The 288,358-nt window shown below is 44.2% G+C and overlaps 1 long non-coding RNA gene across 1 annotated transcript; it reads right to left on the bottom strand.

Moving 5' to 3' along the window:
* Positions 1-160,149: 160,149 nt before the first annotated feature.
* LOC121279605 lies at positions 160,150-260,393 on the bottom strand. The gene is made up of 3 exons (XR_005943446.1): positions 260,252-260,393; positions 179,846-179,979; positions 160,150-160,179 (listed from the first exon to the last, which is right to left on the bottom strand). It is a non-coding gene; the product is annotated as an uncharacterized LOC121279605 (long non-coding RNA).
* Positions 260,394-288,358: the final 27,965 nt, after the last annotated feature.

Below are 288,358 nucleotides of genomic sequence, written 5' to 3'. Positions count from 1 at the left end.
CATAAACCAGACTAGATTGTTTTCACATGAGGGGTGAAATGTGTCACTTAGCCAAGTGAAGTTCAGAAACAGTGTGTTTATTTTTCCCAAAGATTACTGGTAAAATTAGCACTATGAGAGATTTTTTATTGTCAGAAAGATAAAGTCCAAAGACATAGTGAAACAATGGGAATTTGCATTCAAAGAGGAAAATACATATAAAGGAGTGAAGGATGAGTAAAGGAAGGCATTTTAAGATCAAGCAAGTGTGAAAAATCTTCGGCATCTACGCCTTAAGCTGCTGTCTATAAAGAACCTGACGTTAAGGAAAATCACTTTGAATTGGATTGTTCACAGTATCATGTTTCTTTGACCAGGTCCTTTAAAACCTATGTGTCTTACTGTTGCCTTAATGAAAGTGTAACTATGAGTTAGATTAATTAGGGGACTTAGAGGTTATTATAGTAGCAATTTGTAGATATATGTATGTGCTTAAAAATCATTTTTCTTGTTAATAAATGTTTAATCTAGTTTTGTAAAAACCTATAAGACTCGGTGGTCTTATACTATTGAATTCAAAGTCCACATCCCGAAACATACAACTTGCAAAATTAGCTGTGGTAGTTGATTCAAGTTTCCCTCTGGGATTTGAACAACTCAGCAATTGCCATCAGATGTGCCATAACATAGTTGTCAGCCAACATGCAGATGAGAGTTCAAATACTGATTGTCTGCATAAAGCGCAGAGTTGTTGGTATTGACAGGCTATGAGAGTAAGAACCAATACAGTGCTTCTGGTGCGTCACTGTGTGAGTCACCTTTTGGAGTCAAGTGATGCATCTGGCTTATTCATCCCAAATGCCTATAAATTGTGTCCCAAGCAAACATTTTGTTCATGGAGATGTCAGCATATCTTGCTTGTGATGTTTGAAGTCAGGTTCCTAGGACAAATAAATTATCTAGCACTCTGACATGGTAATTGAACTAAATGCAGTGACAAATTTAAATAAATGTGTATATACCTTCAGTGCCTCTTGGTGAATGCTTGAGTGGAAGGACAATGGATCATCAGATGCCAAATTCCCACCAGGGGGACAAAGATGCAAACTTTAGAAGTCTAACCTTTAAAAGAAGGATAGCTTCTATGCACCAGCAATTTCTGAATGTCTTGGGCTGCCTGCCAGTGATGTTACAAAGCATGACTAAGGTACCCATTCTTATTGAGATTCTGAAGTTGCCAGGAGTGTGTGGCTCCTTCAGTAAAAGCTGAAGCAGAGCCTTCCATGATGAGTCTGCAGCACCAGTAATAGTATCTCTGAGGGATGTAAATACATGGGCCCATATAGGCTCTGTCTCGGTCAGGCTTGCAAATTAAGTGAACAGGGGTTTTAGTTAGATCACACAATCTGCTCTCCGCAGAGCACAAATTTACTTTTTTGGATTATTAATTTGTAAAATTTGTTTTTTTTAATCAAAATGTGCATTTTGAGAAGCACAGTATATAAATATTACAAATGATATTTTATCAAAGCTTTACTGTTGAACTAACACTCAAACATACCATACAAATTGACTAGAAGCACAGCACCCCTGTAGCTTTGAAACTCCATTTTAGTTGGATACCACAAAGAGAGGTGAATATTTTGGGGGGAGTTTGGGGGAAAATTGGAGCCTGGTGTTGAGAGTTGGAGTCGGAGGCCTTGATGGGGGGACAAGGTTAGACTTCTGAGAGGAAAGGTCAGAGGCTGGGGTAGGGAATGGAGGCCTGGAAGGGTCATGGGATGGAAACGTGGGAAAAGAATTGGAAACATGGGGTGAAGGCTGAGGCCAGAGACGTTGTGGGGAAGCTCAGTGGAGCTGCCCAAAAGTGGGCTTTGCCCAGGTAGTGGACTAGGCCCAACAGGTAAATGTAATGACCGTCACCTCATGGGTTTAGTAAGCCCTCACCTGAATGTAGCTGGGGAAACCCAGCACAACCAGAGTTAAAGTTGAAGGATAAAAGAAGCACGAGGCTCAAAACCTCATTATCATATTTAAATTGCCAATTAAATTGCTTTCTTGGAACAGGCTGGTTGCACATCCACCTTCCTGCCTTGCTTTAAAGTCAGGAATGGACAGGTTAGAGGCAGGTTTATGCCTTGTTTCTCATTTTTAAAGCTTTAACCACCCCCTCCCCACCCGCTCCAAAAAACACAGTTTCGTTTTGGTTAAAATGGCCCCATAAACCTTTTTTCTCTTTCGCCACAAGTGCTGAGCATTTCCACCATTTTCTGTTTTTCGTAGAGGCCCAGGACCTGTCCTCTGCAGTACTTTAGAATTTTTAAGCAATCTGATTTAAGTTCAAAAGGAGCTCATGGACTTCTCGACATGACAGTAAGCATTGACTGAGGTTGGAATGACAGCTCACAGGTTAGAAAGGGGAAGCTGGACCTAGGTACGCCTTTACATTTTAGATAGTAATTCATTGATTGTGAAAGCACATTTAGATGTGTTGATAGCATAGGAGGCACTATATAAATGCAAGTTCTTTGTTTATTGCCCTGTGACAGCGTTGACTAAAGCACTTAATTGGGAAGACCTGTTAGGTTAGTCAATGAAGACGGCCCCCTAGCCCCCCACTCCTCCCCCTACCAATGTTGGCAATAGAGGTGGGGTGGAGGCCCAAAAATACTTGAACTGACCAACGTGACATTTCAAGATGCCATTCCCAGAGCTGGCAATGTTCATTAGGGCACAGTGAGAGTGAGCCAGCTCATGAACATACAAGCATATGAAACGGGAACAGAAGTAGGCCATTTGGCCCCTCAAGCCTGCTCTGTATTTCAATAAGATCATGGCTGACCTGTTTGCGTTTCAGGTTCCACATTCCCATCTACCCTGATAACCTTTGATTCCCTTGCCCAACAAGAATCTATTTACCCCTGACTTAAAAATATTCAATGACCCTGCCTCCACCACCTTTTGAGACAGAGAGCTCCAAAGTTGCACAACCCTCTGAGAGATGAGGTGCTGTGCCCTTGAGCTTATGTTGAGCTCCATCAGAACACTGCAGGAAGCTGGGGATAGAGAAGTCAGTGTGAGAGCAAGGTGGAGAGTTCAAATGACAGGCAACCAGTAGCTGGGAGTCATACCTGCAGACTGAACAGAGTTGCTCCTCAAAGCGGTCAACCAATTTGCATTTGGTCTCCCCAGTGTAGCACAGCCTGCATCGTGAGCAGTGAATACAGCATAATAAATTGCAGGACATACGTTGTTTAACTTAGAAGGAGTCTTTTGGCCTTGAATGCTGAGGACAGGGGAGGTAAAAGGGCAGGTGTTGCACCCCCTGAATTTACGTGAAAAGGTATCATTGGAAGAGGACAGGGTGTTGGGGGTGATTGAGGAGTGGACCAGGGTGTCGCAGAGGGAACAGTCTCTTCAAAATGTGGAAAGTTGGGTTGATGGTATGTGTGTTTGGTGGTGTCACACTGGATCTGGCAGGAATGGCAGAGGATGATCTGTTGAATAAGGAAGCTGGTGAGGTGGAAGATGAGGACAAGGGGAGGGGAAGGGTTGGGAGTAGAATTCTGGGAAATAGGACAGACACAGTCAAGGGCACTGTCAACCACAGTGAGTTGGGGGGGGGTGCATGGAATCCTCAGTTGAGGAAAAAGAAAGGCTTGTCAGAAACATTGGTATCAAAGGTTGCATCATCAGAACAAATGTGACAGAGAGGAAGGAACTGGGAGAATGGAAAGGAGTCCTTATCAGGAACAGTGGGTGATGAGGTGTAGTCAAGCTTCCCCTTTTGTGTCCCAGTGTCCTACCCAGGCTAGGATAGACCCAAGCAAATTTGAGGTGCTCTCCTGAAGGAAGTAAATTACATATATAATTGTTTGCACAATTCTCTTAGCAGTTGGTTCAAAAAAGCTACAGTCTGAAAATAAATTATAGGCCCCCTTTCTCAGTGGGGAATGTTCAGTGCTGGTGGGAGGAGAACCTAAGGAAGAAAATAACTTGCTGAATATGGGAGGCAAGCGAGAAGTGAAACAAATTGTATGAAGCCATGCCCTACTAACAAGTCAAAAACTGATTTCATTCAGCAACAGGGATACGATGCCAGAAAAGTTCCAGCTGCTCCTGCTAGCATTTGACTCCATTGCAATTTTTTAACCAATTTGCTGGATGCAGGAATCTAGGTCACACTGTTTCCCCCATTCCATGTGGGAGGTTGGCTGACATGTTCAGCCAGCTTCTGAATTGGAGCCTTGTTTTCAGAAATCCCACTGGCAAACCTACCTTGTCAAAACACTCAAGATAATTAACTGAAATCAGTTGATAAGATGGCTACCATCACTGCAAAGATCAGGACACACGCCACATCATTTCAGCATGTGTTTGCTTTCTGATAACCACAGTGTTTTACTGGAGTGTGATGGACCTTTTCAATTTCATGACCAAGCCTTGGATGACCCAGTTGAAATAGCCATTCCTGATGTAATAGAAAGTTTCTTTCATTGACAATAAATGATAAAATATTAAGCTGGTGAAGAGGACTATTCAGTCATGGAGCATGCTTTAAAATAATTATGTTTCCAAATCAGCAGAAAACACCACAGAAATCATTTTTGCTCCATTATATAAATGAACAAGTGCCCTACCTATCACGCTCTGTGAATTTTCATCATCTGCAGTTCACTAACTCCTTTCAACAACATAAATTAGAAAGAAAGTCATTAAAGGAGCCCCTCCCCCATTAGGTTACAATAAACAATGTAGCCATACCCAGAATATTGCTTCAAATAAACCAAGAGAAATAGGACTGGCTTTATATTAGTGAAAAGTTTATTCAAAGCAAATAGATTAGAATAAACTTCTTTACTCAAGAATTGATAGGAGGATAGAACACAAAAAGCATCCAAAATTCAGCTCATCTACTGTCCATCTTAAATCTCTTATTATGATCTTTAAGATGGATGGATATCATTAAGAGAGAATTAAGGTAAATGAAGGATGAGCCTTGAAGGGCTGATTGCTCTCTTTACCTCTTGTTTTTTTTTTCTATGCTTTTTATAATGGCACACACTGATGACCCAGGGGTACAGCAGGTGAGGATAGGTGGGAAAGGTGACATTTTTATGACAGTTGTTTAAGTTTCCTGATGAGTCCCATAAAACTGAGCTATGAGTGCTGTGGCGCAAGAACAATGCAAAAAAAAAATCCTGCTTTACGATACCTGCAGGGAAGTGTTCATAAATAAGTATAGTTATGTTTCACAAAAATAAAATTGCCCTTCAGAAATGGAGAGAATGCTGAAATGTACAATAGGTTTTTCGTAGAATCTCTTGCCATTCTGTGTGGTGCTGAATATATGGCCTTCTGCACTTACCGCTTCATTCTTGGGATCAAAGTCACAAAATTAGTGCGCTGAACAATGCCAAATATTTAATACATATCAAAATGAACATTAAAACTTAAATGCCGCAAAATCAATAATCCCTGAAAACAGGCGTGAGGATTGGGATGCAAGAATAACCTGCACCATGCATCCTAACTAGATCATGCTACTTAAAATCAGGCTGCAACTCCTTAAAGGGGTGGTGTGTGTTTTCCTGAAGGAGGTCCTGCAAGACATTCTAAAAGTAATTTTAATGTGAAAAAGGCACAAGAATGACATAACATGGCAGAGGGCAGGGTCCAAGAGTTTCCCATGGTGCACTAGAGGCCCTGGCAGAGGAGGTGAAGAGGACAAGAAATGTCATCTATCCATATGGGATCAGGAGGCCCTTTAGAAAACTTTGCGAAGGAGTGGGACCAGGCATCCATAGCGATCAATGCCAGGACTCCAGCCCTGAGGATCTGGATGCAGTGTAGTAAGAAGTTGAATGATCACACACAAGTAGTCAAGGTCAGTGAAAGCCTCTTCAAATATTATTTCCTTACAACTGAACCACGAACCTCAGACTCAATACAGCTCATCCCCATCATTCACCTACCAACAATCTCTAGCAATCATTACTCAAACCTAACATTCATAGACCACCTCAACCTCGCTAACTTTGTTACTGATTGTGTAGGTGTGCACCTCTTGCTTTCCACTCTTCCCCTCACCACAATAGATACACATGAAGTACAACCTAGTTAGGCAGCAGTGGAAGAACAAGAGGTGCAAGCCTCAGACGCACACCTCACAGTTTGCACGCACACTAGAAAGACGGTGGCATTGTGGTAATATCACTGAGCTAATAATTTAAGGGCCCAGGCTAAGGCTTTGGGGATTTGAGTTTTAATCACACCAAGGCACCTGTGGAATTTAAATTCAATTATTAAAATCTAGAATTGAAAGCTATTCTCAGTTATGGTGACCATGAAACCATCACTGATTGCTGTAAAAACCCATCTGGTTCACTAAAGTCCTTTGGGGAAGGAAATCCGCCATTCTTACCTGATCTGACCTACATGTGACCTCAGACCCACAGCAATGTAGTTGATTCTTAACTGCCCCTCTGAAATGGCCTAGGAAGCCACTTAGTTCAAGGGCAATCAGTGCTGGGCAACAAATGCTGACCTTGCCAGTGACACCCACATCCCAAGAAAGAATAAATAAAAAATAAACATCCAGTTCTTCAACCATGTTAGCCACATCACCCTGACAGATTGCATCCCTCAACATCTTTCCCATGTAGGCCAAGGGGACACAAACTCAAAGGCAGTTGCCCCTATCCAGCTGGAAACAGTGATGTCCAAAAGATCTAACCTACAAAGAGGAGACAGTGTTGTCGTCATTGGAGCTTCCACAAAAGAGGTCATGGCCAGAGGTGGAGCTGAAAGAATTGAAGATAATTGTATCTTCACACTTAATCCACCTTCTCACATCGTACATCCCCCTCAGCCCACAATCTTTTCTGATTTACAAGCTGTAGATTGTGTAGGTGTGCACCTCTTATTTTCCACTCTTCCCCTCACCACAACAGATACACATGAAGTACAACCTAGTTAGGCAGCAGTGGAAGAACAAGAGGTGCAAGAGCAGCAAGAGAGTGATGAAGAAGAAATGCCATCAATCACTCTGAAACGCGGGTCACCAGCATATCTCACAGGAAAGCAAAGAAGTGGGATCTCTATATCCATATAGGAAGGCAAATGGAGTTTTGGCATTTATTGCTAAAGGAATAGAGTATAAAAATAGGGAAGTGTTGTTGTAACAGTACAAGGCATTGGTGAGACCGCATCTGGAGCACTGTGCATAGTTTTTGTCCCCTTACTTGAGGAAGGATGTAGTTGCATTGCAGGCAGTTCAAAGGAGATTCACTAGATTAATTCCAGAGATGCGGGGCTTGTCTTATGAGGAGAGATTGAGCAGTTTAGGCCTATACTCACTAGAGTTTAGAAGGATGAGAGGAGATCTAATTGAGGTATATAAGATGCTAAAGGGGATAGACAAAGTAGATGTGGAGCGGATGTTTCCCTTTCTGGGGCAGTCCAAAATGAGAGGCCATAGTTTTAGGCTAAGGGGTGGTAGATTTGAAATGAGGAGGAATTACTTTTCTCAAAGAGTTATGAATCTGTGGAATTCACTACCTCAGAGTGCAGTGGATGCCGGGACGCTGAATAAATTTAAGGAGATAGACAGATTTTTAATTAGTAACGGTTTGAAAGGTTATGGGGAGAGGGCAGGAAATTGGAGTTGAGGCCGAAATGAGATCAGCCATGATCGTAATGAATGGGTTTAAGGGGCTGAATTGCCTACTCCTTCTCCTAGTTCTTATGTTCTTATATTCTTATATGGTACGACACTGGGCATGAGTGGACAGCAGGAAGGGCAGGGGACAGGATAGCACAGGTGCCAGCTCAATGGAGGGCAAGGTCACACATGCAGAGCCCTGGAGAGGAGGGGTGTAGGTGATGCCAAACACTGGGACCCATGGGCTAGAGGAAGTCCAGGTTCATGTTGGAAACAGTATCCAGAATGAGCAGCAGACCTGAAAGACCAGCTTTTGAAAAAAGTCAGAACCATCAGCCTGGCAGTTGTGATTTTTTAAAGCTGGTCTTTCAGGTCAGATACACTGACAGTAGTTGCGAGTAGGAACTGCTGCTGCTTCCGACCTTCAGGCAGATTCATGGCTCCGATTTCTTTTTGAAATGCCCGGCAGAGAACCACGAAGCTGCCCAGACGTCAGCAGCAGCAATTCCTGTTCTTAGGAGACTGCTCTTGGCTGAATATCTGCTTGAAAAATGTAAGTCCCTGTAATCGTTTTTGAGCTAATTAGGTGCTGCTTGGGGTATGGGGAGGGTGGTGGGATTCAAGTGGGGAGCTGCAATGGGGTGCTTGGAGTACGGTAGTGGTAGTGGTGTGAGGGGGGGTGTTGAGGGGCGAGAGCATGGTGAGATGGGAGGGTGGAGTGAGGGCGTCCGGGTGTTGGTCAGTGGTGGGGGGCAGGGGCGGTGGGGTGGGGAAATAGGGACCCAGGTTGAAAGGTGCAGGATGTGTTGGAAAGACGGAACCAATATTTGTCACAGTGAAAGTAAATTGCAAACCTGTTAGAATGGAAGCGGACACGGGAGCTTCCACTACAGTAATTGGGGAACATACCTTCAGATATTTGAATAATGGTGAACATCAATTAAGTTTGGATTGAACAGATGCCAAGCTAACAACATGTATGGGTGACGATATTCAAGTTAAAAGCCTAAGCAGAGTAACTGTCCATTATGGAAGCCAATCAGCAAAGCTACCCTTGATGGTAGTAGCAGATGAAGGGCAAAGCCTCCTGTGGAAAAATTGGTTAAAGTAGATTAAGTTGGAATGGGCTGAAATTTTCCAATTGAGAGCAAGTGGGCTACCAGAGTAGAAAGCACACCACTGTCTTCAAGAACGACTGGGGAAAATTCAGGGCCTGCAGGCCAAGTTCATGTGGATCCGGAAGCAGCTCCTCGCTTCATGAAGGCGAGACCGGTGCCATATGCCTTGCGAGAAAAAGTCGACACTGAGCTAAACAGACTAGAGAAACTGGGCATTATACAACCTGTTTAGTTCTCAGAATGGGCAGCACCCATAGTCCCCATCCTTAAACCCAACCAAAGTATCTGAATTTGTGGAGACCACAAACTGATGGTTAATAAAGTAGCTAAGCACCTCATTCCAAATATCGAAGACCTGTATGCCAAGCTGGCAGGAGGGACAATGTACACAAAGCTTGACATGAGTCATGCTTATCAACAACTAGAATAAGAATTGGTCAAAATTAATACCCACTACGTGTTGTACCAATATACATGATTGCCTTTCAGTGTCTCCTCCGCTTGTGCCATCGTTCAGAGAACAATTGAAGGCTTACTGCAGGGACGGCCCCAGGTTGTAGTCTATTTAAATGGTTTACTGGTGACAGGATTCGCTGAAAAAAAGCATTTGGCAAACTTAGAAGAAGTCTTAAAATGTTTCTTGCAAGCTGGAGTGCGTTTAAAAAAAGAGAAATGCATGTTCCAAGTGACGGAAGTAATCTATTTGGGTCACCAGGTAGATTCACAGGGCCTCCACTTGGTTGAGGAGAAAGTGAGAGCCATAAGAGAGGCACCTGCACCAAAGAACACCTCAGAGTTCAAATCATTCCTGGGAATGATCAACTATTATGAGCGGTTCTTACCCAATTTGTCTACACTGCTGGCCCCCCTGCATTCTCTACTCAAAAAGAACCAATGTTGGTCTTGGGAGGTGCCCCAGAAAGAAGCTTTCATAAAGGTGGAACAATTGTTGCACTTGTTCAATCTATTATTGCATTATGACCAGACAAAAGAATCGGTGCTGACATGTGATGCATCTCCCTATGGAGTGGGAGCAGTGCTTTCTCATCAGATGGATGACAGCACGGAATGGCCATTAGGTTACGTGTCAAGAACGCTCACCACAGCAGAAAAATGATACTCTCAGATAGAGAAAGAAGGCCTGTCCATCATCTTTGGTGCCAAGAAATTTCACCATTACGTACACGGCCACCATTTTACAATCATTTCAGACCACAAACCATCGCTAGGATCATTTAGTGAGGACAAGGTTATACCACCCATTGCCTCAGCAAGAATACAATGATGGGACTTAATTCTGGCAGCATACGAACACACTTTCATTCATAGGCCTGGCAATCAAACTGCAAACGCCAATGCCTTTAGTAATTTGTCTTTCTGAGAAAATGATGATCATGTCCCAGTTCCAAAGCAACTTATTTTACTGTTAAATTTCTTAGATTCCTTGCTCGACAGATCAGAGATTGGACAGGTTAGGACCGTCAAGTATGAGAACAAGCGCGACATGGTTGGTCACAGGAGCCCATATCTGTTGAAATGAAACTGTACTTCAACAGAAGACATGAAATAACCAGCCAGGATGGCATCTTATTTTGGGGAGCATGAGCGATAGCTCTTCTAAAGGGAAGAGAGCCACTTTTAATTGAACTGCACAATGCCCATCCAGGAATTTTCCGAATGAAGACTATAGCCTGCAGATATCTATGGTGTCCTGGAATGGATGGCAAAATAGTTGCAATGTCAGCAACTGCAAAAGTTGCCAGTCACAGCTCTATTACACCCATGGGAGTGGCCAGGTAGACCCTGGGTGTGGTTACACATTGACAATGTTGGATCTTTCCTGGGAACGATGTTTCTGCTCATTGTCAACTCCCGTTGAAAATGGTTAGACGTATATGAGGTGAAGTCACCAACGTCGGCCTCTACAATTGAGAAACTATGTCAGAGTTTTGTCATTCACGGACTACCAGAAGTAGTCATTTCCGATAATGGCATGGCATTAACGAGTGCTGAGTTTCAATGGTTTATCAGCCTTAATGGCATCTCTTATTTGAAAAATGGACCATACCACCCTTCCTCAAATGGACTGGCTGAAAGGGCAGTTCAAACATTCAAGGTAGGGATGAAAAAGCTAACTGGCGATTCCTTGGAAACCAAGCTAGCATGCTTTCTTTTTCATTACTGGACTCCCCCTCACACAACGACAGGTGCCACACCTGCGGAGTTATTGTCGAGACACCATCCCAGGTGCGATTGAGGTCAATAATGCCGAATTTAAAGGCGAAGGTGGAAACGAGCCAGGGAAGTTAGAAGATGAGAAACGACTGGCATAGTTGCGAGAGGAAATTTACTGTGGGAGAGCTGGTTTACATGAAAAACTTCGGGGGAGGTCCAAAGTGGATACCAGGTGAAATAAGTGCAGTGACTGGACCTCTATCTTCTCACATAGAGGTGGAAGGCCAGGTCATCCGTAAACATGTGGACCATTTAAGGGAGAGAGAGACAACTCACCAAGATTTGGTTCCACCAGTGATCATGACCAGGTCTGCATTTCCTGTTGAAAATACCTAACCCAGGACTGACATGTCTGATGTTCCTGTAAATGTTGAGGATATAGAACTGCAAGTGCCCACCGAAGCAATTGATATTCAGGCAACTCTGGAAAAGGAGGTTCCTGACAAAGAATCTGAAGTTGTAGAGCTGTGACATTCCACATATACCAGGAAACCACTTGAAAGACTGAACTTGTAAATTCCTTATCCAGTGTAAATATTATGTTGATTTGAAAAATATGTACTTGAAAATATAATATGTATAGCTGAGTTAGAAGGGGAGGAATGTCATTTTATTTAGTATGTAATGTACCTTTAAGAATAAGACTTGCTGGCAAGATCACATGATCTGTAGTAAGCAATAGGAGTGTAGCACAGGCTACCTCAACAGTCAGTGTAGAGTTAGAACTGAAAGCACATGTGTAGTTGTTGCTGAGTATATTGTAAATAAACTTAATGTTTCCACCCAAGAAGTTTCTGCAGATTAACTCTATCATTAATAGAACAGCTCAGCCACCCTACAGCACCTCCACTGAATGTTCATTCCAAATAGGTCACTGCTTTGGTTCTCCAGTCATACTATAGTTTGTTTGAGCCTAGATAAATGCTGGGTTATTAATTAATCTTGTGCACATTTTATATATAGACTTATGACGCTATGGTGTTGATGACCAACAGCATGAGATGTACTTGGTTCCACATTATCATCGCAAGAGGTTTCTTAGCACCTGCAGGAGGCTGATGATAGAGTGTCTCAGCAATGTTATTCCAGCCCCAAGACAGCAATTCAGTATATTATGCATTCTCTCTCCTTGCATGTAGCTTTTTTAGACAAAATATGGGGGTGGGGGGGGTGGGATTTTAGATGAATAGAATATAAACTCTAAACATATTAAAAATCTCTTTAAGGACCTGAAACCTTATATGACCTGTTATATGTCTGTTAAACAACAACTCAACATTCAAGCATCTAAATGGAAAAGTTATTAAACAAGTTATTCATCAGGTAGCAGATGAGTAAGGACAACATAGCAACAAATTATTTGGAGCACTATAGCAACAGATGATTAGGAATAACAACACTCACAAAAAGGCTGTCCAAAAACTAAATACTAGATGGGGTTCTTTGGGTTTGTTTACTTTCTTTAAGTAAGCTACTTAAAGCTATAGTTTCCTGAAACTATTATTTATTGGCAGCTCAATGTACATCTTAGGGACTCTGCATGTGATGACTTCACCTCCCTCCAAATCTCTGTGACTTAGTCATGTGTCATTACATCTTAGTTACACCAGCATGATGTGCTTCTGATGTTAACCCTTTACTCTACACCTCCCCCACTTGCCAACCAAGTCTTTATCCCAGCTATATACGTTGGGTATCAAAGGTTCTCGATGGGCAGAATATTGCTGTTGGCGTGCGTGGGCAGGCCCAACATGCCGACGCATAAAATGATGCGCGATGATGCCGGGCGTACATCCTGATGTCATCACACGTCATTTTGATATTTCTTTCGGCGAGCATACGCCAGAGGCAGCTGTGCACCCGCTAAACTGTCAACAGCCTATTAAGGCCATTAAAGAAGTAATTTAACTTGTTAATAATGATGCCTGTCCAACCTTAAGGTTGGCGGGCAGGCGAAGAGCCCAAGCGGCCTTCTCATTTTTCAGGAAACCTCATTCCCGGCGGGATGAGTTTTCCTGAAGGTTTTCTAAAATAAATAAATAAATTTTACTTACTTCACAAACATGTCCCAGCTCATGCGACACTGTCACATGAGGGGACATGTTTACACAAATTTTCACTTTATTTATTAAAAAGTTTTCACAACCATTCAATCTCCCCAAGGCAGCTCTGTGCCTCAGGGAGGTTGCTGCGCTCTTTCACGTTGATGTGCAAAAGAGCGCTGGCCCCGACTCTCCCTCCTCCACCCGCCTGCACAGGTAGCGTGAGCGCTCCAGGCCACGCGTTACCATGGACAGGCCTTAATTGGCCCACCCGCATGAAATGGTGGCACGCAACCAATCATGGGCAGCGATCGGCTCCGTGCCTGCTCCTGCCCAGCCCACCCGCCATAGGAAAAATTCTCCCCTATGTAACAACCATACCTAACTGGCTTTCAATACTGATTCAAAACTATCATCACTGATACAAGGTATGCAAAAAAAAACACCTTTTTAACGATTTGATATTTACATACACTTCAGGTTTATTTACAGTTTGCAAGGATAGAGTACACAGTATAATACTGCTGTCTTTGAGCCAGAGTGTTGTATGTTCAAAGCCTGCAATTGATTTGAGTACATAATCTAACACTTGAATGCAGTACTAAGAAAGTGCCGCATTGTCAGGATTGCTGTGAGAGGTTAAACCAAGGCCTTGTCAGTTGATTCATCCGGATGTAATAGATTCGTTCGCACTATTGGTGGTAGAATGGGGAGATCTTCCAGTGCATGGTTCAACATGCATTCCTAAACAAACACAACTAAAAGCAGACTGTCCTGTGGTGTGAAGACCCGCACAAACAGCACATTGAAAATGACCAGATACTTTGTTTTTTAGTGACAATGATTGAGGGATAAATATTGCCCAGGACTCTGGCGATAACTATCCTGTTCATCTTCAAAATAGTGCTATGGGATCTTTGAGTTCTTGCTGAGGTAATAAAGTATACAAAAGTCATGTTGCTGATGTAATTTTTCTCGATTTCCAAGGGCTTTCAATAAGATGTCACATAAATAGATTAATGAATAAGGTCAGACCATGTGAATCAGGGAACAAGCAGCCGAATGGGTAGTTAGTTGGATGCAAGACGGAGAGCAGACGTTAGGGATAAAGGGTATCTATTCAGAATGGCAGAAGGGAGAAAGTGAGATCCCATAACAATCAGTGCTGGGACTACTGCCACTTAAGGGACTGAAGAGGAGGCAGGGTGGGAAGGTTGACCTTGGGCCTTCCTGCCCAGAACTTACTTCCAGTGCAAGTGGGAAGGCATCAGGTATCGGTCACGACACCAATCCACCAAACTTTGCCACCTGCCAGTGAAGAAGATTCCAGCCTAGAGTCTGACTATTAGCAGATAAATTAATAGGGATTGAACCCATCAAACTTTTGGCTCACAAGTGAGAGTGTTGTCACTGAGCCGTATTGTTGTTATGTTGTAACAGATAGTGGGAGCACTATAAAAAAAAAGTTTGTTCAGCTTTTCCCAAAATTCACCCAAATAATAACCAACATGAACAATGCCACCCTAGATTATAGATATTGCTAACAAGCTGCTTTTGTTGAGTTTAATGTTACCTAACACATACAAATTAAACAATTGTTAGGAATTAAGCCATTAATTATAACTAATGAAGGATTGCCACTGGGTAAACATTTCAGTTCTCCGTTTTTCATGAATACATAATTGCAGATCCCAGCACGGGTTCTGCATGATGATGTGTTTAAACACGAGAAGCAGGCCTGCCTCTATGGAAACAGACTGTAGAGCTCTCAAAGCATCATTCTCCAAAAATCCTCTGCCTTGTGATGAGAAGAAAGTCATTATATCAAATTAGAATATGAGAATTCTAAATTGTATCATCATATTGAGTCAAACTACATAGAAAAACAGCACAGGGACAAACTATTCAGCCCAAGTGGCTCGTGACATCGTTTCTGCCTTACATGAGCTTCCATCCATCATCCTTCTTAGAGGTTATGTTGCTGGACTAGTAATCCAGAGGTGAAAACAGAAAATGCTGCAGCAGGTCTGGCAGCATCTCTGGAAATAGAAGCAGAGTTAACGGGGCCAGGTTTTCAATCCAGGGTCGGGAACCCAATGCCCAGATGAATTCCGGGTCTCAACCCTGTGCCTGAGCTACACCACTCCTGTGACACGATTCTTAAATGTGGAAAGCCTAATTGGCCAGCAGGCAAGCCCTGTGTCCAATCAGGGTGCCGAGTGCCTACAGGAGATGGGAGATACCTGCCTGGCAAAGGGAGGCAGCAGCCATGTTGGGGACTGCCACTGCTTTGCTGATTCGAGCAAGTTGCTCCTAGGAGTGCCTGGTGGTAGAACAGGGTAGACAGGGAGCTTCTGTGACAAGGTAAGGGCCAGCTGTCGTGCCAGTGCTCATTGGCCCACACATTTGTCTCAAAGCCAACTGCAAATAAATTTATTTGGGCCCCTGCAGCGAACCCGGCAGACTGTTGGGCTCACTGGAGAACCTTTTGAAAATTACATTTGAGAACAGACAGTCTCGTTAAGGAGCTAAATGGCCAGGTAATTGGTGGTGAGCATATTTTACATTCCCTCCTCCCCCCCCACCAGCCCTCACAGAATTCCAAACTGTCCCAGAGATGTTGTAATACTGAGACAACCTCTGGGAATACGATTTTCAAAGCCTGACTACCCTCATCAGCTCCCAATCCCGCGGCCCTTTGAAAATCCCAGCCAATGTTCCAGGGCAATGGCTTTTTATCAGAATGACCTGAAACATTAACTCTGTTTCTCTCTCCACTGACGCTGCCAGACCTGTTGAGTGTTTCCAGTATTTTCTGTTTCTTTATTTCAGATTCCAGCATCTACAGTATTTTGCTGTTGTATTAGTAATCCAGAGGCCTGGCCTAATAGCTCAGTGACTTGAATTAAATTCCCATCATGAAAGCTGGGGAATTTAAATTTGGTTAATTAAATAAATTGGGGATAGAAAGCTAATCTCAGTAATGGTGATCATGAAACTACTGGATTGTCATAAAAACCCATCTGATTCATTTGAAGCCCTTTAGTGAAGGAAACCTGTTGTCTTTACCTGGACTGTTCTATGTTTTTCCACACTCACAGCAATGTGGTTGACTCTGAAATAACCTAGCAAGCCTGTTAGTTGTATCAAAAAGGCATCTTAAAACTACCTCTTCAAGGGCAATTAGTGATGGGCAACAAATGCTGGCCTTGCCAATTATGCCCACAGCCCAAAATGAGTTTTAAAAAAAAGATAGAGCTTGAGCCTTGCTGAAAAAGGAGACATGGAGAGACTTTTTTTCTTTCACTCATCAGGACACTTCACAAGAATACTAATATAAGAGGAAAACAACAATTTATACTGTACGAGAAGAGAGTGCTGAATGGTTGGCAAATGGATTGATTGGTAAAGGCATTGCCATGGGGAATGCACCAGTGATGGTGACTGAGAGTCAACTGCAAAGCATTGTTTGAAATTGGAACCAGGCAACTTGACCTTGATTGGCTAAGGCATTGCCCTGAGGAATGAGTCAGCGAATGGCTGTCAGTTATTTAGTTTAGCTGAAACAGGCGCAATGTATGTACATTTTTCTTCCATTATATATATACACAAGGGCTTGTTCTTTTCAGACAGAAAGAATATGAGCTCATAATCACATGTCGATGAAGGTGGAAGCTTACTGAGTTTGGATTACCACACCCACCTCAGCATGTGGGGATTCAGAGTCTGTTATCATGAATGCTTGAAGATATATTTTGGTGAAAGGCCCAGTTGCTAGATAATAAGCAAGTTTTCTCATTGCAAAGTGTCAAATATAACAAATTTAACTAGATGGCTAACCAGTAAAATACATAAAAGGTATCCAGAGTACAGATTTCACTACTCAGTTACCATCAATTAGAACCGTAGGGCAACATTTTTAGCTCAGCAGGTGGGCATGCGACAGACCCGCTCGAGCATAAAATGATGTGAGTTGACATTGGCTGAGCGTCCTGACATCAACACGCAGACATGCGATACATCAGTCAGCGGGCATGCACGGGAATTGGAAGCACGCCTGCCAACAATTAAAACGCCTGTTAAGGCCCTTAAAAAGACAATTGACTGACATTTTTCACTGCCCATCCAACTTTATGGTTGGCAGGCAGGCAAAAAAGCCAAGCGGCCTTTGCACTTTTTAGGAAACTTCATCCATGGGCGGGATGAAAGCAAATAAAAATAAAACAAAAATTTTAAAATTGAATTAATTACAGGTCCCTGCCCATGTGACAAAGCCACATGAGGGGACATGTGTTGTACCATTTTTAATTTCTTTATTTTTTTGCAATTCTTCGGACAAAATGTTTAGCTCAGCTGACAGGCACGTGCCTGATCCGCTCGAGCATAAAATGACACGCGTTGATGTCGGGCAAGTGTCCTGACATCAAAAAGCAATAGTACAATATTTTGGTTGGCGGGCGCATGGCAGAGTTGACAGCGCAACCACCGACAATTAAAAGGCCTACAAAGATAATTGAACGAAATTTTTCGCTGCCCAAGGGTGGGAGAGATTTCCCAAAGCAAATAAAAATAAAAAATTTGAACTTTAATTAAGGACATGTCCCTGATCATGTGGCAGATTCACATGAGGAAACATGTTTTACTCAATTTTCATTTCTGCATTTTTTTAAACTCTTCATCTCCCTGAGGCATCATCTCTCTTAAGCACACACTTACACATAAGTGCTAAGTTTGCGCTCGTCCTGTACACACTCCCCTACAATCGCACAGGCAGAATTGAGCATTGTCGCTTGCGTTTCACACTGAGCGGGCCTTAATTGTCCCACCAGCGTGAAATCGCCTTCCAGCCTCAGTCGCGGAGGCATTCGGTTTCCCAACCGCCCCGCCAGTCCCCGCTGAACCCACCCAACCAGAGCAAAATTTTGCTCTTCATCTCACTGAGGCAGCTCTGCCTCAGGGAGATTCTGAAGCGCACAATTGTGCGCATGCGCAAAGTTCATGCTCGTCCTCCTCCCCACACCCACACAGGCAGCACTGAGTGCTGATCATTGACCTATGCTGTTGTAATATGCCTTTAAGGGATTGCAGCATGACATCACTAGAAGGAAGTGTGTCAGGCGGTCCAGTTTTAATTGCATTTTTGCTTTCAGCATAGCAAATACACAACTCTGATGTCTGCAAGCTATATATCCATGTGTATATGTTCCCGTGTGCTGAGTCTAAATAAATGAATGCACAATTTATTTACCCCAAGTCTTATGTGTGGTTTGTGCTTTTATACCTTTATAAATAAATTCTAATAATGTGACAAATGTAACCCCACTATTTAAAAAAGAAGGGAGGGAGAAAACAGGGAATTACAGACCTGTTAACCTAATATCAGTCGTGGGGAAAATGTTGGAGTCCATTATAAAGGATGTGATAAGAGGACACTTAGAAAACATCAATGGGATTAGACAAAGTCAACATGGATTTATGAAAGGGAAATCATGTTTGACAAACCTACTGGAGTTTTTTGAGGAGGTAACTATCACAATAGATAAGGGAGAGTGATGAGGAAGAGGTTAAGAGGCTTTAAGGTGATTTATACAGGTTGAGTGAGCGGGCAAATACATGGCAGATTTAGTATAACGTGGATAAGTGTGAAGTTATCTTTGGTAGGAAAAATAGTATGTCAAAATATTATTTAAATGGTGATAGATTTGGAAATATTGATGTACAAAGGGACCAGGGTGTCCTTGTACACCAATCACTGAAAGCAAATATGCAGGTGCAGTAAGCAGTTAAGAAGGCAATGGTATGTTTGCCTTCATTGTAAGAGGACTTAAGTACAGGAGCAACAATGTCTTACTGCAGCTGTATAGGGCCTTGGTGAGACCACACCTGGAGTATTGTGTACAGTTTTGGTCTCCTTACCTAAGAAAGGATATACTTGCCACAGAGGGGTTGCAGAGGAGGTTCACCAGACTGATTCCTGGGATGTTAGGATTGCTGTATGAGGAGAGATTTGGTCAATTAGGCCCCTATTCACTGGAGCCTTGTACGGCTTCAGTAAGACATCCTTGCTCCTTTACTCAAGTCCTCTTGCAGTGAAAGTCAATATACCATTTGCCTTCTTAACTGCTTGCTGCATCAGCGTGTTTGCTTCCAGTAACTGGTGTACAAGGACACCCAGGTCCATTTGTACATCAACATTTCCCAATCTATCACCACTTGAGGAGAGAGCGAGAATATGGTGTTGAGACAAAGGGTCAGCCATGATCATGTTGAATGGCGGAGCAGGCTCGAAGGGCTGAATGACCTACTCCTGCTTCTATTTTTCTATGGGGAGAATTTTCTTCCTGTCGGGTGGGCCGGTTGGGACCGGGCACAGGTGGACGCAGAGACGAACACTGCCCACGTGCCACCATTTTACATGGGCAAGCCAATTAAGGCCCGCCCAGTGTGAAACACAGCTCCTGAGGACGGCGGGAGTGGGCAGGTGGCGGCGGGGCTGCTGCGATCACCGGGTCCAATGGCGGACCCGGTGGCCTACTTAAAGAGTGCTCCTCCAGCCTTTCAAAGGCTGCCAATCACGGCCAGTGGAAGGGCTCCCCAGTGTGCTGCTGGTGAGCAGGCCAGGCAGGAGGGCAGGCCAGCGGGGCACTATGCCCCTTGCTTTTCAGATGAGTGCCTTGCTGCCCTCCTCGAGGAGGTGGCAGCATGGTGTGAGTTCCTCATTCCCAGGGACAGGAGGAGGAGGCCCTCCCACAAAATGACCAAACGTGCAAGGGAGGAGGTGGCAGAGATAGTGAACTCTCACAATGTGGTGAGACGCACCTGGGTTCAGTGCTGTAAGTGTTTCAATGATCTCTTGCACTTAGGAAGGATGAGTAACATGTTGGCATGGGTTGCTTAACACAGCAGCTTTCCCCCCTGCCCCCTCTCCTGCAAACTCTGAATGTAGTTACTGCATTGAATCATTCACGGCATGTGTCCCTCACTGGGTGGGACAGCAGATATTACCCATGCCTAGCTCACCCTGAGAGGGTTGTGCTGAGTTGGTTCTGCACCCACTGCATGTGATAGACTGACACTCACAGTACTGTTTTTGGGGGCAACCTCAAGCATCTGCACCTGGGCACTCTTCTCGAACTCTGAAACATGTCAAGGTCAGACTGCTGACATGCTGGGAAGGGAACTTCCAGGAAGCGGGGCACTCAATCATTTGCTGCCTTTGGCATTCCACGTGCTTGTATGCCCTTGCTTTGCAAGGTGAAACCGTGTGGGTGGCAAATATAATGGAGGCAGCATGTGGTCATTGGGGGGGTCAGCCCTGGCTTCTTGGTGTGAATGTGCGGCAGCTGCAGGTTGACAATTCACTGGAGCCCTGCAATGTTTCACTCAGGTGGGGGTGACAGGGCTGCAATGGCAATCCAGGTACAGGGTGGACTAATCAATGCTCCTTTCTCCTTTTCAGGAGAAGTTCGCGCACAATAACGCAGAGCACCTGGGGACTGGCGGAGGCCAGGCCCAGTTGACCATTATAACCAGATATGAAGAGGAGGCGATGGAGCTGGAGATGCATCATGCACCCAGGTCCACCAGTGGCAGTGAGGCTGGGGTGCCTGGGGGAGGTAAGAGTGTCGTGCACTGAGGTTACCATGTCTGCCCCAGCAGCCATTCCACTGTTGAATATTTAGTGATTTAAGCTTCCAACATGGGTTTCCCATTGATTATGGAAGGACGAGCACATACTGATCTGGGGGCCAGGCATGCATATTGACATTGGGCTGAACTTTTCCACTGGCGAGAAGGGGGCGGGGCATGCTCGCCGATGCAAAAATGATGCGGGATGACGTCGGGGGGTAATTCCCAGCATCATCCCGCCCCATTTAAATCTTCAGGAAGGTGGGGGCACAGCATGATCAGCTGTCTGTCCGCCAACATGTCAATGGCCAATTGAGGCCATTGACAGGATTATCAAAACAATTAAAGGGCCTGCCCACCAGCTCAGAAAGGCCAGGAGCCCCGGCGGGCTTCTGAAAAAACATGTAACCTCATCCACCAGCGGGATGAGGTTTCATGTCAGTTTTAAAAAAGTTTATTAAAATTTTTGTGCACTTCATTAGCATGTCTCATCTCATGGGACATTGTCACATGAGGGGGACATGTTAATGATTTTTTTATTTCTTCTATTTTTAAGCTTTGAAAACCATTCAGTGATCACCCTGAGGCAGCACTTAGTCTCAGGGAGATGTGCACTATTTCGTGCGCGTGCACAAAAGAGCGCACTCTCGCATTTGGGGAATCCCTCCCCCCCGTCCATACAGGAAGTGCCATGCTGGGTGGGCCTTAATTGGCCCACCTGCACAAAATGGCGGCGCGGCCCGTTTCAGCGGCGGCAATCGGCTGCCCGCCCTCCATCGAGTTGGCAGGCCCGCCCGCCCATCAAGTGCAAAATTCAGCCCATTGTCTCACCCTGATTTAATCAAATGTCCTTGGTCTTCCTTTCAGCATCACTAGAACAAGGCCAGGAGGAGGAGGAGCAGGCAGAGGGGCCGCCTCTCACACCTGAGGACCTAGAAGAATGAGAAGCACCAGCGTCACACCATCTCTGCCAGGCAGGTACCAGAGCAGAAACTAGCACCTCGGTGTGAATTAAACCATCAGCTAGTGTCCCAAGGCACAGCAGTGAGGGCATTTCACACTCGCTTGTGGTGCAGGCAGAGACAGAGAGTGCCCATGGCGCCAACAGTAGGAGGACTTCTGGGAACCAGGAACATGCTCAGTCGATGGCTGATGATGTTCCTCTGGAGTTGTCCATGAGGCAGCGAATGCTGGAAGTCCAGCAGGGTCTGTGGGAGGATTTGGCAGAGATACATGAGGCAATGTGTGGCATGGTCTCCCTGCTAGAGGAGTCCATGCAGAGCATCTGCAATGCAATGAGCCCCATGGCTGAGCGCCAATCTTCCTCCATGGAAAGAATGGTGACTCTCATGGAAAGGCTCCTCCAGGAGAACAGTTAGGGTTTCCTGGGATTGTGCTCAGACCTGCAATACCTCACAGCAACACTGACCTCAGCTGGTCACTGCCAGTGTGGGAGATGGATTGGGCACCAAACCGGCTCAGTGTCCATTCGTCAACGGTGAGCAGGGTGGTCTGAAGCAACCTCACATCAGCGCAGGAGCTGCCTGTTGTCTCTGCGGGCTCCTCTCAGGGCGCTCTGGATGAGGGTAGCAGTCCTTCCGCCCCTCTGCCAGTGACCATGGCATCTGATGAGACTGCAGTGACTGGGGAGATGCCAGCTATGGCACTGGCCACTCTTTCCCAGGCAGGGCCATCAAAGCTCCACGGGCCAGAGAATGTCCACCAAGGTCATCGAGGCCAACAGGACAGCAGAGTGCGCAGCCTGTCTCAGATGCCAGTGCCAGCTATTGGGGGGGTACCTAGACGTAGCACCCGAAAACATAAGCTTAAGCCACTTTAGGCACACCATGGGCTTCTCACTTCTGATTTTATGTTGCCCTGGTATTAGTTGATTATAAATTGGTGTGATGCTGAACACCTTTGAATTAAATTTCTTTTCTGTTTTATTTTGTGAATTCATTAAATGCTTCATATGTGAATGTGGCTCAGAGTGATTTCTTACATCTGCAGGTGGACAGGAACTCATGATATTATGAGTGACTTGTTTTTCATTGAGATTTATTGACAAGGCACATAGGTAATGTTCCTAATCAGGCAGATGTTGCTCTCAGGTAACGAGTATGGAGCCTGCAGCCCTGGCATGCGTTGGAGGTCTACCTGTGGTGGGCTAGCTGAAAGTTCTTTGGATTAAAGCCTCCCGGGTGTTCCTGCCTCCCTGGAGTTTGCCCAGGTCAGCATCTACTCCTTCAGTGTTCTCCTCACCGTGCTCGTCCTCGGACTCACTACTGGACTCATTGTCTGCTGCCAGAGCAACTGCATCTATATCTTCTTCCTCCACTGTACCCCCACCTTTCCAGTGCCAGATTGTGGAGAGCGCAGCATGCAACCACTATCAGTGACTCAAATCTGGGGGGTACTGGAGTGCGCCGCCTGAAAGGCCCAGGCATCGGAAGCACATCTTGAACAGACCGATGGTTCTCTCTGCCACAGCCCTTGTGGTGCCGTGACTGCTATTGTAGCGCTGCTCAGCCGCTGCTCTTGGATGGCGGAGAGGCGTCATGAGCCATATTTTGAGGGGATAGCCCTTGTCATCCAGCAGCCATCCATCAAGCTGGGCTGGAGCACTGAAGAGCCCCAGCACCTTGGAGTGTCTGAGGATGTATGCATCATGGGAGCTGCCTGGGTACCTTGCACAGACTTGTAGAATCTGCATCCTGTGATCACACACTATCTGCATGTTCATGGAGTGAAATCCCTGCCTGTTGACAAAGGCACTGGGCTCACCTGCTGGCACCTTGATGTCCACATGTGTACAGTCTATTGCATCCTGGACACGGGGGAAGCCAGCAATCAATGCAAAGCCTCTGGCTTACAGTGTCTGGCTGGCCTCGAACCAGTGGGAGTGGATGAAAGTCAATGCACACCTGAACAGAGCATCTGTAACCTGTTTGACACAACTATGAAGAGCTGATTGGGAGACTCCGCAAGGCTCACCCACTGACCCCTGGAAAGAGCCGGAGGCATAGAGGTTGAGGGCAGCTGTGACCTTCAACGCCACTGGCATGGGATGCCCACCCACGCAGTTGGTGCAGATCTCAGGGTCTATCATTTGACAGATGGAGGTCACTGTCTCCCTTGAGAGATGAAGCCTCCTTCAGCACTGCACCTTAGACATATTGAGGTAGCTGCTTCGCCGCCTGTATACCCTGGCAGCAGGATCGTGGCATCTTTTGCAGTCCCTTCCAACTTGGACTATCTCTTCGCCCTGCAGCCCTTGTGCCTGCGCATCTCTCCCCAAAGGCTCCCTTAGAGGCTGAATATGGGTTCCTGGCCTCATCCCCCTTCTGGAGCACCCTTCCTCCTCAGAAGAGGTCTCTCCAGTGGAGAGTACATCTCCTATTCCAAGGCTAAGGGAAGGCTTCCTGGAATCAGCATGGCCCCAACACTGATGTTTATTCCAGAGTCCTGACCTGTTATTCCTGTCTAAGCAGTTGTGAAAAGATTTGAAGTATTCCTGCTCACACAGGCAAGTAGCAATAAGTTTAAACATTAAATGTCTACCAAAGACCACTCACGACCCCACTCACCCCTCTTATCCCACCCGTGGATGAGGTTTCTAAAAATGTGCCTACCCGCCTGCCCGTTGCGCCTGGGCGATGACCTGAAGATCGCACAGGCCCCAAAAAATCGGCATCAATTAGTGGCTTAAAGGCCTTAACTGGCCCGTTAATTAATGATGAGCCCGCATCGGAGATCATTGCGTGCCCGCCCAGTGAAACATTGCGATGTTACTGCGCATCATTTTACACGTTGGTGTGCGGAGCCCGCTCCTGCATGCCAATGAGAAAATCCTGCCCTATGTTTCTATAACATAGCGCTCAGCCTGGCAGCAATGTTAGGTACAGTGCAACATGGTGAACAGTTTTAGATTGTGCTACCTGGCATCAGATGACCCTCGACAATTTGAGCAGACCACAACAGAGTCACAGCTCTGGAGAGTGATGCAGTTGTGGCGTGGTGACTACACAGGGAAGCTTTGAAGACATCAGAGCTACAGAACTATGTGTTTGGGTGTGCTCTGCTGAAAGCAAATGCGAGACTAAAACTGAACCCCATGACACACTTCCTTCTAATGATGCCATGTTGCAACCCCTTAAAGACATATTACAACATATGCCACCTCCTATAACCAGACCTACAGCTGCAGAGCAGGGCACAGATGGCACTGCCAATGGTCATGAAGATCACTATGGCCCTCAAGTTCTACACCAGTTAATCCTTCCAGGTTGGATCTAGTGGCATTGCCAACATTTCACAGTTGACTGTATCATTGGATCAGAGAGGTAACAGACACTTTGTACACTTCGTAGTCTTCTCTGTTGCCAAAGACAAGTAGGATGTGTGAGCAGCACTTTGCCAAGCTAGCATGATTTCCAAAGGCACAATATGCACACACTGCACACACAATACTCTGCAGGCTCCACATATTAATAGGCGGATGGGCCACAAAAGGGCTCCAATTCTATGAACATGCAGTTGCTATGCGACAAAGGACAATGAATTAAGTTTGCAAATTTCCACTATCCTGGCAGCAGTCATACTATTGCTGCTCCACAATTCCCCTTTCAATCCCTCTGTTAAGGACCATCACAGTGTCCTCTTAACCAAAATCCTAAAAATAAAGACACTACAAAAAAAATCCAGAACACTTTATCCAACAACACTTCCAAAAATAAATAATAACTTGAACTATTCACCGTTGTGTATTGTCTTAGCGTCTATTTTGCAGGCACCTTTATCTGTCCTAGTGCCCCTTTGTAGTGCTATCCTAGTCACTGCAACTTGACTAGTGGAATCCTGCTGACTTTCACTGGGGGAGACTGCAGATGGCCTTGCAAGATGGCCTTGAGCAACACTGGGACTTAATAGGCTGCAATTTGAGCTGCTTAGAAACAACAGCAAGGGCACTGGTAAAGTGGCAATGATGAGAGCTTGAATGCTGGCCTGAGAGTGGTAAGCAGGATCAGGCATCAGGAAGGCATTGCCCATCCCCTAGGGTGGTGCCTTATCAACCCTGTTGTGAGGGTCTGCTTGTTCCTTTGAGCAGTAGAATTTGCAGCCAGGACAATGGTAATCTGAGTTTACATGGCACCGAGCACGGGTCTCATGACCTCAACCTGAGCTTCTGCCTGTCTGTGCTTCAGTGAAATCTGAGCGATCGGCCAGATGCTACACCATGGTTAGATTTGCGAGTTCTGGCATGGAATTGGAAAGCTCTGCACGAAACCCTGTGAGAAGATGTAGCTGTACTCCTCCATGCACTTTGACAGTGATAACAGGCTCTGTAGCAAACCTGCCAATGCACCAAGCACCTCCTTGTGCATGAGTTTTCCCATTTTAAACCCTCACCTGGGTCCTCTGCAGCAGAACTCAAATGTCACCTTGTCCTTTGAGAACCTGACACACACACACACACAAACACACACATCCACACACACACACTCATACACACACAAACACAAGCCCCCCCCCACACACACAGACACCACACGCACACCCACACACACACCACACACACACGGACACACACACACAGACACACACACTATCATTCTTCCCCTGGCCTGGCTGCAGCCCATTCCTGCCTGGTAACTCGCCAAATGCTGATCCTGATTCAATACTCTAACATATGTGCAGTGCCAGTGCCTGAGTTGGTGGTTGCGATGGTCAAATCAAATGATGGTGCTTCTTCATCAGGCGTATACTGTTGCTCCCACTCTTTTTGCTAAGGTTATGCTGCCAGACCAGGCAGAAAAACTTGGATATCTCAAAGCAAAACTACAGAAAGAGAGGTGTGGGGTGAGGGAACTGGGGATGCAAGGGAAATCAGGAGGTCCATGGTCAGACCATTTTCAGCTTGTACTTCATGTCATATTGCAGGATGAGTTGCCTTTGAGAAAGAGCAGCCTAAGGCATGAGCGTCCATTAATCATGAAATGCTCTCAATGACACTGGACACAACAGCCTCAGTGACTGCCTATAATATGAAAACTAGCTCCTCCAAAAAGCTCAGGAGTTCCAGGCATATCTGTCCCAGCTGGTTCCCTGCAGCCTTGTCCTGTGGAAGAAAGAGAAGACTGTCAGTGAGTTTGTTGCAATGTACTTGGGTGATGTTCCTGCAATAGTTGATTAGGGGAGTATGTGGAAGCTGTGAGAGCCGGGTGTGAGGCTGGGAAGATTAATAAGCGCATGAGCGTGAGGTGCAGCACCTGAGCATTAGACATGAGTCCTGATTGCAACTGGGTGAGTGTTGAGGTGCACTGGGCAGCAAGAGAGGTTGCTGGTATGAGGTAGGAGATGGCATTTGAAGATGTACTCACTGACCTTGACCATCATTTGAGGCCATTGAACTTTTTGAGGCATTGCAGCCAGGTCCTCAGGGTTAGACTCAAGGAATTGACCTTCGTCACCATCTGCTCCTATTCTCTTTAGAGAGTATGCATTAAGGGCCTTCTGGCCCCTATGGAAACATCACCTCTTTCCTCCTCTAGACCTTCTGCACCAGTGTCTCCAGCATCATATCAGTGAAGCTGGGTGTCTTCACTCTGGCTTGTTGTTCCATTGGCTGTCTTCTTTATTTCACCTTCCTGAGACTGCTTCACTAGCTGCTGTAGTCTAAGTGCACATCTTCTTTAAGAGGGACAGTGCTCCTTTAAGAGGTGCAGGTTAACATTCCCTCCACCACCAGCGCACAGTGGTAGCAGTGTGCAGTATCTACAAGATGCACTGCAGCAACTTGCCATGGCTCATTTGACAGCACCTTCTAAACTCATGACCTCTACCACCTAGAAGAACAAGAGTAGGAGATGCATAGGAATACTAGTAGCTGAAGGTCCGTCTCCCTATCAGATACCATCCTGACTTGGAAAGACATTGCTATTTCTTCACAATTGCTGGATCAAAATCCTGGAGCTCCTTCCGTAGTAACACCGTGAGTGTATTTACACCAGATGGACTGCATTGGTTAACCTACTCAAGGGCAATTAAAAATGGAGAATGAATACTGGCCTTGCCAGTGACTTCCACATCTCATCTTCCCATTTGAGCAACACCTTGATTTTAAAATTCACATCCTTGTCCTGTTATGGACCATGATGGGAGGAGTGCACAGTTAATCCTAGCCCCACTTCTTCACAGGTCAAAACAATAGTTTAAATGTTTAATTCAGCCACAAAATTGGCCAATTTTTTTTATCTTTTACACTGTTATTCCCAGCATAAAAAGATTCTAACCAGGCTTCTTTCAGTAAACACAAAAAATAATGATTTATTATAAAACAAACTACTTTTTAAAGACAATTTAATAAACTGGCTAATGTACAAGTTGTAGTTTAGAAGTGTAATAGTTTCCCCTTTTCAAAAGAAACAGATATTCAAACCCTCATACACTCACACACAACCAAAAAACAGGACAAAACAAACACAGCCCCGCAGAGGCTGGAGTACGGAACTCTCTCTTTAAAAGGATAACAGTTGTAGAGATCTCAACGCTGTTGATCCAACAGAATTCTGGTCACAGTAGGTCTGGAAGTTCTTTCAGATGGATTTTTTTTTGGTGAAACTGTCCTTGATGACTCTTACTTATCACAACCTTGTGAACTCTCAAAAAAGCAGATAAGTTATCCTGATGAGACATTTATGAGGAAAGTTTAACACAAAGGTAGGGCTGGGAGAACAGGGAAGAGTCTTCTTCACCCTATTTTTAATCCTTTTTAAGATTTATTTTTTATTTACTTATTTTTGTTTTTATTCATTTATTCATTGTTTTATTCTTTTTTTAACCCTCCGTTTTTATCCCTTTTTTATCCTTGTTCCCCAACCACAGACCTCTCCCCCCATCCCACCCCCAAAAAGGCCACCTGTCACTCGTTCTATGTTGCTCTTTCACAGAGTGCTGACCCCTGTTCTGCTATTAACAAATTCTGATTTCTTACCTTTACACCACTATCAGCACCTTCTTCAATCTTCACCACTACCATTAACACTCACTTTGGCTTGTGTCCCTGATACCTTGGTCAATCTCTCCTTAGCCCCCACCTATCGCTGACCTCCTATCCTGCTTCACCTGCTCCACACCATCACCCACACCCTTAAACAATATAAATTCCATCACATTTCTACTTCTCTTTAGCTCTGAAGAAGAATCATACAGACTGCAAATGTTAACCCTGTCTCTCTCTCCACAGATGCTGTCAGACCTGCTGAATTTTTCCAGCATGTTCTGTTTTTATTTCAGATTTCCAGCATCCACAGTGTTTTGCTTTTGTCTTTTTCTTGCTTCTAAGGTACACACACACACACACACACACACACACCCTGACTGAGCATTGTAAAGACTAAGATGTTTAAAGAATACTTCTCTTTGGCCAGATGCTTTTAACCAATCATCAAGAGTCTTTAGCTTGGCAACAGCAGTTTTTTGTTAACTTAAACACACAAAGAATCTCTTCCCTCTCCAGGTGTTCGCCGCTGGACATTTATCTTGAAGAATGGCCTACAGCCTGAATTAATATTGTAAACTTTAAAAAATTAATTCAATGTCCTTCAAATTTTCCAAAACCAGGTTCCTCACAGTCTTGAAATCCCTCCAAGGCCTAATCCCCTCCCTATTCCTGGAATCTTCTCCAGCCCCATAACTTCCAAGATATCTGCCTTCATCTAGTTTTGGCCTCTTGAGGGTCTCTGATTTTAATTGCTTCAGCGTTAGCCTGAAGCTCTGGAATTCCCTCCTTAAGCATTTTTGACTTGCTACCTCTATTTCTTCCTTTAAGACTCTCTTTAAAATTCTCCTCTTTGCACAAGTTTTTGGCCTTCTGCCCTAATATCTACTTATGGGCTTGGTATCCAATTTTGCATTATAACACTTATGCGAGTTGCCTTGAGACATTTTGTTACATTATAAGTGCTATATAAGTATGTGTTGCTATTGTTGTTTTACAACAGTAAAATACTTTCTAGGTCATTGACCCAATCCAACTCCTTTTTATCGATATAAAACAAAAGAAAATGTTTAACTTTATGAAGTATAGAAGGCATTCAAAGTGAATGAACAAGCACTTACAAGAGCTTAGCTATGAATAGGAGTTAACTAAATGTCAATATAACGAAAAATTCAATTCTACACTGCATTTTTCTCTATTATTATTACCAAGTAAACGCTTCAACTGGATTTTTGATGTTGGATTGTAGATTTAGCACAAATTTGTGCACATAGACCTCATCCAATTCATTATAAATTGCTTTATATCACCTCTGAGGTTAGCTTGATGACGTGAAATCAATCTTTAAATCTGATCAAGCATTTTAACCAAGCTATATCTTTTACATTTAAATCTGCAATGCCTCTGTTCTTTTATGGCCTGGATACGTGTACAGTACTGTGATGTAATTTAGATATTGCTCAGAACTATTCTTAATGAAATAGCATGAAACACAATATTTGCAAGTCCTTTTCTGATCTAATCATCAGTAATTAATTTTTAATGACATGATGAATGCATTTTAAAATTCTATCAAAGCCCCTTTGATGTGTACACACGCACACACACACACACACACAAACACACACACATACATATATAATATATATATATTAACTATGGAAAATTATTCAATTTGAGATGCCATGCTTTACTAACATTTTAGCACTTCTTTATTCACTCTTGGGATGTGGGCATCACTGACAAGGCTGGCATTTATTGTCCATCCCTAGGTGCCCTTAACTGGGTGACCCACTATGCCACTTTAGAGGGATAGGAAAGAGTCAACAACTGGATAAGGACAGCACTTCAGAGGAGAATTCTTTTAAGCACCTACAATTCCTAAAGGAAATTGCCACACAACTGTACCACTTCCTGGAGGCCAGGCTGCAGTCAACTTCGTAGAGCCATAAAATCATACAGCACAGAAAAAGGCCATTCACCCCATCGCATATGTGCTGGCCCTTTGAAAGAGCTATCCAATTGATTTTACTGCCCTGCAAATCTCTCCCTTTCAAGTGCGTATCAATTCTTTTTTGAACATTACTATTGCATTTGCTTCTGGTAGCCTTCCGGGCTATGGAGAACAGACCATAAATGAGTGTGAAAAAAAGCTTTGCATTTCCCCTCTGGATTTCTTGTCAATTATCTTAATTCTGTGATCTCCAATTACCAACCCACTTGCTTGCTTCCATCAAAACCCCTCATAGTTCCACTCTTCATTAAATCTCTCCGTAACTTTTCCTGCTCTGAGGACAACAAACTTGTACCACGCGCATGGCCCTTTCCAAGGCTGTAAATGTCACTACTGCATTGAGGTTTTACATTACCAAATCCTTCCAAGCTCGCCAAGTGGCATAAACAAATTCAATCAATTTAGCACTGTCTCATTGGAAGATATCAGTTTCTGCAGTAATTTCAGCACACATTTCTCGGAAGTCAACTCCCTCCTCACCAGCCCTCCAAGTCTAACATCACGTCCCCAAGGCAGGAAAGAGATCATAAACTGTAAATCAGACTTTACCTTTTTAACTTATTTAAAAAGTGGACTTGGCTGACCCAAACGATGGCTGCTACAGGTCACACGATTCACAAGCTGGCTACAATTTCTGGAAATTTCCAACAGCGGTTACAAGACAAAAGTTCAATCCTCATCCTTGTGGAATTGCACACCTCTCATTGTGAGGACACATTACAACCAACAAAACCAGGGACCAGCAGACAACTTGTCTCTCCAGCCTGGACTATAAAAAAGGGGAGCCGTCAAAACTCATTATACCTGCAGAGTCACAAAACACCGCCATCTATCTCCTAAGGTAAACAACAGATTTTGATCAGAGGCATAGAAACTACTTTCTAGCCTGCAACTGGCTGATTAATGGGCCACATCACATGACCTAAGCTTCTGGCCTTTGGAAAGTTTTAATATCACATTTCAAGACTTACAACTCAGTCTGCTGTCTAAAATGCTGCCTGAAAACATCAAAGCAGGACACCAGGCTGGCCAGCAGTCTGCATCAAGCCTAAGCTTCTTTAAACCCTGTTTCTCTGGAAGATGGCTGCTATTTCCTGCTGAGCAGGCCAAGGCTCTGGATGCCAAACTTATCTCGCTGCGTCACCATCAACTTTAAAGGAATTCTACAAAATCCTGCTTCAACTAGCTGAACTGTAGTTCCTTCATTAAGGAGCCATCACTGGTCTCTGACTTTGTGGATTCCGGTAATCACGTAAATTGATATCCACATCTGTGGTGCTTTCTTTCTTTTAAGTTATTCATAGTTGTAAAAATTCCTCTTTCCTGTCTATTTATTGTGCATGTATGAAGTTTCAACCATTCCCCGGGTTTGAATGTGTGCATAAACTATCCTGATTTAACCCTGAAGAGAGTTTGCAGCGAGTTACTGTAAAACTTCACAAAGAGAAGGTTGGAGGAAACAGGCCATAGCCTATTTCAAAAATTAAAACACCTCTGCTTACAGATGAAGAGAAAATAAATGAGATCAGTTTTGTTTCCCTCCTCCGCCTGTAACAAGTGGCCCCACAAGATGCAAAAGTAAAAGCTATTGTAGAGTTCCCAGTGCCTACAACCAAATAGGAAGTTTTGAGATTTCTGGGCATGAGTGGATTTTATCGGAAATTCGTGCCAAATTTCAGCAGTGTAGTTGCCCCACTGACTGGATTATTAAAAAAGAACAGGAGAGTCCAACGGACACAGAAGTGTCAGACTGCATTTGAAAGCTTGAATGGTGTACTAACCACTATACATGTTCCAGCAGCATCTGATTATACAAAGCAGTTTAAAATGGCTGCTGACGCCAGTGATGTGGGTGTGGGTGATGTGTTGCTACAGGAAGGTGAACTGGGACTTGAGAAACCAGTGGGATATTTCTCGCGGAACTTCAATGTGCATCAGATGAAATATTCAACTATAGAAAAAGAGATTTTGGGCAGAATTTTCAGTTTGACGTGCGTGGGGTGGGCCTACACATCCACGCATAAAATGACGTGCAGTGACGTCGGGCAAGTGCCCCGATGCTACCGTGTGCTATCCGCGATATTTCGATGGGCGCGCGCGCGATGAAGTCTGATGCGCGCCTGCCATTAATTAACATACCAGTTAAGGCCCTTAAGTCCTCAACTAACGGCAATTTTTAGGTACCCATGCGAACTTCGGGCCGCCACATGGGCGCAACGGGCAGGCTAGTAAGAGACTTTTTTATGGACCTCATCTACGGTTAGGATACGAGGGCTCAGTGGAGTCGTCAATCTGCTTTGTGGAGTATTTATTGGAGAATGTGTTTAAAATTTGCCTGCGTGGTCTACAATCATTCAAAACGCATTCCAGCACCTTTCTGTGTACATTTAACCCTCAGGTCAGCACTCTGCAGTCAGTAATCTTTTGCAGGCCTGTAGCTTTCCAGAAGCCTCCCCTTAGCCTGGGTATGGGATCTGACATGTCCACTGGAAGCAGCTCCTCTGAGGAGGAAGGGAGGGCTAGAAGGGGAAGGAGGCCAGGAGTGCACATTCAGCCTCCAGGGGAGCCTTCTTTGGGAGTGCAGCCACAGGCACAAGGGGTGCAGGGCCAAGAGGTAGTCCAAGGTGGAAGGGACCGCAGAAGATGCCAGTATCCTGCTGCCAGCGTTTACAGACGGCGAAGCAGTTACCTCAATATGTCTGAGGTGCAGTTCCAAAGAAGGCTCCGACTCTCAAAGGAGACAGTCAACTATATCTGTCAGATGATTGGGCCTGAGATTTCTGCTAACTGTGTGAGTGGACACCCCATGCCAGCAGCTCTGAAGGTCACAGCTGCCCTCAAATTCTATGCCTCTGGCTCCTTGCAGGGCTCAGTGGGTGACCTTTGCTGTGTCTCCCAATCAGCTGTGCCCACTTGTGTCAAGCAGGTTACAGACGCTCTGTTCAGTCGGGCATTGACCTTCATCCACTTCTGCTGGAACCAGGCCAGCCAGACACAGTGAGCCAGAGGCTTTGCGGCCATTGCTGGCTTCCCCCAGGTCCAGGGTGCAATAGACTGTACACATGTGGCCATCAAGGCGCCAGCAGGTGAGCCGGTGCCTTCGTCAACAGGAAGGGCTTCCACTCCATGAACGTGCAGATAGTGTATGACCACAGGATGCTGATTCTACAAGTCTGCGCAAGGTACCCAGGCAGCTTGCATTGCACCTACACCCTCAGACACTCCCAGGTGCCGGAGCTCTTCAGTGCTCCAGCCTGGCTGGATGGATGGCTGCTGGGTGACAAGGGCTATCCCCTCAGAAGGTGGCTCATGATGCATCTTCGCCATCCAAGAACAGAAGCTAAGCAGAGGTACAATAGGAGCTATGGCACCACAAGGACTGTGGTGGAGAAAACCATCGATCCTCTCAAGATGCGCTTCCAATACCTGGGTCGCTCAAGGGGTGCACTCTAGTAACCCCCAGATCATGTGTTGCTGATAGTGGTTGCATACTGCGCTCTCCACAATCTTGCGCTGGAAAGGGGGGATGCAGTGAATGATGAAGATGTCGATGCAGTGGCTGCGACTGCACATGATGAATTCAGCAATGATTCTGAGAATGAGCATACACAGGGAAATGATGAGGGTGTAGATGCTGACCCGGGCATACTTCAGAGAGGGAGGGAAACCCGAGAGTCTTTAATCCAATGAACCTTCAGCTAGCACAACTCAAATGGATCAGCAGGGCCAGCCTTACCTGGCGCATCCATACTCGGCACCTAAGTGCAAAATCTGCCAGGTCATCTACATGAACTAAGGGCCTTGGACATAAATTTGAATGTCCAAACAAACACTCATAACATTTTTCTTAAACATACACATACAGAACGTTTGAGCCACCCTCAGCCATGGTCACACATCTGAATTTTAATTTTAACATCAGGTCTTCTCCCAATAATTAAACAATACTGTAAGCAAGCAAAAATAAAATCTAAGGAACTAATCTTAGGCCAACACTAAAGCACCAGTGAGAAACCCTGTGGTGTGCCTAATGTGCCTTACATTTCTGTTTGTGGGTGTTACGTCTGCCGCACTGCTGGGAATGGCATCTGATACAGCCTGCTGACTCTGCTGTCCTGTTGGTCTTGATGACCTTGGCAGTCACCCTCTGGTCCGAGGAGCCTGTGCTGGCCCCGCCTGGGAGGGAGGGAGATGCCAGTTTCACAGCTGCCATCTCCCAAGTCATCGTGACCTCACTGAATGATACGTTCAATGGGTAAGGGGCGGAGGAGCTGGTGCCCTCATCCAGAACACCATGAGAGGAGCCCGCAGATATGAATGGCAGCTGCTGCGCTGATATGAGGTCATCCCAGACTTCCCTGCTCACCATAGATGGATGGGCAATGAGCTGGGAATCTTGAAGCCCACACCATCTCCCACATTGGCACTGACCAGCTGTGGCCACTGGCGCTGTGAGGGCTTGCAAGTCCGAGCGCAACCCCAGGAGGACCTGCTTGACGCCACGCTCTCCACGGAGGAAGCATGACACTCTGCCATGAGGCTCATTGCATCACTGATGCTCTGCATGGACTCCTCCACCACGGACACCAAGTGAAGCATAGCCTCATGTATCACTCCCAGATGCTCCTGCATGCCCGGCCACATTTCTTGCAGTTGCTGTGTCGCAGACGACTCCAGAGGCACATCATCAGGCACTAACTGAGCATGTGTCTGATCTCCTGCAGTCCTCCGACTGCTGGCGCCATTGGCACTCTCTCTGCCAGCTCCTCCAGTGACTGTGAAGTGCCCTCACTGCTGTGCCCCGGGCCACTAGCCGATGTTCCAATGCCCACCAAGGTGCTAGTATCTGTGCTGGTGCCTGCCTCGCAGAAATGGTGTGACGCAGGTGAGACTTGTGGGCCCTCAGGTGTGAGACGGGGCAACTGCGGCTCCTCCTGCCGGCCATGCTCTGATGATGCTGAAATGAAAAAGAAGGACAGAGGATCAGTTAACGTGCACACAGTGACAAACTATATCCCTTTCCCCCGGCTCATTAGGCGCTCAATCTTCCAGAGCCAATGGACACAAACGTTGGTGGGGTGGTAAATGGTGAGGAGGATAGCCTTACATTACAGGCAGATATAGACGGGCTGGTCAGATGGGCTGATGAATGCCAAATGGAATTTAATGTGGATAAGTGTGAGGTGATGCACTTGGGCAGGACAAACAAGGCACAGGAATACACGATGAATGGCAGGACTGTGGAAAGTAACGACGATCAGAGGGAGCTTGGTGTGCATGTCGACTGGTCCCTTAAGGTAGCGGGACAGGTACATAATATGGCATACTTGCCTTTATTAGCCAAGGCATAGAACCTAGGAGCAGTAAGATAATGTTCAAAGTGCAGAAAACGCTGTTTAGGCCACAGTTATAGATCTGCGTGCAGTTCTGAAATGCGCTTTATGTGAGCGATGTGATTGCAGTGGAGAGAGTGCAGAAGACGTTTCCCAGGATGTTGGTTGGTCTGGGGAGTTTCACTTATGAGGAGAGATTGCATAGACTGGGGTTATTTCCCCAGAGCAAAGGAGTTTGAGGGGTGACATGATTGAGGTGTATAAACTTAAGAGGGGCATAGATAGGGACGACAGAAAGGAACTTTTCCCCTTGGCGGAGGGATCAGTAACCAGGTGGCATAGATTTAAGGTAAGGGGCAGGAGGTTTACAGAGGATATGATGAGCAACTATTGCACTCAGAGTGTGTGGGAATGTGGAATGCACTGCCTGAAAGGGTGGTAGATGCAGAAACCCTCCTAATACATAATAAGTATTTGGATGTGCACTTGTGGTGCCATGGCATACAGGGCCATGGGCATAGTGCTGGGAAATGGGATTAGAATACTTAGGTACGTGTTTGACCCATGCATGCTCGAAGGACCGAAGAGCCTTTTTCTATGCTCCACACCTCTGACTCTATCACTCTGTGACCAAGCAATGTGGCAACAATAACAAATCAAACAATCATCAGTGCTATGGATGTTGGGAGGACATTGCAGATCTCACTGTTGGTCTCAAATACCTGGCTGTTCCTCCCCAGCCTCACCGACACCAGTTGACCTGGGTGCATGGCGCCTCTCAAGCTCCAGGGCCTCCTGTTCAAAGCGGCTTAACATGAGGAGGTGTGCCTGGTCACCTCCAATCCTGGCACGCTCTGACACTTTATGAACATTCTTCTCCTGAGAAAGAGAGAAAACCATTCCAGTAAATTGCACATGAACTCTGCACGCGCACGCCGCACCCCAACAACAGTGGGTCATATCAGGCCTCAAGTGCCTCCTCTCCACACTACTGCTGATCAGTCACACAAAGATAGTATGCCTGCTCCCAACCCCTCCAATGGCCACTTTAGTCACATGCTGTGTACATCACTTTAAGAACCCTACGGTCTTTGCTCCCATAGCAAGTAATGTGCAACTACGTGCAGCATCAAGGGCAGCAGATGGTTCTTGGGTACAACACCTTGAGGCTCCCCTTCCACCATCTCATCATCCTGAATAGGACATGTGTTGGAGTTCTGAGTATGAGCCTAGCTGCACCTCCTGCAGTTTGCCCCCAGACTCATCATGTGCAACTAAGTGCAACAGATGGTGCGGGGAGAACTCATCTCCTCATGAACCATTTAGGCTGACCTCAGCATGGGCACTATCTGCTTGCCCACCCAGCGAAGGAAAAATGCTCAACATGATTCAATGCAGTTACGACAGTAAGACTTGGGGAGGGGGCCTGAAAGGCTAAGGCTACCTGCTGGGTTAAATGCCCAATGCCAATATGGTACTCACCCTGCCAGAGTGCAACAAATCACTTAAGCGCTTACGGCACTGGATCCAGGTGCGCTGCACCACTTCGCAGGAGCTCACCACCTCGGCCACTTCCTCCCAGGCACACTTGGCCATGTGGGGGGCCTCCTCCTCCCATCCTGGGGGATCAACACCTCCCGCCATGCTGACACCTCCTCAAGGAGGGCAGCAAGGCATTCATCTAAAAAGCGAGGGGCACAATGGTCCCCCGCTGGCCTACCCTGCAGCCTGGCCTGCTCCTGTGGCAGACCCTGCAGCCTGGCCTGCTCCTCTGCCTTTCCCTCCAGCCTGGCCTGCTCAGCACACCCCCTGTTGTGCGCCCTCGAAATGGCCATTGTCACCGGTCTACAGGAAGCTGCTAGGCCTTCTTTAAAATAGACTGTCGGGACACTATTGGACCCAGTGGCCGGTGCACACCCGCTGCTGCCCACACACTCTTGCTATCCACGGGAGTCGGCAAATACGCTGGGTGGGCTTTAATTGGCCCGCCCACGTAAAATGGCGGTGCAGAACCGATCACGGGCAGCAATTGCGTCCGTGTCTGCCCGCACCTGCTCTCCACCCCACGCACCCCCCCCCCACCACAACGGAAAATTCTGCCCTTTAAGTTTGGTTTTAGCTTTGCAGAATTGAAAAGTGTATGTTGCAAACAACTCTTCAGAGACGGTTGTATATATGGAACCACAATTCTTTGAAGATTCTGGAACAGCTTTGAGATAAAAATGCCAGACTGTTCCTGTGGAGTTTGTTATTTCTGAATTCAATTTAAAAATTATACATGTAGCTGGATAAGGGAATTTAATTGCAGATACATTGTCAAGAGCTTAAATTCAAAAGGATGTTGGGAAATTGAGAATGGACCGGAATGGATTTTATTCTTACAAAAGAATTGTATATATGTTCATGGTTGATGCATGTACACCATAGTGTAATAGTTTTTTGTGTATAGATAAGCATAGTAAGTGGGTTGAGAAAATGAAAATGTCTTTCTGAAATATGATGTTTCATTTTTTTTCTGCTGAGGGAGTTGTGAAGATGGATTTTATCTTTTTAAATATTTTAGGGAATATGGTAGTATTCTGTAAAAGAAAGCTGTGTGTGTGTGTCCATGATTACTTAAACTGGGGGAAGGTTAGCAAAGATAGCTTGTCTGTGGGAATTGAGAGATAAAAGCTAAAGGAGCTAGATACATGCATTTGTGATGAGAAGTTCAAGGTGGAGTTGATTTACAAGTAAATAGGTTGGGATTTAAAATTTGCATTAGGTGATAGGTGGGGATTTGATTTTTCAGCAGTTAAATTTCAAAGGACAGTTTAGAAGTGACAAGGGACTTCTACAACTTACAAGTATTTCACTAGTAAACAAGAGAAGGTTATTAAATTTTATTTGGCCTGAAAGTGGAGGCAATAGGAGAACACGAAAGATTTTTATATTTTGGAAATGTTGAGTTCAGAAAGGTGCTTAGGACAATGGAGCCTAAGATGAAAGGAAAAAAAGATATTTAAGGGAAGATGTTTAGTTGAGTTGTGTTGACTTTGTGTGTAGGATGTCCTGAGACTACCTCTGTGCTGACAATATTTGTGAATTTGAAGTAACCATGAAGTTTCAAGCCAGAAAAGTCCTTGGGCTGAATTTTATGCTGATTGGGTGGGTGCACGCCTGACCCGATTGGGCGTGAAATTGTGAGACGATGTCGAACATGATATTTCGGTCAGTGGGTGCATGCTAAAGTTGAAAGTCGCCCGCCGACAATTAAGAGGGCAATTAAACCTATTAACAATTGTCTGCTATTTTATGTAGCCCATCCAACCTTAAGGTTGGCGGATGGGCAAATCGGCCAGGTGGCCTTTATATTTTTCATGAAACTTCATCCAAGGGCAGGATGAGGTTTCTGTTATTAAAAAAATAAAAATAGAAATCTGTGGACAGAATTTTTATTATCTATATGTTCAGGTGCCTGATTGTGATGCTTGGACATTTTTTTCCTGATTTTATGAACTTTATTTCCTGGATTTTGGGTCTTCAGCACCGTGAGGCAGATCTCAGCCGTCAGGGAGCTTTCTGTTAGCGCTCGCCCAAGCCCACATTGATGTCATCGCCTGCCCTCCTCCCACCACCACACCGGCAGTGCTGAGCTTTTCAGGGTACGCTTCACACTGGCTGCCTGCTAATTGACCAGCCAGTGTGAAATTGCAATTGGGGGCCAATTGTGGCTGGTGGTCTGTTTCCTGACTGCTCCCGGGCCTGCCGATCACAGCCACCCCAGGAGCTGAAAATTCAGGGCTTTGTCTTCAGAAAGCCTGTTTCTGAACTTCCTTTTGGATTTCCACATCAGAGTGGAAGAGAGTGAGAAGTCATGTGGCATACATTTTACTAAAATGATGGCAGTTTTTCCTTGGGGTAATATTGCTGGATTTTTATGGTTAAAAATCTTCAAGGGAGCAGTGCCATGTAGTTTATTTATGTGTTCTGACCGAGTGGGTTTTTTGGGGGGAGGGTTTTGTAAGTCTGTTTGAGCTGTGTTTGACTTTAATCTTGTGTGTTTAAGTTTTTTTCTTGTTAATAAATCTTTTAATTTTAAAATCCTAAAAATGTTACCAGAATTCTATGTTTCTGGGATCAGTAGTTTTCAAAATACAAAAAAAAAAGTTAGTAAGGCAATTTTCCACCTGGGATTTGGTTTGCTCAGCAAATAATATTGGCTGTGGTGATAACAGTGAGCATCTTCTTGAATGGATGAATTAGCATATGCTCCAATAATGATGTTTGTGCATCAAATTACAGTTACGACAGGACAGTCGTTGTAGCAAAAATTTGCACTCCTCTGGTTTCCAATCTACATAGGTGGCATCCATGCAGATAACTGCATTAATCAGTAGAATGTGCAATGTTACAGAGGTTAAGCATTCAAAGAACCAGATGACTGCTGACAGGAAGCCATAGCTGGCTGTGTCTAACCACATGTTTCAGAGAATAAGGGCAGAACTTGAGAGGAATGGACAAGGAACAGTTAAGATTGCAGCAGAGAGCTGATCTTTCGTCTGTGAAAAAAGGCTGTCAATGTTCAGAGAAAATAAAAATAATGACACAGAAACATATCGTGGGACATATTGATTTTTAAAATATTTAACTGCTTAGAATTGAATGATTACATTTCAGGTGTAGCCATGCTTTTACATAGCACCCTGTGGAATTCTACAACTTTTTGAAGACAATTGGCATGGTCTACTTACAGGCAAGCACTGTGTTCGAATGAACTACCAATGTGAATTAAATCATATTCATGATTTTACATGGTTTTACCCCAGTGTAAAATATTTTATGGAAAGAATTGAGAAAACAAATAATTGAATACAGATTCGTGCCACATATCACATACCCCAACTACATCAATAAATGTGCATTGCTCACCAGTCCCTGCCCCTCTTTATATAATTGGGGGTTAAATAGATAATATCAGAATACCCAGGTCAAATATTTCCCTTGTCAATTAATTGTTTAAACATGTTTATAAATAATGTAATTGAAAATCTCGAGCAGGCAGAAAAAAATATCAGATTACATATAAACATGAGAAACGCTACTGTCTAAATTGTCCCATTTAGTAGCACAGAATTTGAGGACTGCTGAAAAAAGAGACAAGTTGTCAAAGCTCTTTGTCTTGCATTCATCAGGGCAGATTTGCAAGAATACCAATTGTAAAGGGAACAACAATTTATACTATGCGAGAAGAGAGTGCTGATTAGTAGGCAAGTGGACTCTGATTAGTAGAGGCGTTGCCATGGAGAATGCATCAGGGAACAATGAAAGCTCTTCCCATGCAGCATAAATTGTTGTTCCCTTTACAAATGGTATTCTTGCGAATCTGTCCTGAGGAGTACGAGACGAAAAGCTTTGTCAGCATGTCTCTTTTTTCAGCAGTGTTACTGCTTAATAACTGGAATACTGTGAAATGTGTAAATATATCCACATATATGTACAGCCAAATGTATCAAATTATTAGACGCAAATATATGTTTAGATACTAAAATATAACAAATTAATGAAAAATGGCTTTTATTTGCTGAATCATAAATAATTTATGTTGAAAGTTTGTAAGTAACTGGTTAGGCCTCAGCTAAAGTATTTTGTCCAATTCTGGATGCGAAGATTTGAAAGGGTGTCCAGAATTTGGAGAGGATACAAAGGAGGTTTACTAAAATTATATCAGAGGTGTGGGACTTTAGTTATGTGGAGAGACTAGAAATTAGACTCTGAATAGTCTCTTTAGAGTTGAGAAGCTTATATGAATGTTTAATAGTGGTAAACAGTTGACTAAAGTTTTTTTTCTGGAAGGGCTAAAGAGAAATTGTTTCTATTAAAAGGAGAGCTGGTAACCAAAGGACACGGATTTAAGATAATTGGCAAAAGAAGCAGGGATGAGGGTCAGGGGTTGGTGGGTGGAGATGAGGAAGAGTACAACAGCCACAAAAAATAGACATAAGTTAGAAAAAGGAATACTACTAGCACTTGAGGGCTACAGAATAGCTGAGCTGATGACTCTAATTATAATTACATAAACCTAACTTTTGTGGAGACTAGCTCAATGAATAGAGCACAGCCAGGGGAGTTCTCAATCTGGACACAAAACATGGGAGTATTCTGGTCATTTTTACTTGCACAAATGCTAAAGACAGACATTTACAAAGGGATGAATAAAGTAATGCTTTCCATCTAGTTTTCCAGCTGGTTAGTTCTCAACTGTGACCTCAGCCTATTGCTGATCCTTGAACTCTGGTGGGTGCATTGTCAGGAGCTGCCACTACTCCTGGTGAGCTCGGTGAGCTGCGCTGTGAAGCACTGAGGAAGAGGAAGTATCCACAAGACTGGATATTCATGAGGCCCTTAAGAACAATTACTTTGTGCATTGTGTAAAACAGGCAAAAGCAAATTGGCATCCCAATTTACACTATCACATAAAGTCATAGTTAGTCCCTATGAGTCAACATTTGATTTATCATAGATGCACTCACAAATTTATTCCTCTTTGGTCGATGAACCAATATGTATACAGGGTCAAAATAGGCAACATTTAACATCCTCGGAGGTGGGTTGCATTTAAACAGGCAGGAGGGTGCGGGATGGAGATCAACCTCCCCCCCACCTGCTCTCCAACCGCCTTCCTACCTCTGCCTTGATTAAGTCTGGAGTGAGAAAGTCCATGGACTGCGTTCCCACCTTGACACCAGTGGAGGCCCTAAAGTGAGCAATTTGTTTGTATCCCACCCAAAAAACAAAAACCTGCCATGTTTACTTGCGGTCTCCCAGGGGAGGGGGTGGATGGTGGTACTCAGCGTATGATCAAGGGACCTGGCATCAGGAAGTGGTGACCTCTGAGAACCACCTCCCCTGCTCTTTCCTCCAACACCCTTGCCCCCTATTAGCCAGTGGCCCCCTCCACACAACCCCTATCCTGGTCTCACTCACCTGTGGCCTGGGCCTATCGTTGATCCTGGGCCTCTGGTGGCTGCATTGTCACACCACTACTCCCATTGGCACTGCCTGTAATGGAGGGCTGCTGCCCTCTGATTGGATGGCAGCTCTTATAGGGCGGAATTTCGGCCCCTGAGGCCTTTGATCCCAGGTCCACCACTGTCCACTTAAGTGCCTGGCTGGCACTTAATGTGGTACTTCCCCAGAGGAGGCAGCACAGGCCTTTTGAGAGCTCTCCAACCAGTGGGTGAGATCCCTGTCACCTGGGTTAAATTCCATGCAATGAGCAACATTTTCCACTCCACAGACTAAATGTAGTGGCATGTGGGGAAATCAACATTTTTCCTGTCAGACGTAATGGCGTGTTTTCGTGCCTGATTTCACTCTTCATGCCTCATTAAGTATGCATCAACAGGAAATGCGTTATATCACAGGTGGGCGGCCTGTGATTCGCTGGCCCCCCTGTAGCCTAAGTGGATAATCACAGCGGGCGTCATACTTAAGCCGCACCCGCACAGCCTTCTCAATGTCTGCAGCCTAGGACTGCTGCAACAGAGAGAGATGGCCCCCAAAAGGAAGAAGAATACAGCCCCCAAATGTAGTGACATGTTGCTGGGTTATCTTCTTAACATTGTCGAGGATCTATCCCCATGATGGCAGAAGGAGGTCCAAAAGCTTCTCAACAGCAGCTTGGGAGGAGGTGACCAGGGTGGCGAGTGCCAACTCAGCTTATGAGCGATCAGCCATCCAGCACAGGAAGAGGGTGAATGACCTCACCCTTTCCACTAGGGTGAATCAACCATGTCATCACTCTCAACTCATAGTTTCACAAGCCCATCAAGCCCAGCAGGATGGGTCTCCACAGGTGCCTCACTGCCAGCTCTAGGGGCACTCACTCTCTCACACACGCCTTGGTATCTCCAACTGGGCTCACATCCTGTGCAGCTCGTGTACTCATCCCAGCCACAGCTCCACTCAGCACCCACACAAGCCAGGCATCCTTGCAGGACAAGCTTGCCCACAATAAGAGGGAGAGGCCCCAGACTGGTGGTGGGATGCCAGAGCTCAAGGCCCTCATGCCCTGTGAGGAATCTGTTGTTGAGCTGGGATGACGATGATGTTGGCAGCGCAGACCCAAGTGAGGATCTTTCACCAGTTGCTCCTTCAAATAGCAACACTGTGAGTGCATTGTTATGTATTGGATTGTGCTGCCATGCAGTAATTATCTCTACTCTTTTTACTAGGCACCACAATCAAATTCCCCAAGGTCACCAGGAGCCAGAGCCTCATCCCCAGCCCCAAGGACATCTCAGATGAGGATCCAAATGCCACGCTGCTGGAAGATCCATCACAGCGCTCACCCACAACTTCCACCAGCACAGAGATACACAGCTCAGTGGAACCTAGTCCAAGAGCAGGCTTGGTGTCACAATCTGGTGAGCACAGCATAGCTTCTGATCCACAGCTGGCAGAGGCAGGGACATCCAAGGTCACCAATGCTCAGAGGGCAGCTGGAGGCCAGGATTCTGCTGAGTCCCAGTCAGATGATAAGGAATTGGTCCTAACTCAAATGTTGGAGCTGTAGCAACAGTCACGGGGATATCAGGCAGGATTGTCCGATGCATTCCGCAGATTGCAACACGCGATGGAGGAGTCCATCTGCTTTCATTGTAACGTCAGTGTACTGAGGTCAACACTGCAGGATGGCAGTTGCCATGGAGACCTTGGTGCAGGAGATAGCACCTGTACTGCTGCAGGAGTTGCACTCCATCACTGTACGCATTGGTGGCATCCAGCAGTGGTTATGCAAGAGGGGGCCAGGGCAACTAGATCTCACTCCAGCTGCCCCTTCTCAAGGAGTCAGCCAGGGGCTTTCGGGCACCCATACAGAAAAGAACCAGCAGCTGAACACCCGTGGCCATCCACCCAGGTGACATCAGGAGTACCCAGACAATCCAAATCCCCGCTTCCTGTGACCCCATCACCTCCAGCTCCATAGGCTGAAGAGGGTGCACTTGCCCCACAGCAGGAGACCCAAAGCAGGCTGGGGTCCTCTAGGTCTCGGCCCTCCAGAGGATGCCAGCCAAAGTCATCACAGACAACAGGGTGCAGCAGTCAGCAGGCTGCCTCCATCCCTGCTATGGATGTAGGGGATGTACCAAGACGTAGTGGTAGGGTTAGGAAGATCAAGAAACACTAGGACCATAAAGGTGGCATGGGTGTTCACTAAATGTACATAATTATCAATAGCATAAATAGAATTGCACCCATTCCACATCTCCTCTTGTACCTCCTCTATATGCTGACCTGGGTGATGGTCAATCAGGTCTCACACTATGTTCCCACCTCCGGCAAATGTTGCATCATGTGGCTCAGTGCGATGTTGTGTGCAGCCATCTCATCACAGTGAGTGTCAGTTCAGTTCCCAGCACGTCAGTGCAAAAGTTAAGGCTGAAGCATTTGCTGCAATCTTCAGCCAGAAGTGCTGAGCGGCTGATCTATCTCGGTCTCCTGTGGAGATCAGCAGCATTCCAGATGCCAATCTTCAGCCGATTCGATTCACTCCATGTGATATCAAGAAACGGCTGAAGGCACTGGATACTACAAAGGCTATGGGCCCTGACAATATTCCGGCAATAGTACTGAAGACTTGTGCTCAAGAACTTGCCGCACCCCTAGCCAAGCTGTTCCAACACAACGACAACACTGGCATCTACCCGGCTATGTGAAAAATTGCCCAGGTATGTCCTGTGCACAAAAAGCAGGACAAATCCAACCCAGCCAATTACCGCCCCATCAGTCTACTCTCCATCATCAGTAAAGTAATGAGAGAGGTCATCAACAGTGCTATCAAGCAGCACTTGCTTAGCAATAACCTGCTCACTGGTGCCCAGTTTAGGTTCCATCAAGGCCACTCCTGACCTCATTACAGCCTTGGTTCAAATGTGGGCAAAACAGCTGAACTCCCGAGGTGAGGTGAGAGTGACAGCCCTTGATATCAGGGCAGCATTTGACCGAGTGTGGCATCAAGGAGCCCTAGCAAAACTGGAGCCAATGGGAATCAGGGGGAAAACTCTACACTGCTTGGAGTCATACCTAGCAAAGGAAGATGGTTGTGGTTGTTGGAGGTCAGTCATCTCAGTTCCAGGACGTCACTGCAGGAGTTCCTCAGGGTACTGTCCTCAGCCCAACCATCTTCAACTGCTTCATCAAGGGCTTTCCTTCCATCATAAGGTCAGAATTGGGGACATTCACTGCTGATTGCACAAAGTTCATTCATGACTCCTCAGATACCGAAGCAGTCCATGTCAAAATGCAACAAGACCAGGACAATATCCAGGCTTGGGCTGATACATGGCAAGTAACATTTGCGCCATACAAGTGTCAGGCAATGGCCATCTCCAACAAGATAGAATCCAACCATTGCCCCTTGATGTTCAATGGCATTACCATCATTGAATCCCCCACTATCAACATCCTGGGTGTTCCATTCACCAGAAACTGAACTGGACTAGCCATTTAAATACTATGGCTACAAGAGCAGGTTAGATGCTAGGAATCACGCGACGAGTAACTCACCTCCTGACTGCCCAAAGCCTGTCCACCATCTTCAAGGCACAAGTAGGGGTTGTGATGGAGTACTCCCCACTTGCCTGGATGAGTGCAGCTCCAGCAACACTCAAGAAGATTGACACCATCCAGGACACAGCAGCAGCCCACTTGATTGACATCACATCCACAAACATTGACTCCCTCCAACACCGACGCATTGTAGCAGCAGTGTGTACCATCTACAAGAAGCACTGCAGGAATTCACAAAGGCACCTTTGACACCACCTTCCAAACCCATGACCACTACCATCTAGAAGGACAGGGGCAGCAGATAGATGGGAACACCACCATCTGGAAGTTCCCCTTCAAGTCACTCACTATCCTGACTTGGAAATATATCGCCTTTTCTTCACTGTCGCTAGGTCAAAGTCCTGGAACTCCCTCCTGAACAGCACTGTGGATGTACCTACACCATATGGACTGCAGCGGTTCAAGAAGGCAGCTCACCACCACCTTCTCAAGATCAAATAGGGATGGGCAATAAATGCTGGCCCAGTGAGCGAAGCCCACATCCCATGAATGAAACAAAAAAGATTGTCTGACTGGCACTGAGGGCCTAAGATCAATCTCAGCCTGGGCTTCTTTATTTCTTCGATCTGGGCTGGGCAGTTGGAGCGTGTTTGAGGCCAAGATGTTATACAGGCACAGTGCATTCAACCAAGGGACGATTGTTACCAGTATAGATCAACAACAGGTCATGGATGGGGGGTCTGGAAGGGATGAGAGATCTGAGAATAAACAGCGGTTTGTTTGTTATTTTAAGCATATTTGGCTATTCCATGTCAAGCCAGCTTTTCAAGGCTTTCTCCTTTGCCACAGAGCAAATGGCTTTGTTGTGGATTCTCTGCGCCTACGAGGTTTGCTGCACCAGGTCGGATGTGAAGGATCCTCCATCGGAAGATCACTTGGAAAAATTGGAGAAAGTTAAGCATTCAATTTTCTGCCTGATCCGGTTTGGAAATAGGCCCTGCTCGAAGGATCTGGGCCCATGAATTGTTTTCCCATCCCCCTTCCTTAGCCCAAGACACAGTGCAAACTAAAATCTGTTTATAGATTGATTATAGATTGATGGAAAGGTATAGTAATTCTGAACGTTTGTCAATAGTTTTGATGAGTTTCTTAAGGGAAGAGAGAGGAGTGGAATCATGGAGGAGCTTAGGAAGGGAATTCCAGAGAATTGAGCAATTGAAGGATTTTTTTTCCCCAATGGTGTGGAGAAGGAAAGTGGGTTGCACAAAATGTTGTACTCAAGGGAACAGAAAGTTTGAGTGCTGGGTTTTATACAACTGGAAGAGGTTGCAGAGAAACATACCATGTGAATATAAAGAATTGAAATTGTCCTTACAATATTCATAATTAATAGCAGAAGTAGGTATTTTATATAAACACATTAATCAGTTTATTGCAGTGCAAATACAACCACTAAGTGTAAACTTTGATGAAATATTTATAACTTCTTAAATCCTGTACCAATTCCTATCTTATAGGTTCACATGCACTTTTCCCTGCATCCACATGTATCATGAAAGTATAATAATTCTCATAGTTTGGAATAGTGTGTGTGTGTGTGTGTGTGTGTGTATGTGTGTTTGTGTGTGTGAGTTATTGAATTGGAGTCAGCTGGTCTGAAAGCTTTGACTTCATCAAAAGAAGTTAGATTTGAAATGCTAAGTACATAAATATGGCTGACGTTTTAGAATGTGAGGTGAGGAGAATTAGCATTTTTAGATAAATCAGGGTAGTTTGAATTTCAAAGAGATGGTAGGTTGTTATGCCTAGCCAGAGGAACTAGGCCAAGCAGTGTGTTTATTTTTCCCAAAGGTTAGTGATAATATTAGTACCATGCAATGATTTATATTATGAGAAAAGTACAGTTCCAAAGACATATGGGAACAATGGAATTTGCATTAAAAGGGAGAAACATATATAAAAGAGAAGAGGCTATGTGTCATAGAGGAAGGCTCTGTAAGACCTACCAGAAGTGTGAAAAGTCTCCAGTATCTGTGCATTAAGTTGCTGCCTACAGAAAATGAAACTGGGAAAAGCCACTTTGAATTCCACTGTCCAGGGTATTGTGTTGACTTGCCTGGATCTATTTAAATCTATTTTATTTTACTGTTGCCTTAACAGGGGTGTAACTGGGAGCCAGATTAATTAGGGATTTTAGCAGTTATCATAGTAGTAATTTATAGACCTATGTACATGCTTGACATCTTTTCTTTTCTTAATTAATATTTAATTTAGCTTTCTAAAAAAAATCTCTAGAGTCTTGGTGGACTTATCATTACTGAATTCAGGGCACGCATCTTGAAATAAAATACAAATTTCAAAACCGTTGTGACTGCGTGATCAAGTTTCTCTCGTGGATTTGATCCACCTGGCACACATTGTCTGCTACGTCATAACATCATAACATCCAATTAGCTAGAATAAGGTGAAGATACATTTTGTCATGAACTCTACTCCACTGATGGTAAGGTGAATCATTACATTAAGTGCTCAACAACCAGTATAAATTTCTGGAGATATATTATCTGACTGGGCAATTACACTGTCTATGTTTATAGCAGTAGTATTGCCAGAGCTGGGGAAACAATGAGACATTGAGTGGTGATATTGTTTGCAATGTGGGCTGGATTTTCCTTGAAGGGAGTATTAGCTTCCAAAAAAGGACTGACCTGCCATCCTGATCCAAACATATGTGTTCCGTTATTCCAGGACCGTTTCCAAGAGGGGGAGCCTGCCTCTGTGAATTCAGGAAATCACGAGTGCTCACTGCAGCATGCAAAATGGGAGGAGCAACCATTAAAGAGACCTCAAAATTTCAGCAGATTACTGCAGGATGGGTTTACATGAGCCAGTAGCAAAGTTGCTAGTGGGATGGATGCAGACAAGAGAAAGAAATGGCCAAAATGATGTCCTCTTTCTCCTTTATGTCTTTTGCTGCTCTTCCTACTGCTGCAGTGTTAGAACTATCACCGTTGTTCTGGTCTTGCTGTGGGCCATAAGAATATAAGAGTATAAAAACACAGAAGCAGGGGTAGATCTTTGGGCCCATCGAGCTTGTTCTGCCATTCAATACGATCTTGGCTGATCTCCTGTTTCAACTCCACTTTCCCACTCACTCCCCAATCCCCTTGATTTCCTGAGAGACCAAGATTCTAGCTATCTTAGTCATAAATATACTCAATGATGGCATATCCACAACCCTCTTGAGTAGAGAACTTCAAAGGTTCACAAACCCTTTGTCTGAAGAAATTTCTCTCCATCTCAGCCTTAAATTTCGGCCCCTTATCCAGAGACAGTGCCTCCATGTTCTAGATTGCCCAGCCATGGGAAACAACCTCTCAGTGCCCACCCGGTCAAGCTCTCCAGAATCTTCTACGTGTTAGTTCATCTAAACTCCATAGAGTATAGACCCTCAGACTTTCATCATAGTAAAACCCTCTCATCCCAGGGACCAATCTAATGAGCTAGAATCGAGGTTCAGTGTTAGTGCAGCAGAAAGACTGGGAAATCAGCTGGCTTCCTAGGCACTGTCTCTCTATTCTTTAAATGCAGCGGGGCAGCAAAGGGAAGGATGGTTTAGATCCCACCAGAGTCGGAATGGAGAAAAATTACTGAGGCACAAATTTGGCTTGGGGATTTGGTGCTAGGTTTCCCAGCCCTATTTTTTTCTGATGCAACTAGGTGACAACACCTCAACCCAACAGATTGTGAGAGGAAAGCCCAATCCAGCATCTCTGATTACTATGACGATACAGACAGGAAAAAACCCTCTGGTCCATAAAGCCTGCCCCATCCATTTGTGATCCCATTTGTCTCACAATGTTTAGGCTCCATACCCCACCTGAAATCATCTGATCTTCTGGGAGAGGTGATAAAAGTAGATAAAATCTTTCTTTGGTGATATGAAGAATCAGAGATGAAAGTCCCATTTAGGTAACCTCTTGAGTGACTTGCTCCGTAAACGGTCCCTAATACCCTAAACTTACCAAAGCCAATAACTTCTGAATTTTTAGCCATTCGCAGTTCTCCCATACTTAATGCTGGCCCCTCCTCAGGTCTCAGCCATAGAGGAGAACCTCCCTCTCCAGGCACCCCCTGGCCGCACTAAGCTTGCAATGTATCAAAAGTGCTCTGCTACTGGGCTGCCCAGAAAACATGTGATTTTCCAGGAAGCCCACATTGCCATGTACAGCACAGACACTTTAGATTGAAGTGCAATCATGTACTAAAGGTCTTGCCAGGCTTGATGTAGTCGTGTCACCTCTGCCATGAGGGACCAAAGTGGAAGCAGCCATGTTACATTTGGTCCTAATATTGACATTGTACCAGAAGCACTGTCCTCTTTGAGCTCATAATATGGTGTCAGAAGTGGAGCTGAGATTGAGTTCTGAAAATCAGTAGAGAGGTCACAGCTACTGAAAGAGGAACACAGAGATGTTCAAACCTGCTAAAAGCTGCTGAAAAAAGCCACTGAGAAGGAAAAGCAAACACAAGTTGATGACTGTGAGAAATCACTGAGTGAGTCAAAAATGGCTGTAAATTTCCCTCTCTTTACTTCTGTCAAATGAAAGGTGCTATGCAGTAGAACTAGCAGCTTTTTCACTTGCAATGGCAAAACTACGAGATTACAACAGATTTAATTAACAAGCCAGAGCAATTACAAGTAGCAACACTTTTAACACTGTTGGGGATCTACTGCTACAAATTGTGTTCCACCATAAATCCCTCTGAAGAACAGAAAAAAATGACTGTAGAGATTTTGAAAGCCTTGAATGTACGCTTTGAACTTGAAGTGAACATAACTTATGAATGCTATGTATTCAGTGCTAGGGCTCAAGGTGAAAAAGGGTCCATTGTTCAATATATGACTGCAGTAACACAACTCACAGAATCCTGTGAATTCAGGCAACTAAGGGATAATCTCATTAAAGATAGAAATGTCTTAGGCATAGGTGGTCCTGCTGTGAGAGCAAGTCTACTGAGAGAGGAGAAACTGAAGTGCAGAGGTTGTAAAACATCAGCTAGAGCAGACGTATGGCAGAACAGGCCAGGAATAATATTATGCTGATAGACATTCCAGGCCAAAAGAGCAGAACAATCATGGACAAAGGCAGGATGCAAATATTGTGAGGGACATTGTACAAAGGAAGAGAAGGATTGTCCAGCGTGAGAAAAGCAGTGTTTTAGCTACAAGAAACAAAATCATTTTGCACACAAGGGTGTGGCTAGAAAGAAGCAAAACAAACCTACACAGGTGGCCACGGGAGAAACATCAGCCAAAGAGCCTGATAAATTTCTATACACCATACAACAGGTTGGTTTCATCATGTCCAGAGGTGATAAATGGTTTGTGGCTGTTACAAAGATGACTAAAGAAGGAGAGCATCAAGTGAACCTGAAGTGTCAGATAGACACTGTTACATCATGCAACATCATGACCTTCACAGACCAGTGTGGAGTGGGTCAACATGGCAATCCAAAAAGGAAACCCTTGAATGTAAGGTTGAGGCTATATGATGGCACGATACTCATACCAAGAGGAGAAATTAGTCTGAGAGCTCATTGCAATAGAAAGAAGGCAGATCTGGAATTCCAGCTCATAGACGGTACGCAACAGTCATTATCTCAGCCAAAGAAAGTCTAAAGCTTGGACTGGTAGCTGTAAATGTGCCAGAAGAGATTTACAACATGTCACAACATACTAAACCATTGACTGATGTGCACATCCTAGTGGGGTATAAGGATGGTTTACAGGGTTTGAATGTCTACCTTGGGAATATCATCAGAATGTAACATTTAACACCAATTCAGCATCTGCTGAGAAGAGTTCCAGTTGCCCTCAAGTCAAGATTAAAAACCAAGATAGAAGAGCTCGAAAAGTGGGGAGTAATAAAGAAAGTGACAATTCCTAGAGGCTGGATTAGCAACATGGCAGCAGTGAAACAACCTGGAACGCTGAAAGTATGCACAGGCACAAAGGATCTAAATAAAGCACTGAAGAGATCCCATTACTCCAAGCCAATAATTGAAGGAATTTTGCCACAACTTGCCAAGTCAAAGATCATTACTACATAAGATGCCAAGGATGGTTACTGGCAAGTGAAGCTGGATGAAAGCAGCTGCTCTCTAATGACATTGTGGTCGCTGTTCAGGAGATACAGATGTTTGTGCATGTGGTTTAGCATTTCCATGGCTCCAGAAGAGTATCAGCACAGACAGCATGAGATAGTGATCTTCCTGGATTGGAAGCTATAATTGACAATCTGCTAATCTATGGACATGGAGGTACTATGGAAGAAGCCATAGCTAGCCACAACCAGAATCCAGTGTGGCTGCTAGAGAGGCCTCACCAGATAAACCTGAAGCTAAACAAGAAAAGATTGGAACTGAAAATGCCTGAAGCCAAGTACATAGGTCAAGTACTGGCAGCAAAAAGGCCTTCACCCGGATTCTGAAAAGGTGAGAGCTGTAGCAGTGATACAGTGACCAACAGAAGTGAAAGGGGTGCAACAATTTGTTGGATTCATGAACTACCCAGAAAAACTTTGCTTAAATTTGTCATCAGAATGTCAACCATAATGCAAGCTCACTGCCAGGGAAGTGCTATGGTATTGGGGCACAGAACAAGAAGTAGTGTTCATTAAAATCAAACAGCTAGTGATAACAATGCCAATGCTGAAGTGCTATGATGTCAATGAGGAAGCCACCTTGCAGTTTGATGCTAGCAAGACAGGTCTCGGAGCAATTCTAATGCAGCAAGGGCAACAGTTGTATTTGCATCCAGGGCATTAACGCTCAGATCGAGAAAAAGCACCTATTGTTTAGCTTCTGAGCATTTTCATCAATACATGCTTGGGAGAAACAAAGTAACAGTGGAGTCCAACCACAAGCCATTTTAAAGCATTTTTTCACAAACCTCCAGTATCTGTTCCAAAGTGACTACAATGAATGTTATTCTGTTTACAGAAATATAATTTGGGCATGACGTACAAGCAAGGGGAACAGATGTACATTGCAGACATGTTGTTGAGAGCAGCTCTCCCAATAAAAAGAGTTGAGGATGCTACAACAGAATGTGAAATCTTTCAAATGCAATGTGAAGCGGCAGCACGACATGCTCCAAATCATCAAAGCAGCAGAGACAACGGGTGGAATTGTCCCAGATTTGCACTAAGTGTGATATTGGATGGGTAAAATTGCATCATACCCGTTGGCTGCAATAGTAGCTTTTCATGCTGTATTGTCCCAAACCCACCTCATTAGTTATGCATTCCCGGGAAACATGCCATTTCGATGGAGGGCCTCATTCGCCCTCCACGCCATCACTTCACTGATTCAGCAAGCTGGGATCCATATTTAAAATCCAGCCACACGCACACACCTCAGCGCTTCCAGCCCATGACTGCTGCAGAGAAGATGACCATGCCAGGCAAAAAGACTGCAGCCCCAAGGTTTAGTGACGGATCACTGGAATGTCCTTTGGACACTGTGGAGGCCTACCACAATGTCCTCTACCCTTATTCAGGCCACAGGATGGGAAGCGGCGTGAGCAACCAGGCTTGGGAGGCGGTGGCAGTGGTGATCAGTAGCAATGCTGCACAGTAGAGGTTGGCCATCCAATGCAGATAGAGAATGAATGATCTCATCCATGCAACCAGGGTATGACAACAATCTCATCACTCTAAGCTCACACACTCAAGCCTATCACACATTCGCTGGCAAAACACTCACTGCCAGCTCAAGGGACATCCCTATCCATACTCACACACATACCTCACATCTCCATCTGGCCTCATCTCCGCTGGAGACTGCCTCCTCAGCCCTCACCATCTTGAGTCCACTTGCACAGGTCAACATGTGCCCCCACACATACCCTGGGATACCCCTTTCCCTAGCACAGCCCTTGTCCTGCAACCTCTTCCCTTGCCTGAGGCCACTTCTTCCCTTTCGCCAAGCAAGCCCTAGCCCTGCAGCTTTTGAAAAGCTACCCACATATGGCCAACCTGGTCAGCAGAGACCTGCCGTGAGCCCCCCTAAAAATGATGTGCTGCTGTCTGTGAAGTCTGGCACTGGTAACTGCGAGTGCTGCCTGAAGCAAGGTAAGCAAACAAACCTTGAAGTCCTGAGCCAAGTGCAGCTCACCAGGTGTATGTCACTTATGTGCTGTTGTGAAACATATGGGCGTGTTTTCCTGCCAACAGGGTGGGACAATTCTGGCAGGCAGGCCTAATAATGATTTGCTGATGTATTACAATGAGGTTCCCAATGTCTGAAAGCGGAGAACGTGACCCACCATCGGCAGGCTGAGTGGATGACTGCGAATTGTTTTCACACTGTCGTGAAACCGATCACGCTGTATTGTCCACTCATGCCACCGAACATGCCCAACGCCAATGGGCATGTAAAATCCCAGCCAATGAGCCTGACAGAAAAGCATCTTGCTCGAATTAAGCTAGGTACCCAACAAGATGCAACTTTCCAAGTGCTGCAAGAAGTAGTAAAGAAAGGATAGCCTGAGAGCATCAAGGACACACTTGTGGTCACAAGAGCATATTGGGCTGAATTGAATTGACAGCACAAGGTGATATCTTGTACAAAGGAAATAGAGTCATCACCCTAAGGAGGTTAGAGGAGACATGCTGAAGCGTGTGCATGCAAGCCATCAAGAAATTGAATCGAGTCTGAAGAAGGCAAGAGAAGTGTTCTACTGACCAAACATGTGCAATGAAGTTAAGGATCACATCAGCCAGTGCACTGCTTGTAACGAGCCCCAAGCTAAACAAGCTTGTGAACTGCTAATGATGCATGCCATCCCCAACAGACCATGGATGCAGCTGGGAGTAGACCTTTTCACTTTGGCAGGTACTGATTATCTTGTCACTGTAGACTACTATTCTATCTACTGGGAGTTAGACCAGCTGATTTCAAAGACAACCGGTGGGATAGTGGAATGCCTAAAAGCACACTTCTATCGATGCGGCATTCCAGACATTGTGATGAATGACAATGGCCCTCAATTCACAAGTGAAGAATTCAGCTGCTTCACAAAGGATTGGGAAATTCAACACTACACCTCATCTCCGCACTATCACCAAATGGAAAGGCTGAGGCAGCAGTGAAAGTCACCAAAGGACTCATCAAGAAATTGAGCAAAGCTAGCATGGTAATCGCTGAGTGGAGAAACACACCGACTGAAGGGATGGAATGTAGTCCAGTCCAAAGACTAATGTCACAATGCATGCAAATTACTCTTCCAATAGCAAAAAAGCTGCTGAAACCAGAAGCAGTAATAGGCACGAGTGAAAAAATCAAGGTGAAATGGAAGAAAGCCAAACTTCATTTTGACAAGGCTGCCAAACCATTGCCAGAATTGAACATTGGAGTGCCAGTCAGGGTACAAACCTTCAATGCACTCAACTGGAGTCAGCCCACGTGATTACTTGGGACATGTGTAGAGAAGTTGTCACCTCGATCGTACACGGTGGAAGTGAACATCCAAATTTATCAGCTCAACCGCAGGCAAATATGAACAAAAGGAGCTGTTTCTTCACTGTAGGCAGCCAATCAAGAAGATGGGATCTCAGCAGCTGCACAGAGTACAGAACGACCATCACTCTCAGAAAGTGGAAAGATGCCACTTCACTGGCGGGCAGCCTGTAATTCGCCCACCCCACAGCGACCTCAGCAGGTCCTCACTCGGGACACCGTATTTAAAGTGCATCCATGAGCAGCTCTTTCAATGTCTGCGGCCCAGGTTTGCTCCAGGTGAGCGATGGCTCCAAAAGCAGGAAGAGTGCAGCCTGCAAGCTTAGCAATGCCTCGCTGGGTCACCTTCTGCATGCTGTCGAGGCCCACCATGACATACTCTACCCCGGGGATGTCTGGCGGTGGTTCAACAAGGTCACCAACCCAGCTTGGGAGGAGGTGCAGTACTTGACATGGCCTCCATCACCTAGTGCTATCAGAGAAAACCTTTCTGCAAACTTACAGTCAATCAATTGCAAGTAACTTGCAATGCTGCACTTCATTAGGCACAGGGGAAGCTTGAATGCTATTCAGGGACACAGTGGGAGCAAAGGATTATCACCCATTTTGTCCTGTAATACATCATTTTTTGAACACTATTTAGGATCAGGGCTTCATCTTATGGTGTCCTGCGGGCTATTTGATCGCCTAAAGCAATTTATCCCCGTAAACACCGATCCTATTCACAATCAAATATTTCCCTACATTCATGGTGAAGGAGTTATCAACAGAACATCAAGTGTGTTTGTTGGCAGTCTATTGTGCACAGACACACACACACACACACACACACACACACACATACAAAATGGCTGTGCGGGTGAGATCATTCATCTGTTTGCGGCACTGTATTGCTATTCTCCTGTAGACTGAGGCGGTGCTCAATGCCACAGGCACCTCCTCCCAAGCTGGGCTGGTGACCTTGTTGAACTTCCGCCAGACATCCCCATGGTAGAGTATTTCATGGCGGGCCTTGACAGCACGCAGAAGGTGACCCAGCGAGGCATCGCTAAGCTTGGAGGCTACACTCCTGCTACTTCTGGGGCCATCGCTTACCAGGGGAAACCTGGGCCACAGACATTGAAAGAGCTGTGCACAGCTGCACTTTAAATACGGTGTCCCGAGTGAGGACCTGCTGAGGTCACTGTGGGGTGGGCGAATCACAGGCCGCCCACCAGTGAAATGGCATCTTTCCAACTGATGACTATTTAATGACACAAGAGGCGGGCAATCTGATGCGAAAATGAGCCATTGCAGTTGGAGGGGATAAAGCCACTTTTCCTGTCCACCACCACACTTTGTCCACAGAGGAGAAACCTCCGCCCTTCATCTAATATGGTGGACACGAAATTAGAAGAAGATCAAAAAAGATATAAAGATTGAAAGGATGGAGATAAAGCAATCAAACTCACTAGGGAACACAGTTTACAAATGAGGGGTCTCCAATTTAAGACAGAGATGAGGAGAATTTATTTTCTTTCAGGGGGTTATGAGTCTGTGGAGCTCTCTCCACCAGACAGCATTGGGGGCTGGGTCACTGAATATTTTTAAGGCACAGTTAGATACTTGACCAATAAACAAGTCAAAGGGAATAGGAGACAGGCAGGAAAATGGAGTTAAGCACACAATCAGATCGGCCATGATCTTATAAACAGTAGAGCAGGCTTGAGATGCCTAATGGCCTAATCTCTTCCCAATTCATATGTGTGTATGTAACTTAGAGAGGATAAAACCCTGGTTCAGGTGGATGACAACTGCGCATTTTAAAATAAGCTAGGGAAGAGATAGCAGAGGCACTATATGTAATATCATATATATTTATATTTATATATATATATATATATATTATATTCCTTGGAAAAGGAAAGAGTGCCAGCGGACTTGTGGGCAGCTAATATAATTCCTACATATAAAAAATGAGATACATCAAGTCCATGAAATTAAAGATCAATCATCTTAAAGTTGATGGAATCTTTACTCAAATTTATGATAGAACAGCATTTAGAAAGTGAAAATATGATAAAGGATAGGAGGTGGTGGTGTAGTGGTATTGGTAATCCAGAGACCCAGGGTAATGCTCTGTGGACCTGGGTTCAAATCCCACCATGGAGAGTAGAATTTGAATTCAATAAAAAATCTGTAATCAAAAAGTCTAGTGATGACCATGGACTGACTGTTATAAAAACCCATCTGGTTCATTAATGCCCTTTAAGGAAGGAAATCTGCTGTCCTTACCAATCTGGTATGACTCCAGGCCCCCAACAATGAGATTGACTCTTAAATGCCCTCAAGGACAATGGGGATGGGCAATAAATGCTGGCCTAGCCAGTGACACTCACATCCCAAGAACAAATAAATAAAAAGCATGGATTTAAAAAGGGAAGATCATACTTGGCAAGCCTCATTGATTTCTTTGAAGAAATAAGAGAAAGGGTAGATAATGGCAATGCAATAGACAAAATGGCGGGCGGTAGGGAGGTGATTTTAACTTGATGCACTGGATGGGTAATTAGTGTATGAGAAGCATGGAAGTGAGCACAACATGTCAATCGGTGGACCTTTGGTTAAGAGCCAACCACATTGCTGTAGACCTGGAGTCACAGGTAGCCCAGATCAAGTAAGGATGGCAGATTTCCTTTCCTAAAGGGCATTAGTGAACCAGATGGGTCTTTACAACAATCGATGATGGTTTCATTATCACCATTACTGAGATTAGTTTTGAATTCCAGAATTATTAATTAATTTTTATTAATTAATTGAATTCAAATACTATCAGCTGCAATGGTGAGGTTTGAACCTCTGTCCCTTGAATACCAGCCTTGGCCACTGGATTACTAATCCAGTGACATTTGCATTTGGGGTTTTCCAATCAATTAGTTTGAGTGAATGTGGTGATGACCGACATGAGTTGATTTCAATTCCAGGACTGTCAGAACAGAGCTCCATCATTCCAAGTCTGCATCCTTCTTAGTGATACATCCCTGGACATGATCTGGCATTTAGAAGGGCCTGCAGGTAGATCCCATTAACTACTGATGGAAGGAAGAAACTTGCCAGTGAAAGCAAGACGGCCGGACTGTGGTGCCACACTGTTAGATACCAAGCTGAAAGTGAAATGATCTAATAAGAGCAAGAAATGTGAGTGCAGTAGCACATTTACCAACATCCTGATGTATGTCTCACATTAGCATCCCCTGCCCCCTCACTCTGCCTCCCAATACCTCCTCCAGCACATCACTCCTCACACCAACTGGCCAACTGGGATTGTGGGAGCAGGGTAGTGATGGGGAGGGTGGTCTCAACAAAGAGGAGCAAAGAATGTGCAAGTGTGGCATGGTGCCATTTGCACTGATATTTCTGTCACTGACATCACTAAATTATAATTATAATTAAAAAGGCTTACAGAGCATTAGCCTTTATTTCAAGGGGGCTGCAATTCAAAGGGATAAGAACTTAAGACATGGAAGCAGGAAAGAGACATACGGCACGTTGAGCTGCACAGCCATTCAATACAATCATTGTTGATCTCCCACCTCATCTCCACTTTCCCACCCTATCTCCCTATATCATGATTTTCTTAGGACCCCATTTATCTCTATCTTCAATATATTCAAAGACTGAGCATCCACAGCTCTGGAGGTCGAAAATTTCAAAAATTCACAACAGTTTGTGTGAAGAAATTTTTTCTCATCTCTGTCCTAATGACCCCTTATTCTGACAATGTAACCTTTAGTTCTGTACTCCTCAGGCAGGGGAAATATCCTTCCAGTAATTCCCTATCAAATCTTACATGTTTCAGTGAGATTGTCTCTCTTTGTTCTAAATTTCATGGATGCACTATATTCAAGGCTGAGATACAGAGATTTTTGATCTCTCAGGAAATTAAATGATATGGGGAACGAGCAGGAAATTGGAGTTAAGGCAAGCGATCAGCCATGATCATACTGAATGTTGGATCAGGTTCAAGGGGCTGTGTGGTCTACTCCTGTTCCTATTCCCTATGTTCTTATGTACCTATGTTCTTAGTCTACTCAACCTCTCCACATAGGATAATCTCCTCATCATAGAAAGCACTCTGGTGAGTCTTTGTTGCACCCCATCTAAATCTAATATATCTTCCTTTAGGTAAAAACTGCACAGTGATCTCACAAAAGATAATTGCAGTAAAACCTCTTGATTCTTATCCCATTGTGTACCTTTGAATGCTAACATTTTCCTGTCTCTCGCTTGCTTCTATTTTTCCTTCCAAAGTGGATAATTTCACACTTCATACCCTATCTACCATGTTCTTACCCACTCAATCAATCTCTCTAAATCACTTTGCAACCTTTGTGCAGCTTGCTGTCCCTCCCAACTTTGGATTGTCAGCAAGCTTGGATACTTTCCACTCAGCTCCCCTTATTTAAGTCATTGATATAGATTGTAAATAACCAAGGCTCAATCACTGCTCCTTATCATTTTTTCTTCCCAGTTAATAATTGTTCTTGAAAGTGGGCATGGAGCAGTTAAGAGTCAACCACATTGCTGTGGATCTGGAGTCACATGTGGGCCAGACAGCCTTCCCTCCCCTAAAGGAAATGAGTGAACCAGATGGGTTTTCTCACCATGACTGAGACTGGCTTTTCTTTTCAGTTCCAGATTATTGCTTGAATTCAAATTCCACTACCTGCTGTGGTAGGATTTGAACCCATGTCCTCAGAACATTAGCCTGTGCTTCTGAATTAATAGTCCAGTGACATTAGCACTACGCCACCATCTCCCCTGGTTAGGCAAGCCCGCCAACCCAGAAATGATCCATTTATTCCTACTCTCTTTTTTCTATTTGTTAAACAGTCTGCAATTTATACTAATATATTACATCCAATCCCATGAGCCCTAATTTTGAATGATAACCTCTCATCTCGTGCTTTATAGAATGGTTTTTGAAAACCCAAACAAACCTCAAGCACTGGTTCCCCCTTATCTACCCTGCTAGCTACAAGCTCAACAACAGGCTTGTCATTCACAATTTCCCTTTTATAAATCTGTAGAAGTTATGTTAGAGTTACCCAAAGCTCTAGTTAGACCCCACCTGGACATGACACCTCAGGAACAATATCTTAGTCTTGGAGAGAGTGCAGCACAGATTCACCAGAATGATAGAAGGACTGAAAGAGTTAAATTATATGGTCAGGTTGTACCAGCTCAGCTTGCATTCCCTTGAGTATAGTAGGTTGAAGGCTTAATTGAGGTTTTTAAGACTCTTAAAGAAGTTGCTAGGGTATATGAAGAGAAACGATTTCCTCTACCAGGAAGATCCCCCTTGAAATATACCCCCTTGTATAACCTTAAAATTAGAGCTAGGTTGTTTAGCTGGTGAAGCACCTCTTCACACAAAGGGTACTGGAATTCTGAAAATCTCTCCCCAAAAAGTTGTTGAGGCTAGAAGTCAATCGAAAATTTCAAAACGATGATTGATGCACATTTGTTGACAAAGGGTATTCAAGGTTATGGAATCAAAGAGGGGTGATGACATTGAGACTTGATCTAATTGAATGGTGGAAAAAATGCAAAGGGATGAATGGTTGATTCCTGTTCCAATGTTCCTATAATAACAGGAATTTATCCAATTCTGTTTAGCTGTTACTTCTAAAATGTTTCAATTTTAATCATAATCCTCTCCACTCCCTTCCCCTCTGATATCTGTCAAGTTACCAGGAGTATGGATTGATGTCTTTCAAATATCAGTGAATCCAGTCACAACCTTGTCTTTTCAAGGGCAGGCCTACACAGTAATGACACTCAACTTTAATTATGGGAATTAAAAATATGGATCAGGTCTACTTGGAAGCAGTTCTGCCTGCTCTTCAATTATTTGCCGCACCTCTCCTACTTTTGAAATGCTTGTTAATATACTGAAGTGCTCATTAAAGGATTGGCACAGTAAAAAAGGTTACTGGGGGCCTTACATTGAGTTGCTCATGCTCTGTTGTAAGATTGGGTTTTGCCTTGGTCCATCAATCTCAAGATTAGTGGAATATGAAAGTGGGGATGAACACTCTTTGACGGCTTCATTCATTTGAATCAATCATAAAGCTTTTACGGGCAGCATTTTTGAAGAAATAAAATGTTAATAAAATCAAGTAGTGTAGTGCTGTTAAGCCTACCGCAGGTTTTCGTGTGTGAAATGCGCCAATGGCTGCTCCATGCACAGCCCACATAGCCTCATTGAATTAGAATGGCTCTTGCAGGTGCATCCCCTGTGCATACCCAAAGGCTTTGAATAGAAACTATGATGTGCAAATCAGCTGAACGGACTGATGAAAAGCCTGGATACCAAATTCAGTCACTGCTTTTGAAGGCAACGTCTTTGTTAATCACTCCTGAAACAAGGATAATGAAGCAAGTTGGACATTGTTATGGAACTATTTAAAGTGCCATTCAACAGATGAGGTCTTTTTGACTTTCTAAGGCAAAGTTTGTAAAACCACTATCAAAAGTTGGAGCAATTTGAGGATATTTGCTGCAATAAGGGCAGAAAGACCATTCCCTTCCATAGTTACAGGGGCAATTGTTGCAGTAGCACTTAGTCTGGGGAGAGGAGGCAGAGAGGGGAAGCTCTGCAAGGAGGGTGGAGCAGCAGAGCTCCCTATAAAAGACCCTATCCACAAAGGGTTTTCTACAATAACCAGTCCTACTTAGCCATGAGTCAGGTGCAGTGCATGGAAGATAGGCTTGACCAGCTTGTGCCACTTCCTTCATGCTGACTTGGCACATCAAAGCCAGGGTGAGGATGGTCCTCCAGGTCACCCAAATACATTAGCCTCACCCTAACAGTCTACACCAGTGAATCCTTCTAGACAGGTGCAGGCAACATCAGTAACCTCTCACCATTCTTTTTTGCATCAGGGAGGGCACAGGCCTATATGTGAGGGAGGGGACTTTGTCTTCTTCTATATGAGGAGGAAAAAGCAGGATGAAAGTGCATGTGGATTCCCCAGGATCGCAGGCACCCGATGGTGCAGAGTAGCTTGGCCTGCACACATGGCTTTCTGGGCCCCCGCATCACTGGGGAGCAATCTCTAAGAAGAATACTAGTTACATCTGACAAGGTAAGTTAACCCTAATTTTTGTACAATTTCTATTATGTTCCTATCTCTCCCCTTGTCATTTGTCCTCACAGTGTTGGTGTCACTGGCACAAACCCATCCATTACCCATTCCTAGTTGCAGTGAGATGGTATTGGTGATCATTTTCTTGAACCACTGCAGTCGTTGTACTGATGATTACTGGTGGTGTTCCCATGATGAGGTTAGGTAAGGAATTACAGGATACAGATTGTGCCATGTCCATCCATGATAGGATGGAACATAATTTGGGGAAGACCTTAAGGTCTTGGTGTTTACCTAACATTGATTCTCTTACCTTTCAAGGGGCTAGAGGTGGGGAAGGGGATCTCTTTGAAGTAAGCATGACGAGTTGCCACAGTGCATCCTGCTGATAGGACATCTTGGAGCTAAATAATATCTGCCACAGATAGTGAGGTGGATATTGATCTTGATTCAGTGAGTAGGGCTTCTGTCTCTGCCCCAAAGGCTCTGCATTTAAGTCCCACTCCAGGACTTGGTGGCCATGGAAGGAGCGTTCATGACATGACCAGAAAGGTTGATAATCAACCTGCTAATCCTTTCAGCATGCCCATGGCAGGTGTTAAAAGCGGGAGAGATTCCTAGTCAGCCATGTGGAGCGGTGCTGCACAAGCTCCAACCACTTGCATCTCTCTGAAGCAGAAAGATGCCTACTATGCTTGTACATTATGGCTAATTACAGAGAGGAAGGATCCATTATCAAATGGACTGTTCTATCTGCAATTGTCCAACTGCTTGTGCAGTTGTTGTTGCAGTTCTACCCACCCTGTGCTAATTTGACTCTTTAGGGAGAGGCTTTGAGAGGTCAGAAAGTGAAGCCACTCATGTTCACATGCAGTGGCTGAAACTGCTCTTGTAACTATAGCATTGATGTAGATGGTTCAGTGATATGGGCAATGGGATGAAGAGGTTATTTTTTAAGGACAGGTTGGACAGGTTGGGCCTGTACCTATTGGAGTTTAGAAGAATGAGAGATGATCTTATTGAAAAATACAAGATCCTGAGGCGACTTGACAGGGTGGATGCTGAGAGGGTGTTTCCCCTCATGGGGGAGTTGAGAACCAGGGAACACTGTTTAAAAATTAGGGGTCTCCCATTTAAGACTTTATCTCAGAGAGTCGTTAATCTGTGGAACTCTCTTCCTCAGAGAGCAGTGGAGGCTGGGTCATTGAATATACTCAAGACTGAGCTACTGAGTTAAACAGATTTTTGATCAGCATGGGAGTCAAGGGTTATGGAGGGCAGACAGGAAGGTGCACCCGAGGTCACAGTCAGATCAGCCATGATCTTATTGAATGGTGGAGTGGGTTTGAAGGGCTGAATGGCCTACTCCTGCACCTAGTCCTTGGGCATGTGCATGTGTGTGTATGTGTGTCTGTGTGTGTGTGTGAGTGTATGTCTCTGTGCTGAGAATGATGCCTTGAGGAACTCTGGCAGCGATGGCCTTGGACAGTATCAGTTGTATAAGGTGTGATCCCAGCAACTGAGGACTTGCCCTCGACTCCCACTGATGTTGGAAAATGAATGTGGGAAAATGTAACCATGATGTGGAGATGCAGGCATTGCTGAGGGAGGTTTGAGAAAGGAAGGGCACTGCAAAATGGAGGCCTCTTTGGATGTATAAATTTAAACTAAAAATTTAGTTGTGCAGATAGCAGGCAGACCCCCATAGTGAAAAGGAAATCCCTTTGGCAACATGCCTGGGCAGGGGATATGGCCTTCGCTGCTGGTGGCTGCTGCTTTGGGGGATGGGTGGTGGTGGTGGAGTCTTTGGCTCCAATGGTCCCCCAGTCTGCTGCGGAGTTGCCACCTCTAGAGGGTTTGCAGCATCCTCATGTGGTGGCGGTCCACCCGGCTGCCAGCAAAATTTTGGGGCCTTCAATAGGCAAATTGGTTGCCTGCCACCTTTGGTGGGCTGTTTCCGAGGCTGCTCTCAGAAATTTTTGTGGTAGTGAGACTGCAGTTCCCCACCATTTTCCTGGCCTCCCCACATCCAAGCCCACCATTGTAGGACTGTAAATGTTCAGCCATTGTGTTAGCCCCGGTTTAGCACAGTCTAAATAACAATTTCACTTGTGCTACAATGACTTGTAACTTAGCTGTGAGAGATGCTCTTAAACTGAGGATGCATATTTATGAGATGGCCATACAAAAAGGAAACTAGTATAATAAGAAAGTCGAATGAAGAGCTGCTGCAATGATTGAACAGTGATTAGTATTGTCACCAGCTGACATTTTCATTGGAGTTTTAGTGGTGAACATATCTTTTACTCAAGAAATATTTGTATTCAATGGATCAATACCCATGCTGCAAACTGATTAATCCCTACAAACCAATTCCATGTGAAAAATGTTTCCGATTTTTCAAGTTCAATGTCAAGGTTTTTAATCAATTAATTCAGAAATACACTTAAATTCTATCATATAAAGCCCTCACCAACAAAAGGTTTGGGTGTGCCTTTATCACTTTTTAATTTGACAGTTAGTTCTAAAATGTTGTGATAGGAACACTCTGTATTTTGGATGGCATAGTGGGTCAGAAAATTGGGGCCAAATCATTGTCCTCATCTATACTTAGATGGGTAAAGCATTGACAAATTACTCAAAGGTGACAAGACGAAAAGGTTATCCATTCAGTTACAGTGTCATTTCAGTGCTTCACCAGAGACCAGGGAGTATTGATTGATACCTGCTGAAACTAGGCCAATCTGAAGTGTACCAGACTATCAAAGAACACTCAATTTGCTATCTGTTTGATTGAATGCAAATCCCTGCAGAATGAGATATCTGCACCAAGTATTTTTTTGTCCAACTGAGGCCATAATACCCTATAGTTATCATGTAATTTAATTTGAGATAAAGGGAGGTTCAGAAGCAATTGTCGCAGTTGAATCCCAGAGTAACACTTAAAATTTCATACTATATATGTCTAACATGTTCTTACATATATCATTTCTAGTAAGGGAATAACCTTCTTGGCACAATGTTTTCTTCACTTGTCAGGAATATTAATGAGCATGCATTCACAGAGCTTCATAGTTTACCACAGTAACAATCGACAGCACAAGAAAAGGCAGCAATACATTGTTAATAGCCCTGATATCAGTACCTTTTCTTTGAACCATAGAATGCCACAACACAGAAAAACCATTTGATTCAGCAAATCTGTCCTGGTGTTTTCTCCTTATGCATCACCAAAAGTACTCCCACTCTCCAGCCAGTGCCTTGTACCCTTTAATATTTCTATTTCTCAAGCCTGTTCCCTATAATTTAACTTTATGTTTGCTTCTTCAATATTTAGCGTCAGATGTGGTTCCGTTGGTAGCGCACTTGGTGGCCAAAGGCTCTGAGTTTAAGTCCCACTCCAGAGTTAAGCACGCAATTAATTTTCCAGAGGCGTTCTGAGAAAGTGGTGTTGCTTTTTGGATGAAAGGTTAAACTAAGGCCCAGCTCCCTTCCCTCTAAAGTGGAAATAAAAGACCCTAGAGGCCCTGTTTCGAAGAAGAGCAGGGAATTTATCCCTGCTGTCCTGGATAGTATACGTCCTTCAATAAACATCACAAAAACAGATTCCCTTGTCTAGTCACATGGCTGTTTGCAGGAGTTTACTGTGAGCAAATTGGCTGTAAAAGTTCTTGCATTACGACAGTGGCTACACTTCAAAAATACTCCATTAGCTGTAAATTGTATTGGAACAGATGGTGGTCATGAAAGGTCATGACTATGGTAAATGCAAGTCTTTTTTTCTAACCATCCCCAATGCACTGAATATTTTTCTGACCTCCCCTTTTATTCTTTGTACCATTATCTCAAATCTGTGCCCTTTTTAAAAATTCATTCATGGGATGTGGGTTCGCTGGCTGGGCCAGCATTTATTGCCCATCCCTAGTTGCCCTTGAGAAGGTGGTGGTGAGCTGCTGTCTTGAACCGCTGCAGTCCATGTGGTGCAGGTACAGCCACAGTGCTCTGAAGGAGGGAGTTCCAGGATTTTAATCCAGCAACAGTGAGGGAACAGTGATATATTTCCAAGTCAGGAAGGTGAGTGACTTGGAGGGGAACCTCTAAGTGGCGGTGTTCCCATCTATCTGCTGCCCTTGTCCTTCTAGATGGTAGTGGTCGTGGGTTCAGAAGATGTTGTCATAGGAGCTTTGGTGAATTCCTGCAGTACATCTTGTAGATAGTACACACTGCTGATACTGTGCATCGGTGATGGACGGAATGAATATTTGTGGATGTGGTGCCAGTCAAGCAGGTTACTTTGTCCTGGAAGGTGTCAAGCTTCTTCAATGTTGTTGGAGCTGCACTCATTCAGGCAAGTGGGGAGTATTCCATCACACTCCTGACTTGTGCCTTGTTGATGGTGGACAGGCTTTGGGGAGTCAGGAGGTGAGTTACTCATCACAGGGTTCCTAGCCTCTGACCTGCTCTTTTGTAGCCACAGTATTTATGTGGCTAGTCTAGTTCAGTTTCTGGTCAATGATCACCCCCAGGATGTTGATAGTGGGGGATTCAGTGATGGTAATGCCATTGAACCTCAAGGAGCGGTGATTAGATTCTCACTTGTTGGACATGGTCATTGCCTGGCACTTGTGTGGCACAAATGTTACTTGCCACTTGTCAGCCCAAGTTGGATATTGTCCAGGTTTTGCTGCATTTGGACATGGACTGCTTCAGTATCTGAGTCTTCACGAATGGTGCGGATCAATGTGCAATCATCAGCAAACATCCCCACTTCTGACCTTATAATGGTTACTGTTATTATTTTACCAACCAGTGAAAACAAACAGTTCTAAGACACCTTGATTAACTAATCCATTGGAGAGGCACCTCAGTGCATTTTTTTGAAAGGTTTAGTGAGTAGTTGATCTTATAGAAGAGTTAGCTGAGGAGAGATTTGTTAGCTCATTGGTTTCCAAGCCAAGGAAACTTTCAGATCAGTTTTTGCTTCTTAATGTGACCACTTTATCTTTGAGTCAGAATGCAATACTTTTGGAAAATGCATGAACTAGATGCAGATGCAGAACATGGGGCAGAATTTTGCCCTTTTGGGGTGTGCTCAGAGGGGATGGGTGGAGCAGCTGGGAAGCCGACTGCCACCCACATCAGGGTCGGATGGCGCTTTCACACTTGCAGGCCAATTAAGGCCCGCCCAGCGTGAAATGCAAGCGGCAGCGCTCCTTGCTGCCTCTGTGGGTGGGGGACGAGGGTGAATACGATGGAGCTGCCTCAGGGAGATGAAGAGTTTTAAAATTAGAAATAAAGGTTTTTAAAATGTTATAAAACATGCCCCTACTCATGTGACAGAGTCACATGAGTAGGGACATGTTATAAATGACATTTTAAAAAATTTATTTTATTTTTATTTGACGTTGGAAACCTCATTCCGCCCATGGATGAGATTTCAAAAAAAATGCAAAGGCCATTTGGCCTTTTTGCAGTGAATAATTTGTTTCAATTACCTTGTTAAGGGCCTTAACAGGCCTTTTAATTTACGGCAGGCGTGCTGCCAACTCTGACACATGCCTGCCGACAAAAATATCGCGCAATTGCACGTTGACATCGGGATGCTTGCCCAACATCAGCGGGCATCATTTTATGCTCAAGCGGGTCATGCGCATGCCCGTCTGCCAAGGTAAAAATTCTACCTATGAGCACAACTGTTGAACATAAATATTTTCCTAATAATTGTCCTTTCCTGTTATTCTTGTTTCCCACCAGAACCAAGCTCGTTTTCTCTTTTGCCAAGTCTTTTTAACAACACCACCTTGTCTATTGAATATTGTTTTATTCATCGCCATTTGACAACTTACTTTAAAGTGCTAGAAGCCCAATTATTTGTCCCATTGCGTTGGGTTACTGCTATCTTTTTTTAACCTTGTTGTTCTCAAGTATTTACTTTCTTCTAAGCTGGCCACATCTAATCTTTTGCAGGTTAATCGAGCGAAACCCCACATTATAACTCCATGCCGTTGGTTAGGTATCCAATGCAAGCTTTTGAAGAAAGCTATCCAATTCCCAATATGGATCAAAATAGAAGACAGGCTACCAAAGGATACTTAAGTGGGTTTCCATGTGGTCAGTTACAGAATGGTATTGGTAAAGACAGCACAGGGACATGTGTGCAACTGTACTTTTACATAAGATTTCACAAACAAACATTATTTTTCAGGAAAAGGTCAGTTAATACTCTCCCTTCCCCAATCTAAAAAGTTCAATTACAATTGGCCACATACTTAAAACATTAAAGCGCATCGTAACATAGAAGAATATGAAAGATGTTATCTATTAATAGCCATTGAAACAAAGTGTCCCCTATTGCTTATTGTTGAACTTGAAAAAAAATCTGTGGAGCGAAATGTATCGTTGTGCCATGTATTCTGACACGATTCATTAAATAGTCTGTAATCCAATTCCTTGTGCCTAATACTACTTCATTTAAGAAGAACAATGCATTAATTTAAAAATTATATTAAATAATGAGCAATTATTTTACAGTACCACATTACAAAAACGGACTCCCAAGGGGAATTTTGACAGGCAAATGAAGACAAGTGCTTGTTGGGAGGCAAATCCTCTAAAAGTAAAGTCATCCACTCCCCCACTCCACCCACCCACCCACTTGCAGATTTCACCTGGGTACATTTGAAGGGAAGCAGGGAACCCAATGCATCTATCAGGTAAGGTTTTCAAATATTCAATTAGATCAGTAAGTTCTCTTTTAACCAAGGATTCTGGCATCAGCAGCCAGCGGACTTATTTCCTGAACTTTCAGTCACTCATCAGTGTCACCATGATGAGTGCACAAGGGGGAGACCTTTTCTCAATGAAACTAGAAGCCTTTAATGAGTGAAACTGAAGAACTCCAGGTGAAAGGCTGCTGTTCATATCACCCCTTGCTTGACAGGTGATTTCCAACTTCTTAGAAGTCACTTCACCTGTCTTGCACTTCACTCACCTTCAGCTGCACTTTGCTGCTGCCAGCCTTCACCATGCCAGGAAAGCAGCTTCTGCAGCTCTACCTTGGATGAGGAACGAAAGGAGCAGCAACATCAACACCAACAGCACCAGCAACATCAGCAGCAGCACCATCTGCTTTCTCCTCAGCTACATGCCGCTCCACAGACCAAAGGGAGTGGACATGGAGATCCATGTGGAAGGAGGCGAGATCCCTAAAACATGGCCTACAGGCAGAGGATCAGCACTCTATATGTCTGAGCACCAGTATCTCAGGAGTGTTTTCATGATAGGTCACTGCTGAAATCTGCTGCCTCTTGAAACAAGGCCTCCTTCCCAGTGGGCCGGGTGGGCACAAATTGCCAATGGCCAAAGAGGCTTCAGTCACTGGAGGACTGCCCCTCTAATCCACATGCCCCGTCCCCCCACAAGTCTCTGCCCACCCTAAAGTTATGTGTTCTCTTCATCTGAAAGGGGAGAAAGCAGAGAGTTATATGTCCATTTTGGCTTGTCTGGCTAGGAGGGAAAGATAACATATGTAGAAGGCGACTGTGAGGCATGGGTGTAAGATGGCAATTGGGTGAATGTGAGTGTTGTCTGTTCAGATAGGGAGGTGAGGAGGTTGCAGAGTGGGGAATGAGTGGATTACAAGGTATGTTGACCTGAGGAGTGCCATGCCGGAGAATGTTGGGCAATTCAGAATGTGCGGCTTGGCAGCTGAAAGTGTTACGCCACTTGCCTTTCCTGCACTGCTGAGACCCTGGATCCCCTTGGTGCACTTTCTCCAGGTTGGGGGGATCACATTTCCATTGCTGACTTCCTCAGCCACTTCAATCCACATCTGCTTGGTTGGAGAGGCTGTCCTCTTCTTCTCTGGAGTGCAGCCTTCCCAAGTCTCTTCTCCATTCCTGTAGTAGCTCTAGCTTCAAAAATCTATGTGTAGTCCAGCCAATCTGTGGCCTGCCATAGTTCCTTTAATTAGAAATATTTCCTTTGACAGCTGAGCACCTCATCTTGCTTGCCCTCTCCAATTGGCTGGGGAACCCAGAGACAGGTGGTTCAGTTAGAGAGCCACAGTAAAGCCTGCTGAAGCTGAAAATGTTCCCAACCTGCTAATGATCCTGCCTTTTCTGCAGGGGCCATCAATTGAAATTTCCACCCACTCTTTTAAAAGGACTAGTGTCACTTTAACTTGTAGCTGTCGATCCAGTGGAAGCCTGTCTCATCAGTCAATTGGAAGAGCATTGACAGCAGCTAGAACACAGGTCTGACTGGCCTCCCAACCAAATACAAAAGCATAGTAGCAAGAATCGAGCCTGGAGAAAAAGTGATGGAAATAATGTAGAATGATTTGTGAGCTTGGCTGAGAATCACCAAAGTTACAATGCCATATTCCTTCAACCAATTTCAACTGAATCCTATAAACGAGTTTTCAAATACAATATGGGTTGAACTTGTACTCAATTTCTCTCCTCAGTGAAGTTTTAGATAGACACTTTACCACATATATTAATACAGCATGGAAAGGAATTTAGTAGGTGTGCTCTGAACACAGAACAGAGCCCGCTGGAAAATCTGCCCCCTAGAAAAGATTGGACATCTTGGATAATGTGGGAATAGATTTCTTCCACAATTCTTTTTTTATTTGTTTATGGGATGTGGATGCTGGCTACCAGAATTTATTGCCCATTCCTATTTGCCCTTGAGAAGGTGGTGGTGAGCCGCCTTCTTGAACCACTACAGTCGCTGTGGTATAGGTACACCCACAGTGCTGTTAGGGAGGGAGTCCCAGGAATTTGGCCCAGCGACGGTGATATATTTCCAAGTCAGGATGGTGAGTGGTTTGCAAGGGGACTTCCAGGTGGTGGTGTTCCCATCCGTCTGATGCTCTTGTCCTTCTAGATGGTAGTTGTCATGGTTTGGAAGGTACTGTCTAAGGAGCCTTGGTGAGTTTCTGCAGTGCATCTTGTAGATGGTACACACTGTTGCCACTGTGCGTCAGTGGCAGAGGGAGTGAATGTTTGTGGAAGGGGCACCAATCAAGTGGGCTGCTTTGTCCTGGATGGTGTCAAGTTTCTTGAGTGTTGTTGGAGCTGCACTCACCCAGGCAAATGGGGAGTATTCCATCACACTCCTGACCTGTGCCTTGTAGATGGTGGACAGGCTTTGGGGAGTCAGGAGATGAGTTACTCACCCACAGGATTCCTAGCCTCTGACCTGCTCTTGCAGCCATAGTATTTAAATGGCTGGACCAGTTCAGTTTCTAGTCAATCGTAACCCCCAGGATGTTGATACCTGATTACTTGATTATCATTTTGAGATTGATTGAAAGGGTTCCTGTGGGTTATCAAATGAAATTCTGCAGCAGAGGTAGCACAATTGAAAAGGAACCTGATAGGGAATCCATCTCAATAAAACACCTGACAGCAATTGCTTTATGGCCAGGATATTACGCTCATCAGGCGGGTGCGTGCTCGACTCGAATGAGTGTAAAATGCGCGATGACGTTGGGCGAGCGTCCCGACATCATTGCGCACTCATGGAAGTCGACAGTGCGCCTGCATACAATAAGGACTATTAAGGGCATTAAAGTAATAAGGGAAAGAAGATTTTCGCTGCCCGCCCAACCTTAGCAGGTGAAAAGGCCAAGCGGCCTTTGTATTTTTTAGGAAACCTCATTCATGGACAGGAGGAAATTTCCAACAGATATTATAAATTAAACAAAAATTTAAAAATTTAATTAATGACATGTCCCTGCTCATGTGACAGAGTCACATGAGAGGGCACATTTGTTAACAATTTAAAAGTGTTTATTTTTATTTCTTAAAATCTTCATTTCCCCCCTCACAGACACATATGCAGCGCTGAGCGCTGCAGCACACATTTTACATTGAGTGGGCCTTAATTAGCCCGCCAGTGTGAAATTGTGGTCCCGCTCCGATTGCTGTGGGCTTCCCGACCGCTCCCATCCAGCTCCGCCAAGCTCACCTGACAAGGGCAAATTCCTGGACTATATGTTTTCTGAGGAAATGATTACCACAGGCTGGAGCTGCAAAAGGACAGAAAGCTCAGTGTTGTGCATTGTTGTAAGAGTAACACATGTTCAGCTGCAGGCAGCCATTATGAATTAACTTTATTCACACCTCCCCAACAGAGAGGGCTGCGGGGGTGGGGGGGGGGGTAAGATACAAAATATAATCCACTCCCTCCCCACTTAAAAAATAAAACATTAAAATGTAAAATGCTACATGTACAAAGTTTCCCAGATACAATCTGACTAAACAAACATCAGCAATACCTGAAATTTAAAAGGTTGGGTTTCAAACTTGATTTTATTGTAATCACAACAAAAAACATATACAAGTGAGACCACCAGGGTAATTTACATGTAATTTTAATTTCCTTAACACCAGTATGTGTTTAACAAAAATCTCATCATTTGACAGAAGCAATGAAAAGAACACCCTTTCCTTCTTCCTTCCTACATATTTTCAATTAACCTATCTGGTTTCTTTCTCTTTCTGCCTGGGTCTTTCCTTCCATTTCCATTAGCAAACCAAGCCTAAACAGATGGCCACTGGAGAGGTATCAGCAGGTGAGTCTCATGAAGAACTATAGTGATACTAAGGCTGGTTTAGTCAAGTCTATAGGTGACAAGTGGTTTGTGACTGTTACAATTATGACCTCAAAAGGAGAGTAGCATGCAAGGAAGAAATGTCAGATAGACACTGGTGTGTCATGCAACATAATGACCTTCACAGACAGTAGCTCACCATGGTAATCCAACAATGAAACCCTCAAAAGTAAGGTTGAGGCTATATTTCGGCACAAGACTTACACCGAGAGGACAATTTAGTCTGAAAGCCCAATGCAATGGAAAGAAGGAAGGCCTTGAGTTCCAGATCATAGATGGCCACAAAGGCCACTCATCTTTGCTGGAGCAACTCTAAAGTTTGGGCTGCTAACCCTGAACATGCCAGCAAGAAAGGGCAACAAAAGACCCCAGAGAAAGGAAAGCAAAAGACTCCAGAGTGAGGGACACAGAAGACCCCAGAAAGATGGAGACAATATTCAAGTGAACCATAAGAAGGTTGCTGACCACGTCAGTGCAATGAAATGCATCAGCCAAAGGTAAATGAAGCAGTTCTACAAGAAAATGTACAGACCAGAGCTGAACTGGAAAAGTTGAAGGGCAAGGTCCCAGCTGAGTCTATACCTTTGCAAATGCACAATAAACTGAAGTCTTCAATGAACCAAGTTGTGTGAGATCTGAACAAACATTTCAGGAGGAAAGAATGAACCACAATTCAATAGTCGGTGACTCAAAGCGGGAGTTGAGAAAGCTCAAACAGATATACTGGTGCATCTGCAGGTATATACACTCCACTAACAAAGCTGCTCCTTCACTGCAATCGGCAGGTCAGGAAGAAGGGATCTCACCAGCAGTACCGGGTACAAAACTACCATCAATCTCAGAGGTCCACAAGTCCCCAACAAATGCAATGGAACAACAACAGTCACCAAGGTAACAATTACCATGGGAATGACACTCTGCAGACAAGGACAGCTAATGTCACCAATTAAGGCCCGCCCTGCATGGCACCCAATGGGAAGCACTAAGCGCTTCCTGTGAGGGCAGTGGGGGATTCCCCAAAAGCGAGAGTGTGTTCTTTCACGCATGCGTGCGAACGAGCGCACATCTCCATGAGACTAAGTGCTGCTTCAGGAGATCACTGAAAGTTTTTGAAACTTTAAAAATAGAAAAATTTAAAAAATCATTAACATGTCCCCCTCATGTGACAATGTCACACAAGATGGGACATGTTAATAAATGTCACAGAAACTTTATTAAACCTCATCCCACTGGTGGATGAGGTTTCATGTTTGTTAAGAAGCCCGCCGGGGCTCCTGGCCTGCCCACCAACCTTAAGGTTGGACGGGAAGGGCCTTTAATTGTTTTAATTATCCTGTCAATTGGCCATTGACAGATCGGTGGGCGGACAGCTGATCGCACTGTTCCCCTGCCTTCCTGAATATTTAAATGGGGTGGGATGATGTCGGGGGTTCTGCCCGACGTCACCCCGCATCATTTTCGCATCGGCGAGCGGGCCCCACCCCCAGCTCACCAACGGAAAAATTCAGCCCTGTGTGTCCAATGCATGTGCAGAGACTGACTAGCAGACCAAACAGTTGTCAATGCATGAGAACAGTGGGTATATAGTGGGTAACTTGGGCAACTCACAATCACACAGGATTGCTCATGCAAATATGTTTCATTCGCTGGGAAAAAAGGGGATGCTGTATCTTTTTTTTAATATGCAAAAGGGGATGTTTGTATCTTTTTTTATATGAGAAAGGGAATGTTTAAGTTTTGGAAATGCAGTGCTGTACTGACTAGCTAGCTTGCCATCATCATGTGACTCTGCCATGAGGCATTCTGCCTCTGGGGGCAGACAACTTAGTCAGTTCAAGAAAGGGTCTCACTGAGTACACGCTGAAGAAGCACAACTGTCCTTATACATGAAACAGGGGCAGAGGGTGGGTGGGTGTTGAGCAGTTTGCTCTCCGGTAAAATCCAGCAGAATGATTAGGGCTGTGAGATTGATTGATTTGCCTTAGTCAAAGCCCCTGACTCATTTTACTCTATTAGTGGACTCTATAATATTGCCAAACTCTCATTTTCTATTTGACTTTCACTTTCTTTCTGACTTTCACTTGGGACTTTAGGAGGTATTTGAATTATAGGAGATTTCTCCTGCTCTCCCTTTGTCAGATTTTCTTTTCAATCAAATGATCTTTGTGACACTGGCAGAGTCTATCTCCAATCTTCACTAGATAATCTCTTTACAACAACTCCAATCACATACTTCTCCTGATCACCTTGGTGGCTTTTCTGCCACGGTCTTCTAACTAGCACTGAACTCTCTAAGTTTCATGCCTGGTGTATCATGACTCCTTTTCACTTTGTCTTGCTTTTCTCTTACTTTGCTATTGCTGTTGAGCTTAAGCAAACTAAACCTTGTTGTGGCACACCTTTACATGGGCGTGGTTATGTTTTAGAACCACAGAATCATAGAAAAGTTGCAGTGCAGAAAGAGGCCATTCAGCTCATCATGTCAGCGCCAACCGAAAAGAGAAAAAAGAAACTATCCGCTCATTTTAATCCTACTTTCCAATACCTGGTCTATAGCCTTGCACGTTACAGCAATTCAGATGCAGATTCAGGTACCATTTTTCTGTGTACATTACTGGAGGGGAAATGATGCAGTGTATCATGTGATTCAGACTTAGTCTCAGTTTGTTCCGGGGAAGCTACCAACTCAGACATATATATAAGTTCTCCAACTTTGTAATACTGCTACCAGTTTCTCAAATCCTCAATAAATTAACCAACGTATTTTTGTGTTGGCCAGTCCCTTATGGGTTGTTGGTGCCCTGATGTTTAGCTACAAAGTAAATACTTCATTTCTGAGATACACCACAACGTTTCATCAACTCTTCAATATCTCTATCTATCTTTGGATATCAAAAATAACTTCTTAATGCTGCTTCCGTATGTACAATTCCTGTGTGCTCTTGATGGAGTTCCTCTAACAATCTCTCTCTAAACATTGGAGAAAAGTTACTCTTAAAACCCTATAGGAAACAGCCTTGATCATCATCACCTTCTTAAGTTCTCTGCCCAAAGACAGATCCAACCCAAAGCACCACAATGCCACCACAGGTTGGTCAAGGAAGCAGGCCCTAAATTCACCCCAGCTGGAACAGGGGTTGAACCCCATGCTGTGGGCATCAATCTAATCCTCACAGGCCATCCAGTCAACTGAGTCAGTCAGCCCCCAAAGGAATTGGAGTTGATGTAATTACATACACTTATACATGCATGTTGCAGCCCAGAGCTATGGATAGTAATGGTAGAGGCTACAGTTTTCTTTCCATCACATGGCTGACCAGGAATCTTCTCACCTGCCATTAGTATGTGTTGGAAGGATTCACAACTTGATACTGTTTGGCCATGATATGAACTAGGCCATTGAATCCTGGAGTAGGTCTTGAACCTAGAGCTTCTGGCTCAGAGGCAGGGGCACTATCCACTGCACCACCAAACCTCCTCCTTGACCTGTACTCGGTTAATTTCTACATGTGAAATACTCCTGCAATTTCTCATCATCACACTCTTTAGGCTAGCCATTTATGACAAAATTGGACACTTCATTAGCACTGCATCCTTGTGAGTTTCTTCACTAATTTCTCTGACAGACACTGGCATGCTATTTGTGTATGTAAAGTAATTCACAGGTAATTCAGCGGCTAAAAATGAATCAGTCTTCACAGGAAATCTCGAAAGTTTACATCATACCCGCAGTGACAAAAGTGTTTCTTTAATTTGAGAATGTAACTTACAACATTCTCACTTGGTGACTGTTTCCATTTGACAGGGCATAATTCTAAGTTCAATTTCATTCATAGTCATGCCATAATATAAGACTAGTATCTCGTTAATTTCAACGGATTCTACAGCACTGGGGCCTCTTGGGCAATACCGGTTTGACACTGCCTCAAAAGGGTGAGGAAAACATCCTCATTGGTGAGGAAAGCATTTACTTTATTCTCATCACCTATTATCTTCATTTTAAGGCAAATGTGTAACCTTTGTTCATAACCACATCAGTCCTCTTTGTTAGGGTTAGATTCCCCCATTGCCCCCAAATATGCCTTCAGTGCCACTTTTTCTCAGTTGTGTACTGTGCTGACTCACTGTGTACCTGAACACAATGTGCACACGGAGCAATCTTTCAACTTGTTCAAACTTCCTTGACGTGTTACAATGTTCTTCATTCCTTAATTTCTCAAATTAAATGGAAAAGAAAATTCCCATCCCAGCCCTGACACCATCTTTCTGTTGTATTTGCACTGTGTAAGAATACAGCTGCAGACAGCCATTATTGAACTAACTTTATTTACACCTTTCCAACAGGACAGAGGACAACTCTATAATACACGTTGACCAGTTTCTCAACATGAGGTGAAAGCTATTTAGAATTTCTAAAGAGGTGCAATGATAAAGACATGTTCAAAGGGGCACAGTGTACTGGGTGATAGCAAGTTGGCAGCCCATTTTACATTTCCCTCCATTTTTATTTTCATTTATGTCTTGAGAGATGTGAAACGAGCTGCTGACTCACATTGCACAAAGTCTAGATCTAAACAATATTATTTCTCTGTTAAGCCAGTACTTTTATGGATTCAAATTATGAAGGATTTTCTATTTAAATCAAAGTATATAAAACATTTGAATGTCTGTGTTTGATTGCTGGGTTTTAATGCTCAAAGAAAATTATGGTGCTGTGCAGACTCTGGTGAGCCACAAATGAATCTTTGCCCAATGCAAAGCAATAATAAGTGTAACTTATTGGAGGAATGAACAGGATTTTCAGCATTTTGAGCCTGAGTGTATCAAGTTCAATTTATCCAATTGAGACAGAGTTTGTACCAAATGTGCTTAGGCGAATGCTTGTTATTTATTCTTGGAACTCTGTAAATGTTGATACCCATAGCTAAGATTATGAACCTGTAACAGTTTAAATGAACTAAAAATCTACACCAATGTCTGATAATATTTTCAGCCAAAGAGCAATGATAAGTCTTAATCATATTTCTATATGAATTACCATAAAATGAACTTTATTACAAAGTGCAATTAAAATCTCTCATATGGATCAATACAGTTAAAACCTACACATTGGCCGGAATTTTCTGGCCTCGTTAGCATCAGGGGTCATGGCAGGCGGGGTGATGGGAGTAATATATGGTGAGAAGGACAAAAATTGATTTTATGCTGTTGTCAAACCAGTTTGCGATCATCCGCTTCACCCATTAATAGTGGGCCGCCTTTTCTGCTGCCACACATTAGGAATATTATTTTAATATGTTTGCATGTAATTATGAGCCCCCCTACATCAAATTTGCTGCCCATATTGGTGTGACTTCAGAACAGCGCGCTTCATGACTTTAAAGGCCTGCACCTGGCGACCTGAATCTCAAAGGGTGCTCTATGGGAAGTGCACACAACCTTGCGCAATGCTCGCGAGTATCGTCCATAGGACATCAAGGAAGAGGTGCCGCAGATTCGCCGGGAGGACAGGCAAGTCATTTTTTCCCAGCTGGCTTTCAGTGCGGTGCCGTAGCAAGGGCTACAGTGTAGGTGAGGCCGGAGCGGGGATTGGAGAGTGGGAAGGAACGCACAAGGCAACACTACACACTGGCCATCCAAGTGGTGGCCAGCACTCCGCTGCATGAGTGAAGGGGCCTTAGATTTAACCAAGAGAGGCTCTTAGCACACCTATGCTAACCCACATACCTCTCCCTTTGATACTGCAGGAGGAGAGCATCAGGATCGTGGAGCCTGGTGATTTAGCGGTATGCCTCATGGCTTACAGAGACCAGAGAAGAAGAAGTTGAGAATGGCAGAGGCACCTGGCTCAACAAAGGGAAGATTACCTCCCTGAAGATGAAGGGCTGGCAGGGCCTGTTGCACACACAGCTGAAGATCCATAGTGAGCCATTATTCGTAGGTGTCTCGCTAGACTCAGGGCCTATAGATGGTGCCTGTTATTCCTGCAGATGACTGAGAACTAGTGTCACAGAAGACTGTGCATGTCTAGGGAACTGGTCAGTTACATATGCTACCCACTGCAGAATTTGGTGCCACAGGGCCATGGAGGGCATCTGTTGCCAGTGGCTGTAAAAGTGACCGTGGTGCTCAATTTTTACACCACGGACACCTTCTAGGGATCCCCAGGTGACCTGTGCAGGATCTCACAAAACTTCATACACAATTGTTTCCAGGAGGCTCTGTACTCCATCTTCATGAAGGCAAAAGCACTGGGATTTGTGCAGGTCTCTGGTTTTCCCACAGGTGCAGGGTGCCATTGACTACACTCACATAGCACTTAGATTTACATGGCATCAAACAGTCAACTACATTAACTGCAAGGGCACTGAATGTTCGGCTGGTGTGTGACTACCACAAATGCAACCTACAGGTGTGCGCACGATTCCCAGGTACCATCCATGACTCCTACATCTTTAGCAGGTCTCAGATTCCTGACATCTTCAGGGTCCAGAGAGGCTCAGGTTGGCTCCTCAGGGACAAGGGCAACCCCCAGACGACATGGCTGATTACGCCTATGCGACAGCCTCAGGCTGCTGCAGAGCGACAGTATAACGAGACTCATGTCGCAACCCAGACTTTGGTGGAGCAAACATTAGGCATCATGAAAATGTGGTTCTCGTGCATCAACAGATCTGGTGGAGCACTGCAATACAGCCCCCAGAGAGTGTCACACATCATCACCTCTTGCTGCCCTGCTCCACAGGCTGGCATTGCAATGGGGGTAGACCTGGCTGAGGAGGAGATGGAGGAGCTTCACATGTAGGATATTGAAGGGGATGACAATGATGAGGTCCGCAAGGTGATGACACCATCATGCTGGTGATGAGGCCATCGTGCTGGTGATGAGGCCATCATGCTGGTGATGAGGCCATCGTACTTGTGATGAGGCCATCGTGCTGGTGATGAGGCCATCGTGCTGGTGATGAGGCCATCGTACTAGTGATGAGGTCATCGTGCTGGTGATGAGGTCATTGTGCTGGTGATGAGGCCATCGTACTGGTGATGAGGCCATTGTGCTGGTGATGAGGCCATCGTACTGGCCAAACGAGGCAGGCACGCTCAGGAGGCCCTCATAGCCTCAAGATTCGTGGAGGGTGATGATGAGATGCAGTGAGGACAGTCCTGACATCCCCAGCTTGCATCTATGAACGTTTGACCCCTCTGTGGCTGATGGCAGCGCACATACCCGCAGTGCTCAGGCTCATGTCATGGTGACACAGTGGAGGCCCTAACAGTCACTAGATTCTGGGAGAATGCTGACGACATGCAGTGAGGACACTCCATAGACCTTCACATAGCCTCTGAGAATATCTGATTCCAGTCTGGCTGAAGGCATCTCACTTGCGCTCTGTGATCAGGGTCATGTCATATGAGACACGGCCGTGAAACTTTAAGTGCACCTAATCCTTTGTCAGTCTTCAGCACCTGTCCCCTTCAGCAGCACAGCATCAATGGTCGCAGGGCTGAAGAGATAGGGGCCAGCCCCACCTCAAAGGTGCTGAGCGCGCACAGAGAGAATGACAGAACTCTGTGACACCTGCCAATTTGATTTTCCCAATCAACATGAAGATTAAAGTCATCCATGATTAATATACTGCCTTTTTTTCCCATGCCCTCATCATCTGATTTATTCTCTGTCTTACAGTGTAGCTACTGTTACGGGGCCTATAGATTACTCCCACCAGTGTCTTCTTCCACTTGTTATTTCTTACCTCCACCCATATGGATTCTACATCTCCCGATCCAAGATCCATTCTTGCTGTCGTACTTATTCCACCTCGTACTAACAAAGCTACCCACCACCCTTTCCTTCCTGCCTGTCCTTTCAAAAAGTCACATATCCTTGAATATTTATTTCCCAGCTTTGATCTCCTTGTAACCACACCTCTGTAATGATTATAAGGTCAAACCCATTAGCCTCTATTTCTGCCATTAATTCATTCATTTTGTTCTGAATGCTACATGCATTTACATAAAGAGCCATTTCCCCATCCCTAATGTGGCACAATATCTGGAGCTCGGACTCCAGCTCCTTTACTCAGATCAAAAGTTCCTCAAGCTGCAAACACTTGGTACAGATATGTTCACTCTTGACCACCTTGGTGCCCAGCAGATCCCACATGCTGCAGCAGCACCACACCACCAGTCCTTCCATCACTATCATATTTTATTCAATTTGTTAATTAATTACTCTAGTATCCCCACTCTTTACACTTCATAATAGGTTTTTTTTATATGCACTGGTATCAATCTTATACTTAACAAGCTATCTTTAAGAAAAAGAGAAAAAAAAGACTAGAGATCTAAACACAAACTAAAGACCTTACCTTACTTTAAAGACTAAAAATACTCACCAATCCTACTCACCAACCAGCTGCTCTCCATGGTCTTTTCCCTCTCATGCTCATTAATGGTCTCACACTCTTCTCTCACTCTCTCACTGTTAAACGCCCCGCACCTCTCACACCTTCTCACTGTAAATGATCCCGCTGTTTCTCTCACACTCTCTCACTATTAAAGGCCCCTCTCCTCTCACACCTTCTTACTGTAAATGGCTACGCTGTTTCTCTCACACTCTCTCACTGTAAATGACCACGCTGTTTCTCTCTCACTCTCTCACTGTATATAACCCTGCTGATTCTCTCACACTCCCTCACTGTAAATGACCACGCTGCTTCTCTCACACTCTCTCACTGTAAATGACCACGCTGCTTCTCTCACACTCTCTTGCTGTAAATGACCACACTGCTTCTCTCACACTGTCTCACTGTAAATGACCATACTGTTTCTGTCACACTCCCTTGCTGTAAATGACCATGCTCTTGGATGTTGGGCTGCTGCCAACCTCACCGTCAGCACAGGAACAGTCCAGATCTTCACCTGCCAGCTAGATCAGTTGGAAAGGAATAAATAAAGTTAGTTCAATAATGGCTGCCTGTTGCTGAGCATGTGTCAATACACAACCGAATGATGGTGATGAGGCTGGGATGGAATTTTCTTTTATTTTTCAATTGAAAAGTTAAAAAATGCAACTCTCAGTGGTAGAGGAATATTAGGTGTGGGTTAGTGGTACAAGAAACTGAAACAGTTCTTGTATGTGCTTTAAGATGTACTGGAGGCTGAAAGAACTTGGTGGGAAAATGCCCCATCCATTTGCTCAATCGATAAACTTTAATGTACCTTTTATGCTGCATTTATCTTACTACTCTTGTTGGACAGCCCTGCCTCTATATACTGACGGCAGTAAACAGAGCAGCATGGTGCTTAATTCAAGACTGGTGGCCATGTAACAGTCAGCCATATTTTCCATTATTTCTATCACTGCTCTAAGTCATGACCAGAGTGGAAATGCTTGACAAGACCCATTATTGGGCTTAGGGGTCATGAGACTACCTGAAAATTTTGACATCATTTTTGCTTTCAAGTGCACTCAATGCTCTCAATTACAATTTGACATCAGAAGCTCTAACTTGGAATGAATTTGACATCAAATTTGGTAGTGAGCTCAAAGCTATCCAGCGCACTCAAACTATATCCAGCACTCTCAAAGCTATCAAATGCTGTCACTATGCCCTGGGGATAGTCCATTGTAATATCAAGCTCCACTGTTCCCCAAGCCACAACAAATGTGAAAAGTTTGACCAAATCCCAGATTGCCCCAATTCTAACTGTTTAATTTAGGTTAACAGATTAGGGGCACCAGGTTTGTAAACTTAATAAATAAATAACTGTTTATTGAACAAATTGTCTTTAACAAGTGGCAAAAAAATGCACTGTTAATTTCTAACTCAATAACTTAAACTCTACCCCTTCTTAAACCCTTACACACACACACACACACACACACACAAGACACACAAAGCATGGATTTTAAAAGTGAGATAAAACAGTTCAATAGCACCAGTCCAGAGTACAGGACTAGATGTGTTGATTTTGATTGATGTCTTCCAAATTCCTTGCAGTTTGTTGTTGATGATACAAGGTGGTCTCCCAGTGCTTTCAGTCTGTGGTTCACTGGTTGAAAAAACCTGCTTTTCAATGTCTCTACTGGTGATTTTCCCCTTTTCCTCTTGGCAGGGGTTTTCAGAGAAAGCAGGTTACAGAGATGTGAGGGATAGCCAGCTGCTATTATGGCAGAATTGCTGGAATCTTACAAACACAGGAGAGAGAAGTTTCAGGTCTTCCCTCTTTGCAGGCTAGGAGCTGTTCTGCCTGCACTGTTACCACACAAAACCCTGGTCACTGGTCAGGAGCCAATTAAAATGCTGCTGTTAGTCAGTTCCCCCTAGGACTTCTTCTGGCACCAACCTGTTCTCTTATGGCACCCTATGTTTCAGGATAGCAACATTGTAGATATTCATCATCCTGTTCCAGTGAACATGTCTTTCAAGTGCAGCCATGGTAGCTTTTAAAGCCACAGTCCAAGAAAAAAAATTAAAATAAATTCTTTACAATCTGCAACGTGTATTGAAAAATGTAAGGAAATTAATTACTTAAAAACACCTGAATTTATTCAGTTTTTCATTTTTTCCCAAAAAAATCATTCCCTACCCAGTACATGCTTGAAAGCATCACCTGATCTCCAGTAGTTCTTAATTGATTTTCATTTCAGGGTCTATACTTTCCACCCATCCACCACCTAGGTACAGGATCTAAACTCTCCCCAATCTCAGTTTCTAAACTCTCTCCTCTCTCCCCCCCTCGAAACTCTGCACCAGGGCTGGCCGGAGAACATCACTTCCTCTTTCTAGCCTCCCCGTGAACAGAGATCTCCGATTGGTGCAGAGGTATGTGTTTATGTTAGGAAAATGTGTTGTCAATAAATTTAGCTTAGCGATAATGTTGACAGCCTGTGTGCATCATTGAAGCAAAAACAAGACATAGTGTCAGAAGTAAACTAAATGCAGCAATGGAGGTTCTGAAACCACTGACTGAGCTCAGTTTGGAGGGAAATCTTGCCGAAAACTGGAGGAGGTTCCAGCAGCGATTCAAGGTGTACGTCACAGCGATGGGCAGTGATAAAAAAGACCCTCAGGTACAGTCTTCCATATTTCTTCATGTATCAGGGGAAGAAGACCTAGAAGTCTATAACACATTCATGTTTGAAAGTGATGAGAAACAAAATGACTTGAAAGAAATAATGGAAAATGTCAAAACCTGCTGCAGCTCTAAAAAAAACATCAAATATGAAAGATATAGATTTTTTACGTGCACGCAAGGCAGTGACAACATTAGTCAGTACATAACTGTGCTGAGAAAACAAGCCAAATCGTGTGAATTTGGAGAGCTTGAGGAATCACTCATCTGAGATAGAATAATTTGTGGAATAGAAAATGACACTCAGAGAACGGCTTTTAAGAGAAGTTGATCTCACGCTGGAGAAGCAATAAATATCTGCAGAGTGGCAAAGACAATGAAATGCCAGATTAAACAGATGACAGAAGATGATAAGTTGCACATGGTCAAGCAGTTAGATGCATTTAAACAGAAACAGCCCCGGGTAAGAACAAATAGACAGCCTGAATGTAAAAAGAACGAAACTGCTATTAAAACATTTAAATGCAGCCAATGCGGAATAGAGCATTCACCATGTAGTTGTCCAGCCTACAGAAAGCAGTGCAAGAACTGTGATAAACTAAGTCACTTCGCTAACATGTGTAAATCGAAGAAAATGCATACAATTGCAGATGATGACACAGACACTGAAACAGAACTTTTCATTGGTGCAGTAACAACAAATTCCAAAGAAGACGAATGAAAGATCGATTTAAAAATTGCCAACATGATGGCGAATTTCAAGCTTGACACAGGTGCACAAGCAAATGTCATTCCAATAAGCCTGTATCATAAGATAAGCAAAGACAAATAACTAACAGAAACAAAAGGAGGCTGCCTAATAATACAGGTCAAAAAAATTGCAGCAGAAGGCAAGTGCACACTTAAAGTGAACTACAAAAACAGTCTCAAGCACTTCCATTCATAGTGGTAAAAACTGATGCAAAACCCATTCTTGGAATTAAAGCTTGTGAAAATCAGAAGTTAATCAAGAGAATAATGACTGTCACCAGTGATGACACCCTGGAGCGAGTATAAAAACTTGTTTCAGGGGATTAGTTGCCTAAAAGGAGAGCACACCAAGAGTGACAAAACTGTGACACCCAAAATACACCCGCCCAGGAAAAACCAGGAATGATGAGAAAGCAGAGTTGGACAGAATGGAGACACTTCCGATCATCAAGAAAATTGAAGAACTGACAAAGTGGGTTAATCCAATTGTAATTGTAGAAAGTCAGATGGGAATCTATGAGTCTGTCTGGATCCCAGAGACCTAAACTCAGCAGTACAAAGACAGCATTGCCAGTTGCCCACAGTAGAAGAGATCACATGTAAGCTAGCTGATGCTAAACACTATTCAGTCTTGGATGTGAGTTCAGGCTTCTTGCAGGTCAAGCTGGATGAACGCAGCTCCTATCTCTGCACCTTCAACACATCATATGGGCGAAACAAGTTTTTATGCTGACCTTTTTGTATTAATCCAGCTCCAGACGTGTTCCACAAAACAGCGAAGCAGCTGTTTGAAGGGTTAGAGAGTGTGGAAACCTATATCGACGATGTGCTGGTCTGGGGAGCCTCACGAGAACGATACAACCACAGATGGAGGCAGCTATTGGCCAGAGCTAGAGAAAGGAACTTCAAGTTGAAGAAGGACAGGTACAAAATAGGTCTTCATGAAGTCAAGTACTTGGGACATGTGCTAACAAGTGAAGCCAGACACGAGTAAAGTCGAAGCAGTCGTGAACATACCACCCCCAGGATGTAAGAAAGACTTGGAGACGTTTTTGGGAATGGTGACCTATCTTGGGAAATTTATTCTGAACATGTCAGACCTGACAGCACCTCTCAGAGAACTGCTACAAAATTATGTGGAATGGTAGTGGGAAAAAAATCATCAGGAAGTTTTGACCAGTCTGTAGAGAACATTAACCCAGGCACTAATGTTAAGCATTACGATGTCAGTCAGCCAGTCAAGATCTCAGTGGATGCTTCAAAGACTGGCCTGGGAGCTGTCCTCTTGCAGTAGCATACCCTTCAAAGGCAATGACTGAAACACAGGAGTGGTATGTCCACATAGAGAAACAAATGCTAGCAATTGTGTTGGCCTAGAATGCTTCAGCAGTATGTCTATGTCAAAGACATGGAGGTAGAGTTTGATCATAAACCTTTGGAAGCTATACTAAAAAAAGTCCCTGAACTGTGCATGACCAAGAATCCAATGATTACTAAAGTGTCTGCAGAAGTACCACTTCAGAGTTAAATACAAACTGGGCAAGAAACTGTACATTGCAGACATTCTGTCATGTGCATACCTACCCACCACGGAGGAAGAGGATAAAGAATTGGAAGCACGGTTCACATGCTGACAAAGAACATACCTAAGGAAGTAACCAAACTGGATGAGATCAGAGAAGCAACCAAGAACAATGCCACTCTGAGAAAACTGCAGCAGACTGTACAAACTGGCTGGCCCACACAACGGAGCGGAGCCCCTTCTGCTGTACAAGAGTATTGGAACTTTCATGCAGCAGAAGGAATACTTCTCAAGGGAGAAAACATCATAATTCCTGTAACATCAAGGAAAGAAATGCTGCAACGCATACATGAAAGTCACCTCGGCATAGAAACACGCAGGAGAAGAGCTCGAGATGTAATGTTTTGGCCTGGGATGGGAGCACAACTCGGGGAAATGGTGAATGCGTGTTCAGTGTGCCAAAAGTACAGTAAATCGCAACAAAAAAACACTTCAACCACACAGTGTTCCAGGGAGGCCCTGGCAGAAATTTGAAGTGGACTTGTTCACATTAGAGAACAGTAAGTACCTACAGCAGTAGATTATTATTCAATGTTTTTTGAGTCTGTGCTGTTGAGAAATGATAGTAAGAACATCACTGTAATAAATCATTTAAAATCCATTTTTGCTCACTATGGAATACCTGAAGTGCTCATCTCACATAATGGTCCATAGCTCTCAGGCATTGAGTTTCACAAATTTGTACAGGACTGGGAGTTTTGCCACACTATGTCAAGTCCCAAATATCCACAGTCCAACCAAATGGTGGAATGTGCCGTACAGACCCTAAACCCCTGTTGAAGAGTCTCCAGCTCTGTGTCACTATCACCCCTTGGATAGTTTTCAGGGCTCTCAGGCTTTGTCTGGTTATCTGTTGCTTCACTGGTGCATCCTGGTTTTTAATCTTCAGCTACACTTTCTGGTTCAGTGCAGGGCTGCGTTTCATTTGTTTTCAATAAGAATTTCTGTTTTCTCCTGTACTGAGTGATAAAGAATACATAAGAGACTTTGTGTACTTGAGTTCTATAAAAGTTTGTTTTTTTAAAAAAGGAAATGTCATGATGATAGCTGATTGTGGTAGTGGGCTCCAGTATTAGATACTATATGGTACTCTGTGCTAGGTAGGGGGTCACCTGACCTGGGAGTTGAAGGTCAGATAGCACATTCCGGAGCCTGTCTTGATAGAATTCAGTTACCTTGATAGAATTCAATTACCTTGATAGAATTCAGTTACTGCAGAGATATGTGTTTATGTTAGGAGAATGTGTTATCAATGAAGTTAGCTCAGCTTCAATCTCGATGGCCTGTGTGCGTCATTGAAAGAAGAAAGAACAGAAGAGAGGAAGGAGTGAAAGAAGGGAAGAAGGAAGGAGGAGGAGGGAAAGAGGGGAGGGAGAAAGAGAGGAGGGGAAAGGAGAAGGGGGAAAGAGGGAAGGGGAATGACGGGAGGGGAAAAGAGGTGTTATAGGGTGGGGGAGTGGTGCTATTAATGACAGAGTTGATCCGCAGGCATTTCTTGGGTGGAAACATTGTTTATTTACAATATACTCAGCAGCAACTACACATGTGCTTTCAACTCCAACTCCAACTCTACAACAACTGCTGAGGTAGCCACGTGATATTCCTTAACAATTATTATTCTTAAAGGTACATTGCACAATAAATAAACCCATAATTACTACATTCCTCCCCAATTAACTCAGCTATACATATTATATTTACAAGTACATATTTTTCAAGACAATATAATATTTACACTAGGTAAGGAATTTACAAGTTCAGTCTTTCAGGTGGTTTCCTGGTATGTGTGGAACGTTGCAGCTCCACAACTTCAGATTCTTTGTCAGGAACCTCCTTTTCTGTTGTTGCCTGAACATGAGGTGCTTCAGTAGGCACTTGCAGTTCTGTATCCTCAACTCTTACAGGAACATCAGACATGTCAGAGTTGAATATCCTCAACAGGAAAGGCCGGCCTGGTCATGGTCACTGGTGGTACCAAATCTTGGTGATTTGTCTCTCTCTTCCTTAGCTGGTCCACATGTATATGAATGATCCGGCCTTTCACCTCCATGTGATAAGATAGAGGCCCAGTCACTGCACTTATTTCACCGGTAACCACTTTGGCCCTTCCCCGAAATTTTTCACGTATACCGGCTGTCCCACAGTAAATTCCCTCTTGCGACTATGCCAGTCATGTCTAGTTTTCTGGCTTCCCTGAATCCTTTCCACCTTCCCCTCTAAATTCAGCATTATTTAGCTCAATCTCGTCCTGAGACGGTGTTTCAACAATAACTCCGCAGGTGTAACATCTGTTGTTGTGTGGGGGGTGGTTCTGTAATGAAAAAGAAAGCGTGCTAGCTTGGTTCCAAGGAATCACTAGTTAGCTTTTTCATGCTTGTCTTGAATATTTGAACCGCCTTTTTGGCCAGACCGTTTGAGGAAGGGTGGTATGGTGCAGTTTTCTCATAAGTGGCACCATTGAGGCTGATAAACCATTGACACTCAGCACTCATAAATGCCATGCTGTTATCAGAAACAACTACTTCTGGTAGTTCATAAATGGCAAAACACTGACGTAGTTTCTCAATTGTAGCACCTGACATTGGTGACTTCACTTCATATATGTCTAACCATTTTGAATGGGCATCGACAATGAGTAGAAACATTGTTCCCAGGAAAGGTCTAATGTAGTCAATGTGCAACCGCACCCAGGGTCTACCTCGCCACTCCCATGGATGTATTGGAAATGCCACTGGCAACTTTTGCAGTTGCTGACATTGCACACAGTGCTTTACTAAACTCTCTATTTTGCCATCCATTCCAGGCCACCATAGATAGCTGCATGCTATGGTCTTCATTCAGGAAATTCCTGGATGGGAACTGTGTAGTTTAATTAAAAGTGGCTCCCTTCCATTTGGCTGAATTATCACTCGTGCTCCCCACAATAAGATGCCGTTCTGACTGGTTATTTCATTTCTTCTGTTGAAGTACAGTTTCTTTTCATCAGGTACGAGCTCCTGTGACCACCCATGTTGCACTTGTTTTTATACTTGAGATAGGAGTGGGTCCCAACTTGTCCAGTCTCTCATCTGTCAAGCACAGTCTGGTGAGGAATCTAAGAAATTTAACAGTAAAACAAGTTCCTGTGGAACTGGAACGTGATCATCATTTTCTTATAAAGGCAAATAATTAAGGGCATCAATTTTATTGCCAGGCCTACTTACAAAAACTGCTTTCTGCCCTGATTGCTGCTCCCTTTTCACATGCAAGCTGTGTGCCAGCTTCTTCAACCTAATGAACCTGCGGGGCTGCCACCTATATTATAATGAAGTACAGATACTCTTTTTTTTTTTGCTCACCCATCTTGTGGTTTCTCACTCAGTGCCTTCGAATCTTGGTATAATATCTTTAACGTTGGGAATGCTCCAGGAGATTCCTCAGCCATTTGGATCAGGGCCTGCTTTTTCTTTAACTTAAAGCAACAGCATACGTGATTAGTATAAGGCCTGTTAATTGTCGTCAGGTACGCTGCCAACTCCCGCACGTGCACCGCCAACCAAAATATTGTGTGAGTGCGCGATGACATCAGGACGCTCGCCCAACATTATCGCATGTCATTTTAGGCTCAAGCGGGCCCAGGCATGTGCCCTCCCACTCAGCACAAATTTTTGCCCAATGTTTCCACCCAAGAAGTGTCTCTCGATCAACTCTATCATTAATAGTACCAATCAGCCACCCTACCACAGAGGGGAAAAGAAAGGAGTGAATGGGGAAAGAGGGCACAGGGGAAAGAGGTGAGGGGGAAAGAGTAGAAAGGGGAAAGAGTGGAGAGGGGAAAGCAGGGAGGGGAAGGAGGGGAGGGGTAGAAAGAGGGAAGGGGAGGGAGGAGGGAAGGGGACAGGAAGGGGGGGGAAAGGGGACAGGAAGGAGGGATGGGGGGAGATGGGGTGAAAGGAGGGGAGGGGAAAGACGGGAGGGGAGAGGGAGGAGTGGAAGGGGCAGGAGGAGGGGAAGGAAGGGGGCTTGGAAAGTGGGGGGAGGTTGAAAGAGGAGAAGGGAAAGGTGGGGAGGGGGAGTCAGGGAGGGGAAGGACGGATGGAAAGAGGGAATGAGGGGAGGAAGAAGGAGATAAGGGAGAAGGAGGAGGGGAGGGGAAAGGAGTGGAGGAGGGGAGCGGGCAGGAGGGGGAGGTGGAAGGAGGGGAGGGGAAAGGACAGGGAAATGATGGGAGAGGGAAGGAGGTGGGGGAAGGTTGGTAAGGGGAAGGAGGGGAGGAGGGAAAGAGGGGGTGGAAAGAGGGTAGAGGAGGGGAAGGGGGTGGGGTGGAAAGTAGGGAGGGGAGGGGAAGAGGAAGAGCTGGGGAGAGGGGAAGGGAAGAGGGGAAGGGAGAAGGGCGGAAGAGGGAGGGGTGTAGAGGGGAGGGGAGGGGAAAGAAGGAGGGGTGGAAAAACAGGGCTGGGCAAAGAGGGGATGAGGAAAGAAGGGAAGGGAGGGGAGGGGAAAGAGGGGAGGGGGAAAGAGGGGAGGGGAAGGAGGAAGGAAGAAATTAGAGGAGGGTGAAGAATGGGAGGAAGGAAAGAGTGGAGAGGTAAAGAGGAGATGGGGAAAAGAGGGGGAGTGCAAAGAGTGGAGGGAAGAGGGAAGAGGGAGTGGAAAAATGGGGAAGCGGGGAAGAAGAGGCTGGAGAAAGGAGGGGAGGGGGTAAGAGGGGATGGGGAAGGAGTGGAGGGGAAGAGGGGAGATTGGAAAAGGGGAAAGGGAAAGAGGGAATGGGGCCAGGGATATGAGGGTAGGGTGAAAGAGAGGAAGGGATGTGTGTAGTGGAGGGACAGGGGGAAAGAGAAATGGGGAAAATGTGGAGGGGAGTGGAGGGAGCAGGAGGGGTGGGGAGGGGGAAAGAGGAATGGGGACAAGGAGAAAGGGGGGATGGGGAAGAGGGGAGAGGGAGGAAAGAAGTAGGTGGGGGTAAGAAGGGAGGGGAGAAGGGGAAAGGAATAAGAGAGTGATTGGGGAGGGGAATAAGGGGTGTTGTGAGAGGGAGGGGGATAGAGAGGAGGAGGGAGAGAGGTTGGGGTTAAGGTGTGGGGGGCTGTGACCCTACACACTACATACATAATCAGCTGGGACTTCAGAAAATTTAGGCTGTGTATATAACCATATTTTGTTGTGATCACTGCAGGATGGCAATTGATGACAATAGTGTCAGTTAATAACTATCTTTTGAAATCACAAATATGGTTCTGTGAAAAGGAAGTAGAATGATAGCCAGATGATTGATTCTGAGTGCAAGTGACATCAAATGCTGACAAAATAATTGCATTTGAGAACAATTGGTGTTAAATTATGGCAAAATGATTGCCATTAAGTGCAGTTGGCATCAAATGAACGCTGTCTAAAGGAAATGATGCCAAATGATATGAAAAAATCCAGGTAGGGGTATCACCCTGCATCTGATTTCTCTGAGGCAGGCAGCACACAAATGTCCTGCTGCCTCCCCATCTAAATGATTTCAGCACGCAACCCTCATGGAACGCGCTGCTAACTGGCTGCATTCTCAGCAGGGGGGCCCAGCAGCGTGTATGGCTGGCACATGTTTCAGCCAGTCTGCACCACACTCCACAAACTCTACACCAGCAATGTAAGACCTGGAAGTTGGATGGTTATCCCCTAAATGAGTGCTTGCCGGGGAAGGGAAACTCTCATGCTGAGTACATGTCCAGCTGGGAGCGACTATGTGAGAGCTTTCGCTGGACTTGTGTAGCCCAAATTGACATAACATGTGGCAAATCAACCTTAGAGAGTGTTCATTATTCTGCCATTAACATTCACTCTGGACCACCTTTTTGCTTCCATACTACTACCATTATCATTCCCTTTGCCTTTTATTCCATTACATTTTTTTATTTAATCTCTCCCACCCCGTAACCTATCCTAGACCTTCCCTTTTGTTCTATCTTCCCCTCTTTACAACAGCATAAAACCAGTCACATTTCTACCTCCCTTCGGTTCTGAAGAAGAGTCATATTTGGTTCAAAATATTAACTCTGTTTCTCTTTTCACAGATGCTGCCAGACCTGCTGAGCTTTTCCCGCACTTCTTGTTTTTATTTCACCCTCACTTCCTGTTTTTATTTCAACCTTAGAGACTGATTGATGTCATGATCTGCCCACTCTGCATCCTTGTTGCATATGTGCTAGCGCTCTGTCAGTCAAGATGTATTGTGCAGACCCCACCAGAGGTGACCAGAAGCTCCCCAGTCGCCATCATTTCACTTTGGAGCTACAGTAGCTCCAGCCCCAGTGGCCTTACGAAGTTCAATTTCACTGCCCAGAAAGTCCAAACTCCCCCTAAATGGAAGGGAGGGAAAACATCTCTGCACTCTCGGGTGCCAACAAAAGTCTGGATGAGTGAGCTCCACAACAGGGTTAAAGGCCCTCACACAAACCAATAAATGTGAGCACAATCTCTAATCCTTGTTCGATTCCAAGCTAGTTCTCTCTTTCAGTTGTCAATGTCAGGAAACATTTGGAGTGAGATTTATGATGAAAAAGAATGAGACAGACTGCAGGCCCACGTAAACACGTGTAAGCTGTGTTTATTCTTCCAAGTGAGATGCGCACAAGAAAGATGAATTACATCTTTAAAGCAAATTGAACGAGGTGCCAGAGATTGAGCTAAACATTCTTCCATGTGTTACATTACCCCCTGAAACAAAGTTACGGTGGCTTCATGAGCTGGCCCATGGGATGTATAATGTATGTGTAAACCACCAACGATGTGTGCAGTTAAAGCAGGTGTTCTGTTCCCTGTTGCATTGTATACATCTCTAGTTATGCAGTAAGTAATTTTCTTACAATAAACTTAGGATGTTTTTGTCTGTGAACCTGAAATGCAGTTGATTTGACCATTCCTTAGCAATTTTGTTAAATGCAAACTACTAAAGAAGGCCCTGCTGTGCATCCGTTGCATGCAGAATCCTGTTATATGCGCCACCAACTTATTTCCATGCCTCAATAAAATACGTTTGCTTTATTCATCCTCTTCCCTTAAAAATCTTTCAAAGTGAAAGGGTTTCTAATTTACCCTGCAAACTTTGGGCAACTGAGAGGTCAATGCCAATAATAGAACAGAGTACGGTAGCAGTTTTATTACTGGACTAGTAATCTAGAGTCCCAGACTAACGGTCCAGAGATGCATGAGTTCAAATCCCACCATTGTAGCTTGGAATTTAACTTCAGTGAATTAAATTAATCTGGATTTTAAAAAAATGCTATAATCAGTAATGGTGACCATGAAACTACTGGATTTTAGTAAAACCTGGTTCACTAATGTCCTTTAGAGAAGGAAACCTGCTGTCCTTGTGTGGCCTGGCCTGTACATGACTCCAGACCTACAGCAATATGGTTAACTCTTAACTGATCTCTGAAATGGCCTAGCAAGCCATTTAATTGTCAAGAAGGTGGCTCATCACCACATTCTCAGGACAACTAGGGATGGGCAATAAATGTTGGCCTAGCCAGCAACATCCACAACCTGTAAATGAATAAAAAATGTGACAATGAATCAAATTAACAGCAGGATGGCTGGGGGAGGGAGTAGGGTGGGGGGTGTGGGGGTTAGCGATCAGAAGGACAGGGTGGTGAATTAGGCAGGTAATCAGGATCCAGCAGGGAAGTGGAAATGCTCTTGCACCCAGCATTCCTTGCCTCCCTTTAGCTGCCAGGTTTCCTGAGACCTGGCCAGGGTTCAATTTAAAATGATGGTTAATTCAGAGACATGTGGCTTCATTATAATATTTAAATGACCAACCCACTTCCCATGAGTGGGTTGGCTGAGCAAACCCCATCAACATCTCATCTCCGTTACAACTGGAAGTGGACAGTCTGGGTGAGATCTTGGAGTCGGGTTTAAGATTTTTGACATTTTACGCAACCCAAACGTATGAGTTCTTGGAGGTTCGCCCAATTGCTCCATTGAAAATGAAGTTCTAATCAAGTCTGGTACTTCTGCTGAAAGTTTAATTATTCTTCAGCTTCCTGAACACTGGGAGAGATATCTCAACACCAGAAGACTCACAGAGAATAATGCATTGCGCCATTTTTTTTTAAGGTTTTTATTATATTTTGAGTCATTTTGAATTCAGTTTCATACATATTATAGGTATCTCCACATTAGAAAGATGAATTGAGCAATTGAAGAATGATTGGAATGAAGGTTAATATTCAAAAGCAAAGCAAAACCCACCTTGTGCACTGATCTCAGTGGAGATTTTAGTATTCCAGTGTTAAGAAGGGAAAGGAACAAGTTAATCAAGGTTCTTACTCCTGACGCCTGCCTGAGTGTGGGTCTGTCTAGAATTTATCTTGATTTTTAGCATTCCCATTCAAACTCTACCCCAGGACCCCAGCACGTACTCCAGACTGATATTTCTCTGCAATATTGAACAATGTCTACATTATCGGGGGATGCCACTTTTTGAATTACATATGAGTTCAAGACCCTGTCTACCTACTCAAGTGGATGTACAAGATAATATTTCTCCTCCAACCAGCAGCACTGAACACTGATTAACTGCTCATAAATCGCCTTTACTGCTTGTGGGACCTTGCTGTGCACAGCAGGTTACTGCACTGGCCTATATATCAGGTGGCGATTGGCCTTCAAAAGTGTTTCATTGATTATGAAATGTTCTGAAACATCCCAAGGGCTACAATATTATATAAATGCTTTGCCACAAGTGCCCCTTTAGTTTTGAAAATATGATTTTTTCAACTTTCAGCTGACTGGAAATTTTACACTTTGAAATGAGACAGAACAAACTACTTAAAAATGTAAGGCCATTTCCAAGGTGAAGGTGAAAAACAAACAAATCACTCTCGGGGGATTTTGAAGAGAGAGACATTTCCTATCGTTCAGAGACCCGTCAAAACTCATCACTGTCTATGGAAGAGACATTAAATGCAAAGTGCTGAGTATTGAAACAATGGCTGCCACAGGCAGACACACCCAAACCCTCTTGGAAATACACAATGGGTGGAATATTTTAAGGCCAAATTGCAGCCAATATAGAGAAATTGCAAGAACATTTTCAGCAGAGGAAACAGGCTGAAAGCTTGGTTCTCTCCCTTTCCCACTCTCTTTCTCTCTGTTTTGGAACAAGTGTATTACGTGGTTCAGAATCCAACATCACTAGAAACCTACCAGCGAACTGAGATCTCATAATAACTGCAACATCTTCGACATCTGACCATATCCACGAAACCAGCTAACCCGAATCACCCACAATATTTAAAAGTATACACCTCAAGAACAATCAAAGAACACTTAAACATTTTCTTTTAAACTTTTTTTTATTGGACTCCAACTTCCCTTATCTTTGATACCTGTGTGTATGTGTTTGTGTGTTTGTGTGTTTATGTGTGTATGTGTATGTGTTTGTGTGTGTGTGTGTTTGTGTGTTTATGTGTGTTTGTGTGTTTATGGGCAGGATTTTCCCCCTGTTGGGGGCGAAGTTGAAGTGCAGGTGTGCACAGGTGCACCTCCAATTGACACCTCTGATTGGGGGTGAGGCGCCATTTTCCAGCGTGATATCCACACGGAAGTGCCATGTGCTCCCTCTGAGGGTGGGGTGGATTCCCTAAACCTGAGAGTGTGCTCTTTCATGCAAGTGCCACCTCAGGGAAATCGCCTCTACTGTCAAAAATATTAAAAATAGAAAAAAACATTCCCTTACATGTCCCCTCATGTTGCACTGTCACATGAGTTGGGACATGTCCATAATTTTTTTGGCCATTGACAGGTCGGCAGGCACACAGCTGATTTTGCTGCGCCCCAGCCTACCTGAAAATTTAAATGGGGCGGGCTGGGCATTGGGAGTTCAGCCCAACGTCATCCTGTGTCATTATACGCGTTGGCAAGCGGGCCCCACCCCCCCGCTCACCAACGGGAATATTGTGTCCTATGTGTCTGTGTGTTTGTGTGTTTGTGTGTGTTTGTGTTTGTGTGTGTGTTTGTGTGCGCGTATTTATGTGTTTGTGTGTGTGTGTATTTGTGTGTTTGTGTGTGTTTGCGTTTGTGTGTGTTTATGTGTCTGTGTGTTTGTGTGTGTGTTTGTGTGTGTGTGTTTATGTGTGTGTGTGTTTATGTGTGTGTGTTTATGTGTTTATATGCATGTGTTTATATGTGTGTGTGTTTGTGTGTTTATCTGTGTGTGTGTTTGTGTGTGTGTGTGTATGCGTGTGTGTGTGTGTGTTTATATGCGTGTGTTTATATGTGTGTGTATGTTTATGTGTTTATATGTGTGTGTGTGTTTGTGTGTTTATGTGTGTCTGTGTATGTATGCGTGTTTGTGTGTGTGAGTGAGTGCCCAAATGGCTGAATGAACGTCACATGCTTGATGTTGTGTTTTAATTAGTGGTTAATAAATTTGCCCTTTCTTCAACTCAAGAAAATCTTGTTTGATTGGCTCCTTATTGTTCGCAGCTTAAATAGTTAAATACACTTGGATTTGGAAAAGACATGCCCTCGTGAAAAAGAAACTTAAACGTTTGTTGTGTCCAACAGAGGAGGTTAAATAGAGGGGAGCCAGCTCCCTCCTTCTCACCAGCTCATAACGGCCTGTTATTCATTATTCATGGGGTAAAAACAGAACCCAAACTCTACTATGATACCCTCATGGTCAACTTACATGATAACACTTTGGGATTTTCCACACCCGCCTGTTGCCACGGTCTTCCGGTCCTGCCACAAGTCAATGGACTTCTGGCTGGGGTGCCGCCTCGCCGACGGGGTGAATCCCGCCCGTGATGGGACTGCAAAATCCTGGTCTTAGTCTGGGTTCACACTCAACAAGTGGCTGTATGAGGGTAGCTGGTACCCAAGGACCCATTGCACAGTATAATGCATTAAAAAAATAGAAGGGATGTAGGTTGCAGATTCTTGACTTAATAATGGAATCACCAAACTATAAATTCAGCTTCAGTTCATTAACTGAAAATCGACGCACATTTGTACTGATTAAAAACATGACTTGAGTGGACTGCAATTCATTCAATATTACTGCACAATGCAGTAAAGGTATTTTATTTACAAAATTAGATCTTTATGTACCATTTAGGAATTAAGCACCTAAATAAATACAGGCCTTGGATCATCCCAAATTCAAATGCTCGAATGCAAGTTTAAGGTATTAGCCGAGCTGGGCCAGAGAAGACTCAATTCTACAAGGTCAAAAAGATTTGATCACACATCTCTGCACTGGATAGATACAGCAAATAAAATTGTGTTTCTCTCCAGTGCATACAGATCACCATTGTCTTTAAGCATACGTTTAAAAATGGATCAAAATTGGATCAAAATCATTCTGATTTGAATCATCGAAGTTCCAACAAAATCTAATTCTCTCTTCAAATCTGGAGGTAACAGTTACTAATTTGTGACATTTGGGGCAGAAATATTTTCTCGGTGGGTGGGCGGGCGCCCATCCCGCCCAAGCATGAAATGACACACGTTGATCTCAGCCGAACGTGCCGACATCAACACATAGTAGCGCAATAGTTTGGTTGGTGGCACGTGCTGGAGTTGGCAGCATGCCCACTGACAATTAAAAGGCCTGTTAAGGCCATTAAGTTATCAATTAAATTATATTTTTCACTGCCCATCCATCCTAACGGTTGGCAGGCAGGCGAAAAGGCCAAGCGGACTTTACCAAGTAAAAATAAAATAAAGACTTTAATTTTTCATTAATAACAGTCACATGAGGGGACATGTTTTATAAAAAAATTTATTTTAAAATTTTTTTTTATGTATCTCTTCAGCTCCCTGAGGCAGCGCTGTGTCTCAGGGCGATTATGCAGCTCTCATTCACACACATGCATGAAGTTTGCACTAAGCCGGCTCACATTCACCCCCCACCCACACAGGCAGCGCTTAGCACTGCCGCTTACGTTTCATGTTGGGCGGGCCTTAATTAGCCCACCAGCAAGAAACCATGGTGTGGCGCCGATCACGGGTGGTGGTCAGGTTCCCGACCACCCCCGTCAGCCCCCACCAAGTCCATCCGCCAAGGGCAAAATTCTGCCCTTGAAGTTTGTGGTGGACTTACTGCTGCAATGATCTCTGTGTTCCATTGGATCTTAACACCTCAGTTTACAAAGAGTTAATAGTAGAAATTAAACAATTAAATTTGTCACCTTTAAATAGCATTACAAGAATATACTATGTGCATCATCAACCACTGAATGCATGGGTTAATATAAACTGAACAAGAGCCAGCACTTGTAGTAATCATATATAAAAGAAAAATCAAGCTCCTTGTCTTGTGCACAATTCCTAACAGAAAAAAGGACCAGTGCTCCATTGTTCATTCATCACAATTCTGTATAACGTTACAATAGTCTATTTTCCAACCATAAAATTTAAATTTATAAATGGAACTGTGAGCTAAAGATTGTAAAAGTGAAATTTATAAGGCGTTTGTTATATAAAGTCAAATAGCAATGTTTCCATGCCATCTGTAATCGATTAAAGTTACTAGGCAGACTCCTAATTGGAACTTGTTACAGCTGGTGCTTGACAGCTTTTGTGAAGATTTATAACTGCAGTCATCTCCGACCCAACTGATTAAAGACTGGTACTTATTAAAGAGGAAAACAAAAGTAGAAAGGAAGACACTGGGGTGAAATGGGTTAGATCACCTCCTTTTAATTGTACATGACTTGATTGTTTGAACTGGAAAAAGGAAAGGACAATAAACTCAACTCCATCCGACAGAGGAACAATATTGTTCTGTTCCAAATGTGGATGGTTGTGAGCCAACTCTTAGGTTTTCAAGTTAAATCGTGAGACATTAGCATTAAATTAGTATTTTTGTTTGAAACACGTTCCTCCACTCTTAACATAGGTGCCAACCCAATTATTTTAAATGGTAAGCACCTCCAGTGAATTAGAAGAAGTAGGAACTTCATACATGTGTGTTTGTACATTCATATCACATTATTTCAAGGTTGTGGATTCTCATGGAATCAGTCTGCAGAATATTAAATCCCTCTTTAACCTTCTCTACCTTAAGGTAAAAAAAATCCCAGCTTCTCCAATCTCTCCACATAACTGATGTCCCTCAGTATTTGTATCATTCCAGTAAATCCCTGTGCCCTCTCCAAAACCTAATTACTATTGTTATTTTTTATATTTTATTTTCAAAACCAGTCATTTTTTCCTTGCTTCTCCCCTGCATGCACTGAGACCTGGCTGAGTTCCAAGCCTACAGGTCCCAGCAACACTCTACTTCCTCAATCTAGTGGCCATTCTTTGTGCGTGAGTTCATGTGGACAGCAATTATCGACAAATATGCCAAGCAAGGCCAATCCTGCTGTCACTAAGTGCCTACAAGATAGTGGGCAGGAATGGGAAGCCTGACTGATTAGGCCAAATGAAATTTGACCACTACTAGAAGTTATCTTCATTTTAGCAATTATGAGGACATTAGCCATGAGAAATCCCCTCTCCCACACAACCCGTCCTTAATAAAGCAGAACTCAAGTTGTTTGTTTAAATAGCATGGTGGGATGGATGTAGATATCTGAAAAATGTGACTTGTTGTAATCCAAGTCCTTTTAATTTGCTTGAATGGGCTTTTTTCCCATTGGTTGAAGCTATACTTCTGGCATAAGCACCATTGCATGATCATTTCAATACTTTGCTTTAGCTTACTACCCATCGTATAACTTTTACCAAAGAGTAGATATTAGGACGTATCCACTGCTGTCCAGTACCTTATAACTTGTTATTATATTTGTTTTCAGGGAGGATTTTCTGATAACTGTATCAATAGAATAGCCAGGGTCAGAATTTAAGTATGCAGAAACGGGAGTAGGCCATTCAGCCCCTTAAGCCTGTTCCATCATTTAATCAGATTATGGCCAGGATTTTCAGCTCGGTGTGCGAGCACGTGCCCAGCACGTCTGAGCGTGAAATATTGTGAGTTGACATCAGGCAAGCGTCCCAACATCATTGCAGACTCACACAATATTTCAGTCGGCGGGCACGCATAAGAGTTGGCAGCGGACCCACCAACAATTAAGAGACCTGTTAAATCCATTAATCAATTAATTAACCTGTATTTTCCCCTGCCTGTCCAATGCTATGGTTGGTGGGCAGGTGAATCGGCCAGGCGGCCTTTCGATTTTTGAGGAAACCTCATCCACGGATGGATCATTGAATTTTAATAAATGTTTGGGCAGGATTTTTAGAATCTCCATGTAAAGGTGCGTGAGTCCACTGTGCGGACATTTTTTCTGGAATTTAAAAATCCTTAATTTTGTTTCTCTGTGCTCTGTGCCTTCAGGGAGCTTTCAATGCGTGCTCCGCCATGCATGTACAGACTTTAGCGCTCGCCATCTTCCTGCCCCCACCCCGGCAGCACTGAGGTTCATAGAGTACATTTCACGCTGGCTGGCCGTTAATTGGCCAGCCAACGTCAAATCATGGGCGGGGCCTGATCTTGGGCGGTAGACCATTTCTCAGCTGCTCCCAGGCCCGTCCGCCAGACGACCTCAAAATCCTGCCCAGATTGTATTGTACCTTGACTCAATTTCCCCACCCTTTTTCCATATATCTTAAAACCCTTAACTGATATAAATCTAGCAATTTAAGACTTGAAAGCATCAATTCACTCAGTATCCACAGCCTTTTGGGGAGAGGCAGTGGGAAATATGCTTCCTGATTTAATTCCTGAAAGGCTTAGATCCAATTTTAAGATTCTGCCATTTTATTTTGGATTTTCTTACCAGGGGAAATAGATACTGAGAATCTACCCTGTCAAAACCCATTATCATTTTTAATCTCTTAATCAGTACACCTCTATACCTTTTTAAATTCAAGGAAATATAAACCATGTTTTGTAACCTGTACTCACAATTTAACCCTTTAAGTCCTAGTTTCACTCTGATGCATCTGCACTATACCCCTTCCAAGGCTAGGATAGCAATAATTCTAGAGGAAATATGATTCTTTCCAGCTGTTTAGTAAAGACTGTACAAGGACTGTCCAGCCTAACACTCCAGGCAGTGATCCCACCCCTGAATAATGTGCCATCTCTTATTTTTATTAACTGAGCAACTAGGCAAATGTTGGCAAATTCTAGTGCATTAGCAGATATATTGAAAAGGACAAAGAGTAAAGTTTATAACCACTCTTATCCAGAGAACTGCAATATTACAAGCCAAGGATGAATAGAATTTACCAACACACAATTAAAGCCTCGCTATTTGGAATTAGCTAAAGCATTGAGATTCATTTTCATACATTATTACATGTCTTGGATTCACCTTAGATGTTTTGTTTGATACAGCATTGGATTCCATCCCTGTAAGTCATCTGAACATCTTGGGCTGAATTGTCCCCCCACTGCGGGTGCGGGGAGGGGTTGTGCGGGAGCGGGCAGGAGCGAGTGCGTACCCGATCAGCACCCCAATTTGGTGCGTGCTGCCATTTTACGTGGGCGGGCCAATTAAGGCCCGCCCAGTGTGATGCATACCTGGAAGTCACGTGCGCTCCCTATGCGGGCGGGGGTTTCCCTGAGTCGAGGCCTGCACTCTTTCGCATGCATGCGAGCGAAAGAGCTCAGAAATCTCCCTGAGGCACCTCCATGCCTCAGCGAGGTTAGTTTAAGCCTTGAAAAATGTAATAAAGCTAAGAAAAAATTTAAGGACATGTCCCCTCATGTGAAACTGTCACATGAGCTGGGACAAGCCCATTAATTTTTTCAAAAGGCCTTAATAGATGTGTGGACCCCGGCCCGGTTCGCTGATGAGAAAGTTCTTCCCCTTATATTCAGGAGTGTCCATTGACAATTTTAGCAATGCAGGTCCCTTTGAGAGTAAACCACGATAAGCTTCAGAGTGAATTGAGAGCAGGCCAGGCTCAATAAAGCCTGTACTTAAGAGCTGGGTTTTTCCCTAGTAGGGAGGTTTTTTGCTTCTGGACGGGGAAAGGATCCAGAAGGGAAGAGTGGAAAGTGGTAATTGTACTGAACTACAGTTCAACAATAAAACAGTTGTGATTCACAGAATGTCTTTTGCTGCCTGATTCGGTAAATGGATATCCAGCTATTAGACATCCATGCTTTCCAACATAACCTAACTCAATGCTTCAACTTTAGAACGCCTTGTGATTTTAATTGAATAATATGCCTTTCACACATGTTTCTCCACTTTCTCCAACTGCGCACTGAAATATTTAAATGAGATAATGCCAGTTATAAATCAATTAACTGTTTTACCTTACAGATAGAAAATGAAAGTCCAGAGTGACAGAAATAATAAAACCTTATTTTGACCTATCAAACCAGCCTGGTGCTTAGCAGTGCACAATTGCTTCATGTGATGTCATTTGTAACAGCACCATGGGTGCTTTGCACCACTTTTCATGTGCAGCCAAATCACCAGCTGTTTTATATGCAGCCAACATGATCTTTTTTGAGGATAACAGTGTTGGTTATTGTAAGATGTTGTATTTAGTTCAGTAGGTCTCACAAAGTGGTCTGAATGTTGTATAGTTTAACAGTAAGTGTTTATTAACTATGACTATCGATACAAAAAATATACAAATATATGTATATATATATATAAACATATATACACATACACTATGGGCAGAATTTTGCCGTCGGCGAGCAGGGGGCGGGGCCCACTCGCTGACATGTAAAATGATGCCGGATGATGTTGGGCGGAACACCCGATGTCACCCCGCCCCATTTAAATTTTCAGGAAGGCGGAGGCGCAGCAAAATCAGCTGTGGGCCCGCCGACCTGTCAATGGCCAATTGAGGCCATTGACAGGATCATTTGAACAATTAAAGGACCTGCTCGTCCAACCTTAAGGTTGGTGGGCCGGCCAGGAGCCCTGGCGGCAAATAGAGAAAACATGAAACATCATCCAGCGGAGGGATAAGGCTTCATGCAGGGTTTTAAAAATATTAATAAAGTTATTCTGTAAATTATGAACATGTCCCAACTCATGTGACATTGTCACATGAGGGGGACATGTTAGGGAATTTTTTTTTTCTATTTTTAATATTTTTCAAAGCCTAGGTGGTCTCCCTGAGGCTGCACTTAGCCTCAGGGAGTTGTGTGCTTTTTCGTGCACATGCACGAAAGAGCGCACTCTTGATTTCAGGGATTCCCTCTCACCCGCACAGGGAGCGCAAAGCGTTTCCCGCAGGAAGTCACGCTGGGCGGGCCTTAATTGGCCCGCCCACGTAAAATGGCGGTGCAGCTCACTTCGCTGGCGGGAATCGGTACCGCGCCTGCTGGAGATTGGGTCGGGCCTGCCCGCCCAAGAGGCAGAAAATTCTACCCTATAAATTCTAAGGTAGGAGCTGTTTCTATGTTTCCTCTAACATGCCTTTGGCCAGTACAAGACAACATGTAACTCAAGTCACGTGTTCCTTTACATTGCAGTGTGGGGGAAATGTACCCAGTTCCATGTTAAACCTTCTATGCCAGACCCTTATACTATATTAATTTAATGCTACCCTGATGTAGGGTTGCCAACTATGATTAAATATATTTCTGGAGGTTTCATCACATGACTTGCCCCTGTACACAAGTTATTAGTTGGCCATTATAGCCATCCTTGCGCCCACTGCCTTCCGATACCATTTTGGAAAGCAAAAGGCTCATTGCCCAATTGGGTGATGCTTGACTGCCAAAAAGCCATTATTTCCCACTTTCAATATTTTTGTATCTGGTAAAGAGAAATGTTCAAGGAAAATGCCAAAAATTAACAATCCTTTTTATGTCCCAATGATTTTTCTCCAGGGTTGCACACAGCAGTGTCCTGGAAGTTTATCTTAAATTCCTGGAGACCCTCCGGATCAATCCAGGAGATTTGGAAAACCTACCCCAATGTCACCCAGCCCAACCAGCTGAGTTATGATGCCAGGATCACCAATTTGGGCAATGCATTTGCAGGCAGCCTCTTTGTTGTTCACAAAAGAGAAAATGAAAGTGAAGTTGCAAGATTGGATCCTGTACTAATATTATGTAGAATGCAAGCACCGTATTAAAGGTAAACTACTTTCTTGGGACTTTTTATTTTGCAAAATGTCAGGGGTGAATGTCTTTGGAGGTGTTTCAGTGAGTTACTGGATTTGCCGTGGGGTATTGCATTATCCTCACAGTGACGGAGGCAAGGGACTGAGGAGTGGAAAATCTGTTCACACAAAAGGTGCAACAGTGGCATTGCCTCTGTGTTTGCAGCATGCCAGAGGGATGGAGCTGTAGAGAGGGCAAGCTCCACGCCATGACCTTGGCCAATTTGGAGTCAGACACCTCCATGCTCCTTGACAATGAGAGACTGTCTGTCAGGACAGCCAATGCACCCTGTATCTCAGTGCACTTGTCCATCAGCACTCTCCTCTTTACCACCTCACTGAAGTCCTCATCTGAGTCCCCTGTAGCAGTATGTGTCTGTGAGCTGGTTTACAAGCCATCCCTAACTATTGGCTTGTCTGCAGGTCACTCCGGGACTCAGATGACTCATCACCTGCTGATCCTAATTCTATGCTATGCCATCCAAGTTACACGCTGTGCCAGTATCTGAGCTGGTGGCTGCGAGTGCCTTCAAGTGACAGGGTCTCTTCATCAGTGCTGTGCTGTTGCTCTCTTTCCTCCTTCTGTGGCTCCTGTGCCTAGGTGGCTAGCAGTTCTTGGGTGTCTGAAAGCAGGAAATCAAAAGGACAAGGAAAGGGTGTGTAGGAGGAAGCAAGTGGCCCATGATCACATCATTAACAGATTGCTCATCATGTTGGACTGCATGATGTGGGTGTACTGAAAGTTAAGAAGGGCATAAGGCAAGAAGATGCCATCATCCTCAATGTTCTAACCAATGCCAGATTATATGGACCTATTACAGCCCCCAGTGATGTGGGAACCAACTCTTCCACAGGACCCAGGAGATGCAGACTTGTTGTTGGCTTGTGATAATTAAATTATACCTCATTAGACAAGCTTTGCTGCCCAAACTTAACCAGCTAATTGTCTTATTCACTCCAGGCTCCCAACAAGTGGCAAAGGATCCTTTTGACTTTTCCCCCATTCAATGATTTGCAGTAAGGCCATCAATGAAACTGATCTTCCCTATTTCCCCTGGCTTTTGCTTTAAAGAAATCATTTCCTTTTATTATAAATTATCTTTCTAGATAATGGGTCTGGGATGAGTCTTCTTGATTCTGCTTGAAATAGATAGTGAGATTATTTCACAAGTGTTCTCATCTAGCTTCAATACACAGTTTCAATGTGTGTTATGTACACAGACTTACTTCTTAGTTAGATTTGCTCTTTTTATTTGGTGTTATGGCTGGCGTTACTTCAGTGGGTGAGTCTCTTCTTTTAAGAAGCACTTTAGCTTAAGAGCTTGTGGTTGCCATTTCTGGAAAGGGTTTGGTTGTTGATCTTAACACATTTATTTTAACACCAATTGTGTGTTGTGTGTTTCAAAGACCTATCGCTGATTTACCATGTTCTCGAGAATGTTTCCATTGATATTTTGATGGAATATTGCAGCACACCCAAGTTAATGGACAGAGAATCATTTGCTAGATTATTTCAACTATTGCTTGTATCCCACAGGATTCTCAATGTTTTTTTGAAAGTGACACCAGACTTTAACTGTCAAGCAAACGTATTGTATAGTGACAGAACAAATGAATGACAGCAAAAAGATAACAATTTTTAGTAGTCATTAAACATTGGAAACTCTTTTCTTTATTTGTTCATGGGTTGTGGACATCACTGGCAAGACCAGCGTCTGTTGCCTGTCCCTAATTGCCCTTGAACTAGCTTGCACCGACATTTCAGAGGACAGTTAAGAGTCAACCACATTGCTGTGGGTCTGCAGTCATGTGTTGGTCAGACTAGGTAAGGGTGGCAGATTTACTTCCCTAAAGGGTATTAGTGAACCAGATGGGATTTTACAACAATCGATGATAGTTTCATGGTTGCCATCACTGAGACTAGCTATATATTTTAGGTATATTAATTGAATTTAACTCTCACCAGCTGTTGTGGTGGGATTTGAACCCACGTTCCCAGAGCATTTCCCTGGTAAATGTCTCCAGTGGCATTTCAAATTTAAAAAAATAATAATTTGCAGCTCTACGCTAAAGCCATGCTATAATTGCTTTTTTACATAAAAGTTCTTTCATTCCTCCTTTGCCAGCTCTGCAAGTTGCCTGGGTTATCTAATTCCTTTTAAAGCATCCAGGTCAAACATTGACTTGAAAAATGTAGGCTAATCAATAGTTTGATAGTGACTATGAGGTAAATAGCTATCTTAAATTTAAAAAGCTGTCAATTAGATGCAAACCTAACCAAATAATATACCACTCATGTTCTTGAATTGTATGGCTTGGTTCTTTCCTTCGGCAAACTACTAAGAAACCTAGAAAACGTTTTATTAATCTACTTAGTTAAGTTGAGACATAATTTCCCCTTTTTTTACCTTTATGTAGTGGATAGAGTGATAAAAACCAATAACAAATTAAGTGGAAAGAAAAGACAGAAAGCGAGGAAAGGAAGGATGAAAAGAAAAAAGATAGGAAAGAAAAAACAAAAAAAGAGATAAACATAGAAGGGATTTGCCTTTATATACCATCTGCCCAAGGTGCTTCAATTCCAATGAAGTACTTGCTAAATCTGATTACTCCTATAATTTAAAAAAAAATGTGACAGCCAATGTATACTTAGCACAGTCCCACAGTCAGGAATAAGATAAACAACAAATGAAATAGGTTTAGTTTTGTTGGTTGACAGATAAATATTGACCAAGGCACTAGAAGAACTCTCCTGCTTTTCTTCAAATAATACCAACAGTCGAATTATATCCTCTGAGAAGGAATATCGAATCTATTTACTACTGCACCTGGAAGATGACAGACAGCACTCCGTCACTACTTCACTGGTGCATCAACTTAGATTGCTGGCTGAATTTTCTGGCTGGCTTGTGGGTGGCGGAGCCCACACGTCAGCGCTTAAAATGTTGCGCACTGACGTCACGCGAGAGTCCCGACATCAGCGTGCAGCATTGCGATATTTCGGTCGGCGGGCGCGCTATGCAGCACGATGCATGCCCGCCATTAATTAAAGGTCTTGTTGAGGCCCTTAAGTTGGCAATTAATGAAGATTTTGAGGAGCCCGTGCGAACTTCGGCTCGGTGCATGACCCCAACGGGCAGGCGGGTAAGTGATTTTTTAACAAACCTCATCCACTGGCAGGATGAGGTTTAATTTCAGCTTTAAAAAAGTTTAATAAAGCTTTTGTGGACTTTATTAACATGTCGCATCTCATGTGACATTTTCACATGAGGGGGACATGTTAATGATTTTTTTATTTTTCTATTTTTAAACTTTCACAACCTTTCAGCAATCTCCCTGAGGCAGCACTTAATCTCAGGGAGATGTGCGCATGCGCAAAAGAGCACACTCTCGCATTTGGGGAATCCCCCCAGCCCACACAGGGAGTGCATAGTGCTTCCCGTCGGGCATCACGCTGGGCGGGCCTTAATTGGCCCGCCCACATAAAATGGCGGTGGGGTCCGTTTCGGCGATGGCGATCGGCTGCCTGCCCTAAGCTGAGTCGGTCGGGCCCGCCTACCTGTCAAGGGCAAAATTCAGCCCTATGTGTTCAAGCCCTAGGCTGGAATTGTCCGGCCCCATTGACATTGGGCATCATTGCAGGCATGAGCGGACAATATGGTGAGAAGGCCAAAAAATCGGCTTTACGCCATCATGAAACCAGTTTGCGATCGTTTGCTTCCTCCATTGATGGCCGTGCAATGTTGAGAGCCTAATTTCAATAAGTTTGCATCTCATCATCTTGCCTGTCCATCAGAATCATCCACCAAAGCAGGATCATCAGGCACATGCCAACTTGTTTCACAACAGCCTTTAAAAGGCATGCACCTGGCGAGCTGTATTTTGAGGGAAACTCGGAGGTGAGTGCATACTAATGTGCAACGATTGTGAGGGCCACTCATTCGACTTCAAGGAAGAGGTGCCGTGCATTCAGGCGAGGGCACAGGCAAATCACTTTTTTCCAGCTGGCTGACAGTGCAATGCTGGGGCAAGGGCTGTATTGTAGTTGGGTTAAGGTCAAGACAGCCTGGTCTAATGGTAGTGCACAAGCCCATGCAGGGCTGGGGATGTATGGGAGGTGGAGAGGGAAGTGGCCTGGCCCATATCCTGAGACTGTGACCCTTGTTCTAGACCCCTCAACCAGAGGAAACTTCATTCCTGCACCCAGTCTGTCCATCCCTGTCAGAATTCTATATGTTTCAATGAGATTGCCTCTCCATCTTCTAGAGTCCACTGAATACAGGCCTAGTCCGCCAATGTCTCCTCATACAACAATCCTTCCAACCCAGGAATCAGTGTGTTGAACCTTCGCTGCACTCCATCTATGGCAATTATATCCTTCCTTAGGTAAGAAGACCAAAACTGTACACAATACTCCAGGTGTGGTCTCAGCTGCAGTAAGACATCCTCGCTCCTGTACTCAAGTCCTCTTGCCATGAAGGGCAACATACCATTTGCCTTCTTAACTGCTTGCTGCACCTGCATGCTTGCACTCAGTGATTGGTGCACAAGGACACCCAGGTCCCTTTGTACATCAACATTTCCCAATCTATCACTATTTAAATAATACTCTGACATCCTGTTTTTTCTGCCAAAGTGAATAACTTCACACTTATCCATGTTATACTGCATCTGCTATGTATTTGCCCACTCACTCAACCTGTCTAAATCACCTTGAAGCCTCTTAACACCCTCTTCATCGCTCACCAAGTTTTATGTTGTCAGCAAACTTGGAAATATTACATGTGGTTCCCTCATCCAAATCATTGATATATATTGTGAATAGCTGGGGCCCAAGCACTAGTCACCGCCTGCCACTCCGAAAAAGGCCCATTTATTCCCACTGTCTGTTTCCTGTCTGCTAACCATATATTACCTCCAATCTCATGTGCTTTAATTTTGCACACTAACCTCTTATGTGGGACTTTATTAAAAGCTTTCTGAAAATCCAAATACACCATATCTACTATTTCTCCCTTATCTATTCTGCTAGTTACGTCCTCAAAAAACTCCAGTAAGTTTGTCAAACATGATTTCCCTTCCATAGATCCATGCTGACTTTGTCTAATCCGGTTGATATTTTCTAAGTCTCCTGTTAGCACATTCTTTATAATAGACTCTAGCACTTTCCCTACTACTGATGTTAGGTTTAACCGGTCAGTAATTTGCTGTTTTCTCCCTCCATTCTTTTTTAAATTGTGGGATTACATTTGCCACCCTCCAATCTGCAGGACTGTTCCAGAATGTACAGAATTTGGGAGGTGACAACCAAAGCATCCACTATTTCCATGGCCACCGCCTTTAATACCCTGGGATGTAGATTTTTGGGCCCTGGGGATTTATCGGCTTTCAGTCCCATTAATTTCTCCAGCACTATTGTTTTAGTAATACTAATTTCCTTCAGTTCTTCTTTCTCACTAGACCCCTGGTTACCTAATATTTCTGGGAAGTTATTTGTGTCTTCAAGGGCTACCTGCAGTGGACGTGGCTCATGATACCCATGCGGCAGCCTCAGAATGCAGCAGAGAGAAGGCACAACAAGGCTCATGCTACAACTTGCACTTTGGTGGATCAATCCATTGGGAAATTAAAGGTGAGATTCCGGTGCCTGGTGGCAGGTCTGTTGGCCTGCAATACGGTCCACAGAGGGTATCAATGTTATGGCACAGTGGTCAGTAAATGCTGAGCTGCTCAAATCCCAGAGGGAGACTTGAAACAGCTGCCACAACTGTTCTTTGCAATTTGTATTTTATTTCAAGATGTGTGCCTTAATTTAATAGTAATAAGTCTACAGAGTCTCAAAGGTTTTTTTTACAAAACTAAATTAAACATTTATTAATAGAAGAAAAGATTTGAAGCACGTACATAGGTCTACAAATCATTACTATGATAAATCCTAGCTCCCCTAATTAATCTCCATTATACACCTCCATTAAGGCAACTGTAAAAAGAAACAAAGTTCAACAGACCCAGGCAAAACACACAATACCTTGGATATTAATATTCGCAGTGAGTTTTCTTAGCTTTGGTTCCTGTAGACAGCAACTTGATGCATAAAGGCTAGAGTCTCTTCACACTTGTTAGATCTTAGAATGCCTTCCCTCTTACACATGACCGCATTTACTTTGTACATTTATACATTCTCCCTTTTTAATTTAATTTCCATTGTTCCAATATGTCTTTACAACTTTACTTTTTCCTTAATATAAATCATTATATTATCCTCATATTATCAGTAACTTTTGGGAAAAAATAAACACACTGTTTGGCTTAGCTTCTTTTGGCTAGGCATAACACCTTACCATCTCTTTGAAATTCTCAACTCTGGTTTATCTAAAAATGAAATTGTTCCTCTCGCCTCACATTCTAAAACTTCAGCCATTTTTACATATTTAGCATTTCAAACCTAGCTTCCCTTCTGGATCACTCAAGAGCTCCAGACTCTAATTCAATTAAATCCCTCACATACACACACATAAACAGAGAGAAACTAATCCAAACCCCACTACTAACCTACTTTACAATAAATCACAATAATATTATGAAAATTATTACATTTTCATGACACCCCACTCCTTACTGGAAAATGAACCAGCATAATTTCATTTTCTTAACCAATCTTACATTACCACCTATGATACTCACACTATTATATTACCAGATCTATTACATGCATCAGCTTAACTATATATCTAATATATAGATATCCTTCATATCAACAGAAATCATTCCAGTCCAGTGTCCAGGTTTAAAAATGTCCAATTTGTCCTTTTCAACCTCAAACTCTTGACAATGCATCTGCAATTAGAATTTCTTATCCCGTCACATGTATAATCTGTAGATGAAATGGTTGCAGTAATAAACTCCATTTGAATAGCTTTGCACTTCCTTCTCAAAATTTGTTCAGAAACTTTAAAGGATTGTGGTCTGTATAAACAATTGTTTCTGATAAATTGTTTGCAATGTAAATCTCAAAATGCTGCAACGGGAACACCAGACCCAGAGTTTCCTTTTCAATTGTTGAATTTCTACTCTGTTGTCTCTAATTCAGTTAAGTCCCTCACACACACACAAACTAGTCCAAACCCCACTATTAACCTACCTTTACAATAATCACAATAATATTATGAAAATTATTACATTTCCATGACGCTCACATTTCGTCGCTGCCTGAAGCCCCCTTCACAACCTGGCACTGCAATGGGGGGAGGGCCTGCCTGAGGAGGAGATAGAAGAGCTTTACATCTCCTCTGATGAGGAGGTTGTCAATGGGAATGAGGGTGAGGAGATCCTCGAAGGTGAAGATGATGGCAATGAGGCCATCCTGTTGTCCAGACAAGGCAGACATGCTCGGGAGGCCTTTGTTGCTGTTAGATTTGTGGAGCTTGATGTTGACATGCAGTGAGGACTCTCCATAGATCCTCACATTGCATTTGTGAAAATTTGACTCCAGTCTAGCTGATGGCAGCGCACATACCCTCTGCTATAAGGCTCCTGTCATGAAGAGACAGTGGATGTCCATAGTCCCTATATTCAGGGGGATGATAACAACGTGCAGTGGGGACACTCCATAGATCCTCATATAGCTTATGTAAATGTCTGACTCCTGTCTGACTGATAGTACTTTGCTTGGGCTCTGTGGACAGGTTCATGTCCTGGAGATGCAGTGGGGAAACTTTAAGTTCTCCTGATCCTATGGCATCCTTCATGAGCTGAACCCTTCAGGACCACACTGTCATCGGACACAGATGCTGATGAAATGGGGAACCAGCCACACTTCAAAGGTACTGAGAGCAAACAGAGAAAAGGGCACCTGCCCAGGACATTCTGGTAGCAACGATAAGCCCAATCAAAGTACAGGCATCACTGATGTGTCCAGTGACTTTGAAGGCGCACTATTAGTGAGCTGGGAAGGTTGCACAAAGCATAGGGGTAGCCCTGGACTGAGACACCTGCTTTTATCTTGTGTAAGAGCCAAGCTTTCACTTCTGACTGACACGAACACTGCTAATCATAACAAGGAGCCATAGACAGGGTGACATTATTGAGTTTATTTACAATAGTGAACATTATGTTCAAGTGATAAACACCCATGCCCAGGCTTTGCAATTACATCTTCTTAATCTTCCTAACTCTGACTTAGTGCTCCCCCGATATCCACAGCGGAGATGGAGGCAACCTGCTGACTCCAAGATCAGTCTGCGATAACCTTGACAGGCGTCCTCAGGAGGGCTGAGACCTGGAGGGCCCCGGCCTGCTTTTAGAGTCCTGCTGTGTGGCAGTGGCACCTTCCTCAGCCTGTGGAGCTGGAGCTGCTGGGGTCTCAGGAAGAGGGGAGTGGGGTGGGCTGGGCACATCTGAAGACACCTGGATGGATGGCCCCAGGGTGTGCACCTGCTGATCCTCCTCCCTATGGTTGCCTGACAGCCCCTTGAGGAGAATGGGAAGCTGGAGTGAGAACAAGCTACCCCGCACCATTCTCATATTGATACTGTTGAAGGCCAAGTGCCATGTCGGTGATGGAGTTCAGTCCACACAGCAGTACAGGACCGATGTCCTCAACCAAGGTCTTCATGACGGCCACCATCCTACCAATGTTGACCATGATGCGTTGGCATGCTGGAACTATCACTTCAGACTGAAGGTGGATGGACTCTTCCATTGTGCCTTGCAATCTGAGGATTGCAGCCGACATTCCTTTCTGATGTTCCCAAGCTTGCCTTTGCAGCTCCAGCAACTGAGGTATGACCAAGTCCAGAGGCTCCTCTTCTGTCTCGGACTCAGCAGATTTTTGGCCTCCAGCAGTCCTTCAGGTGCCAGAGACCTGGGAAGTCTCTACAGCTGCCTGTTGTGGATCAGTCAGGGAGATATGACCCCAAGGCTACTCTAAAACTAGGTCCACCAAGGTGTTTGTCTTTGCACTGATGGAGGGTGTAGGAGACTGCTGTGACAGGTCTTCAGTGATGGTTCATCAGATTTTTCTTCCAAGATGTTTGAGTTGGGAACTTGGGTCTTGGACCCCTCAGCTGCTTCCCAGATGTGCCTGCGAAGGCATGGAGAGATAACTAGTGCATGGCAGGGGACTATGGAACAGAAGGACTGACTCACAGCATGGTTGCCTGATGGATGTTGCACTGCTGGATCCTCACTTGGTTGAGCACTGCCAACCTCACTGTCAGCACAGGAACGGTTCAGATAGTCGCGAGCCGGCTGCATGAGTCTATTTTCAAAATCCATGAGGACCTTGAACTCAGACATTTCTCCACCAGTCTGCGACCTCTCTATTTTGTTGTGTGCCAGCTTGTCCTGCAATGAACACAGATGGAGAGAGCATAAGCAGGAAGCCTATCAGGCCAGATGAGATGTATGCCTGGAATGTGTGGTTGGTAAGTGGTGCTATCAACAAGATGAGGACACGATCCGCAGGGCAGATGAAGGATTGTGTGAGAGAATAGATGGTGGTGTCCTTTGAACTGCCAGTGAGTGAGATCCCTGTGGATGTGTGGTGGGTTTGTGAGCATGTGAACTGAGAGTGATAAGAATAGTGACTTACCCTGGCAGAATGGAGGAGATCATTCATGAGTGGCTGAACACTTTTGCAGGACATTGGTGCTAACCACTGCTGCTGCTGCCTCCCATGCAGGATTGGTGACTTTGCTTGCTGGTCTTTGCCCAGAGCAGGGATTGTGGCCTTTGCAGTAGGCCTCCACTGCATCCAGTAGGAGCTCGAGGGAGGCATCACTAAATTTAGTGGCAGCATGTTTCCTCCCTTTGGCAGCCATCAGTTCCTAACAGCTTCCTATCCCTTGAAGGGTGCTAGCTCTCTTTTCCATGTTGTAACTTATGTAGTTCTATGATCAATATGGAATGCGATATCATGCTAAATGATGCAGATGTTCTCTGAAGTAGAGGGAGTTTCATTTATTGTCACTGATACTCACAATGACTTTGAAAACCAGAGTTGCGGAGGATCATTCTATTCTTATATTATCATTCAGGGAATAGATGACTTGCTAGAATCTAAATCAGATGTCAACTTAAATTAATTCTCATCTTCAATTCTAGCCACACAGCCTCTGACCTAAAATACAGCAGCCACAGGAGACACAAGAAAGGAAAATGTGGTTAGCCTTTTTGTTTTCTTCATTACATTTGTTGGATTGTAAGAACCTGATTGACTACTGTCTCTTGGAGAACTTAATGTCATGAGTGTGGTCACCTGAGGCATCTAAACAGGGTGTTACTAATAGATGATGGAATAGATGTGGAATATAAATGGTTCAGGGATTGGAGGTTTAAGGATTTAGAAAGTACTTTATAGGGTTAATAGAGAGAAACTATTTCCACTTTCAGGGGAACCTGGGACAAGGAGGTATAATCTTACATTTCTTTTGCACCTTTCATTGCCTCAGGGCATTGCTAAGAGCTTTAAGCCAGTGAAGTACTATTTGAAGACTCATCACTACCTTAATGTGAAAAAGCAGCAACCAATTTGCACATAGAAAGATCCCAAAAACACCATTGTAGTGATGACATTTTTGTTTTGTGAGGGGTAACTGCTGGCCAGAACACCAGCAAGGACATATCTGTTCTTCTTTGAATAATCTACATGTGCAGTGAAGGAAAGATTTCTCTGTATTACACGTACTTTCTCATGTCACATTCTTACTTCATGATACCCAAGTTAAAATTTTCAGACTTTCTAGACCAATATAAAGACATCATCTGGTGCAATCCTAATCCAGACAGACCTGATTCCCCTTGTTAATTAATAATCAACAATTCAGCATTAAATGACCTTAATTATAGTTCTGGAAGAGCATTCTAATTTGCCTCAGTATCAAAGAAGAGATTGGGGCACTCAACTAGAGCTTGCATTGCTGATAGCTCTCCGATGACAATTGCTGAAAAGTAAAAGTGTTATGGTGCTTGCTGAGAATAAAGTCCTTCATAATTTAATAGGCAGTTAGCACTCACTGGCTAGACTGGCACATGAAGATTGGTTATCTGGAGGTGGGACTGGAGGGTTATCTATGTTCATACCCCAGCACGGTCAATGTCATTTGGCAAGAACGGGAACATTCAGGCAGAAACAAATCATTCCAAGTGGTCAATTAAGGAAGCTCTCTACTAATTTTCATCTTCACCCAAAGAGTAGTGGAAACCTGGAACACTCTGCCCAGAAAGCTGTTGAGGATGGGGGTCAATTGGAAATTTCAAAACCAAATTTTTGTTTGGTAAAAGTATTAACGGTTACGGAGCCGAGGTGGGTACATAAAGTTAAAATGCAGACGAAGGCCTATTCGTGAAACAAGCTTGAGGGGATGACTGGCCTTCTGCTGTTCCTACTTTTTATCTTCAAAAATCAATAATCAATACTAGGTCAAGACAATTATGGACAATGTTAAGTGAACCATTGAAACCAATAGTGAATTGCTATATTTTTCTTGAACTTTATTTCCCCATTATGCACAGAGGAAATATCTTACTATTGTCTCTGAATTTCCTCCCATTGACTGTTAATAAGTTCTGGACAATCCTCTGAAAATAACATCAGCTGATCAGGGAAATAGGGATGGTGTCACTGAAATTCTGATGAGCCGCACTATTGGAGGTTGGGAGCAGTTAGGAAAAACACCTCATGAAGGGAGACTAAGGTGAGCATGCAACAATAGAAATATCCTCTATTTTAAAAAATATTTCTCAGGGGTATCCTTCTGAACTTAGCTTATAAATTAATGAGATAATTTAGCACTCCCACACCCCCACCTGACAACCACGTTTAGAGAGAATCCAAATTAGGTGACCATCGTTAGTCCTACTGGCCAATGTTCAGTTCTGGTCCTGAGAACATTGAATTGTAGAAGTGTCCATATATGTTGTAAGGATGTTTACTCTCACCGCTGCAAGTGCTATCCTGATTCCAAAATCCCTCCATGGCACGTGCACAAACATCTATTGTGAGCAACACCAGATGCCATTTTTTGGGGGCATTAGTGTACGCGCAGAGAGCACACACCAAAAGTATACAGTGTAGGTGGATTGTGACACCAATCAACGATTAATAATGGTTCAATACCAGCACTGCCATTTTGGAGCACAACTCTCCAGCTAATGGTTGTTCCTTAAAGATGTACAGCTGAACACATATCCAGCAGCAGGAAAGATCCCTGTGCACCTCCCCATCCAGGACCTCGCACCCACCCACCCCCACATACCAGTGCAACTTACAGGGATCATCAGCTACTTTCAGGTTAGTTGTTAATCGATTCTACTGACTGTTGCTCTGATTGTAGAAGTGCTTGGTGGAAATCTAAAGCGAATGGTCTGGCATGTGCTTAAGGACTTGAGCCTGCCTTTAAGGACTGCTCTAGCCATTTTCTCCCAGATATGGATGCAGTGATAGGCATTCCCCATGGACTATAGCATGACTGGATCAATTAGCAGAGGTGACATTGAGTAGCTGGGGGAAGTGTGATGAAACTCACAAATCCAATGAGGAACCTAAGATTTTAAGTTGTTAATCCTAAATTGGTAGTATAAAATGGCTACCTTGATATGAAAATGGCTGCTAACTTGAATTATTACCAATATGTATAAAGTAAACACAACGTCCTTCAGTCTGTGAAAATTGAGACATAGCCAGAATAGCCAGGTGTATACCTGGAGTCTAAAATTCATGAATGAAGTTGCTTTTGAAACATTATGAACAATGTCACTCTCAGATAAGATAACATAATGTATTCACCAACACGAATACAATGAATAATAGAAGCCTTTTCTGAGCTCAGCTAGGATAGTTTTAAAACAGACACATGGTGAGAGGTAATTTTAGTCAGACATTGTTTTACCTCAGCTAAACTGACTTTAAAATACACACTATTAGCAGAAACAGATCAGTCAGCATTCAGTTATTCTGGGACTCAAAGAGGTTGAGTTCCTTTGTTGAATTCCCCCTCGCTGGTTTTTGACACAGAGGTACTATTCTAACCATATTGGGATTTGAGAGCATCAATTTTCTTTCATGTATTTGTTTGAGTATCTTTCAATATCTTTGCTAATAAGGTGGAATCAGAATTGCATGTACCTTTACTATGAGCTGAATTTTCTGGTTGACAGAGGGGCAGAGCAGGCACGGGCGGGCGGGCGCAGACCCGATTGCCACCTGCGATCAGGTCCACGCTGCCATTTTATGCGGGTGGGCCGATAAAGGCCCGCCCAGCGTAATGCACGACTCCCGAGGACAGCGGGAGTGGGCGTGCGGTGGCGGGAGTGCATTGTCTGCTGGGTTCAATGGCGACCTGGCGGCCTGTTTAAATGAAGCACTGGCAGCCTTTGCAAGGCTGCTCACAATGGCAAGTGGAAGGACTCACCAGAGGGCTTCTGGTGAGCAGGCCAGTCCGGAGGGTAGGCCAGTGGAGCAGGCCAGGCCAGAGGATAGGGTGGGGGGCTAGTGTGCCTCTCGTTTCTTGGATGACTGCCTTACTGCCCTCCTCAAGGAGATGACAGCGTGGCAGGAGGCGCTGGTTCCCCAGGATGCGAGGAGGAGGCCCCCCTCATATGACGAAACGTGCCAGGAAGGAGGTGGTGGAGGTCATGAGCTCTCACGACGTGGTGTGGTGCACCTGGATCCAGTATTGCAAGCGCTTCAGCGACTTGTTGCACTCAGGAAGGGTGAGTACCATGTTGGCATTGGTCATGTAGCCCAGCAGGTCAGCTTACCCCCCTGCTCCCCATCCCCCCAAGTAATAGTGACTGCATTGAATCATTGTTGGCATGGTGTCCTTTACTGGGTGGGCCAGCAGGTATTGCCCGTGTTGGGGTCAGCCTGAGAGGGTGATGAGGAGATGTGTTTTGCTCCCGCGGCATGTGTTACATTAGTCCCACATAACTTGTTTAGGGACAACCTGGAGGAGCTGCACCTAGGTGCTCCAGGACATGTCCAAGTTAGGATGATGACATGCTGGGAGGGGAGCTTCAAGGTGACATGGCAATGAACCATTTACTGCACTCTGCACTCCATGTGCTTGCGCCTCCTTGCTTTGGAAGGATATACCGTGTGGTGCTTAATGTGATATAGGCAGCATTTGGCTAAGGAGGCGAGGGGAGGGGAGGAGGGGGGTGGTGGAGGTGTTGCTGCGGGGGGAACAGGCCTAGCATCTTTGTGTGACTGTTCAACAGCAGTTGTGTAGTGGGGTGAGGAGGCTCTGGAGCCCTGCAATGTCCCCCTCTGGTTGGGGTGGGCCGTCTGCAAAGAGAGTCCATGTGCAATTTGCACTATTCAATGCTCGTCTCTCATTTTCAGAAGAATGCTCATAATGCTGCAGAGCGTGCGAGGACTGGCAACGGCCAGGCGCAGATCTCCATTCTTAGCCGCTTCGAACAGGAGGCCCTGGATCTGGAGAGGCACCACGCGCCCAGGTCCACTGGTGTCGGTGAGGCTGGGGTGCCACAACCAGGTATTTATGCCCAACAGTGAGGTCAACATTGTTCTCCCAACAGCCATAGCACTGCTGATTGTTAATTTATTTAATTTTGCAACATGGCTTGACCATTGCTTATGGAAGGATGAGCACATAATGAACCGAGGGACAGGGATGCGCATTGACATTATCTCCACGTTAACTGATCCAATATCCTTGTTCTTCCTTTCAGCATCAGTGGAGCAGGGCCAGGAGGAGCAACAGACACCCCCTCTCACACCTGAGGGGCCTGAAGTCTCACCAGCGTTACACCATTTCTGCCAGTCTCACCAGCGCAGATACTAGCACCTCGGTGGGAATCGGCTAGTGTCCCGGGGCACAGTGGTGACGGCACTTCACAGTTGCTGCAGGTGCTGGCAGAGACAGAGAGTGCCCAGGGCGCCAAAAGCCAGAGGACTGCAGGGGTCCAGGCACATGCTCAGTCGGAGTCATCCGTGACGCAGCAGGGGCAGGAAATGTGGTTGGGTGTGCGGGAGCATCTGGGGAGAAACATGAGGCTATGCTTGGCTTGGTGTCTGTGGTGGAGGACTGTATGCGGAAGATCGCTGAAGCAATGAGCCTCATGGCCGAGCGCCATGTGTCCTCCATGGAGAGAGTGGCAACTCTCATGGAGAGGCTCCTCCAGGAGACCCATCAGGGCTCCCTGGGGATGCGCTCAGAACAGCAAGCCTTCACATCAGCATTGACATCAGCTGGCCAGTGCCAGTGTGGGAGATGGTCTGGGCATCAAGTTTCCCAGCTCGGTGCCCATTCATCCATGGTGAGCAGGGAGGTCCGAAGTGACCTCATGTCAGCGCAGCATCTGCCTGGGGTCTCTGCGGGCACCTCTCAGGGTGCTCTGGATGAGGATGGCAGCTCCTCCGCTCCTCTCCCAGTGACTGTCTCATCTGGTGAGGCTGCGACGACTGGCCCTGATGAGTCCCCTGGAGGGGCCTCTCCACGAGAGTTGCCACTATCTCCATGGGAGATGCCAGCCATGGAACTGGCAGCTCCCTCCCAGGCAGGGCCAACACAGGGTCCATGGGCCAGAGGACATCAGCCAAGGTCATTGCGGCCAACAGGACAGCAGAGTCAGCAGCCTGTCACAGATGCCACTCCAAGCGATGGGGCAGCACCAAGATGTAGTACCCAGAAACAAAAGCAAAAAGCAGCTTAGGCACACCACGGGTTTTCCACTGGTGCTTTTGTGTTGGCCTGAGATGAGGTCCTTATGATTTGTTTTGATTTGTAAAACTATTTTTTTTTTCCCTGGAATAAGTTGGTTTGCTTGACATGTTAAATTCAGACGTCACCATGGCTGAGGAAGCCTCTTTTCTTCTGCATGTGTATGGTTTCCTAAACTGTAATGAGTGTTTTGCTGGACATTCAGCTTTATTAAAAAGGCTCTTATTGACTGTTCCTAACCTGGCAGATTTTGCGCTTAGGTGTTGAGTATCGAGCCTACAGCCCAGGCTTGTCTTGGAGTCCATCTGTGTTGTGCTAGCTGAAGGTTCATTGGGTTAAAGACTCCCAAGTGTTCCTGCCTCCCTGGAGTATGCCCGGGTCAGTGTCTGCCTCCTCAGCTTTTCCGTGTGCGTGCTTATCCTTGGAATCACTGTTGGACTCATCGTATGCAGCCGCAGCCACTGCGTCGACATATTCATCGTCCACTGTGTCCTCCCTTTCCAGCGCAAGATTGTGTAGAGCGCAGCGTGCAACCACTATCGTCGAGACACGATTTGGGAGGTACTAGAGTGCGCCACCTCGCCGGTCCAGGCATCAGAAGCGCATCTTGAGAAGACCGATGGTTCTCTCCACCACAGCCCTTGTGGAGGCGTGACTCCTATTGTACTGCTGCTCAGCTTCTGTTCTTGGATGGCAGAGAGGGGTCACGAGCCACTTTCTGAGGGGATAGCCCTTGTCACCCAGCAGCCATCCATCCAGCCGGGCTGGAGCACTGAAGAGACCCGGCATCTGTGAGTGTGAGGATGTAGGCATCATAGGAGCTCCCTGGGTACCTTGTAGACTTGGAAAACCTGCATCCTGTGATCACACACTATCTTTCATGGCATCAGCTCACCTGCTGATGCCTTGATGGTCACATGTGTGCAATCTATTGCACCCTGGACATGGGGGAAGCCAGCAATGACCGCGAAGCCTTTAGCTCGCTGTGTCTGACTTGCCTGGTCCCAAGAGAAGTGGATGAAGGTCAATGCACACCTGAAAAGTGTGTCTGTAACCTGCTTGGCACAAGTGTGGACAGCTGATTGGGAGACACCGCAAAGAACACCCACCGACCCCTAGCAGGACCCAGAGGTATAGAAATTGTGGGCAGCTATGACCTTTAGAGCCATCGGCATGACACAGTTAGTGGAGATCTCAGGTTCTTTCAAATGACAGATATAGTTGACTGTCTCCCTTGAGAGATGGAGCCTCCTTTGGTACTGCACCTCAGACATATTGAGGTAGCTGCTTCGCCGCCTGTATACCCTGGCAGCAGGATAGTGGCATTCTGCGGCCCCATCCACCTTGGTCTACCTCTTGGCCTTGCACCCCTTCTGCCTGCACCTGTCCTCCCAGAGGTGGCTCCCCTGGAGGCTGAATGTGCACTCCTAGCCTCCTCGCCCTTGCCCCTTCTAGCCCTCCCTTCCTACTCAGAGGAGCTGCCTCCAGTCAACAATTCAGCTTCCATTCCCAAGCTAAGGAAAGTCTTCCTGAAACCTGCAGGCCAAGAAAAGATTCCTCACTGCAGAGTGCTGACCTGAAGGTTAAGAGTCCAGAAAAAGCAGCTGGTATGTGTTTTGAAGTACTGCAGATCAGACAGGCAAGTTTCAAAAACGTTCAAAAATAGATATTTGACTGTGCACTCTCGAGACTGCAGTGAGCCTTCTTATCCCACCCTTGGCTGAGCTTAATATAAATGTGTCCCACCCGCCTGCCCGTTGTGCCTGTGCGCCGACCTGAAGATTGCATGGGTGCTGAAAATCGGTGTCGATTGAAAACTAAAGGGCTTTAAGTGACCCGTTAATTAATGGAGGGCGCGCATTAGACATCATTGCGCACCTGTCCAGCGAAATATCACGATGGCACACGATGATGTCGGGACACTCGCCTGATGTCACAGCGTGCCGTTTTACATGCAGATGTGCGGGCCCCACACGCTACCGGGAAAATTCTGCCCTACATTATTGACGTTATGTCTAGTTAGGGTTCTACCTATAACCTATGTATAAGCTTTAATCGCTAATTTGCTTCAATGAAAGACATGCATCTTTGAAATACACAAAAAGGTGAAGTCTAAAGCATCCTATCTCAAGAACCCACATAGACACATTAGTCTAGAAGTCTTGCTTAAATTTCTAAGAGCTGGTATTGGTAAACCTTCAAAGAAGTTGGTCCACTAAGACATGCCTCAAAATATGTCCCATCCGAAGATTATTTTGTACGCTTTGAGACTCTTGGAGGAGAGGAATTGTATTTGAGGATCCTAAGTCTATGTTCCTTTGATACCTAGAAATCTCTTTTAGTTGAGACTTTAAGCTCGCAATAAGTTAGAGGGATTACCTTGTCGGGGGTAAAGATAATAGAACCATTAACAGAAGAAGGAAGAGGAGGAAGGGGATAAAGTTCTTCAGTAGGAGGCCATATTCACCCAGGGTGTTCAGGGAACAATGCCTCTCTCTCAGCCTAAGGGAGGCATTGGTGTCCTCATTAAAATCTGCCATTTGCTGCAGTCTCAACTGCAACCTCAAAGCAGGGACGGGGATGGCATTACCAGTGTCTGTGAAGGAGACTGTGACCATGGACTTCTATGCTTCGGGTTCCTTCCAGACTGGAGCTGGTGATATTTACAACATCTCAGTTTGCCATCTATTGTTGCATTGAGCAGGTCACTGAGGCTTCCTATGCAAAGTGAGATGAAAATATTTGCTTTGCTCTTGCCAGAGACTGCACACAAATCATTTTGCAGGTGCTGCATGTCAACTGTGAGATATACTGCAACTGAAAGGCACTCCACTCTCTCAATGCTTCCCTTTCCTATATCACTGACCATCACAGAATCATCTTGGCCACAATGTAAAAATTAAAGCCAGCACAAAATAAAACATCCCAAACCAAATTTATAATGTCATATTGCATATTAACATAAACTAAATCATCCCAGTGCATTCCCTTAGTGCCTGTCTTCTGTGGACCTTCCTTAGTGCTCCTACACTGTACCTCACCAGTAGCTGCATCATTGCTGATGGAAGGCTGCTAATGGAGACTACAGATGTTCTCCAGCCTTAAAAGGCCCAACGTCAAACTGTACCAATTCAACATTGGCAACAGCGGTCTGGCTGCCTGAGACGTATTACCAAGGAGAGTGGCAGAGCAGCAGAGGTGGGAGGATGAATGCTGTCTCCCTGAGTGAGGGTGCTCCATGGCATCCCTGGCACTCTCTCGGGGCAGCACCTCAGCAATCCTGGAAATCTGTTGGAGAATGGGTTATTGGATTATTGTGATGCTCTGCATGCTATCAGCAGCCATGATGCCAGAAGTCTGTGTGTGTGTGAGACAGCAAGCTGATTTTGCTTAACAGGAGCTTGAGATGTCACTGCAGCACCTGGAGATTGTCTGCTTATGCTGTGGTGGGAGCCAGGACATCAGCAATCAAATGCTGCATCATGGTTCAGTTCACAACTGCATGAATGGAGGTGGCCACCACTTCCACACTGGAAAGGATGGGCTCCAGTTCTGCACAAAGCCCTGTGCCAAGTTGGTGCCAGACTCATCCATGTTCCTTGATATTGCCTGCAGGCTTCCTGGCAGATCTGCCAATGCACCATGCACTTCAGTCAGGTTCTGTTGGTCCTCTGCAGAAGAACTCATGTTCAACCTCACCCTCTGGCAAGCTGGCACCTGTGCTTTCCTTGCCCTTTGAGCTCATGACAGGCTATTCCTCTCTGGTGTCTCACCACATGCAGATCCTGTCTCTAAGTTATCCTCTAAATTACATGCACTGTGAGTATCAGGGCTTGTGCCTGCAAGGCTCAAAGCAAGTGACAGTATATCCTCTCCATCACTGTTGTGCTACTTTTCTATCCCTGGCTGCTTCATCACTGCCTGCTCAAGCTGCAGTGTTCGGATGTCCGAAAGAAGAAAGGCACAAGGGTAGGGATTGTGACGAGGGTTGTAGGGAGGAAGGAAAGAGTTGTCTGCTTAAATCACCTGCAGCTTGTAAATTGGATGAGAATGTGGTATGAAGAGGAAGTGGGATGTGAGAAGGAGGAATAGGTATGAGGATGCCTTCATCTTCAATGATCGGAACCCGAACTCTGACCATGAGTTCAGCAATGGCCACTGCAAGGATGGTGAGCACCATTTTCTCAACAGGGATAAGGACATGCAGCTGTGGCTATCCCCAACCAGTTAGATCCTGCTGACTCCAGTTACCATGGATCGTGGCACATAGGTTAACCTGACGTATAAGATGATCCCATTTTCTCAACCCCCAAAAATCACATTTTTGTATATACTCAGCATATGAGTCATTTCCCACTTTTCATGACATGCCATACTCGCTTTAGTAGTCAGCCTCAACCTTTCACCCAACATATGGATGTTTTACTAACTGGTACCTTATAACTGATCATAAGGGATCAAGCATGTGATGGGGGCTATGTTGCAAAGATGCGCTGGAGTTTAAGACCCACCCAGACAAAGCACACCCTCATGGCGAATGACAAAGATGGTGATCACCCATGCCGGCACTTATATGACTGGTGTATAAGTCGACACCTGTCTTTGGAGGGATTTTTAAACTTCAACAGTCAATTTTTATTTCGACAATATGTGTATTGCAAAAGAGAAGGAAGTGTGCCACAATGAGTGTGGCTATGTGTTTGCATGATGGGGCTGTCATGTCTAAATAGCTGCCAGTATGTACAGCGGTGAGATGTGGGTATGAGGCTAGCAGCAGTGCTAAGTGCGTGAGGGTGAGCTGAAGCTATGAATGTTAGGCATGAATCATGAATCCTAAAGGTTATTGGATGCTAAGTTATGGGAGTGTGGTGCATTAAGCAGGGGTAGAGGCTGTTGGTGCAGTTTGTGGGGTATGGTTTCTGAAGGTATATTCACTGACCTGTCATGCAACTTTTTGTGGCACCACATCAAGGACCTCGAGGTTTGACTCCTGTCGTTCACTGCCACGGCTATTTGCTCCCACTGCCTTCAGAAAGTTTGTCTGGAGTGTCCTGCACCCCTTTGGATAGATCATGGCCAGGATTTTCCGGTTGGTGTGCAGGGGCAGGCCCTACATGCCGATGCGTAAAATGATGCGCAGTGACGTCGGGTGACCATCCCGAAGTCACCGTGCGTCATCGCGATACTTAGGTAAGCGGGCGAGCGATGTTCTCCGATGTGCACCCACCATTAATTAATCATGTAGTTAAGGCCGTTGAGGCAGCAATTGACTGCAATTTTTCGGGGCCTGCGCGATCTTCAGGGCGTTGTGCGGGCGCAACGGGCAGGTGGACAGGAGACTATTGTATAAACCTCATCCACAGGCGAGAAAAGAGGGGTGAGTGGGGTCGCGAATGTGATCTTTCAGGTGTTTAAGTGTGAAAGTTACTGATACTTGCCAGTGTGAGCAGGAATACTTCAAAACTCATACCAGCTGCTTGGACTGGAATAACCACCTTTAGGTCAGGATGCTACAGTAAAGATCATTTTAGGGGCCTGCAGCTTTCAGGAAACCTTCCCTTATACTGGGAATGGGCGTTGTGCACTCCATTGGAGACATCTCCTATGAGGAGGAAGGGAGGGCCAGAAGGGGGAGGAGGCCAGGAGTGCACATTCAGCCTCCAGGGGAGCCACCTTTGGGAGGAGAGGCGCAGGCACAAGGGGTGCAGGGCCAACAGGAAGACCAAGGCAGAACGGGCCACTATCCTGCTGCCAGGGTATATAGGTGGTGAAGCAGCTACCTCAATATGTCTGAGGTGCAGTGACGAAGGAGCTTCTGTCTCTCATCTGTCAGATGATAGGCCCTGAGATCTCCACAAACAGTGTCGGTGGACACCCCATGCCAGTGGCGCTAAAGGTCACAGCTGCCCTCAGCTTCTTTGCCTCCAGCTCTTTCCAGGAGTCAGTGGGTGATCTTTGTGGAGTCTCCCAATCAGCTGTCCACACTTATGTCATGTAAGTGACAGACGCTCTGTTCAGGCATGCATTCACTTTTATCCGATACCACTGGGACGAAGCCTGTCAGACACAGTGAGCCAGAAGCTTCGCAGCCATTGCTGGCTTCCCCCTGCACCCAGGGTGCTATAGACTGTACACATGTGGCCATCAAGGCACCAGCAGGTGAGCCCAGTGCCTTCATCAACAGGAAGGGATTTCACTCCATGAACGTGCAGATAGTGTGTGACCACAGGATGCTGATTCTACAAGTCTGTGCAAAGTACCCAGGCAGCTCCCATGATGCATACATCCTCAGACACTCCCAGGTGCCGGGGCTCTTCAGTGCTCCAGGCCGGCTGGATGGATAGCTACTGGGTGACAAGGTCTATTCCCTCAAAAGGTGGCTCATGACTCATCTCCGCGATCCAAGAACAGAAGCTGAGCAGCAGTATAATAGGAGCCATGCCTCCGCAAGGGCTGTGGTGGAGAAAACCATTGGTTTTCTCAAGATGCGCATCCAATGCCTGGACCATTTGGGGGCACGCAACAGTGCCCCCGCCCCCCCAGATCATGTGTCGCTGATAGTAGTTTCATGCTGCGCTCTCCACAATCTGGCGTTGGAAAGGGGGGATGCAGTGCAAGAGGAAGACATGGACACAGTGGCTGAGGCTGCGACTGCACACGATGAGTCCAGCAATTAGTCCGAGGTTGAGCACACACAGGAGAACGCTGAGGGGATAGACACTGACCCCGGCATACTCCAGGGAGGCAGGGACACCTGGGAGTCTTTAACCCAAAGAACCTTCAGCTAGCACACCACAGATGGACCTTCAGCACACACCAGGGCTGCAGGCTCCACACTTGATACCTGAGTGCTAAATCAGCCTGGATACTAACATTAACTAAGGCTCTTGTCAATAAAGCTCAATGTCAAACAATGTCACTCATAATGTCTTGGGTTCCCTTCCACCTGCAGAAGTAAGGCAAGGCAACATGTCAAGATTTATTGAGATTACGAAAGTAACTTCAGAAATAAAAAAAAAACAAGGTGTTGCACATCGCAGCAAATCTTCAATGAACTAACACGGGGCAACATAAAAGCACCAATGAGAAACCCATGGTTTGCCTAAGGTGGTCTAAATTTACGTTTATGGGTGCTACTTCTAGGTGCTGTCCCCTCACTGGCACTGGCATCTGAGACAGCCTGCTGATTCTACTGTCCTGTTGGCTTCGATGACCTTGGCAGACGTCTTGTGGCCCGTGGAGCCTGTGCTGGCCCCGTCTGGGAGGGAGCTGCCAGTTCCACAGTTGGCTTCTCCCCAGTCATCGCAGCCTCATCAGATCCCACAGTCACTGGCAGAGGGGTGGAGGAGCGGCTGCCTTCATCTGGAGCGCCCTGAGAGGAGCCCACAGAGATGACAGGCAGCTGCTGTGCCAACATGAGGTCGCTTTGGACCTCCCTGCTCACTGTAGATAAATGGGCACTGAGCTGGGATACTTGGTGCCCAAACCATCTCCCACATGGGAAATGACCAGCTAAGGTTAATGCCACTGCGAGGGCTTGCAGGTCCGAGCGCAATCCCAGGAGGCCCTGATTGTTCTCTTGGAACTGCCTCTCCACAAGTGTCAACATTCTCTCCATGGAGGAAGCATGGCACTCAGCCATTAGGCTCATTGCATCGGCAATGCTCCACGTGGACTCCTCCAGCACAGGCACCATGCCACGCATAGCCTCATGTATCTCCGCCAGATCCTCCCACATACCCTGCTGCATGTCGGATGACTCCAGAGGCACATCATCAGCAACTGACCAAGCATGTGCCTGGTCCCCTGCAGTCTTCCGACTGCCGGCACCCTGGGCACTCTCTGTCTCTGGCCTCACTTCAAGCGAGTCTGAAGTACCCTTACCGCTATGCCCCAAAGATCTCATTCCCACTGAGGTGCTAGTGTCTGTGCTGGTACCTGCCTGGCAGAGATGGTGTGATGCTGCGGAGTGGCACTCAAGGGTGAGAGGTGGGCTCCCTGCCTCTTCCTCCCGGCCCAGCTCAGGTGATGCTGAAAGGAAGAACAAGGACATTCGATTCGTTACAGTGCAGACAATGTCAACTTGCTTGCTGGTCCCCCAGATCATTATGTGCTCATCCTCCCATAATCAATGGTCAACCCATGTTGCTAACTTCAATCATTGAGCATTCAGCAGTGCCATGGCTTCTATGACACAAATGGTAACCTGAGTGCTCGGCAAACATACCTCCCCTTGGCACCCCAGCCTCACTACCACCGGTGGACCTGGGGGCATGGCACCTCTCCAGATCCATGGCCTGCTGCTCAAAAGGTGCCAACTGGGCCTGACCTCTGCCAGTCCACATCCGCTTGGTGGAATTGTGCGCAGTTTTCTCCTGAAAAGGAGAAAGGAGCATTGATTAGTCCAACCTGTACCTGAATTCCCATCGCATCCCTGCCAGTGGGCAGTAGGACATTGCAGGACTCCAGTCCTTCGTTACCCAGCAGCTGCTGCATACTCATGCAAACAAGCCAGGGCTGACCACCCCCCCACCGCCGCCAACCCCCCCACCACCACCCACCCCCCCCACCACATTGCCCAAATGCTGCCTCCATCACATGTGGCACCACAAGGTGTAACCTTGCTAAGCAAGGAAGCACAAGCATGTGGATCGCAAACACCAGTAGATGGATTGGTGCCCCACCAACTGGAAGCTCCCCTCCCAGCACGTTAGCACCCTGGCTTCCCAGTTCCAGCACTCTGCCTAGGTGCAGACACTTGATTTTCACCCCCATTCTATACTTGGGGTGTCAGTGTCACACATGCTGCGGATGCAGAACACATCCTAGCTCAACCCTCTCAGGGTGAATTGGACATGGGCAACCTCTGCTGTCACACCCAGCGAAGGTTCCAAGCTGTGAGGGATTCAATGAGGTTACTGTACTCAGAGTTGGTGGGGGCATGTGGGTGTGGGGGTGGTTGGGGGAAAGGGTGATGGCTGCATTCAATGACTTCAGCCAACATGATATTCACCCTTCCCAAGCGCAGGAGGTTGTTGAATCTTTTATGGCATTGGACCCATGTGCGCCACACCACATCATGGGAGCTCACACTCTCGGCCACCTCCTCCCATGCACATTTGGTCAGGTGGAGGGGCCTCCACATCCCGTCCCTCGGAAGCAGGACCTCCCGCCGCTGCCATCTCCTCCAGGACGGCAGCTAGGCACTCATTTGAGAAATGGGGGGCACACTGCCTCACTGGCCTACCCTTCAGCCTGGCCTGCCTCGCATCCCAAAGCCCCCCCCGGCCTGTCCTGCCCCGCTGGCCTACCCTCCGGCCTAGCCTGCCCCGCTGGCCTACTCTTTGAACTTGCATGCTGCACAGTATCTCTCTGCTGAGCTCTTCTGCCGGCCATTGTGAGCAGCTTTGCAAAGGCTGTCAGGCCTTCATTTAAACAGGCCGTTGGGTCACCATTGGACCCGGCGCTCTGTGCATGCCTGCTGTCACCCGCCCACTCCCGCTACCCTCAGGAGTCGAGAAATATGCTGAGTGGGCCTTAATTGACCCACCTGTGTAAAATAGTGGCGCTGACCCGACCGGGCCGGTGATCGAGGCTGCACCCGCCCGCACCAGCTCCCGCTCAGCCCGCCCGACATGGGGAAAATTCTCCCCCATGTCTCTCCTTCTGTCCTTCTCTCCACCTCCTCCTCTAATGCATCCAGGGCTGCATCAGAGAGCCTTGGAACTGCCTCTTTCCCCTGTTGCACCACAATTCACTTTTCTTTCTGTCCAGTCTCTATTCTGTAAACAGATCCCATTAAGAGAACTGCAGGTTGACCTTAAAGAGTACAGACTAACTTTAATGGTGCTAGCCTCACACAAATCTGGGCCCACTCAACATCACATTCAATGCTGGATGTACTATGACATCAATTACCAGGCAGCACAAAGTTGGCCTGATGCCTACATCAAAAGCAACGTGTGCATGTCAATCGCCATTGAATTTTGTCCATGTTAACTCTTAACTGTTCTCTGAAGTTGTCACTCAATTGTATCAAACAGAAGGAGTGGGAAACAAACGATAACTTGCCAGTGATATTTGCACCTCAAGAAAGGGAATGCCTTGAGATGTTTTATTATTGTAAAGGCACTATATAATGGCAGGTTGTTGTAGTTGTTGCAATATTACATCCCAAACAAGCTTCAAGTCATTACAAATGGAAAAGGATTACCTGCCCTTGACCAATAAACCAAGTACTTTCACACGCGTTACTTTAGTTTGTGCAAGATAAAGATCTGTTGCTGATATGTACAGACAATCGGTGATATTACCTGTTTGAGAAAAGACTCTTGTCAGTAGTTTGAGGGTGATTGAAATTATCAGGAATTTCTGGCCTCACGTGATTCTGGTTCCAATTCAACGATATTCTGACATTGTAAAGGTTACCAGTCACAGAGGAACCAGTTTACTAATCTGATTTGACAGCAGGAAGATTGTGTTTGCCTTAGTTTCTGCAACCTACCTTGTACCTGACAGTCTCAGATATAAAATCTTCTTAAGGATGTGCTTACACGATGATCTGGCTCTTGAAATGGTCAATCAGTCCAGGATTTGACAACTTTGCCAGTACCTTTCTCTATATTTTCACTCTTATTTCCCATGCAGTTCTTTGCATTTATTTTCTCATATCTGAACAAATGATATAATTCTGTATTTAATTTGCACCTTTTAACCAGTCTCTTGCCATAAGTCATATAGCAATCTTATAGACATTGAAGATTATGTTAGCTGTTTGTAACCACAGCAAGGTTCCATGGGTAAAGTTTCTCGCTTGGTGGGCGGGCGAGCGTCCCGACATCATCGCGCACTCACAGTCATTGGCTGTCAATTGCTCTGTAAATGAATGCATCACTTGGTGTGATACTCTCTGCATAGTCTGAGAAAGCGGACTCACTTCTGCATCTGGTCACTTGAAGTGGGAGTGTACCCAGTTAAGTTTTGTAGCCCACATTGTTTACAGGTTACATGTCAGATAAAGGAATTTGGCTGGGTATATTGAGATATTAAATTGTAATTCTGCTTAAGCAATAAACCCAGTTCACCTGTGATTTAATTCAACCAGGTTCAAATGGACCTTTGACATATAAGACAGGACTCTTCAGATGGTAAATTGAAATGAGTTTATTTAAAATAAAAACTGCTTATTGATACAGTTAAAATATAGAATTCCTTAAGCCTGAATATATGGAGGTGGTGGGGCGGGAGGGTGGAGGGATGTGAGGTGGATGCAGGTGGTGGTTCGTACAGTTAAGCCCTCTTTATCAAATGTACAGAATGCACGTCTGATGTTATGATCCATTCACTACCTCCTTTCCAAGCCAGACACAATTCTAATTGTAACTCAATCAATACAGAAGGAAAAATATATAGTTATCAATCCAAAACAAATGTTTATAACTTCCAATGGGTGATCAGGCTGGAGTGGTGCAACATTCAGCTTCTCTTCTTTGACAGCAATGCTTGACCAGAGTCTTGTCTCTTCAGCTACTTGCAGTACACGGCTAGAAATGAGTATATCTCAGCTTTGGAATTTTATCCGTTTTAATTGGCTTCTCACAATGTCAGGTCAAGTTACAATTAGCTAGCTTATTGATTGGTTCTAGCTGTTGTTAGGTTAATTTAATTGGACTTTAATTACATCTTTCAGTGATAACTTCTTGATTCAAAAGGACAATTTATGGAAGACAAAGGGCTGGATTTTCACTGAGAGGCCCTTTAAAAATGGTGGTGGGCCTCAATTCCCTAATTCCTGACCCCATTCCTGGAGTTCTTGATTTTCAGGGCTGCTCTTAAAGGGTGCAAGCTGGTTTGGGTTCCGAGACTGCACCCCCGATCTGGTTGGCTCCATTGTGGGGATAGGCATGTCCTGGTCCTCCAAAATTTTCATAAAGTTGGCCCAGCTTTTCAAAGCATCGTTGTTCCTCAGAGTAGTCAGGAACCATAACCTGCATGAGAGAACCACTTGAAAGGTAAGTTCCAAAGGCCCTCCTCATGCTGCCCCATGCCAAGATAAACCCCCCCTCCCCACCCCACCACAATGGCCCCTCATGACCCCCTATGACAAGGTATTCTCCCACACTCACCCCTATGGCCTATCAGCCCCCCACCAGGCCAAGCTATGGCCTTTCCATTCCTGTTCAGGCACTATGCACTGCATGGAAGCAATAAACCCCATAGCGAGAGCTGGATGTGTAAACAAAAGCTTTAAAAGACAGTCATTCATTGATAACTTTCCACTTCCTTAAAGAAAACCTCCTCTTCACCACAACCCAATAAAAGTGTCAATCATCCAAAACCTTTAAAGTATCAATAGTAGAAACTTCAAGCACTTGGAACCTCATTATCTTGTATAAGGAAAGAATTTTCTCTCCATCGGGGGAGTTGTGCGGGGGAAGGTGTGGGCGGGCACGCAGCCGATTGGCACCCCCGATCGGCTGGGTGCCACCATTTTATGTGGATGGGTGACGCACATCCGGAAGTTGTGTGGGCGGTGGTGGGGGAGGGGGAGGGGCTGGGGCATTCGCACGAAAGAGTACAGGAATCTCCCTGAGGCACAGAGGTGTCTCAGGGGGATTACTTTCACTTATAAAACATTGATTAAAGGTAAAAAAAAGTTAAGGACATGCCCCCTCATGTGAAACTGTCACATGAGCTGGGACATGTCCATTAATGTTATTTAAAATTTTTCAAACACTTTAAAAATGTTCATGAAACCTCATCCTGACTGCGGATGAGACTCCATGAGCAATGCTAAGACCGCCTGGGCTCTTCTCCTGCCTACCAACCTTAAGGTTGGATGGGCAGCTCAGCTAATTGCTTTGTTAGCTTTTAAAATGGCCTTAATAGGCCTTTAACAGTTCAGCTGGCAAGCGGCTGAGTCGGCTGCATGCCCGCCGAACTGAAAATCTAAAGGACACGCGGTGACGTTGGGACACACGCCCGATATCACCATGCATCATTTTACGCCTCAGTGAGCGGGCACCGCCCCCACTCGCAGCCCAAAAATTCTTCCCTATGAGTATCAGAGGCCAAGACAGGGGTGGGTTGGGGTCAAAGGATTAAGGTCACAATCAGATGGAGGGGTTGGAAGGATAGCAGTGGCTGGCAGCATTCCATGGATCATTGTGGATCGGGATCGATGAGCACTCCTGCCAGCTCCACAATCAGGTACTTATTTTAACAACCAACTTCTTGGTAGAAGCCTGTAAGAGAAAGAATTGCCTATTAGACCACATGATTTTCCAACACTGCCGCAGGAAAATTAACCAGTTTTGCAGGGGGGCCCCAAACAGGCACACAACCTCTTGCTTACTTCTGGTCCTGGATACCATTTATTGCCTATACCACATGATGGGCAGCACAATTCCAGTTTGTAATGACGGTGTAGTTCCTGCCCACCAAATGGGAGGCTTAGGCATCCAGTTCCTGTCTGAAAAATAAGTCCAGCAGAATTTCCATTTCACCATGACTTAATCATCTTCTCCATAAAAATAATTTTCTAACTTCCACCCTCAATCTTTTATGGTGATAAACATCAATCCAAAAGTCCTGCCACCTCCCCCACTCTCCCAGCCCTTATTACTATAATTACTGTAATGGAAAAGGCCAGCTCAACATTTAAAACTTAGGATTTTGAATTGCAACTAGAACCTGCTATTAGCTCTGATTATATGGATTTTTTTAAACTTGGTTTTTTTATTATTGTTATGATACGGCAATTGGTAAAAGTTGAGTTATTTAAAATCCCAGAAAGAAACTTTAAACAACAGTTATAACCTATATTTTCAAGTGGTATGTTTGAGATGCAGCTCTGAATTCAAAAATAAAACCACCAAACCTTCAGTGGGTTTTTATATGAATTAAATTAAACATTTATTAATTTAATAAGAAATTAAACACATACACATGTCTACAAATTACTACCATAATAACTTTTAAACAAAACCCCAAATTAACCACTCCCAGGTAAATGTTCATCAAGGCAACAATAACCCATAGACTTAAACAGACACCAGGCAAAGTAAATTTTTTCTTACAAATTCAAAATGAGGTTCCTTTCAATTCGGTTCCTTTGCACCATTGTAGTCTTTACAGATGGCTTAGATCTTACATGCCTCTGATTTAAACACTCAAATCTCTTTTCTGTATATATTTAGCCTTCCATTTGAATGAAAATTCTCATTGTATCACCAGGCCCTTTGAACTCCATCTCTTCTAACAATAAAACCCCTTTCATAATACCAATTTTATTAGTGATATAAACATATTGCTTGGTCTCTCTGAGCTAGGTGCAAGATTTCACCCCCAGTCTTTGAATAGTTTATTCAACAAAATGCAAATGTACTCTCTACCTTACTGTTTAACAACTCAAAACTACTATACATCAGAGCACTCAGACTAGCTGACTTTAATCCAGTTAAGACACACACACTCACACCCACAGACACAGATCCTACTACAAATCCAATTTAAAATAATTTCCAATAACATTATATACAGTAACATTTTCATGACATTATGGCCTGGATTTTTCCTCGGCAGGCTGGCCAGGAGTGGGCAGGGGCGGGCACGGAGCCGATCGCCACCTGCGATCGGCTGCGCACTACCATTTTACACAGGCAGGCCAATTATGGCCTGTCCAGCAGAATACGTGGCCCGTAGCATTCAGCACTACCTGTGCGGGCTGGGGGGGAGGAAGGAGAGTCGGAGACAGTGCTCTTTCGTGCATGCACGTGAAAGAGCACAACCATCTCCCTGAGGCAAGGAGCTGCCTCAGGGAGATTGAATGGAAATGAAAAAAATTAAATCAGCAATTTAAAAATGTATTCAAACATGTCCCCTCATGTGACTGTGTCACATGAGTTGGGATATGTTTGTAAAGATGGGAAAATGTATTTATTTCAAAAACAGAATTACCTGGAAAAACTCAGCAGGTCTGGCAGCATCGACGGAGAAGAAAAGAGTTGACGTTTCGAGTCCTCATGACCCTTCGACAGAACTTGAGTTCGAGTCCAAGAAAGAGCTGAAATATAAGCTGGTTTAAGGTGTGTGTGTGGGGGGGGCGGAGAGAGAGAGAGACAGAGAGGTAGAGGGGGGGGTTGTGGTTGTAGGGACAAACAAGCAGTGATAGAAGCAGATCAACAAAAGATGTCAACGACAATAGTACAATAGAACACATAGGTGTTAAAGTTAAAGTTGGTGATATTATCTAAACGAATGTGCTAATTAAGAATGGATGGTAGGGCACTCAAGGTATAGCTCTAGTGGGGTTTTTTTTATAATGGAAATAGGTGGGAAAAGGAAAATCTTTATAATTTATTGAAAAAAAAAGGAAGGGGGAAACAGAAAGGGGGTGGGGATGGGGGAGGGAGCTCACGACCTAAAGTTGTTGAATTCAATATTCAGTCCGGAAGGCTGTAAAGTCCCTAGTCGGAAGATGAGGTGTTGTTCCTCCAGTTTGCGTTGGGCTTCACTGGAACAATGCAGCAAGCCAAGGACAGACATGTGGGCAAGAGAGCAGGGTGGAGTGTTAAAATGGCAAGCGACAGGGAGGTTTGGGTCATTCTTGCGGACAGACCGCAGGTGTTCTGCAAAGCGGTCGCCCAGTTTACGTTTGGTCTCTCCAATGTAGAGGAGACCACATTGGGAGCAACGAATGCAGTAGACTAAGTTGGGGGAAATGCAAGTGAAATAAAGTAAAATGTATTTATTTGTTTTATAAAAGCTTCAGGAAACCTCATCCCGCCCATGGATGAGGTTTCCTGAAAAACACAAAGGCTACTTGGGCTTTTCGCTTGCCCGTCAACCTTAAGGTTGGAGAGGTAGCATTCTTAAATACTTTAATTAATTTCTTAATGGCCTTAATAGGCCCTTAACATTTTGGCAGGCGCAAAGCCAGCTCCTGAGCGCACCTGCCTACCGAAATATCGCTCATTTTATGCGTTGGTGTGTCGAGCCCGCCCCCGCACACCGGCCGGAAGATTCCACCCTATTTTCTTTTGGGTCGTTTTCCCTCCTCCACTGTCACCACCATCTTGGGGCATCTGCTGAGGCCTGATTGAAGAAACTACCGTAATGGTAACAATGACAATGGTATTTCCATGGGCAAAATCCTGGCTTCACAAAGGTGTGAGACTGTAACAATTGCCTGAAACCAAACTTTGAATTATATTGAAATGTATGGTTTGGCAGTGAAGGCCACTGTACTTTGTATTTACGTAGTGATTAAGGCCTGTCAGCTCCTTCAGTGAGGCGAGATTGCGACCATCATTTCAAGGCACCATCACAAGGTCAGGTTTTATAGCTGAGCAATATTTTATCCTGCCAGCACTAGTCTTGTCTCATCAAAGTATGAAGTCATCCCCATAATTGAGTACGTTCCCAGACTCCAAGTTTAGTGTGCGCCTTCTGAATGGTTAAATAGAACTGGGCAGGTGAACAGCATTTGACCCTGTGCCATTTCAGACCCTGTTAAAATGTTAACATCCTGCATGACGTTGACTGCACAGCAGCTTTCACCAGCCCCTCCGTTCACTTTTTTTCATGTAAAAATGCATAGTATTAACAGCACAGAAACAGGCCACTCGGCCCATCTGATTTATGTCAGGATTTACGCTCCACATGAGCCTCCTCCCACCCTACTTCATATAATCCTATCAGCTTACACTTCTATTCCTTGCTCCCTCATGTACTTATTCAACTTCCCTTAAAGACATTTATGCTATTTTCCTCAACTACTTCTTGTGGTAGAAAGTTCCACGTTCTACCACTCCCTGGTAAAGAGGTTTCTTCTAATTAATTTATTGAATTTATTTAAGTTCTTATATTTAAGGTTCCTAGATCAAGGTTTCTCTAAAAGTGGAAACATCTCTCGACATCTATGCTATGAAATTTTAAAGACCTCTATGGGGTCACCCCTCAGCCTTCTCTTTTCTAGAGAAAAGAGCTCAGCTTGTTTAATCAATTCTGGGAGCTCTCAGTTTGTGGCTTCTTCTTCTTCCTGCTCTTTTTTTTTCTCTCTTCGCAGATCAACTGACTCATTATGTAGGCAGTGAAGATGAATAGTTTGTTCTGTGTATTTTTAAATTGAAAGGGAATAGAAAAAACCTCACTTTAATCATATTTTATTCCACACTCACTTATCTTCATCAGCTATTGTTTAGTCCCGTCACATCTGATCTGTCTAGAAATCTTTAGAAGCTGTGCATTCACTTTGGCAGAACGGTGCTACTTATTCTTAAATTTCAACCGCAGTTGAATGAAACTAAATGGAGAAAATGCATAGTTTGGACAATTTGAAAATAAATTTAAAAAGAAAAGACTTTACATAAGAAGAGAATGACGCACCGTTTTTGGGCTGTATCCTGTAGTTTATTCACATTGCATTCAGGCTGGGTTTGCAATGTTTCATAATCAGGTTCTTGTCTGAAAAGGAATGGGAGTTGGTGAGGGTACCTCAGAGGAAAAGTGTGTAATTAGGCTGGAAACCCCGCTGCACTTGGTTTGACAGACTCAAACCTCAAAAAGTGCCCGGGCCTTTAAAGCTTATCGTTGGTTAACTTCAAAATTTAGAGAGTGCAGATGTCTCCAAACACTCTCTCCTTTCAAACTGCCAGGAGATGGGGGCCAGGGACTTTCTGGCAAAGTTTCTTTCCAGGGTTTGCAAAGCTTGGGTTGTGGTCTTTTCAGCATAAGAGATGTAAGCGATTAAAAGGATTCGATAGACTAGATGCAGAATACTATTTTGTCTCATGGAGAAATTGAGCACAAGATGCACGCGTGAAATTAGGAAACTGTTTTTGACACAAAGGGTAGTAGGAATTTGACACTGTCTTCCTAAAATCATGGGTCAATTGTGCCTTTCAAGACTGAGATCAATCAATTTCTTATCGGACAAGATTTTCGAGAGATATGGAGCAAAAGCAGGTAAATGGGACTGAGGTGCAGGTCAGCTATGATTCAATTAGATGGCCCAAATGACTTCTCTTTACTCTTCTTCCTGAGGTTCTTATGATCCATTGTTTAGCAGTCCCAGTTGAAGCACAGCTGTGTAAATTGGGCACTGACTGACAGAATCCCACACTGCAGCTGAAAATGAACCTTAAAACAAAATGGGTAGCAATAGGTGTCCCACAGATGTTACAGTTTATAACTGATCAAAAGCAGTAGTGTACCGATAAATTCTGTATAAACTGCTATTTAGTTTTGTCTTGGTGTAAATATTTGGCAGTTTTTGCTAAATTATTTCAGTCAGGCCTTGGCACATGGAATTATTGTCAAAGATAGAGTTTCAGTTTATAGCCCTCAGAACGCCCCCTAAAAAACGCAAATTGCTTATTTTTAAAAATCACTGTAATTGCAGGGAAGCCATCTGTTATTCCAGCCATATATAAACTTCAATCTACCACAGTAGGGAAATGCACAGGCAAAATGTCCAAAGGACACTCCACACCCCCTCAACACCACCACCATGTTATGTCAGTGTTTTCTATTTTAATTCCAGACCTAGTCTGCATATTTTCCATGTTCCCAATGTCTTCCATCTTCACCTTTTTCCTTCATCTTTTCATGGGCCAATGTGAGGATCACAAGAAAATTGTATTTCCTCCCACATATGATTTTCACGTGCTGGTGTGGGTTTTCGAAGCCCTGAAAAAATGCATCTCCTTGGAAAGGTTGTGGCCATGGGGTGGAATCTGCTGAGGAGCTGGGAACATCCCACATGCAAGGCCAGCAGTTGTTGCCCATCCCTAATTGCCCTTGAACTGAGCGGCTTGCTAGGCCATTTCAGAGGACAGTTAAGAGTTACGTTACTGTGGCTCTGGAGTCACATGAAAGCCAGACCAGATAAGGATGGCAGATTCCCTTCACTAAAGGGCATTTGAGAAGCAAAGGCATTTTTATGACAATTGATGACAATTTCATGGTCACCATTATTGAGACTAGCTTTCAATTCCAGATTTGAAAAATTGAATTTAAATTCCACTGGCTGCCAAGATAGAATTTCAACCTGTGTTCTTGGAGCATTAGCCTGGGCCCCTGGATTAATAACCCAGCGACATTACTAGTATAATATGTCTACCCATTCTCTTCTCTTCTGTCGACTGCCTCAGCTAATCACAAGTTCTTTATTTGTCTAAGTTCTTGCTCAAAAGTAAGCTAAAAAGAAATCTTTCTGGACATGTGTAAGAGTGATGAGCTACTGTGTAATAAATATGACAGGGTTTCTTCAGATGGTTCACTATGTCCGCATATATATGGGCTGCCAAGATACACGAAAGTGATGTCAGTCTATGCCCCATCTTATCTATGACCAGCTCTGCACAACATGAATTGGCCAAATGGTTGGGTAAGTTGTTACAATCAGTTTTAATCAAGTTTTCCACATACACGGTGAAGGACTCCTTCACCTTTGCAAAAACCAAACAGGACTTGCACATCTTTGGCAATGCTGTATCCATGTGCTCATCTGACATTGCTGGCCTATTCACCAATGTTCCACTCATGGAAGCCATAGATATTTGTGCTGCAGCACTATATCATGGCGATCTAGACCTGCCACCATTGTGTGAATCAATATTCAAAGAACTTATGAACTTGGCAACATGCACAGTTGAGTTCAGTTTTAATGGTACCATATATGCCCAAATAGATGGTGTTGCCATGGGGTCCCCTCTAGATCCATCTCTTGCAAACATCTTTGTTGAGAATGGAATTGAAGACCTACCCCTCGCATATTTCTGATATATGGATGATACTTTTGCTATGTTTAAATCCGCAGCTACATGTAACAATTACCTTACATGTCTTAATGGGCTCTGTCCAGTGCTCAAGTTCACCTTTGAAATGGAGCAGTCAAATGAACTCCCTTTCCTTGATGTACTAGTTGAGAAATCTGCCAGGGGTTCTCTGTCACAGTCTACTGCAAGTTTACTTTCACTGGTCAACATACGTGTTGGAATTTTTACAGATCCACATGCTATAAGTTTGGTCTTATTGGCAACCTTGTAAATAGGGCCCAATCCATTTGCATATTTTTGCAAGCTTGATGCTGAAATAGGGTACATCAAAGGCATCCTGCAGGATAATGACCACCCTGATCAGATCATTTTGCACTGTTTATCATGCAAACTCATGAACCGGCCTGAAAAATGCCCAGTCTGTTTCAGATTCCCCTCAAAAATGTGATCAACAGGTGAAGCTAGCTGTTTCATGCTGCTATTATGCAGTAACAACACGAGTGGTATTCGCCACTGACAGGATGCTGCCATCAAGCCAAAATGATGTTCTGGCTATCAACAACTGATTAATGTGGTTGATGAAATTTCAGTGCCAGTGTGATGCTAGGTATAGACTCATAGACATTTACAGCACAGAAGGAGGCCATTTGGCCCATTGTGTCCACACCAGTCAACAAAGATCTGACTACACTAATCCCATTTTCCAGCACTTGGCCCATAGCTCTGGAGGCTTTGGAAATGCAAATGAATATCTAAATATTTCTTTAAAGTTACAAGAGTTTCTGACTGAACTGCCCTTTCAGGCAGTGAGTTCCAGAATCTCACCCTCCTCTGGGTGAAGAAATTTCTCCTCAATTCCCCTCTTAGTCGTATGTTGGCCATATGTCCCAAAGACTGGTGGATCATATCAAACAACATGTCCCAGCCACTGTTCGCAATGGACAGGGTACACACTGTACCCAACCAGCCCGTGTTTGAAAAACTCAAAACACAGTGTCTGACATTAGATGTGACTCTGTCATTGGACAACATTTGCTAAATAATCCTCAGTGTGCTAAAAATTACACTGACAACCAATTTAAGATTGTCAGTTGAGCTCGCAATGTGGCGCATTTGTGTGTAACAAAAGCTACCTATATTAATACACAGGGCCCTATTCTTTGCAGACAGAAAGAACATGTATACACATTGCGTCTGTTTCAGCTAAACAAAATAAGTGACAGCCATTTGCTGACTCATTCCTCAGGGCAATGCCTTGACCAATCAGGGTCAAGCTGTCTGGTTTAAATTTCAAACAATGTTTGGCAGTTAACTGTCAATCACGATCAGTGGTGCATTCTCCATGGCAACATCATTTACCAACCAATCAGCACCCTTTTCACATACAGTATAAATTGTTTTTCTCCCTGCTTATATTGGTATTCTTGTGAGTCTCCTGATGAGTGCAAGATGAAAAGCTTAGAAATGTTTCTTTTTTCAACAATAAATGATCTTGATAGTGTTCTTCATTGCTTTTTAAAAAAAAACAATCACAATGATCCCAATACTACAGGCTCACTATTCAATCCATGCCCATAACAATTTCCTGGGTGGGAAGCCACTATCTGATCATGATGGAATTCTGCCAACCAGAGGGGATTTGCCCATGAGAGATGCATATGGTGCTGCTGGACAGCTGCTACCATTCTAGAAGAGGGTGGAAAAGCCTTGCAAGCCAAAGGGCCTCAAAGACACCAAAACGTTATCCACTGAGGCCTCCACTGAGCCAATGATTTACAGGTGGTAAGACATCATGGGAGGTTGGAGGGACAGGAGACACCTTGCTCTCCCTCCATATTGATCTATTCCCACTGCTAACCCTGGTCTACTGCTATGTTTCACCAAACAGTTATTTCAGTAGTGGAGACAGGAGAGTATAAGGAAGAACCAGGCTTGGATCTTTATGTCCTGGCCCTGATGGCATTTACAATACAGTGGCCAGAAAATGTGGGTAATCTTGACTTTTGCTAGTAATGTCAAATGGGTAATATTGGACCTGTAACCACCTATTATACATTACTCTCAATTTTTATTTCCAAATAAAAATCAAGGGAGATCTATAACAGATGGCTGATCCAATATTACTGGTTTTACACTACTAGCCAAACTCAAAATTGATTGGTAGAGACATTGCCATGAAGAATGCACCAATCGACAGTCAGAGTCCACTTGCCAATCAATCAACACTCTCTGCTCATACAATATAAATTGTTGTTTTCGCCTTATATAGGTATTCTTGAGAAGTGCTCTGATGAGTGCAAGATGAAAAGGTTGAACATATCTCTTTTTTCAGCAATACTCAATTTTCACTATTGCTAGTGTGAAAAGTTCTTATGGCTTGATTAAAATGGCTTGATCTGGATAGCCAACCAGAGGAAATAATTTCTCTTTATCTCACCCAAGTGAATCCCTTCATCATTTTAGATACCTCAGTTACATCAGGTCTCCACCTTCTAAACTCAAGGCAGTGTAAATTAAGTTAATGCAACCTGTATTCAAAATTTAACACTTTAAGATCTAGGGCCAGATTTTCATCTCCCAATGGAGGTGCAAATTGGATCATGAAACACTGAACTTTGTCTTTTTTTTAATGCTGGAAATATGAGTTTTCCTCTGCCTTCCTGACCCCACACTATTTTCATGTGGCCTTTTCAAAGGTTGGAAATCCTTGAGTGCAAAATGTATACGTACCTCTTCCAAGGTTGCGGTCACTAATGTGAGGAACACAGGAGAATTGTATTTCCTCCTGCATATTATTTTTGTGTGCTGGTGTGCGTTTTGGAAGCCCTAAAAAATGCATCATCTTGGAAAGTTTATGACCGTGGACTGGAAGCCTGCTGAGGAGCTGGTAACATTCTGAAAGGTAAGTTTAACATATTTTGAAACCACCAAATATCAATATTATATGCTTTGTTGTAATGTAGATGTGGTTTTAATGCAGCAATTCATTATAAGTATCTGTCCTGCAGAAGTAAGTTGACCCTTACATTGACCATAATTGTGTAAGTGTTCTCAAGCATTATAGTACTTTTCCCATTGAAGAAAGTGCCATAATGCATTAAAATACACAAAAAAGTCCTGTCAATCTCTGCTGTCCTGTTTAGTGCTGTGATTTAAATCAATAGATGTCTCTGACTGTTGAAAAAAAAACTGATGTTGAAAGTTGAAAAGAAATTTGCACCTGCTCCTCCCCATTGATTGACAGGTACTTTGCTTTGAATGAGAAATGGGACACTATCCTGTTCTGTCAGTTTTAGGCAATGTATCTGGATTTTTTATGATGGCTGTAGCCATTATGAATGCTTGGCTGGGTTCCAAACGCTAATTATGGTTTCAGCTCAGCAATCTATTGATCCAATACTGAAACTTTTAAGATGCTGTAGCAACAGAATATGCCTTTCATGTTGTTTCTTGTTTGTTTACAAACATAATAAACCTTTACAGGCTTACAATGTTTTTTTTTAGCACTGGAATGTTTTTTTCCCCCCCAGTATCAATGATGGAATGTTTGGATTCAGAGTTGTATTAGATTGTTAGAGCTTTAATTTTTCCTAATTATTTTAAAGGAATTTACTTTGCTATTGCATGGCTCGTAAGACCTGTACATAGTGCATGCTTGATGAATGGCTATGAAGAATACATGGAGGAGGAATGATGTTGTATGCAGGTGGGTGGGGTTTGAAGGGGTTAGACTTAGGGGCATTTAACAATGTTGGGAGCTGGGCTGCTATGTTAGAGAACCAATGCATGCCTTCTAACTGGCCCAGATGCACACCTACAATGCCCATGAACTCGCTCGCACTGCACTGCAACCCCATGCCTGTGTGAAGAAACAAAAATCCCAGGCAAAGTCACACATGGGTTGGGTATGCATTTTGGGAGGTGCAAAAATATGTAGGTTTGGTTTTCCTGAGGCCACTGGAAAATCCAGGCCCTAGTGTTTTTCTGGGGAAACTGAACTGTATCCCCTCCGAAGACAATTGGTCCTTCCAGACCTGTGGTGTCCTGAACTAAATGAAATATTCCACATGGGATCTGATGTAGGTGCAGTATAACAGAAGCACAACTTAATCTCTTTTTAATTCTAATCCTTTCGAGGTGAAGGCCAATATTCCATTAGCCATTGTGATGAATTTTTGCACCTGTGGACCAGCTTTTAGTGAGTTGTACATCTGAAAATTCTTTGCTCCTCTGCAGTTCTTTTTCCCATTAAGAAAATATTCTGGTTTGTCTTTCTCTGATTCAATGTGAACACTTTTCTACATTGAATTCCATTCTGCTCTAGTTTTGCTGACTCACTTAGTCTGTCCATGGCCCCTTTGTAACTTACTGCTCCCACCTCGCAACTGACTGTAATTGATGTAAAGAAAAAAAATATAGCATAAGAAGGAAATCTTCCCCCAGATTAGCTGCTCATTTGATTTAATCCGAATCTATTCTTATTGAAAGCAATCCACAAACTCATACAAATCTGCTGAGGCTCTGGACAAAAAAATGGAGCAAAATATTCAATTTTAAATATCCTGAAGTGTGGCCAAATGAAGTAGATGAGAAAGAGCAGCAGGTAAAAAAAAAACAGTACATTAACTGCTGATTCTATTTTTTTTATTCATTCATAGGAAGTGGGTGTCGCTGGCTAGGCTGGCATTTATTGTCTATCCCTAACTGCCCTTGTTCAGAGGGCATTTAAGGGTCAACCACATTTCTGTGGGTCTGGAGTGACATGTAGGCCAGACCAGGTAAGGACAGCAGATTTCCCTCCCTAAAGGACACTAGTTAGTTATCTAAAGGTTTTTTTTAGTTATTTAGCTATCTAAAGGTTTCAACCATATTATGTTAAGCATTGATAGGAGCTTATAAGAAATGTTTCTTTTACCAAACCTATATAAGTCTGAGAGAGAAAAAGATAAATCAGAGTTCAAAGCAGATTCAAATATTAAAACTATTTTCCAGGATTAAACATAAATATTTGTCACTTTTAAAGATATAATGCTGAACATGTAGGCTAAAACATTCCCAAATCCAACATGCTCCAACTGAGCAAAAATGTGAACCTAATTCGAGTAGCAAACAAATAAGAAGAAAAATGGTCTGTACAAATCTGCAAGAAGAAAGGGAATGGGGTGTGCTGTGATGAATATAGGAAAATGTAGAAACGTGTGATCAGTGGGGCGAGGATATTGCTGGAAAAGGTAAATCAGCTGAGGCTAAACACCAATAAATTCTTTCAGAAATTCAGCAGTAAGCGTGGAATCAGAGAAGAGGTGAAAAACATAAAGGATGCAAACAAGGTGACCACAGGGAGTACATAGTCTAACTAGCTACTTAAGTAACTCCCTCTAAGCAAGGATATCCCAGTCTAATTAACAACTTCACCATATATGAGATGAAAGTCCTGAACAAACTAAATGGGTTCAAGACAAATAGTTCCCTAGGGTTTGATGGTATTTACTGCAGAATTCTGAAAGACAAGGAAGGTGATTCATGAGGCATTGCCAATTATTATGAGGTAGCACTTGATTTAAACCAGGCTAATGTGGTGCTCATATACAAACAGGATGACAAAGCAGACAATTAAAGACCCATTAATCTCATTTCCATTCCATGTAAAACAAGGGGATCAGAGTAAGGAAAGCTAAGGCCAAGATTTCATATTGGTTGGGCAGACTCGGTGGGAGCGGGCAGGGGTGGTTAGGAACCCGACTGCTGCCAGCGATCGGCTCCACACCATTTTATGCGGGGGTGGGGGGGGGGGGGGCAATTAAGGCGACTCCAGCATCAGCGGGCAGGGGCAGAAGCTCAATGTCCGCCTAGTCCAATGGTGACCCACCAGCAGATTCAAAAGCGGCCGCAGCAGCCATGCAAAGACTGCCAGTGATTCGGAGGACCTTAAATATGGAGAACCTCAATGCTGAACACGGCAGGCGGGAGGGCAGGTCAGCGGGGCAGCCAGTCCCGTGTTTTTCTGACAAATGTCTCCCTGCCCTCCTGGAGGAGGTAACAGCACGCCAGGATATACTTGTCCTCGGGGACAGGAGGAGGAGGCCTCCCCCACCTCACCAAACATGCCTGGGAGGAGATGGCATCCAGGGTCAGCTCCCATGTTGCGGTGAGGCGCACATGGGTGCAGTGCTGTAAGCGCTTTAATGATCCCCTGCAATCAGGAAGGGTGAGTACCGTGTTGGCATGAGTCACTTAGCACAGCAGTTAGGAGCACCCCCGTTCCCCCAGCCCGGACCTCAGAGTTCATAGACCGTGAGTGGCAAATGTCAATGAAGCAGCAGCTGGGCAAGTCGGTGAGCCCTGGCTGCTTGGAATGAGTGTTTTGAGGTCCAGGGTCACGAATCGGCTGAACCCTGCGAGGTGTTCCTCAGGTGGGGTTGGTCAGGCTGCAAAGGCAATGCAGGTACAGAGTGGGCTAATCAATGTTCCTTGTTCCTTTCAGGAGAAGACATCTCATAATAATGCTGATCGGTTATGGACTGGTGGAGGGCCGCCCCATCTTCTACGCCTGCCCAGAAACGAGCAGGAGGCCCTGGAGCTGGAGAGGCGCCATGTGCTTAGGTCAACTGGCCGCAGTGAGGTTGGGGTGCCACTGGGGGGGTAAGAGTGCTGTGCACAGAGGTCAGAATGTCTGTAATAGCAACCATTCCACTGTAGTCTTTAAACTAATGTGAGCCTTGAACATGGAATCCCCACTGATAATGGAAAGATGAGGGCACCCTGATCCAGGTGCCAGCCATGCACAGTAACAGTGTAATGACTTCAACTAATGGTATGTCCTTGTTCTTCCTTTCTGGCTTACCAGAAGCCCACTGGGGTCAGGAGCCTGAAGACCCACCACACACCCCAGAGGACACAGACGAGAAAAACGCACCAGCACCTTGATGGGTGTTAGATCATCGGATAGTATCTTGGTGTACATCGGTGAGGGCACTTCACACTCACTTGAGGTGCAAGCAGAGGCAGAGAGTTCCCAGGGTGCCAGCAGTTAGGGGACTGCTGGGAACTAGGAACATGATCAGTTGGTGGCTGATGATGTGCCTTTGGAGTTGTCCCTGAGGCAGCAGATGCTGGATGTCCAGCAGGGTGTGCGGGAGGATCTGGCGGAGATACATGAGCGAATGCGTGCCATGGTCTCCATGATGGAGGAGTCCATTCGGAGGATGCATAATGCAATGACCCTCATGGCCGAGTGCACTGCCTCCTCCCTTGAGAGAGTGGCGACTCTCATGGAGCGGCTCCTCCAGGAGAACAATCAGGGATTCCTGGGGATACACTCGGATCTGCAAGCCCTCAAACCGGCAATGCCCTCAGGTGGTCACTTTCAGCGTGGGAGATGGTTTGGGCACCCAGTATCCCAGCTCAGTGCCCATCTATCAGTGGTAAGCAGGGAGGTCCAAAGTGACTTGCTGTTGGCACATGAGGTGCTTGTCGTCTCTGCGGGCTCCTCTCAGGGCACTCCGGATGAGGGCTGCAGCTCCTCCCCCCCTCTGTCAGTGACCGTGGCATCCAATGAGGCTGCGGTGACTGGGGAGTTGCCAGACGTCCCACTGGCCACTTCCTCCCAGGTGGGGCCAGTACAGACTCCACGGGCCAGAGGATGCCCACCAATGTCATCAAGGTCAACAGGACAGCAGAGTGACCAGGCTGTCTTCAATGCCGGTGCCAGTAACAGGGGAGCACCTAGATGTAGCACCCACAAACTAAAACTTAAAGCATCTTAAGCACAACACAGGCTTATCACTGGTGTTATTTTTTCCCCCACTTTTACTTTAATTTTTATTAGAAGTGATGGAGAACACCTTTCCCTTTAATTTGTTTTATGTATGCCAGGCACCACACCATTAAATGTGTTTGTGTTCAACAACCCTTTTGGTGCTTCATTAGTTCTGCAGGTGAAGGGTAACCCATGATGTTATGAGTGACTTGTTTGTCATTGAGCTTTAGTGAAATGGCACATAGCGCATGTTGTTCACCAGGCCAATGTTCCTGTCAGGTATGGAGCCTGCAGCCCTGGCATGTGGTGGTGGTTCATCTTTGGTAGGCTAGCTGAAGGAGCTTTGGATCAAAGCCTCCTGGGTGTCCCTGCCTCCCTGGAGGTTGCTCAGGTCAGCGTCTATCCCCTCAGCGTTCTCCTGACCGTGCTCATCCTCGGACTCACTACTGGACTCGTCTGCTGCCAGAGCAGCTGCATCAACATTTTCTTCCTCCTCTGTGACCCCCCTTTCCAGTAGCATATTGTGGAGAGCGCAGCATGCAACCACTATCAGTGACTCACGATCTGGAGGGGATTGCAGTGCGCCCTCTGAACGGTCCAGGCATCAGAAGCGCATCTTGAGAAGACTGATGGTTCGGTCTACTACAGCCCTTGTAGAGGAGCAGCTCCTATTGTACCACTGCTCAGCCTTTGTTCTTGGAGAGGAATCATGAACCACCCTTTGAGGGGATAGCACTTGTAACTCAGCAGCCATCCATCCAATTGGGCTGGAGCACTGAAGAGCCTCAGCACCTGGGAGTGTCTGAGGATGTAGGTGTTGTGGGAGCTGCCTGGGTACCTTGCACAGACTTGTAGAATCAACATCCTGTGATCACACACTATCTGCAAGTTCATGGGGTGGAAGCCCTTCCTGTTGACGAAGGCACCGGGCTCACCTGCTGACGCCTTGATGTCCACATGTGTACAGTCTATAGCACCCTGGACACAGGGGAAGCTGGCAATGGCTGCAAAGCCTCTGGCTCGCTCTACCTAGCTGGTCTCGTCCATACAGTGGTGAATGAAAGTCAATGCACGTCTGAATAGAGCATCTATCACCAGCTTGACACAACTGTGGACAGCTGACTGGGAGACTTCACAAAGATCATCCACTGACTACTGGAAAGAGCCAGAGGCATAGAAGTTGAGGGCAAATGTGATCTTCAGCGCCACTAGCATGGGGTGTCCACCCATACAGGTGGAGCTGATCTCAGGGCCGATCATCTGACAGATGAAGGTGACTGTCTCCCTTGAGAGGCGAGGCCTCCTTCAGCACTGCACCTCAGACATATTGACGTAGCTGCATCGCTGCCTGTAAACACTAGCAGCAGGATGGTGGCATCTTCTGCAACCTCTTCCACCTTGGACTTCCTTTTGGCCCTGCGCCCCTTGTACCTGCACCTCTCCTCCCACAGGTGGCTCCCCTAGAGGATGAATAGGGACTCCTGACCTCTTCCCCCTTCTGGCCCTCTCTTCCTCCTCAGAGGAGGTGCCTCCAACGGAGACCACAATCCCCATTCCCAGGGTAAGGGAAGGCTGACTGATACCTGGAAGGCCCCAAGTATGACTTGGGGTATGACTCCTCCAGAATCCTGAACTGAAGCCTGCAGCTCTGAAACAAAATGAAGTTGTCCTGTTCACACAAACACGTAGCAGTAAGTTATAATCTAAAGTTCTAACAACTCACATTCGCGAGCTCACTCACCCCCCTTATCCCGCCCATGGATGAAGTTTTTGAAAATGTGGCCTACCCGTCGGCCCATTGCGCCCCGTACGACACCCTGAAAATCGCACGGGCTGCGCAAAATCAAAGACAATTCGTGCCTCAAGGGGCTTAACTGGCCTGTTAATTAATGGCGGGCGCATCTCCAAACTCATAGTGCCCACCTACTGTAATATCGCGATGGTGCGCAGTGACGTACGGATGTACGCCCGACATCATCGCGTGTCGTTTTACTTTCCAGCATGTCGGGCCCACCCCCGCATGCTGAATGTAAAATTCTGCCCTAAGTCAAATCAACATGCCATTTGTCGTGTTGCTGTTTGCAGGCCCCTGCTGTGTACAATGTATCTGGCCTATTTGCTCATAATAACAATTTGTACAGTCCTAAATTGTGGGTGGCATTCATCCTAGTGCTCAAAGAAACTAGAGGATGGTGAAGGATTATAATGGAATCATTGGACACTGGGCAGATACTAGTAGACTGGAAACCAGCTAAGTGGTGCTCACATTCATGAAAAGGGCAACAAAGCAAACACATTGGTCTTACTTTCTTTCCATCTAAAATAGTGGAACAAAGCATTGTGAATAAACTTGAAGATGACCTGTACATAATTAGCTCATAAACAGCAGTCAACATGGAATTAGAAGAGGAAGATCCTGCTTGGTCCACCTCACCTTCATTGGCGAGTTTAGGAAACCCATGACTTCCAAATCGCTTTTGATTAATTTTTTCAGAAAAGGTGATTAATTAAACTCAAAGCCTTGGGGATTCAGGATAAACCATGGGAATGGATGAGAATCTGGCTGAAGGGAAGAATATAATGCACTCATTAGAGGGCTTATGCTGCATTAAGGTGAAGTACTGGTGGGTTACCTCAGGGTTCAGTGTTGGAAATTCTTCTCATGTATATTTGGCCCCAGAAATTCTGTCCCAAAATTACTTCTTCGGCTGAATTTTGCACGTTTCCCCCCCTCACCCCCACACCTCCACCAGCATATTTAAAGATGGGCAGGCACGTAAAGGAAAATGGGTGGACAACCTGCCATCTCCCTGCCCTGTTCCCCAAATTATGGTGGGCGGGTAAGGCATCAGGCAGCCCATCCAGCTTTAGGCCTATTGAGGCCCTTAAGTAGCCAACTAATTGTCTCTTAAGGGCTTCAAATCACCTCCAACCCAATTTTTCAGTCTATGGGGGAAGGCAGGAGAATGGTGAGCAGCCCATCAGCTCTCACTGCATGGGTTGCTGGTAGTTCATACTGCTTCCTTATTCAATCCCCACCCCACACAGCGCCCGCCACCACCACCACCCCCCCCCCCCCCCCCCCCCCCCCCCCCCTCAGCCTCTAAAACCCAACCTTCTCAACTACTCCCACCACACCTGCCCCCCACCCTCGCTGGGACCTGCCTGGCTGTTCCATCCAAAATCCCTGGACTTAACTGAACTCCGGGATCCATGGCACTTCACCTTCAGGGACTGCCTGTACCAAACAACGGCCAGTACTTGCTCCTGTCACTGCTGGGGCTACAGAGCTGCTGGCCAGTCAGATTGGCCGGCAGCTCTCCAAGCTGGGATTTCCCATCCCTGAGGGGCAGAAGTCCCACTCTGACCAAATGAATGCTGTCCCCACCATAGGATCACAGTGGGGCAGCTGGATTTCTGGTTGGCGGAGTGCCAATCGCCTTTTCGGCTGGAGTGAGGGGGGAGGACGGGTAATTCGTTCCCTGTAAAATTTAGCCCCTTATTTACTCAAATATTCCTATATTATCAAAACTGCCTTTTTTCAGATATGCAACATTTCCACTTATACCCTTACGTCCTTTTTCCACCCTGAAGCACTATTTCCCACTTCTGCCAGCTTGAGGACTTAGTTCACAAATGCTTTACTCCCTGAGCTCCACAAGTGCCAGCTGATCTGGTGTTCTGCAGTCTGAGGCTTTTCCACAGCTGTCCGCTCCAGTGAGTTGCTTTCAAATTCTCATCCTTGCTTCTAAATCCCTCCCTGGATTCTTCCACCGAATTTGAGTGAAAAAGAAAGATCTGCATTTGTGGGCTCTCTTTCACAACTACAGCATGTTCCCAAAGCATTTTACAGTCAACAAAGTACTTTTGAAGTGCAGTTACTGTTGTAAAGTAGGCAACCAATTAGCGTACAGCAAACTCCTGCAGATAGTGACCATATAATTGGCTAATGAATAAAAACAGAAAACGCTGGAAATACTCAGCCATCTGTAAAGAGAGAAACAAAGTTCAGATTGATGACCTTTCATCTGACATTGGCTTAACAACTCATCTGAAAGACAGCTCCTCCACAGTGCAGTATTAAGCACTACCCTGGATTGTTAGCTTTGACTTTGTGCTCAAGTCTCTGGAATGGGACGTGAACCCACAGCCTTCTGTCACAGAGACGAGAGCACCTGGGCCACAACTGCCCCACAGTTGAACATCATGACGATGCCACAGAGAGTTGTGGAGGCTAGATCACTGAAAGTATTTAAAGAGAGTGTAGATGGATTTTTGAAATGTCAGGGAGTTGAGGGCTATGAGGAGCTGGCACGAAAGAGGAGCTGAGGCTTGGGGCAGATCAGCCATGATATTATTGAATGGCGGGGTAGGCTTGAGGGGCCGAATGGTCTACTCATGCTCCTATTTCTTAAGCTCTTATGATACCCCCAACCTGCATCTCCATCTTCTATGACTCTGCACTATTAAATGTTCCCTGCTCCATTTGCTCAATAATCAGTTACCAATGTTTGAATTCTGATACTCTTGCAATTCTCTCCCAAAATCATTTACTCATTCCCTCTCTCCATAATTCTAAAAGATTCCTTAAAAAGAAGCTTCTCCTTCCAACCATGCTTTTGTTCTTAATTCCTCCCCTCTGTTGACATCCATTATCATTTTGAAAAACACTCAGAGGTAGTCTTTCGCATGAGGGGTGATGTATCAATACAAACTCATAGCCCCATCATCGATCGCTATCCCTCTGTATCAATGCAATCTGAAACTCTGACTCAATTCCCAGCTGGAAAATTTATGTAATTTCATTCTCTGAAAATTATACAAAAAAAATTCTGTTACTCATCTTAACAGAAGCAAATAGATAAAATCACATTGTTAAAAAAAATTAAGCTTCATTGACCCTACTGAAAAATAGCTTAACATTCTCAAAATGATCATGTCAAGAATAACGGTGATAGTGGGGAAAGTGTTTGCTGTTTTGTAGTTTATACTCTGTCAGAAATAATTAGTCTGACTGTCCTTCCAGTTACTTTATCAACAAATAACATCTGAGGGATTTGCCGCAAACAGATGTAAGCTGCGGATTGTTTTAGTTGCACATTAAACACAACAGGAGGTTATGTAAAGATAATCTTGGGTGTTCACACAAGAGGAATGCCATTTGTTGATCAAAATCATCTTTCTCAGAGCACTAAACTATTGCTTTTAGTGTGTTTTATATCAGAATGAAGATCTACAGATAATAATGGGTATCACCTCTATTCCAAGCTAGCATCTCTATTTTGAGGATGATTCCATTCACATCCTATCTTATCCAAAAATAAAAGCACCAAACTAAGTTACACCGGTAGTCCTCTCTATTTTCATCTTACATTATTTAATATATTCCCCTTCTCAATCGCCCATTGTTCGCTCACAGAGATGGAAGCGGGTCAGTCCTTTGGGCTATTTTAAAACATTGCTAAGAGATCTGGTCATGCACAGCAAAGTCTGTGGGCCTGGTACTGCAAAACTGGAAAATCCAGACAATGTCTTTGTTTATTGAGAAATTTATGTGGAGGTCCATGCTCCATATTTCAGGGCAATACCAAAGTAAGAAAGAATTACATAGAATTATTTAGAATTTACAGCAAGGAAACATTCACCTTCAACTGATCTCTGCCGGTGTTTATGCTCCACACGAGCACTGTGAAATAACAGACAAGATAAATCAAGAGTAATAATTTGGTGATACCAACTTTGGGTATTTCTATATTCATTCTTAAGATATAGACATCATTGGCATGTCTTCCATATTGTTCATCGCTAGTTGACCTTCAGAAGGTGATTTTGAGTCTTCTTTTTGAACTACTGCAGTTTTTGAGGTGAAGGTGATTTGCCTTGGTTGATGAAGGGGTCCCCAATCAGAATGGTGCGTGACCTAAAGGGAAACTTGGAGGAGACAGCGTTTGCGTGCATCTGCCACCCATGTCTTCTAGCTGGCAGAGGTCCCAGGTTTTGGAAGTGTTGACGAAGCATTGGCGAGTTTCTGGGAATATCCTTTAAGTGATACACATGTAGCCTTGGTGCACTAGTGGTGGACATAGTGAAGGTTTAAGATGGTGCATGGGCTGCAAATCAAATTAACTTAAATAAAAGCAAAATACTGTGGAGGTTGGAAATCTGACATAAGAAGTATAAGACCGTCTGGCAGCACCTGTGGAGAGAGAAAGATCTATCCCTTCTCTGTCCTCAGTTGCTGCCAGACCTGCTGAGTATTTCCATCAGTTTCTATTTTTATTTCAGGTTTCCATCATCTGCAGTATTTTTCTTTTATTTTTAGTGTTCAATTCACTGCTACTTCTCTTCCAGGGATGCCCACTGTGAAGAAGTTCTGCTCTTCTTTCTGACAGGATCTCTGTTCACTTTCGCTGTTTCCCATTTCCCTCCTGGTGTTTGATAAAATGTCTACCAAAACTCGTTTTCACAGCCACATCTCCTTCCAGTGACTGCCTCTGGCTCCAGAATCCAGATTCCAGCTGAAGTTCCATGTTTTGGATCCACGCAGGATTACAAGACATACAACTTTTCTGAGACTGATGTTCTCACCACATCCCAAAATCCACATTCACTGCCATGCACCACCCATGTGCACACTCGATCTAAACATTAACTCTGTTTCTCTCTTTGCAGATGCTGTCGGACCTGCCTGAGTTTTTCCAGCACTTTCTATTTTTCAACTAAATGGTCTGTTGTGTCATGGATGGTGAGCTGTTGAGATGTGTTACCCAGGCAATTGGAGAGCATTCCATGCTGTAGATTATCAGGGCTGGGAGAGAACATTGAGGGAATTCTGCAATGTTAAGTTGCTGAAAAAGATTAAGATACAGCAAATCATGCATTAAGCTTTGATTTCAACACAGTGACAAGAGAGCTGGAGTAACACTTGGTAGAATTGCAGAGTCCATTCATCATAAATGTGCAACTGTTTTAAAAAAATCTGTTTGAAAATTAAAATGCAATCGATTGAGCAGATCCTGCATCTCCCCCCTCGACTCAGTTCCAACATCAATTAGATGTTAAAATGATGTTAAAACTACTGGCTCCGCTGTCATGCCATGAGGAACAGCACCAAAGTGCAAAAATGGGAGGGCCCCAAAGCCACAATTCTGTTCTGCCTGTTCTGGAGGGCGGGATTCCAGGAGTGTACCATTCTCTAATTAAATGCCTTTGTTCTAATTGCGTACTTTCTTCTAACAAGCTATTGTTGGAAGAGCGCATTAATAAAAAAAGAACACATTCTTCAAAAAAATACCAAATTAAAACAAATATTTCCTTGAGCTGAAAGTACTGTCACAGCCTCTAATCATGTGGCCACAATTATCTAAGGCAATTTGTCTTGAATTAAATTGATTGCTTCATTGCAATTAGACCACATATTCAGTATTTATAAAATAACAACTGGATTTGTCCTGTTGACCACAGATGTATGTAACATATCATCCCATATCAGTAATTACATATACCAATTGTAGGCAGTCACTGGTGCTATTATTTTATACCAGGAATGAATCATCATTACGCAAAGTAAAGCAATGTTTGATTCTAAAGACTAATTTATATATTTTTGAATCTTTATAAACTCTTTCCTTAGTTAGAAGTTAAAACTGGAGTATCGATCATAGAAATTACAATTATTAATTTCTAATGGTACAAAAACTTTCATTTATTTAGCACCTTGTTATGAGCCTTGGCCAAACCTGGAGCATGCCAGGGGAGGTCTGGGTTAGGGACAAACAATGATTTTTTAAAGTAGATAAATGATTCAAGGCACCAGCTTTTGGAATAAAATCACAAGATGGGTTTTGAACAAACAAAAACAAAATTTACTGGACAAGTTCAGGAAGATAAAACAATTTACAATATGTACCTTATACTCTTAACATTCAGGGTAAATATAAGGTACATGCAAATTAACAGATGGACTGCAGTTGAACACCCCACACTACAAAGTAAATGACAGATGCAACCAAGATAGAGTCCATGGATTTCTCAAGAAACTATCGAGATGTTAGTCCCACTGTAAGTCAATCAATCTCACTGAAACTTCATCTTTCTCATGTGGGTTTCCAATCTCCACCTTTGAAGGTCTCTCCTTGGAATTCTCTCCAAAGTTTGCTCCCACTTGGATGGATTTAACAATGGCCCACCTCATCAGGTTTTAGTCTCGTCTTCCGAGACTCCTTCTCCCTTGATTCCCTAGACTTCACTTTAGCCCCTACTCACTGGCATAATTTCAGTTCTTTGCTAGACAGCTAGCTTCACTGAGCTGGTATTGTTCCTGAATTTCTCTGAACTCCTGTCTCCTGGCTGTATCCAGTTATATAGGACTCCAAGGGCTTCCTCTGAGCTCTCTTCGATTACCACAGCTTCCCTTGAGCCCACTTCTCAGTTCCTCAGAGCTAATAGCAGCACTTTGGCTGCATGGAGCTTCATCCCCTTGTTCCTGACTCTCCAAAAACTGACTGCCTCGAGAATAGTTGTTCACTGAGTCTTGCATTGATCTGGGGACCTATCAAACAAAATTCCCAGAGGGTCCCACCCTTCTTACTAGACAGGAACCAATATAACAAGCATCGGAACATCCTGTATCTTAAATGTTACAATCTCCACAGATGGCTAATTCAACACCCAGGGACACCATGAATTGAATTCATAGCAGCCTTTAATGTTTAAGTCAGGGGAAAGAGTTTAGAATCAGTGGCTGAAGGATGGGGTCAAAATAAAATTAAGCAGTCTATTTTAAAAAACATAAAAGAGTGTGGAGGCAGAGAGCTTCAGTGAGACAGTTGCAGAGAGTCCACAGTAAGCTATGAGGAAGGCACAGAGAGGCTGCAAAGAGATATAGACAGATTAAGTCAGTGAACCACAAGATGGCTGATGGAGTATAATTTGGGGAAGTGCGAGGTTATTCACTTTGGTTGCAAGAATAGAAAAGCAGAATTTTTTTTAATAAGGTGTGAAACTTGTAATTATTGATGTTCAGAAGGACTTGGGTGTGCTTGTGCAAGGAACTCAAAAGGTTAGCATGCAGATGTAGCAAACAATTAGGAAGGCAAATGGCATGTTGACCTTTATTGCAAGGGGATCAGGTTACAGGAATAAAGAAATTTTGCTTCAATTTTACATGGCTTTGGTGAGATCACATCTGGAATACTGTGTGCAGTTTTGGTGTCCATATTTAAGGAAGGATATACTTGCATTGGAGACAGTACAGCAAAGGTTCACTAGATTTGTGTCTGAGATGACAGCGTCTATGATGAGAGGCTGTGTAAATTGGGCCTATGTTCTCTGGAGTTTAGAAGAATGAGAGGGAATCTCATTGAAACATACAGGACTTTGGAGGGGCTGGACAGGATAGATACTGAGAGATTGTTTCCACTGACTTGGGAATCTAGAACACAAGAACAGTCTCAAGATAAGGGGTCGATCATTTAGAATGGAGATGAGGAGAACTTACTTCACTCAAAGGGTTGTGAATCTTTGGAATTTTCTGTCCAAAAGGGTTGTGGAAGCTCCATCGTTGACTATATTTAAGGCTGGGATAGACAGATTTTTGATCTCTAAAGGAATCGTGGGAGTGAGGAAGTGGTGGCATAGCAATATTGTCACTGGACTGGTATTCCAGAGACCCAGGCTAATGCTCTGGGGACCTGGTTTCGAATCACACCACAGCCAATGGTGAAATTTGAAATTAATAAAAATCTGGAATTGAAAGTCTAATGATGACCATGAAACCATTGCTGATTGCCGTAAAAACCCATCTGTTTCACTAATGTCCTTTAGGGAAGGAAATCTGCCGCCCTTACCTGGTAAGACCTGCATGACTCCAGACCCACAGCAATGTGGTTGCTTCTTAAATGCCCTCCTAAGAAGGGTAATTGGGAATGGGCAATGAATGCTAGCCTAGCCGGTGATGCCCACATCTCATGAATGAATAAAGAAAAATGTGGGGAGTCAGGGGGAAAGTGAGGTTGAAGCCCAAGATCCTCCATAATCATAATGAATGTGGGACCAAGCTCAGCAGGTCATTAGGTCTACTCCTGGTCCTATCTCTTGTGACTTTGTGTTCTTGTGAGCTGGGCCTAGATAGTTCAGTCACAAAAGCAGGGGTAAAGAAAAGCTAAGGCCACTCAGAAGAGAAAGTAAATTTGGAAGATGCTGTTACGCTTCTGTGAAGAAGGGATTTGAAGCTGGAGACAAAAATTTGAAATTGAATGCATTGGAAAACCAGACCTAGTGTAAGTCAAAAGCGATACTGGAAGCACTCATCCTTCAAGCAACATAATTAAAAACAGATTAACTGATATATCATTCATTTGCTCTTACTGAGAATTTGCTGTGTCCAAATTGGCGACCAGGTTTGACTCTCAAGTTTATCCATAAGATGGCACTTGAGAAATAATCCATTGAGTTGTAAAGTTACTTGGGATATTCTGAAGATAGGATACGCACTATAATCAATGCAATGTCTTTCTTTAAAGTATAATGAATAATTTCAGCTTTACTCTCCTACTAATCATAGGCCTGAATTTTTAACTCAGCAGGCGGGAGCAATCGGTGAGCCCGGGATCGGCCAGGAAACGGACCGCCAACCGCGATCTGCCCCCAACCACGATTTCACGCTGGTTGGCCAATTAATGGCCAGTCAGCATGAGGCGCACAATGAAAAGCTCAGCGCTGCTGGGGTAAGGCTGGAGGAGGGCAGGCGATGACATCAACGTGGGCCAGGCAACTGCTGTCAGAAAGCTCCCAGTAGGCAGAGATCTGCCTCAGGGAGCTGCAGACCCGAAAATCCTCAAATAAAGATTTAAAAAGCATAAAAAAATGTCCAAGCATCATAATCAGGAACCTGAAAACATATATGATAAAAATGCAGTCCTCAGATTTTTATTTTTATTTTATTTAATAACGGAAACCTTATCCTGCCCTTGGATGAGGTTTGATGAGAAATGTAAAGCCGATTTGCCCGTCCGCCAACCGTAAGGTTCGACAGGCTATGAAATAAAGCAGACAAGTGCGCCATTAATTGGCCTAATTACCCTCTTAATTGTCAGTGGGCATGCTTCTGACCTTTCTGCACACCGGCTGATGAAAATATCGCGAGTGCACAATGATGTCAGGGTGCTCGCCCAATGTCATCTCGTGTGATTTCACGCCTGATCGGGTTGGGCACACGCCATAAACTTAAAATTCAGCCCAATGGTTTATTGGCTTTGAGTCAACTTCACAATCTTCTGATTGCTTCCTAAAGTTTGCATGCATGTCATGTGAAAACAAACCTGACTCCACTTTAGCCATTTAAGTCTCAGAGATAAATGTGTGGGGAACGTAAGGCAGGTCATTGACTGGAACGTTGAATGCTGTTCTAACATGATAGCCCAAATCTTTCAATCGAGGTCAGAACCCCTATTTCTGATCCTCATCTGGCAAAAAAATACACACTTACCATCCTCCAATTTTTTCTGACAATCTTCCGATGAAAGATCCTGCGGAGCTGGCTAAGTGCAGCAAACCTCCGAGGGAGCAGCAGAGAGAATTCATGCCTGAACCATGCTCCCTTTTCATGGCACCAGCTGCTGTATTCTGTTAAGTAGAGAGTTTAAATCTCGCAAAGCTTCTTTGAAAAGCTACGTAGAGAAGAAATGTACAAGGGGTAAGGTAGGTAAGGGGGTGGGGGGGGGAATGTAATTGGGTATGGGGGTAGAGTGGGTAAATAAGTGGGTAAGTGGGTATATTGAGTAATGGGTGAGGGAGTAGGGTGGGTAAGGTAAGTGGGTCATTGTAGTACAAGGGTATCTGCCATAGCAAGTGTTAATGTGCGATTGAGTACAGAACCGCCCACTATGTGATTTAAAGAGACATGTGACCTGAGACTAGAGAGAATTGTCATCTGGACAGAGACCTGTGTAGAAGCAAGCATGGAGTCAGCTCATAGCTTGGGCTAAACCCTGTATATATACATATTTATGTGTTATCAATAAAGATAATGTTAACCTATACCAGACATAGAACCTCTTCCTGAGACCTATCGAACAGACATACAACATACAGCAGTAAGATGGTAGGGTGGGTAGGGCAAGTGTGTAAGGCATGTCACGAAACTATGCTTTTCATAATATTATTGTAGGCTTATGGGTGTGAGTACTGATGGTTATGTCTGTGTGACTGATTTAATTGAATTGGAGTCAGATAAACTGCAAGGTTGAAATTATCAAAAGGAGTTAGGTGTTGTGGAACAAAAGTGAGAAAGGGCATTCCAAAGGGAGCAAGTGGAATGACAGGAGAGAGAAACAATACAGGAAAGGGAATTGGAACTGGAGAAATTAGCAATGGAGGAAAGGGAGAAGGAAAGAGAATGGGAATATCATCTTAAAAAGCTGCAGTTAAAAAAGACTTCTCAGAAGCTGAGGGAAGTCCTAGGATGAAACAACCCCATTCAACTTAAAACCCAGTGGGGAGATCACAGAATCACACAGTGCAGAAGAGGCTCTTCGGCCTATCGAGTCTGCACCGACACGTGAGAAACACCTGACTTACCTACCTAATCCTATTTACGAGCACTTGGTCCATAGCCTTGAATGTTATGACGTGCTAAGTGCTCCTCCAGGTACTTTTTAAAGGATGTGAGGCAACCCGCCTCCACAACTCTCCCAGGCAGCGCATTCCAGACCATCACCACCCTCTGTGTAAAAAGGTTTTTCCTCACATCCCCCTAAACCTCCTGCCCCTCACCTTGAACTTGTGTCCCCTTGTGACTGACCTTCAATTAAGGGGAACAGTGCAGACTCGATGGGCCAAAGGGCCTCTTCTGCACTGTGTGATTCTGTGATCTCCCCATTGGGTTTTAAATTCAATGGGGTTGTTTCATCCCAGGACCTCCCTCAGCTTCTGAGAAGTCTTTTTTAACTGCAGCTTTTTAAGATGATATTCCCTTTCTCTTTCCTTCTCCCTTTCCTCCATTGCTAATTTCTCCAGTTCCAATTCCCTTTCCTGTATTGTTTCTCTCTCCTGCCATTCTGCATGCTCCCTTTGGAATGCCCTTTCTCACTTTTGTTCCCCATCCACCCTGTCCATGCCCCTCATAATCTTGTACACCTCGATCAGGTCGCCTCGCAGTCTTCTCTGCTCCAACAAAAACAACCTGAGTCTTCATAATTTAAATGTTTCATCCCAGGCAACATCCTGGTGAATCTCCTCTGCACCCTTCCAGTGCAATCACATCCTTCCTATAAAGTGGCGACCAGAACTGCACACAGTACTCCAGCTGTGACCTCACCAAGGTTCTATACAACTCCAATATGATCTCCCTACTTTTGTAATCTATGCCTCGATTGATAAAGGTAAGTGTCCCATATGCCTTTTTCACCACCCCCCTAACATGCCCCTCTGCCTTCAGAGATGTATGGACACACACGCCAAGGTCCCTTTGTTCCTCAGAACTTCCTAATGTCATGCCGTTCATTGAATACTTCCTTGTCAAATTACTCCTTCCAAAGTGTATCACCTCACACTTTTCAGGGTTAAATTCCATCTGCCACTTATCTGCCCATTTGACCATCCCATCTATATCTTCCTGTAGCCCAAGACACTCAACCTCACTGTTAACCACCCAGCCAATCTTTGTGTCATCCACAAATTTACTAATCCTACCCCCCACATAGTCATCTATATTGTTTATATAAATGACGAATAATAGGGAACCTAGCGCAGATCCCTGTGCTACGCCACTGGACACTGGCTTCCAGTCATTAAAGCAGCCTTCTGTCATCACCCTCTGTCTGCTACAACTAAGCCAATTTTAAATCCACCTTATCAAATTACCCTGTGCATTGCCTTCTTTATAAGTCTGCCATGTGGGACCTTGTCAAAGGCGGTGCTGAAATCCATATAAACTACATCAACTGCACGACCCTCATCTACACCTGGTCACTTCCTCAAAAAATTCAATCAAATTTGTTAGGCATGACCTCCCTCTGACAAAGCCATACTGACTATCCCTGATCAAACCTTGCCTTTCCAAGTGGAGCTAGATTCTCTCCTTCAGAATTTTCTCCAATAGTTTCCCTACCACTGACGTGAGACTGACTGGTCTGTAATTCCATGACTCATCTCTGCAACCCTTCAAGAAATCTGGACATTGCTTTTACAGTCTAGGTTGGGAGGTGGAGCTCATGAGGTTTATGCTTCACCGACAGAAGAGATATTGATGGATTATGAGGCAGTGAAAAATACTATTTTGAATGCATATAATTTGGTTCCTGAGGAGTAAAAGCAGAAATATAGGAATATAAGGAAACAGCCTAGTCAGACTTATACTGAGTTTGAGAGAAGAAAACAAAATAATTCTGGTTGGTGTATATGGGCATTAAAGGCAGGGACAACATATGCAGCTCATAGAAGATAATTCTTTTGGAAGAATTTAACAATTCAATTCCATGTGGAGGAATGGGGGTTAAAACAGCTGGGCAAGCAGCAGAGATAGCTGTTGATTATGAGTTAGCTCATAAGTCTCAACCTTTCTTTCATCACCCTTTTTCAATCCAGATAAAGGATGGTAGGTAGTCAGGGAAGAGAAGGCACAGCTGGAAATTCTCAGGGAGTTTTTTCTCAGACCAGAAAGGAAGGTGCTGAGGGTAGAAGTGACACTCAGAATCGGAGGTGTTTTCATTGTAATAAGCTGTAATAATAACAAAGTCAATGTGGTGGAGGTTACAGGGAAAATTTATATCAGTAATTGGGATGTAGAAAAGTTCTGGAAATAAGGGTACTGTGGGTTCTGAGATCAAGAATCAGAGTTAAAGCCAGTGGTTTGAGTACAGGTGAAGTAGGAAGAATCAACGATAGGTAAAGAAGTAGGAACGTGTTCACAATTTACCCAAGGAAGCACTGAAGGGCAGGTTACAGAAGCGTTTAAAGATTTTGTATGTGAAGGAAAAGTATTTCCATGTATACAGGGTGGAGTAGGCAAAGATATTAAATGTTAAGTGACACAGGGACTAGTCAATCCTAATGTTATGGGATTGTGCTATTTGTTGTACAGAGGGACTCTTGCAGGAAAAAAAGTGGTAATAAGTGGGATTCATGGAGATGCTAAACCTATTCCATTGTAGAAAGTAAATTTAAAGAGTAAGTGGAAAACAGGTGAGACGATTGTTGGAGTAGTGGAAGAATTGCCTATTGCAGGGGCTCAACTTATTTTAAGTAATGATATAGCTGGGTCACAAATGTTTGTGATGACTACTATAGTTAAGCAGCCAGTGGAGGTGCGTTAAACAGAGGTGTTGCAGGAAGAACATCCTTGTTTCCAGATTGTGTAGTAATGAGATTACAGACTCATAGGTTAAAACAGGAAGAGGAGGAGTTGAAAAGGCAGGGAAAAGATTCCGATATCCAATTAACTACATCTGTTTTTGAAAAGATGGCGCAGGAAGAAAAGGTGGAAGAAAATGAAGTGGAGGTGTTTAGTTAGTTAAATTTGTAGAGTTACAGCAGAAGGATCCATGAATAAAGCAGTCACATCAGACAGCTTATTTGGATGCAGGGGCAGAATGTATTCCAGAACGTGTTACTGAGAAAGTGGAGGCTATCTCATGCTTCAGCAGATGAGAAATGGATGGTAGTGCATCAGGTAGTTATACCATCCAGATACAGAAATGAGATATTGAGAGTGGCTCATGAAGTTCCAAAAGGGGGACGTTTTGGAATGAAGAAGACTCAGGCAAAAATACAGAAACATTTTTATTGGCCTGGATTACATAAAGATGAAGACAATTTCTGTAGATCATGTCTCATATGTCAGGTGACAGGAAAACCTCAAGCAGTGATTAAACCGGCACATTTAATTCTGATTCAAGCATTTGAGGAGTCTTTTTCCAGGGTCCTGATTGATTGTGTAGGGCCCCTCCCTGAGACTAAAAATGGAAATCAGTATTAACTGACAGTTATGGATATGCCTACTAGGTTTCCGGAAACAATACATTTATGGAATGTTACAGCAAAGAGAATTGTGGAAGAGTTGACTGCATTTTTTACAAGATATGGATTACCGAAAGAAATACAATCAGATCGGGGTTCAAATTTCATGTCACAGCTGCTTAAGAGAGATATTAGCAGCCTGGGGATAAAACAATTTATGTCATCAGCTAATCATCCTGAATCACAATGTGTTTTACAGAGACAGCATCAAACTTTGAAAAGCATGGTGGGGACTCATAGTCAAGAATATCCACAGGATTGGGATTGGGGATTCCATTCTTGTTATTTGCCATTAGGGATGCTCCTAATGAATCCACGGGATTTAGTCATTTTGAATTAGTCTATGGTCATGAGGTAAGGGGACCACTTAAGTTGATTCAGGAGAAGTTAGTGTATCAGAATTCAGAAACTACTCTCTTGGATTATATGACAAACTTCAGAAAAAGATTGAACAGAACATGTGAGTTAGAACATTTAAAGATATCACAGCAAGTGATGAAAGTGAAAGCAGATAAGAGAGCCAGAGCTCATAGTTTTGTTGCTAGGGAAAAAGTGTTAGTTTTGTTACCAGTACTGGGTAAACTGTTAAAGACAAGGTTTAGTTTCAGAATTGAAATTAAATTGAGTGAATAAATTATTTAATAAATACTTCAGATGAATGAAAGAAGCAGAGGGTGTGTCTTGTAAATATGCTTAAAAAGTACTTTGACGGGGAATATGACAGAAATGAGGTATTAGTAGTAAATACGGAGAAAGAGGTAGAAATGGAGGATTCTGAAATTGATTTTCCTCTAATCAAATTGGATAATGAGGAGGTACTTAAGAATTTAAATGTAATATTGAGTGACCTTCCAGACAAGTGCCAAAATGATTTGGAGAAGATATTGCAGTCACACATAGCTATTTGTGGGAATAGGCTGGGGAGGACAGATTTAGCTGCACATGATGTGGGTGATTCATTTTTGATAAGGAAGCATCCTTATAGATTAAATCCAGCAAAATTATCACACGTACAGATAGAAATTGAATCCATGCTTCAAAATGATATCATTGAGTCTAGTTGTAGTAACTAGAGTTCACCTATTATGATGGCACGGAAACTGAATGGGGCACAAAGACTGTATGTGGATTATCGAAAACTAAATGCAATGACAAAAGCAGATTCATATCCAATTCTGTGGTTGGAAGATTGCATTGAGAAAGTGGAACAATCAAAGCTTACCACAAAGATTGACTTTAGAGAGGATATTGGCAAGTGGCGTTATCGGAGAGAGCAAAGGAGATATTGGCTTTTGTGAAGCCAGATGGACTATATCAGTTTAAAGTCTGCCATTTGGTATGAAGAATGCACCAGCAACATTTCAAAGACTGACAAATTAATTGCAGAACTGAACAATTGTGTTGTTTAAATTGATGACTTGATAGTTTTCTGTCAAACATGGGAGGAGCAATTACAATATCTGAAAGAATTGTTTGATCAACTGCATGGAGCTAATTTGGTAACGAACTTGGTTAAGAGTGAATTTGCAAAAGCGCAAGTTACATATCTAGGCCATACCAGTGGGCATGGTAAGGTGGCTTCGAGAGATGTGAAAGTAAAAGCCGTTGTGAATTTCCCATCCCCACAACAAAATGAGAAGTTTTGAGATTTCTGGGCATGAGTGGATTTTACCAGAAGTTTGTCCCAAGTTTTAGCAGTTTTAGGAGTAATGGTTGCTCCATTGATTGAACTACTAAGTTTCAAGAAGTTTCAATGGACACAGTAGTATCAGAAGGTGTTTAACTGTTTGAAAAATGTATTGACTGTGACACCAATTTTAGCAGTGCCTGATTGAGCCAAGAAGTTTAAGTTGCTGTTTATGTAAGTGAGGTAAGTATTGGTGCTGTATTGTTACAAGATGATGAAACTGGAAATGAGAAGCCAATAGGATATTTTTTCACGAAAGCTGAATGTACATCAGAGAAGATATTCAACCATCGAAAAGGAGACTCTGGGTCTGGTGTTAGCATTGCAGCATTTTGAGGTTCATGTTGTAAGCAATTCATCAGAAACAATTGTTTACACAGACCATAAACATTTATGGTTCCTGGAAAAGTTTTGAGACTGTAGTGCAAGACTGTTCAGATGGGGTTTATTACTGCAACTGTTTAATTTAGATTATACATGTGGCTGGATGAGAAATCCTAATTGCAGATGCCTTGTCAAGAGTTTGGAGCTCAAAGGAAATTGAACATTTAAAACCTAGACACTGGACTGAATTAATCTCTGTTGATACAAAGGATTTGTATATAGCATGTTAATGCATGCACTTGGTAATGTAATAGTTTATGTATATAGATAAGAATAGTACATTAAGTAAGATAGGTTGAGAGAATGAAGCCATCTTTTAAAATTATGACAGTTCATTTTTCCAAAAGGATGGAGGTGTCGCAAAACTAATATTATCATAATATTATTATAGGTTTATGGGTGTGAATGTGGATGGTTCTGTCTGTGTGAACAGTTTAATTGAATTAGAGTCAGATAGACTGCAAAGTTAAAATTATCAGAAGAAGTTAGGTGTAAAAAGGCATTTGAAATGCTAATGAGTAAACATGGATGAGGGCAGCATGTAGGGTGTGAAGGAGGTTTGCATTTTAAGATAAATAGAAAGATGTTTGGGTTTCAAAGGATTGGTAGGATATTTACAACTAACCAGATAAATAGGGCAAGGTTATTATGTTTGTTTTTCCCAAAAGGAAAGAGGCCATATTGGCAACATGAAAGATTTTTATATTATAGGAAAAGTAAATTTCCAAAGACCTGTAGAACAATGGAACTTACAGATTAAAGAGAGAGAAAACATATATAAAGAGGGACAGAAGGCTATGTAAGGGGTTTGGCTGTGAGAGATCAAAAGGTACACCATTTGAAGCAGCCTTTGAGGAAAAGCCTTCAGCCACCTTAGCAGAAGTCTGCTGTGTCCAGTAACTAACATTGTGTTACAAGAATTTGGAATTCCATTGTTGGTGTGGTAACCTTGCTGGGTTGATTTTATAATTTCAAATCTATCTTGCACTGTTGCCTTAAAGGTGTTGTATTGTTGCAAGCCTGCTAAATTAAGAATTTTGGGACCTATTAAGATGAAGTAACCATGTAACTGCAATCTTGTATGTGTTTATTATTTCATTTTTTTCCCTTTTGTTCATACATGTTTTAACTTAATTTTAAAACCTCCAAAGGTGTTAGTGGACTCAATTATTCTGAATTCAGTGCATAAGCCTTCTGATAATAAATACAAATTGCAAAATCATTGTGATAGCGTAGCCAAGTTTCCTGATGGATTTGATCCGCCTGGCACAGATCACCTGCCACATCATAACAGGAGGTAGGGTGGGTGTGTGAGGTAAGTGGTAGGGTGGCAGGTGGGAAGGGTGGCAGGATGGCAGGTATGTAGGATGGCAGGTGGAAAGGGTGAAAATGGTTAGTGGATGAGGTGGCAGGGTGGGTGAGGTGGTAAGGTAGGCAGGTAGGTAGGAGGCAGATTAGTGGGTGGATGGATGAATCAGGGGGTAGTTTGGTTGGGTTAAGAGGGGTTATCAGGTAAGGGGGTAGTCATGTTGGGTTGGGAGCTAAACTGCTCAGTCCGGTCAGGTCCGGTTGATGGTTGGAGACGTGGTTGGTGACGGCAAGGTTGGGGAGGAGTCGGGTGGCGGGTAGGGGTAAGATGCGGGGGTGGGTCAGGGAGAAGTTGGGAAATCAAGGGAGGTAGGTCAGTGTTGGGGCTAGTCAGGTCTGGCAGTGGGGACTCTGAGTCAGGAGGTGGATGGGAGGGTTGTCGGGTTGAGTGAGGAAGCATGAGGGTTCAATGTGTGTGGCTGGGAAAGGGTCAGTTGTATGGTTACCCAGGAGTTAGAATTGCCTTTTTTCTGTCTAACATTTCCTGGATTACTATCCAGGTAAGTAAGTCAGAACTGTTTAGAATCTCTGACTCTCATTCAGAGCTGGGAGAATTATATGGAGGCTTCTGGGGAGCATAGGAATTGCCCTTCTGAAGTTCAAACTTCCTGGGCAACCTCCATTGAGTTCTAGTATTGGGACTTCCAAGTGGTACCATATCACAACTACCAGCTTCATCTGATCTCCAATTATCTGGAGACCAGAAAATCTGGACCATAGTTTTCTTTCCAGCCTGAAAAGGGAAGTAAATGAATAACATTACTGGAGATGACAATATAACCAGCCTGTGAAGATAGAGCAGTTTATGGTGCATGGAAAATTATCTCAACAAGTGACATTCACTATTTCTACTGCTCCATCATCAAGTACCAATTTTTGAGGCCTTATAAGAACATAGGAACTAGGAGCAGGAGTAGGCAATTCAGCCCCTTGAGTCTGCCCCACCATTCAATATGATCATGGCTGATCTCATTTCGGCCTCAACTCCAATTTCCCGCACTCTCTCCATGACCTTTCATCTCATTACTAATTAAAAACCTGTCTATCTCCTCCTTAAATTTATTCAACGTCCCGGCATCCACCGCAATCTGAGGTAGTGAATTCCACAGATTCACGACCCTTTGAGAAAAGTAATTCCTCCTCATCTCTGATTTAAATCTACCACGCCTTAGCCTAAAACTATGGCCTCTCATTCTAGAGGGCCCCACATGGGGAAGCATCCACTTCACGTCTACTTTATCTATCCCCTTTAGCATCTTATATACCTTAATTAGATCTCCTCTCCTCCTTAACTCAAGCGAGTATAGGCCTAAACTGCTTAATCTCTCTTCATAAGATAAGCCCCACATCTCTGGAATCAATCTAGTGAACCTCCATTGAACCACCTCCAATGCAACTACATCCTTTGAAGAGTTCTCAAAATTCCCACATTTTTCATAACATCAGCAAGGGCATGACTTTTGAACTCTTACCTGAAACCAGACAATGAGAGGAGACAGAATACGCATTCTTCCCTTTAAAACAATCAACACGAAACTAAAGCCCATCAAAATCTTGCATAAATAATCGCTACTAACTACTAAGGCAGAAAGACCACAATCAATGCAATTATGCAAACCCATCAATACTCTACACATACAATGGCTTTCAGTTCAAGACTAGTTACAAAGCAGGAAGACATTGATAAACCTCAGGTGAGCCCATTAAAAACAACGAGACATCAATCACCTGGGGAAGCCCACCAAAATCAAACAAAGAACTAACCTTGATTTGGATTGAGATAAGAAATTCGAAAAAAAAAACAGTATAACTGGGCCAGCAGATCTGAATTGGGCAGTTTGGTTTTTGGGCTGTGACACAGAAGGGTGAGTGGTTTTGAAAGCAGAGCTGGAGAGTGAGCAGTTGGGAAACGGTTGAAGCCAAGTTTAGGCAAGGAGCTGAGCCCAGCAGGGAGAAGATCTGGAGGCTTGCAGGCCCACAGGCAACATCATGACGAGGGGCACGGGGTGACAGGCTCAACCGAAGACAAAAAGGCAGCAACCGCAGCCCTCCACGAAGATCGACCACCCACAGCCGCACCCTCCACCCAACTGAAGAACCTTTGCAGATTCCACAGACCAGGAGCACGTGGGGATGGTAGGCCTCAGAGGACACAAAGAGTGTACCCCAAAACTGCAACTGGCTTACCTGGCTAGATTTCGAACTGTCAAGGAACCCTGGTTGGTGAGCATGATCCCTCACCTTTCCTAGTTCAATTTAGTTAAGTTTTGGGGGTGGGACAAGGGTAAGGGGATTAGTAGCGTGATTTTCCCTTGTTATGCTGTGTGTTCCCCATTCTTAACTAAGTGTACTTTGTAGGTCTGTATAATATCAGTGTAACCCTAATGTTATAAGTTCATTTGTGACTTCAATAAACTCAGTTTTTTTCTTGTACCAAAACTAGTTGTCTGCTGCACTTTGTCACAACCCCAAATAAGTCCAAGGTCTAGAATGCAGGGAGTGGGAGCGATTCAAACCACTCAGAAGTCAGAGGTGAAACTGACACACCACCACCACCACCCCCTACACCTTCCTCAAGTAAGGGGACCAAAGCTGTTCACAGTACTGCAGGTGCAGTCTCACCAATGCCTTGTAAAGTTGTAAGAACACTTCCTTATTTTTATATTCTATTCATTTAGCAATAAATGCCAAAATTCCATTTGCCTTCCTTATTATGCACCTGGAATTCTCTCCCAAAATTACAGACTGGCTTCCGCTCTGCCCCTGGTTTCAAAAGCTCACTTAAAAATAAATTTCTTTTTCAAATCAGGGAGTTTTTACTCTTATTCCCACTATTCCTGTTGATAGCTACTTCCCCCATTTGACAAGCGATTAGAGGCAGTCTTTCTCATGAAGGGTGATACACCAAAGCAACTTGTAGCCCTCACCACCGATCACAAATCTGATAAACAGTTCCTTGGCATCATTGGCATCTGAAACTATGAAATTTTTTTTTTATTCATTCATGGGATGTGGGCTTTGCTGGCTGGGCCAGGATTTATTGCACATCCCTTGTTGCCCTTGAGAAGGTGGTGGTGAGCTGCCTTCTTGAACCACTGCAGTCCAATTGGGGTAGGTACACCTTCAGCGCTGCTACGAAGAAAGTTGCAGGATTTTGACCCAGTGACTGTGAAGGAATAACAAAATATTTCTAAATCAGAATGGTGACTGACTTGGAAGGGAACTTCCAAGTGGTGATGTTCCCATCTATATGCTACCCTTGTCCTTCTACATGGTAGTGGTCGTGGGTTTGGAAGGTGCTGTCTATGGAACCTTGTTGAATTCTTGCAGTGCATCTTGTAGACGGTACCCGCTGCGGCTACTGTGCGTCGATGGTGGAGGGAGTGATTGTTTGTTGATGTGGTACTAATGAAGTGGGCTGCTTTGTCCTGAACGATGTCAAGTTTCTTGTGGGAGCTGCGCTTATCCGGTCAAGTGAAGAATATCCCATCTCATTCCTGACTTGTGCCTTGTAGATGGTGGACAGGCTTTGGGGAGTCAGGAGGGGAGTTATTCATTACATAATTCCGAGCCTCTGACCTGCTCTTGTAGCCACAGTATTTATATGGCTAGTCCAGTTCAGTTCCTTGTCAATGGTAGCACCCAGGATGTTGATAGTGGGGGATTCAGTGATGGTAATGCCATTGAACATCACGGGGCGATGGTTAGATTCTCTCTTGTTGGAGATCGTCATTGCCTGACACTTGTGTGGCACAAATGTTACTTGCCTCTTGTCAGTCCAAGTCTGGATATTGTCCAGGTCTTGCTGCAGTTGGACATGGATTGCTTCACTAGCTGAGGAGTTGTGTGTGGTGCTGAACATTGTGCAATCATCAGCGAACATCCCCACTTCTGGCCTTATGATGGAGGGAAGGTCATTGATGAAGCAGCTGATGATGGTTGAGCCGAGGACACTACCCTGAGGAACTCCTGCAATGATGTCCTGGAACTGAGATGACTGATCTACAACAACTACAACCATCTTCCTTTGTGCTAGGTATGACCCCAACTAGTGGAGAGTTTTCTCCATGATTCCCATTGACTTCAGTTTTGCTAGGGTTCCTTGGTGCCACACTCTGTCAAATGCTGCCTTGATGTCAAGAGCAATCCCTCTCACCTTACCTCAGGAGTCCAACTCTTTTGTCCATGTTTGAACCAAGGCTGTAATGAGGTCAGGAGCTGAGACGCCCTGGCAGAACCCAAACTGGGCGTCAGTGAGCAGGTTATTGCTAAGCAAGTGCCATTTGATAGCAGTGTTGATTAACACTTCCATTACTTTATTGATGATCAAGAGTAGACTGATGTGGTGATGTTTGGCTGGGTTGGATTTGTCCTGCTTTTTGTGTGCAGGACATACCTGGGGGTAGATGCCAGTGTTGTAGCTGTACTGGAACAGTTTGGCCAGGGGCACGGCAAGTTATGGAGCACAAGTCTTCAGTACTATTGTTGGAATATTGTCAGGGCCCATAGCCTTTGCAGTATCGAATACCTTCAGCCATTTCTTGATATCATGTAGACTGAATCAAATTGGCTGAAGATTGGCATCTGTGATGCTGGGGACCTCCGGAGGAGGCCGAGATGGATCATCCACTTGGCATTTCTGGCTGATGACCGCTGCAATTGCTTCAGCCTGATCTTTTGCACTGATGCACTGGGCTCTTCCATCATTGAGGATGGGGATATTTATGGAAACTCCTCCTCCAGTGAGTTGTTTAATTATCCACCACCATTCACGACAGGATGTGGCAGAACTGCAGAGCTTAGATCTGATCTGTTGGTTGTGGGATCATTTAGCTCTGTCCAACACTAGCTGTTTGTGCTGTTTGGCACGCAAATAGTCCTGTTTTATAGCTTCATCAGGCTGACACCTCATTTTTAGGTATGCCTGGTGCTGCTCCTTGCATGTCCCCCTGCACTCTTCATTGATACCCTGGCTTGATGGTAATGGTAGAGTGGGGGATCCGCTGGGCCATGAGGTTACAAATTATGTCCGAGTATAATTCTGCTGCTGCTGATTGCCTACAGTGCCTCATGGATGTCCAGTCTTGAGTTGCTAGATCTGTTTGAAATTTATCCCATTTAGCACATTGGTAGTAGCACACAACAAAATGGACGGTATTCTCACTGTGAACAACTGTGTGGTGGTCACTCCTACCGATACTGTCATGGACAGATGCATCCACGGCAGGCAGGTTGGTGAGGGTGAGGTCAAGTACACTTTTCCTTCTTGCTGGTCCCCTCACCACCTGCCGCAGACCCAGCCTAGCAGCTATGTCATTTAGGACTCAGCCAGTAGTGATGCAGCCAAGCCACTCTTGGTGATGGACATTGAAGTCCCCCACCCAGAGTACATTCTGTGCCCTTGCCACCCTCAGTCCTTCCTCCAAGTGGTGTTCAACATGGAGGAGCACTGATTCATCAGCTGAGGGAAGGTGGTACGCGGTAATCAGCAGGTGGTTTCCTTGCCCATGTTTGATCTGATTCATGGGGTCCGGAGTTGATGTTGAGGACTCCCAGGGCAATTCTCTCCCTCCGGTAAGCCACCTCTGCCAGGCCCGTCCTGCCAGTGGGACAGGACATATCCAGAGATGGTGATGGTGGTGTCTGGGACATAATCTGTAAGATTTGATTCAGTGAGGATGACTGTCAGGCAGTTGCTTGACTATTCTGTGAGACAGCTCTCCCAATTTTGGCACTAGCCCCCAGATGTTAGTAAGGAGGACTTTGCAGGGTTGACAGGGCTGAGATTGTCATTTTGTTTCCGCTACCTATTCACACTTGGACAAATAATTTTATTCTACAGTAGTTCCATAAACAACTTTTGTTGCTTCTGTTAACTGAAGCATGTAGACAGAATCACATTATAAAGTAGATCATCACACTATTATTGACCCTAATGGAAAATAGCAGCTTATAATAATGTTATAAAAATGATAATGTTATCAAGAATACCAGTGATAGTGAAGAAAGTGTTTGCTGTTTTGTAGTTTATATTTGTCAGAAATAATTAGTTTGACTATCGTTCCGGTAAGTTCCTCAACAAATAAAATCCGAGGAATTTGCTACAAACAGATGTAAGTTGCAGATTCTTTCAGTTGCACATTAATCACAACAGGAGGTTATATAAAGACAGTCTTGGTGTTCACACAAGAGATGAGATGAAGAAAACCATTTTTTTGGAAGAATCTTCCCTTCTCAGAGCACTTAACTGTTGCTTTTAGTGTGTCCTGTGTAAGTGTGTAGACTTACAGATATTAATGAAATGAGAATGTTTCCCATACAACCCACTTTATTAAAACAAAGAGCAGCACCAAACTGAATTGCACCAGTAGTCCTCTCTGTTTTTATTTTACATTATTTAATCTCCCACCACACTCTTCCATGGATGGAAGTAGATCAGTCTGCAGTGTTTTAAAACATTTCTCAGGAGACCAGTCATGCATGGCAAAGGCTGAGGGGCTCTGTGAGGCTCAAACCCCAGGCAAGATTTTTTTTCAACTGAGAAACTTAGGTGAAGGATCAAGACCCATGGTCCAGGGCAACTCCTTTGAAAGAGTGAAAGGATTGTCAAGATGATGAGCCAAAGCTTAGATGCTTCTTTATTCATTCTTGAAATTTAGTTGTCACTGGTAAGGTCAGCATTTATTGCCCTTGCCTAGTTTCCCTTGAGAAGGCAGCGATGGGTCTTCTTGGACCTCTGCAGCTCATGTGACAAAGGTACTACCGCAATATTGTTAAGAAGTGAACTCCAGGATATTGGCCCAGGACGATGATGGAACAGTGATAAATGTTGAAGTTAGGATGATGTGTGGCTTAGAGAGAAACCTGGAGGTGGCGGCATGCCAATGATAATACAGACACTTGTGTTCTAGGTAGTGAAGTTTGCCGGCTGTAGAAGTGTTCTCATAGAAGCCTTAGCCAATTGCTACAGAGAATCCTACAGGCAGTATGTATCCAGTAGCCATGTAGCCATGTAGCCATGATGTATTCAGTGTTGGAGGGAACAAACGTTTACAGTGATGGATGTAATGCCAGTCCAGTATACCATTGGTCCTGGAGGGTGTCAAGCTCGTGAGTGTTGTTGCAACTGCATTCATCCAGGCAAATAAAGCATACTCCATCATCCTGCTGTAGATTACAAAGGGAAGGGAAGATTAAGGGAATTCTGCAAGTTTGCATTGCTGGAAAAGATTGATTTGTTGAAGATCATGTAGCCATTTATGGTTTCAATAAAATGACAACAGAGGAATAGCACATTGTAGAATTTTAGGGATCCCGTAGTCACCATGAATACACAATTGCTATGAAGAAGTTTGTGTTTGAATATTAACCTGTGGTTGATTGAGTTGATTCTGCCTCCCTCTATGCACCCAGTTCCAAATTCAGTTGGAATGATGTTAAAACTACTGGGCTGTCATCCTGCCACCTACTGTCTGTGAAACAGGATCAAAGTGCAAAAAGACAAGACCCCAAAGCCACAATCTGCTCTGCATGCTCACATTCCTAATAAGAGCATTAAAAGGCAGGATTTTAGGTGTGTTATTGTGCTCCAATTAAATACTTTTGTTCCAATTGTGTGCTTTCTTCTGACAAGCTATTCATGTAGGAAGAACATATTTGGTAAAAAGTACTAGAATACAATCTACCAAAAAATGCCTAATTAAAGCACTTTTTCCTTGAACAGAAATACAGCCAGAGTTTAATTATGTGACTACAATTATCTAAGGCAATTTGTGTTGAATTAAATTGATTGCTTCATTGCAATTACGCCACATATTCAGCATTTATGAAACAGCAACTGGATTTGTCCTGTTGACCACAGACGTGTGCAACATATCACTCCATATTAACAATTAAATGTACCAATTGTGGAAAGTCACTGGTGCTACTATTTTATGTCAGGGATAAATCATCATTTCACAAAGACCAACCTTTATTGGAGAAAATAGAAATAGATCTTTGAACCTTTGGATTCCAAAGGCTAACTTATATAATTTTTGAATCTTTGTTAACTCTTTCTTAGGTTAGAACTTTAAATAGAAATATAGATTGACAAGGCATAACAATTATGAATTAAGCAATAATTAATTTCTAAAAGTACAACAACTTGCATTTATATAGTGCCTTTAACGTTTGAGCTGGGAAAAGAGGGGACGATTGAAGATTGGGGAAAAGGGTTTTTAAAAGGAGGTATGAAAAGTAAGAAAGCAGAGGGCTTTAAGGAGAGGCTCTGAAGGGCAGGGCCCAGGCAGCTCCATTACTTCGGGTGGGTCAAAGGGAAGGCAGGAGCTAAAAGGACCCAGTCAGAAAAGAAAGTAATTCCGGAAAGAGAATGTTGAGCATCAGTGAAGAAGGGATTTGAAGATAGAAACAAAAAGATTTTATATTGAATACATTGGGACTGAAGTACTGGTTAAGGTCCATGAAGACAAGAATGATGGGAAGGCAGTCATCTCTCAAACAACATGATTAAAAATGGATTAACTGCTCAATCATTCCTTTGCTGTTAGTGGGAATTTGCTTTGTACAAATTGGCCACCAGATTTGTCTCTTGTGTTTAACCGTATGACTGATGAAGGCACTTCAGAAATAATCCATTGGCTGCAAAGTTCTTTGAAATATTCTGAAGATGTGATGAGCACAATAATGAATGCATTTTCTTTCTTTAATGTATGCTGAATAATTTCAGCTGTATAATGAAGAAGCACTTACTCCTACTGATCTTAGTTTATTCACAACCTTCATAACCTTCTGCTTGGTTCTTGCAGACTGTATGAATGTCACTTGGAGACATAATTGGCTCTATTTTACCCAGTAAGGCTCAGAGGTAAATGCTTGGAAAATGCAAGGCTGGCCACTGACTGGAGCATCGGATGTGATTCTAATATATAGTTGTTATTCCAGCTTGTAATATGGAAGCAGTGCATAACATTACCGGAGAATGATATTATAAATAGCCTGTGAAAATACAACACTTTATTATTATGCATGGAATTCAACTCAACAAGTGACATTTCAGATACCCCTTCCCTGAAAAATCCATCTGACCTTAGCTTCACAAAATAGAAAACCAACCTTTCGTTAATTGGCTAATTGGAATGCAGCATTCTCCTGATTCTTGACTTGTGTACAAGGTGATTTTGTTATACTCTGCCGTAATGCTACACAACATGCTCCAGCTCACTGGTCAAAGACACAAACAAAACTGTTTTTAGGTATCTGTTGATGTGTTTGCTAATATCATACCCTTCCCACTGATATTACAGTGGTTACTGGTAGGTTATGTGTTCATTAGCTGTCAGGTACTTTGCCCAAGTTAGCGGTCTTTATACATGAGCTTGATCAGGAATACTAGAAGGTGATTCAATCATGGACAACATAAAGCAATGAGTTGATCAAGTTCACACATGGCATCCACACATACTTCCAGTAAGAGTCACTTTATAATAAACAGGAGTGAGAGTTCTGGCTGTTTTATTCATTCCTAATCCCAGGGTCACTCTAGTTTCACAAGTGCTACCTGGCAGTCTTCTAGTTTCATGTCTGTGCAGTCAAATCTGTGCTGTGCACTTACTACTGACTGAAGCAACCTTGTAAATATGTGGATCAATTGGAAGATGTTTAAGATAAAAGAACAACTGATCAAAATCGCGGCTGACACTCCCGTGTGGTTGTGCTGTGAGGATGGTGTCTTTCGAAAAAAAAACCAGGTCCTTCTTCCCTCTCAGGTGGATGTAAAAGATCCTACAGCATATTGGAAGAAGGGCAGTAAGTTCTCACCGGTGTCCTGATCAACAATTATCCCTCAATTGACACCAGCAAACGTAGATTATCTGGTCATTATCATAGTAATGTTTGAGGGGATCTTGCTGTGTGCAAATGGGCAGCCACATTTCCCATATTGACTACACTTCAAAAGTACTTCATCAGCTGTAAAGCACTTTGGGACATCCTGAGGTCATGATGGGTTCTTTCTAAACACCAGCTCTTTCTGTCGTTTCCAGACTTTCTTCTTTCAATCCTCTGTCTTTTCCTGCTACCCACCATCTCACACACCATTTGCCCCTAATGTACAGTCTGTTGCTCATCAGGTGCTGAAAACTCTTGCATCATTGGTACAAGCGACTGTCAGAACTCTTCCAAGAGCTCACCAGGGGGCTAATTTTGACCTAATGTGCCCAAGCAGGAAACAGCTGGGGTCAGTTCAGCTGCCTGTTTGACACCCCATCCCATTTTACTTTGGCTTCAATCAAGTGTAAAATCAGTGAGGCTGTAAAACAGGCAGATTAGGCAGTCCTCACTGTTCCCCCATCAGCAAGGTTAGCTTCAAATTACTCCCAAGTACCAAATTAGTAGCTGTTTAGGATTCATGCCACATATAAGCTTGCAGAATAAAATGCTCAAAGCTTTTTTTTGTAAAGTCTCAGCCAAAAACTTAGGGCCAAGTCTGTATTATATGACTCCATATGATGCCAGCAACCATAGTTAATACATTAATATACTTCATAATTAATTTCTGTGGTTTAAATTTAATGAATTTGAACAAGAAAAGATAAGCAATGGCATGCATTTCTGTCAAACAAACAATTAAGCTGAGGTTAAGTAAAAAAACTCTTTTTTTATCACCTTTTGCATTAACATCAGTGCAACTCGAACACTTTGGATAGAATTTTCCCCCTGTCGGGGGGTTGTGATGCCATTTTATGTTGGCGGGCTAATTAAGGCCCGCCCAGTGTGACGTGCACCCGGAAGTGCTGTGCGCTCCCTGTGCGGGTTTTGGCGGTTCACTGAGTCGGGAGTGCTCTTGTTCATGCATGCTCGCAAAAGAGTGCAGAAATCTCCCTGGGGCACAGAGGTGCCTCAGAGAGATAAGTCTTAAGTTTTAAAAGGTTAATAAAGTGGAGAAATATTTTTTATGTCCTCTCATGTGAAACTGCCAAATGAGCTGGGACATGTGCATTAATTTTAATAAACATTTGTGTGAAAATTTAAAATCATTCATAAAACCTCATCCTGCCCATGGATAAGGTTCTATGATAAATGCAAAGGCTGCCTGGGCTCTTTGCCTGCCCGCCAACCTCAAGTTTGGACGGGCAGCTCAGGTAATTGCTTAATTGCCTTTTTGAATGGCCTTAATAGGCCTTTGACGGGTCAGCGGGCGCAGAGCCTCTGATTGGGGCTGCCCATGAAACCTTTGGAACGGACTGCATTTTTCAAATTGGGTAGTGATGGTCTCACTTTACACTGTAAAAAGCAAACGAGGTTGGTTGATTCTGAATTTCTTCTGCTGACCTGAAGTAACAGCTGAGAATGATCCCTCTTGTTGTGAGTTCAACCGGCTGTCATGTAGTATGCTGTAATTTCAATAACTGTTATATTACTACCACTGTCAGCCAAGTTTTTCTATGTTTTATTTCAGTAAGTGCTCTATATAAAGTCTGAGTGTACAGAATAAAAGGTACTCATCTTGTAACTGTTTCATGCTTCAGGGTAGAGATGTTAATGTGGTGAAATGGAACACCTTCAGGAATCTAGTACCAGCAATTGTTATATTTGCTGTTGGAATAGAATGGAAGAAGCTTGATTTTATATGCAACCAAGCTATACCTAAGTTTGACAGAGCTTTCTTCATTTAGCCCCTATAGTGTACCTCTATCCCATTCTCTCATCCTCATTTTCTCCTTACACTACAGCAGTCTCCAGTGGTATCTCTAAGCAGGACTGCCCATTGTGTTGATGTGTGTTTAAACTATGCTCTAAAATTACAATGGACTGAATTAAAATTGTTCACCTTACACTTATCAGTGTCCTTCCAGCTGGTAGTCAGAGGAGAAGTCCATTACATCATTTGAGGAGGATCACAACTCAGGTTCCAAATTGAAAGTCTAGTGTTGAGTCCACTGAACCATCCAGTCCTCTTGAAGAGTAATCTGTCAAGTATCATAACCCTTCAAAAATACAACTCTGATGAAAAACTTTATAATGGCAATGAAATGCAGCAGATTATAAAATACTAAGTAAAGATATCAATGTTTGCAGATTGTCTATCTTGAGATGAGTAAATTAAAAATGTAATCAGCTACAAATATTCCTGACTTTTAAAACTGCAGTTTAAGGCTGAATCTTTATTATAGGATATAATTAAGTTAGCTGAGAGAGCAAGCGTAAAGTGGAATACAGATCGCAGAAGTGCTGCTATTATTTTGAGCAGGTGTAAACGGTGCAAGACATTGAACATTATAACAACTAGTAGCAGAAAAATTGCTTCCTTTCAAAACAGATGGATGCCTGATCTTAATAAATTTTAAATCAGTACATTGTGACCTCTAATAGCTTTGGTTGACATTTAACTAATCCATCAGTAAGCACATTGCTGAGACACACTGTGAATTTTCTTAATGCAATATTGAAAACATTTTTTAAGAAGCTAGATCATGGATTAAAATGTAATTTTTATTTTGGTGTATTTCCAGCATATTTGTGGCTTTATTCAATAACTTCTGTCTTTATTTTACAGGACTTTAAAATAGTTCTGGCTAAAATGGAGGCAGCTGGTTTTCCACTAACTTTCAAAATAGAAGACAAGAGCTACATAAAAGGCCATTGCAGTTATTTTGTTTAACTAGTTAGGATAGAGATATTTTGATGGTTAATGAATGCAGTATGCTATCAAGTTATCAAATATTAAAGCAAGCAACTAATTTAGTATAACAAAGTTCCAAACTTAAGTGTTGCTGAAAAAAGAGACTTGTCAAAGCTTTTCGCCTAGCATTCATCAGGACAATTTGCAAGAATACCAAATATAAAGGGAACAACAATTTATATTTCATGAGAAGAGAGTGCTAATTGGTTGGCAAGTGAACTCTGATTGGTAGGGGCATTAACATGGAGAATGTACTATTTAACTGATGACTGACAGTTAACTGCCAATTTTTGTTTAAAATCAAACCAGGCAGGTTGACTCTGATTGTTCAAGGCATTGCCTTTGGGAATGAACCAGAGAATGGCTGTTGCCTATTTTGTTCAGTTGAAAAAGGTGCAATGTGTGTACCTGTTCTTTCTGTCTGCAAAGGACAGGGTCCTGTGTATTAATATATGTAGCTTCTAGCACATGTAAGTGAGCCACACTGCGAACCTGACTGATAATCTTAAATTGGTTGTCAGTGTAATTCTGAGCACAATGAGGATTATTAGACAAATTTTGTCCAATCACAGAATCACATCTAATGTTGGACACTACGCTCTGATTTCCAAACCAGGACCAGTTAGCCTGTCAAGGTGTAGACACTGTTAAAGCTACCTGCTAAAGGAACGGTAGAGATTTGCTCTGAAGAGGTTAGCCCAATCTGTGTAAAGTTAAGTTTCATCATACTACTTATTATAATGATGTTTTCAGCTTCGGTATATATTAATCATCAATAAATATTTCCAAAAAGTAATTTGCTTTATGTTGGCAAATGGTGACAGCATCCCATGAATAAATAAGAAAAATCCCAAAAAAATCACAATGCTCTTCACTGGCTCAGTTAATTGGCTGAATTTTACACAGAGGCAGTGGCCTGGCCCAACAGCTGGAAAGCCAGGGGCGATCATGCCTCTGCTGGCCCTGGAAGCCATGACTGGATTTTATGATTGGCATGCAATTAGTTGTCTGAGATTGTGGCTTCAATTGCCAGGAGGGAGGGATGTCACTCCTCCAAAAGCTACTGGCCAATCAGATGCCCCTGCAGCTCATTAGAGCCAGCAGCACCACTGGGAGCGGTGGCCATTGCTGGGATTGCAGTCAGTCCCTGAGCAGGAGTGTGACTGAAGGCCAGATTTCAAAGTAAATGGAGAGGCTTGCCCAGGGTCAGTCAAGCAGGCCCAGGCAAGGGGGCATTAGGTGGGGTGGGTGGTGATCGAGAGACCAGAGGGTGCAGTTTAAGTGGTGCTGATCCTTTCCACTGGAAGTCAGCCTTCTGTGGGGCACAGGATGCCTGAACAGCAGGCACCCTCCCCCTACCCAGCTGTGCCTATAGCCAGGCTGACAGGCTATACCTTACAGCCTAATGACATGACATGGGCACCCGCCATCACTGGCAAAATACGATCAGCACAAGGAGTAATTAAGGGCCTCAGCTGGCCCAAGGCGAGGTCCTACACTTACTATGCCACTGGTAAAGTACAGGTGGACATCAGCATGGCATCCTGTGCCATCCACCAGATTTAACACCCCTTCGCCCAGTCCCAGGAGAATGTAAAATTCTGACTAGTATTTTTGTGGGCATCACTGGCTAGGCCAGCATTTATTGCCCATCCCTAATTGCCCTCATTCAGAGGGCATTTTTAAGACCACATTGCTGTGGGTCAGACGAGGTAAGGTCATATATGCCAGACCAGATAAGGATGGCAGGTTTCCTTCCATAAAGGACATTAGTGAATCAGATGGGTTTTAATAACAATCAGCAATGGTCATGATTAGACTTTCAATTGATTTCAAATTTCACCATCTGCCATGCTGGGATTTGAATCCAGTGTCCAGAGCATTACCCTAGGTCTCTGGAATGCTAGTCCAGTGACAATACCACTATGCCGCCACCACCACCATCTCCCACTATCATTATGGATTATCTTATCGTGAGTAATAGATTAGCCAGAAAAAAACTGGTGCTTTTATCCAGACATCTGTGTACAATGGGATTTGCTCATATTTACTAGATAAAAGATGAATTAGGGTTTGGACATTATGTATGCTACCAATTCCATTCTAAAGTACAAGTGATATAGGAATGGGATTAGGCCATTCAGCCCATTGAGTCTGTTAAATTAGACCATGGCTGATCAGTATCTTAATTTGATTTGTTCCATTCATCCTTCATGAACTGCAGACTCCTTAGAGGGGTAACTGTCTTCAACCTAAGCTGTAATAGCATCCAGTGTACTCACTCATCAGCATTGCAGCTGGAAGTCTCAAGTGTGTGGGGGTTGAGGGGAAGATGTGGCTGGCCATGGCAGCAGCTTTCTCACCCCTACTTGTCCAATGCCATGTTTAAATCGCCTTCCAAAAGTTTTACAATCAAAAATACAATTTCTAATGGTACTAAATTGAGGTGGAGGTGGGCGGTGGTGGGGTGGGGCTGGCAGTGGTGGGGAATAGTTAACGATGACTGCACAAATTACAGGCGGACGTTAAATAAACTTGCAGAATCGGCAAATAATTGGCAAACAAATTTCAACATGGATAAATGTGAAATGGTACATTTTGGGAGGAAGAACAGGGAGATCACTTATTACTTGGAAGATACAAGTTTACATGGGATGGATGAACAAAAGGATCTCAGAGTACAAATACATCAATAACTAAACTGTGTTCTTGTCTCCATGTTACAGAAAGGATAGAGAGGCACCAGAAAGGATGCAGGGAAAATATACAAGGATGATACCAGAAGTATGTGGGTATATACATCAGGACAAGATCTATCGCCCTTCTCATGAGAAAAGAAGGCCGAGGGGTGACCTAATAAAAGTGTTTAAAATGATGGAACATTTTAATAGAATGGATGCAGGGAGAATACTTTCTCTTGTGGGAAGAGCATAACTAGAGGCCATCAATAAGAACATAAGAACATAACAACGAGGGGCAGGAGTAGGTAATTCAGCCCCTCAAGCCTGCCCCACCATTCATTACGATCATGGTTGATCTCATTTCAGTCTCAACTCCAATTTCCTGCTCTCTCCCCATAACCTTTCAACCCATTACTAATTAAAAATCTGTCTATCTCCTCCTTAAATTTATTCAGCATCCCGGCATCCACTGCAATCTGAGGTAGTGAATTCCACAGATTCGCGGCCCTTTAAGAAAAGTAATTTCTCCTCATCTCCGATTTAAATCTACCACCCTTAGCCTAAAACTATAGCCTCTCATTCGCCCCACAAGGGGAAACATCTGCTCCACATCTACTTTATCTATCCCCTTTAGCATCTTATATACCTCAACTAGATCTTCTCCGATCCTTTTAAACTCTAGCGAGTATAGGCCTAAACTGTTCAATCTCTCCTCATAAGACAAGCCCCACATCTCTGGAATCAACCTAATGAACCTCGTCTGAACCGCCTCCAGTGCTACTACATCCTTCCTCAAGTAAGGGGACCAAAACTGTGCTCAGTACTCCAGATGCAGTCTCACCAATGCATTGTACAGTTGCAACAACACTTCCCTATTTTTACACTCTATTCCTTTAGCAATAAATGCCAAAATTCCATTTGCCTTCCTTATTACCTGCTGTACCTGCATACTAGCTTTCAGCGATTCATGCACGAGGACACCTAAGTCCCTCTGCGCTGAAGCATTCTGAAGTTTCTCTACATTTAAATAATAAGTCACCTTTTTATTCCTCTGACCAAAATGCATAACCTCACACTTATCCATCTGCCATTTTGGCCCATTCACCTAAGCTGTCCACATCCATTTGGAAATTTCTTATTTCTTCATTGCAACTTACTTTCCCACCTATTTTGGTCTCATCTGAAAATTTAGCTATAGTACCTTCTATCCTTGAATCCAAATCATTAATATAGATTGTAAATAGTCGGGGCCCAAGGACTGAACCTGTGGCACCCCACTAGTTACAGCTTGTCATCCAGAAAAAAGATCCATTTATCCTGACTCTCTGCTTTCTGTTGGTTAGCCAATCCTCTATCCAAGCTAATATATTACTGATAAAAACAAAAAACAAAAAACAAAAAACTGCGGATGCTGGAAATCCAAAACAAAAACAGAATTACCTGGAAAAACTTAGCAGGTCTGGCAGCATCGGCGGAGAAGAAAAGAGTTGACATTTCGAGTCCTCATGACCCTTCGACAGAACTAGGTGAATCCCAGGAAGGGGTGAAATATAAGCTGGTTTAAGGTGGTGGGGGGGGGGGGGTGGGGTTGGGTGGGGGGAGAGAAGTGGAGGGGGGTGGTGTGGTTGTAGGCAAAAGCAGTGATAGAAGCAGATCATCAAAAGATGTCAGAGACAGCAGAACAAAAGAACACATAGGTGTCGAAGTTGGTGATATTATCTAAATGAATGTGCTAATTAAGAATGGATGGTAGGGCACTCAAGGTATAGCTCTAGTGGGGGTGGGGGGAGCATAAAAGATTTAAAAATATTTTAAAATAATGGAAATAGGTGGGAACAAGAAAAATCTATATAATTTATTGGAAAAAAACAAAAGGAAGGGGGAAGAAACAGAAAGGGGGTGGGGATGGAGGGGGGAGGTCAAGACCTAAAGTTGTTGAATTCAATATTCAGTCCGGAAGGCTGTAAAGTGCTTAGTCGGAAGATGAGGTGTTGTTCCTCCAGTTTGCATTGGGCTTCACTGGAACAATGCAGCAAGCCAAGGACAGATATGTGGGCAAGAGAGCAGGGTGGAGTGTTGAAATGGCAAGCGACAGGGAGGTTTGGGTCATTCTTGCGGACAGACTGCAGGTGTTCTGCAAAGCGGTCGCCCAGTTTGGTCTCTCCAATGTAGAGGAGACCGCATTGGGAGCAATGAATGCAGTAGACTAAGTTGGGGGAAATGCAAGTGAAATGTTGCTTCACTTGAAAGGAGTGTTTGGGCCCTTGACCAGTGAGGAGAGTGGAACTGAAGGGGCAGGTGTTACATCTTTTGCGTGGGCATGGGGTGGTGCCATAGGTGGGGGTTTGGGAGTAGGGGGTGATGGAGAGGTGGACCCGGGTGTCCCGGTGGGAACGATCCCTACGGAATGCCGACAGTGGGGGTGAAGGGAAGATGTGTTTGGTAGTGGCATCATGCTGGAATTGGCGGAAATGGCGGAGGATGATCCTTTGAATGCGGAGGCCGGTGGGGTGATAAGTGAGGACAAGAGGGACCCTATCATGTTTCTGGGAGGGAGGAGAAGGCATGAGGGCGGATGCGCGGGAGATGGGCCGGACACGGTTGAGGGCCCTGTCAACGACCATGGGTGGAAAACCTCGGTTAAGGAAGAAGGAGGACATGTCAGAGGAACTGTTTTTGAAGGTAGCATCATCGGAACAGATGCGACAGAGGCGAAGGAACTGAGAGAATGGGATGGAGTCCTTACAGGAAGCGGGGCATGAGGAGCTGTATTCGAGGTAGCTGTGGGAGGCAGTAGGTTTGTAATGGATATTGGTGGACAGTCTATCACCAGAGATTGAGACAGAGAGGTCCAGGAAGGGAAGGGAAGTGTCAGAGATGGACCATGTGATAATGATGGAGGGGTGGAGATTGGAAGCAAAATGAATAAATTTTTCCAAGTCCTGACGAGAGCACGAAGCAGCACCGAAGTAATCATCGATGTACCGGAGAAAGAGTTGTGGAAGGGGGCCGGAGTAGGACTGCAACAAGGAATGTTCCACATACCCCATAAAGAGACAGGCATGGGGCCCATGCGGGTACCCATAGCCACACCTTTTATTTGGAGGAAGTGAGAGGAGTTGAAGGAGAAATTGTTCAGCGTGAGAACAAGTTCAGCCAGACGGAGGAGAGTAGTGGTGGATGGGGATTGTTCAGGCCTCTGTTCAAGGAAGAATCTAAGAGCCCTCAGAACATCCTGGTGGGGAATGGAGGTGTAGACGGATTGGACGGCCATGGTGAAGAGGAAGCGGTTGGGGCCAGGGAACTGGAAATTGTTGATGTGACGTAAGGTGTCAGAGGAATCACGGATGTAGGTAGGGAGGGACTGGACAAGGGGAGAGAGAAGGGAGTCAAGATGAGTTCTGTGGGGCAGGAGCAAGCTGACACAATCAGTCTACCGGGACAGTTCTGTTTGTGGATTTTGGGTAGGAGGTAGAATCGGGCCGTCCGAGGTTGGGCGATTATCAGGTTGGAAGCTGTGGAGGAAGATCCCCAGAGGAGATGAGGTCAGTGACAGTCCTGGAAACAATGGCTTGATGTTCAGTGGTGGGGTCATGGTCCAGGGAGAGGTAGGAGGAAGTGTCTGTGAGTTGACGCTCAGCCTCCGCGAGGTAGAGGTCAGTGTGCCGGACAACAACAGCACCACCCTTGTCAGTGGGTTTGATGACGATGTCAGGGTTGGACCTGAAAGAATGGAGTGCAGTAAGTTCAGCGAGAGAGAGATTAGAATGGGTGAGAGGAGCAGAGAAATTGAGACGACTAATGTCGCGCCGACAGTTCTCAATGAAAAGATCAAGAGCAAGTAAGAATCCAGAGGGAGGGGTCCAGGTGGAGGGAGAATATTGGAGGTGGGTGAAAGGATCCGTTGAATGGGGAGAGGACTCCTGCCCAAAGAAGTGAGCCCGGAGACGAAGACGGGGGAAGAAGAGTTCAGCATCATGCCGAGCCCGAAATTCATTAAGGTGAGGGTGTAGGGGTATGAAACTAAGTCCTTTGCTGAGCACTGAGTGTTCAGCATCGGAGAGGGGAATGTCAGTGGGAATAGTGAATACAAGGCTGGGGCTGGGATTGGAAGATGGGGTGGGGACGGAGGGACAGGCAGGGGTGGAGGGTCCTAGATGGGTGTTGGTGTCAATGAGTTGTTGGAGCTTGCGTTCCTTAGCGCTTGAGAGAAAGAGAAAAAGTTTCTTGTTGAGGCGTCGGATGAGACGAAGAATGAAATGAAACTGGGGGCACGTGCAGCTTTGAAAAAGGGTACAGCGGTGGGCTGGAGGGAGAGGTCGAGTGTGTTCATATGACGGCGCATGGCACTGAGTGTGGATCTCAGGATGCGACGGGAACAGCAGTCCGAGAAACATTTTATGTCCCGGAAATACCTGTAATCCTGGGTGGGGTCGAAACATGAGGGGGGAATTTCAGTTGAAATCCACGTGGGGTAATTCGGAGACGGAGACGGTCACTGAGAAAGGAGATATGGCTGTGAAAGCGGGTTTTAGTAAATACCTTGTCAAGCACCAGGAGAGAAATGGAAAGCAATGAAGGTGAACAAGGCAAAAAAGAGATACGGAAATCTTGTCGCAGAGACGAACAGAACTTCTTGAAGGACGTAGGCATTTCTTGAAGAGTAGTGGCAGTCAATTAAACACAGAGATAAAAACAAAATATAATATATTAATATATCATAATATATTACTCCTAACTCTGTGTGATCTTATCTTGTGTACTAATCTTTCGTGCGGCACCTTATCAAAGGCCTTCTGGAAGTCCAGATATACTACATCCACAGGACCCCCATTATCCACTTTGCTTGTCATATCTTCAAAGAACCCTAGCAAATTAGTCAAACACGATTCACTCTTCATAAAACCATGCTGACTCTGATGGATCACATTTTGACTTTCCAAAAGCCCCATTACTACTTCCTTAATAATGGATTCCAACAATTTCCCAACGACAGACGTTAAACTAACTGGTCTATGGTTTCCTACTTTCTGCCTCCCCCCTTTTTAAATAAGGATGTTATATTAGCATTTTCCAAGCCACTGGAATCTTTCCATAATCCAGAGAATTTTGGATTATAGCCAATGCATCCACTATCTCCACTGCCACTTCCTTTAAGATCCTGGGATGTAGGCCATCAAGCCCTGGGGACTTGTCAACCTTTAATCCCAATAGTTTGTTCAGTACTTTTTCTCGAGTAATGGTGATTGTTCTAAGTTCCTCCTTCTCTATATCCTCTGCACTCCCTGTTACTATTGGGGTGGTACTAGTGTCCTCCACTGTGAAAACTGAGGCAAAATATTGGTTAAGCATCACTGTCATTTCTGTGTTCCCCACTATTAACTCCCCAGTCTCATCTTCCAAGGGACAAACATTCACTTGAGCTACTATATTTCCTTTTACATACTTGTAGAAGCTTTTGCTATCAGTTTTTACATTTTGCACTAGTTTTCTTTCATAATTTACCTTTGCGCTTTTTATTATTTTTTTAGTAATCCTTTGTTGATCTTTAAAAATTTCCCAATCTTCCAGCCTGCCACTGACCTTTGCAATTTAGTTTTTACTTAGTTTTTGCCTTTAAGTTAACTTTAACTTCTTTGCTTAGCCATGGATGCTTTTTGCCCCCTCTTACCATCTTTCTTCCTCATTTTCACTTGGGAGGACTTGAATATCTCCTTAAATATCTGCCACTGTTCATCAACAGTCCTACCTTGTAGTCTTCCTACCCAGTCCACTAGGGCCAAATCTGCCCTCATACCTACGTAGTTACCAGTGTTTAACTCCAGAACGCTAGTGTGGGACTCAAGTTTCTCACTCTCAAACTGAATTTGAAATTCTTTCATGCTATGATCACTCTTCCCTAGAGGATCCTTTACTGTGAGATCATTAATTAATCCCATCTCATTACACAAAACAAAATCCAGAAAGCCTGCTCCCTGGTTGGTTCCACAACATATTGCTCCAAGAAACAATATCTAATACACTCTATGAACTCTCCCTCAAGGCTACCCTTGCCAATTTGATTAGTCCAGTTTATATGCATATTAAAATCACCCATGATTATTGCTGTGCCTTTTTTACATGCTCCCAGTATTTCCTGGTTTATACTGTGCCCTACTGCTAACCTACTGTTTGGGGACCTATAGATTAGTCCCACGAGGGACTTCTTTCCCTTGCTATTTCTTATTTCTACCCAGACTCTACAACTTGTTCCCTAGTACCTATATCATTCTTTACCATTGCACTGATCTCTTCCTTTAATAACAAAGCTACACCACCTCCATTTCTTTCCTGCCTATCCTTCCGAAACACTGAGTACCCTTGGATATTCAACTCCCAAACCTGTTTCCCCTGTAACTACGTCTCAGTAATCGCCACCAGATCATACCTATTTATCTCTATTTGCGCTGTTAACTCATTAGTTTTATCCCGAATGCTACGTGCATTCAGATACAAAGTCTTTAAGTTTGCCCTATTGTCAATTTTCCCTACTCTTATACAAGATAGTCTGATAAGAAATCCAATAGGGATTGTCATGAAATCCATTATTTCGTCCCTGTGTGCTCTGTAAGCTCACACCCATGAAAATTGTAACATTCAGGGCACAGGATGTTCCAATACTTGTTACAAGGGCAGGACCCTCTTGGAGTGTTTTGATAGGCCCAGATCAGTTCAAGGGTCAGCGAAGAGGAAGTTCAAGAGTCAGTCAGTTTTAGTCAGCAAGAAAGAGAGAGTCAGGGGCAGGAAAAGAGGTCCATGCAGCTAAAATGCTGCTGTTTGCTCTGTGGAGCTGGATTGGCAGATTCCAAGTAGTGAGAGCCTGGGAGAGCTAAAAAGGCAATGGAAGATCATTGACTCCATGCTGCAGGCCAGCAAGGCAAAGATAACCCTTTCGAGTGGTGTTGTTCTGCTCAGCATGGAAAGCTAGGGTTATGCCTGTGAGTTAGTGCTGGAGTGCAGACTCAGGAATCCAGGGGAACATTGTTTCGGGAGACAAGATTGAAACCCTGGAGGTTCAGCAGTTGTTGATGCAGTCTAAGTCAGAGTGGCTTTGAAGGAATTCACAGGCTAGATCTTCAAAAGCAGAGACTTGAACTCGCTTGTGAGGGAGACAGAGTTTTAGTGGGATTGTGTGATTCACAGTGTTTACTGATGTCTAGGTGGGTTACTGAGAAATTTGTAGGACCTGGTTTGGTCACATCTATCATAAATTGTGCAGTGTAGTGTGCTTCACCACAGTTTGCTTCTTAATTCAAATACCTCATATTAGTTCTGAATGTTACAGTATAAGATGACAATTGTAAATTGTTTTACTTTTCTCATTTTGTATTGTAAAGTTTATTTTGTTTGTTCAAAAACAGTGGAATCTTGTAACTTTATTCTCTTAGTAAGTACCTTGGATCTCAAACTTTGTCTACATTAAACAAAAAGTTACTTTTCCCTAACTGAATCGTAGCAAAATTTGGGGGTCTGGTCCGGGATCGTAATTCAGAAGAGACTTCTTCACCTAAAGATTGGTGAGAATGTGGAACTCACTACCACAAGGAGTGGTTGAAGTGAATAGAATAGATGCAGTTAAGGGGAGGTTATACATCATTTGAGGGAAAAGGGAATAGGCGGTTAGGATGATAGATTTAGATGAGGAAAAATGGGAGGAGGTTTGAGTGCAGTATAAACCCTGGAATGGATTGGTTGGACTGAACGTCCTGGTTCTGTGCCATGTATCCTACATAATCATTGGCAAAACTCACATACCTATTCAAAACCAGAGAACCACGGGCACCCATGGATCTATATCCAAGCAAGAAGTTAACACCTTTAAGAAAGAACAGAAATGGAAAAATTAACAGAGAAAATAGAGTAAAAAGGGCTCCTGGACTGACATTTATTGCATTGTAAATATTTGTGTTAACCCAAGTAATCAACTTTCTTGGTATTTTTGGGCGTTTCTGGGAACTTTCCATTAATATGCTAATTTCCTTTGCATTTACAGTTATAATTAACAATTTTTTAAATGTTTTCATTCCCAATTTATGGCAGTATTGGGAACTGAAATGGGAGCTTGATTCAAATTTGACACATTGCTTATATTAATTCTTTTATTTGCTTGGAAGTTCAGGGGAACCTGTGAGCTGTACAGGTGTCCATCACAATTAGTTGAAGCACATGGTTAAAATGCACTTGAATTTAATTTACTGACCTTTCTGAATAAAACTATGTATTGCTCCTTTAATAGCAGAAAATCCTTCCGGGGACATTATTCTGCTGTTGGCAAAAATGGTCCCTATTCTTGCCCTGACACTTGAAATCTTCAAGAAGGAAGCCGGCCTCTCAAACTTCAAACCAGCTGGAAGAAAAAGAACAACCACTCACTCAGTGATTTTCTCCCATGTCTGCAAAATCTGGACAGAAGTAAGAGCAGGAGGAAGGAAGAAGGCAACTAACACATCCACTTTCTGGCCGAGATGCCTGTGATCAGTTCAACTGACTCCAGTGAAAGCAGACCCAATATCCCATTCAACATCAGTCCCAAGCCTTTCCATCCCTCTATTATGGACCATCACATCATTCTCTTGGCCAAATGCTGAAATAAAAACCACCACAGAACAACCATTCCAAACCAACAAACCATGATCCAACAAACCATCCAATATTCTATGAAATGTCAACTAATCATCATATGTGATCCCTTAGTGCCTGTTTATGGAGTGCCTTCACTTGTCCTAGTGGTCCTGTGCAGAGCTGCCCCAGTGGCTGCAGTATGGCTGGTGAAAGGCTGCAGATCTTCAGTGGGGGAGACTGCAGATGTCCTTGTGGGACATCCTCGAGCAGCTCTGTGCCTGGAAGGCCTCAATTTGGACTGTGTAATCTCAGCCTGGGTGGCAGTATTCTGGACTAGCGGGCCGGCTGACAGCCAACAGCAAGGGAACTGATGGAGTGGGAGGAGAATGCTGTGATGCTGGAAGAGGACAGTAGGTACATTGGCAACACTGCCAATCCCCCAGAGGGATGCCTCAGCAATACTAATGAACTGCTGGAAGACAGATCGCTGAACTGCTGTGGGAGCCTGCATGCCCATTTGAAATCTGTTACTTGCAGCCATGACGGCAGCAATCTGAGCTTGGCTGGTAGCCATGCTGCTTGTTTGCATGTTAACAAGCTAAGTGTACATGAATTCAAACCTGTCCTTTCACTGCAGCACTCAGATATTGGGTGGCTTCTGCCTGTGTGTCAATGGAAGCTGAAGCATCAAGCGTCAGACCCTGCATCGTGGTTGGGTTCCACGAATGTGGTGGCATTTGGCCACCACTTCCACATTGGAAAGGATGGGCTCCAAGATTGGTGCCAGGCTCCTCCATGCCCCTTGACTGTGATGACAGTCTTCTTGAAAGGCCTGTCAATGCGCCAAACATTTCTCATCAGCATTTTCCTATAGGTCACACTATTGAAGTTCTAATATGAGTCCTCGGGAGCAAAACTTGTGTCAAAGCTTGCTCTCTGGAGAGCTTGCCCTCTGCAGCACACTTTCCCCTTATTGTGACTGAAAATCACTCATGCCCAGACTCACCACATGCTGATCTCACTTCTATGATACCTTCTGGAGTGCAAGTAGTGCCAATGGCTGAACTGGTAGATGCGAGGCTGAGATCAAGTGATGGTGTTTCTTCATCATCAGTCACTTCTTCCTCTTGCACTTTATGTTCATGCACCACTTCCCGGCCAGACTGTGGTTCTTGGGCATCTGAAAGGATAAAGGCACAATGGTAGAGTTGCATTAAGGAGAGGGCCAGAAATCAAGAGGTGCATGCTTGCACCAACTTCAACTTGTAAATCAGGAGGGACTGTGGGATGAGGGAGAAATCAGTGGTGGCCACTCCAGTGATGGGGAGGACCATTTCCTCCATTGGAAAGGACGTGCAGCTGTCCCTGACTCTTGTTAGTTAGGAGTTGTTGCCTTCGGTTATACACTACCTTGCCTTGCAAGAAAGAGAGAAGTGTGCCAATCAATGTAATGTGACCTGCCCATCATGATTGAAGAGCTAGCATCATGTTCAAACTGTGAAACGTAGGTGCGGGGCTTGCAGCAGTACTAAGTATATGAGGATGAGATGAAGCCATGAATGTGAGGTACAAGTCATGATTGATATTATTGATAGGCGAGTAATGGGATGTGGTGCATTGAGCAATGTGAGATTAGTGGCGCGATATGGCATCTAAAGATGCTTTTACTTACCTTGACCATTCATTTGAGTTCATTGAACTTCTTTCGGCACTGCATCCAGGACCTCAAGGCTACACTTGGTCTTTACAGTGCTGGTTAGCTACTCCCATTGGCTTCTCAGAATTTGTCTGGTGAGCCTCCTCCTGCTCTGTGGGCAGCGGACCCCTCTTCTGTCAAAACTTAGTGAAATTTTCCAATTCATCAACTAGCTCAAGATGCACACAAAGACTTGGGGAATATATTACTGTGACTGATTTGGATTAGAAGCCATCCACCATGAAGCACAACTAGTGCCCTGAAATTTCCTAAATACCTGCACCATCTAAATCATTATACTAGAGTCCAATATTCCAGAGTCCAGTATTCCAGGAAATTATAGTGCAAGGTGATTTATGCCATGCCAGAATTTTCCAGTCAAAATCTATGCAAAATGGATTATGCAAGCCCCATCTCAATTCAAAATGGCAGTTATCCCAAATCTACCAGCATTAGAACCATAGAACTATAGAAAAGTTATGGCACAGGAAGAGGCCATTCAGCCCATCTTCTCTACGCCAGCTGAAATAAAAAGCAGGAACACTTGCTGCAAGGTACTGGTGGACTCAAAGTATTGCAGGATTTGAAGGTTGAAATGATATTACAAATAAGCTTTTGTTTGTTTTGTGACCACATGAGAACTATATATTTTCTTCAGATGCTGTGGGAGAAAGTTTAACCCCTAAGAATGGATAGGTTGGTGCGGGTAGATAAATAAAATAATAGATTCTTGAACAGCCACTGCAATCTGGCTCCAATGTTCCCACTTCTAGGTTTAGCGGGAGTGCATTTGGGTGCTTGCAAGTACCTGCTCACTGTAGCTAGAACCTTAATTAGTGCAGGTAATCGCTAGTTATCACCGCAATTAAATTCCCTAAAAGATGTTAATTAGATCTTTTTAAATTTAATTTCAGTGACTTTTAAATTTCACATCTCCAGTGTGGTCTTCTGGGGGCTTGTGAGTCTTATCATAGGAATGGAGGTGAGATTAAGCCACAGCTCATCTGGGTCATTAAAGCTGTGACTGAGGATGTGCTGTGCTGGGATTAACAGATGCGCAGGAGGGAGTTGCAGAGGAGGGAGCTGCAAGAGAGAGATGCTTGGCGAGAGGTGTACACGGGATGGTGAACAGGAGGGGCTGTGCATAGAGGTGAGATGCACAGGAGGGTGGTGCACTCAAGGGAGGTGAAAAGGAGGGGAATGCAGAGGAGGAAAGTGGACAGGAGAGAGACTGAGGTTGCAGGAGACACAAGCCATGTAATGGTACACAAACGGAGGTTCAGCTTTCTTGACCTTCTAAAAGTCCAGTGCTTTCAGGGGCACAGGATGTCATGTCAGGTGGTTGCAGTCATCTGTGTCTTGTTACCATCCTCATAGAGACTGATAAAAAGAGACATAAATTTCCCAGTGACCAACTCAAAGGCTTGAATGCCAAAATTTCACTTTTAAATTTTTTACTGTAACAAACATACTAAAATCAATGTAGATTAAACATTACTCAGTAGGCAACTAGTACAATAAGCTATAGAAGAGGCATTTCCCAGTAACTTCTTAACGCAAATGAAAACTGGCACCATGGCCAGAATTTTCGGTTCAGCGAGTCGGGGTGAGCCAAGTCGGCCGCACGGCTGCCGAACTGTCAAGGGCCATGAAGGCCATTTAAAAACTAATTAAACTAATAAACTAAGCTGCCCATCCAACCTTAAGGTTGATGGGCAGGTGAAGAGCCCAGGCAGCCTTCGCATTTTTCATGGACCCTCATCCACTGGTGGGATGAGGTTTCATGAAGTGTTTATAAATTGAATAAATTTTTTTATAAAAATTCATTGACATGTCCCAGCTCATGTGACACTATCACATGAGTGGATATGACTTAAAATTTTTTCTTCTCTTTATTTAGATTTTTAAAACTTAAACTAATCTCCCTGAGGCACCTCTGTGCCCAGCATGTCTGGTTGCACATTACGCTGGGTGGGCCTTAAGTAGCCCACCCACATAAAATGGCGGTGCGACCCGATTGGGAGCACCAATCAGGTCTGCGCCCGCCCCTGCCTACCCCCACTTAACCCCCCCGATGAGGGGAAAATTCTCCTCCATGTTTGTACATTACGCTGCACTCTCAGCAGAGATGTGTCTTGTTTTAAAGCCTTAGGTTCCTCTTGGCTTTAGCAGGATCTCTTGTCTCTATCCCACAAAGCTGAATCTTCCAGTGTCCTTTTAAACAAATTCCCTTTCACTCAACCTTCTAAGCACAATCAAATGGACTTCCAGTAGTGTTTTTTAATTCATTCATGGGCCAGCATTTATTGCCCATCCCTAATTACCTTCATTCAGAGGGCAGTTAAAAGTCAACCACATTGTTGTGGATCTGGAGTCACATGTAGGCCGGATCAGGTAAGGACAGCAGATTTTATTCCCTAAAGGACATATGGGCTTTTGTGGCAATCGGCAATGGTTCACAGTTATCATCAGACTTTTAATTCCAGCTTTTTATTGAATTCACATTTTACCATCTGCCATGGTAGGATATGAACCTAGATCCCCAGAGCATAACCCTGGGTCTCTGGATTACTAGTCCAGCAACAATACCACTATGCCACTAACTCCCCCGACATTTTACAAGCCGCATTTCTTCAAACTGGGAATCTGACTTCACCAGCATTCTGCCTGGTGAATAATCTAAAACACGTCCTTTTTTCTTGCTTGGCAGAACAGCATCTGTTCTGGGTCTTCTTCCCCAAAATCTCTCAGTTTGGCTATCTCTGAGGGGAGGATCTTCCAGTCGGCAAGCAGGGGCGGGGCCTGCTCGCCAATGCGTAAAATGACGCGGCATGACATCAGGTGGAACTCCCAACGTCACCCTGTGTCATTTCCATTTTCAGGTAGGCAGGGGCACAGCCAAGTCAGCTATACATCCGCCGACCTGTCAATGGCCTATTGAGGCCATTAATAAACCAATTTAGGTAATTGACAGGCCTGCCCGTCCAACCTTAGGATTGGCGGGCAGGCCGGGAGCCCTGGCGGGCTTAGGAAAAAGCATGAAACCTTATCCACAGGCAGATTGAGGTTTCAGGAGTGTTTTTAAATATTTAATAAAGGTTTGAGGTAAAGTGATGGACACGTTCCAACTCATGTGGCAGTGTCACATGAGGGGACATGTCAGGGAAGTTTTTTAAACATTTGTCTTAAAAATTTTAATTCCGAGCTGATCTCCCTCAGGCAGCACTTGGGAGATCAGTGCCATCTTTCATGTGCAATCCACTTGGCCCACTCACTTAAAATGGTGGCGCGCCCCTGATCAGGGGCGCTGATCGGAGGCACGCCTGCCCACGCCCACTCCTGCACTTCCCGCCCAATGGGGGGAGAATTTCCGAGTCTATATGCATCAAAGAGCTTCCTCCTCCTTTATGTCCAGCTATTAAAGCTTGTACCTTACTTTCAATAAGTTTTCACCTGGGTCCTGTCTCTGTAGCAACCAGGTCATATCAGCTTGTCTCTAGGCTTATTTAATATGAAGTCACATGAACTTGTCTCTGGGAACATTCCAAAGGAGGTCACATCCCTGACTCCAAACTATTCTATTTAATCTTGAATTAAATGAGTCAGTTTAAAACATAATGTTCTTATAACACCCAGAATTCAAAACAGTCTGACTAGAAGAAGAGTTGCTCCATTGGACCTGACAGCCATGCATCACCAGTGGCTGCAAAAGTCAGCACTGCCACCAATTGTTTTGCTTCAAATTCCTTCCAGGGCCATTATTGGAGAAAGGTCAAGAATCTCGCAGTCGACCACACATACCTGCCCCAGGGCTGGCATTATGTTAAAAGCAAAATACTGCAGATGCTGGAAATCTAAAACAAACAGAAAATGCTGGAAAAACTCAGCAGGTCTAACAGCATCTGTGAAGAGAAAGACAGAGTTAACGTTTCGAGTCCGTATGATTGAGGTTACTAATTCCGTATGACTTCTTCAGAGCGTCATACGGAGTTAGTAACCTCAGTCATACGGACTCGAAACGTTAACTCTCTCTTTCTTTCCACAGGGGCACTGCAATGAGATCCACAAGATTACCAAGTGTGTCACAGTGAAATCCTTTGGAATGTCAAAGGCACTTCCACAACTCAACATTGAGGGTCTACAGAATGATTGTACTTGCGCTAATTCCTGTGTAACATTGTGAACAGAGAGGATAGCAAATTGAGAAGCATGAAAGAGCTCATCAGACATTATTGAATGAGGAGAACAGTGAATAGGAATAGGAGGATGAGGAAGGAATATGATGATGGTGCAACCATCGCCAGAGCAGCCATGCATACATTGTTACCTGGGCCGCCAGGGACACACTAATGACACAGTTGGTCAGTTGGTGGTGACTCATACAGGAAAGCACCACAAAGGAAATCCATTGACCTGCTTCCACCACCAGTATCTGTCAGGACACAAGACAAAGCGTTGGGCATTGGCTGAGAGGGATAGTTTGAGGTGGGGACGCAGTGGGTGTGCAGCAGGTAAGAAGTGCGTTGGCTTTTAAAGTCAGAATGCTGGATTAATTCCTCAGTTAGCTGCTGATTTCCATAGTCCACTTACCAGGCAGCTCCACTGGGGTTTCACACTCACCTGCAAACCCACCCAGGTTAAAGCTGGAATTAGATGCAATGAGCTCGAGTTCTCAACCTGATGCCACTTTTTGCAGCTCTAATTCCCCACCTTTCAGCATTTGAAATTCTGTCCATTAACTCTATTTCTCTCTCTACAGAAGCTGTCTGACTTGTCGAGTGTCTCCAGTATTTTCTGTTCTTATTTCAGCGTCTGCAGTATTTCACTCTTTCATTTTAGATGAGGTCTCAGATCTGGCTTGGAACTGTTCCCCCTAAAGTTTGCTCTTGCAGCATTAATTGTATCCTTCTTACCAGTTGTAATCAGCATACCCTGTCTGTTGGCCTCCATCTGACAGAATTTTTCTTGATTTCTCTGTTGACTTGTAAATTTATATGATTGTGCCTCAGCCATAATACATGGTAAAGTTCTACATTAGTGAGAGCTACTGAGCAATAATGCATGGAAAATTGTTCCAAAGGCAGCTTTTCAATTGCCCAAGATTTGAATATTTCCCCTCTTTACTGCCTGTACTTATTGTCCTATCTTATTTTATTTTGCAGAATGAAAACTTGGTCTGATTAATAGGCTCTCTGTTTCCCGTTCTTGAACTATGTATTATAATAATTAGCAGTGGCTGCCACAAAGGATGAAGCGAATGTGCCAGTATAAATCTATGCTGCTCAGAAGTTGGTTGACAGTAGTTATTCAGTTTATTACCTCTTCAAAAAACTTTACTTTTTGTGGCGTGGGAAAAGTGCAAGTATTTTTCTGTGCTTTTTTCCAAAAATTCAAATCAATCCAAACTGCGGAGTTGGCTGTGTCAGCTGTTGTTCAGGGATAGCACTCTTGTCCCTGGGTCAGAAAGTCGGAGCTTCAAGTCCCACTCCAGGGACTTAAGTGCATAAACCAGGCTGATACCCCAGTGTAGTCTAGACTAGGGTTACTAAGTCTGGTTGGGCTCCTTCTGTGTGTTTCATCATGGCATCTCTTCTTCTGTCAAACAGCTTTTTTCTCCCCCATCCCCAATAATTTTAAGAACTAATAGAGGAAGAGAATAAAGGGAGGAAGGCCTCCTTTTTAATGCCCCTATGATTTTCCGCCTGGGTAGGCTGCAGCAGTGTCAGGAGGATTCCTGGTGTCTCCAGAGCAACCATGAAGAGTGGGCAGCCCTATATGTAGGGACTGCTGGATTGCCTCGGAAATGTTGTCTTTTTGAGGAGACATAGGGCAAAATTTTTCAGTCGGTGTGCGAGCGCCTGCCTGACCCGCTTGAGCGTGACATAGCGCATGATGACATCGGGCAAGCATTCTGACATCATCGTGCACTCGTGGGATATTTCAGTCAGTGGGCATGCGCTAAACTCGGAAGTGCACCCGCTGGCAATAAAGAGGGCAATTAAACCCGTTAATGGCATAATTAATGGAGATTTTTCATTGCCTATCCAACATTTGGCAGGCGGGCGAATTGGCCAGGTGGCCGATCCAAGGTTGCTTAAATATTATCCAAGGACAGGATGAGGTTTCCATTATTAAATTTAAAAAATAAAAATGTTTGGACAGAATGTTCGTCTTGCATATGTTCAGGTGACAGATTCTGATTCGTAGGCATTTCTTTTCCAGATTTTAAAATCCTTTTTTATTGCATTTAAATTCTTCAGCTCCCTGAGGCAGCTCTCTGCCTTCAGGTAACTTTCATACTATGCTCCCCTATGTCCGCTCTGACTTCAGCGCTCACCCTCCTCCCACCCCCACCTCCAACTTCACAGTGCGTGCACTTCATAATGGCTGACCGTTAATTGGGCAGCCAACGTGAAATCACAGTCAGGGGCCAATCGCAGTCAGCGGTCCGTTCCCCGGCTGCTCCTGGGCCCTCCAATCGTGGTTGCCCACCAAACTAAAAATCCTGCCCCAAAACTTGACACAGACTTCTCTGTGCCCTCAGGGCAACTTAACTGATCCTAATACTAGTCTAAAGGGAACAGGCCAGTTCTCCCAATGTTCTGGCTAACAATCATTCCACGACCAACTTAAAAGACAGATCTGATGTCAATTCAGAAAACCAGCTCTCCCACATTTAGCACTCTAGCAGAAGATTAGTTGGTATAGTGCTACTGCCCTGCAGAGGGCTCAGTGTGTGCATAAGTCATTCAACAGCAAACACTTTAGCTTAATAAATCCCCTTTTTGCTGTAGTCACCTTTGTTCATATTTAAATTGCTAGCTGCTGAATGTAGTATCATTGCTTTGGTTAGCCGAGCAGAGCCTTAAAATAGAGTCTACGCAATCAGCCGCACTCGGCTGTTTAAGGTGTGTTGAAAGAGTAGGGGATCAGCAAGTGGACTTCTCTGGGAAGCCTGGATATTGCCTGTTCTGTGTTGAGTTTGTGTTTAAGTTTTTAATCATCAGTTTAAGTGCAGCTCAATAAGCATCTGCCAACATGAAGTGGATCATTACAGTACTTGTATTAGTTAGATCAATGTGCATATCCTAAGCATGCTCGAGCCTGCCAATAAATGCTGGCCCTGTGCCCAGAATGGGCTCAAAATCAGGTTGTATTTTATCTCATGACTTTAAATGAAAGATTTTGCAAATCTCATAGAAATCAAAAACAATTTCTGAAGAAAGAATGGGGAAATGCTGAAAGTCAATAAAATATTGATAGCAGTGACAAACTGAAAAACTCTTGATCCATTGTTATTGTAAGAATACGAGCTTCTTAGGCACAATTGACTTTCCCCATAAGCAGTAAATATTTGGTTTTACTGATACACTTTACTTTTTGTATTTGTTTAAAATATTATCGTGCTTTTTGATATTTCTGTGGGGTCGTTTATGCAAAAAATTGAGTAACATCCTTTTTGTAAGAAAGACAGTATTTATCCACAGCAAAGGTAACACAGGCTGTTCTTCCCCATACAACGATTGACATCCTCTGCTCCCTATTCCATCATTTAAGGCCTTTGAGCTACGCAGATATTCCTGCATCTGTGAGGGTTGGGCAGATGAGACCGTAGATAATGCTCTGGGAACCTGGGTACAAATCCCACCATGGCAGATGGTGGAATTTGAAAACAACAAAAAAAATCTGGAATTAAAAGTCTGATGATGACCATGAAACCCTTGCCGATTGTCATTAACTCATCTGTTTCATTAATGTCCTTTAGGAAGAAAGTCTGCTCTCCTTACCTGGTCTGGTCTACATGTGACTCCAGACCCACCCACAGCCATGTGGTTGACTCTAAAATGCCCTCTGACCAAGGATAATTAGGGATGGGCAATAAATGGACAATTAAGGAGGCTGGGTTGAATGACTTCAATGAAGTAAAATCAAGTATAACACCAACAATGCAGCTGATCCAAACAGCTTCCAATAGGTGGGTTAGATTAAAATTGTCCCCAATTTCTGTCAGTGTATAGATCATACATTTGAGCTTGGTGGGAGCAATATGTTTTCCTGTTACCAATGCTTTAAATTTGGAAGATGAACTTATTCAGAGAATCATACAGCACAGAAGAAAGCCATCCTGCCTGCTCAGGTGCTTTGAAAGAGCTATCCAATTAGTCCCATGTGGTAGAGTGATGTACCCTGTCCCTTTAAGAAAATGCAAGAGTACTGATCATGTGACAGCACTGACAAATCATTGTACAGTGCAGGCAACTAGGAACTGTACATCTATTTCTAGAGGTTTCTGAGCGAGCATGTATGATCTGGTGCTCTGCCCTATGTCTCAATAAATCATCACTATTTATTCTTACATCAGTCTCTCCCCATCATTGATTGCAAGCAGCAATTGATGAGATCATAGGAAGGTGTGCAGTTAGAGTTCGGTTGGCCAATGAACTCACTTGCCAAGACATTAAAGTGGTGATGAGGATAAAGAATAAAATTAAATAAATTTCAGGATGGGTGAGCAAAGCATTGGAAACAACATCTATACTTAGCTTGCAAAACAGGTGACAACCTGCAATTGGAGCAGAAAGCAGTGCTGCAGTTTAAAATTAAAAAAAAATACCTGCAGAATCGTGATTGCGGGGATCCCATCAAAACTCAAAAAGAGCATGAAGCCCAGCAGAGAAAACCCAGCTGCAGAGCCAGAGTTAAAAATAAAACGGTGACTGCTCTTAAAGCAACAGTACATTCAAATGGATAAATACATGAAAAACGACTATGGACAGAAAATTATAAGAGACCCCAGACAGAGGCCAACTCCTCAGTAAGCTAAACAGCTAAATTTGTCATTATCTGGAAAGCCTATCAGAACTGCAGTTCCCTTGCAGTTGTTCACGATGCTGCAGTTGGGGCTTGTCGAACCATTCAACCCCATTGCAGATGACTGGTCTCAGTATGTCGAATGCCTAGCGTTCTTTTTTATCACTAATGACATTGCGGGGGAGGAGAAGAAGAGGTCGATTCTTTTGTTCTCATGTGGGAACAAAATGTATGGGCTGATCCACAGCCTCACGTCACCTAGCGCCCCAGACTTGGAGACTTTCGACGAGTTAATTGAAATTGTACAGAGCCACCTGAGACCAAAACTCTCAGTTGCTGCGCAATGCTTCAAGTTCAATTCAAGGAACAAGCTTCCAGGGGAGACAATAGCTGACTATGTGGCCATTTTAAAGGCATTAACTGAGCATAGTGAATTTGGAATGTCCATTAATGATATGTTGAGAGACCAACTGATATGCAGGATTGGAGATGATACTATCCAAATGTGTTTGCTAGCCAAATCTAGTCTAGATTTCAATAAGATATTAGAATTAGCTACCATGATGGAGAGTGCTGTTAGAAATTCTGAAGTTATAAAACATTCACAAAATGGCACTGTCCATCTGGTCGAGCAGGACAATCTGGCAACAAAAGGCACAAAAACTTTGGACGCCACAGAAAGGTGGCAAACGGTGTCTAGCTCCAGACCATTGAGAAACAATGCTACTGCAATGAAAACCCACAAAATTAATGAGAAATATATCCAGACTTCCAGTGAGCAAACGACATCTCAAACAAGTCGAGCGCTTTTTCTGCCACTGCTATGGCCACATAATGCGGCACTGCAGGGAAAGGCTGAAACAACACTATAAAGGCAGAAGGAAAAATCATGCAATATGCCTCATGGAAGAGGCAGAAGAAATAGAATCAGACACCCATCCATTATATAACCTCAAAGTGGATAGAACCAAGCCAATCAAAGAATCCAAGTAGTCATAATGAGCATTGGATAACCCATTAAGATGGAAGTTGAAACAGGAGCATTGATGTCCTTAATTGGAAAGCATACATTTAGATATCTGAGTAAAGGAACCCATCCTTTGAAGTTAGAAGTTTCGGACACAAAGCTGAGGACATACACGGGCAAAGAAATAAATGTGAAAGGGGTATGTCAAATCAAAGTGCAGTATGAGGAGCAGTTTGAAAAAGTACCATTTTTGTAACGTCAGGCAGGGGACTGAGTCTCCTCAGAAGGAACTGGCTGGAAGAGATAAATCTTGAGGGCCCGCTAAGTCCCCAATTCCAAACCAGAAGTGTTGCTGAGTAAAAATGAGTACACAAAGACCCAACAGGAGAAGCCCGTAGAAGTGTTACACAGGAACAGAGTTCAAGCTGAAGTCATCATCCTTCGAAAGGAAATAGAAAATCTATTAAAGGACTTTTGTGCGCTTCAAAATTCGATCAAGTCCCATTTTGTGCCACGATAAAGATATGAAGAAGAAAAGGAAGAGTTAAGACTGTCTCTGGCCGAGTTAAGGAACGAATTAGCTGAGAAGGGGCAACAGTATGCAATTCTCCAGGAAACTATTAATGAGAATAGGAAAGAATTGGAAGAGCTGAAGCAGCAGGAAAGTTGAAACCACAATCAGATCAGCCATGACCTTATTGAATGGCAGAGCAAGCTTGAAGGGCTGAATGGCCTACTCTTGCTCTTAAGTTCCTCTGTTCCTTGTCCTATGTTCCTATGTTTCTTTTACTGGTTTTAAAAAATAAAGGAAGACACGTTTGTTCTTGTACATGGTAATACAATGTCATAATGCACAAGCAGTCAAGGGAACATGGTCCATATTTCAAATTAAATTTCTAAATTATTGTTTAAATTAGGAGGATGCAGAGTTCTGCAAATGCTAGCCTGTTGTCACAAAATATTTCCTTAGGATATCCCAGAAAGAGGGTACTGCTTTGAACAAGTGGATTAGTATTTTAATTGCCATTTTACTTAAAAGACTTGTGTTAACACTTATTAGCCAAAGCATACCACAAAACTGCTTTCCAGCTATATTTGCATCTGCTCATAGAAAACTGAGTAGGGCTGGCTGATACTGTTGCCGGTGCAAATGGGTTGAATTAGCTCTTAGCAAACAGCTGGTTTGTAAGATCATCATTTATAGCAGCACTAAGAGTATTTTCCACCAGCTAGTTTTAGCTGAAGAAGATAGCTTTGTTTCCACTTTCACTTTGACAGGCTTAAAAGCTTGCTGACAAAAATATAATTAAAAGTTTTGTGAATTAAAAGTTTTGCTTGTCAGAATCTCTGTGCATGTAAGAATTTCAAAACTGCATGTACTGACAAAGTTATTGATTACCCAAAGTTTTGTTAGAGTAACTAAGGAGAAACTGGGTGAGAGTCAGTATCCAAAGGAGATTTGAGCATTTTGTTTTACACATCATAATTTGTGGCAAAGTGCGATTGTCTTACTTGGATATGGTGTACTTGCAGTGAAAGTGCTAAACATCATCTGATACTTTCACCTGCCTTTGAATACAAAGACTAGAATGTTTGGAGAATGTTTAATTTGACATAAGGAGCATGTCCCTTTAACTAATTGTGCACTTTAACACTGCAGCACCATGTACAGAAGCAACCATCAATTGCTTTATTAAGTAAAATCCGTAAAAGAATGCACATTTGCTTAATTTGGAATTGTTGAAAGTTATAACTCTATTCTAACTTTCTGAGCAGATCGAGAAACTTGCAGTTATGCCTATCTTACTGAATGTGAAATATAAAAACAAAAAAACTGCGGATGCTGGAAATCCAAAACAAAAACAGAATTACCTGGAAAAACTCAGCAGGTCTGGCAGCACGGTGGAGAAGAAAAGAGTTGACGTTTCGAGTCCTCATGACCCTTCAACAAAACTAGGTGAATCCAAGGAAGGGGTGAAATATAAATATAAATATATTTCACCCCTTCCTTGGATTCACCTAGTTCTGTTGAAGGGTCATGAGGGCTCGAAACGTCAACTCTTTTCTTCTCCGCTGATGCTGCTAGACCTACTGAGTTTTTCCAGGTAGTTCTGTTTTTGTTTTGAGTGTGAATTATGTTTGTTGCAAAATTTGGTACCATGATTATTGTTGGCTTCAAAATTGGATCCATGCCACACACATGGGGCAGAATTTTTTGCCTGTTGGGTGGGCGGGCCCGACCCAATCTCCGGCAGGCAGGGAGCTGATCCTGCCAGAGAATTGGCCCCGCCGCCAATTTACGTGGGCGGGCAAATTAAGGCCCACCCAGCGTAACGTCTGGCAGGAAGTGCTATGCACTTCCTGTGCAGGTGGGGGGGATTCCCTAAAAGCGAGAGTGCGCTCTTTCGCGCATGCGCATGAAAGAACGCACATCTCCCTGAGGCTAAGTGCAGCCTCAGGGAGATCACTTCCACTTTGAAAAATATTAAAAATAGGAAAAAAAAATCCCTAACATGTCTCCCTCATGTGACAATGTCACATGAGATGGGACATGTTCATAATTTACATAACAACTTTATTAAAATTTTTGCAACCCTGCATGAAACCTCATCTCACCGCTAGATGAAGTTTCATGTTTTATCTATTTGCCACTGGGGCTCCTGGCCTGCCCACCAACCTTAAGTTTGGATGGGCAGGTCCTTTAATTGTTTCAATGATCCTGTTAATGGCCTCAATTGGCCATTGACAGGTCGGTGGGCCCACAGCTGATTTTGCTGCACCCCCGCCTTTCTGAAAATTTAAAAGGGACGGGGTGACGTCGTGAGTTCCCCCCGACGTCACCCCGCGTCATTTTACATGTTGGCGACCGGGCCCTGCACCCTGCTCACCGATGGCAAAATTCTGCCCATGGACTTGTCATGTAGGCTGCACTGGATGCCAATTTGTGTAGGTAATTTTCATGCTGGCTGGAAGAGTGCACAGGAAGTTGGCAGATTGTGATGTCAGTTCATCCATTATGCTTATTTGACATTAGCTGTGCGTTTTGACCTAAATGCTCTAGCTTTCTCTTAACGTTGCATTGCTGAACATGTGTTTAGCAGAATCAGGAACCCCCACCAGTGCTATTTAAAAGAAGCATTAACCATTTTCAGCTAAGTTGCCAAGAGAGGCCAGGTCATTGAGTGTACTTAAGACCAAGATAGATAGGTTCTTGATTGGTAAGGGGCTCAAAGGTTACGGGGAGAAGGCGGGAGAATGGGACTGAGAAACTTATCGGTCATGATTGAATGGCGGAGTAAACTCGATGGGCCAAATAGCCTAATTTCTGCTCCTATGTCTTATTGTCTTATTGATTGCTTTCTATTGCTTGTTTTTTTTTTATATTTGTTCATGGGATGTGGGTGTTGCTGGCCAGGCCAACATTTATTACCCATCCCTAGTGCTGAATTAATTATAATGTTTTTAGTGGTTTTTACTGTTATTTAAAGTTAGTGACTGTAAAGTTAGGATCCAGTTAACCTGGGACTGAGCACCGTACCACCCACCGGTGATGTAAGAAGACACCTGACCTAGAGTTAAGTATAGAGCTGAATAGCAACAAGTAAGGAGTTGCCATGGAATACTCTCCATACCTGTACCTTCGACTGTAAATATGTACATAGTTCAGTAATGTTAGTAAAGACTTCTTGGTAACTTCAACAAAACTGCTAATGGTGTCTAAGCAGTACACACCATGGGTAGCAACAACTCAACAAAACAGTGAAGTCTAAAGGGAATAGTTTGGCACCTGGTGAAGGCCTTGGTTCTCATTTCAAGGGTTCTACCATGACCACTTTCTCTCTCTCATGGATGCTGTAGTTTTGAACCACCTTGGCCTGCAGGGTGGCAGGGAGAATGAACTGAGGCAACACAGAGGAGGATAAGCTGCTTGAAAAGAAGGAGGAGGATGGGGATAGTGCCTCAGCAGGGGATCATAACCACCTACAGTTTTCAGGCAGTAATTCTCCTATCTCAAACTAAGTGGCAAGCAGTTTATGCGCAGTCATGTAGTGAGCGGTTAGGATCTGGAATGCACTGTGTTTGACAAAATATCATTAAGATTCCTTAACTCGTTGTTATAAAACCCATGTTTTGTAATTAAAATGACCTCATTGGGTAAGCTGAAACCACTGGATAAGCAAACAGTCTGGATGACAACATTTTAAAATGACTTAAACAGCAGCTTCTAAGATGGCTAAACATTTGCATAGCTGTACCATATAAATTCCAAAGCCATTAAAACAGAGTCTGTCTGTCTAGAAATAAACCACCAGAGGCAATCAACTTAGGTGAGTGTGAATGATCCATCTCCTGAGCACTCACAAAATATACAGATATCACCTGTGTATTCCTGCTCTGAAGAAGTCATACAGATTCTAAACATTAACTCTGTTTTTCTCTCCACAGCTGCTGTTGGACCTGCAGTCTTTCCAACATTTTCTGTTTTTGTTTCAGGTTTCCAGCATCTGCAGTATTTTGCTTTTTCCTGTGTATTTATTTGAGTGTAGAACAAGCCATTAGGCTCAATCACTTTGGACAATGGACCCTAGCTGAGAAGGGAACTCTCTGGCCATTATCTAATCATTTCTAAACAATGAACCTGGAATCAGCTTGCTATGACCATGTTTGGGTAACTGGTCAGTTTTTGAAAGGAGATTGTGTGATGAGCAAACTCAACTTTTAAGAAATGGTTTTCTCCAGGCCAGTCAGATGAAGAGGAGAGATGGTCTGAGTGTTAAATGAGAAAGGTCCTGAGTGGGCACACTCTCTCTCTCCAGAATCCTGCAAGCTTGTGCCGTGCCTGTTGTTTAACCAATCACATGCCACAGGCAGCATCTTAAAAAAAAAACCCAACAGCTGCTGACTTCAGGAGAAAAGATAGAAATTGTCCATCCACAACTTTAAATCGTCGCGACACAAAATCTGGAAAGACTTTTGAACCCAGCATAAAACCATCAAGTTATCAATTTATAGGATTCATACACATCTGACCTTTTTTGGACTCTTTAGCAATTTAACCTACCCTTCCACTTGGTAATGTCCATGTGTGGTGTGTGTGTGAACTTTGAATGCATGTGTGAGTGAGACGTGGCGTGTTTTAATCTTTTTTTTAGACCTGGTGTTAAGTAAAATAAATCCTATTTCATTTTCTTTTAAAACTTACAAGAAAATCTGTCTGTGTGTGTATTTACAGTCACAGCAGTTAAACAGTTAACCACTCACTGAATTGGCAAGCAAATTCTTTAAAAAGACATCTGTTGTGGTCAGCCAAGCAGTGGAAAGAGAGGAAGCCATTCTACCAATTCTCACCTGACCAAGACATTATAATGATCCAGAAAATTAATTGATTAGCACCACTTCCACAAGTACCAATTTATTTCATGCTGAGTGGCGTTACCTGAAGGGACATATTTAGTGGATATGCAATGGATGTATGTTTGTTTGAAGAACTGATTACTGCAAAAGGAAAGGTAAGGGTATGGATCTGTTGGTGGTAATGAACCTGAGGTTTTAATTTGTGATGTCTTCCCATGTGAGGCACTGCTAGCTGAAGGTTAAAGCTATCCGTGCACCCTGCCATTCCCGGCAGTGACGTATGTGACTGGTCTGGCAATGGGTGCCCTATCTTCATGTTCCTCTAACCTTTCCTCTTCCTCCTCTTCTTCAATATTCTCCTCATCCAAAGATGAGTGATGAGCTCCTTCATCCTTCCCCAGCTGTAATCTGCTCTGTTGCGCAATGTTGTGCAGGGCATAGCGCACATGCTATCATTCTAGTGAGTAGCAATGAGTAGTGAAGGAAACCTTCAAACCCACCTAGACAACATTGTCACCATTCTATGACAGCCCTGATGGTTATGTGGCTCTCATTGTGGCGCTCCTGGGCCTCATGGGGTTCCTCACAGGTCTCATGAACCATATTTAAGCTGGGTATCCCCTGCTGCCTATGACCCAGCCCTTAAGTCTGCTTCTTGGAGTGAAAAGATCATCAATGTTGGACTAACACATTATAAAGGCATCATGACAGCACCCAACAACCTGGTACTCACCTGCATAAACCTCTTCTTGTGGTAGCACACCACTGATCAAAGAAAATCACTTACCATTTACAAAGGCTCCTGCTTGCTGTGCTAATGCTTGGATTACCAAGTCGGATTACCAGAGAGGCGAATTTCTTCACCTGCTTCATCCTAGCTAGTATAATCACTGAGCAACTTTTCACTACTGCTAGTCCTGGCGAACAATCCATCTGTCACTTGCCTCATGGATTTATGTGTGATGGGCTGTGAGACACTCGATATGTCTCTAGTAACGTCCCTGGAAGACAAAAAAAGGTTGGGGGTGGCACGGTGACTTTCACTGCCAGTTGGAGAATGTGACCTCCAGGTTTATCAGAGAGCAGATCTTCTTCTAAACGACTGCAAATATCTGCGACGACGTGATGTGCCAACCTCAGCTTGCAGAGGTACTGCTCTACTGAGAGGTCAAGGAAGCAGAGCCTCTGTCTGTACAGTATTATATAGGTGGTATCTCCTACAGCCTTTGGCCCTCTCCTGTCCACCTCCCTCCTGTTCACCTCCCTCCTGTCCACATGCTGATTCCATCACTGCATGTCACTGTTCCTATGAATGCTGATGCTTTCCCTCTTCTGATACATTGTCAAATGCAACTCCCATACAGAACTGGTGGGCCATCTGTCACTTGGTTGTCTTGCTTTCTACCTTTAATATCACCATTAGCACATCCTTTAGCTAATATCACCACTGTCAACACCCCTTTGTCCTTTTGTCTATGACATCTTTGGCAATCTCTTCTTTGCCTCCACCTATCACTGGCCCTCTATCCAGCTCTACCTATCCCACCCCCCTCAACCAGCTTATATTTCACCACATTTCTATATTTCCTTAGTTCTGATGAAAAGCCACACGGACTCGAAACATTAACTGTATTCCTCTCCGCAGATGCTCTCAGACCTGCTGAGTTTTTCCAGTTTCAGATTTTCAGCATCCGCAGTATTTTGCTTTTATCCCATACAAATCTTGTCAGGTTTGGAGGCACCAAAGTTTTGAAAAGCTGTCTCAACACAAGAACTCTCTGCTATATACATTTGCCAGAGGGAACAGAGACACCAGCTGCAATAACTGAGCTTTTATTCAGATGGGGCAATCACAATTTGAAATACCTACATGATCTGCAGCTCAATTGCGCCTCCATTTCTCTGACGAGATTCACAAGCCTTGGGAAACACGTGCTGGAGATGTAAAATTTAACAGTCACTGAAATTAAATTTTAAAAGCCCTAATTAGCGACTCATAAGAAAGTTAATTGCTGTAATTAAAGCCCCAACTTCAGTGAGTAGGTATCTCGTGGGCTTCCAAATGAGCCATTGTTAAATGCTGAACATGGGGGCATATTGAAGCAGGATTGTAATCACAATCCAAAATTCAATAGTTATTGCACGCATAGCCCTAACCCAACTGTTCTTGGAGGTTAAAACTCCCCCAAAATCCCCACTCTCCATTCGCCAATTAAATCTCCATTCTGTGATTAAATCCCCCCTCCCCATTCTGTTGCCACCCTTGTTCTGCTGCTACAGTGTGGGGTTTCCAATTCATGCAGTCTTAGGTATTCCTTAATGCAAGCACCAATATATGGCAGTCATATGCTGTGAAGCAGGGCCAGCAAAATTGGTTTGAGGGTAGTCAACTCACCTGATTGGGACCATTATAACTGTCAGTGTGAAAGCCTCCTCTTTGTCAGTCTGGGATGGTTACAAACCCGAGAGCCAGTTGTACAACAAGCTGATATTCATACTTATTACCTGCTTTGAATCCAGAAAATTTACTTCTTGAATCACGTCACCCATATAATGGTGGGTAGGGTTCCGATTAAGTCAATAGCTGTCCTGTGAGTACCAGAGTGTGCTCTAAATTAGTCTGTTTTTTTTGTCCTTTCCAATATTTCATTACTAATGGACTTTACTTTCACATTTACATATGTTAAGTGAAATATTTAACACCCTGCAGCTTTATTGGACTGCATTGTGCCACAGCATGTCTGCCATGCAAAGGGCTGATGGCATATACATGAATAAATTTGAATCTGTTAGGAGAAAGGTCCATATCTGTCAAAGAGCCTGCTGTGACCATTAAAACTACTAATTACCTGAACTGCTTTTGTTAATGCATTAAATGACAAATTACTTGTGTTCTGTATTCTGAAAGCACCAAGGTTTGCAACTGTTGATTTCCATCAGTTCTTTTTCCCTTGAACCATTTCAGTGAGTTTCAGGTAACTATACATAGACACCTGTTGTTATTTTTCTCACAGTGGCCTCTATTGTACACGTGTGCTGGATGCTTAGTAAACTGTATTCAGAAAGCAAATACAGCAAATCAGCTGTACAGCTTGTAAAAGGCAAAAGACTAAAAAAAACGTAGAACTGGTACCAGTAGAATTAGCCTTGGACTGTTTTGAACTGCTTTGTAATCCCCCAAAATTTGGAACTCCAGTAGAACTGGTATCATTAGAATTGGTTTTTGAACTGGCCTGGACTGATCTGTGCACAAGGGAGCTGCTATTTAAACAGTAGGGCCTATAAATTCAGACACGCTACTGCCACTGTTTGGACACTAACTAGGCTATTAAGCCCCCCATGTGATAGGCAAGAAGCATGTACACAATTCCGGGGCAGAAGTGCAGCACCCTCCGTATAGGGGAAGCAAAATAAAAATGTTCAGTGTACTTGTCTGAAACAGGTATTAGGTGTTTGGCATGTGGAAATAAGTTGCTTAACACATGTCTGGATACTTTGCCCTGCATATTTCCGGAATTGCAAGCTGATAACCACTGGGTGAGGCAAATAATGGGGCAGCTGGGACCTTGGTGGTTGACAGTCAAATTCCTTAACCAATGAAATTTAAGGATTGAGAAAGAAAAGAAAGAAAGAAAAGGAAAAAAGAGAGTGAAGACAGAGAACCAAAGTAAAAAGAGACCTATAACCCCGTTATTCCACTTCATACTTGTTGATGAAACAAATTCAGTCATCATTGTTCAAAGTTTCAATGAACTTAGTAGGCTTCAGTAACTGCAATGAACTGGAATAAACAAACATTCAGTTGGCTGAGTATTGAGTGTTTTTCTCCAAAATGTGTTCACAGGCAGAGACAATCTATATCCTGAGACAGAACAAATCAGGCAATGCATTGTGCACTGGATTATGCTTCTAGCTTGAGGCCCAGATCATGGATAGAGCTCAGTACAACCAAGCTAAGACACAAAGCAGTATTGCAGTAAGTCGTGGATTTTTCCTGCTTTAACTCATTGAAGTGTTTAGAATATCCACATGTTGAGCTGTGAATGATGGAAGTGATGGCTGATGCCACTAAACTTACACAGTATCGCCTGTGTGTGTCCAGGGTTAATCAAAGGTGAGATTGTTGGGGTCAGATTGCCTGTAGAATCTAAGGGGTGAAAGACCCAAGGTATTATCTTCTTGCATTTTGTAATGGGGCCTTAAAGTGGGTGTTAATTTACAAGGAAAGGGAATAGATCTGAAATTAGCATTTGTGGATGAGTTTTGAAATTGTTTTGTAGCTGTTGCATTTCAAAGGAGTGTCAAAGGATCCAAAGGATTTTCGCATTTTACAGGGGATTTGTGGGTGACAGGAACAGGTGTTGTAAATTTTATTGACCCGAAATGGTGGTAAAATTGGAACAGGAAAGATTTTGAAATTTGGGAACCTAAGTTTTCAGAGGGATATTTAAAGACAATGGAGAACTAAGATGAAAGGAGTGAAAAGGTATTTATGCAAATGGCTTTTCAGTTGTAGTGAGTTCCTGTCGGGGGTTGGGTTGGGGGGGGTGTTGCGGAGTGGGTGTGGGGGGGGTGGTTGAGGGGAGGGGAATCCCACTGAATGCCAGCTCCTGTGTTTTGGAGTGTGCTGAAAATGTGAGTTTTTTCTCAATTGAAGAAAAACTCAGTTTTGAGCGAAGAGAATATTTGTACTGATAAACAGTTAGAGGAGTTTTCCCAAAATTGCACTGAGTGTGGTACAGGGCGGGTAAAATGGAGTCTTACCCACCGTCGAAAGTGACAGGTCTTCAGGCTGTATCGTCCCGAGCCCACCTCATTATTTATTCACTGCTGCAAAACATGCCGTTTCCATGGCAGGCAGGCTGTCATTCGCCCGCTCACCATCACCCTGCTGTTGCATCACGCCGGCCGCCATTTTTAAAAAACAGCCACCAGCAAAGCGCTCATCATGACCAGCTCACTTCCGTTGCCTGGGAGACATGGCCAGCAAAGGAAAAAGACTGCAGCCCCCCATGTCAACAATGGGTCCCTCGAGTGAATGCTGGATGCTGTGGAGGCCTGCTGGGATGTCCTGTACACCCACTCTGGCCGCAGGATGGGCAGCAATGTCACCAAACCAGCTTGGGAGGTGGTGGCAGCGGTGGTCAGTGCAAACGCCTTGTAGAGGAGGACAGCCACCCAGAGCCGCAAAAGGATGTATGATATTCTCCGTTCCACCAGGGTAAGTCATTCTTTTCATTACTCCCAATGCACACACTCACAAGCCCATCACACATCCACAGAGCCCTCACTCATTGCCAGTGTAAGGGATATCACCATTCACTCTTTCACACACATGGTCATTGTCCGCATCCCGTCCATGGGCCCACTCACCACCCAGACAGGCCAGGCATACTTATCATCTGTATTGCAGGGCACCACCAGACAAGTCCAGGCACTGGAACCGCATCTTCAGCATCCCGATGGTCTGCTCCACCAATTTGGGAGCTGCTGCATGAGCCTCATTATAGGGTCGCTCTGCTGCAGTCTGATGTCGCTGCACGGGTGTCATTCTCCACATCCTCTGCAGGTAGCCCTTGTCCCTCGCAGCCTCTGGAAGACTGCAGGGACCTGCGAGTGACTCAGAATGTAGGCATTGTGCACACTCCCTGGAAACTGTGCGCAAACCTGCAGGATGCGTTTCTGGTGGTTGCACACCAGCTGCACATTCAGTGAGTGGAAGCCCTTGCGGTTGATGAAGTCCACTGAGTGTAGTGATGGAGACCTGAGCACCACATGAGTGCAGTCAATCGCACCCTACACCTGTGGGAATCCCGAGATCCGGGAAAATCCAGTGGCCCTTGCATCCTGGATGTTCCGGTCCTGGGCGGAATGCACAAAGTTGTGTGCCATGGAGAAGATGGCATCCGTGACCTCATGGATGCATTTGTGGGTGGCGGATTGTGAAACCCCACAGAGGTCACCTGAGGAGCCCTGAAAGGAGCCACTGGCATAGGAATTGAGCATAAAAACTGGCAGCAGATGCCCCCCATGTCCCCTTGGCACCAAGTACTGTAGTAAATGGTAGATGTGATCTACTAGGTCCCTAGACATGCGCAGTCATTGGCGACACTGGTTCTCAGTCATCTGCAGGAATGGCAGGCGGTGTCTACAGATCCTGGGTGTTGCTAGATGCCGACCAGCCATGGCTCATTGTTGCTCCAGGGCAGCGTGTGCGGGAGCCCCTGCTGCCCCTTCTTCCTGAGGTTGCTGCTCCTGCCTTTGCACAGCCAGGTGCCTCAGTCACTCTCTCCTCCGTTTTCTACGCTCTCTGTAGTCCATCAGGCATACAGCTAGGTCACCAGGATCCATGATCCTGATGTGGTCCTGCTGCAGCATGAAACAGCGAGAGATGTGATTATCATGGCTGTACTTAGCACCTTTCCTGGCCCTGTGTGACCGCCCCTTAATGCTTCCCAGAGAGTGCAGGTCACCCCTCGGATGGCCAGAGATGAATGCGCTGCATGACTACCCTGTCAACATGCAACATGGGGGACACTGATCCAAACCAGGATGCTAAGAATGCAAGGGGCTGTGAGCACCTCCAGCAGTGACTGATACATGGCCAGTGTTGGTGAGGAGATTGTACACCGTGTGCAGTCCAACTCTGCTCCATGGCCCAATAAAGTGGTGGCGAACTCGAAGTCTGTGCTGGGGGGTTGAGGAGGGTGGCGGTGTGGGGGGGGGGGGGGGTGGTGGGGGGGTTGCGGGTAAGGTATGGAGCACCTGGTGGCCCTTTGGTGCCTCCATGTTGCTTGCATAGGCGGGCAGGCTAGGAGGCCTGACCCCAAACATATCACTGTGGCTGCATCTGATCTGTCCCAGTTGCAGAGGCATGGTCAGTTTATACAGGTGCCCCTAATGCATGGCCACTTCCCTTGCCTACCCTGCCCCCACCTTTTGCTTTGAAGTGGTTTCAATCCTTGCTCAATGCGTTTCACTGGATAATGCTAGAGTCTTCAATCTACGCAAAGTTTGACCCAGAAAAGACGCTGCACTTCAGCTTTGCTTGCGTCCCACTGGGCTGTGAGCTCTGTCTCAGTGGAAAAGGTATTTGTGTCACCCTTGGACTAAGGGAAGCAGCACAGAATCGCTATACTCATCCCTTCACCATGATTGACTTGCTGTCACATAATGACAACCAACATAATTAGCACCCATCAAGAGAGAGTTAGACCTAATTTTCATTCCCATTAACCATCATTACTTCTAAGCTTCGGTATTAGTGTGTCTGATGTGGCCCTGTGTGAGGCCCCTAATACAAGATAGTTAAGTAAACTGAAGCCACAGGCATCAGTTGCCCTTGCCCCCCCACCTGCCCCAGCAACCCTGAGGCCTGTAAACAACAGGCGAACTGTGGAGAATGCTGCTGCTCACTCACATCAGTTCCCCCAAAGTGAAGGCCGCCAAGAGCATGTCGCCTGCATGCTGTTGTGACACACATCGGTGTGCTTTCCTGCCGGTGTGGATAGACAATACAGCAGGGATCCAAGACCCTGGCAGGATGGCCTATTAATTATATGCTAATGTATTACAATTAGCTCCCCGCTGACTGATGGCGGGAAAACGGCCGAATTTTCAGATTGTTTGAAGGTAGTATCAAAGCTTTCAAATTTTTACCATTTCAGACTTAATTATATGTGATGAGAATGATATTACTGTTTGTGCCTTATTTGTATTGGATTTGGGTGAGGGATCAGGCTTCTACAGAGAAATTGCCTAAATTCCACATATCTTTTTAAGGCCCAGTTTTGTGCACAAAATTATAAAATCACAGTTTGACATTTTCAGAACTTATGCAGTATTTTGCTATGACAACGAAATATGAATAGAATTCACTGGGTCTTTTGATTACTATCGGCTGGGAGGTGCAGCCCACATCGCATTATCTTGAAGAATCACCCTTTCATCTGAAGGATGTGACTTACCACCTTACCATAAACCTTAGTTATTTTCACCACTTTTCGGTGTTGATTTTGATTTTTTCGCATCTAAAAAGGCAAAATAAAACATCTTGAAAAAGAGAGAATTTTTTCTTTAATAAGACCCTGGATTGATTTTGTGCCTCATAATCCTTGCTGCATCCCAAACTGCTTCACAGACAATGAATTCATTATTGTATTTTGAGGGGCTGCCAAATATGGCAGCCATTAATAATTAATTGAGGGAAGGATGTTGGACAGGACACTATTGGCAGGATCGTCCCAGATTTCCACTAAGTGCGGTAATAGGAATGATAAAAGTTGTCTTAGCCACCGGTCGCAATGGTGGGCTTTGGCACCATATCGTCGCCGTCCCACCTCATAAATTATGCAGTCACGGGAAGCACACTGGATCGCTGGTGGCAGGCTTCCGATTGGCCCGCCAAATGGTTACCTCGCCGCTTACTCACGCTGGGCGCCACATTTAAACTGCAGCCGTGCGCACATTTCTCAATGCCAAGACCTTGATCCAGAATATCAATCTCGCACTGCTGCATGGGATGAGCTCCATCGCTGACGCCATAGTTTGCCTCCAACAATGTCAATGCAAGAGGGGCGTGGGGCAGCTCAATCTCACTCCAGCTTCCTTTACTCCTCAAGGAGTCAGCCAGGGGCCCTTGGGCACCCATAGGGAGGAGGATCAGCAGGTGCACACCCTAGGGCCATCCACCCAGGTGACTCTGGGAAAGTCCGGCCAATCCAAATCCCCTTGTCCTGCCTGTGACCCCCGCAGCTCCAGCTTAACAGGCCAAGGAGGGTGCAGTTGGCCAATGGCAGGGCACCCAAAGCAGGCTAGGGCCCACCAGGTCTCAGCCCTTCAGAGGACACCCATAAAGGTCGTCACCGACAGGGTGTAGCAGTCAGCAGGCTGCCTCCACCTCCACTTTGGATGTCAGGGGAGCACCAAGATGTAGGAGCAGGGTTAGGAAGGTTAAAAAGATATAGTTGCACAGTTTGCAAATGGGCGTTAATCACTTATACATGATGTTCACTAATGTAAATAAACTCCGAAGAATGTCTCCCTGCCTATGGCTCCTTTTTCTGATGAGCAGTGTTTGTGTCATTCAAATGTGAAACCTTGGTTTCTGCACAAGATAAAGGCAGTCCAGGGCCTCTTCCCTGTGCAGTGTGTAACCTTCAGAGCAAAGTGATGGTTCAGCTTCACACTCATTGGGCACATTAGTGATGCCTGCCCCTTGATGGTGCTTGTCATTGCTGCCAGAATGTCGTGGACAGGCACCACAGAGCTATGTGAAGGTCTGTGGAGTGCCCTCACTGCATGTTGTGGGCTATAATTACAGAATCACAGAATTGTTACGGTGCAGAAGGAGACCAGTCAGCCTGTCATGCCTGTACCGGCTCTCTGAGCATTTTAACCTAGTGCCAATCTCCTGCCTTTTCCCCATAACGCTGCACATTGTTTCTATTTAAATAATCATCCAATACCCTCTTAAATGCCTCAATTGAACCTGCCTCCACACACTTCCAGGCAGTGCATTCCAGACCCTAACTACTGCCTGTGTGAAAAAGATTTTTCTCACCTCGCATTTGCAAAACACTTTAAACTGTGCCCTCTGGTTCTCAATCTGTTTATGAGCAGGAACAGTTTCTCCCTATCTATTCTGTCCAGACCCCTCATGATTTTGAAAACTTCTATCAGGTCTCCTCTTAGCCTTCTCCTCTCCAAGGAAAACAGCCCCAACTTCTCCAATCTTTCCTCATAACTGAAGTGTTTCATCCCTAGAAACATTCTCTAAACCTCTTCTGCACTCTCTCTAATGCAATCACATCCTTCCTATAGTGTGGCGACCAGAACTGTACACAATACTCCAGCTGAGGTCTAACCAGTGTCTCCCTGTTCTTATACTAGATACCCCTATTAATGAAGCCTAGAATACTGTATGCTTTAGAAACAGCTGTCTCTACCTGTCCTGCCACCTTTAATGACATATGTACATATACCCCCAGGTCTCTCTGTTCCTGCACACCCTTTAGAATAGTATCCTTTATTTTATACGATCTCTCCATGTTCTTTGTACCAAAGTGCATTACCTCACACTTCTCTGCACAGAACTTCATCTGCCACCTTTCTGCCCACTTCATCAATGTGTCAATGTCCTTCTGAAGTTCTTTTCGAAACACTTGGGAGATAAGGGGGTGCAAAGGATGCCATCTAACAACTCAGGAATGTCAACATGGCAGCCTGAGCTAAGACTGTTCGGAAGTCAAAGTATTTAGAAAGAGAGGTCATCAATGTTGTTTAGAAAATCCTATAAAATGCAGATGAGTGTTTTTTTTATTTATTCAGCACCACAATTTCTTAAATATGTATTGGCTGAATGGAGGACTATATGGGCAGAATTTTGAGGTCATCAGGTGGGCGCAGTGGGCGGGCCCAGGAGTGGCTGTGAAATGGTCTGCCGCTCGCGATCGGGTCCCAGTTAAGGTCCACCGAGTGTGAAACGCAGCTCCACACTGGCTAGGAAGGGCCAAGAGGGGACAGGGACCTGTGGGCTGCCGGGTCCAATGGTGACCCAGCGGCTGGTTTAAAAGTGTCCCAGGCAGCCTCTGAAGGCTGCCACAGGAGGATGTCTCCTATACCCTCGCAATGGAGCTGAGTGCGGCTGGACATGGCAGGTCAGGTGGGCACTTGGTTCCCCACTTTTCTGACGAGTGTCTCGCTGTCCTCCTGGAGGGGGGTGGCTGACAGGAGAGACACCCCTGTCCCCAGAGATGGGAGGAGGAGGCCACTGCACCTCATCAAGAGGGCATGAGAGGAGGTGGCAGCAGTGGTGAGCAGCCATGACATGGTGCGGTGCACCTGAGTGCCATGCCGGAAGCACTTCAATGACCTGTTGGATTCAGTGTTAGCATTGGTCAGTGTGCAGAAGTGTTATGGTGTGGCTGTGGACCTCAGAGGTTCTAGAGTCTGAGTGCCAACTATCAATAACGCTGGAGCTGGCCAAGGGGGTGAGCCCTGCACTCTTGGACTGAGTGACTTGCGGCTCGAGACCCATGACTTGGATGTGCCCTGTGAGGTGTACCTTAGGTGGGGTTGGCCAGGCTGCAATGGTGCTGAAGGTTGAGAGTGGGCTAATCAATGCTCCTCTGTTGTTTCAGGAGAAGACAATATTAAAATGTCACGGACCAGCGGAGGCCCTGCTAGCCTCCTAATCCTCTTGAGATATGATGAAGACACCCTGAAGCTGGAGAGCCGGCATGTGCCGAGTGCAACCGGGCGTGGGGAGGCAGGAGTGCCAGACGAAATTAAGGGTGCAGTGCACAGAGGTGAAAATTTTGGTTTGTGCAACTGTTCTAGTGTAGTCTCTTCATTGACATGAGCCTCGAACCTGGAATCTCCATTGATCATTGAAAGATGATTGTACCATGATGCAGATCTCCATGGTCTCAACAGGGTACCCGGCATGCTCAGTGACAGTGTGATGACTTTAACTAATGACACGTCCTTGTTCACCCTTTTAGGTTCACCAGCAGGTGTTCACTCTGCGGACCCTGAAGGGCCACCCCTGACACCGGAGGACCACCAAGCTTTTGTTGCACCTGCAATACACCCACTCTCTAAAGCAGGCACCAGTGTAGATACCAGCACCTCGGTGGGCATATCGGCGGCTAGTATCTCGGTGCACATTGGTGAGGGCACTTCAAACTCACTTGAGGTGCAGATGGAGGCAGAAAGTTTCTAAGGTGCTGGCAGTCGGAGGATTGCTGGAGACCAGGACAATGCTGGGTCGGCAGCTGATGATGAGCCTCTGTTGTCTATTTGGCGGCAGATGCTGGATGTCCATCGGGGTGTGTGGGAGGATCTGGCGGAGATCCATGAGGGTGTGCGTGCCAGGGTCTCCATTGTGGAGGAGTCCAAGCGGAGCATAAGCACTGCATTGACCCTCAAGGCCGAGTGCACTACCTCCTCCATTGAGAGAGTGGTGACTCTCATAGAGAGGCAGCTCCAGGAACAGAATCAGGAGTTCCGGGGGTTGTGCTTGGACCTGCAAACCCTCACACAGGCAATGGCCTCAGGTGGTCAGTGTCAGTGTGGGAGATGGATGAGACAACCAATATCCCAGCTATGTGCCCATCCAACAATGGTGAGCTTGGAGGTCCAGAGCAACTTCACATTGACGCACAAGCAGCCTGTCATCTCTGCGGGCTCCTCTCAGGGCACTCCGGATGACGGCAGCAGCTCCTCCGCCCCTCTGTCAGTGACAATGTCATCTGATGAGGCGGTGGAGGCTGGGGAGATGCCAGCCGTGGCACTGGCCACTCCTCCCAGGCAGGGCCAGCACAGGCTCCACTGGCTAGAGGATGACGGGCAAGGTCATCAAGGCCAACAGGACAGCAGAGTGAGCAGGCTGTCTCCAATGCCAGTGCCAGCGAGGGGGTAGCACCTAGACGTAGCACCCGCAAAGGTAAGTTAAAGGCACCATGAACACAAGAGGAACAGGTCACGGGTGATTTTATACTCAATTATATTTTCTTTATCTATATTGGTCTGGGGTTGTAGACCAGAAACGTTTATGTAAATATTATTGAACTGTTGGAATAAGATCATGGCCTGAGTTTGTTTAACCTTTTCACTTCATTGATGCGGGGAGTGCCTGTATGTAATACTGGATGTAAGTGGCTCTGAACTTTATTGCACAGGCAGTGAGTGTTCTTTGTGTTCAAATGAAAGGGTCCTTTCAGACATCCAGGATGGAGGCAGCAGTCCTGGCATGCGTTTGAAGCTGATCTTTGGTGACCTAGCTGAAGGAGCATTGGATCAAGGCATCCCTGGTGTCCCTGCCTCCCTGCGGACACCAATGAGTCCTGAAATGAAGCCTGGAAATGCTAAGAATGAAGCCCAAAACAGAGATGAGGCTGCCGAGTACCAATAAGCAACCAGCTGCAAACTATCTCCAAAATTCCTCACTACTCACACTGCTGCTGACCCTTTTTATCCCACCCATGGATGACATCTTTGAAAATGCCTGCTGGCCGCCTGCCAATTTTGCCTGCGCGATGGGCGCGAAATTGCACAGGCAAGGGAAAATCACCATCAATTGGACTGTTAAGGGCCTTAAGTTGCCTCTTAATTAATGGCACCGGCGCACACCACCGACCAAAATATTGCGACGCTCGACTGACATCATCGCACGCAATTTCATGCCTGATCATGGTGGGCTCACCCCCACCGCACCTCACCCCCCTTCCCCCCTTCCCCCCCCTCACCCCCCCCCCCCCCCCCCCCACCACCCCCCCACCCACCATCATGGGATGTAAAATTCTGCCCTATCTGTGTCTTTGCTGTGATCCATGCAGGTTCAAGGTTCAATCCTGGCCAATGCTGAGTGGGCTGATTTCAGATGGAACAGCTATTTGTCATTGCCCTGGCTCAAGTACCCAGGGGTGAGCCATGGGTCAGTTGGTAGCACTCTTGCCTCTGAGTTAGAAGGCTGTGTGTTCAAGTCCCACTTTAGGGACCTTTGTACAAAGTCCAGGCCGACATTCCAGGGGCAGGTGTTTTAACATATTAATAGTTCTGAGGTGCTTCTCAGAAGCATAATCAAACACAATTGGTTATTGAGCTGCATTAGAAGCTATGAGGACAGTTGACCAAAATCTTGATTAAAGAATTAGGTTTTAAGGAGCCTCTCAGAGAGATTTACAAAGGATTATCTCATTGCTGTTTGCAGGACATTCTCATATGCATATTGGCTGTGTGTTTCCTACAGTACAACAGTGTCTTCTGATCTGAGGTTATGAAAACCTTTCTGTGTTTCTAAGGCTTGAGATGGGGATCTGCATTCAGCCTTCCTGCACTGGCTGACTTTCTGGTGAATCATGCTGAACAGCACACAAGGTAGTTTCTTGTGTTCTCCCCCTTGAGTATAAAACATTGTCAGAGCGAAGTGCAGAGAGGAAACAACAGGTCTTTAATATAGTCACCCAGGTCTTCCTGCTGATTAAATGAGTGGAAACAAAATTGGACGGGACGCTTTACAAATACGCTGTCCTCTCTGACAGATTTTCCTTTCTGTTCTCCCTCCCTTGAGATGCCTAACAACTAGACCACATAGATAAAAATCTACCTTCAAGCTCATAAGTGTTATGTGAAATCCTTACAGTGATGCCTTTCATTAGCAAATAGCCGGCAAAAACTCCCCATCCAGTACCTGAAAAATGATTATTTGGGCAAGGAACCAGGCTGTTGCTGGAGCTTTGGCCCCAGCATGAGTCCTCAGGGGACAAGAGAAGAATACTGGACAAGACAATATAAGCCTATTCCTGCTTTGGTGAAACTTGCAAAGAAAAAGATACACCAAGCCCGTATAAAACAGAGAGAGTGTTACATCTTCATCCATGTCATCTCCCGATGCTTAAGGCACAGTTGATGCTATCTAGATGCCTCCTGCAGTTTGAAAAAAGTCAAAAGCTTTCACCCTGAAGATACAAAGCAAATTAAGAATGTTGAGAATTGATTGTGAATCCTCCCCCTGCTGAAGCTATAAATTTGTTCCCATTAAGCAGGAGTTCTGTTAGAAACAGTCAATCAGAAAATGTCTGCACATACTCTCATAGACCGAAGTGATAATGCTGCAATGGGTTTTAATTAAATTATCTCTAAAGCCGGGAACTTTAGTGTGCAATATAAATGAAATGCTTCTGAGGAGCTGTGCTTAAATAAACTTTTAAAAGAAAAATAATTGATTGAAGGAATTGCTAAAGTTTACCCACAGTAATATATTTACATTTTGTACTTGTTAGCCCACTAAAGGAATAAAAATTCAAATTACTTCAAGTGAAATGAGCAAGATGAAAATAATTTTAAGAGGCTGTAATGATCAATTTATTTGATTATTCAACTGCATAGTCAAAATATCGTTAAAAGTTAATGTTGAACTGGATTTATTTTTTAATTGTTCCTGGCATGTAGACATTGCTGGCAAGATTGTACTTACTACCCGCCCAAGTTGCCCAGAGGAGGTGGTGCTGGGCTGGGCCTTCTCCTTGAACTGCTACAACCTTGTGGTAATGATAGCTCCTGACAGTGTTAGGCAGGAGATTCCAGGCAATGAAAGAATGGTAAAACAAAAACAGAATTACCTGGAAAAACTCATCAGGTCTGGCAGCATCGGCAGAGAAGAAAAGAGTTGACGTTTCGAGTCCTCATGACCCTTCGACATAACTAGTTCTGTCGAAGGGTCATGAGGACTCGAAACGTCAACTCTTTTCTTCTCTGCCGATGCTGCCAGACCTGCTGAGTTTTTCCAGGTAATTCTGTTTTTGTTTTGGATTTCCAGCATCCGCAGTTTTTTTGTTTTTATCTAATAAAAGAATGGTGATGTGTGTCCTAGTCAGGATGGTGCGTGAACTGAAAGCGATGATGTTCTCGTTACGTTGCTGCTTTTGTACTTAACTGTAGAGGAAGATACAGTCCAGCTAAGCTTGATGAGTTACTTCAGTGCATCCAATAAATCCTATACTCTGCACTCAGAGTAACAGATGTTACACAGGTTGAAGCCAGTTGGTGAAGTCAAAACTAAGACAGAGAGTCTTCTTACAGAGAGAGAGTTTATTAACTTAGTATAGAATCAACCCTTGTCCACTCCACCAGTGTCCCAGCTATCTTCATTTATAAGTGTACAAATACCCATCACCTGTTTAACAATGTAATTTCCATTAAATTTTAACAATGTAATTGCTGTTAATATTGACAGTGGCAAGGGCACCAATCAAACTGTGCCCTGGTTTGTGTTAAGTTTCTGAAGGGCAGCCCTTGTTGCACTCACATAGGCAAATGGTAAGTATTCCATTACGCTACTGGTTCGACTCTTGTGGAGAGGTTTTAAGGGGTTCAAGAGGTAAGCTACTCATCACAGTCTCTGTCTTGCTAATATGGCTAGATCAGTCTGTTGTGTTATTGGCTGTTACACAAACATACAAACACTGTAATGATGATTGGCAAACTAAATGAAGGGTTCTTTATTGAAGAATAACAAGACTCAGGAGAGCTGACTAACACTGTTCCAACAATTGTATCACATGTTAGGTAGCATCATTTCCTGTGATGATGTGTTCTAAACTATTTACATATTCAGTAGTATGTTAATCAGTATTAAAGCAATATCACAACACAGTTCAGCTTCCAACCAATGATGTTCCCCAAGATATTGATGGTGGAGTCGGGGATTGGGGAGGTAGTGATCGTGGTGTTGTTGAAAATCAAGGGGAGACAACTAGGCTTTATCTTGTTGGAAATTGTTATTACGTGCCATTCATGTAGCATGAATGCTATCTTTCACTCATAAGCCCCCTTACACAGGTAAGTCAAGCTTTCCCTTTGACCATGAAGATAAATACTGCAATGAACTTCATTGTTACTGTCTCTTTTCAGTGACAGCGTAAGAATCAACCAGTCTGTTACATGTCCTCGTAGGAAATCAAGTGATTGCTATGTTGGGTAATAAAATCAATATTTACCTCATCTTGCTTTTTAATCCTTTCAACCTGTGCCCCATTTTGTCCTTCAAATCGCTTGCTCATTTTAAAAAAAATAAAGGTTATTGTAATTGTTTTCCCACTATTTGTTACCAACAGCCAGCATTGGTGAAGCACACAAATATTCCATATCACTGTTTTCACGTGGAAATAATTTCTCTTTTAGAGTCAGGTTGCTTTTTACAAAATGGAAGGTTTCCATTTAATGAACAACTCCAGGTATTTTTGTTTTTGTTTTGGATTTCCAGCATCCACAGTTTTTTGCTTTTATCTCAATGTTAAGTGATGTTCACTCTATGATTTAAAAGCAATTTAACTCATTATCAGGCAAGACAGCTGTTGTAGGGTGGCCAAGTTGCACTATTAGTAATGGAGTTGAACTGCAGTCACTTCTTAAGTGGAAACATTGGGCAGAATTTTGCCCTTGTTGGCAGGCCTGGGTCAGGTCAGGAAGGCAGCCGTTGTCCGCGACCGAGCCCTGACCGTGATTTCACGCTGGCTGGCCAATTAATGGGCAGCCAGCGTGAAACACGTGCTGAGAAAGGCTCAGCACTGCCGGGGTGGGGGCTGGAGGAGCGCGAGCGTGGAGGTTCGTGCATGTGTGCAGGTGCGTGCAGTAAAAGCTCCCCGAGGCACAGAGCTGCCTCAGTGGTTGTAGATTTTCAGCGCTGAAAATAATGAAACGAAAAATAATGAAAACATGAAAAGGGAACAGGCTAAATAGGAGTGCAAAAAGTTTTTTTTTAAATCATTGGCCGAAACTTCATCCCGCCCGTGGATGAGGTTTCACCAAAAATGCAAAGGCCGCTTGGCCGTTTTGCCCACCCGCCAACTGAACAGCTGCATGGGTAGCGAAAAATTGCTCTCATTTAATTGATTTAGGGCTTTAATAGGCCACTTAATTGTCGGCAGGCGCGCTGCCGACTCACGCGCATGCCTGCTGACCAAGATATAACACGAGTGCACGATAACTTCAGGACACTTGCCCGAAGTCATCACGTGTCATTTTATGCTCGAGCATGTCGGGTGCATGCCAACATGACAAGCAAAAATTCTGGCCATTAAGTTTATTTACAATATACTCAGCAGCAACTACACTTGTGCTTTCAACTCCAACTCTATCTCTATGCTGTCTGCTGAGATAGCCCACCCTACTCTCCTATTGGTTACTACAGATCGTGTGATCTTCCCTAACAAGTATTATTCTTAAAGGTACATTGCACACTAAATAAAACCATAATTATGACATTCCTCCCCCTTTAACTCGGCTATACATATTATATTTGCAAGTACATATTTTTCAAGACAACATGATATTTACACTGGGTAAGGAATTTACAAGTTCAGTCATTCAGGTGGTTTCCTGGTATGTGTGGAATGTTGCAGCTCCACAACTTCAGATTCTTTGTCAGGAACCTCCTTTTCCAGAGTTGCCTGAACATCAGGTGCTTCAGTGGGCAATTGCAGTTCCCTATCCTCAACTCTTACAGGAACATCAGACATGTCAGTCCTGGGCTGAGTTTCCTCAACAGGAAACGCAGACCCAGTCATGGCCACTGGTGGAACCAAATCTTGGTGATTTGTCTCTCTCGTCCTTAAATGGTCTACATGTTCACAGATGATCCGGCCTTCCACCTCCACATGGTAAGATAGAGGTCCAGTCACCACACTTATTTCACCCGGTAACCACTTTGGTCCTTCCCCGAAGTTTTTCACGGATGCTGGCTCTCCCACAGTAACTTTCTTCTCGTGACTATTCCACCTGTTGTTGTGTGAGGGATAGTTCTGTAATGAAAAAGAAAGCGTGCTAGCTTGGTAGCCAAGAAATCACCAGTTAGCTTTTTCATGCTTGTCTTGAATGTTTGAACCACCCTGTTGGCCAGAACGTTTGAGGAAGGGTGGTAAGGTGCAGTTTTTACATGAGTGATACTGTTGAGGCTGATAAATCGTTGAAACTCAGCACTCGTAAATGGTGTGCTTTTATTGGAAACGACTACTTCTCGTAGACCATGAATGGAAAATCTCCGACGTAGTTTCTCAGTTGTAGCAGCTGACGTTGGTGACTTCACTTCATATAAACCAACCATTTTCAATGAGAGTCAATAATGAGAAGAAACATTGTTTCCAGGAAAGGTCCAACATAGTCAATGTGTAACTGCACCCAGGGTCTACTCGGCCACTCCCATGGGTGTAATGGTGCTGTCACTGGCAACCTTTGCAGTTTCTGACATTGCACGCAGTGCTTTACCATACTCTCTATTTCACCATCCATTCCAGGCCACCATAGATAGCTGTGCGCTACAGTCTTCATTCGGGAAGTTCCTGCATAGGCACTGTGTAGTTCAACTAAAAGTGACTCCCTTCCCTTTGGAGGAACCATCACTTGTGCTCCCCACAATAAGATGCCATCCTGACTGGTTATTTCATGTCTTCTGTTGAAGTATGGTTTTATTTTATCGGATATGGGCTCCTGTGACCAACCATGTAGCACTTGTTCTCGTACTTTAGATAGGACTGGGTCCCAACTTGTCCAGTCTCTGATCCATCGGCACGTACCGGCGAGGAATCTAAGAAATTTAACAGTAAAACAAGTTTCTGTGGAACTGAGACATGCTTATCATTTTCTTGTAAAGGCAAACGACTGAGACATCGGTGTTTGTCTTGGATTGCTAAACAAGCAACAAAATCATCACAGCTAAAGCTGTGAAATGGTACATACTATATAGATATCAGCAAACCCAGTTCAATAGTGTATTGGTTGAAGAATGTATATATTTTGACCAGGCTTGTTGTATGCCAATGTATAATATAATAGAAAATATAAATGCAAAGACATCTTTCATGCCTTTTCTTTTATTGTCGTTTCTTCACCGTTAGACTGAGAAAGTTATCAGTTTGAGTAATAGGCATTATGTGTAGTTTAAATTAAAACTTCTGAAATGTAACTACCCTTCAATCACTGGCATAGCAGATGTGAGATTTCATACCTTCAGGAATACGTTGTGCTCCTTCATCATCTGAGGAATTGAAAAGCAGTCAACTTGTAAGGAGTTACATTTCTTTTCCCCCCAAGCCCCTAGTGTGCTGTCACAATGATGTTTCCACTCCTGTTTGCGAAACTACACTCATGATCTAGTCATTCATGTCAGTGTGGTGTATGTTGGTCATGTGGCTGCCTTGTTAAACTATCAGCAGACTCAGCAAAGTAAACATTGATTCAAAACCAATGGCTGTCAGTAAGTGACGCAGTGTATCATCGATCAGCAGTGCAGCTGTGTGAGCAAGCCAACATTCACTCCAAGCCACCATTCACCCCAATTAGGTGGAGACACTCATCTGCACTCACAATCCTTTCCCTTAACCTGCTAAAAACTCAGAGTCAGGACAAGCATAACCTTTTGTCTCTCATGAGGAAAATTGTTTAAATTTTAGATAATAAAACTGTTAAAAATTAAAATAATTTTAAAACAAAATCTTTGTCTGTTATCTAATAAAAAGTTTCACACCAGGCATAACTTTAGAAGGTAGAGCTGACTGGGATCTCACATTTTTGCCATCCAGGACAGTGCTTGACTAATGTTGTTGCCACTGTACACGACATCTAAACCTTCCACCAGCAGCACATTGTGACTGCAGTATGTATTATCTGCAATACGCACTGCAGTAACTCAACAAAGTTACTTTAACAGCGTTTTCCAGTTTTTGAATCTCTATCGCCACTGTCATGTCTAAGTTCTCCTCCAAATCACACACCATCCTTCAGTGCCAGAGGGTTAATTTATTGAACACGTCTTCCATCAGGGTAGCAACAATAATGCAAAGACTGCAGCAGTTCAAGGAACAGTTCCATTACTGTCTTCTCAAAGCAATTAGGGAGAAACTATAAATGCGGCTTTGCATTGAGAGAAGTTATTTTTTTAAATAAGCAGTCAAAATCATGTTGATTTTAAAATTCACTGACCTCAGCCCTGCCTATCTTTTTTCTTATTCATTCACAGGATGTGGGTGTCGCTGGCCAGGCCAGCGTTTATTGCCCATCCCCAATTGTCCTTGAGAAGGTGGTGGTGAGTTGCCTTCTTAAACTGCTGCAGTCCATGTGGTGTAAGTACACCCATAGTGCTGTTAGGGAGGGAATTCCAGGATTTTGGCCCAGTGACAGTGAAGCAACAGCAATACAATTCCAAGCCAGGATGATGTGTGGCTTGGAAGGGAACTTGCAGGTGGTGGTGTTGCCATGCATCTGCTGCCCTTGTCCTTCTAGCTGGTAGAGGTCATGGGTTTGGGAGCTTTTAGATGCCTTGGTGTGTTGCTGCAGTGCACCTTGTACTGCACTGGTGCCCCTGGGCATCTGTAGTGGAAGGAATGATTGTTTAAGGTGGTGGATGGGGTGTCAATGAAGTGGGCTGCTTTGTCCTGGATGGTGTCCAGTTTATTGAGTGTTGTGGGAGCTGCACTCATCCAGGCAAGTGGAGAGTATTCCATCACACACCTGACTTGTGCCTTATAGTTAGTGGACAGTCTTTGGGGAGTCAGGAGGTGAGTTACTTAAGTGAGTTATCTCTGTAACTACCTCCATTCCTACAAACCTGTGAGATTTCTGCACTCTTCCAATTCTGGCTTCTTGCTTCATCATTGGTCACTGTGCCTTCAGCTGCCTCTACCCTAAGCTTGGTATTCCATCCCTAAACTCTCTGGCCCAGATTCTCAACATGACCATCATGGCAAAAATCCTGGAAACAGCTGGAAAGTCTAAGTCCTGCCCTCAAACACGGCATTTTCTATTTTTGTGGAAGTGGGACTGACTGGAATTGGGCTGGGGTTCACACATGCACGGTTTGTGGAAGCAGCTGACCATTTAAATCACCAGCTGCCTCTGTTGAAGTTGGATTTTGGTAGGTCAGGAGTTTGTGCAAACTTTGGGATGCGTGCCCTGAATTCAGTAGTAATAAAACCACCAAGTCCAAAAGTTTTGTACAAAACTAAATTAAACTTTCAATAAGGCAACAGTAAGACGCAAACGGTGGAATTTTCCCAAATTTGCCCTAAGTGCGCTGACAGGCGGGCAAAATGGCATTCCATTTACTGATGGCAATGGTGGGTTTTCACTCCATATTATCCTGGGTAACGTGTTGTTTCCATGGTGGCAGGCACTTATTCACCTGCCTGCCACCACCCAGCTGTTGCATCATGTTAGCTGCTATGTTTAAAAGGCAGCTGCCAGCACAGTGCTCATCACCACCAGCTCAACACCGCTGCCCGGGAGACATGGCCAGCAAAGGAAAAAAGGCTGCAGCACCTGCTTCAACAACTGGTCCCTCGAGTGACTGCTGGATGCCATGGGGGCCCACCAGGATGTGCTCTACCCCTGCTCTGGCCGCAGGATGGGCAGCAACGTGATCAATGCAGCTTGGGAGGTGGTGGCTGTGGTGGTCCAGCGCCAATACCCTGCAGAAGAGGACAGCCAACCCAGTGCTGCAAGAGCATGAGTGATCTCCTCCAATCTGTCAGGGTCAGTCACTCTTCTCATCACTCTCAACTCACACACTCACAAACCCATCACATATCCACAAGGCCCTCACTTACTGCCAGTTCAAGGGACATCACCATTCACTCTCTCACACATACCGTTTTGTCCTCATCCTGTCCATGGGACTTCTCAACACCCACACACGCCAGACATATTATCTGGCCTGGCAGGCATCCAGCTTACACTCTCTCCATCTCTATTCATGCAGGACAAGCTGGCACACAACAAGAGAGAGAAGTAGCAGACTGGTAAAGGAATGCCTGAAATCAAGGTCCTCACGGACTTTGAAAACAGAGCCATCTAGCTGGCCAGCGATGACTGGATGGGTCCTGCATTGAAGGTGAGGTCGGCACTGCTCTACCAATAGAGGATCCAGCAGTGCAACATCCATCAGGCAATCATACCATGAGTGATGTGTCCTCTTTCACAGGCCACTGCCATGCACTAATTATCTCCGCTTGCTTTCACAGGCACATCTGCCAAAAAGCCGACAGAGCCCATGACCCAGGGCCTCCAATCAAGCCCCAAAGAAACCTCTGAAGAGGAATCTGAAGGCACCCTCCCTGAAGTCCCATCACAGCGCTCACCCACACCCTCCACCAGCAGAGACACACACCTCGCTGTTCACTATTGACAGTAAACTCCCAAGAATGTCTCCCTGCCTATGGCTCCTTGTGAGTGTTCTTGTCACTCAGATATGAAACCTTTCTGCATAAGATAAAGGCAGGTGACTCAGTCCAGGGCCTCTTCCCTGTGTAGTGTGTAATCTTCAAGCCAAAGTCTGCTTCACACTCACTGGATACATTACTGATGCCTGCACCTTAGCAGTGTTGGTCATTGCTGCCAGAATGTAGTGGGCAGGCACACAGAGATCTCTCATACTCTCAGTGTGCTCTTAGCACCTTTAAGGAGGGGTTATGCCCCACGTCTTCAGCATCTGTGACCACTGATGCTGTGTTCCAGCTCCTGAAGGACTCAGGTGCTGAAGGCGAACAAAGTATCAGTTGCTTCTAAATTTTCATGGCTGCCTCGATATGATATGACCCTGATCACAGAGCAGAAGCGAGCTGCCCTCAGCCAGACAAGAGCCAGACATTCTCAGATACTATATGAAGATCTATGGAGTGCCCTCACTGCTTGTCATTATTGTCTTCCTGTGATCGAGTGACTATTAGGGCCTCCAGTGCGTCTTCATGACAGGAGCATTCTCACAGAAGGTATTCAGGCTGCCATAAGCCAGACTGGAGTCAAACATTCACAAATCTGATGTAGGGATCTGTGGGGTCATCTCACTGCATGTCGTCATCATCCTCCACAAATATAGCAGCTATGAGGGCTCGAGCATGCCTGCCTCGTCTAGCCTGTGCAAAGGCCTCATTCCAGTCATCATCGCCTCCAAGGACCTCCTCACGCTCACATCCCCCTAGGCGTCCTCCTCATTGGAGGAGATGTGCAGCTCCTCCATCGCCTCAGCCAGCTCGCCTCCCCATCGGAGCACCAGTTTGTAAAGGCCGCAGTAGATGATGGCGATGTGTGACACCCTCTGCGGACAGTATTGCAGGGCTCCGCCAGACTGGTCCAGGCGCAAGAACCACAGTTTAAGCATCCCAATGGTTTGCTCCACCAAGTTGCGAGCTGCAGCATGAGCCTCATTATACCATCGCTCTGCTGCAGTCCCCCTGCACCCCACCACTTGCCCCTTGCCGACAGCAGTCGCCTCCAAGGCTAGGCAGCAGTTGCCTCCGGACACCACCCTGACAACAGTCACCTCCATGGCAGGGCGGAACCTCTCCACCAGCCCCCGGTGCACCTGAAGCCTGCAAAGCAACAGGTGACCCTGGCAAGCTCTGCAGAACAATGCTGCTCACTCACCTCCAGTTCCCCCAAAGTGAAGGCCACCAAGTGCGCACTGCCTGTGCGCTGTTGTGAAACACGTCAAAGTACTTTCCCACAGATATGGATGGATGATCCGGCCGGGGTCCAGAGCCTGGCGGAATGGCCTTTTAATGATATGCTGATGTATTACAATGAGCTCCCAGACAACCGTTGGCGGGAAATGCAGCTCACCATTGGTGGCTGAGTGGACGATCGCAACCTGCCTTCTTGCCATCATGAAATCGATTGTGCTATATTGCTCGTGTACACCACCTATCATGCCCGCTACACAGAAAATTCCACCAATGGATTTTAAAAAACCAAGGCAAGGTGACACATAATACCCTGAACCAGTCAAATTCAAAGTGAGTTTGCTTAACCTCAGTTCTTTGTAGACAGCAGCGTGAGGAGTAGATGCTGAAGGCTTTTCACACTTGTTAGATCTTAAAATGCCCACCCTTAACCACAGCCTTCACTCATTTATACATATTTTCCCCTCTGAATGCAAATTCCCATTGTTTCACTATATCTTTGGACTTTACCTCTCTGATAATAAAAGTCTTTCATGGTACTAATTTTACCAGTAATCTTTGGGAAAAATAAACACACTGGCCTGAATTTTTCCCATGTCGGGTGGGCTCGATGGGAGCGGGCAGGGGCGGTCGGGAAGCCGCCCGTGATCGGCTCCACACCACACTTTCACGCAGGCAGGCCAATTAAGGCCTGTCATGTGTGGATCACGAGTGGTAGCGCTGAGTGCAAACTGTGCGGGCAGGGGGAGGAGTGAGAGCAGGCCTGGTGTGCAGTTCAAGCATGCATGCGCTAGAGTGCTTCAATCTCCCTGAGGCACAGAGCTGAAAAAAATAATAAATACAATAAAAATTCAATGAAATATGTTCCCTCATATGATTGTGTCACATTAGATCGGACATGTTTTTAATTTCAAAGGAAAGCTTTTATGTAATTTGAAATAGCTTTAGGAAACCTCACCCCACTCATGGATGAGGTTTCCTAAAAAATGTAAAGGCCGCTTAGGTTGGACAGGCAGCAGAAACTTCAACTTAATTAGCTTCTGAATGGCCTTAATAGGCCTTTCAATTATCAGCGGGTGCGCAGCGTGTGCCCGCCGAATGAAACATTATGACGATGCGCAGTGACATCAGGACACATGCCTGACATCATGGCGCATCATTTTATATTCCGGCATGTCGGGCGTGTGTCTGCATGCCAAAGATAAAATTCTGGCCACTGTTTTTCACTTCTCCAGGCTAGGTGACACATTTCACCCCTCCTTTGAAATCAACCTAGCCTGGTTTATTTAAAAATGCAAATGTTCCCATTACACCTACTTAACATTTCAAACTTAGCTTTTATTTTAATACATCAAAGCCTTCAGACCAGCTGCCTTTAATTCAGTTAAATCACCCACAAACACACACACACACACACATACACCCACACACACACATACACACAAAACACGCATACACACACACACATATCATAGACTCCACTATGACTGTACTTAACAATAAATTCCAATAACATTATGACAATTATTATATTTCATTGACACCCATGGCTGGCAACAAGTGATTTGACCAGATTGGGGTCAAGATTGAGGCTTTCTCCATGTGCAGCTCCTTTTGACTTCACTGACTTAAAACAGTTCCACAAACCACCAGGCATTTCTACAAACCTGAGTAGAAATTAATCCAATTAATTAACACTGATTGGGGTTGAGAGGTGGGGTTCTTCCTGCTGTAGAATGCATGTTCCACAGTGAAGGTTTAAGAGCGGAAAAGTCAAAAAATTATACAGTGATTGATCTGCCTATTCTGCATATTTCCAGCTTGTAACACCTACTTTACAGAGCTCCCAAAAATGACACCTGGCACAAAACATGCTGGAAGCACGCACTCATGCGATTGACACCATTTTGGGACCAAAACTGCACCTGTAGCACTAAAACTATGCAAACTATGGAGCCGCATTGAGTGACCTTTGCATCTTAAGTGAGTATTTTACAATGACTTCACGAAAAGTGTACAAATGTCGGTGACTGGTTTTCAGTCTTCACTATTAAATTGTAAATGCGTGCATGATGTATTCCACTGATTAAATAGCAGTGCAAACTCTTTGTAAACCATTGCTCTCCTATAATGTCCTCATGGTTCATTTCACTTTTCTTTGGGATCCACATCATAAGTAACTGTAAGTGACATCCTCATTTTTATTGAAGCTCTTTCTAAGTAGATGATCATTTTCTGAGCAAAATTGGATCCAGCTCAAAGACATAAAAGCAGCAATCCATGCAGAGCACTAGGATAATTCTCCAGATATGCAGGGGTCTCTTCCAAATATATCCATGTGTCACTGACTCACCTCATCTAGCATAATGCAACATTTAGCACACATCTCCTCCTCCATCCCCTGTGAACAGCAATTTGTAGGAACATACAACAATAGATCAGGCTGGACTTTGTTTCTGTTTGTGGGTGAGCTGTCTAAAATTACACAGGCCAGCAACTTTGCGCCAGTGCACCATTCATCTGTGGAAAAGCAGTTGACATGAAATTTTTAGTGGTTCAACCTTTGGGTAATAGATCACAATGAAAACTTTTAGTTCAAGTTGTCTGAACCTTTAAGGGTTATCAGTCTGTGATTTCCTCAACCTTGCTCCCACCAAAAAAAAATAGCAAGAAACAAAGAAATATCACCCATACCCTCTCTATGGCTCTGTTGACAGGTGCACATCATGGTGAGACCCTGAGATATATACAAAGATCAGGAGGGTTCACATTGCAATGCCTAGCATGTGCTCAGTGAGTGGATCAGAGTTCATGGTGGCCAGCACGCATGTAGACAGGTCATTTGAAGAACAATGAATAACCAGATAATCTATTTTAGTAATGTGAGTTGTGGGATAAGCATTGACCAAGGCAATGGGCAAACTTTTCTGTTCTCCTTTGAATAATGCTCTGGGATCTTATATCCATATGTTTAGTGTCTCATCTCAACAGTGCAGCACTGAAGTGTCAGCTGAGATCATGTGCTTATGTCTCTGGAATGAGAGTGACCGTCTAACTCACGGGTGAGAGTGCTGCTGGGCCATCACCTTGTGCTGTATTTTCATCCTGAGGTGGAGGCTGGTTTGGAACGGCATGCTGACAATTTCGCACTATCGACTGGGGCCTGATCTGCTGACATGCTGCCACCTTTGCCTTCTGGTGGGGTTGACCAAGTGATTTGACCAGATTAGAGTCAAGATTGAGGCTTTGATATCAAAGGGACTCAGGGGTGAAACTCTCCACTGGTTGGAGTCATACGTAGCACAAAGGAGAATTGAGTTTAACAGCAGGAATACAGCCTATCTTTTAAAAGTCCTTTTCTTTCCAACATGATGGAGCCATTTTAGTATCAGGCATACCAGATGAATTTTCCTGACACAGCATTGGTCAGTACATGCCCACCAGATTAATGACATGGTGGCAGTTTCCTGATGGCAGGTCAGGAAGGGTCAGAGGTAGCTAAGGCCCGCCTGTGAAAAGATTCCCCTCCACAGCGACGGCCTGGTAGCTGGTAACTTGGGGGGGCCAAGTTTTATTTTGAACCACTTACAAGTCTTTAGAGGCTGCTTCTACCTTGAGGTGCCCTTTCAGTCTCCCACCTACAGCAGCACCCATCTCTCTTGTCACTCTCATTGGCCCTCCAAGCTGCAGAGCCAGCTGGCCATCCTTAATTAGACACCTGAAGACACCTACATCATTGGCTGCCTCCTCGGAAATCTTCACCAAGGTCCTGCCACAGCTACTTGCAGGTTCCTAACTCCAAATTCATCCTGGCATCAGGATTGGGACCCTGGAAGTAAAATTCAGCCCTTTTATTTTGTAGGTAAATTAGCAGCCATGCATCACACCATTTGACAGGAGGGCTGTCTGATCGTGATGGATGAGCTGACAAACCTTACAAACTGTTAGGGAGAAAAAGCAACTGCAAAATTAAGATCTTTATGTTTCTTGTAGTAATGTTATATGAGGGGAATATGACTTTTCTCATGTACTGACCAATGCTGTGTCAGGAAAATTCATCTGGTATACACATGCCTGATACTAAAATGGCTCCATTATGTTGGAAGGAAAAGGACTTTTAAAAAATAGGCTGTATTCCTGATGCTGGGAATCTCTTACACTCAATCCTCCTTTGTGCTACGTATGACTCCAACCAGTGGAGAGTTTTGCCCCTGATTCCCTTTGACTTCAATTTTGCTAGGGCTCCTTGATGCCACACTTGGTCAAATGCTACCTTGACATCAAGGACTCTCACCTCACCTCTTGAGCTCAGCTCTTTAGTCGATTTTTGGACTGATGCTGTAATGAGGACAGAGCCGAGTGGCCCTTACAGTACCCAAAATGAGCATCAGTGAGCAGGCCATTGCTGTGTAAGCACTGTTTGATAGCACTGCTGACAAAACTTTCCAACACTTTGCTCATTTCCGTTTGCTCTACACCTTCCTCCATCTCTTGGATGAGTGATGACTACTGGCCACGCTTTAATTTGAGCCCACCACTGCCTAATCCCTGCCTCCTTCTTGGCTTGTGCCTGCCACATTAATTGGGCAGCAAACGTGACTGTAGGCTAATTAGTTACTTCACATAAAATCGTAGCGCATGCGTGATGCTTACGCGATGTGGGGTCAGGGCCCGGAAGTTCCCATGACATCAGTGTACTGACCCCACAATAGAATTCCCACCTATACAACAATGACTTGCCATTCAAGTCAACTTAGTGTACATTTATTCGGCTACACAGGTGGTTTTGTAGAACTTTGTGGTTAACACTACCTAATACACCAAATTAACAGTTTCTATTTATTTAGGATCTCAATTTTTATAATTGGTCCAAGAAATATAAAACTTAAGAGATGTATTCATTTGCATATTTTCTTCTCCCGGGTAGTTGCTTTTATTTTTGATTATGCTCCATGAGGTGCTTTGAAACATTTCCTACATTAAATGTGATATATCGAAGGAAGTTATTGGTGTATTTGTAGCAATAACAGTAATAGCACTGAAAGTTAAATTTAATGCTCTTATTCAAATCTCCATGCAATATTGAAGAGTGGTGCAGTCCTTGTAAAATTTCTGGTGCTTATTGTAATTCTTCATTGGTAGTCCAATGAATGACATTTTCAATAAACATTGAATGGAGTGATTTTTTTTTGTGCTAAAATTTCAAAGTGCAAGGATTCATTTTTCTCACAAACTTGGACTAACAGTGAACCTGATTATATAAGAGCACAAAGTTATGAGTCTTGTGATTTGCAAAAATGGAAACTCCTACTGGTTCACAGACAATGTTTAAATTTGGTTCATCTTGAGGTCTCTCACGTTATCAGATTATACCTTCTCAAACATTAACTTATTTCTCCCCAATTGTTTCCCCTTTCTGCCATACGTTCTCAATTTCTCTTGATTGCTTCTCAATGGATTACGGACATCGCAATACCTCACAACATGGATTTCTAAGCTGAAAATTTGGAGAGTGATATGAGCTAAGGAGATTTCAGAATTGTTTTAATGGAGTAGTTCATAATCCTATTACAACTCACTATAATCAGTTGCATTCCTAAAGGGAGCAAGTGAGGTGTGATCATAAAAGAAAAGAGGCCAGGCTGGCAGTTCACCATTGCAAGTGTACTCCAGGTCTCAGACTCCCCATAAGCAATGCCACTGGATGTCTGCTAGTATAATTTTAAACATTTTCAAAAAGCAATGTTATTTTGATGCATTGGTAAATTTTGGCTAGACATTTTGGAGGCCTTTGTTTGAGAAGTTGAAAGGATTATTATCACTGGGGACTAGATATAAACTTTAAAAGCAGTCTCCCAATGGCTTTAGTTGCTCAACATTGAGATTTACAATGCAGGAGACCTTAGGCTTGATCCTTTATCCATGTTGATCCTTCTAGGATGGTGGTATGGTCACTTATAGGTCTGGGTCCCCGAAAACAAGGAGCCCTTTGTAACTGGAATACAAAAGGCTTTCCTGTCACACAGGCAGGATCATCTCAGATCTGCAACACACACTGATGAATGTCAAAAAGATCTTTGATGGACCTCTGGCCCTGACGCAGAGTCATGCGAGTGACAGCGTTCATCTCATGTGCTCCATAAGTCTTAGTGCTTTGAGTACATGAGATGCTTCAGTGGGAAAGACCAACCTCATGGAGAGCCACATGTGGCATCATTCAGAGTGAATGCAGGGAACACGCACTAGTATGTACAGAATGCATGCCACAGTCTGGCATTAAATGGCCAGTGGTGCAAATGGTGCAACGAAGTGTAGAGTGGATGCCAGCTGCACCCCAGCTGGTGGTTCCTTCCAAAGAACAAGGGCATCAGGAAAGGGCTGAGGAGCGACAGATGGTGGTGAGGAGGCCATCCTTCACAGGGCTCCATCACCATCATTCACCCCCATGGTCCCTCTAATGGGTGAGGCATCTATGGAGTCATGCCCTGTGACAGAGATTGCCCCATAGCGCTGCCAGTGCACACCCTTTGGAGGTGCCTCCCTAGCACCTCCATGACAAAGTTGAATCCACCACAGGTATCTGAGTCCCAGGCAAGCCCTAGTGAGTAGTATGCCTTCACCTCCTTCTCTGCCACAGTGGGAGCACATTACAGGAGTGGCCATGATTGCGGGCCACCACGTCAACCTTGTCACTTTGTGGGTCACTTGGATGTTTCCGATGTAAATAATAGTGAAATGTTAAGTGAAGGAGCCATGAGAAAGCTGAAGGCTGACTTATGGGCAGCATTTTTAGTTTGGTGGGTATCTGCGATCAGCAGGCCAGGGAGCAGCCAGGGAACGGACCCCTGACCGTGATTGGCCCCCAACTGCGATTTCACACTGTCTGGCCAATTAACAGCCAGCCAGCCGGAAAGGTGCTCTGAAAGGCTGAGCACTGCCAGGGTGGGAGCAGGAGGAGGGCATGTGCTGAAGTCAGCGTGAGTGCGGGAGTGCGAAATGAAAGCTCCCTGAGAGAGCTGACTCAGAGAGCTGAAGAATTTAAATGTAAATAATAAAGATTTTAAAAAGTGGGAAAAAAATGCCCACGCATCACCAGAACATATGGATGATGAAAATTCTGTCCAATCATATCTCTTTTTTAAATAATATCGGAAACCTCATCCCGCCCGTGGATGAGGTTTCCTGAAAAATGCAAAGGCCGCCTGGCCAATTCGCCCAACGCGCCAACCATAGCATTGGACGGGCATGAAATACCTCAGTTAATTACTACTTTAATTGCCTTAATAGGCCTCTTAATTATCAGCTGGCACGCTTTCAAGTCTCGCTGCACCCGCCGACTGAAATATCGCATGAGTGCGCGACGATGTCAGGATGCTCGCCTTATGTCATCAAGCGCTATTTCATGCTGAAGCAGGTCGGGCGTGCATCCGCATGCTGGGCAAAAAATTCTGCCCTATGTGTTTCCATTTCATGTTGCCAAATAAGGGAGAAAGGAAAGTAAGGGATGGCAGAGCGATGGATTGTGCTGGTGAAGATTGTGTAAATTGAACAGTCTGGAGCCTTCCCCTCTCTTTATCCCTACCCTTTCACCCTGTTACTCACGGTTTGCCTGGGCTTTGGCAGATGTTGCTCGTCATCACTGGTCAGAGTAAGTTCAGCGAAGCTTGGTCCCATTTGTCTAATGCCCATCCTTCATTGACAATGGAATGTGAAGGCTTCCTGAGCACCCATCATATGCCCATTAGCAGAAGGACCTGTGCACCACCTCCTAAGTTCTAGCCCCCACCTACCTACCGACTCCCCCCCAACCCCGCCAATGCCCTTGTCAAGGGTGCAGAGAAGCAAAAGATAGCTTTTTATCACTCAGCACAATTGCTTGCCTGTGAATGAGGGCTTTCTCAGAGCCTTCCTTCTACACTGCTGCCCCATGCTCTGTCCCGCTGTTCCAGCTCACTCCCGGCTGTGTCACCAACTTCTCCCTCTCATTCCTTAGAAAGCAAATACAAAACTGGCCCTTTACTGAGCTAGCAACAAGTTTATTAATGGGCTTAAGTGCCTGGAGGAGGCGAGTTGCCTCTTCCCACTTGCCATGCAAGGGTGAGCTCTTACTATTTAACTGAAAAGAAGAAAGTGACTGGTGTCTTTTAGTTAAACCTGTTATATTCTTAATTTGGGTATTTGAGCAGGTGATGGAAAATTTCACAGAGATAAATTGGGCGAAGAAGTCCGGCGTAAGAAGTCGGTGATTTTGTAATTCTTCTCAAGCCATGAATTGGCTTATCAAGGCTCTTGCCACAATTTCTTCAGCAGCAAACACACCATAAACTTTAATCCCTTTGGGGTTTGGCTTAATTAAAATGAAGGGGTTAATTACGTGCAACAGAATTCCATTCTCTAAGCAGCTTGGAAGTTCTCTGTTACTCAAAGCTCATAATAGGAGTTCATTTATATTTATGAGTGTCACTGTTTTAATATCATGCCGTTCTTAAAGTGATGATAATGGGCCATTTCTTACCAATTTGTGCATCACTCTCTATAGATGCCTATCAGGTTTTAAAGGTCTCCTGTACGTGATTGCTATTGTAGTTAAACCCAATCGATTTGTACTGAACAATCAGAAACCTATCTCAGTTTAATGTTACCACTAAACAACCTCCTGCTGCCTGATACATGGATATGTACATATTTGTAACTATCTTTTGATCTGCTGTGAATCTGTAATTAGATGTTCCCTTTGGGTATTGTTTTTCATCTGACCTAATTCACTGGGGCTGATACAATGGCAGCCAGTGCTGAAAATGGATAGCCAGCATATATCCTGCCGAGAGCTGTAACCTGAACAAAAATTACAGAATCTAAAAAACAGCCCATAATAATTTCAGCTATTCCTTTTCCTTTTTTTGATGTATCGATGTTATTTTCAAGTGATATCTGTATAGCTGGGATCTTGAGTCGGCACTGACTGCTGCAAACTCTTCACTTGATTCTGTCACTTATAACTGAGGCAACTTTTTTTGAAACAAGTTAATATTTGTTTATTAAAGGAGCGTAACCGCACATTGTGAAGCATCGATATCAATAAACACACAGCAAGATGGAGCGTGCATTCATTTATCAGCACACCTCAAACAGCAAACCTGCAGAAGCCTGAGGAATTTTGAATGTTAGTGATTTGTCTGAAACCATTTATGTTCATGTTTTTGTTATCTTTTACACTGGCTCAAGATTTAATTCTCCTGGAAGATGCCCTCATAAAACAGTGGCCACCCGCCCCACCCTCCTGCATGGGTCTTTCAGATGTGCCTTGCCCCCAACCTCTGGCCATGTACAGCAGCCTTGGTGCGGCTGCAGCTTGGCCTTTCAACAGGCCTCTGGGTCGCCATTGGAACCGGCGGTGATTGCCGTTCCGCCTGCGCCCGTCCACTCCTGCCGTCCCTGGGAGTCACCAAACATGCTGGCGGGCCTTAATTGGCCTGCCCACGCAAAATGACAGCATGGTCCCGATTACCACCATGCAGGAGGGTAGGGCGGGTGGCCACTGTGTGCCCAGGTTTGCCGATGAGTGCCTTGCTGCCCCCCTCTTGGAGGTGGCAGCACAGCGGAAGGAGGCCATCCCGCTTGACCAAGCATGCTTGGGAGGAGGTTGCGGAGGTCGTGAGCTCCCACATTGTGGTGCGGCGCTCATGGACCCAGTGCAGCAAGTGCTTCAATGACCTGCTGCGCAGGGGAAGGGTGAGTAGCATGTTGGCATCATTCAATGCACCCATCATGTAACCCTCTCCCCCGCTGGTGGACCACCCATGTCTGAGTGGCCTGAGTGCAATGAGTCAGTGGCAGCATGTGCCCTTAGCTGGGCGGCCCACCAGAGATTGCCTATGCGTTCGTCAGCTTGAGACGGTTGAGGTGAGATGGGTTCTGCACCCACAGCATGTGGTACAGTGACACTCACATGACTGTGGTGGGTTCAACCTGGAGGAGCTACACCCAGGCACACTGGTCAAATTCCATGACATGTGGAAGCCCAGGTGATGACATGGTGTGAGGGGATCTTCAAGGTGCTGTGGCACAGATGATGTGCTGCCCTCTGTGCTCCACATCATTGTGCCTCCTTGCAACAGCTGGTACAACTGTGTGCTCCCAACTGTGTGCTCTCAACTGTGATGAAGGCTGCATGTAGGTGGGGGAAAGGACACAACAGGCATATTTGTGTGACTGCTGGCTACCAGCGGGTGAAGGATATACTGTAGACCTGCAATGGCCAAATGGGCTTGGGGTCGGCTGGCACCAGATGAGTGACGGTAAAAGTATCACTTTTCAATGCTATTTTTTCATTTGCAGGAGGAGAATTCTCATAACAGTACTGAGCGGCTGAGGACTGGTGGCGGGCCAGCACAGATATTGATGCTCAGCCGCTTTGAGCAGGAGGCACTGGACCTTGAGAAGCGGCAAGCGCCCAGGTCCACTGGAGCAGGAGAGGCTGGTATGTATGGCCAGCACTCACGTCACCAGTAGTTTCCCAACATCCATGGCAATGCTGATTGTTGAGTGAGTGACGTTACCAACATGGCTTGCCCAGTGCGTGTGGAATGATGAGCGCATGATGATCCGGGGGACAGGCATGTACATTGACATTGCCCGTAGGCTGACTGATCAAATGTCCTTACTCTTCCTTTCAGCATCATTGGCATATGGCCGGGTGCAGCAGCAGGGGCCCCTCTGACACCTGAGGGATGTGAAGTTACACTATTAGAAGCGTCACACCATCTCTGCCAGGCAGGCACCAGCGCAGATACTGGCACCTCGGTGGGCACCATATCTTCGACTAGTGTCCCGGGTCACAGTGGTGATGGCACTTCACTGTCGCTGGAGTAGCTGGTGGAGACAGAGAATGTCAATGGCGCCCACAGTCGGAGGACTGAAGGGGCCTGGGCACGTGTTCAGTCCGTAGCAGATGATGAGCCTCTGGAGCCGTGGGCGATGCAGCCAAATGCTGACATGCGGCCGGGTGTGTGGGAGCATCTAGTGGAGACACATGAGGCTCTGCTTGGTTTGCTGTCACTGGTGGAGGAGTCTACGCGGGCCATGGCAGATGCATTGAGCATCATGGCTGAGCACCAAGCTTCCTCCATGGAGAGATTGGCGACTCTCATGAAGAAGCAGCTCCAGGGGCAGGATCAGGGGTTCCTGGGGTTGGCCTCAGACCTGCACACCACCACAGGGGCATTGATCATGTGGTTAGTGCCCATGTGGACGGTGGTTTGGCCACAGGTATCCCACCTCGGTGCCCATCCATCCACGGTGAGCAGGAAGGGCCAAACGGACCTCATATGCCTGTCATCTCTGCTGGCGCCTCTCAGGGCACTGTGGACGAGGGCAGCACCTCCTCTGCCCCTCTGCCAGTGACAGAGGCACCCAGTGAGGCTGCGATGACTGGGAAATGTCAGCTGCAGAGCTGGCAGCAAACTTCCAGGCTGGGCCAGCACAGGCTCCACAGATCAGAGAATGTTCGCCAAGATCATTGAGGACAACAGGACAGCAGAGAGAGCAGGCTGGCCATTGCCTGCCTCATGAAGACGTAGCACCCGCAATCAAAAGGTGAAGGCACCTTAGTCACACTTCAGGTGGTTTTCTGTTGCCCCCCCCGCCCCACCCACCATTTCCACAAGAGCTGTTTAAAACTTTGTGTGAAGTCCAACACATTTTTATTTCTGTTATGGGAAGAGACTTTGGTTACAATATTACATTTATGTCGTCTCAAATTGTTGTGGGTTCCTCTTTTTTTGGAATGGTGCATGGATTCCTGAGATTTGATAACTGATTTGTGTGTCTTTTAGATTTATTCATGGCACCCATCGCCAATCCTCCTATCCAGACAGATGAGGTCTCCAGGATGGAGGATACATGCCAAGCTTGTGTTGCAGATCCATATGTGCTGTGCTAGCTAAACGTTCCTTGGATTAGCCTGTGCCCCCTCATCATTTCCCTGTGCGTGCTCATCCTCGGACTCACTGCTGGACTCATCGTGCCCAGCCCCAGCTACTCTGTCTACATCTCCTTCGTCCACAGTATCCCCCTTTGCAGAGCTAGATTGTGGAGAGCGCAGCATGCAACCACTTTAAGCAACACTCAATCTGGGGGGTACTGGAGTGCCCCCTGGAACGGTCCAGGCATCTGAAGCGCATTTTGAGAAGACCGACGTGTCTCTCCACCACAGCCTTTTTGGAGGCGTAACTTCTATTATACTGATGCTCAGCTTCTGTTCTTGGATGTCGGAGAGGCGTCATAAACTATCTTCTGAGGGATAGCCCTTGTCACCCAGCAGCCATTCATCCAGCCAGGCTAGAGCACTGAAGAGCACCAGCACCTGGGAGTGTCTGAGGATGTAGGCGTCGTGGGAGCTGCCTGGGTACTTTGCACAGACTTGTAGAATCAACATCCTGTGATCACACACTATTCATGGAGCGGAGGCTCTTCCTGTTGACGGAGGCATTGGGCTCAACTGCTGGCACCTTGATGTCCACAATCTGTGCAGTCTATTGCACCCTGGATGCGGGGGAAGCCAGCAATGGCTGCTAAGCCTCTGGCTCGCTCTGTCTGGCTGGCCTCATACCAGCAGTAGTGGATGAAGTTCAATGCACACCTGAACAGAGCGTTTGTCACCTGCTTGACACAAGTGTGGACAGCTGATTGGGAGACACGACAGACATCGCCCACCAACCCCCTGGGAAAGAACTGGAGGCATAGAAGTTGAGGGCAGCTGTGACCTTTAGAGAGACGGTCATGGGGTGTCCACCCACACAGTTGAGATCTCTGGACCAATCATCTGACAGATATAGTTGACTGTCTCCCTTGACAGATGGAGCCTCCTTCGTGACTGCATCTCAGGCATATTGAGATAGTTGCTTCACACTCTGTATACCCTAGCAGCAGGATAGTGGCATCTCCTGTGGCCCCTTGGGCCTTGGACTACCTCTTGGCCCTGAACCCCTTGTGCCTGCGCTTGTCCTCCCAAAGGTGGGTCCCCTGGAAGCTGAATGTGCACTCCTGGCCTCCTCCCCCTTCTAGCCATTCCTTCCTCTTCAGATGAGATGCCTCCAGTGGAGGGATCACCTCCCATTCCCATGCTCAGGGAGGCATGCTGAAACCTATGGCCCCAAAACAAATGCTCACTGAAAAGTGCTGACCTGAAGTTAATGAGTGGAGTACAAACAGCTGCTATGCGTTTGAGACTTCACCTCACACATGCAACTTTCAATAACTTCTGAGCACTAACTGTTAAATGTCTGGATTCACAAAAACAATGATCCCTCTTTCCTGCTCGTGTATGAGCTTCATTAAAGTTTCGGATAGCTGCCTGCCCGTTGTGCCTGTGCGACGAGCCAAATATCGCACGGGCACCATAAAATCCACAGCAATTAGAGCCTCAACTACCTTAATTGGCCTGGTAATGAATGGCGGCCACGCAATGGACATTGTCACGCGCCTGCCCAGCGAAATATCGCGATGGCACGCGGTGACATTGGGATGTGTGCCCGACATCACCGCACGTCATTTTACACATCGATGTGCAGGTCCCATTCCCTGCACGCTGACAGAAAAATTCTGCCCATGGAGGCGATAGCCCATTCAGAAACACAAAAAATGGAAAGGGGGCGAGCGAGTAACAATAGATAAATGTCTTGAATGTACATTAATTTTCTTTGTCAACAAAATTTAATCTCAAGGTGACACCAACAAATTTGCTATGAGTAAAACCAATTTCTACGCAAGAAGATTAATGACCTGATTGCAAAATGAAGACTGACAATCGGATTGTTAAACCATTAGCTTGTGAACTTTGTCAGAATGCTGATTTCTAAAACTAAAAATTACATTCCATTTGCCAATCAGCTTCCATTAAAGTCAAATCTGGTCATCTTCTAGCCTTTCAGTACAAAAAATAATAGCCCTAGATGCTGAAGTGAGCTTTACACTGTCCAATGAATGAGGTAACTTTATCAGCAAAATCCTATCAGCCACTTGTAACATTTTCAGGCTACTCTGGATTCCAGATGAATCTGGCTTTCATTTGTCATAGGTCTAAGGCGACGTAGCCTTATTAAAATCCCCAATGGGATTGTGAATATGAGGATCAGCACTGCAATGTTGTACATGAGTCTCATGCAAATAGGTGGGCCGCCCTGGTCTCCTACTTCCATGGTGGCAGAGTTATATCATCTTTGAAGGTGGAGCTACAAGCGCATATATACGCTATTGGTGCTAATGTATTAAAATTGTCCCCACAGTCCTCTTCTTCCTGATTCGCTGAACATCACTTATAAAACAGGCCCCGGGAGTCCTGCAGACTGTCCATTCCAGGACTCCACCACTTTAACTTATATTGCTCAATATTTGTGTGAGTTGTATTTTGACTTCTATTTTTGACTTGGCAGACAACTTTTTGCATTATTAGCAACTACTTTCTAGACTGTTAATGCTCTTTTCTTTTCAAATTAACACTTGTTTAGTGCGCACAGTCACTAGCAGCATTCCTGTTGCATCCACACTGCACCTACAGGCAGTGTGGAATTCCATTGGGCCTCCAATGGCTGCCCTAGATAAGGAGGAGGAAGGGCAATTTCTGTGGATGGGGAGAAGATAGGGCAATTGTTGATCAAGGGACCGGAATGAAAAGGAAGTTATCTTTTTTACCTGCTGTAAAGATGAGGTTTTTAAGATTGTTGTTTCAGAACTGTGTTTCTAATTTAGGACCTGATCTGAAGTCTGCCTGACAACAGGCCTGGATGGTGTGGCTGTTAAGGATTAAAGGGAAGCCCAGATTGTTTTGCTGGAAGGATGGTGTAAAGTATTCACAGTTGGAGACAATGGCAGTAGCATCTGTGTTTAGAGTAGTTAGGCTGCGAGGTGAGAATTTTTCCTATGGTGGGCGGGGGTGGGTGCAGACCCAATTGCCGCCCACGATCGGCTGGGCGCCACCATTTTACGCAGGTGGGCCAATTAAGGCCCACCCAGCAAAATGTGCAGCTGGTAGCGCTCAGCGCTACCTGTGCAGGCAGGGGGTGGGGAGGAGGGAGAGTGGAGACCTGCGATCTTTCACACCATCCGTGTGAGGTATGGAGCTGCCTTAAGGCGATTAAGTAGATAACAAAACTTTTCAAAAAATAAAGTAAAAAATTATTTAAACATTTTCCCTCATGTGGCCGTGTCACATGAGCTGGGACATGTTTGTGAAATTTGCAAAATGTATTCAATTATTTAGAAAACCTTCAGGAAACCTCAACCCGCCCGTGGATGAGGTTTCCTGAAAAACGCGAAGGCTGCTTGGGCTCTTTGCCTGCCCGCCAACCTTAAGGTTGGACGGGCAACATTGTTAATAAGTTAAATTACTTTTTAAATGGCCTTGAGAGGTTGTTGACAGTTTGGCAGGTACGCAGCCGCTTCTGGCATGCGCCCGCCGAAATAAATATCGAAATGAAGCACCATGATGTAGGGACGCATGCCCGACATCGTTTTGCGTCATTTTACATGTCAGCGTGTCAGGCCCACCCCGGCAGGCCGATGGCAAAATTCTGCCCCTAGTCTCCAAAGTCCCAGGAAGGTATTGAGGATGTCAGGTTGTAAACAGTTATTCTTTAAACTGCCCACTTCCAAGATAAAAGAGACCTGGGCTCTCAAGGATTATTTAATCAGCATCTCTATCTGGACACAAGGTCCATGTGTTTTATGTGGCCAAGGAGATGGGCTTTGAGAGAGGAAGGGTTTCTAAGATGTTCCTGACACTCACAGACAAGTCAGTCCGCCAGGATCAGGGAGAGAGGAAGTCTCTATGGTTCACTACACTGGAATGCAGGTGGGAGTTGGTGCTCAGATTGAAAAGACCAAATTCGGGAGGATTTGAAACGAGGCTGAAAGATTTGCCTAGCCCGTGCTAGGTGGAGAATCGCAGGGAGAAAACTGGACTGTGAAAGACAGTTCTGGGGTTCAAAGTTACCAGGGAAAGAAAGGAATGGGAGCAAGTCTTCAGGAGCTAAGAATCACCTAGGACTGGGTCTGGGACAATGGACAGTGGCTATTTCAGGAACAGTGTAAAGTGAAGTGGGGTTTTTCAGTTGTGTTAAAAGTAAAAGGGGAAAGTTCTTTTTTGTAGGTTGCGATTTTCCTGCCCTGCTTCATGGGGGAGGCAGGGGCATTGTAGTATTGTCACTGGACTGGTATTCCAGAGACCCAGGGTAATGACCTGGGGACCTGGGCTCAAATCCCACCATAGCAAATGGTGAACTTTGAATTCAATAAAAATCTGGAATTAAAAGTCTAATGATAACCATGGCTTGAATCTTCAGCTTGACAAGGTGTAAAATGATGTGGGGTGACACTGGGCAAGCATCCCGACATCACTGCGCATCATTTAGATTTTCAGTTCGGTGAACTGTCAAAGACATATTAAGGTCATTTAAATATCATTTAAGCTAATAAACTGAGCTGCCCGGCCAACCTTAAGGTTGGCAGGCAGACGAAGAGCTCAGGCGGCCTTTGCATTTTCCATGAAACCTCATCCACAGGTGGGATGAGGTTTCATGAAGGTATTATAAATTAAATAATTTTTTTCATTAATGTTCATTGACATGTCCCAGCTCACATGAGGGGACATGTCTTATTTTTTTCTCTTTTCTTTATTAAAATTTTTGGAATTTAAACTAATCTCCCTGAGACAGCTCTGTGCATTAGGGAGATTTCTGCACCCTTTCGCTCGAATGCCCCCACCCGCCCCCACACACCCCTCCACCGCCCGCACAGGGAACACTCAGCGCTTCATTCTAAAGGGTGTGCAGGGGCAGAGAGACCTGGATGTAACTCTTTCAAGTACAAACCCATTTCCATCTGTTTCAGATGAAGTTACAATGTTTCACAGTTTGTCAGTGTGAGATTTGAACTCTTGATCTTGGGGTTACAAACCCAGTACCATAACCACTTGGCCATTTAGGCCAAGCTCACTCAGCGCTTCATGGTGCACATCACGCTGGGTGAGCCTTAATTAGCCTGCCCATGTAAAATGGCAGCACAGACCCAATAGGGGGCGCCGATCGGGTCCACACTTGCCCCTGCACAGCTTCCCCGACAGAGGGAGAATTCTCTCTCATGAAGCCATTGCCGATTGTTGCAAAAACTCATCTGGTTCACTGATATCCTTTCGGGAAGGAAATCTGCTGCCTTACCTGGTCTGGCCTACATGACTCTCCAGGTCCACAGCAACATGGTTGACTCTTAACTCCTTTCTGAACAAGAGCAATTAGGGATGGGCAATAAATGCTGGATTAGCCAGTAATGCTCACATCACATGAACGGAAAGAAAAAAGGCAAGAATCGTCAGAAAATTTGACAGACCAGCCAAAGGCCCATTGACTTCGAAAGGGAATTTCCGGGCCCGCTGCGGACAGTGCCGGAAAATCCTTGCCGTAGTTCAAAGTATATGTTTCTTACAAAAAATAATGTTTAGTCAGAAGTGCTTTTAGCCTGAAATCTTGTGTAATGCTTTCACCGATCAACTGGAAGTTGGAATTTCTTTTTTTTATTATTGGTCCCTACGGGGATTGTACATTATGCAGCAGTTGTCATGATATAAAAGGCCTGTAGAATTGTTGGAAGCAGTAACATTGCTCTCCTACCACTTGGGTTTTTCTCATGTCATATCTCCCTCCTGTGTTATCAGCAAGCAATGTTGTAAAAAACACCTGCCCTCATTACAGGTACACACGCTATTGTTATTGCATTCAATATATAGAAAAGCAGCAATTCCATTTGGTCATTCAGTGTTGTCATTTGTCAAACATAGAACTGTGCAGTGTATACTTTCTGTTCATATTCAAGTCATATTTTACATACATAGGGTATTAATGTAGATTCAAATTCTATCAATGGACAATTAGCTATTTTTAATAATGAATCTTTCTGGTGATGTGACATACAAGTACAGCCATTTCTAAATGAATAAAAACATGTCAGACTTTAGCTCTGCTACAGGAACTCACACTGCTAGGGATGCAACTCTAACATCTGTTGAAGATCAAGCTTGACGAACCTTATTTGGGATGGGTGTGGCAGAACAGAGAAGGTGGGCCAAATAGCCTCATTCTGCACTGTAAATTTGGATGATTCTAAGGGTGGAATTTTGTTGAGGCCTCAGGAGTCTCTCCTGCCAGCTGGAGAGATGGCAAGAGACCCGCGCTGCCTCTTTTCAGGAAGGCCTGATGAACCACAAGCCAAACAGGCAGTGGCAAGGCCACCAGCAGGTCTTCCCCTGGAATCAAAACACCAGAAGTGGGAGTTTCGCCTACTGAGCGCTGCTGGCCAATCAGAGGCTGCCAGCTCTTGTGCTCAGCAGTGCCATGGGGAGGCCATGGCTACTGCTGGAAGGATAGTCGTCAGGGTCCCAGGATTACGGAGCAACCAACAAGAGCAGAAGATTCCATCCACAGTCTTTCACTGTTAACAACTAACTACTTTGATTGGTTTTTCCATCAGTCTATCATACTAAGAATGTTTCATGAATTCTATTTCTCATTCCTCTTTCCATTGAACATCTGTGAATGTTGCTCGATTCCTAATGCCTCCGAATTTTGCCTCTCTAATAACTATTTCAGGCTAGATGGGTTGCCATGGCACTGGTTTTTGAGGAGTGAGTAAATGATGTAATTGAAGTCTCTGTGTAATGGTTGCTCCTCAATTTTTAATTTGATCACTGCAATGAAAATGATGTCACAAGGCTGTCCCTGTATAGGAACTGAGAGTCAATGGTTGTGATGATTATGCTTTTCAGGAGGGAAAATATAATGAAGATTTAAATTTAAGTTGAGTTTTAACCAACCTTTTTTTGTAAAAACATCTCAATCAATTAGGATTACCCTGAGAATGTTCCTCAAATGGAATCATTTGCTTAGAGCTTTTATCTTGTGTAACCATTCATAAATGATCTTCCCCTCTCCCTTTTAAATATTCTAAGTTATGTGAACTTGAAGTGCAATATTTGGTGATTGTTTTGTATTATTAAAGGTGTGTTGCTGAAAGTGATTACAAGCCATCATAATTTGAAATTAAGGCAAGCAATAATTTAATTAAGGTTAGATAAATAGTTATTTAGTAGTACAGAGCTCGAGTATTGCTGAAAAAAGAGATTTTATGTCAAAGCTTGAAATCATCAGGACAATTCACAAGAACTTGCCGATGTCAGGGGAAACAACACATTCATACTGTATGAGAAGGGAAGGCCGATTGGTTGGCCAGGAGTCCACTTGGCATTTTCTTGCGAATTGTCCTAGTGAGTGCAAGATGAAAAACTTTGACAAAAAACGTCTCTTTTTTTCAGCAATGCTACAGTTAGATTTATCAATAGCAAAGACTAGAAAAGCTAAGTGCTGTGAGCAGTTTTTAGTCTCCTTATTTGAAAAACAGTATAATTACATCAGAGAAAGTTCACGTGACTCATTCCTGGGATGAAGAGCTTTATCTTATGAAGAAAAGTTGAAAAGGTTTGGTGGATATCCATTGGAGTTTTGAAGAATGAGAGGTGATCTTACTGAAACATATAAGATTTGATAGGGTAGATACTGGGAGGATGTTTCTACTTGTATGAGGGACAACAGCCGGGGGACACCGCTTAAGAATAAGAAGTCTACTGTTTAAAACGGAGATGAGGAGAATTTTTTTCTCTCAACGAGTCGTTAGTATGTGGAGTTTTCTTTCTAGAAAGCAGTGGAGACTGGGTCATTGAATTTATTCAAGGCTGAGTGAGACAGAATTTTGATAGACATGGGGTCAAGGGTTATGGGAGCAGATAGCAAAGTGGAGTTGAGACCACACCAAGGTCAGCCATGACGGAGCAGGCTCGAAGGGCTGAACGGCCTACTCGTGCTCCTAAGTACTATGTTCCTATAATTGTATGGCATAGTGGGTTAGTACACCAACCTTTTATTTCATGGCGCTGGGTTTGATTCCAGTCTGGTCATCCACTGGATCTCAGACTTAAATGCCACATTGTTTACAATAGTCTCATCATCCTCAGAACATGTGCCTCCTAATCTCTGCCATACCTTTGTAATCTGAATTCGCTCTCTATTTTATCTGCCATTTTGACTGCTGCCCCAGACTTAAAGCTGTAAATATGACTATTCTTATTTTCTCTTGCCCCTCTCCAACCTTTCTCTTCTATCTCCTCCTTTATGTGCCACCTGTTTAATGCCACCCTTCATTTCTCCCCTCCCTGGCACTTCTCACCACCAATCTGTGCCCTACACATTATTACTCCTCATTTTCCTACTCACGTTGTTGTGCTGGGCTTGAATTCTCCTTGGGTAAGCCCATAACTACCTTCTGTGCCTCACTCGACCTTCCTTGAAGGGCCTTTTGAGATCTACATTGGTTCCTGGCCCTCCAGTTTCTCAAATTTAAAACTCTCTCCCTCATGCTTAAATTCCTTCATGGCCTTGTCACTCCCTATCTGTGTAATCTCCTCCAGCCTTCTAGCTCTTCCCTTCCTCCCCACACAAACTCTGTCCCTCCAGCTCTTGCTTTCAATACGTAAACTCCTTCTCCTTGTCCCATTGTTATAGGCAATGCCTTCAGCCACTGAGGCCTTGGGCCAACTTTCTAAATGGGCTAAAATTCTGCTCTCTCTGTTGCCTGAGTCCTAGCACATTTAGATTTGTTTGTCTCAATTTAATCCTAGGAATCACAATTCTACAGGAAAGATTAATGTGATTGAGTACCAATTGGCAATCTCACTCAAAAGGGCAGCCAGTATATGTTAGAGCAGAAGACATGGGCCTTTCCCTGCATCAGGGCCATCTTGTAGCTTCCCTAGAGGTACTTGGCACTGATTTTGTGTGAAAAAGAGAGTATTCAATTTTTCACCACTGATATTCTTTACTCTGATGAGAACAATAGCTCATGAACAATATAATGTTCAAGAGCAACAGATTATTCTTGCAATTTAAATCATTGGTGGTACAATCTTTGAATTGTCAACTTTGTAAGATCCTTCATTAAATTGGAAGGAATACATGGTGGAAGGAGTGATTGATGTTGCAAAGTGGACATTTATACACTGGGCTTTCATTATCTTTGGCTATCATTTAATCTAGAGATAAAGCTTGATGGAGTTTTGAAAATGTTACGGTAGAATGGTTTATGAAAAATTCATCTATAATCAATTCAGTTAGGCAATGTATAAAGGGGCACTGGTGTCACTGCTTAATGAGGTGCTTAAATCTAAGACAGCTTTGTACCAGATCCTGAGTAGCTGGCAAAGAGTTATTAGTAGAAGACACACTGTAGTACATGTTAGGAATTCATAGTTATTTGCATACACATTACTGATAAATTTGCATTATATCTAATTAACTTCCATGATTGCCCTTTATGTCTGTGGTTTGAGTAGTGCTAATTACGCACAGCAAATTAATTCAAGCATAATGTTTCAGTTTATAAAATCTATTCTCCAACAGAATGATACCCAAATACAAGCACAATGTCAGGTATTCAGCCCTTCCTAGTGGCTTTGAAATTAAAGATCTATTGACAAAATGATTGACTGTGTCATAAATAACAATAGCTGTTATTTCGGGCTCATTTCTCTCTTTTATACTTCTGTAAATCTAGGGTCCTCATAATGCCTAGATTGAAAAATTGTAGAGTTTTTCATGGAGTATTCTATCAGCTGGCAAATTGTTGGATCAAAGGCAACTGACCCAATTTTCCATCTCTCTGTGTCATAGAACTAATTTGGGAACAAGATTATGAGCAGTTAGGTTTGCTTTGTTGCTCATATTATAAACGCTATTTCCCAACTCCTCCAAATGCAGTTGAGACACCAATGTTTGTGAAGATGCGTTAATGCATTCAATAATGGCAGATCACCTCATTCCTGCACAAAGATGCAGGCATCATTGACCATCTCTTCATAGTTTGCTTCAAAAGTTGACATGTGCTTACACTGTTGGAGGAAATGTGCTTGTGTTCTGTCTCATTGTTTTTCTTGTAGAAAGAAAATCACTCCATGTTTGGATAGTATAAATGTCACCTTGTTCACACTAAGGTCTTAGACAACATTGTGCCAATACCCAATCACAGCATAGAGGATGCATAAAACAGTTGCTTATTATAATTGGGCAAGTAGGCAAAACTCAGCTATCTGTCTATGAACTATTTTTATCCTGTAAATTTCGAATTTGAAAATCAAATCAAGGTTGATTTTTTTTTTTGGTAAGTTGCCATGTTATTTATTCCCCAACTTAAGTTTGTTTTCTGTACCACACACTTGGGTTGTGATGTATTTTTGCAACTTCACTAAAACATTCCACAGCTGTCTAGAAGGTGAATGGGAGTAACTTGGGAATGGGAATCTTGTGGAGGCAGCAGGGAAGACCCACAGAATTACAGGACAATCATGTAGTTAAACAGGCCTTCCACAGGATCAGGACCCCAGGGGGTGGAAGTCCTACCCACCAGGAGCTGCCGGCCAATCAGAGGCTGGAAGCTCTTTTGCCTAGCAGCATCACCAGGTGGCCTTTGCTGGAATGGCAGCTACTGGAGGCCCAGGATGGAGAAGCGAGCCAGGCCACAGGTATAATAGTGGAAGGGGTTTTGCAGGGCGGGAAGAGTTGTAGGGGGTCAGCAGCAAGGGTGGGGGGGTGGTTCTCAGTAGGCACACCCCCCCCACCCCTCCCCAATGCTGGGTCCCTCAATCAGGCACTGCGTGCCTTTGAAAAAAGGTCCCCTCCAGTAGGCCATAAACTGTCTGCATAGATTTGTTTGTCACATGTGGCAACAGACTCACCGACCAGAGGTTAATACTAGCGACACGGGGATGAGGCCCTTAGTTGGGCATTAAATGCCTACTTAAATGCTTCAATAGGCAGCGGGGTGGGAAGGCTGTCCACAGGATTCCCACCATCGACTTAATCGGGTGGAGAAGGGAAGGTGGTGGGGGTGGGGGGAGTCCCTGTCTGATTAAGTACCCTCCCTACCTTGAAACACGCTATGAGAGAGGGCAGAAGATTCCACCCTAAATGACCTTCAATCCCCAACTCATTTTCCCACTTCGCTAGTGCCTGATCAAAGTTCACCCTCTCCCTTATCTACAATTTTCTTCAGCCAGAGTTCTTCCTGGATAAACCAACCAATAAACTAATTAATGATCATGTTCAAAACAATAGTTACTGCTGTTTCACACCCACACATATTCTATAGTATGGCATTAATGATAAAACCACTTGCTTCATTTGCAGTCAGCAGGTAGGTGAATTATTTATGGCAGCCGCTAGCTTTTGTTCGTGTATGTGCATATATGTATAAAAACAAAAAAATATAAAAACAAAAAAATGCTGGAAATCCAAAACAAAAACAGAATTACCTGGAAAAACTCAGCAGGTCTGGTAGCATCGGCGGAGAAGAAAAGAGTTGATGTTTCGAGTCCTCATGACCCTTCGACAGAACATATATGTATATCTGTGTATGTGTGTAAATCTGTGCATGTGATTTTTACCATTGCATAGTTAGAATGTAATGAAGTAGTGTATTAGATTGAAAATAACTATTGTGACTTTCAGCTGCACGTGATTCTGTTTTAGTGGAGATTTAAAATGAATTAAGGAAAAGTCTCCAAGGTTCAAAGTGCTTTTTAAAAAAATGCTGATCTCTATGTGCAACCCAAACCCAATGACTGGAGCAATTAATTAAGAAAATAACTGAATGTTAAACTGCTTTTAGGTTTGTTGCTGGGATGCGAGCAACGTTGACCATGTTGTTTCTATTATCCATTTAATTGCACCGCGAGGTTATGGAGCCACTTCAGGGTCAATCAAATAGTGTAAAACTGGGGTTTTGTGAAGGTCAGGCTGCACAGGAATGGTAAGCCCCCTTCCCTGAAGGATAGTAATGAACCATTTGGGTTTTTCTTGGTGATTTTTCTTGTGTGGTCAACCCACATTTTGCGGTCGGCGGTGGACAAATGATGTTTGCTGCCCCTTATACTTATGGCTGCCAGAGGCTTTTCGTGGGATTTTGAGAGGCAACTTGCTGTCATCAGGCATCTGAAAGAGAGCAGCACCCTCTACAGGGAATCTTGGATGTATGTGAATAAGGCAGGCAACAGCTTGTTTCAACCAATCAAATTGAAGAATCCTCTCTGAAGCTTGCAGGGGTTATTTTGGTGAAAGGGTGAAAACCTAAATGGGAGCTAAATGGATGCTGTGTTTGAAATCTGGTCTTAGCATGCAATTTTGGTCCTGATTGCTGATTACCATAATTTCCATTTACCTGGAGATGGTAAACTGACATCCACAGGTTTATTACTCACGTGTTGATTATATACAATTTTCATGGAGCAGTATATGTGGGCTCAATGCAACCCCTTCCACTGAAGGTGTGGAGTGCACTGGCTGACACCCAGTTGGGCTTTGGGGATGGCTCTTGGTGAGAGGGTGCACAGGCTCTTGGATTTGGTACTGGAATTCCTGGTGGACAAGGTCAAGAGGAAGAGGAATGTCCTGTAGTTGCAGATGAGAAAAAGACTAGCTCAGCCTTTTGTCCATCCTGCACCTCTCCCCTGCAGTATCTGGTGCTGCCCTGCCTGGCTTCATGTTGCCCTCCCATTCCTCTTGTAGATTAAGTGGGGGGGGGGGGGGCGCAATCAGCAAGATGCAGGTGACCAAGCACTCCCTTTCTTCTGATGACTCCTATAAGGTGTCCACTAAGGCAGACTTACTCTTAGTCAGTGAATTCCATAGAGAATTCCTGGAATAAATGTTGATAGAATGTTGGGAAAGTCTTGACAAAGTGTCCTAGAATATCTTTCAAAGTATTTCAATAATCCACTTTCAACTTCCGCAGCAAGTAAATAGTAAGTAGCACACAATCCTCATCAACAACTTGTTTACTCCTAAGATGATTGTTGTAAGGAGAGGTTGTTAAGATAACTGCTATCCACCAAAGTGCCATGTAACTCTTTCGAGTACAAACCCGTTTCCATCTGTTTCAGATGAAGTTACATTGTTTCATAGTTTGCCATTGTGAGATTTGAACTCTTGATCTTTGGGTTATAAACCCAGTACCATAACCACTTGGCTGTTTAGGCCAAGCTCCAAAGTGCCATGTAGCCTTGTTAATTATTGCTAATACACAATTTAAGTAACACTCATCTGCTTAATGATTCGCCAGGAAGCTGTTCTTCATGCAAACTTCAACTCCATAGCAAGATGGCATCCTGCGCTCAACATCTATTAAACCGGTGTTTCAGCTAAAGACTCCATCTTCACCAACTTGGTGACTTTTTAGTGCCTAAAGAACCCGTCAAAAATATTCCCCACAGAGCCTAAACAAGGAATTGTCAGTTAGAGTGTTTAATTCAATGTAAAACAATGTACCAAAAGCAAAATAAAGTGAGGGAAATTAAGTTCTGTTGAAGGGTCATGAGGACTCAAAACGTCGACTCTTTTCTTCTCCGCCGATGCTGCCAGACCTGCTGAGTTTTCCAGGTAATTCTGTTTTTGTTTTGGATTTCCAGCATCTGCAGTTTTTTTTATCACTTTTTCTGGTATGCGTAATGGGAACCTACCATGTAATCAGGGCTGGGAAAGAAATCATAGGCCCTGGTGCTTCTTCTGTTTTTGGGCCCCTTATTCCTCCCAACCCCACATTAACTCTCCCCCTCAGTCAACGTGATATTTTCCCCCTTTTAAGTTTCACCAAGGAATTCACAAAGCAGCCACAGAAAGGTCCTAATAAAATGGTAACACTCATTGTTGGCATCTGGTTACAAATATTATGCGATAACAGCATGGGCCATTAATATTAAGGGCAGAATGTTCTGTGGGGCATGCGTCCTGACATCACCGCACATCATTCCGATCTTTTGCTCGGCGGGCGTGCATGGGAATCGGCTACACGCCCACCGAACTGTCAAAGGCTTGTTAAGGCCATTAATACGCTAATTAACTTAATTGTCATGGCTGCACATCCAACCTTAAGGTTGGCGGGCAGGCGAAGGGCCCAGGTGGCCTTTGCATTTATCATGAAACCTCTTCCACAGGCAGGATGAGATTTCATGAAGGGCATATTAAATTATTAAATATTTTTTAAACATTTGATAAAGATGTCCCAACTCATGCGACCCTGTCACATGAGGGGACATGTGTGAATGATTTTAAACTTTTTTTATTTTGAGGTTTCCACTTGAATATAATCTCCCTGAGGTAGCTCCGTGCCTGAGGGAGATTTCTGTGCTATTTCGCGCGCATGCGTGAAAGAGCACAGGCCCCGAGTCTCCTCCCTCCCCCCGCCCACAAAGTTAGTGCTGAGCCTTCATTGGCCCGGCCACATAAAATGGCAGCACACTGCTAATCTCGGACAGTGATCGGCTCCGCGCCAGCCCATACCCGTTTCTGACCGGTCTGCCCAAACGGGGAGAAAATTCTCCCCTTAGAGCAGCAATGATATAATACAGTATTAGTTTGTGTGCAACCTATAGGTGATCCCACTGCAACTATTAAACAAGCCAGACAGTTAAATTTTACTTTAACAGCATTGTTAAATATTATGAATTTGACAGGAAAATATCCAATTAGTTATTTACAACACTCTGCAGACAATGACACTAATTTTGGTGACTGCCTCAGCCCTCATTAACATGGTCTGCATGTTGATACAGTGACAGTAAATTCATATTTGGGGGAAAGATTCAATACTTGCAACCTGGATAAATTACACAAAGCGTCTTCCATTCTAGAGAAGTAGAAGAAGACTTTATTCTGTCTGGGCGCATGATATCATTCAATATAAGTATTTCATACAATGGGTGTAATTTACAGGGTAAATGAACAAATGACCCTGGAGCAATAAAGTGGAATGAACATAGTTCTTTACTGTCAATGAGAGGTGCTGGAATCCTCAGGTATCTCTGTGAAACACAACTTTTAAGAGACCAGATGACAAAGACTGAATGGTTCACAATGTTATCTGTGTTTTCTTGATCTGCAAGTCTGAAGAATCTGCTGATGTTGGTTCTCCTTACAATATGTTTTCAATATTTGCTATACAACACAAATTTATCACAATATTTCAATACCTCAAAATACTCATAAAAGCACCAAAATGGAGTGGGATAATTGATAAGTAGACAAAAGGACAAGATTGGAAACAATGGAAAAGATTCTTGAGAATTTTTTGTAGTGTAGTGTAAACAAGTTACTTATTCACTATGAGAGCATTACATGCTCCTGTCCTGGCAATCTCACCCCACAAAGCCTGCTCACAGTAACATTTCATTAGCAACAAACTAAACAGAACACCAGCTATGGTTGCACCCTTTATTTGCAGGATAATTATGGACGACAAAGGCCATCCAGCCCAGTTCATCTCATCCATCCCAGAATGGCATACGAGCAATGAGGATAATCAGAAGCACCTTAAATACAGCCCGGAGACTGGAATGTGGCCTTGCCTACCTGGGAGTCGAATCAGGGTGGAGAAGAGGCAGTCATGAGTCAGTAGCACTTTAAATACAGTCCGGGGATTGGGGTATGGCCTTATCTATCAGGGAGTTGAATCGGAGCAGAGCAAAGGCAGTCAGGAGTTGGAAGTGGGCCATTTAAGCTGCTGAAGGAACTGAGTGAAAAAAAACAACTGTGACATCACAGGAAATTAGTTGATTGGCCAGTAAGTGCTTGACGTAAGTGAAAGTGTGTTAATAGCTAGCTTAGGACACCAGAGTTAAGGTGGATCTACAAAAAAAAGAACTAAAACTTTAAAATAAAATGAAGTAATAAAATAAATAGCTAAAACACATAGATATGTAATTAAGAAATGTATAATGTTTAGTTGTAGACGCACTGACGTAGTAAATTCTAGCATACATAGGAATTATTCTACGTTAATTAAGAAAATCATTAAATTAAATAACATAAGTAACAATGGCAGGACAGGTGTTATGTTGCAGCTGTGGAATGTGAGTTTTTTTGGACGTCAAGGCAGTCGAGAATGAATTCAGAACAAGATAATTATTCTGGAAGCAGAACTGCAGACCCTGCACAACATAAAGAATGTGGAGAGATATATGGACACTGTGTTCCAGAACACAGTCACACCACTTAGAATAAGGTCATTTAATTTGGTCAGCAGTGAGGAACAGGAGGACCTGACCATGAGTGAGGCAGATAAAGGGACCAAGCAGAATGTAGTGGAGCAGACTCAGACTTTGCAATTGTCAAACAGGTTTGAGGTGCTCGCAACCTATGTGGATGAAAGTAAGGCCTGCAATGTGGATGAGCAGGCTGGCCCTGGCACCATAGTACAGAGAGACATTCAAGTAGAGGGAGCAAAAAAGAATGTAGTAGGGGACAGTATAGTGAGTGGGACTGACACTGTTCTCTGCCACAAAGAGTGAGGATCCAGAAGGCTGTGTTTCCTGCCCGCTGCCCAGTGCCAGAGTTTGGGACATTTGCTCAGGTCTCGAGAGGAACTTGTTGTAGGAGAAGGAGGATCCAGATGTTGTGGTGAATGTAGGTACCAACGACATAGGCAGGACAAGGAAAGAGCATAGTCAGTATGAGGAGCTAGGCACCAAATTAAGAAGCAGAACCTTAAAGGTAATAATCTCTGGATCATTACCTGAGCCACGTGCAAATTGGCATAGGGCAAATAAGATTAGAGAGGTGAATGTGTGGCTCAAAGACCAGTGGGGGGAGAAGTGGGTTCCGGTTCGTGGGGCAATGGCACCAGTACTGGAGTAAATGGGGGCTGTACCGTTGGGATGGTCTACACCTGAACCGTAGGGGGCCAGTGTTCTGACAAACTGTGTAAGTAGGGAAAATGGAGAGCATTTTAAACTAAATAGTGGTGGCAAGGGATCAAATCTGGGAAGATTTGATATATCAAAGATAAGAAACAAGGCAAGAGAAGGAATATGGGAAATGATAAACAGACCATGACAGGAAAGGACAGAGAGTACAAATCTAAGAGTAGAGGTTACAAAAATAATGAAAACACTAAACATAAGACTTGGTTTCTGAATGCATGTTGCATTCGAAAGAAAACAGGTGAACTAATAGTGTAATAGAGATAAATAAGTACAATATAATAGCCATTACAGAGACATGACAGCAGGATGACATAGATTGGGACCTGAATATTGAAGGGCATGTGAAATTTAGGAAGGACAGGAAGCTAGGAAAAGGTGGATGGGTGGCTCTTGGAATTATCAATGATACTGGCACAGTTGAAAAGGATGACCTAAGTTTAGGAAACCAGGATATAGAAGTAGTTGGGTAGAGATGAAGAATGATCAAAGCAAGAGGTCACTAAGGGGAGTGGTACACAGGCCCTCTAGCAGTAACCACATGGTAGGACAAGGTATCAAAGAAGAAATAATGGAAGCTTGTCAGAAAGGTATGCTGGCTATCATTTTTTAAAATTTATTTATGGGATGTGGGCTTCGTTGGCTGGGGCAGCATTTATTGCCCATCCCTAAATGTCCTTGAGAAGGTGGTGGTGAGCTGCCTTCTTGAACTGTTGCAGTCCCTATGATTAGGTACACCCACAGTGCTGTTGGAGAGGGAGTTTCAGGATTTTGACCCAATGACAGTGAAGTAACAGCAATATATTGCCAAGTCAGATCAGTGAGTGGCTTGGAGAGTATCTTCCAGGTGGTGATGTTCCCATGCGTCTGCTGCCCTTGTACTTCTAGATGGTAGTGGTCTTGGGTTGGGAAGGTGCTGTCTAAAGAGCCTTGGAGAGTTCCTACAGTGCATCTTGTAGATGGTACATACTGCTGCTACTGTTGTGGAGGGAGTGCATGTTTGTGGAAGGGGTGCAAATAAAACTGGCTGCTTTGTCCAGGATGATGTCAATCTTCTTGAGTGTTGTTGGAGCTGCACTCACCCAGGCAAGTGGAAAGTATTTCATCACACTTCTGACTTGTGCCTTGTAGGTGCTGGACATAATTTGGGGAGCCTGGAGATGAGTTACCCGCCGCAGGATTCCTAGCCTCTGACCTGCTCTTGTAGCCACAGTATTTATATGGCGAGTCCAGTTCAGTTTCTGATTAATGAACACCCCCAGGATGTTGAAAGTGGGGGATTCTGTGATGGTAATGCCACTGAATGTCAAGAGGCAATGTTTTGATTCTCTCTTGTTGGAGATGGTCATTGCCGAGCAGTTGGCACTTGTATGGCGTGAATGTTACTTGCCACTTGTCAGCCCAAGTCTGAATATTGTCCAGGTCTTGCTGCGTTTGGACATGAACTGCTTCAGTAACTGAGGAGTTGTGAATCATGCTGAGCATTGTGCAACCATTAGCGAACATCCCCACTTCTGACCTTGTGATGGATGGAAGATCAAGCAGCTGAAGATGGTTGGGCCGGGGATATTACCCTAAGGAAATCCTACAATGATGTTCTGGAACTGAGATGATTGACCTCCAACAACCACAACCATCTTCCTTTGTGTGAGGTATGACTGCAACCAGCGGAGAGCTTTTCCCTTGATTTCCATTGGCTCCAGTTTGGCTTGGGCTCCTTGATGCCACACTCGGTCAAATGTTGCCTTGATGTCAAGGGCAATCACTCTTCCCGCGCCTCTAGAATTCAGCTCTTTTGTCCATGTTTGAACTAAGGCTGTGATGGGGTCAAAAGCTGAATGACCCTGATGGAACCCAAACAGAGCATCAGTGAGCAATGGGGGATTTTAATCTATACATAGACTGGAAAAATTAGATGGGAAAATGTAGCGTGGACTAGGACTTCATAGACCCCTAACCGTGACAGTCAGAAAGCTATCCAACTGCAAGACATTATCTGCATTTTTCTGTTAAAAAAATAATTGAAAAATAATCATCAGCAGCCGTATTTTAGTTCTGTAGCCGTATTTTAGTTCTGTAGCCCAGGGCACTGAGCCAATTGTAGTACCCTTTACTGTGGCATCAGCTGAGATTACCTCTCTTCGTCCAATCCATGATTCCTGACCTGTTTCATACTTACCAACTGAACTATCAGGGAACCTCTGAAAATTGCCATTACATTAATTGAAGAGCTAACCATGCACATCTCTTGTCCAAAGCCAATTGTTAACTCAAAAGATATAAGGCTGAATTTTGCTGGGACACTCCTGGTTTCACCCCAAGCCGGCAAGACAATAAATCAACAGCAGTTTCAGCCGCAGAGATCAGTGCAATGTTGCATTTTGGCATGGCTTCCTTCTCCCCATCACTGCACTTACGCACCATTAGCCGATCCCAACGTCAGAGCCCATCCTGCCTGCAAGCTTGAAGCCCGCACTATAGCAACATAACTCAGGGTTTGGCTCCTGCTCAGCCCTGCAGAATTCACAGCTTGCTGCAACTTTTAAAACAGGGTTTGCTCCACAGGGGAAGAAAAGAGTACAAAGATTAAGCAATGGAAACTAGGTTTCCAGAGACAGGTTGGAAAGCATCTGATGTCTCAAGTGAATTTAACCTGTTTAGGCAGAGGATTGAACAATGTTTTCTAGGCCACAAGGCAGTGTATACAGAGAACAAGGCTATAAAAATTAGGATCACCAGAGGAAATTAAGGCCTGCGCAGAATCAATATCTCTAGTTTATCTACTGCTGACCAGAAGGTTTCATCAAAGCTATGGACAACACTAAAAAAACAGTTTAGAATTAAAGTCAATGTCAGTGTACACGGCCTAGAACTCATGTAGTATAGACAGAAAGCCAATGAGAGCTCGGATGGCTTTGTTAACCAATGCAGAGAGAAAACAAAATAATGCATCTTCTCTCATGCTGAATCTCAAAATGAATCTTAGAGTTGGTTATCTCCTCCACTCCCCTGGAGGCCTTCCAGAAAGGCCTTCCTGGAAAAGCTGAAGGGACATGGTGTGGAGAGCATACCACAGGATGAATGCGGATACAAGGTCCTCCGGGATGGGAGTTAGTGTTTGCAAGCCTTAGGGCCTGGAACATCTATCGGTACAATATCCAAGGTACCAAAGCAAAACAAGGTGTGCAGTAACTGTGGACCATCCCACAAACCGAGTAGATGCCCCATTGATGCAGACACATGCAAAGCTGTAGGCTTAGAGGGCACTGAGCCAAGCTTTGCAGAAGCTCCAGCACCAGGAATGCGGGGAGAAGCTAGAGTGGGCAGCAGTCAAACAACAGAAATATGCCTTCCAGAGGAAAAGGGAGGCAACACACTTCTCGGCATGGTTAGGAAAACAGAAGCTTTTGCAACATTTATAGATTGTCTGCCCCAACAAGACTGGCGGCATTGACTGAGAGAGTGAAGATTGAAACAAGTGCAAGTGGCAGTAATCTACCCTTTCATCCTCTCAAGGGCATGTACCATGAGGCACGGAAGCCTGTAGTCTAACCCACAAATGTGAAGCTTATGGCACACAATGGCTCAACAATTAAGTGCCAAGGTTCCCTAGTTGTGGAATGCAGGTACAAAGAGTCAACATGGTCTACTTAGATGTTCTACATAGTGGATATATCAGGACCAGTAGTAGCAAGGCATCTGGCATGCAATGAACTTAACACGATCACCATCCATGAACCAACCAAGTCAGAAGACCACAGCAGTTAAAACGGGTACTCACACTGGTTGTACTCGTACCAGTTTGACAAGGTTGGGAATTTCCACAGAGACATGTTTCTACATCTTAAAGAAGGTGCAGTACCATCAACTGACCCACCACAAAAATGAAGCATGCACATTTGAGAAAAGCTGAGGATGGAACTGGGTGGAATGGGAGAACAAGGCATCATTTGACGAGTGCAACATCACACAGGCTGTAGCAATTCCGTCACTACCGCAATTAAGAATGACGGCTCAATTCGACTCTTTATAGTCCGAAGGAGGCTAAACAAAGCCTTAAAAAGATTTCCTCACAAGGTACCAATACTAGAAGAGTTAAGTCTAATGTTTGCTGAAGTGAATCACTTTTTCAAATTAGATGCAAAAGATGATATTAGTCTGTACACTTGTCAAGAGAGTTGTAAGAGCTAACAGAGTTTAGAATTCCTTTTAGCAGGCACTATTTTCTCCGTATACCATTTGGACTATCAATTAGTCAGAAGATATATCAACAGCAGATGGACCAGATATCAGAATGAGTCCCGGGCTGTGTGTGTATTGCAGACAGTATCACAGTATTAGGACACACAAAAGAGCGTGACAGAAAGGAGACTGCCAGGAACAAAGATTTGGTTTTGTTATGAAAACCTCATAGCCCTACCTCATTGGAGAGCAGGATATCGAAAACTCCAAGTCCCGACAGAGCTTCCACGCATGTGCAGACCGGGAGCAGGCTGCACATGTGCATATCTGCATCCTTAAGTTCTTTGGGCCAAGAACTGGTCCAGCGCACCTGTGCATGAAGAAAAACGATGCAAACCTTGAGTCATGTAACTGGGAGCGGAGCACCATTGAAGACAAGACCCTCAGGGAGGGAACATGGAGAGATCCCAAGAGATGAGTTCCAGGAAGGGGTCAGGGACAGGAAGAGGTCCTAATTAAAGCAAAAACTAGGAAAAGGGCTGTGGTTAGCAGACTTTAAATGTAGAGGGAACAGATGAAGCCCTGGCAATCGAAGAGGGTTCAGGAGAAGTCCTGAAGATCCAAGAAGGCAGAAAAAGGTCGGTGACTCTGTGCTGCAGGCCACTGGAGTGAAGGTATCCCCTTTGAAGCAGTGGCACTCTACTCAACGCGGCCAAAGTATTTACCATGTTTGATTTCGGGAAACTAGCTTAAAGATGGAATTACGCCTACAGCTGATGAAACGGATAACAATTGGGCTGTGTATTTAAATTAAACATTCTTTACTGAGTTAATGAACAAATGAAGGGGAAAAAACCCAAGCTCTGTGTTATGATATTTCTGTGATGTTTGAATCCTGCTAATCCCACTTGTTACATGTCCTAGCATTTGTCTTGATTAAATCTTTATAACTTTAGCATACGATATGTGTAATTGTGGAACAAAATAAAAAGCCTATCTGTATAGTATGTAACAAGTTATTCGTTACAAGTTTGCGATGTTAAAAGAAATTTAAAAACTATTGTGGTGAAACCTTCACTATGGTGAAGCTTTATTTCTTCCAAGGGACTCAGGAGAAGTCCTGTAAATCGAAGAGTGCTCAGGGGTAGCCCTGGTAATTGAAGACGGCTCAGAAAAAGTTCTGGTAATTGAAGAGGGCTCATGGGAAGCCCTGGTAATTGAAGAGGGCTCAGGACAAGCTCTGAAGATCCAAGAAGGTAAAGAAGGTTGGTGACACTGCGCTGCGGCCACTGGGGCAAAGGTACCTCTTTGGAGCAGTAATGTTCTGCTCAACACGGCCGAAGAGCTAAAGTCGTGCATGAGCATTCATGGGAATCCGGGGGAATGGAGTCTCAGAAGGCGAGACTGAAACCCTGAAAGGTGGCTGTGTTAAAGCTGTCAAAGTTGGAGAAACTTCATGAAAGAATTCCAAGGCAATATCTTCAAAGTTGAAGATTGGAAACCTTATGAGAAAAACAAAGTTTCAATGAAATTGGTTGACTCATAGTCTAACTGATCTATGGAATCTTAATTCACATGTGCCTCATATTAACCCTGTAGGTTAGAGTATAAGACAGATATTAATAGTCATTTGGTAGTACAGAACTTGAGTATTGCTGACAAAAGAGACATGCCTAAGTTTTTCATCTTGTGCTCATCAGGATACTCGCAAGGATACCAGTATAAGGGGGAAAAACAACAATTTATACTGTATGTGAAGAGAATGCTGATTGGTTGGCAAGTGGTGTTGCTCCCTTATTTTGGGATTCTTGTGAATGTCCTGATGTGCGCAAGATGAAAAGCTTTGACATGTCTCTTTTTTCAGCAATACTCAAATTCTGCCCTACCAAATGACTATTTGTATGCCTGAGACAGGGGTACAACAAAAACTAAATTTAGGATATCAACAACATAGTTCAACTTACAGGTAAGCTAAGAACAGGCAAGCTATCTATTAAATTTCTCCAACCATGTATTAAACCTAAGGTTTTCATTTCCAAACATATCAATAATGCTAAAGTGAGACACAGTCCAATGATCGAGTGAGCATTTATGTGGGATGACATTGAACAGATTGGTAGTAGGGTTACTAATTTACACCATGCCTTACACTGTGCTTGATCTGAGTTGCACAAATTTCTTTCATTTTTTGATTTGATCCATTGATGCCATTATATTGCTTCAATAGCTGACTGCACCATAAACAGTACCTGTTTGAAACACGTCCACACCATAAACCCACTTCAGTGGAAGCGATGTGCCAACGCAATTAATGATGCTGCTAAACAGGAAACAAATCTTTCTGACCATGTACTCTCAGAAAGCGAGGAGTTTTTTTCTTGCATATGGTTTCAATTTTGGTGTAAATTCATCCCAAATCAAACAGAAAGGGATATCAGCTGAGTTTGAACTGCTCTACTCCCAACTCTTCCATCACAAACCAGCATCCACTGAAGATGCTGAATCCTTGAAAGCACACCTAGCTGATCTCACGCACACATATTGCTTGGTCCCGAATGATCTGTCTGACTTTCACATGCAATCCTAACGTCTTACAGTGTTGCGAGGCATTAAAACCAACCCAGACATACACATCAGTAAATCTGACAAAGGGACAAGAATAGTTATCCTTAACAAACATGACGACATCAACAAAAATCACGCCATTCTTAATGACAGGTCCAAATTCGTACTCATTGGACCTGCCACTCAACATGGCCGGACAACAAGGAGAGCCTTGCTTGAAAGTAAGCTTAAAAAATGCTTGCTGGACTTGTGTAAGAGTGATGAGCTACTGCATGATATATATGGCAGGGTTCATCCTCACATTCGCTACATCCGCATCTATATGGGCTGCCCAAGACACACAAAAGTGATGTCCCTCTACGCCCCATCTTATCTATGATTGGTTCTGTACATGTATTGGCCAAATGGTTGGGTAATTTGTTATAATCAGCTTTGACCATGTTTTCCACATACATGGTGAAGGACTCCTAGGCCAAACAGGACTTGCATATCTATAGCAATACTGTGTCCATGTGCTCATTTGATATTGCTGGCGAATTCACCAATGTTCCACTTAATGAAGCCATAGATACTTGTGCTGCAGCACTATATCATGGCGATCTAGACCCATCAACATTGACCGAATTAGTATTCATTGAACTTATGAACTCAGCAACTCGTGCAGCTGAGTTCAGCTTTAATGACACCATATATGCCCAGATTGATGGTGTTGCCATGGGATTCCCTCTAGGCCCAGCTCTAGCAAACGTCTTTGTTGGGTTTCATGAGAAACATGTCTTCGATGGAATGACATCTAACCTCCTACCCCGCATATATCCGATATGTAGATGATATATTTGTTATATTTAAATCCCCAGCTGCATGTAACAATTTCCTTATACATCTTAATGGGTTCCATCCAGCGCTCAAGATCACCTTTGAAATGGAGCAGTGAAATGAGCTCCCTTTCCTTGACGTACTAGTTAAGAAAACTGCCAGGGGATTCTCTACCATGGTCTACCATAAGCCTACCATCACTGGTCAATATGCATTGGGATTTTTACAGTTCCACATGCTAAAGATGGCTCTTATCAGCAACCTTGTAAATAGGGCCCGAGCCATTTTGCTCACTATGAAAGCTTGATGCTGAAAAAGGGGCATCAAAGACATCCTGCAGGATAATGGCTACCCTGATCAGATCATTTAGCGCTGTATATCATACAAACTCATGATCAGGCCTAAGGCCATCGCTTTCAGCGCTGAAAAGTGCCCAGTCTACCTCAGATTACCCTGGAACGGCAAGATATCTCAAAGATGTGATCAACAGGTGAAGTTAGCTGTTTCATGCTGTTACTATGCAGTAGCAACACGAGTGATATTAGCCACTAACAGGATGCTGCCATCAAACCAAAAAAATGTTCTGCCGATCACACAAATGAGTAATGTGGTATATGAATTTCAGTGTTAGTGTGATGCTAAGTATGTAGGCCGTTATCCCAAAGACTGGTGGATCGTATCAATAGACATGTCCCAGCCGCTGTTCGCAATGGGCAAGGTGCAGACTGTACCCAATTAGCCTGTGCTTGCAAAATTCAAAACACAGTATCCAATATTAGATGTAATTCCATAATTGGACAACATTTGTTAAATAATCCTCAATGTGCTAAGAAATACGCTGACAACCAATTTAAGATTGTCAGTCTGGCTCGCAATGTGACCCATCTTGCATATACTGGAATCTACATATATTAATAGACGGGGCCCTGTTCTTTGCAGACAGAAAGAACATGTATACACATTGTACCTATTTCAGCTGAACAAAATAAGTGACAGCCATTCACTGACTCATTCCTCAGGGCAAAGCCTTGGCCAATCAGGATCAAGCTGCCTGGTTTAAATTTCAAACAATGCTTGGCAGTTAACTGTTAGCCACAATTTGTGGTACATTCTCCATGGCAATGCCACTTGTCAACCAATCAGCACTCTAAATTGCTGTTTTTCCACCTTATATAGATATTCTTGTGAGTGTCCTGATGTGTGCAAGCTGAACAGCTTAGATATGTCTCATTTTTCAGCAATACTAAAGACAGATATTGTAAATTGTTTTATCTTTTTGACCTTGTACAGCAAAGTTTATTTTTGTTTGTTGGAAACCCATGGAAATTTGTGACTTTATTCACTTAGTAAGTGTCTTGAGCCTCAGACTTTGTCTATGTTAAATAAAATATTATTGGTCCCTAACCAGAACCTCACCAACAATTTGGAGGTCTAACCAAGGATCATAACAAACATAAATGTCAGCTGGGTCAGGACATAAAGATCCAAGCCTGGTTTTTCCTCATACTCTCCTATCTCCACTACTGTATTAACTGCTTGGTGAACCAGGCCTGAGTTAGCAGTGGGAATGCATCTATATGGATGGAGAGCACTGAGATTGAAACTTTGTAATGTGGGCCATCATTGATCTTGTCCAAGTTGAAGTGACTTTTGGAAAGAACTCCAAGGTTAGATCTTTGAAGGTGAAGACTGAAATCCTTCATGAGAGAGACAGAGATTCAGTAAGATTGGTTGACTCACAGTGTTACTGACATCTGGATGGGTTGTTGAGAAATCCATGGATTTTGCCTTGGTTGCATCGCCATTTATTGTGTAGTGTGGTGTGTTCGACTATACTTTGCCTATTAATTCACATGTACATCATATTAACCCTGAAAGTTAGAGTATAAGATAGATATTGTAAATTGTTTTATGTTTCTGACCTTATATAGTAAAGTTTATTTTGGTTGTTCAAAACCTGTGCAAATTATGGATTTATTCTCTTAGTAAGTGTTCAATTCTCAAACTTTGTCTATGTTAAACAAAACATTATTGGTCCTTAACCAGATCTTACCAAAAACTTGGGAGTCTGATCTAGGATCATAACATTTTCAACAACAAGAATTTCTCAGTTAAGGCAGATCACATAAATTTTCTCGGTGCCCTTTACTAAAACACACACTGTCAGTTGAGTCACATCTTCAATACTATGATCTGTGGAAGGCAACAATATTAGAAATGAACATGTTACAGAAGGGTCTCAATGCATGTCTTCTTCAAAATTGCAAGCCTGTTCCTTTTTGGTTCGAAATATCTGTTGCCAGCACAAGCAAATTACCCCAATAGCAAATGACAAACTTTCACTCTTGGCTTTGCGGTCACCAGGTTGCACACATATTTATTCAGGAAAGGGTTTATGGATGAGACAGATAATGAGCTACTTGAAATAATCTGGAAAAAAAAAACACCCATGAGTGTACCACCTCAACTCCAGAGGTTACTCATCAAGATTCAAGGCTATAGATATGATGCCCGACACAAACCTTGTGGTCGGATGGCCCCACCAGACACTCTAAGTAGACTGCCTAACCCTGGCAAGGCACAAAGCATACCACTTGATGTCCAGGTGGACAAACTCTGTGCAGGCTTGGAGGATATCTATAATGTAGATCTCATGCTTCAGTCAAAACAAAAGAGAGAACTCCAGAGTGAGACTTCTCAAAAGACCCCATATTCTGAGCTCTGTGACAGATTGTTATAGACGATTGGTCCGAGACCATCCAGGAAGTCCCTATGGATCTGAGAACCTATTCACCATATCAATATGAGATTGGTATATCCAATGGAGTGGTCTTCAAAGGGCACAACACACTCATTCCAGCAGCGCTTTGGCCTGAAATACTTAATCAGTTCAGCAAGGGACAGATAGGAATAGAGAAGATGAGGCGACTTGCTTGCTAGTAACTGTTCTGGCCCAACATCAGCAAGGACATTAACCAAGTAGTTAAAGATTGTGATGCATACCAGGTACACTAAGACAGTCAGCAAAAAGAGCCTCTTCAACTGCATGATATACCATTAACACCATTGACCAAGATGGAGATAGGCCTGTTCAGTGTGGGCAGAGAAAACTATCTTCTTGTAACCAAATATCACTCCAAATTTCCAATTGTTCAGAAGTTTCAGGCCACCTTGAATGCAGCTGTGGCCAGCACTATTGGTGCCATCTTTAGGCTCTTTGGTGCCCTGAAGGAAGTGGCATCTGATAACAGCCCACAAAACATGGGAAAAACCATTCCAGGAAATGTGTGAACAATAGTTCAATAACCATATCACATCATCACTCCAATATCCTCATTCGAATGGGATGTTTGAACAGGACAGGACAGTCAAATCATTGATCAAAATATATTCAGAAACCAGGCAAGACACCCAAGTTGCATTATTGCATCTTCACACAAAACCATTAGGCTCTGGACTGTCATCACCTCTTAGATCCTGTTTGGTCAACCAGTAAGTACCACAAGACCAAGCTATCAGCTAACCAAGTCATCTCTGATCAAGGTCCAGCTACACCAGAAACAAGATAGTTCCTGTTGCTGATGCACATGATGTTCATGTGGGTGCAGAATTACCACCATTATACGTTGGCCAGAAGGTGAGGGTCCTTTATCCACAAAAACAGACACAGATCCCAGCAAAGCTGTCCAAGGTGTGCAAAGAACCATATTCACATGAAGTGACAGCACCAAATGGTTTTAAGGAATCAATCTCACCTCAGGTGGCTCTCAGTTGGCTATGCATAAGGTGACCAATCAGTTTCACCTATGCATAACCGTATATGTTTTGCAGACAAAGAGACAAGAAGCAACACACTGACAGCTGAGAAGAACACATTCTTCAGGAGATGAGAATGGACAGTTCGCGAACACATCCACATGTCATTATCACAAGCTGTGGTCGGATCAGCCTACGACCAGTACAGGTTCTAAACCTAGACAACACCTTTAAGAGGAATGCTCTAGATGCTCTTGTTGTAATGTGCATTTAAGGGATTGCAGCATGACATCACTAGAAGGAAGTGTGTCAAGCGATCTAGTTTGGTTTCACTCATGCTTTCAAGCGAGCACACACAGACACACCCTCTCTCTCTCACACACATACAAACTCTCTCACACACATGCTCACACTCACATACACACACACACATGCACACACACACACACACTCAGTTCAGCAGCTCTGATGTCTTCAAATTTTATGCCTCTGTATAAATGTTACCATGTGCCTAAATGAACCCACAACATGTTTACACAACCCCTTATATGTGATTGGTGCCTTTATATCATTATAAAAACACAACATGGTGTGCAACGGTGGTTCCTCCTATACAAAATGGTCCTCAGCCTGGCAACAAGGTATGATATGGTCAACAGTCTTAGATCATGCTACATGGCATTCGATGACCCTCAATGTGCTGAATTGTTAAGTTGGTGATCACATCTACTCTCCTGGAAGCTTTCCAGAAAGATTTACTAGAAAAGCCTAAAACCTATAGTTTCAATGAGCTACTTAAGGATGAATGCAAGTATGAAGTGCTTACCCCAATTGTTGATGCATTCATTAGAACACTGAAACCTAGCAAGATATGTGGAAGGGTGGCCTTTTGTATGTATCAAGGAAATGACCAGCTTTTCATCAATTCTTCAAGGCGCATGACAAAAAAGACCATTGGAGCAGCTGTGTATTAAAGGCTGATGCAGCTACAAAGAGCCATGCATTGACCCAAACAGACCATACACAATGGGTAACTTCAAGCCATAAGGATGACCATACAGTATACATGAGGTGACTGACAAACCAGAAAATGAGGATGATGCGCACAATGAGATGAAGAGCGGTGAACACATGTTTCACACTATCAACCTCATGGAAAACATAGATACCATCTCAGTATCCAAAGTGTTTGCCAAACTTTGAATCTTCTGCCCTCTCTAAGTGTTATCTTCAGATTATTTGGTGCGCCTAGAGAGATCATTATGGATAACTGTATGCAATGTATTGGTAAGCCATTTCAGGATATGTGTGAAAAGTGGAATATTGATAAGAAAGTTGGTAACTACTCAATATTGGCCAAGATTGACACAGGGCAAATGCCAATGCACTACCTCTGTGAATTCTAAAAGACATATCCACAGACATGGGAGGCCATGGCGAAACGTACTACTGCTGTGAAACTTTCAGCGTCCAACAGTTCACTAATTCCATGTGCAGGATCCATAGTTCTGGAGTGCCAGTACAATCAATCCTCCTGGCTGTCACTGATATTCTACACCATGGAGACTAAAAGCCCAGCAATTACAGGTTTACCAGCATGCCGTAACCTCACTCTAGTAGCAATCCATGGAATTAGTCAGAAATCATATGGCAAATCAACCTCAGAAATTACTCCTATCACCTCAGTTCACAACCTAACATCAAAATATCCAGAATGTTTTAAAATAATTGGCAGTTCAAGAGAGCTGCAATGTTACAATTGCAGGACAATGCAAGTCCATCAATTGATCTGGTACATTTTGCAAATGCTAGCAGCTACAAGAAGAAATGACAAAAGATTCCACACTGTAGAAACTGTGGAAAACCAGCATTGAAGGATGGCCTGATTTAATTCAGCATGTCCATGAATATGGGAGACCATTTTGGCCTTAATGAGATGAGCAAGGCATCTCCTGGGAAGTCATGTTTAAAAGCAGGCAGATTATTGTACTGGAATCTTAGCAACCTGATATTCTTCAACAACTTTGTCACTAACACATGGACATAGATTGGTCAAGAAGACACTCAAGAGAGATGATCTAATGGCTCGGTATGATCAATGACATTAAAGTCATCATCACGAAGTGTGAGGCATGTAAGGAGCATATGCCAAGTCAGCACAAAGGACCATTGATTCTGCATGAAATTCCTACCCATCCTTGGTCCAAAATCACATCTGACATCTTTCATAACTATGGTACTGACTTCATTATCATTGTCAACTACTTTACCAAGTACCCCATTATTCTGCTATTACACATTTTATCAAGTATAGCTGTTGTACACGCTCTAAGTGCTAGTTTCAATTTATGTGGTGTGCCTAGAGAGATCATTATGGATAACGATTTGCAATTTATTGGTAAGTCATTTCAGGATATGTGTGAAAGGTGGAATAGTGATGACACTACTTCTCCTCCTCATTACCCTAGATCTAACAGCCTGACTGGATGAATGACTCACACAGTGAAATCCCTAATTCTCAAACGTAGACAGACCAAGCAAGATCTACACTTTGCAATGTTACATCTGAGAATGACACCTTTAAGTGCAACTATTCCATCACCAGCAGAGCTCATGTTTGGCAGACCAATTTACCTAATCTTACCTATTCTAGTCTCTCAGAACTAGAGCACAACTTTTAAAACTGCAAGAGAAGATGACCATCGTGCATGATAAAAATGCAAGTATAGAATTGCCAAGTTTAAAGTTGGAACAACAAGTTCACATCCAGGATCCAATAAAAGGTATGTGGCAACCAGTCAAGATTACAAGGATTTGTTCGGAACCAAGGTCTTATGAAGTTATCACACACAAAGGCACAATGGTGAGGTGTAACCGAAGACAAATCAGATCGATCCAGTTCCTCAACCCCCATATAGCCCTATTACATTGAGGACAAGATCCCAAATACAACCAGGAACAACATCCAAGAATGCCAATCCCACAGATCACTGTGAGCAATTAAGGAAACCTTCATACAAGGTTACCATTATAAGATCTGGGCATTCCAGCAGATTACCTCTATGTTTTAGGGACTCATATATTCATTAGTTGTATATACTTATGTAATGGTAACTAAATATGAACATGTATTGTAAGTAGTCATACTTCTTTGGAAGCGGGTAAGTTTCTTTAAAAAGGAGAGATGGTTTAATATGCCTTTAAGTGTTTGCAACATGACATCACTAGAAGGAAGGGCATCATGCGATCTAGTTTAGTTTCACTTTTGCTTTCAGCAGAGCATACACACACATCTACAGCTCTGATGTCTTCAAGCTTTAGGCCTCTGCATAAATGTTCCCATGTGCCTAATCTCAATAAATAAACCTACAATGAGTTTTCACAATCCCTTATAAGTGATTGGTGCCTTTATATCATTATAATAACACAACAATTCTTATCAGAGTTGATTGGTTTACAGTAAGTAAATAGTGTTATAGTTTATAAATTTCTTATTTCATAAGGTTTGCTAATTCACATATATATTAATATATTACCTTTTGTGGCTGGACTTTACAGGTATCCCCCACCTCCCACTCCGACATAAGATGTCGGTTGGGAATCTGTCCACCAAGAGGCCATTTTACGCTTGGCAGGGCATTAATTGGATTGGGGTTAGACTTGTGCCCCCATATAGGGAGGAAGTCCCTCTTAGGGAGCAGTTGGCCAATTGCATTGGCTGGAAGCTCTGTACTCTCAGTAGCACCACGTTTGAGCAGGGCCCACTGTTGGGACTACAGCCAGTCCTTGAAAAAGAGGAGACTATGAAGGCCAGATTTCAGGTAAGTCCAGGGTATTGATGGGGCCTGGTTGGCAGGACCCAGTGAGGGGGTTCATGGGGGCTGGGAGGCCGACTGGGTTTGAGAGGCCGGTGTAGTATTAAAGGAGGGCTATGACCTGGGTGGGGGAAAATGTCTGCGATGGCATTGGGGACCTCAAAAGGAAGCTCTACATCTCCCTTTTCTGACACCAGCATGCACAGTAAAAGCCACGGGGCTATCCGCTTGGCATGGTCCTCCCCCTGCCACAAGGAAAATAGCAATGGAAGTGGGATCAGGCACTTAACAATTAAGTGACACTTAAGGGCCTCACTAGGCTCAAAGGTAGGCTGGCCAACCATGCCTCCACCATCCACCGTAAAATGGGAGGCTGGCTGGGGGTGGACAGAAAAGCAGCTGGCAGGCCTTGGGCTGCATTTTATGAGGCCCCCGCCTTCAAACAAGTCATAAAGTCCAGCCCATGTGCTTGTTTTTAAGGGCAAGGGGGATGTTGTGATAGTGTATTTGTTAATATGTTAAATATAATCATTTAACTATCTGTTTATGCTAATATAACGTCATCACAAGAAGTGATGCAATACTATATGATTCAGTTCTCTTGCACGGTCAGTTAGCACATGTAAGCTGAAGCAGCAACACATCTCCATTAAAGCTCTGTGTCCTGCCTTAATACCTGCCCTTCAGCTTTGGTTTGTATTAATCTAGAAAGTGATAATGCAACAAGAGCTTCATCCTTTGGATGAGATATTAAACCTCGGCCTCGTCTATCCTCTCATGTATCCTTTCATGGATGTAAAAGATTCCCTGGAATTCTTCTGAAGAAGAGCAGAGGAACTATCACTGATTGTCTTGGCCAATATTTATCCCTCAACCAGTATGATGAAAGCAAATTATCAGCTCATTATTATATTTCTGTCTGAGGGCCCTCATTGTGAGCAAATTATTTGCCACACTTCCTACATTACAATGATTACACTTCAAAAGTATTTTATCATAAAGAGCTTTGTGGTGTCCTGAGTTCATGTAAGGCAATTTGGCAGCATTTTGGTATAATTGTGGTCATAATTTGGTATGCTTAAGGCAATTGTTACAGGCATATTACCACAATTATGTGCAGAGACCTGGAAGCAATGAAAGTAGCAGTTCTTGAGTTGTAACAAATTAATTACTGAAACAAATAACTTCTGTTCAGTATGGTTGTAAAATTTCAGTTGATTTAATGAGTAAACTCAGTTCTATTATAATAGAGTTGACTCATTAGAGCATATTTTCTAATTGATGCTGTTTGGCTGTCCATGTTTGATTCACTCCAAGCAAATTTCTGTCTCTGCTATTATTATATAAGGATTACAGGTTGTGTCAACTTGACCTCATTTAAAATAGCAGTGATTGGACTCAGACTGCCAAGACATCTTCTGAAGCTGTAATGAGGATACTTAGCATCCCACTATGATAGGGTGGTCTCCTCTTGAGTATAATACTTATATTGTGATAGTAATGGGTATTTTGAACATAGTTTATAGATACATTCCTCAGTACTGCATTCCCTAGGGTTTAATAGGCTCTTCAAATGGCTTCTGCAACTGCATGTTGGGAAATTGGCATCTAATCTTTTGGCACTGCATGAAATGCATTGGAAAGAAGCCAATCAAACCAATGGTGTTGATTTCTATTAGATGTACATGACTGAACACATCCACATGATAGTAACAATTAACATGCTTCACCGGTCTATTAAGCAACATCATAATCTAATCAGGATAGCTCTGGCACAGACAATATGCATCAAACACCATATGTGACCATCAAGCTGCCTTTGTGCATGTGACATAGTGCTAGCGATTAATTGTTCAAAGCATGTTTCACACATTGACTCCTTAAAGGTAACTCTGCATTTCAAAAGGTTGGACGGGTGTAAATTGTGGACATGTTTGATGCAAGAGTTAATTACAGTCTTGACTCTGTCACAGCAGACACAAAACATTGGAATATAATTTCAATGAAGAACATAACCAGTTGGCAATCAGCAGTCCCTATTTGCAAAGAAGTGATTTGTCTTGAAGATCTGCCTTTCAAGGAAAATGCAAAGAAAACCAACAGGCATTTATCTGGATGATCTTCTTGTGAACTGATTAAATTCTACTGTGATATTTGGACTAAATTCAACAACTTGCTATAACTGCTTCTGCCTCTACACGACCTTATCAGTGATTAAGTTAGCTTGGTGTCTACTTGCCCCCAATTTCCCAGGGTCAATTAATTTGATTAATTATCAGGAGCTCCTGCCACAGCTTTGACCTTGCTCTCGGATTCGGTCTAATGGAGACTGTGTAAAATCTGTCCAGTAGTTCAAATTTCTGATCTTCCCTACTATCAATCTGGTACGTTTGAAATTACTGCTGCTCCAAATGTACAAGATCTCCTGTGATATTTGGAAATGCTCCAAAACATCAATACTTGCGGGGAGGGGAAGTTTCCTTGATATGATCAGTTTCGATTGCCTGAAGGGAGTGGAGAGGAATTTTCCATGGTATTTGTTTTCCCTTATTTGACAGGATATTATGGGTGAGACATTGGGAGCATTTGCCTCAATTGTTTTGGTGCTATAAATGCACATGGAGCTCCAAAACCATGTTCCCAGCACACACACATGTCAGGGGGTGAATCATCCCAGACACCATTTGGTAAGCATGTTAGCACACACGTGTAGTGAATAGCTGCCTGAAATATGCAGCGCAGGCAAGTCATTACATTAGTCAGTGGCCAGTGGTTCAATTAGTGTCTTTTCTTAATCTTGCACAACTGAACCACCGTTCTGTACAGGAAGGACAATCCACCTGTGCTATTTAAAGGGATCATTAATTGCTTGCAGGTTAGTTACTGCTTGACATTTTTCTAGTTGTTGCTTTGATTTTACAAATGCTTGGTAGTTTCTATAGGTGTTTAACAGTGCAGATGTTTACAGGAAGTGGTGTGGCAGGTGCTGAATTAGGTTTTGGTGATTTCAAGTCTTCTGCACAACGCAGTTGCTCCCAGACCTGAGTGCACTAATTGACATTCCCCTTGGAATGCAGCAAGACTGGAAGGATGAACATAGGCCATGCAGAGTAGGTCAAGCTGCTGGAAGAGGGAGGAGGAGGAGAGGGAGATGGGCTCTTAGCAGGTGGCCATCATTTCCCAGGGTGTTCATGGAGCAATTCCCCTACCTAAACCTCAGCAAGGAATGATGTGTGCAATGTCTGTGCTTCAGTAAGGAATTCCTCATCAAAGTCTCCCCACTGTTGCAAACACAACTGCAACCTCTGAGCAGGGCAAGGACAGGATTGCTAGTGGCTGTGAAGGTGACCGTGGCCATAAACATTTATGTGCCTGGTTCCTTCCAGGCTAAGCTGAAGATATTTGCAACATCCAGCAGTTTGCCAATCACTGATGCATAAGAGAGGTCATTGAGTTTTTTATTCAATGAGACCTAGCAAGAGAAGCAGGTAAAGTAAGCACATTTCTTCATAAGGATTGCAGCTTCCCTTGATGCAGGATGCCATAGACAGCATGCTCATTGCTTTGGGGGCATTGCATGTCAACTCTACCCTATAGGGGAAACCTAAGGGATTCTATTCCCTCAGCATCCAGTGGGTATGCAACCATACACATTGAATCATGTAGGTCACTGCCTGGTATCCTGGCAGCAGTCATGATGCCTTTGTTCTTTGGTATTCCGCTGGGCCAGGAGTATTTCAGCCACCATGACAAACCATAAGGTGGAAACTGGAAATAAAAGCTGTCTGGTGATGACATGGCTGATAGTCCAGTGTGCAACCTGCGCACATGCACACAGTTTGCATACAATGTCAAAACATGTGATAGAGCAGACTATTGAAGTGGTGAAACAACCTTTCTGCTGCTTGGCTGCCTGGTCTGGTAGAATGCTGCAGTACTCAGCAACGAGAGTGGTTGTCTGCTGCATGCTGTGTAGCCTTGACATTCTGAGGGGACACCTTTGCAGCCAGCTATACAGAGAGCAGCTGAGGAGCATGAGGAGGAGGATGAGGAATGGAGAGCAAGGCAATAAGGAAACTGGGAGGAACATTGAACCTGAAAAATACATTTAAAATGCATATCAGACAGCTCCAACTAGCTGTTTTGCAGCTGAGATTTATTTATAACTTCTTCCTCTCCTGTTTTGCTCTTACCTCTATTATAACCAGGTGAGAAGGGGTGAGCTGGCTGCACACTATTCAACCATCTCGATTGGCCACAATAAAGATTTGAATTTCTTTTACGTGTGGATATGTATTTTCAAAATCAGAATATGTTTAGCTATTTAAGCAGTGAGCAATAAGGAGCCAATCAAAAAAGGGTTTCTTGAGTCAACGAAAGAGCAAATTTATTAACCACTAACCCAAGAGAAAAAAATAATAAAAAACACGACATCGCACAAACAGGTATCAGACATAAGGAAAGTTAGAGTCCAAAAAAAAAGTTAAAAGAATATATGGTTAAATGTCTTTTGATTGTCCTTGAGGCGTAGATTGTTAAACTTTGCAGCTGATTAGGATTAGCTGGTCTCATGGGTGCGATCAAATATAGAAAATGTTGCAATTATTATAAGACCTCGGTTCACTGGTAGATTTCTAGTAATGTTCTGTTCTGAACCAGGTAATACACCTCTTCCAAAAGAGAGAAAGGGAGAGAGCCCAGTTTGCAGCCTGTTTCCTCTGCTGAAAATGTTCTTGTAACCTATCTGCAGTGGCTGTAGCCTGGCCTATTATACTTCACCCACTGTGTATTTCCAAGGGGTTTTGGGTGGATCTGTCTGAGTCAGCCATTGTTTCAATATCTAGCACTTTGCATTTAAATGTTTCTTCCTTAGACTGTGAAGAGTTTCAATGGTTTTTTGAATTATAGGAAATGTCTCTCTCTTCACACTCCTCAAGGAAGAGTGGCTTTGCATTTTTAAGCAATTTGTTCTGTCTCATTTCAAATTGCAAAATTTCAAGTCAGCTGAAAGTTGAAAAATAAAGAGGCATAGCCATGTGACACCTCTATAAACACAACATTCTCCTTTGCTGGATGATTGCAGTATTACTGGGATCTTCATTATCCACCATAATATCAGAGGCCTGGCCTGTTGCATATTGTCTTGGCAGATAATTGAGGCTCTCCAAGTTTTGGTTTTACACTCATGATATAGCAGTACCTTGCGACAGACGCTAAGTGCATTAGACATAACTGCATATACCAGTTCTAAATTTTTCTTAAGAACAAATTTAATTTTAATTTTCTTGAGCTGACAGAATGGTTAGATTGCAATTGGAGGCACGTGCAGCGAGATGACTTCTTGTGCAAAGATTTATCCTGCGAATGCCTTGCTGGCTAATCATGTTGCTACCCAACTCCAACCCTCGAACCATGGAAGATGAGTTCTAAGGATTACTGATCGTGGAGGTTCAACAGAGGATCATTTAACAAATTAAATTGTTATACTTTTTATTGTTTCCAATCAATGCTTTCATGTCCATTGTTCTATTTCCACTTGAGATGACATCTCTGCTGGCGCTGGTTTGGCTTCTTCCACAGATAGCGACAGAACAGTGCAATAAAACAAGATGCAGGACGCCTTAAGGCTGATGAAGGGCACCGAGCAAGATCATTCAATTATCAGGAAACAATGTTTTGTGGAGGGTTAACAACTGGCCGCATGTAGTGTGTACGTGCAGTGGACACCTCGTAAACATGTAATTTAATTGAAACCCTTTTCAGCTGTATGGACCCCCATACACAACTTCAATGCTGCAAGACACTAACTGACTGGAAGGGAATGAGAATTTAGCTGGCACTGTGCCAAAAATCAGTTGAAATTGAATAACTAAGTAGAAACTGCTTCCACTGGTTTGAGGGTAGGTTATGAGAGGACGCAGACTTAAAATAATTGAGAAAAGCATCAAAGGCAAGATGGAAACAATTTCTTTTAAGTAGTGAGTTGCCTGTAAGGTGGAAGCAAATTCAATTGTACTTTTCAAAAGTGAGTGGATATATAGTAGCAAAGGAATAAAAAAGAAAATCAGGCTATGTGCAAAGAGCAGGGGAATGGGATTATTAGGATAGTTCTTTCAAGTAGCCAGCAAAATCATGATGGGTTGAATAGCCTCCTGCTAGGTTGCCAGATTCTATGCTTCTACAAGTAAATTCAATAATTTCCATATCTTGGCACCTTCCCTCCACATATTCTTGTATTGTGCTCAATTCTAACTCAGTTCAGCATATGAGTCAGCTGCCACAGCTGTTGAGGACGTCCTTAGTGCTTGATTCCAGATAACCAGGTGATGAAAGATTGAACTGGAGCCCAATCTTTGTACACTTATAAGCTTTTATTTACAGAAATATACATTATAAACCTGTACTATCTCAACAATGACGGTTTCAACCTGCTCCTGTATATAACTCTTTTTGTTACTTTTTTTGTTCCTATGTGTAGGAGCACAAGTAAATTCCCAATTAATGTCCCCCCTCCTTAATATAATTAAACACTTAATATACAATTAATATGTGGACTCTCCTCCCACCATCACAAAGTGATCAGGGCAAACCCCTGAAATGTAGCTGACAAATTCGATGCCTTTAGAATAATGGCATCATGGAGCTCCCTCAGTACTGGGGGTTGGTAGTCACTGACAAGGTGAATGTTGAAGGAGTGGAATCCTATTCAAATGTGAAGCTGCATCAACAAAAGGGGCTCTATATCGGTTCTGTTGATGGATCTCTTTAACTTTCAGAATATGATTGTCCCTTCTCATCACAAACTAAAGCCCAATGATATTTGTATGTAATTGAAGATTCTTTCAAATGGTGCATCTGTTATTGCCCTTATACATCTTTGTTCTGATGACCTGGACATATTACTGATGTCCGCACTTGCAGCCTGAAAGATTCCATATGTATTATAATTAAGTTGATTGTGCCCTTTCCTTCAACTGAGAAGAACTTATTCTGTTCTCTTGAAATTGTCCTTTGATCCAAATAGAAGATTTTCAGTTGTTACCTTGGGGGCAGCATATCCTCATCAAACATCGCAGTTCCATGAGGACTCTTGTACATTTGCTTCTGTCCCTCCCAAGTTGGGGGAAGACATATGGTGACAGCATATAGATGCCATCTGTGGAGTCTTACCTTTTCCATTGAATGTACTCTCCTCGTCCTCCTTGCCAGTCAAGATGAGGGAATTCCAATGAGTAAAGTTATACTTTAATGGTTTATAGGCAGCTTTCTGAGGAGGAGTGTGCAATAGAAGGTTAGGGCAGAGTTGTCAGGTGAAATAAGTCAGGACAAGAAAACTATACACACAGAACTGTATCCAATAACAGCAGAAAATAGAATTCATTGTGAATTAAAATTTATGTTGATGGCCTCAGTAGCAACCTTCAACATTTCACTATAACCAGGCAACAAGCAAAATACATTTTGGTACCCAATTCTCCAGGTGGGGTAGGAATTCTTGGCTAATAACATCCCTACTCCCCTTAGTGAGTAAGTACTTTTCCTGAATGGCAAGTCAAAGACTAGAAAGAAACAGAAAGAGTCCCAAACTGTGCAGTCACTGTTGTAATTTGGCAGTCATTGCCAACTTTACTCCTTGGGATTCCCTCATCTTGACTAACAAGGAGGATGAGGAGGAGCACACTCAAAGGCAAGAGCAAGGCCCACCAACAGCAATGAGATTAATGACCAGATAATCTGTTTTTGGTGACTGAGGGATAAATATTAGCTACAATACCAGTAGAATTCTCCTGCTCGTCTTTGAATTTAAATCTAACTGAGGGGGCAGGCATTTGTTTAATACCTCATCAAAAGACAGAGGTGGAATCATCCCAGGTTTGCACTAAGTGTGGTAGCGGGCAGGTAAAATGGCATTTTACCCATCGGCCACAATGATGGGTTTTCACGCCATATCATCCCAAACCCACCACGTTAATTATGCATTACTGGGAAATATACTGTTTCCATGGTGGCGGGCTCTCATTCACCCACCACGCCATCACCTCTCTGCTTCATCACACCCGGTGCCATGTTTAAAGTCCAAAACAAAAACAGAATTACCTGGAAAAACTCAGCAGGTCTGGCAGCATCGGCGGAGAAGAAAAGAGTTGACGTTTCGAGTCCTCGTGACCCTTCGACAGAACTTGAGTTCGAGTCCATTGATTTCCAGCATCCGAAGTTTTTTTGTTTTTATCTCTATGTTTAAAGTCCAGCTGTGCAAACACCTCTCAGTGCTTTCAGCCCATGACTGCTGCAAAGAAAACATGGCCCCAAAAGGCAAAAAGACTACAGCCTCCATGCTCAACGATATGTCCCTTGAGCACCTTTTGGACACAGTGGAGGCTCGCCGTGATGTCCTCTACCCCTAATCTAGGAGCAAAATCGCTAACCTGGCTTGGGAGGTGATGGCAGTGGTGGTCAGTGCCAATGCCCTCCAAAAGAGGACAGCCACCCAGTGCTGCAAAAGGATGAATGATCTCCTCCATTCCACCAGGGTAAGTTACTCTTCTCATCACTCTTAACTCACACACTCACAAACCCATCACAAATCCACAGGGCCCTCACTCAATACCAGTTCAAGGGACATCACTCTCTCACACACACCTTCCTTGTCCTCATCCCATCCATGGTACCAATCTCCACCCATACATGCCAGGCAATCTTATCATCTGGCCTGTCAGGCATCCTGCTTACACATTCTCCATCTGTATTCATGCAGGACAAACTGGCACACAACTAGAGGGAGAGGTTGCAGACTGGTGGAGGAATGCCTGAAATCAAGGCCCTCATGGACTTTGAAAACAGAGCCATTCAGCTTCCCGGCTAGAGTCTAGACCGTTCCTGTGCTGATAGTGAGGTGGGCGATGCTCTGCCAAGTGAGGATCCAGCAGTGCAACATCCATCAGACAACCATGCTGTGAGTGAAGTGTCCTGTTTCACAGGCCACTGTCATGCACTAATTTCTCCTTGTTTTCGCAGGCACATCTGCTAAACGGCCGACAGAATCCGGGACCCAGTGCCTCCAATCAAGGCCCATAAGAAACCTCTGAAGGGGAATGTGAAGGCACCCTCCTTGAAGTCCCGTCACAGTGCTCACCCACACCCTCCACCAGCACAGATACACACAACTCAGTGGAACCTAGCTTTAGAATAGCCTCGGGATCACAATCTGGTGTGCACATCGCACTGTCTGATTCACTGCAGGTGGCAGCAGGGGCTTCCCAGGTCCCAGGCACTTGGAAGACTGCTGGAGGCCAGAAATCTGCTGAGAACAAGTCAGATGATGAGCCTCTGGACTCGTTCATGTCACAGTTGCCGGAGCTGCAAAGGCAAGCTAGGAAACAACATGTCCGCTGTACTCCTCAGATGGAGGAGTCCGTCCAACTTCAGGCTGAGGTGATAGCGCCAACATGCCAACATATTGAGGTCAACATTGGTAGGATGGCGGCTGCCACAGAGACCTTGGTACAGTATGTCACTCCTGCATTGCTGCATGGGCTCAACTCCATCGCTGATGCCATATCTGGCCTGCAACAGTGTGCACATGAGAGGGATGCCGAGCAGCTTGATCTCCCTCCAGCCACCCCTTCTCCTCAAGGAGTCAGCCAGGGGCCCTTGGGCACCCATAGGGATGACGATCAGCAGGTGCGCACCGAGGTGACTCTGGTAGTGTCTGGCCCATCCAAAATGCCCTCTTTCTGTTACCCCAGCAGCTCCAGCTCCAAGGGCCGAGGAGGGTGCCACTGCCACACAGCAGGACCCTGAAAGCAGGCTGGGGCCTTCCAGGTCTCAGCCCTCCAGAAAATGCCTGCCAAGGTCATCACAGACTGGGCAACGCAGACAGCAGGCTGCCTCCACCTCTGTTGTGGGACCACCAAGACAAGAGTGGCAGGGGCAGGAAGGTTAAGAAGATATAGTTGCACAACCTGGCATTTGTGTAAATCACTTGTACATAATGTTCACTATTGTCACTAATTCCCAAGAATCTCTCCCTGCCTATGGCTCCTTGTTCTGATGAGCAGTGTTCATGTCACTCAGATGTGAAACCTTTCTGTACAAGATAAAGGCAGGTGCATCAGTCCAGAACCTCTTCTCTGTGCTCTGTGCAGCCTTCAGACCAAAGTAATGTTCCAGCCTCACACTCCCTGGATTCACTAGTAATGCCTGCACCTCAATGGTGCTGGTCCTTGCTGCCAAAATGTCTTGGCCAGGTGTCACAGAGTTTCATCATTGTCTCTGTGTGCTTTCAGCACCTTTAAGGTGGGGCTGGCCCCCATCTCTTTATCATCTGTTACCAGCGATGCTGTGCTCCTAAAGGGCTCAGATGCGGAAGGTGGACAAAGGATCAGATGCTTTTAAAGTTTCATGGCTGTGTCTCTATGATATGACCCTGTCACAAAGCGCAAGCTAGCTGCCTTTGGCCAGACAGGAGTCAGACATTTCCAGAGACTAAGTGAAGATTTATGGAGAGTCCTCACTGCAAGTCATCATCATCCTCCACAAATATAGCAGCAATGAGGGCCTTGTCTGGCCAGTGCGAGAGCCTCATCACCATCATTGGAGGAGACCTTCAGCTCCTGCACCTCATCCTCAGTCAGCTCCTCACCCTGTTACAGCATAGGTTGTAAAAGGCACAGCAGACGACAATGATGTGTGACACTCTCTGTGGACTGTATTGCAGGGACACACCAGACTGGCCCAGGCACTGGAACCGCATCTTCAGCATCCCGATGGTTTGCTCCACCAAGTTGTGAATTGCAGCATGAGCCTCATTATACCATCGCCCCGCTGCAGTCTGAGGCCATCGCACGAGTGTCATCAGCCTTAGCCTCTGTGTGTAGCCCTTGTCCCCGAGCAGACATCCCTGCAGCTTCCGTGGACCCTGGAAGATGTCAGGGATCTGTAACTGACTGAGGATGTAGGAGGACACTCCCTGGAAACTGTGCGCAGACCAGCAGGATGTGTTTCTAGTGATCGTATACCAGCTGCACATTCAGCAAATGGAATCCCTTGCAGTTAATATAGTTAACCACGTGCTTTGACGGAGTTCTGCATTCCACATGTCTGCAGTCGATCGCACCCTGCACCTGTAGGAAACCCGAGATCTGGGCGAATCTAATCGATCTAGTATCCTGGCTCTCCTGGTCCCTGGTGAAATACACAAATTTGTGTGCCTTCACAAAAATGGGGTCCATGATCCCATGGATGCATTTATGGTTGGAAGCTTGCCACAGAAAGGAGCCACTGGAGTAAAAATTGAGCGTCACGGTCACTTTCACAGCCACTGGCAGTGGATGCCCTCCATGTCCACATGGTGCCAAATCCTGCAGTAGCTGGCAGATGTGACCAACCAATTCCCTAGGCACACACAGTCTTCGACAACACTGGTTCTCCGTCATCTGCTGGAATGAAAAGCAGCGCCTATAGACCCTGGGTCTAGTTAGGCTCTGATCAATGATGGCTTGCTTTGGCCATTCAGCAGCATATGCTGGGTCCCCAGTCACCCCTTCTTCCTGAGGATGCTACTCCTCCCTCTGTGCAGCCAGGCGCCTCAATCGCTCTCTTCTCAGTCACCCTTGCGCTCTGTA

Source organism: Carcharodon carcharias, chromosome 7, assembly GCF_017639515.1.
Source record: "Carcharodon carcharias isolate sCarCar2 chromosome 7, sCarCar2.pri, whole genome shotgun sequence".
NCBI classification, from domain to species: Eukaryota; Metazoa; Chordata; class Chondrichthyes; order Lamniformes; family Lamnidae; genus Carcharodon; species Carcharodon carcharias.
Note: the sequence above shows the minus strand (reverse complement) of the source record. Positions and strands in the feature narration are given on the sequence as shown.